This window comes from Pelobates fuscus, chromosome 4 (assembly GCF_036172605.1).
Source record: "Pelobates fuscus isolate aPelFus1 chromosome 4, aPelFus1.pri, whole genome shotgun sequence".
Taxonomy (NCBI): domain Eukaryota; kingdom Metazoa; phylum Chordata; class Amphibia; order Anura; family Pelobatidae; genus Pelobates; species Pelobates fuscus.
This window is the reverse complement of record NC_086320.1, coordinates 164,297,141-164,585,498: the sequence shown is the minus strand read 5'-3', so window position 1 is coordinate 164,585,498 and position 288,358 is coordinate 164,297,141. Positions and strand designations below refer to the sequence as shown.

The 288,358-nt window shown below is 39.2% G+C and overlaps 1 protein-coding gene across 1 annotated transcript; it reads right to left on the bottom strand.

Annotated features, from left to right (window-relative positions):
• Window positions 1–87,238: 87,238 nt before the first annotated feature.
• LOC134609385 (uncharacterized) lies at window positions 87,239–267,781 on the bottom strand. Its single transcript, XM_063453061.1, has 9 exons — window positions 267,739–267,781; window positions 145,402–145,503; window positions 137,701–137,787; window positions 124,222–124,388; window positions 122,870–122,946; window positions 112,460–112,577; window positions 98,958–99,197; window positions 89,975–90,238; window positions 87,239–87,442 (listed from the first exon to the last, which is right to left on the bottom strand). Exons 1-9 carry the CDS (start codon window positions 267,758–267,760, stop codon window positions 87,239–87,241), a joined length of 1,281 nt encoding a protein of 426 aa, XP_063309131.1. The 5' UTR covers window positions 267,761–267,781.
• Between the last annotated feature and the right edge of the window lie 20,577 nt (window positions 267,782–288,358).

Genomic DNA, 288,358 nt, shown 5'->3' with positions numbered 1-288,358 from the left:
ATTTCATTCATTATTACCATGATTATTTTTGTAACTTTATTTTGAATATCTAACTATTTTCAAGATTTGCCACTTGGCACAGCTACACTAATGTTACCTGAATTCCTTGACCAGAATGTTGTTCTTAATATAATGATTCTGCATATAGTTTTAAATTGTAGACATGTAAGATTATTGAAAGATAAAAGACATGTTAATCTACACACTGTGTGTTTTTTCTGTTACTAAAATTTGGCAATTTAAGTTTCAAATTGCATTTTTTTTCCTTTGAGGTTATTGATGCAAACTGATTTTTAAAAGTTTGATTATTCAAGTCAAATTAAGTATTTTAGAGCAGTGATCCTAATCTGTGGAATGCAATCAACAAGCAGGGCACAGCGTAGTACTTAAAGCAACACTACAGAGTTAGGAATACAAATGTGTATTACTAACGCTATAGTACCACGGTGACTGTTTTGGTTCCCACCCCCCCAACCCCCTCTCTGTAGAGAGTAAAAAAAAAAATAGTTTTACTTACCTTTTTTCCTTTGCAGCACAGTCTCCGTGTTGCACTCTCGCAATTTTGGCTGAGATCATCAAGATTGATTATCTCAACCAATCCAATGCTGTCTCTCAGGAAAGCATTGGGAGACTAGTGCGCATGAGTGGAAAAAATCAGATTGGTCTCTCTGTAACCATCTGATTGAAATAGCAGAGTTTTACTAGTGGCTAAGTGACATCACGTGCAGGGTGAAAATGAGTGGACATGGCACGCAGACCACCTCATTGATATGATGTGGTCTGGGCGCCTATAGTGTCTCTTTAGAGAACTGTTTTATAGCGTGAGATATAAAAATATTGCCTATGATCGGCCCGTAATGAAAGACTGTATAAGGACTGAGCTGGCTTTGTATGCACCAGTTTAGAGACTGCTTTCTTGTTCCACGTGCTCTCCTACTTGATGTATTAAGTCAGTGAGATGCAACAAACTGATGTTACATCCTCCTGTTGCACTACCTGAATACAGGCCTGGGAGTGCAACGGGAGCCGGACAGCTGTTTCTGCACTAACATGGGGGACATGGAGAAGAACTGTATAGTATTAGAACAAAGAAAAAGAGGATAGATAACATGAGATAGCTGGAGAAAAATAAGAGTGAGAAAGAAAATTGAATAGCATACAAAGCAACAAGAAGGTGAAATCAAGGGAGATATAAGAACAGGAAAATAGTTATTCCAATGTACAAAGGAGGAAAACTTCCATAGTAGTGAGGGCAGTGTGAGTAAGAAAGACAGTAGAATGCTCTCCCCGGCTGTTCCGACGACGGTCAAATCTTCATCTTCAGAATGCTCCTGTCATGTAATTTACATATGTGTGAATATATAAATGTATATTGTATAAATGTATATTGTATTTTTGTAATATTGTATCCTATTGTAACAATACAATGTTTTGTGGACAAAGACCCAGGACATACTTGAAAATGAGAGAAATCTCAATGTATCCATCCTGGTAAACTATTTTATAAATAAATAAATAGGATACCAGGAAGAGCAATGGTAGTAAACAAAAGTATTAGATGGGGAAAACATTGAAATTGATAAAGAAGTTGTCAACAATAGAAATGGTCTGTAATGGGAGAGGGATAGGGAAAATTTACACAAAAAAGGAATGTGTGGAAAAGCAAGATAAAGATCAATGTAGGGTGGGCAATGCAGTTGGTTGAGAATATTATTAAACAGGAGAGAAATCAATAAACAAGGAATTGTGAGGTAACTTGAGATGAAACAGTGAGGTATAGCAGAAAGGGTATTGGCAAATCTAAAAATGGTTCTCTGTATAAATGTTTAAAGTAAAAGAAGATTAAATAAAATGTAAAATAGAATAGGGGATACTAATAATGAAAAATAAAAGTGTAGTCCCATTATTTAGTAATTATTCACTTATAATAATAATAATATTATGTGTTGTATGAAGACGGCTGATGAAAGTCCCTGACTGCAACTGAAATGTTGAGCTTTCTTTTAACGATATTGGAATAAAATTAGAATTTTACTAAAGACCGAGAGTGAGCCATCTTCATACAACACTTGGATATTAAAGCCCAGGTTACATTGCACCCGGCCATGTGACCCAGCTACAGCCTGAGTACAAGGATCATATTATTATAAGTAAATACACACACTTGGCTTAAAACAGAGAATGCCAAACTTTAGCCACATGGGATCTATGTTTTTGATGGCCAGGCTAACATGATCTACCACCATATAAGTACTGCATTTATGAACCCATTCCAGATGCTGGGATAAAGGCTGTGTTATTTATACTCAGGGTGATTTACTAAAATGAGAATGAAAAGTGAAACATATATACAGCCAAAGAAGTCAAACTGGGAATTTTTCTGTTTCACCTATTTTGACCTTAAATTTGAAATTACCTCTTTTGTAAAGAGCCCTGACTTTGTGGCTTCAGAATGTTAATATGGGTTTGTATTCCGATTTTGAGTCATACAGATACAATCATATACACATAGACATCTGGGCACAAATATATGCAGGAACATAATCAATCATGCAGACATACTGGAATTTACTATTAAGAAAACTATCGCTTTTTAGATTCCTTTGCTAAAGGATTCAATCAAAATAATAATGATATTTAACTGGCAATTTTCAAAACACATTGATAAATACCCCCCAGTAATAGGCATGGGGGAATATGGATCAGAGTGATAAGAGGGAGTCTAAGTCACTGCTATATCGTCCTAGTCTTTTTTCTACTTTTTAGTTTTGGATTCAATAAAATAAAGCTTTTTTTTTATCATGATAGTGTCTGTATCTTTTTGCATTGTGGATTTAATGAATTACACCGGCCACAGAGATCTTAGCTGATCCCACATTTTTATGGACTTTGAATGCTTATTCTTGAACTAGGAGTGTATCCATACAGATATACAGATGGCCAAAAGAGTCTTGGGCTCCTGGTCCATAAGCAAGAGTCCAAGGGCCACTCAGTCACTGCTACTGATCTGAGATTGACTGATAGATTGTAATTGACCATTTTAACACCCCAGGCTTAAGAGACTATCCAATCACCATAATAATTAGGGATGTGCATGGGCAAAACATTTGGTTCAGTTGGCACTTCCGAAATTTGGGACTTCGGCAATTTGGCACTTCCGCACAGTTCGGCACTTCCGAAATTCGGGACTTTGGCAATTTGGGACTTCGGCACCTCGAGACTTAGGGCATTCATAAGCATCCCTCTCTTGCCACTACAATCACTTACCCCTAAGCCTACCCTAACCCTAATCCCCAACCCTAACCTAACCACCACAACCACTTACACATCTAAGGTTAGGGTTAGGTGCCCAGACTGTCACCATGACCACTTACACATCTATAGGGCTCCCAGTGCCAGGAATTAGCTTATTGGTCTAGATTCCTGTCATCATTCACGTAATCTTCCCTCCCTCTCTTGTTTTGCCACTTTCAGCAATCCAAAGCACTTCTGCACTTCCGAAATTCTGCCCTACCTGCAATTCGGTTTGGCACTTTAGAAATGCGGCACTTCTGAAACTCGGCACTTCTGAAATTCGGCACTTCAGAAATTCGGCAATTCAGAAATTCTGACATTCGGATATTCAGAAGCATGCGAATGTCTGAATTGCCGAAATTCGGCCGAGTTTACATACGGAATGAAACAAATAGCACTTCTAATAATAATAATTATTGTGTATTTTTGTGTTTATGGTGCTATCAATCTGTTTCTACAATTTACTCTTTTAATTCCTAGTCATATTGTCAAATTCCTTGCACCCAAATCCCACCTATTTCTCAGGCTTCTATTCATGGAGTGGCTGAGACTGGAGCAAGGAGGGGATAGATGTTGATGGATTGATTTGATTGAAATATTGAAAATCATCTATAACATGTGTTTACCATTTTTTAGGATGTGTTCCATTTTCTTTTAAAGTTATATTAAATAATTAGCAAATTACAACATAATCGAGTTTATACAAGCCAAAGCCAAACCAAACATTGCAAATGAAGAGAAGAAATAGAGACATTATTTAATCTTCTCCATATGCTTTCTTTATGCTGACTGCCAGGTGCAAAGGGCCGCGCTTATTACAATGTTTAAAAGGGGGTTAAGAAGTAGACACCTAGAGGAAGGTTTAAAGGAGCACTACACTGACAAATAATAAAAATATTAAAAATCACTGTTAAGTAGATATATCCCCAATGCATACAATATCAATCCCCAATTGCTCCAATATTTTTGTGGATTTTTATATTATACTTTATTTTTTACATCTCATATGTACATATTTGTTTAATATAGGTTAGATAAACAAAACTTTAAAAATGCTGGAAAGTGATAGCATTTTTAAGTTTCTTCTTTAGTTGTTGATCCTGTAAGTTATTTATAGTACAACATGGATATATTTATACATTTTCTTACTGAAAAATATTATCATTTGTATTCTGTTTTCCTAACAGTTACATGGTTATTCACTAAAATGAAAATTCAACAAGAATTTCTAATATCAAGGGTTATTCCAACCAATAAAAACACAATTTTTGTTTAGAGTAAACTTTATTGTTTTCCCAATACTTTCTGCTATCCCTGCAGCCTAATCTTCCTCTGGTGACATGACTCCCACTAGCTGGAGCAGGAGGAATATTCGAAAGGACAGGCTGAAAGGAGGACTTGGGTGGCACAAAGGGGAAAGCCATGCTTCCATTGGTCTTGTGTCACCAGCATGTTATGTGTGTTGACAACAGACTTCAACTATGCACAGTATTGACATTAGCCAGCCCGGAACTCTTGTTTCAGGATGGCTAATGATGTCCCAGAGACAGTGTCAGAGGAGGAGTTACACATCTTCCAAAAGATGCAGTGTTTAATAGGAAAATGCTGCACATATAGACTCCAAGCACCATAACCACTTCAAATCAGTTTCACTACCAAAGTATTCAACTGGAAGAATAGCTGACTTGTTTCCAAATTCAACTCTATTTTTACCTTGAATTTGAAACTCACTTTCAATTCTCACTTTTTTGAATAACCTTATTTGTGCACAAAATTAGTTTCATTTACTTTTTATTTATCTCCTTATATATCTATCAACTAAAACACATAGGTATGCAAGCACGGCTACCATCAGAAACACAGTTCAAGGTCTGGGCCCCCTGGAGGTCTGCCTCTAAGCCCAACCTTAAGGGCCTACCTCCAAATCCCACCCACAGGACCCGACTCCAAATCTGCACATATAGAAGCAGTGTTTGTGGAGTGCATACAAGGAGTGTGTTTTGTGGATGCAGTGTATGTTTGTGTATTGGCTGCTGTGTGTGTAAAGTGATGCACTGTGTGTATATATTGTGTGTGAGTGTACACTTACACTATGCACTTCCTCACACACTGATACACAGACACATACACTGACATACATGCAAATACACAGACACATATATCCACACTGAAACAGACATACACACATACATGCATACATACTGACACACACATACAAAAACAGGCATACACACATACAGACATATACTGATATACAGACACACACAAATGCATAAGAACATACATACACACACATACATACATAAAGACACACACACACACACACACACAAATACATACATGCATACATACTGACACACACATACATACTGACACATACATTCATACACATACAAGCATACTGACACATACATTCATACAGACATACACACACATACAAGCATACTGACACATGCATACATACAGACATACATACGGACACATACATTCATACAGACAGACAGACACAGACATACAAGTATACTGACACATACATAGAAGCATACATACATACTGACATAGATACACATACATACTGACACATACCATGATACAGACACACACACACACATACAAGTATACTGACATACATACATACACACACACAGACATACATACACACACAGACATACATACAGACACACACATATACATACTGATACACATTCAGACATACATACACACACACACATACATACATACATACTGACACACACACATACATACTGACAAACACACATACATACTGACACAAACATACATACATCCAGACAGTCATATACAAGCATACAGAAACACACACAGACAGCTAATTTTTTTCAGCCACCCTCCTGTTTCTTAACTTTTCGGTGCAGGAGGGTGGCTGGGGCTGATGGGAGTCGGCTGGCTCTCCCTGTTCACGGCGTGAATCCTCTCTCCTCCCTCCCATGCGGAGTAAGCTGGGAGGAAGTAAGGACGTCACTTTTTCCCAGCAGTACATGCGGGTGCATTTTTTTTAAAGGGGCCCAGTCGCGCTATTATACGGCCGCTGCGCTGACCAGGCCCCTGAAGATAAATGCCCATCGGGTGGCCTTAAGTGCGTAGGCCACCAGATGGGCACCATCGGGCCTTCCTGGACTACCGGGCCCATGCCAACTGTTATGGTTGTCACCCCCTGATGGCGGCCCTTTATGCAAGACATTTTTTTTCAACACAATTAGCAAAGATAAAATATTAGAATGCTCATTGCTTATCAGGCTCATTTATTTTTTGAATCAAGGCATAAAAAAGTAAAAGCAATTTTGAATTGAGCATTTATTCAATTATTACACCAGAATTTCAAGATAGACTGTATAGACACATATTTTGTCATATTTTGAAACTAAGAAGAGAACATCTCTTAAATTAGAACACAACACAAACTAAGCAAACAATATGCAATCCTGACACCTGTCTAGTTCTGAAATGTTTCATTAATATAATTGTTTAGCATTCTTAAACAAAACATAGACAAGATGAAATGAAAAAATAAAAGCAACAAGATTTAATCTTTGTAGCAAGCGCATATGTCACATTTTTGAATTTTAATCAGTAAATGTCTATTTACTGCAACAATATTATAATAATATAATATGAAAAGGAGTTAGAAATGAACACAAAAAATAAAGAAAATAAAGATAGTCAATATGGTCATGACAAATATAGACAATGTGCAGCATAGATCATCGACCGATTATTTATTTAAGTGTTTCAAAGAGTTGCCTTGTTAGGCTTTATTATAATTTTTTTACCGCTTTATGATATTTTAAACTAAACTAATATTTTTTGCGCACCTTATAATGGACAAACTATTTTTCCAAATTGACAACTCATAAGGTAAGACAATGATTCATATCACGTATGTTTCAACAATATCAATAATCTATATTTGCAAGTCTGGCTTCTAGAGTCCAAGAATGGTAAAGATTAAGATAAATTAGAGCCCTAGGCAGGTTACTAGTTTGGATCCCCCTTAATTTTTTACATTAGTGATGGTTAATGGGGCCAAGCAAAATTCATGGCTTTAGGGCCACTGTCCATCCTGTGGGCCATAGGAATCCACCTACTGCCATTTTATGATTAATCCTTCTCTATCCAGTTGTCTCCTGGTTAAGCTGTTACTCTGGTGACCACTGTTTTTTTCTATTAATTTGTTTTATTTCGATTATTTGCAAACTGGTAGCTGAGTGCTATCAATAAACATAAATGGTACTGATTCAGTATTCATTTAAATGTTTGACATTTGTTTTTCACTTGACAATAAATCAGAATGAAGATGGTTGTAAGCGTTTGTTGAAGGTGGAGTACGATAATGATTTTTGTTTCAATAAGTCTTAAAAAAAAATTTTAACACTGGGATATAAATGCATGCATACAATGTATACCACATTTTAATCAACATAAACCAGATTGGCTGAAAAGTCAGATTATAATGGATCTATTGCTTTGTGATCATGCACTTTACACCCATTCATCAGACAATCAAACATTTCAGTGATCTCTTTACAACATAGTGAACTATGCTTTTGTCTAAAACCTTCAGTTTGAGGTCTCATTCCATGGTGAGATAGTTGCATCTGTAGTTTAGAATTGTAGTTGCAGTGCACCATTATATGGCTTTATCTTGGATCAATACACTAAATGTTTATTTAAGTCAAGTCAGCATTCTATTGGCAAGAAACACTAAAGGCTATATAACTGCCAACTGACACTTGTCTATCTGGCTCTCTCTTTTTTTTGTCTATTCATCTCTCAACTGAGGTAACCTAGATCCCTTGCTTATCTTCATTGTGATCCTTAAGAAGAATAACTTCACACGCTGCAAAATTGAACCAAACCACAATGGTGTATAATTTGTTTTTCCTTTCACAGTGTAATTCATTGACTTCCCTTAGTGTAAAATCAATCTGTTCTGTTTATATGGCATAAACAACAAGCAGTTTCACAGGAATGAGGCAAACCATATGTGGAGGTGTTTAAAAAGGCACAACAGGGAATACATGAAGCAAAGTAGCATCTGCACCTTCGGTATTTCCAATGTCAAATCACAGGTGTGTTGTAAAAAAAAGTTTATGGTTTTTATTGAAGAACAACAATACAAATGTGCGTTTTACTGATATTAACCCTTGTTGACTTCACCACGAAGAAAAATCTACATTGAGAAATAATCTGATCTTCCTATGGCTATATGTGTATCAATGATATTTGATACTTTGATCATTGAAATTATGATTAAACTCAGCCTTAACGGATTATACTAACATATTGTAACTGGCACGTCCTCACTGTATTTTCTATCATAATTCTATAGCCCTGTTTGTCAGAATGAAATGTTATAGTATGTGTATAATGGAGACAATTTGTATTGTTATCTATAAGATAGTGATAGCTAACCTTTGTCTCCCCAGCTGTTTTGCACCACAATGTTCAGTATTTTCAATCTGCTGAGAGAACAGATCAAAAGAATGAGAATCTGTGAAATGTGTCTTGGGAGTTCTTTGGGTAACATGTGAGACATAAATTAGTTGTATTGGGAAGAAGTGTGACAGTATACCATTTTTACTATATGTGATATCAAGAAATTATGAATAGCAACATATCAATGCATGGTGGATGTTGTTATGGTTGTTATGTTAGAATGGTTATACATTAATACAGAGAAACATGGCTTTTGTAGGCACACAAGCATGTATTGGCAAATCTTTCCTGCTGTGATTTATGTACGCAAAACTATAGTTTTAACCTTGATGTTTCCTGTTCAGGATAGCAATATGTCTATCCTAAGCTTTATTGAACCGTTCTAGTTGACAGCCTTTCTGGGTTCAGGCTATGGATTTACAACTCTTTTTGGAAAATATAACATTTTAAGAAATGCTTTATCTCTGGTTCTGGCATGTGTTGGTCTTAATGATGTCTATATTTACCCATAATTCTCCCAAATTTGATGGTCATCAGTTTCTCAATGATGTTTATTATTAGGCACTCATTATACCATCTAGGTCATTGGTTCTCAAACCAGTCCTCAAGACCCACCAACAGTCCAGGTTTTGTTAGCATCCCCATTGGAATAAAACAGGGAAATACATAAATCCTGGACTGTTGGTGGGCCATGAGGACTGGTTTGAGAACCACTGATCTAGATGACACTTATATAAAGTCTAGTTATCTCTGTAAAGATAAGATCACAAGAAATGGACACAGTATTCAAGGTGACGTGCTTTGTGAATACCTGATACCCTCTCCCTTCCATAATGTGTGTATTTTACAAACTTTCACTTCCATAAGAATAATGATATTGTATGCTAATCATGGCCAGGATAAACAAATAGTGATCAATGAAGGAATTTATACATGCATTAAAATCGGTGGTAGATATGAGCAATTCTATATTGCATTGATAGGCTAGTTATATACTATTCTGATATACAAAATTAAAATATAACAAAGAATAAAAAAAGGTAGAGAAAGAAAACACAATGAAAATTGTATAGATTTTAATAAATAGAACAGACTGTAAATTAGTTTTCTTTTACTTGGTAAAACTGATCTAATAAAGATATTATATTTTCACTGATCAGAGCTTTGGAAATAGTAACAACAACATTTATGCAAGGAAGCAAATGCAATCTTGCAGAATTAAAGAGCCTTAGAATTATTTGTGCTGTGCAAATGTGCTGGGAAGGAATTGCGTTAGGAAATGAGGCAATCATCCAGAACTCTTCATTTCTTCACTTACTTAATTAGAAAATGAGTTCAGTCTAAGGAAGGGGAAAGATTAGTGTTGTATAGGGAAATTGCTAAACGTATTTTCAATGAGAATGGCTTTTGGATGAATATATGTATATTTATTTTTGCTAAATTCTCCACTGAATGGCATTACATTGTGAACATGATACACATTAGCAAGGGAAAGAGAAAATCAAAGATAAACTAAAGAACAGGACAGGTTTTTTTTTTTATTCTTGTTTTGTTTTTAAAGCTTCATTACAAATTTTAGCATAGAAAAATGTTTCCCACATAAATAAAATATGTACTATACTTTAATTCAAGACTTTACTATGATAAAATAGTTACTATCTGATCATAGTTTGCCATATAAGACTAGGAAAAAGGTGCAGTTACTGAAAGTACAGTACAACGTCAAGGTAGTTAGCATCTTACATATTAATTAAGGGATATATTTATCTGACCATTAAAGGAAAGTAACTTGGAGGGGAGGGAGGGAAGGAGATATTTTTAGATCAGTACAAGATGGAAGCTTAAATTCTAAGTCACAAGAAACCAAGAAATAAATGACAGATACTCACAAAAGAGCAAAAAGAACTTGCACTCATCCACAGGGCAAGCACATTCCACACATGTAATATATGCCAAAGACGAAACTTTAGGCACCCACTGTGTTCAAATAAAAGTCGTTTATTGGACCATCATGTGCACAGCAATGTTTTCGACATCCACTGAGGTCTTTGAAAAGCTAAGCTTACAAAGTCAAAATGATTGGCTATTGAGTAATTCTCCAGGATAGACAACATACAAACATTATCATATAATAAATAAGACAATGCTAAGGTGTCTGTCTGTAAAGACAAACTGGTAAGGGTACTAAATGTTTAGTGGTCAAACACCTACAATTAATGTAGGGATCACATGACCGTCTACCAAAAGGGAGGCAGAGAAATTGAGAATTGCCTCCTGAGTAACTTCTACGTTTTTTTAAGTTAGATGTTGTGGATTTATTGAATGTTTTTGTTTTAGTCAAATGTTTGAATTACAAATAAAATTAATTCATATTTATATGTTTCTGATCTACTTTATTTCACAATTATTGAATGTCATCTATGTTACATTACTGTTAGAAATATTTTTTTCATATTATCAATCTACCATTTCTTTGCCTAATAAAATAAAAGCCTATGAGTATGTTCTTTTAGTAATGGTGGTGTACGGGAGTTCAATTTGTAGATTTGTAGATTTGAATCTGCAATTCTATTTTACTTATAGAATATAAAAAAAAAAAGTATTTCATCTATAAAAATAACTGCACTATGCTGTAATTTTCCACATGTTAAAAAAACATATATAATCTTTAAATAAAAACATTGTGCATCTGCTGGTAGGCACATTGCAACGTGCAGAAATATACATGTAACAAGGCGTATGCACATACACTGTGAGGTAGGAGAAGATAATAAAGAAATACAAGTAGCACTTGTAATAGAGAATGTTTCACTAGCATAGGATATTTTAATACTACTTTATGTCAGTAGTAGAAAGGCAGGGAGCTGCATCCAGCAGACCCCAGATAAGAAGTCGGACCATTAGCAGACGGCTTTACTACTAGAATTGGGGGATGTCACGGCAACCCAGTCACCTTAACCACTACAGTGTGATATAGTGGTTAGGATGCTTAGAGTGTTCCATTACAGTCATTAAACTAGCAAAAATAAAATGCCACTCACCATACAGAGAATCTGTGCTTTTCTAATTCATCAAGGTATGATGTACTTGTTGAACAGACCTCCACTGGTTTCTGAATATTGGTTTCCCGTTTCTGAGTCCACTGAAAAATCCTCTCCGATGTATCATTTTCACTTTTCTATACAGTAAATATATTTTAATTGTTTGTTAAGCAGGAATTGAGTTTTACAGGGAAACTGTGCGCAATTAAAAAAAAAACCATTAAAAATCACCTGTAGCTCATATGAACCATGTTTTAATGTGTTGCACCATTTTATTTTATATTTATATTACACATTTAGCACTTGAAATCAGAATTCACATCAGATAAGGCAAAGCCAAGGCAAACATTGCAAATGAAGAGGAGAAAAGTGAACATTGTTCTCCTCTCTGTATGCTTTCCTTTTACCGATTGCCAAGTGCAGAGGACAAAGTTTATAATAATGGAGGATAGGGAGCTAAAATAATGGAGCCTATTTGAAGGATAAATAGGTGAAAATGCTTTATTTCATTTTCTTTTTCACAATTTAACATTAAGAAATAAGTCAATTTAATTATTATTTTTTTTTTTAAAAAGCCCATTGGTGACAGTTGCCCTTTAACCATTTCACAGTTATGGACATATACCTTATACACATGCACACATAATGAATAACCAATATGTGAAGATGTTACCAATGTATAAATCAATTTGGTTATCAAACATCTATAAAATATTGTTGAGGAAAAAATATTGGGAGATACACAAATAAAAAAGCAATTAGAAAAAAAAAACAAGTTAGTTTGTTGCATGTAATCTGTTGTGTATAACTTAATGAAATAATGTGGCCTGTTAATCAAATTGAACTGTATTAAGAGACAGATTTTCTTATAGAAAATAAATCAGTAAGCATAGCACAGCAATAGCAGGTTAAGTTTCATTCTGATTACGCTTATACAACATTAATGACTAGATCAATTAATAGTTTTTAAGTATGCATCTTGGTTATATTATTTATGACACATTTGGAGAATTACCAAAACCTTTCTAGGAAAATTTGCATTATGTGCTGCAGTGTGTTTAGAATTTAAAACGATTTGGTGGTCCCGCTCATTATTCTCAAATTTCTGAGGTCTTAGAAAATATAAATAAACTTGTGTGGCAGTCTTGTGTATGTCAGAATATGTCAATAGAAATGACCAAAATGAAGGTTGGGAAGAAATGCAGTAAAACACTGAAAAAAAGTATGTAGATATTAACAGATGAGTGCCACTTTTGTATTTGATATTAGTAGTAATTGATTTACTAAATAGTAACATGTGAATAAATGTTGACATAAACAGGACTTCTGTTGCGTCATCCGGCTTGTTCCCTCGTGTCCCACTTCTGCAGACAGCAGATAATATTCCACAACACACGCAGCGTACACGCATCAAACAATTTAGATTGTGAGCTTGTTTGGGTAGGGTCATCTTCACCTACTGTTCCTGTATGTCATTCATGTTTTGCTAGCTTTATATGTTTGCCTTGCTTCCTATTGTACAGCGCTATGAAATATATCGGAGTTATAAAAATAATTGTATTTGTAATATGACAGCAATATAAAAGAAAATGAGACATAGAGATATGAGAGCTAAGTAGGGACCGGAATGGTTTCTGTATTGGTCTTGTCAGTCTTTCTGTCCTGTCTATCTATTTACCTAAAGTAAACCTTTTATTGCTTTTGTGATTGAAACATTTTCTCTATTTCACAGGATTTCCTGATTTTTTACAGTTTCTGAGTATTCTGAAGTTCCAGATTTTAAACCTCTTTAACTGGTGAATAGGTTATATTTCCAATAGGTTATATTTCCAATATTTATAATACTACTTACATCATTATATCCTTATAGAAGAGCTTGGCAATTCCATTTAACCATAGTATCATAGATCATAAAAATGCAAATTTTGTATTAAAAAAATAAAAAAAGTATTTTTTCTGACCTCTAAAACAAAACTGTGGCTTATAAATTGTAAAATGGTTTCTTGTTAGCTCCCTAAACAACACATATATTTGTAAACGCTCATGTTAAGCCATGTCATCCTTCCTTCGCAAAACTTTGCCCTATACTTTTCTGTGCAAAATTGTTTTGACTCAGTTGACCATTAATTCAAAAACTACCCTGTCCAACCAGGAATAAATTAATAATTAAATAAATAATGTGAAATCAAAATGTTGAGAAAGCATTTTCAAACTCCTAAGCTATTTTGAAAGGTATAAATTATCAGTTAATTTGTTATTGCACCTGAAAAGTAGTGAATAAACTACTAAATTGTGAAGTTAATTCTGAATCACAAAATTCAAGAATAATTTCCAGATGTGACCAGAAATGGAAAATTATTTACTAGTTTAGATCTACCTTCGGTAATAAACCACAAATGTGCCCATTAACTTCACAAAAAATGAAGTCTGCTAAAACTAAATAAAAAAACAGGAATGTCATAATTTTTGATGGAATTTATATTTATGTAAACATTTATCAAACACAGAATTGTATAATTATTTAGGAAGATATAATGTTTCAGAATTACGTTTATTCATTACGAGGAATAGTTGGTAATAGTATCACTGTAGTCTGCAGTACAGTTATTTCACTATAAATACTTATATGTTTAACATGTTCTAACAAACCTAAAAACCAAAAATTCTAATAATGGTATTGTTACACAAATGTGTATTCCTAACGCAATAGCCCCTGCCAGGGTTCAAAAGGTTTCTCCCTCACTGCGCTGGTCTTGGATTTTCCACTTTGACTCTTTGGCTGAGATCATCGAGATCTATGATCTCAGCTAATCCAATGCTTTCTCATAGGAAAACATTGGAAGGCTAAGATGCATGCATGGCAAAACATCACACTGTGCCAATTATATGGTGTCTCTGAGATTTACTCCACTATTTCGATATGACAACTGCTAGAGGTGGGTTAACTCTACAATAAATACATTGCTATTCATGCAGAATTGCAATGTTTTGAGCTGTAGGGTTAAATTAGGGGAAGGGGACCCGGATCCTAACATTTAGTTCACCAATTTGCCAATGTGAACTACTGTAATTGCTAATTTCCCAGGTGGCTATATTATAAAGGCAAATCTGTGGCTACGTCACCCAGTGGCGGATCCGGGGGGGGGGGACAACGGGGGAATTGCCCTCCCCACCCCTAAGAAAATATGCCGCAAACAATTTTACTTATAAGGAGCCTGAGCTCACTGGGTCTTTGCGGAGCTGTGCAGCAGGAAGGGGGGCAGGAGGCTCTCAGACTTCTCATTTACATCTGCTGCCGAGTCCTGGTGTTTCAGAGTGGATATCATGGCAACGCTCAATTCCACATGGTGCCAGGACTCACGGGAAGTGCCTACACCCAGCAGTGCCACAGAGGTGAAAGCTGAGACCCCCGCCGTGGGATCACCAGGGAATACAATGCCACCGAACCACCAGGAAATATGCTGCCCCCCCTCCCTGGATGTAGGTAAAAAAAACAGGGAGTGGGGGGAAACACTTACAAAAATAATAATATTGAAATAAAATATTTAAAAAAACAAAAAATATGCTCCCCAGACCCTGCAACTGTCAGCCCCAATCCTAGCCTACAAAGTCTCTCTCACACTTCACACACTGCACCCCTCACAATTACACACACTGCACCCCTCACAATCACACACAGACACTGGCCCCTAAAAATCACACACTGCACCACTAACAATCACACACTGCACCCCTCACAATCACACACTACACCCCTTACACCTTGCACCCCTCACACACGCACCATGCACCCTCACACACACACACACTGCTCCCCTCACACACATACACTGCATCCCTCAAGCATATGCACTGCAAGCCTCACTATACTACACCTCCTAACCCCCCACTACTGCCCATATCCCCTACTACAAGCCCTATACCAGAAGACACCAGGTAAATTGTCAAACTGTTCTTAAACAGTTTGACTCCTTACTCTGGGAGGGCACCATGGCATGTCTGGTATCACAAACCACTACAGAGGGCTGAAGTGGTGATTGTGCCTGTACTATTCCTTTAAATAATCTACCAGTGCCCCTCCCAAGATTAGGTTCTGGATCCGACCCTGATGTCACCCGTGGCTATTCACCCAAAATGTGTCCAGGTCAGTTTAAATCGAGAATGGCTTCCAAAGTAACTGGCTTGATATAATATGTATACAAGTTTATTAATATTGTAAGTGTAAAAAGTGTAAATTATGTGTGTACCTGATTTGCATTCATGTTGCTATGAAACGTTGGCCTTGCTACAATTCACAAAACTGACACAAACTGACACATCAATACTTTAAAAGCAGTAGCTTATAATCCATAGATCAGGACCCAAATTTGAGTCCCCAAGCCATTTATTAGGGTCCAGTGGTTGGAACAGACAAACAATATTGATTAGGCCCTAGGCAAATGTCCGCAATAAATTGATTAATATAGCTATACTGCCTTCCCAAGTAAAATGGAGTGCCGTCCGACACTATTCAGAGACACATGAAGGTAATTTGCAGAATTTATTTAACTATGTATTTTATTACAAGTGACAAACGGGTAACTGAGCTAAAGTCATGTACATTACTTGGATCCCTTTCTAAAAATGTTAAGAATCATTGTTATGGAGGAACAGATGGACTACAATACAAAAGACAAATACATGCACAGTATTCAGTTTAATGACAAATACCCACAAAGCATTGAATGTCTTAATTCTGCAACTCCTTTCTAAATACTACATTGTGTATTCAACATTTAATTTGAATTAATGGATTAAAATATTTTCGGATACTGTTTATTGGAGCGAAATTGTAAAATGCAAAGGAAAAAAAAACAATGTCTCAGCAAGACAAAAGTAATAAAAATATGAAACTTTTAACAATAGTAATAAAAGTGACCAACATATATGTAGATCATTATTTATAGAAGTAAGGTCATCATTTTGTTTTTAAATAATTCGTTACACCTGTTATCAAAACGGGTTTAAGATGAGAGCATAGCCAATAAAATGCAGCAACAAAGCAAAATCAGCAAAGAAAATAATTATCCAATTACCACTTCAAAGCCTGTCAGAAAGCATGGACTTTGATTAATTTAGCTGAAGTGTTCTGCAGTTACAGAAAAGGCGTGTTCGCAGCAATAAAAGGTTTGCCAGAATTGCTGATTTCACAAAATGTCAGTTGCTTTGACTTGTCATGCACATCAAAACTACCTTTGAAGACTAAAGTACCGACTACCAGGAAATGCATGTTAGAAATTCTTGTTGTACAAAAGGAATTGTTTTGCACAGTGTGATGCATGAAGAATGTTATTTTTACCTTTTGATTAATATCAAATTCTTCTTTCAATGAAACTGATTGCTTATCCTCAAATGGCGCTACTTTGTTAGGAGGTATTCCTGTCAATGAAAAAAATAACAATTAAAAAGTTAGAAAAAAATAAATAAAATTTAACACACTATGTTTTCAAAAAGGCAAAAAAGAATAAAATAAATTAAAACAAGTAATAATAAATCCAAAATGGCAATTTTTTTTTTTACAGATTATTTAATAAGTTTACTCACATTTCTTTTTTTTTTATAATATTTAATTATTTGTTTTTTTTAGATGTAGTATAAGTGCTTTTGGCCTCAATTTAACCCCTTAAGGACTGAGCCAAATGTACATGTTGTGAACAAAACAAAACGTAAACAAAACCTGGCATTTGCGCTATATGTCTGTCCAACCGTAATTCACCTCTTTCATATAAAATGCACCCCCCCCCTTATTATATATCATTTTATTTAGGGGAAACTGGGCTTTCATTTAATATCAAATATTTAGCTATGAAACATAATTTAATATGAAAACAATGGGAGAAAATAAGAAATGTTGTTAACTGTCAATGTCATAATACTGTTTGCTTTTACTGCAATAAAATACACATATTTGTATTCAGCAAAGTCTCACGTGTAAAACAGTACCCCCTACAGGTACTACAGGTTTTATGGTGTTTTGGGAAGTTACAGGGTCAAATATAGCATGTTCCATTAGAAATTGAAATTCGCCAGATTGGTTACGTTGCCTTTGGGACTGTATAGTAGCCCAGGAATAAAATTTACACCCATAATGGCATACCATTTGCAATAGTAGACAACCCAAGGTATTGCAAATGGGGTATGTCCAGTATTTTTAGTAGCCATTTGGTCACAAACACTGTTGGCATTTTTTGCATTTTTCACACACAAACAAATACTAACGCTAACTTTGGCAAGTGACCAATCTGGCGAATTTTAAAGTGAAAAAAATGAAACACAAGCCTTATGTTTGACGTTGTAACTTTTGAAACCACCATAAAACCTGTACATGAAGGGTACTGTTGTACTCGGGAGACTTCGCTGAACACACATATTTGTGTTTCAAAACAGTAAAAAGTATCGCAGCAATAATATCATCCGTGTAAGTGCTGTTTGTGCGTGAAAAATGCAAAAAGCTTTACTTTTACTGGCGATATCATCGTTGTAATACATTTTACTGTTTTGAAACACTAATATCTGTGTTCAGCGAAGTCTCCCGAGTAGAACAGTACCCCCCATGAACAGGTTTTATGGTGTCTTGGAAAGTTATAGGGTTAAATATAGTGCTAGCAAATTAAATTCCCTGAACTTTCGGCATGGGTTGTCAGGCAGGTCCCGCTAATTGTAATTAATTAAGATACCTGATTATTTAAAAATATTACAGAAATATATGTGTAGAATTAATATATGTATATATATACGTATGTATATATATATAATTTTTTTAAAATATTTTTATTTATATATAGGTATATATATTGTGATATATACATATATTTTTATGTATATATATATATATATATATATATTATTTCTTTCTATGTGTATTTTGATATAAATATATATCACAATACAGTTAGAATGAAATAACACACATCTATATATTTTTTAATTATTTATTTTTAATTATTTTTTATTTAATTTTTTAACGTATTTACATTTTTTTATATATTATATATAAATATATATAACAATAATTATATATATATTTAATCAGTATCAGTCTACGTGTAATTTGATATTAATATATATATATATATATATATAAAATTATATATATATTAATAGTAAAATACACCTAGACAGTGTATGTGTGTGTATGTATATGTGTATATATATACTTAGATCATATATATATATAATATATATACATATATGATCTAAGTATATATATATTTTTTTTAGACTGATTAACTTTAATTTAATTTTATTTCCAGCCAGCAGGGGGACTAACTGTCATTACAGTCAGTCCCCCTGCTGGCAATGCCTCAGCCAGCTAACCCGGTCATGTGATTGTGAGGTCCTCGCAAGGACCTCACTCTCACATGGCCGGAGGGGCCCCCAGGAGGACAGATCTTCCGCGGGGCACTCCCTGGGTAAGTTAAAAAAATACGGAGGGAGTACTATTACGCCCGGTGAAATACGGGCGTAATAGTACGCCCTCCGGTCTTAAGGGGTTAATAGGCTTTCCAAATGATGCAAAACGGTTAGAAAACTACTTCAAATTATTTCTCCACAAAAAATCCCAAAGACTTTAATGGTGCCTTCTGTAGTTAAATCATTTGAAAAGTTTTATATAGAACTGAATTATTTTGAAAGCTTAATAAAGCTTGTTTGGTAATCTTTTGCCTTTTAAACATATAGTGAAATAGTGTAAAACACTAACAGTATGTATATAATGTGTGTGAATATTTAACAACATATGCATGTTAAAGGATCTTAACCTGTATGGTTTGGAGGAAAGACAAGACGGGGGGGATATGATAGAAACATTTAAATACATAAAGGGAATCAACAAAGTAAAGGTGGAGACCAGGGCCGCCATTAGGGGGCGGCCCGGGCCCCACGTGTAGCGGTGCAATTGCCGCCGGTGCAGTTGCACCGGGGCCCGCACGCTGATAGGGCCCATCGGGTGGCCCATGCACTTAGGGCCACTCAATGGGCCCTATATCTTCAGGGACCCGGTCAGCACTGTGGCCGTGTTATAGCGCGACCGGGCCCCTTTAAAAAAAAAAAGTGCAGATTTACAGCTTCTGGCTTGAATACAGTAAGATTTTTACTATATTTATGGAGGCATGAGGGGCCAGGGGGGTCTAGATGGTCATGTTAACACTATAGGGTCAGGAATACATGTAGTTGCACTGGAGTCTAAGCATGCGTGGGATAGGGATAAGGCTATCCTAGATATAAGATAAGGCCAGGGAATGGAAGAATTTAGAATATCGGGCAGACAAGATGGTCCAAATGGTTCTTATTTGCTGTCACATCTATGTTTCTATGTTTCCATATATAACTTCTAATTGTTTTATTTAGAGATGGTTTATATATTTCCCCCTTTAAAAATCTGTCATTCCAATCCCATTTGATTACCTCAGTCCACAGTCAGCTATTCACTAGTGCATGATTTAAAAAGTCACCTATTTCCTTTTGATTCACACTGGTTCACACTGCCCAGTCAAATCAAGTCAGGTAATAGTTCAAAGATAGCTGAATTGTTATACATGTTTAGCAAGATTAGCCATAAACAACTGATCCACTCTCAAAACAGGGGGGTTATTGAAGTCAGTTGTTGGTTTGGTACTGCTAATGTCACTTCTTCAAGATCCCAATAACATCGTGTGCTCAGTAGCTAAAGTACATTTTATGTTAATATGTGCCATGACCAAGAACCTGTATAAAAGAGAGGAAGCTACATGGCCCTGGTCCATTTCCATCACCCTAACTGTGGGGACATAGCACATGCTCACTCCATTCACATATTGTCATATCCTTGTAATGGGTGCAGATATATTAATTAAGTGTTAAGATTTATAGAACCCCTTATTAATCCTGGTTGACTTCTACTTTGCTGCACCTTATAAGGTATGAACAAGAGGATGTTAATAATTCAATATTTGTTTGCTATAATATTTTAGTAAATTGTGTTATTTGTATTTTAATACAAGGATTAAGCCAATTTTAATAGGAAATACATGTATTGCAATCTACAAAATGTATAATATGTTTAATATTATTTTTTCTATTAAACATTCTTTCTATGATTTGATTTTTAACTAGATGGCCGCTACTCCCAAACCTCACCCCTTTTCCAGTCATTACATTGACTTCCTGTACCCTTCAACCAGCTTACACTAACCTACAAAGCCCTCACTAACTCCACTCCTTACTTCATTTACTCTCCACTCAAAAAATGCATCCTTTTTTGTTCCCTTCACTCTGCAAACGACTTTCTCCTGACATCTGCTTGTTTCCACACGTCCAACTCTAATGTGCAGGATTTTTTATAATGCTGCCCTTTTTACGGAATTCCCTACCCCATGTCATCAGACTCTCTGCTAATCTCCAGTCCTTGAAGAAGTCACTGAAAACACACCTCTTTAAGAAATCCTACCATCTTCCTAGGTGACATTGCTCTCCTTGCAATTGCCTTCCTCAGGTCCTTCGTTTCCAGAGTCCAGCTCACTCTCTCTCCTTCCATGATTAAGTTCTACACACCACTTTTACTAACTGATTTTAACACAGGTTCATCAATCGCTCCACCCTTCCGACATGCTGTTCTTCCACTTGAGTTTCTTAACCCCTTCCTCATAGATTGATATATCATTTGAGTAGGGCCTTCTTCACCTCTTGCCTCTGTTATAAGTTATATGTCAATTACTTGTCAACTATCACTATTATATTATTGTAGAGCACTGCAAAATATGTTGGAGCTACTACATATAAATACTACTAATAATAAATACAATAATAATGCTAATGACAACATATAATTCGTATTTGGGAATACTTTGGGGTTTGGTACCCGTAGGTTGGACCAATCAAACAGACTAAAGATACTAACCCTGCTTTAACTCACACATAGTCATGTTTCTACTTTACTAGTGTAAAACAACATAACACGCTCTTATTGTGGTTTCAATTTCAATAAATAATCACACTTTGTTCTTATTGCTAAGTGTGAAAAATATATAAATAAGGCAGAAAATGATCAGGCAAATGGGTTAATTACTAAACAGTGAGTTGTGGTGAGCTGATGAAAGACATGTCAAGAAATCCCCAGTTCAGTAGAGTTGTACATTTTTCTCATCTGGTATTTTTCTCACAGATACACTATTTATACTTTCTTTACTAGACTCATCATTAGCTCACTACAATTTGCTAAGGTAGTTTTAAAGATCTATTACTAATTCAACATATAGTCTACAGCTGCTGGTAACAGAACCCACGTCTCTGGATCAGCTCATTTAATTTAATTTAATTAAAGATAGATTCTGTCACATAAAAATAAGAAATAGTTTCAATGTGGCTATTTAAAAACGAACAGTGCAAAACGACCTTCATCTGTCACTACTAGGGTACATTGCACTCACATGTTCCAACATTGTGTGGGACTTTAAGGGCACATCGTGTGTGATGCAACTTGTGCAGCTGATGACTAGGTGAGTCCACACAGAAAGTGGGCGTGTCAGCCTGGCGTCAACAAAACCGGGCTGACAGACAGCCTCACAACCAGCCTTCCAACATACAGGAGCATGCAGGGAGCACTGCTGATGCGCTTTCTGCATGGTTCTAGTGCTCACCTCACAGCATGAGCGTGTCTAATGATGCACTGACTCTCTGCTCCCTAAGTCAGTTCCCTGGTGTCCTCAGATTTGGATAAGTCCCTAAAATATGTTCAGTTGGGAGGCCTGTGCTCGCCACTTCTCCTGCTCTCTAATCACCCAGCACTTCCTGAAAAATCTAAGCTCTGGGGTATAAATAATGCACTTTCAATGCTCAAAAACCTTGCATCAGTGAAAGGGATTTACAATCTCCATCAACTAGCCATAATAATAATGAAATCCCCACCTATAAACCATAATAATAATACAATCCCCATCTATAGAACAGAATAATAGTGCTATCATCAACTGCAGACAAGAATAAAAACCGTTCTAGTGAACAGAGTAAGTGAAATATGGCTGTGTTAACTCCAGTACAAGTTACTCATGTTAGAGTTGCAATAAATGTTTGTCATCCCTTGTATGTAAAGCTATATATTGTACAATTAAACACGTGACCCAATTATTTAAAAGACACTTAACTAGGTAACTACTAGAGAGTGAAAATTAATAACTCTTATTAGTAACGATTGTATGGTAGTGGTTTGCAAAATAGCCATTAAAAAAGTAAAGTACATCCAATTAAAAATGTAATAGAAACTGCAATAATTTATATTTTCAGATTGTGGATTCAAATAGACTTACCAAACAGTATGTATAAATATACAATTTTTGTCATACGTGTTCATAATACGAGTTATTATGATTTGTCAAAAGCAAAACCTTAATTTTCAATAGTGCTTATGCTGTTTGCTAACATATTTGAATGTAGATTATTCTATTGGTATCCTTTCCCTCTTAGACCAACATCAGCCTCAATTTAATATTTGTGATACGCATTCAAATTATTTAATACTTTTGGGTAAACTTTTAAAATGATTTCATATTTTGAAAACTATTTTAATATTTTGACTTCTTTTGTGTTTACTGATATATATTTTTCTATATGATATATTATTTGATATTTTAATATTTCGAAAAATATTAAATCATTTGAAAATCTTATTCAAAAATATGTAATCATATGTCATAGATATGTCGTTACATAAACGCTGAAAGACAGAGTTAAAAAAATATATAATAAAAGTTAGTTATACTTATCTGAGGTACACAATTTCCCTTACTTTAATGCATTTTACATGTTTAAGTCTCACTTCACACATATTGGTTCATTTGAAGAGTCAATGGGGATGCTCTCCAATCTAGGACCCAAGTAAAAAAAATCGCTTCTACGAGGAAAATCAAAAGGGAGGTGTGGAGCAAAAAGAGGAAGGGGACACTTAAGCTTCTCCTTGAAGGTAACCTGCCTGCAAGGAGAGGCTCATTCCATCTATTGCTAATGTGCAGTGCACACTGACCACAGACATAATTTTGTACAGAATTGATTAGAGTCCCGGGCTGCTTAGGTCACGTGTGCCAAGTGTGTAACAGGCCACAGCACACAAATGCAAATATTTCTTCATGCACAGCAATTCAAGCAGAAATGTTGCACATAGAGACGTCTACCACCATTACTACTTCTAAAAGCAGATGTGGTTATAATGGTTGGAGTAACCCTTTAATTTTTATATTTTAGCTGCTTAGCAGATATGTTCCTATTTTGCTATCCTTATGTGGGATTACCATATTTAAGGATATTAAGATAGGGAGCTAAGTATTAAACAACTCCCAAATTTAGTGCCCTTAAATATGGCAATCCCACAAAAGTATGCCAATTTTATTTCAGGAATTATCTACTAAACAGCTGAAAGAGCAAAATTACGAAAGGCCATTTTATTCATTTTGATAATTCAGCTGCTTTGTAGATAGCTCCCTAATTTGGTATTTCTATGTGGGATTGCCAAATAAAAGGATAGCAAAATGGGGATCTATCTGCCAAACACATCTCCTTCCCTAATTTACATAGTTACATAGTTACATAGCTGAAAAGAGACTTGCGCCCATCAAGTTCAGCCTTCCTCACATATGCTTTTGCTGTTGATCCAAAAGAAGGCAAAAAACCCAGTCTGAAGCGCTTCCAATTTTGCAACAAACTAGGAAAAAATTCCTTCTTGACCCCAAAATAGCAGTCAGATGTCTCCTTGGATCAAGCAGCTATTAGCCCACTAATTAGAAATTGTATCCCTGTATGTTATGTTTTTGCAAGTATTTATCCAATTGCAATTTAAACATCTGTATAGACTCTGACAAAACCACCTCTTCCGGCAATGAATTCCATATCCTTATTGCTCTTACTGTAAAAAAAACCTTTTCTTTGCCTTAGATGAAATCTCCTTTCTTCAAGCCTAAATGTGTGACCTCGTGTCCTATGTATAGCCCTGTTTATGAAAAGATTTCCAGATAATGGTTTGTACTGGCCCCGAATATATTTGTATAATGTTATCATATCCCCTCTAAGGCGCCGTTTTTCCAAACTGAAGAGATTTAAATTTTTTAACCTTTCTTCATAACTAAAATGCTCCATTCCTTTTATCAATTTTGTAGCTCGTCCTTGCACTTTTTCTAGTGCCATGATATCCTTCTTTAGAACAGGTGCCCAAAATTGCACAGCATATTCAAGGTGTGGTCTTACCAGCGATTTATAAAAAGGCAAAATTATATTTTCATCTCGAGAATTTATGCCCCTATTTATACATGACAAAACCTTACTGGCCTTAGCAACGGCAGATTGACATTGCATATTGCTACCTAATTTGGTGTCTATAACAATTCCCAAATCCTTCTCGTGTGTGGTTATCCCTAGTTCACTACCATTTAGGGTGTAAATTGCTTGTGCATTCTTAACCCCGAAGTGCATAACTTTGCATTTTTCTACGTTAAATTTCATCTGCCATTTTAGTGCCCAGTCCCCCAATCTATCCAAATCCCTCTGCAGCAAGGCAATATCATGCTCACATTTTATTACTTTACAAAGTTTTGTGTCATCTGCAAACACTGATACATGGCTTTCAATGCCCATTTCAAGATCATTTATAAATATGTTAAATAGAAGCGGTCCCAAAACAGAACCCTGAGGGACACCACTTACCACTTTTGTCCAGCTTGAAAATTTACCATTTATAACAACTCGCTGTACTCTATCCTTAAGCCAATGTTCTACCCAAGAACAAGAATATTAATCTAGAACAATTTCTTTTAGTTTGAAGACTAACCTATTGTGAGGAACCGTATCAAATGCCTTGGCAAAATCCAAGTAGATCACATCCACTGCAACACCCTGATCTATATTTCTACTTACTTCTTCGTAGAATGCAATTAGGTTAGTTTGACATGACCTATGTTTCATAAAACCATGCTGATTATTGCTAATAACACAGTTCTTCCCAATGAATTCCTGAATATTATCCCTTAATAGCCGTTCAAATAATTTCCCAGTCACAGAAGTTAAGCTCACAGGTCTATAATTTCCAGGCAAGGATTTTGAACCCCTTTTAAATATAGGAACAACATCTGCCTTCCTCCAAGCCTCCGGTACAATACCTGAAACAAAAGAATCTTGAAAAATTAAATACAGAGGTTCACTTATTTCCCCACTTAGCTCCTTAAGTACTCGTGGGTGGATACCGTCAGGCCCCGGAGCTTTATTTACATTAATTTTCTTTAATAGCTGTAGCACCTTGTCTCGAGTTATCCAATCACAAGTTATCTGCAAGTTTGTTGCAGCAATCATATGCATATCTCTTGCCATAGGATCCTCATTAATAAATACCGAAGAAAAATAGTTATTTAAAATGTCTGCCTTTTCCTGGTCTTCATTGACTAACAGACCCATCTCTGTTTTCAGTGTACCTACACTTTCATTTTTTGTTTTTTTTAGAATTAATGTACTTGAAAAAATGTTTGGGGTTGGTTTTGCATTCTTTGGCTATCAATTTCTCATTTTCTAGTTTAGCCACTTTAATTGCCTTTTTGCAAGTATTATTGGCTTCCTTATATCTTATATAGGATGCATCTGATTGGTCCGATTTAAATGCTTTAAAAGCCCTTTTCTTATTTTTAATCTCTTGTTTTACTTCTCAACTAAGCCACGTTGGTTTTAATTTGTTTCTTTTATATTTATTACCCAATGGCACATACTGTGAAATGTACCTTTCTAATATTTGTTTGAATAGTTTCCATTTTTCCTCAGTGTTTTTATCACTAAGGCGTTTATGCCAGTCGATATGTTGTAGAGCTGCCCTAATCTTATTAAAATTGGCTTTTTTAAAATTATACATTTTAATATACCCCACATGCTTTTGCTTTTTTGAGTTTATTTCAAAAGTTACCATATTGTGATCACTATTTCCCAAATGCTCCCCTACTTGAATGTTGGTTAAAAGATTAACATTGTTTGTTATAACGAGATCCAGACAAGCATCCTTTCTAGTTGGTCCTTGTACCAACTTAAATATGCCAATCCCACATAAGGGTACTAAATTAAAGATTTATCTATTTCTAAGCCACTAAAAGTCCAAAATGAAAAAAAAAAACATGGACAAATTTCATTTGAAACAAATTGACTAATAGATGAAGCTTGTCTTGGACAAAATAAAATATTTTTATTTGGACAAATCAATTTTTTCTACCGTACACAAGTCTACCTTTCACAGTGAGTTACTTGAAAGAGAGAAAGTCAAGATTTTTTTTTTTTGTATGTGTTCTGGAAAATCCAAACTATGGTGAATGATCTGTCTATGGTTTGGGCCATGAGATGTGTACCACTGATCACTAGAAGGCGATATTGGAAGGTAAGGCCCTTACCGTAATAGTTATTCTCAAGCTGGCAAAGGATGAGAGTGTATATTGGGTAAAAAACATTATAAAAGACTGTATAAAAGACATTACAGTATAGACTATATAAATTGTGCATCGTACTTGATAGCTTATGAGCTTGAGATGAGTTTGAAATTGGGCTTTTTAGTAGATAGCTTATATGTTTGAGGGTGTAACAATGCATCTGAAGTTGTATGAGTCTATCACAGAGAGTAAATGCCTGTGAACATGAGAATGCAAAATGTATTTGGATATGAGACTAAATGAGTTTGAGTAAATATGTGTGAGAATGAGAGCTAAGTATAATAGGAATCAGGAGAGTATGAAAATGTTACACTAATCCATGAGCCTGTAGAAGAACATAACTAGTAACATGTAGAGCATTTTCTATATGACAGAGGGAGAGAGAGCCCATCCAATGTCGTTGCAGCTTTTTGATCCTAAGACCAGCCCTAGGGGGATTCCCATGATGACCCTGCAGGAATGCAGAGATTTAGCACCAAACTTTACCTCCCTCCTACACCATCAGCTCCAGGACTTACCAAAGCAAGTAGTGTCAGCAAATTGCAAACACTGATGTAGATATATATAGGCAATAGGGGTAGATCTGCGGGAGAAAGTAAGAAGAAAGGCACAACATAGTGCTTAAATGTGTTATTGAAGAAAGTGGTGTTAGATACAATTGGCCACTCACACTTTGGATGTTAAATTCAAACATTCAGAATATATTTAAAGATGACATTGGGTTTTCCTCCTGTTGCTATGTAGTCTCAATGGCATGGACCATAGATATTTGGAAAAATAAATTGCACAAATTGGATGCAAAATACAAGTAAAGTCCAAATATAATTTGAATCACTTAGATGTGGACGAAAAATACATAAAACAGTTCTAAAAAGTATATAAAGCAATCTAAAATGAGATAAAGTGAAAGTGGAGGGAGAGACTTGAAAGATTAATCCAGAAAGTACCATAGGTCTATCTAAAAAGTCTAAAAAACAAATCTAAAAAAAAAACACTGATGTAGGACTGAGCACAGTTGCTTAATTGCCTCCTGAGTGGCCACAGAATTGTCTCTCCCACCAAGGAACAACAGGAGTTCAAAACACATTTTTAGACTTTAGGTCAGCATTATAAACCAATTAACAGCATGGTAGGAATTCACTTATTAAAGAAAGAAAGGGGGTTTCAGAATCTCTGTCTGAAGCAAGCAGCAGTACAGCATCAAAGTGGGAAGGCCATATTTAGAATCCTTTTCACAACTACAACCAAGTCCAAAAATATTTCTTAATTTTGCAACATTAGGTTATCTAGGCAGAGATATTTTTCCTTTTAGTATGTTACCAATTTAGTCCTTTAACAAATATAGACTCCATAGGGTCAACAATTCCTTGATAGACTTGGCTTGTATAAGAAACAGAGTACGGAGAAAGATTCACCTCCTTTATTACTAACTATGTATTAATATAATCTTAGTTTCATTTTGCCTGTCATTTTAATAGAAAACAAAATTAAATATATAAAACCTCACTTGAATTACATTTCATTACAGTGCTGGACCTCATAGAGAAAAGAAACAAAGGTGTCCAAATGACCAATACAGTGTTCAATTCATGCATTGCTGATGATAAAAATTGATAAATACAATGTTCAAATGGGCTGATTTTGGTATCTATAACAAATCTCATGACATTTTTGGGGAATGCAGTTTCGAAATGTAAAATAGCAGACATGTCATCACACTATAAGGTATATTGAAAATGTCCATTGCAGGATGCAATAAAGTACTGTAGTAGGTCCAGTGCTTACCCTACCTCCTTCCCCCACCTCATGCACTTGACATGTACCCTGAAAGTTAAAGAACAGGAGGGCATTTAAATTTACACTGCATAATACAGAAATGCTACTGAAGCTCCGTGGATGAAAATCATTTTTCTACTGGGGGAAACCTGGGAACGGCTTTATATCCTTAATGATATGTAGCAAAGGTATGAAATACTGGGCTTTCATCTAAATCAGGGGTGTCCAAAAGGTAGATTCCTAGATGTTGTGGAACTACAACTCCCATGATGATTTGCATGCCTTTAAAATGCCTTTAGAATGACAAGGCATCATGGAAGCTATAGTTTCAAAACATCTGGAGATCTGCCTTTTGCGCAACTCTAATGTAAATGGTAGGCAGCACTGACAACATTCTTATATGGGAGTTCTTTGTGAGCTGGGGTCCAGTATTAGACTCCCTCTGGCACATAGCACATTTATATTGGCTCTATTTATTGATTTAAAATGCACTATATTATTTCATGGTGATCTTTGTTTCATTACATGTCACAGGTTCATATTGCTAGGCTAATGCAGGATTTTCCGCAATGCAGAATTTTTAAACAGTATGATCTGATCTCATATAGTGTTACACATAGAATACAGACAATTATGTGATATTAATTATTGCAAAAGTTTGTTTTTTTATATAAAGAATGTGCAGTTATACAGGAAACTAGAAATTAGTCTGGCAGAATACACTGAAGAGTTGAAGGGAAATAGTTTCATTTCAGGAATAAATGGACAATAAATTGAATGAGAAGTACAGTAAGAACACTGAACCAGATGTGAAAGCAGTGGATCTAATGAGCACAGTTTAGAAATGGCAGTTAAATGCATAGCATGCCTCCTCATTTACATGCACAAGCAAAATGTCGAAGAATTGTATGTGTTAAATTTAAAATGAAGTTTAACTGGCTGCAGAGGTCTCACAACCAATGAGAATAAATCCATATAAAATGTGGGAAAACCAAATGCATAGTAAGTGAATTCATTAAATTTTACTAGAACAGGCTTAGTGGATTTATACAAGTAGACATATACTAAGGAGATTGATCAGTGTTGCACGGTGTGTACTCAGGGGAGCTAACGGAAGGAGGCTGCAAACCTTCCTGGCTGTTTGGTTGACAACCAGGGGGGTGTTCCCTAGTTAATTTATAAAAGTGCCAATTTCTCATAGAAATCAACACTTTTATAAACTGGGGTTAAAGCAGGACACTCCCCGCAAGCTGAAGTGCTTTCATGGTGTAGAGTGGTCCTTTAAGGAGAGCATTATTTTTCAAAACTGAACTAGCCATCATGCACAATAGTAAGGAGAATGGAAATCAATCAATTTGCAAAAACATAATAACTTGCATAACATATATCCAGGTATGGCCAGTGTGACCCACCTGTTAACCAGAAATACATACCACCAGTAGGCAAATCAGTTTGGGTGAACTATGAGTGTATTCAACAAATTAAAAAAAGATTAGTATGCACTTTGCATCCGAGCAGGTAGGGATACTGGGCCAAATGAGCTATCTAGTATGAGAAAGAGAGAGAAAAAGAAAAAAATAAACATAACAAAAACCAAAGTATATACAAAAATGCCCACCCTAAGAGCTCGGTACCAACATCACATACCATGAAAGACATAGAAAATGATGCTGCTGTTCCCAAAACGTTGCTCAGAGACAACGAGGTTAGAAAGAAAATGTTATGTGGCAGTGCATATTAGAGAAGGCTTGTGGTGTAGAAGAACGGATTTATGGGCTATGACCTTCGATATTAAAAAGGTAACCAGGGGAGCAACATACCTAACCGCATTAATAATGGAAACAAACTATCACAACAGAAAACTACCATAAACAGTTGTAAACAATATTATTAAACACCCGTTGAATAAGGTTTATTGTCAAAATGTACAGACTTTCAGCTGTTTTCAACGAACAAATCAAGCAAAAGCAATTAATACAGCTCAACACAATAAATGTTTTTAAGTAGTTTCCCCAAATTCAACTGAAAATGCAACTTATAATGATTTCTGCAATCTCAAAAGTATTCAACCCCCTGAATAGAATCCCTCACAACAGCACAAATATGCAAAACAGGTGTTGTCTCAAGCTCACCTCATGCAACTAATCAAGTGCTTCAGCTTGAGCTGGAACACATGAACTATCTGAACTGATGAGGAATTTGTTGAGTGTCATGTTTGACTGAACGTTAAAAATATGGCAAAGTATAAGTCAAAAGAATGGTCCACAAAGTTAGAGAAGAGATCATCTCCCTTCACAAACAAGAAACAGGATACAAAAATATAATGAAGGCACTGAATGTTCCTAGAGACACCTTTGGAAGTATAGTTTGCACGTACACAGTTGGAGGAACAGTGGGTACACTACCTGGATGGGGCAGAAAAAGGAAGCTATTAATGGCTGCAACTGGAGTTCGGAGATAGCAGGTTGTGAAAAACCCTGGAGTGATGGCAAAAGACCAGCAGCAAGACTTGGTGGCAACAAGCATGATATTTCAGTGACTACAGTAAGGCATGTACTAAACACAGAAGGTGTCCATACCAGAACTTCAAGATGTACCCCACTACTGACTTAAAAACACAAGCAAAGTTTGTTCCAATATGCTCAAAATCATATAAATAAGCCAAAGGTTTGGGGATTTTGTTCTGTGGAGCAATGAAATATAACTAGAACTTTTCAGCCCAATGGATCAGCAGGAAGAAGAATGAAGCATACACTGAAAAGAACGTTCTGCCTACATGGTGGTAGCTCTGTGATGCTCAAGGACTGCTTTGCATCCTCTGGCACTGAAAACCTGCAATATGTGCAATGCAAGTTGGATTCATTGAAGTATCAACAAGAAGGCTTGTGGATTATCCCCACCTATACTGAATATGTATTATTTATTAAATGTATTTATTTTTAAAATATTTTGCCAGGAAGGATACATTGATGATACTGAAAAGGATGATACTGTAATAGTTCCATGTATTTGAGTATGAATGCAAAAATATCTTTCTAGGCTTGGCTACTACTGAGTGGGAACATGAAAGGACATCTCTAGGGATCATAAATGGTAGATGCTTTGGCCTAAAGACTTGATGGATTATATCAAGGAGCAGCATCAGGAGCAAGTAATTTGAAGAAGCCATATACAAATGCAGGTTTGTCTGCTGTAGTCACAGCTTCAGGGATAAATTAAGGTTGTTTATCAATGAGCAATCCTCTAAGTCCATGATTTTAGACTCACAGACAAGGCCTCTAGTTGAGTCTTTAATTGTTGTAGCTTATCTACTAAGCTATTTTGTATTTTGGCAAACTTTCTCATTTAGGTCTCCATGTGAAAAGTGTGAGAACTAAACTCTTGTAAATCTGTGTTCCAGGAAGATACTAATTTCTATGATAATACTATCAAGAATCCCTCAAAAAAAAACTTTAGTGAGCAGCTCTCCTCTTTTGGGTACCCCACATCTGGAGCTGGGCTGCTCCAGCTATAGCCATCATTGCCGTATTGAGGGTTTTTCTGACCTAAACAGAATTAAGCCTGGTAGCTTTCCCTTTATGTCATTTGCATTTAGTATGAGACATGTCTCCCAGTTACACTTAAGGTATATTCTAAGCACCAAAACAACTTTAGCTTAATGAAGCAGTTTTAGTGTGCAGATTATGTCCCTGCACTCTCACTGCACAATTCTCTGCTATTTAGGAGTTACATAATTTTTGTTTATGTTTATGCAGCAGTAGCCAACTCTCACCTTGCTGTGACTGACACATCCAACATGAAAATAAATTGTTTCATATTCAATCAGCATATTGTGTTTATTTTAGAAATGTTTATTCCCTGCTCTGTGAATTATAACTGTAATTACACACAGGAGGCTGCTGGATGCTATTGACAAAGTAGGATGTAAAAAAATTCTAAATTAAACAGACTGTGCATTAAAGGAAGTTTAAACATGAGATCTCTCTTTACAGGAAATGTGTAGGAGAGAAATGGTCACATGCAGGAGAGGTGTGGCTAGGGCTGCCTAAACAAAGTGATTTAACTCCAAAATGGCAGATAATTGAGCTATTAGACTACAGCGGCATGGACTTATGCACCAAAACAACCCTATTGAATTAAGCTAAGGTTGTTTTGGCGCTCATAATGTCCCTTTAAGCAGATCAATCTGTCACTTAAAAATGTACAATCCTGTGGGATACACATTGTAGCTCAGCTTCAAACATCCATCTTACACAGAGGTCAGCCACACCCCTATTTTTACACTTAAGAAACCAAATTCTAACCTACAAAATTAAAATACAAGGTATTATAAATAAAATAAAAAAACATGTATATACAGCGTTTATTTCATTTTGATGTGCTTTCTAATGTAAAATATTTTTTACAATAATCCTCACTTACTTTCCCAATCCAAATGCTAATGTCCAACTAGCAGACAAAGACATTTCTCTACTTGAGCGAAGATGATTCCCTCTGCAGTGTGCGGAGGGACTGTAAATAGAATAACTACAACATCCCTGTGCTGTGTCATGTATAGGAAGCTGCATGGTTAAACATACAGGGTGCCTCATGATAGCAGCAAGGATTAAAGAAGGAGTTCTGTGCATGCAATATGGAGTATCTTCAATTGCAGATTTAGCCAAGCAATTATACTTTTAACTGACTGGGATATTGGGTCTATATACAGTAATAATGCATTCTAATGGAATTGTTGGAATCTAAATTTACACAAATATTATCATAAGCACCCATAAAAACAAAGATTATAATACAGTATGATTGTTAAGTTATCACTAAACTGCTAGCTGCATTATGTTCTGCAGACAAAGCTTAAAGTAAAGATTGCACTTACTGGTACTTTTTTTTTTCCTCCAAAAGTAGTCAGTAGTGTTGTCGCGAACCCGAAATTTTCGGTTCGCGAACGGCGAACGCGAACTTCCGCAAATGTTCGCGAACCCGCGAACCGCCATTGACTTCAATGGGCAGGCGAATTTTAAAAACAACAGGGACTCTTTCTGGCCACAATAGTGATGGAAAAGTTGTTTCAAGGGGACTAACACCTGGACTGTGGCATGCCAGAGGGGGATCCATGGCAAAACTCCCATGGAAAATTGCACAGTTGATGCAGAGTCTGCTTTTAATCCATAAAGGGCAGAAATAACCTAACATTGACACCTGTCCTCAAAGCCCAGGCCTGATACACACTGACACAGAGCAGAATAGAGATTGTTCCCCCTACATAGGGTCACTTGGCAGATATGGATTGACACCTGTCCTCAAAACCCCTGATACACACTGACACAGAGCAGAATAGGGACTGTTCCCCCTACATAGGGTCACTTGGCAGATATGGATTGACACCTGTCCTCAAAACCCCTGATACACACTGACACAGAGCAGAATAGAGACTGTTCCCTGTCCACAGAGACCATGATACACACTGACACAGAGCAGAATAGAGACTGTTCACCGTCCACAGAGACCATGATACACACTGACACAGAGCAGAATAGGGACTGTTCCCCCTACATAGGGTCACTTGGCAGATATGGATTGACACCTGTCCTCAAAACCCCTGATACACACTGACACAGAGCAGAATAGAGACTGTTCCCTGTCCACAGAGACCATGATACACACTGACACAGAGCAGAATAGAGACTGCCCCCCCTACATAGGGTCACTTGGCAGGTATGGATTGACACCTGTCCTCAAAGCCCCTGATACACACTGACACAGAGCAGAATAGAGACTGTTCCCTGTCCACAGAGACCATGATACACACTGACACAGAGCAGAATAGAGACTGTTCAGCGTCCACAGAGACCATGATACACACTGACACAGAGCAGAATAGGGACTGTTCCCCCTACATAGGGTCACTTGGCAGATATGGATTGACACCTGTCCTCGAAACCCCTGATACACACTGACACAGAGCAGAATAGAGACTGTTCCCTGTCCACAGAGACCATGATACACACTGACACAGAGCAGAATAGAGACTGTTCACCGTCCACAGAGACCATGATACACACTGACACAGAGCAGAATAGGGACTGTTCCCCCTACATAGGGTCACTTGGCAGATATGGATTGACACCTGTCCTCAAAACCCCTGATACACACTGACACAGAGCAGAATAGAGACTGTTCCCTGTCCACAGAGACCATGATACACACTGACACAGAGCAGAATAGAGACTGTTCACCGTCCACAGAGACCATGATACACACTGACACAGAGCAGAATAGGGACTGTTCCCCCTACATAGGGTCACTTGGCAGATATGGATTGACACCTGTCCTCAAAACCCCTGATACACACTGACACAGAGCAGAATAGAGACTGTTCCCTGTCCACAGAGAACATGATACACACTGACACAGTGCAGAATAGAGACTGTTCCCCAGTCCACAGAGACCATGATACACACTGACACAGAGCAGAATAGAGACTGTTCCCTGTCCACAGACACCATGATACACACTGACACAGAGTGTCCGTGTGAAATAGGGCCGTGAGTAATGACGTCACGGGTAGCCTGCCCATAGTATCGCATAGGGTGGAAGAGCTGATAGGACATCTGAAACGTATTGGGATGGAGATGCTTAATTGTTCTCCAAAATGCTTGACACCACCCCATAGTGAATCTCTGCAAACTTTAATACCATCAGAGGAGGAAGAATGTGGCAGCCCACTGGGATTATTCGAAAAATTTCAAATTGATGATTTTCCAGACCCTGGGGTTGACATTAGTCCAGATTTACATCTAGTGACACATGAGGATGTTCCAGGCACTACTTGTGAAATAAAGACAGATAATAAAGTGAATGATCCTTCTCCTTGGGACTTGCACCCTGTCGTTGAAGGTGGAGTAGGCAATGGCAAGAGCATGCTGTGGGTAGTCAGTGCAAACACTCTCTTCCCGGTGAATAATGAGGAGACTAACTATGATGACGTTATTTGCGTTGAAAGTAATGATGCCAGAGATCTTTTGAAACCATATGGAAGGAACAAATTGGTTAAAAGAAAGGCAAGAGACCACCTGCATATAGACAAGAATACGCATAAGAGAAAGAAGAGAACAGGTGAAAAAGAGAAGCTGCAGACTGCCTATCTGCAAATAGTTGAGTTATGTCCTGAAGATGTCCGTGTTACCACAGTGCAGACTCTGTTTGATACACTACTGAGGAGAGTCAGAGAAACCCCAGATCTTCACGTATTGGATGAGTCGGTGCGTGGAGTTGCAGAGAACGTAGAACAAGAAATATTTAAACTTTTCCTGTGTACTGACAGCAGATATAAGAATAAATACCGGATCCTCCTTTTCAATTTGAAGGACCCTAAAAATCAGATCCTGTCCCGTCGTGTGGTCCTTGGTGAAATCACCCCACAGTGTTTGGTTCTAATGAGTGCAACGTAAATGGCTGCACAGGAGCTGGCCAACTGGAGAATTCAAAAGAGAAAACATGCACTGGAACTAATCGAGAAAGAGGAAAGACAGCCATACCAGATTCAGATGACAAAGCTGACACACAAGGGGTTAATTGAAATTGATACCGTGCCCGATCAGAACTTGACCCTAGAGGATCTGTCTGATTCTGTGTGGCAGCCTCAGGATTCTCAGCAGGATTGCATCTCAGAGAAAAGGGACACAACATCCCAACACAAGAGCCACCTTTTAGATCAGGACTGCCTTATATGCAAAGGGCTGATAAACCCCCCAGGTGATGCTGACTTAAGCCAATGGGTAATTACCAAGAAACCAGAGAAAATATGGAAACACCATAAAACTAATGGCAATCAACATTCTTCATGCATTGAAAAGAAGAACAAGAAATTGTATGATCCAGATACTAGACTCACAGATCCAGCAGACTCAAGTGTGTGGAAGGGATTCCTTCACATGTTCTCTATAAAGCAGTTTAAAGTTACAGCCACGCCAGAGTCTGGTTATAGCAGTCATCTTTGCCAGGATTTACCAAAAGTGTTAACATCCGAAGGATGCATTTTGCAAGAGTCTGTTTGGGAATATGTGGATCATATCTGGCCAGAGTGCACCAAGGACATGTGTGTGATCCGACTGAATCAAAGAACGTCAAGTGATGCAGTTTCATATGCTCGGCTGTATTCTTATCTTAATCGGAAGCTGAGATATGCAATCATCAGAAGTCATGGCATGGAGGCGTTCCTAGTGCCTCTACCTGCCGGCCAACCAATCCCTCAAAGATTGCGTCCTTTGGGAGGTCCAGGTTTGGAAGACAACCATCCTATTCTGCTTCTGATCTTGCTTCTTGCAAGCCATCCTTCCTGGACAGCTTATCCCAAAAAATCTTCCAAGAAACATAAAGAAGGTTTGGATATCCCAGATGATATTTTCTCTGACATATTAGCAGATGTTGAACGAGAGGAGAGACAAATGGCCGAGCAAGGGCTCCCTCCTCCAGGTTTCCCAAATTTTGAGCAGTGGAATCAGAATTCTGAGGATACAGGAGAGGAAGTTGGCATGCCTGAGATCATGAATATGCTCCAAAATTTGAGCAATGGCCTTCAGTTCCCAGGAGAATTCTCTGTAATTATAGGAGAGAGTCAGGGTGCTAATATTATGCCACCTCTCCATGTGCCAAATACTGTTCCAGCAGGTCTCCCATATCCATCTTTTCCATTGTATCCAGAAGCAGCCTACCCTGGCTGGCATGGTATGTTGCCCCCTACTCATGCAGTAAATCCATTGTCCATTGACCCAGCCAATCTTTTCTCTTACCCGCTTTCACAAATAATACCACCTAACTTCTTATCTGATCAACATTTTACTGCAGGACCTCAACCTTTTGCATAAATGTTGTAGTTTTGTTATATTTACGTTTTTTGGTTTTTTTTAACTGTTATGTTTTAGCGAAATATTGAAAAAAATACATGTAATGTGCTGAACATCAAAGCTGAAATTTTAATTTGTCTCAGTAAGTTGAAAGCCATACTTTCTATGGGAGTTTCAAATGTTCAATAATTGTTTTCTGAAGAAAGCATAACTGTCTGTTTTTAGCAAGCAACAACCCCATATTAAGCTGTTTATTCACTGAACATCTATTTGTACTGAATTGAAAACTGAATGACAAAATGTAGGCAGAAAACGAATGATTTGAATATATTCTTCAAATACCAGATTTTTTTAATTTGTTTTTTAGTTCACTACTATTCTGTGTTTAGTAATGTATAAGTGTGCCAGATGTGACAAGTTTACATAGGTTAATTATAGCCACTGTTATATCTGGGCTACAAATACATGCATTTTGGCAAACACCTCAAAGCCCATGTAAGCTTTGTGTTGTTGAATTTCAGTGATTTCTTTTATGTTGCATGTGTACAGTTGTACTGTAAAATGGGTAAAGCATGGGATATGTTTTTACATTTGTATACTAAAAATTTTAATATACGTTGAAAAAAAAAAAAAAAAAAAAAAAGGACGCATGAGCCTACAGGCATTGCGCATGAGCGTCCAGTAACGTGGCAAAAAAATTCCCAGGTCCCCAGAGGCTGTCCTAGCACCCCGGTCATACAAATATTCATTAACAGCTTTTTCTTGTTGGAGCAGGCGGTCGAACATTAGGAGTGTTGATTTCCAACGTGTAGGGCTGTCGCAAATCAAGCGCCTCACTGGCATGTTGTTTCGCCGCTGGATATCGGCAAAGTGAGCCATGGCCGTGTAGGAACGCCTGAAATGGCCACACACCTTCCTGGCCTGCTTCAGGACGTCCTGTAAGCCTGTGTACTTATGCACAAAGCGTTGTACGATCAGAATACACACATGTGCCATGCACGGCACATGTGTCAACTTGCCCAACTTCAATGCCGCTATCAATTTTTTTCCGTTGTCACACACCACTTTGCCGATATCCAGTTGCTGCGGAGTCAGCCACTTTTCCACCTGTGCGTTCAGGGCGGACAGGAGTGCTTGTCCGGTGTGACTCTCTGCTTTCAAGCAAGTCAAACCCAAGACGGCGTGACACTGCCGTATCTGGGATGTGGAATAGTACCTGGGGAGCTGGGGGGGTGCCGTTGATGTGGAGCAAGAAGCAGCGGCACAAGAGGACTCAGCCGAGGAGGTTATGGAAGAGGATGGAGTAGGAGGAGTAGAGGAGGTGGCAGCAGGACTGCCTGCAATTCGTGGCGGTGTCACCAACTCCTCTGCAATGCCACGCATTCCTTGCTTGTCAGCCGTCAGCAGGTTTACCCAATGCGCAGTGTAGGTGATATACCTGCCCTGACCATGCTTTGCAGACCAGGTATCAGTGGTCAGATGGACCCTTGCCCCAACACTGTGTGCCAGACATGCCATGACTTCCTTTTGCACAATCGAGTACAAGTTGGGGATTGCCTTTTGTGAAAAGAAATTCCGTCCGGGTACCTTCCACTGCGGTGTCCCAATAGCTACAAATTTTTTGAACGCCTCAGACTCAACCAGATTGTATGGTAAAAGCTGGCGGGCTAATAGTTCGGACAAGCCAGCTGTCAGACGCTGGGCAAGGGGGTGACTTGGTGACATTGGCTTCTTACGCTCAAACATGTCCTTGACAGACACATGACTGTGGGCAGATGAGCGGGAACTGCTCAAGGCGGGAGACGGAGTGGCGGATGGTTGAGAGGGGGCAAGAAGGACAGCAGTGGTTGACGTGGCTGAAGATGCTGGACCAGGAGGAGGATGGCGGTTCCTAAAACTGGGCATTATTCTAGGGCAAAAGGGAATCACAGCACCACGACCACGACGGCCCCTGCGGGGTGGCCTGCCTCTGCCTGTCATTTTTTGGGGGATTAGTGGTACTATGCGTGCAAGCTACTGTGAGACCAGATATATTGGCAATGTGAACTGTAACAGTTCTGCAGAGCACACACTGTAGGCCTGAGACACCCGCTTGAAGACAAGTAACTGCTATTCAATCTATAACAGTGAAAAATAAATTTTGGTTTTAAAAGCACGGTATAGAGACACCAGATATGATTGGCAATGTGCACTGGAACAGTTCTGCAGAGCACACGCTGAAGGAAGGACTGACAGAGCCGCTTGAAGACAAGTAACTGCTATTCAATCTATAACAGTGAAAAACAAATTTTGGTTTTAAAAGCACGCTATAGAGACACCAGATATGATTGGCAATGTGCACTGGAACAGTTCTGCAGAGCACACACTGTAGGCCTGAGACACCCGCTTGAAGACAAGTAACTGCTATTCAATCTATAACAGTGAAAAACAAATTTTGGTTTTAAAAGCACGCTATAGAGACACCAAATATGATTGGCAACTGTCAAAGCACGCTGGAACAGGTCTACAGAGCACACGCTGAAGTAGGCCTGACACCCAGACGCTTGCAGACAACTAACTGATCTTCTATTACAGTGAAAAAAAATGATTTCTTTAAAATCTAAAGCTTAAGCTATTGTTAAAACAGATATGAGTGGTGGCACTGACTGTGCAAATGGGCAAGGCATCCAACCTGACACAGAAGCTGGCAGGCAGGCAACTGCTCTTCTATTACAGTGAAAACAAATTATTTATTTTAAATGTAAAGCTTAACCAATTGTTAAAACAGATATGAGTGGTGGCACTGGGCAAGTAGGCACAGTATCCAATGTGAACCTCACACAGAAGATGGCAGGCAGGCAACTGCTCTTCTATTACAGTGAAAAAAAAATATTTATTTTAAATGTAAAGCTTAACCAATTGTTAAAACAGATATGAGTGGTGGCACTGGGCAAGTAGGCACAGTATCCAATGTGAACCTCACACAGAAGCTGGCAGGCAGGCAACTGCTCTTCTATTACAGTGAAAAAAAAAATATTTATTTTAAATGTAAAGCTTAACCAATTGTTAAAACAGATATGAGTGGTGGCACTGGCCAAGTAGGCACAATATCCAATGTGAACCTCACACAGAAGCTGACAGGCAGGCACCTGCAATTACATTACACAGGAAAAAAAAAAAAAAAAAAAAGCAGCCTGATGTTATAGCCCTAAAAAGGGCTTTTTGGGGTGCTGTCCTTACAGCAGAGATCAGATGAGTCCTTCAGGATTGTAGTGGACACTGAATACCCTAGCCTAGCTATCAATTTCCCTATCTAATCAGCAGCAGCTAAACTTTCCCTCCTCTCACTAAGCATGCATCTTCTGAATGAATCGAAAATGGATGCTGGGAGGGAGGTTGGAGGGTGTGGAAGGGAGGGAGTGCTGCTGATTGGCTGGAATGTGTCTGCTGACCGAGAGGCACAGGGTCAAAGTTTGCCCAATGATGACGAATAGGGGGCGGATCGAACTGCGCATGTGTCCGCCCACCGCGGCGAACGCGAACACGCTAATTTCGCCAGGAACTGTTCGCCGGCGGACAGTTCGGTACATCACTAGTAGTCAGTAGTAAATAAGCTGTTTTTATGTTTGTTTGTTTTTTGCATTTATGAGAGATAATACATTTAAATGAGTTAATAAAGAATGATTAAATGTTTTGAATTATTCACATAAATTGGACTAGCATTCATATTTTCTTGGCATTTTTGCTTTACCATTTCTTTAATGTAAAAAAACAACAATAATTTTATTTAAAAAAAAAAAGATAATTTATGTCTAACATTTATGTATATCCACTATACCATTTTTTACAGTAAGTGACTGAGTAAGACAATGTCATCAAAAATAGAATATGCTGAAGTATCATTCACAGTTGCGCCAGCTATGATTTTTCTTGCTAATCTGTTATTTTTCCTTAAGTTTTTTTTTTCCACCAAGTAATTAAGTAAAATGACTATAAACATACAAACAGGTTACATCTGAAGAATTTAGGATTACAAGTTGTAATCGCATACCGTATGCTCTGAACATGTAAATGTTTAAATAATGTGTTGTTATGGCTACATAGTCTAAGCAATGCAAATTACCTAACAAGCATCCACACTACACTATCTGAACTGTGAAAGCCTGAATATTTGATAAACAGTAGTCTCTGATGAAATCCACTAATTTCTTATCTTTTATTCCTGTGTACATTTTTACTCCCAGTTATTATATTAACCAGATTTATGTAGGATTTTTAAAAAAAATATTATAACTGATTAAGCATGCCCTAGAACCCTCGGAAGGTATGTCAGAAAATATAAACTGTATATTAACATTTTTAATAATGCATGAGGAGCACAGAAAAAAAGAACTGTCAAAACATCTTAGTGTCAGAATAAAACATATATTTGGAAATCCTGTTTTTGCAAGGGGTGTAGGATTTAATTTGTAATATGATATCAAATGGAATTTACATGTTGTCTGCATATACAAAACGATATGTTGGCAGAACACTGGTTTATAATTTAGCTGTTCTAAAGTGTGAGAGTAAAAAAAGGATTAGTGAACATACCGCCCCTATATAAGTGATCTAAGTGAAAAAAGACTGGGCTGTCCTCTCTACTTTTCCTGAGGACGTATATAGTTAAAAAAGTATTTATATGTCATTGTGTCTGCCATGAACATTCATAAACCCTTGAGATGCTTTCACCTCCCAGACACTTTTTAGGGTCATACACATATAAATATTTACCAGCTGCTATAGTGCTATGAGCCATCTCCCTCTTTAAACTGAATATCAATGAGTAAATGAATATCCATCAGCATTTTCTTTAAGAAGATTAGTATCATTGTTCTTTTTTTGTTTGCATTTTTTTAACAATGAAAGTGAGACACGATCCATCTAATGGTTAAAGGGTTAAGTACAACAGAGCATTTATGTTTTTAATTCCTTTGTTATTGTTAGAATTCTCGGAACTTGGATACCTGTTTTTGCACATGTTTTTTTTTTTATACTGATGCAATCTGTTTATTTTTATTCTTTTTTTTTAATTCAGAACTTCTTTGGGTTTATTAATTAAAAAGTTACATATTCAGGTTAAAATGGCTTGATTTTTGCATAGTCTGTTATGGTGAGTTGACAGTTAATTTGGAGCAAAAACAACCGCCCATTGCATCTTCGCACTATGACAACTACACTCAGATGAGGTGTTTTTAGTGCACCCTTTCATTACTTGGAAGTCAAAATATTTGCATATTTCAGCTACTGTAGGAATTCCAAGTAAAAAAGAACAGACGTTCCTGCAAGTATAAAGTAATTTACTGAGGACAACAATATAAATAGACAAAATTTAATAATCGCCATTAAGAAACAAGATCTTCTACCCTTGCCTAGTTGCAACAGCCAATTTTGAGTATATGCTATTGCTTGTTATTCCCAAATTTCCTTCAAGTAGAAGCACAACCTTGTTTGGGACCTGGTGACCTAATGTTTAGTAAATCGTAAAAATTCGTTCCTCAACTAAAGGTGTAACAATTAATAGGGTGCACTGTAAAGGCCTTGAATAATGAAGATTAAGCTCAACATCTATAGCTTTAATTTAAAATCTGAACATGGCTATATGCATATTTGCGTAAAACAACAATTATATGTTAGTGCTTATGTAGTCATACAATGCTTATTTTTTTAAGATTGTATTATTTAATGGAGGCTTGAAATTTGTATTCAGAAATCATGATAAATCCTATTTTCCATGAAAACACTTTTTTCAAATTCCATTAAAAAATGTTTGGAAAAAAAAAATACAGGAGTAATTGTTATAACATCAAGTTGATTTTTTTTTATCTTATGTTTATATCAAAAACAGTAAAAAATACAAAAATATATAAAGGATAGTGATTTTGTTTCGGTATTGTATCCCATTTTTGATGCAAGAGAATTAACACTGGTGTTTTATTCTGTAATTTAAATGTTAAGCTGCCAGATGTGTGTCTCATGCTTCAAGAGTTGAAGCTTTGCATTATTTAGCATATTAAGATTCACAGAATTTAAAAAAAGGGTTCCTTTATTGCCTGAAGGTTCTAATTAAGTAAACCTCAGCCTGATCCATGTAAAGCTTGCTTTCTTTCTTTTGCTTCATTTTTTCCCCCCCTTTTCTGCAGTCAGGCAGAGAGAAATAATAAAGTGATACAATAAATATGAAAAATCCATAGATGATATAATTTTTCTTGTGCTTCAGGAATTAAACCTATCTGTTATTCTTAGAATAGTTTGATAGAGGCTAGCACTCAGCTGTGCATTTCAAGAACTACAACTTTTCTTAATTGCCGCAGTTTCTCACAAATGATTAATCATAGAAGCTCTTTTTCTAAAACAAAAGGGGAATGGAAAGTGAGAACACAGAGTTAAGCTTTATGCTGAGTTTTTGATTCTTTGTTATAGCAATGCGGAAAAGCAATGGTTGGTTACTCAATTAAAATGTTGCTGGAAAAAAAAAACTTTCAGTTGAAAAGGTTGTCTAAAATACATCGTGTATATGTGGTGTTCATAAATCATAGCTTGAAATGTAGTGATGGTTGCCTTTTTGGAAAATGTCAAAGGTGTCAAATGTGTTCAACCACACAGTTTAATAGAAACTAGAAAGGGTCTTCTAGTTCAAGAAATGGTAATTTAACATCAACTTAAAAGAATGTCCTTTCTAGTCACTAAATACAAGTAAATACATGATTTACAAAAATAAACTCTAGTAGAAAGTAGCTTTGAGATTGCCTGAAACTTTGTTACATGTATAGAATAGATTTTTATAAAGGAATATTTGATTTATTAGTTACTGATAAGTGTACTCATGCAAAAATATAAATAATTTATTTTTCATGCTCGTATTGGTTTGTTTGTCAGCAAAAATACCCTGTATTCAGTTTGCACTTTTAATTATTTTAACAAAAATAAATGTTGGCAGCATATTGTTAAGCAAAGTGGGATTGGAATAAGTTAGCCACGTATGCACATTGTAACCAACCAGGAAGATTGCAAGAAAAAAAAAGGCTAAAGCGATATGATAGTGGTTAGACAGAGAATTTGAGCCAAGAAATAACTTTTATTATTTTAGTAATAACTGAAGTTTGAAGTAAGTTGTTAGATTTGGTAATTTGTTTTTGGGCTGAACTGCAATTTAGTTGAATTCAAACTGATCGCGTGATGTGATGAAATTCTGATTTCCAAGCAATCCTGCCCAAGAATCCCAGGGAAACTGGTCTGTACAAGTCCAAATATGATACGTTTGGTTCGTAATTTATTCCTGGCACCAGAAAAAAAAGAGGATAGAAAGGAGAAGAGGTCGTTTTTTTTTTTTTTTTTTTTGCAGGGGGCAAATAAATGGGCCTGATCTCAAGTCCAATCAAGAAGTAGCAAAAAAAGACAATTGGTGATTAATGGTAGTCTCTAAATGTTGAATATATTCACAGATTCAATGACAACTGACTAACAGAGGTGGGGATAGGAGGTGCAGTAAATCGTGTGTATAATACCCTTGTGTGGCAGACCGCCTGGTACCCCGACTGGGTACCTCCGCCAAAAATGCTTCCTAGCTATCGCAGGGACAGCATCAGCACTTCAGGCCCTAGTCGCTGCAGCTTGGTCGGGCTCTCACTGTTGCTTCCAGTGGTCAAAGCTCTCCTTCCAGGCAGGTATCGTCCCCTCTGCCTATTCCGCTGCAGCCTTTCTTCCAGGCAGGTATCATCCCCTTTGCCTATTCTGCTGCAGCTCTGCGTACAGTGATTATAGTTATCTCCAGCCTAGCTCTCTTTCTTTATCCCAGGGCTAGACGGATCCTGCAACTGGCAAGCAGGTCAGAAGACTCTGTCACTGGGATTCCTACACATTCCACACAGGACACAAGTTCCAAAAGGAACTAATATACAAAACTGTATTTTTCTCTGGACTAGCCCATAGACTCATTACATATAGATTGCTGTGACAACTTAAATAAAATACAAATAACCAAATCATAGCAGGAAACATACAGCAACTTAGTATAACCCAATGACATATTTATAAGGGGATGTGAAAGACAAAAAATAACATAAAGCATCTCTCCTGCCTGCAGAAATAGCAATATGCAAATCTACCTGAATATGCAAATTAACCAGCCTTGCTTTTTAAGTAGTGCATATTGCTGTTGCTACCAACAGAGGGCACTACACAGGCTCCATAGCCAAATCCACCTAGTTGGTAGAAATCCTCAGCAGTACAGGAGAGCAGGCAAAACATTTAACAGTATACACACATATTATAAACAATTACATTACACACACCCTGCACCTATAATGGGTACAGGGTGACTAAAACATAAGAATAAAACCTACCTACATAGTCTGTCTGAAGATCCAGGTGATGGTGACCACCGTCTCACCTTGTTATGCATCATTGGCCCAGTTAGCTTAGCTAGTACTGCCACTTGAAACAACTTTGAGTAAAAGATAGGAGATTGGCATTTTGTCATTGCTCCTAATTTAAGACTAGGTTACCAATATACAGTAGTTAAAATTTATTTATTTTTTAAATAAAAAAATAAAGCAGTGGTATGTACTGATTCCCATATGAAATAGAGGGAGGATAGGGGAAGTGGTCATGTTTCCCACTCTACCAACAGCAGTACTGCCATGGCTTCTGAAAATTGATACACCTCAGCCAAGAGGACTGCTAACATCTCTGCTACAACTGCTTATACCACTACCACTGACCATTATCAGTAGCATTCAGCCTCAGGGTAGCAGCATGTTGTTACATATGAAGGCAATTGTATTTCTTTCCATTCTTTTCATTCTACAACAGCTTGTGCTGCTGCTTTCACTGGCATCTCGTTCTACCACAGCTAGTTCAATTATTATACCGTCTTGGTGCCCCCTTCCTAAGAAGAAACTAAGTAGGAGTCTACTCTTTAGTGAGGACTACAGCAGAGTAGGTTCCCAAATGTCAGATGTTGGTGAACTTGGCGGTGATGAATACAATGATTAGAGCTCTGTTTCCAACACTACTGTGGACACACTTTTACCTCTGGACCAGAAGGTACTTGACTATGAATATAATGAGAGGAGGGTGTGTATATGAAAGCCAGTAGCCCAGAATTTTTTCCAGCAACTAATATGCACTAGCCTCCTGCTTCTTGCTACCACTGTCACAAGTAGTTCACCTATGTGCAGTGTTACCATCGTCATCACCACCATGCCTACCATCACCAACACCAATGCCATCAACATTACCAGTATCGTCACATCAACATTTCTGTTAGCATTAATCAACCAAGCCCTAGTGTACAAGCTAATGTTATGATAGCTTACATTGACACCAATGCAAATCCACTTGCATAAGCAGATGCATGACACAGGATGGGATCTAATGTATTGCACCAGTGAAGCAAAGTCTGGGATCACTTTGAGTGCCTCCAAAAAGGTCAATTTGCAAAATGCAAATTGTCCTGCAAGGAAATGAGAAGAGGGGGAGTGAAGAGCCATAACCCTAGTGCTGGTATGAAGCAGTATCTGTAAATAGACCACAGGTCTGTATTACTGAGGGAAGAAGCAGAACAAGACAGCAGGTCCACTGGTTCACTAGCTCTACGTCCACCCATAGGTCGACTAGGGGAATGGTGAAGATAATGCAAGTAGTTGACAGAGGCAGGTTGGACAGGAACAGTCAGACTCGTTGAATAAAAAAAATTAAAAAAAATTAAAAAAAATTAAAAATAAAAAATAATTTAGCTGCTACTGCCAATAGCACTTATACCCAGTGGTGTATCCTGGTTTTGTGCTGCCCTAGAAAGAATTTTAGAACAGTAGAGGGCAGTCCATAGTCTATCTTCCTACCACTTCTTTGGTGTTGAGGTTAGGACAATAGGGCTTTTAGTGTATTTTATATTCCATTCACAGACGTGACAGATACTTTGAGTCTGAGTAATGCCAGTTTGATTCAGGATCCCTTTGTTCACATACCTCATTACCTATATTTACCTTTCATTTTTTTTTAAAGCAAAGCAAAGATTTTAGCAGAAGCTAACATGATTAAAGTTTTCGTGATGAGTGATTTTTGGGAAAGAAAATTTGAATAAACCATAATTTTACTCAAATTTTTACTCAAATAAAGTACAAATTAAAGATTTGAAGAAACTCATCTTAGCTCAAAAAGCTACCTGATATGAGAAGATTACATTGAAGAAATGGTACACCATATTCAAAGATCATGTGATGTCCTGAAATTGCTATGAAATTCCTGATGGGATGAACTTGGACTATTACAGTTGGTTTCTCCTTTTCTGCAAGAAAACTTTATTAACCCCAATTGATGGAAGAAATTAGCTCTCCTGGGTCTCTTCTATCACGTCCATCTTTAAGACTGCAGCATGTATAATTTGTTAAAAAATGAACCATCTTTATAATAAGCACTGACTAGCTGTAACATATTTAACCACCACAATGCCAAGGTTTTTTTTTATTATTCGTCAGCTGGTTGCTACCTTTAAGTGGGCAAAATATTTTTTTACATATAGATTTTGCATCATTCCATCTGAATTCCATCTAAAATCTTGACCAAAATCAGGCTCATTCGGGGTCTAATTTACAAAACCCAGACATTGTTAAATAGCATGAACAATGTCTGGATTTTGCAGTCGACCATTCGGACTTCAGTGAATAAACACGATAATTGTATTTTTCGTACCTCTCAAATACATGTTTGCTAAATATAGCAAACATGTATTTGAGAGGTGAAAACCCATGTACAAGTCTGCCAATGGCACTTTATAAGAAAAAAATATGTGTTTGTCAATGTCCATAATACATACTTCTCAAGTGTTAGCAAGGCTATCAGGTTTGTATATTAGTATGATTATATTGTTACTAATATTGCATCTACTGCAAAAAGACCTGGTAGAATTACAATGTTTACAGCTGCAAAATAAGAAGATATTTTTTTTTTGACAATTTTTATTGCAGTTTTTCAGGGGTACAGAAGAAAAAAAGGGAATAGGGAGGCAGTGGTAAACAGTTTACTTATCTCATACATCTTGGCTTGATAACATTCCACACAGATATTTAAGTACAGCATATCAACATGTAATCTCATGTTACAGTGGGTGGTTCCGCCGATTTGTATTCCCCAGTACCTTAAGGGGCTCATGTATGACCCTACAGGGTATCTAGTTGACCGGGCTCTGTTGTGGTAAAGGGTCTAAAGTCTCAATGTCTTGTGTACCACTAGGAAAGTTAAACTTGGAATGACTTATGGGCAGGAGGAAAAAATAAAAAGGGGGAGAGGAAAATAGGGGGGGGAGGGTTTCCCAGGCTTCGACTGCTGGTGGTTGCCTTTGCAGGGCTGTTAGTCCTTCGCGCACATTTGTTGTGAACTGCGTTTTAACCATCCTTATTCGCAGTTCCCATATTTATTTACATTTGAATGATAGTTTACAATCAAATGTTAGGAGGGGCACAGCTGTCGATTCGTAGGTATTTGCTACTATCGTCTCATTCGGAGGGAATATCCTTCTTTTCCATGTATAATTGCCAGGTTTCCCAGGTACGTTTCTGGTTTACGGGGTAGTAATATTTTTGCGCTGTCTTGTATAATGTTAGCTATGGTATCCCAATATGGCGTTAATGAGGGACAGTTCCACCAGATATGGAGCATTGTGCCTTTGTGTTGTTGGCACCTCCAACATAGATCTGAGGTCTGTGGATATGTGGTTTTTAGGCGTGTGGGTACTAGGTACCACCTATATAAAAAATTTCGGGATAATTCCATATGGGATGTGCATTTAGATAGCGAGTGATGTGCGAGGAGGATCTCTTTCCATTGTTGCTCACTAAGAGCATACCCGAATTCCCTCTCCCACGCTCCAATGAATGAGAGTCTTGCGTGGTCTTTTGGGGGGTGCATCGTTTGATATAGTTCAGATATCAATCTTTTGGGGGTTGAGAGATGTGAGCATATTTTTTCTACCATCGTCAGCTGTGACCCCTGTACATTATGAGTTACTGTCAAAGTTTGCTTGCGGAACCATGATTGCAACTGCATGTAGGGGAAGGAGGCCGCCGGGGGCAGATTGTATGATGTTGTTAAGTCTGTGAGTTGTCTAAGTGTATGTTCCCGAATCAGCTGGTGTAGATGTATCACTCCATGCTGGTTCCACATGGCATAATTGAAGTTTGGTATCATATAGTGCAGTGCTTTTATAGGCATGGCAGGCGATATTTTGCCCACCCATTCCATTGTGCGGCGGTATCTATCCCATATGGACAGAGTAAGGGCTGTGGTCGGGAGCAGTTTGGTTATGGTCGGTCTGTTGTGTTGAGGGAGCCATGCTAGTATACTGAGGGGTATATTGTCCGAATGGTGCGCCTCCAGTATCATCCACTGGGTTCGGTGGTCTCTGTTGCAAGCTGCTAATAAGGGGCTTAAGATGGCTGCTTTGTAGTAGCTGTCTAGATTAGGTACTCCCATTCCCCCTTGTTTACGTGGCATGTATAGTGTGCTTTTCGCCACTCGTGCTTTTTGTTTGTTCCATATAAAGTTCAATAGTATCTGTTGGGCCTCGTGTAGAAACTTGGGTGGTAGTTTTATGGGTAGCGTCCAAAATAAATATTGCAATTTGGGCACAACAATCATTTGGAGTGCAGCGATTCTCCCTGACCAAGACATGTATTTGCTCTTCCAGCTGAGCAATACATTTTTTATTTCAATCAATTGTTTCTGATAGTTTGTTTTGTAAAGGTTTGCTAAGTTTGGGGTAATGTTAATTCCTAGGAACTTTAAATGGTCATTGCGCCAATCATATTTGAAAGAGGTGCGCAATCTCTCCAAGTCATCCGCTGGGATATTTATACCCATTGCCTGGGTTTTGCTTATATTGAGTTTGTAATAGGAACATTTGCTATATTGAGTTAGTGTATGGTGGAAGTTGGGTAGAGATATGTGTGGTTGATCTAAGGTTAGGAGGATGTCATCTGCGAAAAGCGTGAGTTTATGTTCCTCGCTGTGTCTGGTGATGCCATGAATGTTGGGGTTGTCTCTAATGAGTTGTGTGAGGGGTTCCAGGGAAAGGATGTAAAGAAGGGGCGACAATGGGCAACCCTGTCGCGACCCATTAGTGATGTGGAATTGTTTGGAGCTAAATCCCCCATTGGTAACTTTCGCCGTTGGTCTAGAGTATAAGGCTCCTACCAGCCTTAGGAAAGTGTCCGGAAAGCCATATTTGATCAAAACAGCTTGGAGGAAGGGCCAGTGCAACCTGTCAAAAGCTTTTTCAGCATCAAGTGACAGCATGATGCACTGAGCCCCACCCCCGCGCCGCCCCTGAAGTAGGTCCAAGATCTTTCGGGTTCCGTCTGCTCCCTGCCTGCCACTGACGAATCCTACATGGTCTTCATGAATTAGGGTTGGGATGATGTTCGTTAGTCTATTGGAAAAAATCTTAGGCAATAATTTGATGTCTGTGTTAAGCAAGGAAATTGGCCTTAGGTTTTGACATTTGGTGGGGGGTTTTCCTGGCTTTGGCAGCGTAGCTACATGTGCCAACAGCATTTCTTGGGGCATTTGTCCCGTTGTGAGGATGTGATTAAAGGTTTTTTCTAGATATGGGATGAGGGTTGTCGCCATTTTTTTGAAATAGGTATTTGTGAGTCCGTCGGGTCCTGGTGATTTGCCATGGGGAAGTGAGTGTATAGCGTGTTGTAGTTCCTCTTGTGTGACTGGGTTTTGTAATATAGATGATTGTTGTTCTGTCAATGTTGGTAGCGAGGACATTTGTAGGAAATTTTGAATTTCCTGAGGTGTGGGTTGGTGTAGGTTAGGGTCGTCTTTGAGATTGTATAGTGTGTGGTAATAGTCTGCCATGGTATCATTAATATCCTGTGGGTTATGGATCTTAGCACCTTGGGTCGTGAGCAGGAATGGGATTTTAGCATTAGACTGTTTTTGACGCAACAGGGCCGCCAGATGTCTGCCTGCCTTATTGCCTTGCGAGTATGATGTTTGTTTCAACTTGTGTAATATGTGTGCAGTTTTGGAGATTGCTATGTTGTTGATACTTGTCGTGGTGTCTTGGATTTTCTTTGCAAGTTGTGGAGAGGGGTTTGCTATATTTGCCGCTGTTGTGCCTCTCAAGGTACGCAGCAAATGTAAGTGGTCCTGTTGCGCCTTCCTATTAGGAGGCCCTACTGATGAGAAGTCCTCTGATGACCGCCTTATGGGCTTGCCACACGGTGGTCGGCTGAACATCCGGCGTATCGTTTATTTGAAAATACGCTGATAGAGCTCCCATTAGTGTTCTGGAGAATGCCTGGTCATTTAAAAGTGAGTCATTTAATCGCCACGGTGGCCTTCCTCTGTGTTGGTATTCCTCAGTCAGCCCTACTACGGTTGGGGCATGGTCTGACCATGTGATATCTCTAATCTCGCTGTTTGTCATTCTAGGGAGTAACGTGCCTGTTAGAAAAATGAAGTCGATCCTTGAATGTGATTTATGTACAGCGGAGTAGAAAGAAAACGATTTCTCAGAAGGATGGCATGATCTCCATGAGTCATAGAGACCATATTCCCCTAACAATTTATTGATTGCTTTGCTTTGTATCTTAATCGCCTTATGTCTGGGTGTTGTGGTTTGCAGTGTAGTATCCATATTTGGGTCGAGGGGGTGATTTAGGTCTCCACATAGAACAAGTGGGGCAGACTGGGTAGATGGGAGTGCAGAGAGCACCTTATGTAAAAAATTGCGTTGTTGTGTATTAGGAGCGTAGAAACTGACTATGGTATATTGCAAATTATTTATGAGGCAATGCAGTATTACATATCTACCTTGTTTGTCTTTGGTTATGCTTAAAGTTTCAACCGTTAAGGAGGAGTGGAGAAGAATTGAGGCCCCTCTCGATTTGGAGGAGTGGGTTGCGTGATATTGGTGAGGATAGTGTTGTGTACCAAAACTGGGCACCCTGGATTTAACAAAGTGGGTCTCTTGTAAGCAGATGATGTCCGCCTGAATTTTCTTGGCTTCCTCCAGCATCATGCGCCTTTTATGTGGGGTGTTCAGCCCCCTGCAGTTATGTGAATATATATTCATGTAATGGGTGGATGGTATAGAGTGCTCGTTTGCAGTGCCGCATTACCCATAGGGGAATGCGGGGCAAACATAATTTGTTTGGTGTGCTCTATGGTCTGCACCTGCACATTTACCTTATTGTACCTGGGATCGGGAGTTTCGGGAAGGATAAGGGGGAGGGAGGGTAAAAAAGAAAGTATATACAGTTGGACCCGAACTTGGGTCAAGGCATTGTGGCATTGTGCCACGGGGGAAGGACGCTGAAACGGCGTCTCGAAATGTGTGGCCGTTGGGCTCTCTCGCTTACCCAATGGTTATGTCTCCACAGATCTATAGTATGTATATTGCTTTTTGTGCTGGCTGGTGTATACTAGGGGAGGGTGTACCTGTCTCAGGCGAAGATTCAGTGGGGCATTTGCAGTTTATCACTCTGCTCTTCATAGTAAAGTTAGTGGGAGTGTGTTGTAACACCGGTTGGGATGTGGAGTGGCAGAGTTACCCTGGGCCAGCCATGTTAGTTATGGCACCATGTGCACGTGTGATGTCATAGATTTATCACATGTTTAGGCCATATTTATATAACAGTCTAACCTTTCCCTATGACAGAGAGTGTTCATACTAAGTGTCATAACAAAATAAGTGCCTGTTGGACAGTCTTTTAGGGCACAGCTATTCCATATTAAGCATACTGGTGGATTACATGCATCGTTTTACATACGTTGGTCTGGTTATCAATACAATCGCTATATGCCTTTTGCCTCTTTGGACTGCCCTCCTGGTGCATACCTATCATTGAGAAATACAATGGCTGGGTGGACATCAGAGGCGCCCCAGGTTGCCGATTCCCTCCCTATCTGTGCTTTATAGTCCCCCCTTGTTACTCGGTATTCAGCTTAATCATTACTTATGAAGACCCCTCACCCGCCTGCATCTAGTAAAGCATGCATATTGTAATTTAGTTATGTTAGAAATAAATTGCTTAATCAAAGCAGTTAACCTCAGAAGAACTTAACTAATAACTTATGAACAAAACTTAGGGATATATAACATTATCTCACGTGTCCCTGGTGGTGGCCTTAGCGGCCTAGTCCTCCGGATAGTTTATGGAGACTTGGTTCGCGCTGGGACTTGGCGCCATTCTGGTATCAGGCGCTCGGCTGGGCTTGCTTGTGTCGTAGGGGAGTTTGATAGGAGCCCCCATTCTTTCAGTAGTCGGGTACCTTCATCCGGCGTGTGGGCCAGTTTGAGCTCGCCGTTCTTGGTGATTAGAAGTTTGGTGGGATATCCCCAGCGGTACCTGATCCCAGCGCGGCGCAGCTCCTCTGTCACCGGATGGAATTCTCTCCTGCATCTGAGGGTCGCCGCGGACAGGTCAGCTAGAATCTTGATCGTTGTGTAGGTCGCAGGCGGTTCCGTACGGCTTCTACTGGCGCGCATCACTGCCTCTTTTATATGGTAGTAATGTGCCCTCAACAGGACGTCTCGTGGGATAGAATCAGGTAGGTTTCGTGGTTTAGGCACTCTGTGTATTCGGTCAATTAGGAACATATCTGTGGGTATGTCCGGGGCATACGCCCGCAACAGGCCCTGTACATAGGCTTGCAGGTCATTTGGCATGATGCTCTCTGGAACGCCTCATAGCCTGATGTTGTTTCTCCGCGAGCGATCTTCAGTATCTGCCATACGTGCTTCCATCGTTTCTATTTTGTGTTCTAGCCTCGTTACCTGGTCGGCCATATCATTATGCGCAGCTGCATACTCGCTTAGTTTAGTTTCCACATGCGTGGTTCTGTTGCCGATGTCCTGGACTTCCTTGCGGAGTTGTCCTATAGAGGATTGCCAGGTTTGTATGAGTTTGTCAGCCATGGCAGTCATCGCTTCATCCAGGGACGCTTTAGTCAGGTTTTCCTGGGTTTCTCGAGACGAGCCTGTAGTTAGGAGGTTTCCCGCCGTTTGGTCGTCGGCGCCATCTTGGATCGAGCCTCGCTCGGTTTCGGGACAGTTCACGTTTTTATTGGCGAAAAAATTAAATTTTTCAGCCTTCTGTGTATTCTTCTTCCCTTTTGGGTTCGCCATCCTGTATTTTGTGGGGATTTCCAGAGCTCTGGGAGACGATGTCGTCGGATTCTGAGAGCCCGGGTGCCGGAGCAATTTCCTAAGCTGCCAGGTTGCTCGGCGGTCGGCCACGCCCCCGTCAATAAGAAGATATTTTAAAGGAATGGATCTTAATAGTTTTAAGTTTTGCTGAGAAATATTGCAGCTGTCTTAAAAACACACAAATGTTTTAAGTTAACACACTCCTTATGTCCAGATATATCATTTTTGAAATGAAAAATTATATACTTTTATATAGATTTATTTGCACTTTGTCATATTTTTTTAGTGGGTATTGGGAGTACAGTGTCCGGGATGAGAGTATTTTTAGGTTGACTGATGGGTGCATTGTGTGTTAAGTAAGTGCCATATTTATAAAACGTAGCTAGTGCATTTGCCACAAGAGTTACTGATGGTTGCTGTGTCAATGACTGCTAACCTAAACTTTTATTAAACAACCCGAAAATTTATCTATGCATTGTACAAGCAGAAATCCTAAGACAAAATAGGCAATGTGTAATAGGGGAATGTATAGCGAATGGATCCAAGATTTGGGAGGTGCTGATAAACTTCTCAAACACGGCTAGTAAAAGAGCTGTTAGGTAGGAATTGGTAGGGAATATGGTTTGGGAGTTACACTAGTGTAATCCTCATAAACTCAGCATCACAAGGACAGCAAGGACAGAAGATGGGATAAATGTATAACAGGGACAGACCTAGATCTGGAAGATAATTTAATTGCGATGCTACATATTAAGAAAAAACAAAACAAATTAAAACATCACAGACACAGGGTTATTTGCTAAACTTAGAGTTGTATTGAATCTAAATCTGTATTACCACAAAAAATTCAACATAGCTGAAATTATTCAAGAAATTATCCAACTTAGCTATAGCCATTTGACATTTTATTCTTCATTTTGCAATTTGGATTTTAATTTGCTAAAAAAAATGTAGTGAATGATTCTCCATGTGTGTTGGTGTGGGGCTCAGTAATGTAATATGCATTGCATATAAGTGTATACATAGTGGTGTACTTGTGTAAGAATCTCCCCCTTCTTTTATTTTCTATATCTGCCACTTGTGTTTCTCTCCCCATATTCCACGTGTTTCTCTCCCCATATTCCACTTTTTCTTCCACTTGTGTCCCTCTATGCATATCCTCCTTTCCCCATTTGTGTCTTCATGCTCTTGTGACCCTCTTCCCATATTATCTTAGTAACCCTCTAATCATAACCCCATTTGTGTCTCTGGCCATATGCCTACCTACCGCATTGGCTGAGAGTGACAGCTGATTGCTCCCAGCCAACGAGTTTCCAGCTCTCTGTTGGAAGTAGTGAAGGTAGGGAAGTGTGCCTGGCAAACCCCAGGTAAGAAGTCAAACCATTCTAAAATGGTTTCACTGCTTACAATGGTGAGATGCCACGGCACTCTGGAAACATTACCATTACATCATGCTGTAGTGGTTAAGGTACTTGGAGTGCTCTTTTAATATTAAACTCACCCAAAGCAGAAGTTGCCTGTTATAGCATATGCATGGCCCCAGCATGAAACTGAAATATCAGATTTCTTAACAGTAATATTTAAGAAAAGACCTAAGTGTGACATGCATCCTTTATTCTTTCATATGGTTAATACAAGTAGTTGTGTTTATTTAGGCTTGTGCATTAAATAATTTATTGGTTAATTATTTATTACATTTATCCCATGGGCAGGAATGTATGTTATGTGTTCTTCTTGAATGCACAGTTAGCAAATGCAAGTTAGCAAATGTGCTTATCATGCTGTGCTACTTCATCCGCTCACCAGACATTTATTTAAAACCTAAAATAAATTATACTTTATTTAAATTGTATGAAGACAAAATAAAAACAAAACATGAAACATTTATTTACCTTTTTTGCAAACCTTTCTCCTTATGTTTCTTACTATTCCTTGGTTTGATGTCTCTTTTACCTAAGAAGATACGTATATATTAATTTGAAGAATATCAATTAAAAATGAAGCTAAATACAATTCTTAAAGAGTCAGACCTGAACATATTGCGTTTTCTGATGTATATTTGTTTGCCTCTCCTTTGAAACCTGCATCTCTCCTTTTAATACATTAAGCTGTGTTTCCATATTCTCCCCAGTGCTGGGAATTAGTTCCTTCTGAATGTTCAGATCTCTATGAGAGGCCAAGGGTTGCCCTGTTAAGGAAATGACAAGCTGTGAAATAGGAAAGAACAATTCCTTCCACATGTTTCGGTGCTTAAAAAGCAGTAAGGAACTTGTCAGCCAGAATCATTTTAGATACACCATGTCTTAGTACTTCAGCCTTGTCAAAACTAATTCAAAATCAAAGACTAAGACAAACATTTAAAGCCAGTTCCATTAGAGTTCTTTAAGAAAGATAAATTCTGTTAGCAGCATCAACATACATTCACAAAGCAAATAGTTCTTCATTACACCTTTTACACTTGTGCACAAATGGGCACCCAGTACTTACGCAGGGATCCAAATTGGAACTTGCTGGCTACAAGCATTTTTCAAGTCAGGCCTAAAATCTCCAGGTTGGTTGTCCACCACCATCTCTGAGGTGTTTGCAAAGTTATTTACTAGTTCTTAGTCACAGTTGATTCAAGTCAAGTCTAGTAAAATGAATAACCTATCTACTACACAAGAATAGGAAGTTGCCTTTTCCCTTTGGAAACCTTTGACATTGTATAGCAAAACTTTGGAACCCCCCCAAAAAAATGTGTGCCGTAAAGTTGCGCAGAGCAAACCTTTCAATGAGTAGAGTGTAATGTTCTCTTTTGCTGGCAAATTCCTTTTATATCTGGTTGTTAATTGTTGACAATTGCATTCGTATGTCTGCAGTTGCGTCAAGTCGATTTCGATACTTTGTTTTTGTTGGAGACTAAAGTGAGAATCCAGTTTCACATAAGTACGTGCTGGCGAATTACAACAGAACTTTGATTGCCCTCTTGGACAATTCTGGGTATTCTTTGCGTAAACCACCCCAAAAAGCAATAAGAGAAACTTCTTAAAATTTGCTTAGTTGACTGTCAGAAGTTATATCGATCAGGTTCTTAAAATCTACATCAGAAAAATTGTCTGGCTTGTGTTTTATGAATGGATTTCGAACCCACTCATTCTTGTTTTCATTCAAGAATGGAATATACTGATTAATAGATGTGATTAAATGGCGAAGTTGATCTAAACTTTCATTGCGAATTTCATCTTTACGTTCAAATTCTGATTCTTCAATAAAATCCTTAAGTGTTGGCAAAGAGTTCAAATTATTTTGCTCAACAGATGAGGTCCAAAATTGCAGCTTACGAGACAGTTGAAAATATTTTATTTCTTGCATTAACAATATTAGTGTTTTTTTTCCTTGGAGTGATAAACAACTGTCATTTTTGTGAATATGTCTGCAAGATGTGCTACTTTGGATAACCACAAAGTGTTTGTTAATCGATCAGATAATCCAAACTTATGATCCTGGAAATAGGCAAACAACTCTTGACGCAATTCAAACATTCTAACAAGGACTTTACCTCGTGATAGCCAACGTACTTCTAAATGCAAAAGCAGAGCAGAATGGTAACTACCCATATCTTTACATATAATTTTAAATAGTCATGACTGTAATGGTTGACTTTTTATAAAATTAATAATCTGCACTGATTTGTCTAGCATAGTTTTCAGTGAGATTGAAATATTTTTAGCTACCAATGCATGTCTGTGAAGAAAACAGTGAGAACTGTTGCTGTTTTTCTGCTACATTTCTTATTTGTGTCACAGCGCCCGCCACTTTCTCAACCAATGCTTTGGCACCATCACTGCACACATCTACACATTTGTCACAATTAATACTGGGTGTGCTCATGAACTTCTGGATACTGTTAAAGATGTTCTCACCAGTGCTATGCGTTTTCAAAGTTTCACACAGAAGCAATCTGTTTGTCAAAATTATATCTAACACAAACCAACAAAATTGAAAGTCCTGCAACATCTGTGGACTCGTCCAATTGCAGTGAGTACCAATCACATTGATGCAGTCAAGAAATTAGTTCAGTATGGATGTCATCAGCAAGATCATGAATACAGCACAAAACTGTGTTGTTGGAAAGTGGCACAGCTTCATTTTGTTTTACTTAACTTCTCACTTAAAATACATGACACTATTTATTTTGCACATGGTTTTATTAGTGATTCCCCAATTGTGTGTGCTTCTCCTGCAAGTGCTATGTGGTAACTCACTCTGTAAGAAGCCTCTGTGGCTTTTGCATTAGCATTTTTTAATTTTTTGCTCATAAAGTGTTTACTCTTCTGATAATCCTTTAGCTTTCGCTTAAAAAAAGTCAACGTCTTTATCTTTGTACTCTGTGTGGTTTTGCTCAAAACGACGATGTAATTTGAACTGTTTGGCAATATTTTATTGCAAAGTACGCATTGTGATTCAGGACAATCTTCATTTCTGGCACTTGAGAATCCAAATGGCAAGTAGCTATCATCATATTTTCTTTTCTTTGATTGAGTAGCAATGTGTGCTTTTCTTTTTTTCTTTGACTTGTAACTTGTCTCTGCTATTTGAGGAACAGTAGGTACAACTATTTCGAGCATGTTTTCTGGATTTTTAGTTGTATCTTCTTTCTCGGTTTCTATAAGTGCCAAACAGGTAGAAGTAGTAATTGTTCTCTGAATAGTTCCCTGCTTTAATCAGCTTTCCAAATTCATTGTTGTTTACTGATTAAAAAAAACAAAACACTTTAAAAAAATACGGATCTCACAACCTGACTGAAAAGGATGCTGATTTTGATAACACTCTTAGAAAGAACTGAACTTATGCAGGATTTTTGAGTTAGACTTTGAGCAAAATGATTTGAACACTTTAAAAAGTACAGTTAACAGTTTTTTGCACCTCACAGAGTCTTTCAATGCCCCTCACAGAGTATTTTAATGTTCCTAACAGAGAATTTCAATACCCCTGAGAGTTTTTCAATACCCCTCAGAAAGTCTTTCAATGCCCCTGACATAGCCTTTCAATGTCCCTAACAGAGAATTTCAATGCCCCTACCTAACAGAGCTTTCTATTTCCCTACCTAACAGAGCTTTTTGTGTCCCTACCTAACAGAACTTTCTATGTCCCTACCTAACAGCGCTTTCTATGACAATAACAGAGCTTTAACTTTCAGCTCCAGTCTCTATCACTCTGGCTGGCTGACTGCATGGTGGGCTGGCTGACGGCTGGACGGCCTGGCTGACAGCTGGGTGGGCTCTCTCACAGACGAGCTAAGTGGCTGGCTGATTGCAGGGCTGGCCTTAGGGCGTGCCTTAAGGTGGGCTCTGATGGCAAGGCATGCTGACGGCAAGGCAGGCTTAAGTTTGTGCTCCCTCGATCTCTTATGAGATTGCAGTTGCCCAATCTCTTATGAGATTGCAGTTGCTGTCCGACCTTCCGGGAACAGCAGGTAGCGGTGGCCATTTTGGATGTGGCGAAATGCAGCGGAATCTCAATTTTGTTCTCACGGAAACCTAGGGTTCCATGAAACACCAATTGGAAAATGCTGTGCTAGACTTTCAGACGTACATTTAACTCTAAAAACAGTGCTGAGTAAATTCTTCATGTTGGATAAGGTCAAGTGTTATTGTTATGTTAATTTGAAAAACACATATTGAGTAGTCTGCAGGCAAACATATAGAATTATTGAATTAATTAATGAAAAATAATGAATACAAATATACATAAATAATAAAACCTAAATCAAATCATTGTATTCATTCAACCCCATACAATGAGAATGAATGTGGCAGTGTAAAAAAATAAAATAGAGGCCTCACTACTCTTCCCCATTCACAAGGGACCTGGCATTTGGACCTTCTTTTGCCATAACCTCTGTACTGTAGAGCACGAGTAAACATGAAAGGTTGTGAGCTAGGGCTGTGCTATGGGAATATATGCAATGTTTCATATTATGTTCAGGAATCCACAGGGCCTCCATTAATCATAAGGGAGCTTCATAATTAGACACAGCAAATGGTAGAGATTAAAAGGCACACACACACACACACACACACAGACAGACACAGACAGACAGACAGACAGACACACACACACAGAAAGCACTACTAAGTCTTACATATATATGTGTCATTCACTATTCTGTAATTGTCCTGATGAGAGTTTAACTAAAATAAGAACATTATTAGTAAAAGTTATCATTGTTATTTACTAAAGTGGAAGTGGGAATTCAAAATAAATTTCAAATTTAAGACCAGTGTAGATAAACGTAAAGCAAAGCTAACTCGGAGAATTGTTGCAGTTAGACTGTTTTGACCGTCAACTTTAATTTAATTAACCTTGAACTCTCACTTTAGTGAACAATCCTATATGTTTTAAATTTAAAGAAGACAGAGAATGCTTTCCATTCTGTAGGATAATCAAATGCAAAATGATCGTTTTATTTCTGGTTTTATTAATTATAGGTGTATGTTTGTATAAAATGAATATTTTTTTTTATTCTGTAAACTACTGGCAACATTTTTTCCCAAATTCCAAATACAAATATTGTAATTTTTACCATTCATTTGCAGAAAACAACACCTGGCCAAAATAAGAAAAAAGACAGTGTTCATTATTAAACATGAGAATACTAATGGAACTAATAAAGCATTCATAAATTAATATTAGGTAGAAAAACACTGATTTTCAATTACAGCTTAACTGCATCTTGGCATGCTCTCCACCAGTCTTTCACATTGCTGTTAGGTGACTTTATGACAATACTGGCAAAAAATATGTTTGTGTGTGTACATGTATGTACATACACACACACACACTCACGGGCTATATGATGGTTACACATATCATATCATAAAATCTAATAGAAAAAAATAAAAATCTTTTCACACTTCTCATATAATAAATTTTACACAATTAGTGCAGCCAAATAAAAAAGATCAAAACAGATATATTTTTTTTATTTCTCACGAACATGGGACACCCCATATTTGAAAGATTTCTGTTAACATTCAGTACAGTGAGGGAAAAAAGTATTTGATCCCCTTGATTTTGAACGTTTGGCCACTGACAAATAAATGATCAGTCTATAATTTTATTGGTAGGTGTATTTTAACAGTGAGAGATAGAATAACAAACAAAACAAAAAAATCCAGAAAAATGCATGTTAAAAAAGTTATAAATTGATTTGCATGCTAATGAGTGAAATAAGTATCTCATCCCCTATCAATCAGCAAGATTTCTGGCTCCCAGGTGTCTTTTATACAGTTAATGAGCTGAGATTAGGAGCACTCTCTTTATGGTAGTACTCCTAATCTAAACTCGTTACCTGTATAAAAGACACCTATCCACAGAAGCAATCAGTCAATCAGATTCCAAACTCCCCACCATTGCCAAGACCAAAGAGCTCTCCAAGGATGTCAGGGACAAGATTGTAGACCTACCCAAGATTGAAGACCTACCCAAGGCTGGAATGGGCAGCTTGGTGAGAAGGTGACAACAGTTGGTGCGATTATTCGCAAATGGCAGAAACACAAAATATCTGTCAGTCTCCCTCGGTCTGGTGCTCCATGCAAGATCTTACCTCATGGAGTTTTAAGGACCATGAGAATGGTGAGGAATCAGCCTAGAACTACATAAGAGGATCTTGCTAATAATCTCAAGGCAGCTGGGACCATAGTCATCAAGAAATCAATTGGTAACACACTACGCCGCGAAGGACTGAAATCCTGCATCGCCCGCAAGGTGCCCCTGCTGGAGAAAGCACATGTACAGGCCCGTCTGAAGTTTGCCAGTTAACCCAGGAGAACTGGGTTAAAGTGTTGTGGTCAGATGACACCAAAATCAACTCAACTTGCTGTGATGGAGGAGGAGGAATGTTGCCTATGACCTCAAGAACACAATCCCCACCATCAAACATGGAGGTGGAAACATTGTGCTTTGGGGGTGTTTTTCTACTAAGGAGACAGGACAACTGCACCGCATCAAAGGAACCCTGGACAGGGCCATGTACCGTCAAATCTTGGGTGAAAACCTTCTTCCCTTAGCCAGGGCATTGAAAATGGGTCGTGGATGGGTATGCAAGCCAGACAGTGACCCAAAACACACAGCCAAGGCAACAAAGAAGTGGCTCAAGAATAAGCACATTTAGGTCCTGGAGTGGTCTAGCCAGTCTCCAGACCTTAATCCCATAGAAAAGCAAAAGTTTCAAATTGCCAAACGTGAGCCTCGAAAACTTAATGACTTGGAGAGGATCTGCAAAGAGGAGTGAGATGTGTGCAAACCTGGTGGGCAACTACAAGAAACGTCTGACCTCTGTGATTGCCAACAAGGGTTTTGCCACCAAGTAATAAGTCAAAGGGATCAAATATCCCACATATTTCACTCATTGACATGCAAATCAATTTATAACTTTTGTGACACTTTTTTTGGATTTTCTTTTTTGTTATTCTGTCTCTCACTGTTAAAAAACCTACAATAAAAAAATTATAGACTGATCATTTCTTTGTCAGTGGATAAATGTTTACAATCAGCAAGGGATCAAATACTTTTTTCCCTCACTGTACGTATAATTTTATTTTTTTTAAATATTAAAATTTTAAAGCTAAAGGTAATGCAAAATTTAGTATCATACAATTAGATTTTTATAGCAGTCACCGAACCCAAAAACTCACACAGAACATGAGTAGCTGGTATCTGTATGTATGTCACACTGGTAAATCTGCTCGTTAAATTAGCAGTTACATTGTTTTCCTAATTTGCAAAGACCCCAGTTGATGACATGACTGCTGGATGTTTAGTGATTGGAGGGAATGGGGGAACTGAAAAAGGTGATATTAACTTACCTGAATTTTTCACCATTTTGGTCCCCCGCATCCTCTTTAGCTCCTTTTGCTTCATCTACCAGGAGCCAATGTTAGCTCTGCATTCTTGCGCATGTGTGTATGTGCGCATGTGCGAGTACAGCACAGCAGTCTTTCATGCAAGACCAGAGTGTCCTCCATAGACAGAGCTTTGTCCCTACAGCAGTCACTGGTGACAGCATGGGGAAATGATAAGCTTGATGAAAGGTAACTCCTCCTTTTGTCAAGCTTGAGAAACATAGTAAAAATACCCCCTGCTTTGTCTAGGTATGTCTTTTGACTGAGTTGGAACTTCAGTGAAATTCAAAGACAGTCAATTGTATCTTTATGAAATATACAGTTAGAGAAACATGTGGTGGCAATTCAATACATAAAAGCAGGCAGACATGGTTAAAGGGAATCTCCAGTGCCAGGAAAACAATCAGTTTTCCTGGCACTGGAGGTTTCCTCTCCCTCCCACCCCACAATCCCCAGTTACTGAAGGGGTGAAAACCCCTTCAGTGACTTACCTGAGGCAGCGACATGTCCCACGTCGCTGCCTGCTCCTCCCCCGCCGCTCCACCTTCTGCCTACGTCGGCCGGTGGGCGAGACTGATCCCGCCCACCGGCCGAGGAGACCTAATGCACATGCGCGGCAATGCCGCGCATGCGCATTAGCGCACCCCATAGGAAAGCATTGAAAATGATTTTCAATGTTTTCCTATGGGGAATTGAGTGACGCTGAAGGTCCTCACACAGCATGAGGACGTCCAGCGACGCTCTAGCACAGAAAACCTGTGCTATAGAGCAGGAAGTTCCCTCTAGTGGCTGTCTAATAGACAGCCACTAGGGGAGGACTTAACCCTGCAAGGTAATTATTGTAGTTTATAAAAAACTGCAATAATTACACTTGCGGGGTTAAGAGTAGTGGGAGTTGGCACCCAGACCACTCCAATGGGCAAAAGTGGTCTGGGTGCCTACAGTGTCCCTTTAAGAGTGTCAGTTTTTTAAATCAAACATAATGTGGTAAAGCAATGGAATCTAACCAACTTTGACAGTGGAATAATTATGAGCACCAAATGTGGTTTGAGTATCTCATAAACTGCTAATTTCCTGGGATTTTACTCAACAATCTATTAAGTTTATAGAGAATTGGTTAGAAAACAAAAACAGCCAGTGAGAGGAATCTCTGTAGTAAAAATGCATTGTTAATGAGAGTGGTCTGATAAGTATGGCAAGACTGGTTCAAGCTCATAAGAAGGTGCAGTAGCTACCCATATATTATATTGGTGTACATTATAGCAATTCTTTTAGGAAATGCATTTCTGAATACACAGCAAATTAAATGGTAAAGTGAACAGACAACAGCAGCAGAAAATCAAACCGTGTTCCATGCCTTTTTTTTCTTGGTACACGCTTATAAATGCTAATTAAACCATGTTAATTAAAACAGCATATAGGTTTTTGACTACAATGTGCCAAACATCTAATGGCTAATTTCCAAAAGGCAAAGTAGGGTCCTAAACTCTCTTAGAAGGTTTCCCCTCAATGTATCTTTCAACCAATAATAACTGCCCCTGCCCTATCCTTTTCTTCTTTTGAAGTTCACACTGTCTGCCTATTTAAACCCACTCATTTAAGAATTGCTATTATCTATCCCTCCCCCCATGGTCATCCAAGGCTATTCATTGAGCACTTTTCTTCCTGGCTTCCCCACTTTCTCTCATCAAGCACTCCTTCCCTTATACTTGGGGATTTCAATATCCCAATCAAAAATCCCAACTGCACTGATGCCTCTCATCTGCTCTCTTTAACCTCCTTCTTTGGCCTCATGCAATGGTCCAATTTAGTAACCCATACAGCAGGAAACACTCTTGATCTTGCCTTCACCAATCTCTGTACCGCCTCTAATCTCTCCAATATTCCTTTTCCTCTATCTGACCACTCCAATGTCTTGACCTAGAGCATTTCTCCACTAATCTCCAAACTCTCCTTTTACCTATCTCAAACCTCACCTGTAATAGCTCTGCAGCCTCCTTCTACAATTCCACCCTTTCCTCTCAACTAGACATCATGGCACCTCCTACATTTAAATGCAGCAAGCGCCCCCAACAACAACCTTGGAACACCAAGCTAACTGGATACCTCAAAAAATGCTACAGAACTGCTGAACGCTGTTGGAGAAAGTCTCACTGTGCTTTTGACTTTCTCCATTATAAATCTATGCTGCGCTCATACAGCTTGGCTCTTTCCTCTGCAAAAGTAAATTACTTCAATACCCTCATAACCACACTCTCCCACGAACCCAAATGACTATTTCACACATTTAACTCTATTGTTCCACCTACTAACTTGACCACCTCATACTTTGCAACTCACTTCACTGACAAGATCTCTACAATCAGGTAAGAGATCTCTCATCTTTCTTCTTCCCCTTACAATACTTCCCCTCACCTTACTCCCTCTGCTGTTCTATGTTCATTTGCACCCGCTACAGCGGAAGAGGTTTCTGATCTGCTCCAGTCCTCCCACCCCACCACCTGCTCCCTAGATCAAATTCCCTTGAATCTCTTCCGTACTCTGTCTTCTTCTATTTCTCTAACTGTCACTAAAATTCTCATTCTCTCTCTCTCTCTCTCGTCTGGCATAATTCCATCACCCTTCAAACATGCAACAGTAACCCCAATTCTAAAGAAGCCTAACCTTGACCCTAACTCCCCATCCAACTACCGTCCTATTACCTTTTGCGTCCAAGATCCTTGAAAGAGTTGTGTATGCGAGATTGACAAACTTCCTCAAGTCCAACTCTCTGCTAGACCCACTTCAATCTGGTTTCCGCGCTGAGCACTCTGTGGAAATGGTACTGACCAAAGTATCCAATGCAAAATATCATGGTCACTACTCTATCCTAATTCTCCTTGACCTTTCTGTGGCTTTTGACACTGTTGATCATCAACAGCTTCTTCTCATTCTCCGCAATATCGATCTATCAGTACTGCCTCCCTTGGTAAACTCATTAGCTCCTTTGGCTTCCAATATAATTTCTATGCGGATGACACGCAAATCTATCTGTCCTCTCCTGATCTCTCCCCGTCCCTCTTGACTAGTGTCTCTGACTGCCTCTCTGCTATTTCTAACTGGATGGTTGCCCACTTCCTTAAATTCAACTTGACCAAAACTGAGATTCTGGTCTTTCCTCCCTCAAGTTTTACTACTCCTGTGTCTGTCTCCCTCCAAGTCAATGGTGCTACCATCTGCTCCACCACTCAGGCTTGCTGCCTAGATGCTCTCTTTGACTCTGACCTCTCCTTCACGCCTCATGTTCATTCTATCGCCAAATCATGCTGCTTCAATCTCAAAAACATTGCGAGCATCCAACCCTACTTAACGCCAGATGCGACTAAGGTGCTGGTCTATTCCACTGTCCTTTCTCGCCTTGACTACTGTAATCAGTTTCTCAGTAGTATAACGTGCTCCCAACCTACGCTGTTACAGTCTATAAGGAATGTGGCGGCAAGGCACATCTTCCTGTCCGCCCGCACCTCCCATGTCTCACCCTTCTGTCAGTCCCTACATTGGCTTCCTGTAAGATATAGGGCTCAATTTAAAATCCTGGTTCTTTCAAATCTCTACATAATGCTGCTCCCACGTATCTATCCTCCCTAATACACAAGTATGTCCCGTCTAGGCCGTTACACTCTGCTGAAGACTTACATCTATCTTCTGCTAGTACTCCCACCTCTGATGCTCGCCTTCAAGACTTCTCAAGGGCTGTACCGTTCCTGTGGAACTCACTTCCCTCCTCCGTTAGATGCTCACCCAGTCTCCACTCCTTCAAAAAATCATTAAAAACCCACTTCTTCATAAAAGCATATCAATTAAACTGTTAATAGCTCCCGGCTGATTCCTCTCTTGCAACTGTCATTAGTCTAATACTATCCTTACCTTTTGTGTTAACGTGTGTAAATTAAATTAAGCAAAAATAAAAATTACAGACAATCCGTTGCAGAACATTGTACGATATTATTTTGGTGACACAATTAAACTTTTTTTTTTGTTTGGGGCTGAAAAAATGCAGTGGGTTTCACTTGGCTCTAAATATTTATATATATTTTACGCCTCTCAAAAATCTTAATGCTGAACGGAACAGAAGAGGAGGAAATGATAATCCTACCTATCAAGTCTATCTATTTTTGTGAATCAAAACACAAAACATGCTGTGTAACCTTGGAAATCTGAGGACTGAACTTGGAGATGTGTTTAGGTCCAAACAATAATGTGCTACCTCCCTTTGACAAGATAACAGCTCAGAGTCTTCTCCTGTAATGCTTGGGGTTCAAGTCAAGGGACTGGGATGGCCAGGGTGGGACTTTGAATTTGTGTTCAGTAAACCATTTATGTGTTGATTTTGATGTGGATCAATGTTCTCCTGAGAGATCCAATCTTGGCCTATTTTAAGCTTTCTGGCAGGGGAAGTAAGGTGTGCATATAATATCTGTTGATATTTGATAGATTCCATGATGCCATGAATCCTAGTAAAATGTCCAGGTTGTCTGGCAGAAAAACAATTTTAATTGTGGGCACGAAGTACTTCTCCATATGAATACCTCTAGGTTAGTGATGTCCCGAACGGTTCGCTGGCGAATAGTTCCTGGCGAACATAGCATGTTCGCGTTCGCCACCGCGGGCGAACACATGCGATGTTTGGTCCGCCCCCTATTCTTTATCACTGAGTAAACTTTGACCCTGTACCTCACAGTCAGCAGACACATTCCAGCCAATCAGCAGCACACCCTCCATAGCAGACCCTCCCACCTACTGGACAGCATCCATTTTAGATTCATTCGGAAGCTGCAACCATTTTATTTTATTTTTTCAATTTATTATTATTATTTTTTTTTTCAGTGCATATAAATGTTACAAGCAGATACTCCCCCCAGACACTCTGTATTACTGCAGATACTCCCCCCAGACACTCTGTGTTACTGCAGATACTCCCTCCAGACACTCTGTGTTACTGCAGATACTCCCTCCAGATACCCTGTGTTACTGCAGATACTCCCTCCAGACACTCTGTATTACTGCAGATACTCCCTCCAGACACTCTGTATTACTGCAGATACTTCCTCCAGACACTCTGTATTACTGCAGATACTCCATCCAGACACCCTGTATTACTGCAGATACTCCCCCCAGACACCTTGTGTTACTGCAGATACTCCCTCCAGGCACTCTGTGTTACTGCAGATACTCCCTCCAGACAACCTGTGTTACTGCAGACACTCCCTCCAGACACTCTGTGTTACTGCAGATACTCCCTCCAGACACCCTGTGTTACTGCAGATACTCCCCCCAGACACCCTGTGTTACTGCAGATACTCCCTCCAGACACCCTGTGTTACTGCAGATACATCCTCCAGACACTCTGTATTACTGCAGATACTCCCCTCAGACACTGACACAGAGCAGAATAGGGACTGTTCCCCCTACACAGGGTCACTTGGCAGATATGGATTGACACCTATCCTAAGGATCCCTGATACACACGGACACACAGCAGAATAGGGACTGTTCCCCCTACATAGGGTCACTTGGCAGATATGGATTGACACCTATCCTAAGGATCCCTGATACACACTGACACAGAGCAGAATAGGGACTGTTCCCCCGACATAGGGTCACTTGGCAGATATGGATTGACACCTATCCTAAGGATCACTGATACACACTGACACAGAGCAGAATAGGGACTGTTCCCCCTACATAGGGTCACTTGGCAGATATGGATTGACACCTGTCCTCAGAGACCATGATACACACTGACACAGAGCAGAATAGATACTGTTACCCCTACATAGGGTCACTTGGCAGATATGGATTGACACCTGTCCTCAGAGACCATGATACACACTGACACAGAGCAGAATAGATACTGTTACCCCTACATAGGGTCACTTGGCAGATATGGATTGACACCTGTCCTCAGGGACCCTGATACACACTGACTCAGAGCAGAATAGGGACTGTTCACCCTACATAGGGTCACTTGGCAGATATGGATTGACACATATCCTAAGGATCCCTGATACACACTGACACAGAGCAGAATAGGGACTGTTCCCCCTACATAGGGTCACTTGGCAGATATGGATTGACACCTTTCCTAAGGATCCCTGATACACACTGACACAGAGCAGAATAGGGACTGTTCACCCTACATAGGGTCACTTGGCATATATGGATTGACACATATCCTAAGGATCCCTGATACACACTGACACAGAGCAGAATAGGGACTGTTCATAGGGTCACTTGGCAGATATGGATTGACACCTGTCCTCAGGGACCCTGATACACACTGGGGGGGGGCTACTGTCCTCCCCCCACCCCTGCGTGGTGGGTGGGGACCATAAAAATAATGAGGGGGGGACCTACTGTCCTCCCCCCAGCCCCCATCCCTGCGCGGTGGGTGGGGGCCATAAATCACAATGGGGAGGACCTACTGTCCTCCCCCCACCTCCACCCCTGCGCGGTGGGTGGGGCCATAATAATAATGAGGGGGGAACATACTGTCCTCCCCTCTGGCCCCCACCCCTGCGCGGTGGGTGAGGGCCATAAAAATAATGAGGGGGGGACCTACTGTCCTCCCCCCTGGCCCCCACCCCTGAGCGGTGGGTGGGGGCCCTTAAAAAAACAATAAGGGGGGACCTACTGTCCCTCCCCAGCCCCCACCCCTTAGTGGTGCGTGGGGGCCCTAAATAAAAATCCCCCCAATCAAAGGTGACTAGGGGTCCCCAAGCCCCTAGTCACCCACCCCCCCACCCCCAAAAAAGTTACCTCCTACCTACCCCCTCACCCTAAAAAATAGTGAAGGGGGAATAAAATAACTAACCTGTAAAGAAAAATTCAACTTACCATTTGACGTTTTCTTTTTTCTAAAATCTTCTTTTTTCAGCCCCAAAAAAGGCCAAATAAAAAGCCATAAGAAAAAAAAAAAAACGAGCGCAAAAAAATAATCCATCTTCACCCATGGAGGTCTCCGCGCAGACTGAGCTCTGCAGGGCGGGGGAAGGCTTATAAAGCCTTGCCACGCCCTGCAATTAGGCTAAGAACACTCTGATTGGCTGGTTTAAGGGAAAATTCCAAAGAACTTTCCCACGCTGTATAAAATGACACAGAGCACTCTGATTGGTTAGATTCCAAGACCACCAATCACAGTGCTTTGTGTCATTTTACACAGCGTGAGAAAGTTCTTTGGAATTGTCCCACGCTGTGCAAAATGACAAAGAGAACTCTGATTTGTGGGCTTGGAATCTAACCAATCAGAGTGTTCTGTGTCATTTTACACAGCGTGGGAAAGTTCTTTGGAATTTCCCCACGCTGTGTAAAATGACAAAGAGAACTCTGATTGGTGGGCTTGGAATCTAACCAATCAGAGTGTTCTGTGTCATTTTACACAGCGTGGGAAAGTTCTTTGGAATTTTCCCACGCTGTGTAAAATGACAAAGAGAACTCTGATTAGTGGCCTTGGAATCTAACCAATCAGAGTGCTCTGTGTCATTTCACACAGCGTGGAAAAATTCCAAAGAACTTTTCCACGCTGTGTAAAATGACACAGAGCACTGTGATTGGCGGGCTTGGAATCTAACCAATCAGAGTGCTCTGTGTCATTTTACACAGCGTGGGAAAGTTCTTCGGAATTTTCCCACACTGTGTAAAATGACAAAGAGCACTCTGATTGGCTTAAACCAGCCAATCAGAGTGTTCTTAGCCTAATTGCAGGGCGTGGCAAGGCTTTATAAGCCTTCCCCCGCCCTGCAGAGCTCAGTCTGCGCGGAGCCCTCCATGGGTGAAGATTGATTATTTTATTTATTTATTTTTAATTGCGTCGGTTCTTATGGCTTTTTATTTGGCCTTTTTTGGGGCTGAAAAAAGAAGATTTTAGAAAAAAGAAGACGTCAAATGGTAAGTTGAATTTTTCTTTACAGGTTAGTTATTTTATTCCCCCTTCACTATTTTTTAGGGTGAGGGGGGTAGGTAGGGGGTAACGTTTTTGGGGGTGGGGGGGTGGGTGACTAGGGGCTTGGGGACCCCTAGTAACCTTTGATTTGGGGGGATTTTTATTTAGGGCCCCCACCCACCACTCAGTGGTGGGGGCTGGGGGGCGACAGTAGGTCCCCCCTTATTGTTTTTTTTAGGGCCCCCACCCACCGCTCAGGGGTGGGGGCCAGGGGGGAGGACAGTAGGTCCCCCTCTCATTATTTGTATGGCCCCCACCCAATGCGCAGGGGTGGGGGCCAGGGGAGAGGACAGTAGGTCCCCCCACTCATTATTTTTATGACCCCACCCACCGTGCAGGGGTGGGGGCTGGGGGGAAGGACAGTAGGTCCACCCCCATTGTGATTTATGGCCCCCACCCACCGCGCAGGGGTGGGGGCTGGGGGGGAGGACAGTAGGTCCCCCCTCATTATTTTTATGGCCCTCACCCACCACGCAGGGGTGGGGGCGGGGGGAGTACAGTAGATCCCCCCCAGTGTGTATCAGGGTCCCTGAGGACAGGTGTCAATCCATATCTGCCAAGTGACCCTATGTAGGGGGAACAGTCCCTATTCTGCTCTGTGTCAGTGTGTATCAGGGATCCTTAGGATAGGTGTCAATCCATATGTCAAGGTGTCAATATGTCAATCCATATCCTTTGTGATTTAGGAATGTTAGGTTATTTATGCCCTTTATGGATTAAAACCAGACTCTGCATCAACTGTGTAATTTTCCATGGGAGTTTTGCCATGGATCCCCCTCCGGCATGCTACAGTCTAGGTGTTAGTCCCCTTGAAACAACTTTTCCATCACTATTGTGGCCAGAAAGAGTCCCTGTGGGTTTTAAAATTCGCCTGCCTATTGAAGTCTATGGCGGTTCGCCCGGTTCGCCGATTCGCGAACGTTTGCGGAAGTTCGCATCCGCCGTTCGCGAACCGAAAATTTTGTGTTCGCGACATCACTACTCTAGGTATGTGCATTAGCAAAAAATTTAGTTTGGAAATTCGGGTAAGTAAAAATATTTGTCTGCTTCGGCAATTCGGACCAATGGCATTCGGTTCGGTACTTCGGAACTGGTGAATGGCATTCAGTAGGGACATTCAGGGAAGAGGCATTCGGGAATTCATTTCGGCATTCGGCAGTTCGGCATGTCATTCGTTTCAGGCATTCAGCAGTTCGGAATGTTCTCGTTTTGAAGAATAAACATTTGTGTGTTTTTTCTTAAACAGCAATTTTTTATATTGCATAGTGAGCTACAGCAGCACCCAGACCACTTAATCTTAAAGAAGTGGTCTGAGTTTAGCTGATAATTAGTAGTCTAAGTTTAGTATATATACAATTTACAAAATTATATTTTCACTGCACAGATAGTGCAGCCAATGAGGGAGCACTACCAGCATGCAACACTTCTGCACACTATATAATCCCACCCCTGTGACACCATCTTTGTGGAGAGTTTAGTAGCAGAGCGTTAGCAGAGTGTGAGAGCAGAGAGTAAGCAATTTGTGTGTGAACAAAGAGTGAGGGTGTGTGAGAGAGAGATGAACGAGAGTGCAAGTGATTGCATGTACACAAAATTAATCACTGCAGTAAAGTCACAGTGCAGCAGATAGACACCCTGGCAATCAGATTACCTGTCTTGCACAGCCACACACTCTCTCACCCCCCTCTTTAAAAAAAAAAAAGAAACAAAATGCAAAAAAAGGTCAAAATTATTTCTCTCTCTCTCTGGAACACACACTTAAAAGCAATGTGGCTCCCCATGTTTGCAACAAGTAAAGTACAATAAATATAATGTAATTTAGCTATCTCAGTCTCTTGTACTATCACAACTAGTCTGGTCACATGAATGCAAGCCCACACCCTGACAGACTGATTTATATACATTCCCACCTCAATGACTCTGTGTGCCTTCATTGGCCAAGTGTCAGTGACAAACTCACCAGTAATTCGCTGTCTTCTGGATATTGGACAGGGAATAGTGAAACCGGATTGGGCAAGCAAGCATTAAATTGCACAAAAGGATTTAGCTTATTGGTCAAGATTCCTGTCATCATTCACGTAATTTTCCCTCCCTCTCTCTTGTTTTGACACTTTTCATAAATCCAAATCACTTTGGCACTTCGGAGCCTCTGCACTTTCATACTACGGAACTTCGTCACTTTGGAACTTCAGTGACTCGGAACCTCGACACTTTGGACATTCGTAAGCATCCGAATGTCCAAATGGCATGAAATTCATACGAATGTACATTCGGAACAAAACAAATTGCACATGTCTAGATACTTCTCTGTGTGCGCCAAACCCTCCTCTGGTGCGAATTGCCAAAGAGCTCTATTGTGGTTTCATCTGACCATTGAAGCTGATGTCATTTGAAGTTCATGTAGTGTCTGCAACACTTTTTTTAATGAGAGTAGAGGCTTTGAAAACGTTTCCAAAATCTTGTGGTGATGTAGATGACTTCCAATTGTAGTTTTTGTGACCCCAAGATGCAACTAACTACTGCAATTCTCCAGATGTGATCTTTTGAGATTATTTGGCCATTTGAACCATTTCATCACAGTGTGTTGAGAGAATATAGACAAGAATCCTCTTCCAGGTTGATTCATAACATTTCCAGTTACTGGAACTTCTTAATAATTTCCCTGATAGCGGAAGTGGGCATTTTCAATGCTTTTGTTTTTTTATTATAGTCACTTCCCATTTTGTGAAACTCAACAACCTTTTGCTGCACATCACAGCTATATTTATATTACCCATTGTGATGAATGGAATTTAGCCTACATGTTACCTTATATTTATAACCTTGTGAAACAGAAAGTCATGGTCAAACAATTTCCTGTTCCTAGTCACCAAGGTATTCTTAAAAATGTAAAATATAAATGGAAATATACTTAAAATAAATTTTTCTCATATTCATTTTTTATGGTGCCAATAACAGTGCCAAACCTTTTTATAATAAAGTTTTTTTTTTTTTGTTATAAACCTGTGTTGTCTCTAGATTGTGGTATTAGTTTGGGGGATGGGGAGGGTTATAAGTTGTGTTTTAGATTTTTATATGGTGGCACTATTATAATGTTGAGGTATTCTAAGGATTGAAATTAATAGCAATGTAGTAGGATTGTATTCTTAAGTATCAGGAAATTAAGGTATCAAGTATTACTGCAAAGCTTACACAGGAAGTACATCTTTTTAAAGTAATATTTTAAATTACTGCTGCATATCTGTTCAGAGACCAATTGTGTTTCATTGCCCTTGTTTGTACATGGTGCAATGACATTACACTTGAATCTGAATCTAAATCTAAATCTGAAATTGTTTGATATCCATAAAAGCAGAATATTGTTGTGGTATTTTTGTGAACAAAAGATCAAATTTGCACATATTTACCAAGGGTACCAATATTAGTGGAAATATTATGTATTTAGTACATATATAATATACAAATGTTGTTTTTGTCCTGCTCCTCAGGAGGAAAAACTCTGTTGGTTACGTTTTCTCACTTGATCTGTAAATTCATTTGTGGGAAAATGATAATATTATATGATTTATATATTTTGCAGCACACTGACTGGCCCATTTTCATGCCCCTTTGGTTCGTCTGATTCGTTTCCCAAATTAGTTTTTCTTTACTGAAATTCTGCCCAGACGAACCAACATTTTGAGGAAATTTGGCCATCATGATGGCTTAGTCAATGGTTTAGTCAAACTAAATTTCCTTGCTGTGCCCGAGCCTACTGAGGATCAATTACAGTTATTTACAAGTCATTACTGTCGGCTGATTCTCACAGTGATCACAGTACCAAGAGAAACAATTAATGACTATTACTGGAATGTTTCAGTTGTGAGACATACAGCAATAACCTGGTGCAAACTGAGTGGTGTATAGTGGTAACACTGGAGGTGAGAGGACTGCTTTTATGGGCGGAGTTTTGCAACCACTGTGACAGAAAGCCACAGCAACTGTATGTCTGTAACTTCCTTCAGTTGTCTATTAGTGGACTGCCTCTGTTTTAAGGCTTCCAGAAATAGGATGGAATGTGCAGAATGTGGGGGACTGCAGGAGACCCACCAAAGCTCTATGTAGTAATAGGATAGACTCCAAAGGGCTATTAATGGTATGTTTTGCTAATAAAGTGAACAGCCCAAACTCAATGATTTTACAAGACACCTCATGAATCCTAGGGACTTAAATGTATTTAGAATTTTTGAATATAGGAAGCACTATGTATGTTTGTGGTGTATTGTTATAGCCAGTGTTGTATACAACATAATTTTGTGCTCATCCAATTCACTTTTCATACTTGTAGCTCAGTGGTATGTGGTATATGCAAAAAACTTCAAAAAAAATAAAATTCACTCGTATTTATACACAAACTGCTACAGCTTTTTTGACGCAATAGCATTATCTGCAAGCAGCATATTTGCATGAAAGGTATCATATCTAAAAATAAAAGGTTACAATGTATTCCAAGATACTAGACTGTATACGTAATTTTGAAAGTAACAGAAGCTTTTTTTTCCCCTTTCATTTAACTGCTGAAGCAACAATTTCAACTGTTCTCTTCTCCCCCGGGGTTCCTTACTCTAATTGTAAATAGCCGGAAAGTCATCAAGCAAGCATTTAATAAACTTTTAATTTGAAATGGATTACCACATGTTGTGTTTGTTTACCCATTATTAAATCTCTCAGCTACATATCATTGGTAAAATCAGCATAGCTTTTGCTTATATATTACAAAACAAACACATGGGGGATATTAAAATGATGTCAAAATATATTTAGAGAGACCCTAATGGTACAAATACACGGAGAGGTTGAACCATTTTACTAGATATATGTATTAGTCATGCAAATGCTCAATGAGAAAATTACATATGCTTTATATTAATTGACCTTGCACAGTTAATCTCAAATGATTTGCCCTGTAATCACGACACACAGAAAGTGTCTTCAGACTGCTTGCCACTTGAAGACATGTTGCTATTATCACACAGTCATCCAAGTGTATTTATTAAGAAGTCTGCAGTAAATTACCTCACTTCATTTTGGTTACATTTTGCCCGGCCTTACTATATTTACGACATGCAGTAGCCTAATACTTTGAGGTAATTTATCATTGAGACATTAACTTTAGACAAATCTCCAGCTGTGCTGGTTTTTAGGCTATTTGCACACACACAGAAGTAATTAAATCAACGTTCAAGTGGCATTGGGTTTCTGTTATAAGTTCACATATGGAAGTGGCAAAAAAAGCCAGGATTAAATCAATAATGACGTTAAGACATATTGGTCAATATATAAACTAGGTAACATTTTTATGAATAGTAATATTTGTAATTGAGATGATTTGATATTCTGCCTCTGAAGTGAAAAAAGGTTAACCCGTAGGATGAACGTTTTAAAGATAAAAGGATATGTTCTAGGAAAGATGTTATGGAATGAGAGTTTTATGAAAAAAGCTTTGATACATATTAAAGGAATGCCCCAAGTGACATGACAACTTTAGCATGCTGTGGTGGCTATGGTGTCAGAAGTACCTTGGCGCTCCATTCCCATGTAAAACTGTTTTAAAATAGTTTGACTTCTTACTTTGGTAATGCTGGGCATTACTCTCTGCCTCCATTCAGCCAGAAGCTCTCATCTTTGAGCTAAGCCCAGCCATCAGCTACACCCTCGGCCGATGAACAGGCCCTGCACTGCAGAGCTTTGCTCAGGAGAGCCAATAGACTCGCCTAGGAGTTTCTGGCTCTAACTCTAGAATGCACTCATATACACTAACATGAAGCCTGTCATATAAAGCCCATCTGAAAGGTAATAAGGAATCCAAGAATCTTTTCTTCAAGGCAGTGTCAAATTCTGTATTATATCCAAGGAAAATATGTGAAAATATATAATCAAATACTATAATCAAATAACAAAAAAGAGTATTGCAAAAACAAATGTGTGCATAAAATGTAGCTAAAAAAATAGTTCATAAAAGTCCAATAGGTTCTTGTGGAGGCTTCCTCAGTTGTAATTAACAATGATCGAAAGTCACCTTATAAATTTCAAATATTTGCCACTAATGGGCTCCTTCTGGTCCACCTTTTCATTCCTTGGAGTGCACAATGCGTTCTTTCTGTCGTCACTTCCACTTTCTTTCCCATTGGGGGTATGTACCTCACAGCCCAATGGATGTAGCCATGGAGCGCATTTCTGCATTCCACTGACGACACGCTGTGGGCACAAGTCTCCCTCTTAGTCCTTATCCAATAACTTTGTAAGTTTGAACACAAACTTACATTCCACTCATACCATATTAAATAAATGTCTGATACAAGAGAAATGTATATGCTACATTCTAGGAGGAGATTCTTCATAGGCAAAACAATTTTACTAGAGCAATATATGAACGTGGACTTTCAAATGATCTAGTAAAAAAGTAACAAAATAATCCCTAATAAGTGCTTTAAAAAAGGCAATGTGGGGGGCGGAGCCTGACCTGCTAACTGAACAGACAGGGTTCCCACTGTACTTGCCGATTTATCGATCAGACTCACCAATACCAAGCTTATACACATCAGGGTGGCCTACCCATGTTTAGGGTACCATGGTGAATCTCCTGATACCTTACTCAAGTATTTTTGTAACTGGGAAACCGAAGTGACTTGCCAGTCCCTAAAGAGCCCTTATTCCACATGATGCTGGGTCCTGATACCTGGGGGAGCCCTGCAGGTTACTAGTCATGCCCTATTCTGGTCGCACCACCGTTGGTCTCTACTCAAGCGGACTGCTGGGGCATTGGCTAACCTGGCTGCAAAGCGTAAAGCGGAGGGAATTACCATATCTGGCTAAGAGAGGGCCTCATAAAATCTGTAGTTATTGCAGCCTGTGGGGGAAGAATGTTTTTGTTTTTCAATATGGCTTAGCTAACAGAAAGGCCTTCTGGAGGGTTTCTTACTTGAACCTAGTCTCTGCGCATATAGGCTACTCACTTACTGTTACACTGCTGTTCAAACTAATTTGCACTGTGTTACTACTGTACTCATGTCTGACATTTAAATATACGTGCTGATCCCTATATATACTTTCTTTTCTGTGTGAAATCATACAATTTAATAGTGTATTCTATGCAGGGCCGGATTAACATAGGGGCTGATGGAGCTGCAGCTCCGGGCCCATGCCTATGCAATAGGCATGGGCCTGGAGCTTTTAAAAAATAATGTTTTTTGTTTTTTTTTACTACTCTTCACATGTACTTGCTTAAGTGTTGAAACCTAAGAGGGATGTAGGGGAACAAAACTTGTGTGGACTGGCTGACAATGAAGTTAGTTAAGTTGAAAAGGTAAAGCTGATCTTGCGCACTATGCACATGCTCTTGCTGCTTCAGTCTCTCTAACATGGTGACATGTCCCTGTCTTCTAAACTCACTACATAAACCTTTTCTCTTTCCTAAACTGTATAACAGTAGCTTCTGTCTGGTAGTGAGAAGGTTAGGAGAAGAGTGGACAAGTGAGTGCTACGGGACAGTCCTTAGAAAGCATAGAGCAAGTGCATCATTAGACTCATTTATGACAACCTCAGGGTGATATCTGCACTAAATGCACTTTGTTGGCCAGCCTGCATGATTGGAAGGCAGCCTGACATATATTCACACCATGCTGGCTTTACAATTCTTCAAGCAGACAAGCCACCTTTTAGGGCATGTTCGCCCCTTCGGACAGTTCTGGTTATGTGATTCGCCTCAGTAGTCCACCCTTTTACCCCGCCCACTAACATCCTGCATCACTGGACACTGCTGTTAGGGGGTTTGGATTTACTTAAAATAATAATAACAATAATAACAAAGTATATAACCAGGAAAGCTACATTCAGATTACGCTGGTTTTCAAGTATGTCCTGGAAAGATGAAAGTGAGACATCAGCATAGGGTATGTGTTTTCTTATAGCTGCATCCTGTGAGGTCCCTTTCGCACCACCTCAACCACATTTGGGAGGTTAGGTTTTAGTGTTTCTGTCAATAAAATTCTGTAATTAGGCCCATCATAATTGTCAGCACCAGACCCAATGAGCTCTTAATCTGGCCCTGATTCTATGTACCCTCTGATATTACTATGCTTGACAAAAATAAAGCATTTAAAAAAAGACAATGTAGACAAAATTGTTTTGAATTATATTAATAAAACATTTTATAAGATTAAAAGATACACAAATGTTATTCACCTAAAATTGTGTTCCTAAAATACTCTATCAAATAGTGAACCACAATGTAAACCCCATGCACAATGCTGGCAAAGTTGACACATAAAAAAATATACAAATAGAAAAAAAAAAAAACGTCCAGTGATGTAAGAATCGCTATACATTTAAAAATCCTTATTTATTAAAAAAAATTACAAATCTCAAAGTCTCGGCTAAGCCCATGGTAGGTCAAGGTGTTGAAATTAAAAACATGTAATAGTTCTCCCTACATATAACAAATTGCAAGGACATTTTAAAACATATATGACTTATTTTGAGTAACAAGTTAACTGGTCCCTTATTTTAAATTTGTTGATAATGTGTTCTTTTAAATCTACTATATGTTGTTTTTTACTTTTACTTTATTTGCAGGACAGGCATAGGCTACCCCACTAACAAAAACTGTATTCTGATTACGAAAATGGTTTGACTGTTTTGGTTTTAGATAACTTCATACTAAAGTATGTTTATTACTTTAACCCCTTAAGACCGCAGCCAAATGTACAAGTTGTGATCCAAAAAAAACGTAAACAAAACCTGGCATTTGCGCTATATGTCTGTCCAACCGTAATTCACCTCTTTCATATTAAATGCACCCACACTTATTATATATCATTTTATTCAGGGGAAACAGGGCTTTCATTTAACATCAAATATTTAGGTATGGAACATAACTTAATATGAATACAATATAAAAAAATGAGAGAAAATAAGATTTTTTTAAATTTTCTTAGTTCTATGTGACATTCTAACTGTGAATGTCATAATACTGTTTGCTTTTACTGCAATAAAATACACATATTTGTATTCAGCGATGTCTCACGTGTAAAACAGTACCCCCTATGTACAGGTTTTATGGTGTTTTGGGAAGTTACAGGGTCAAATAAAGCATGTTACACTTTTCAGTTTTTTCACATTGAAATTTGCCAGTTTGGTTACGTTGCCTTTGAGACTGTATGGTAGCCCAGGAATGAGAATTACCCCCATGATGGCATACCATTTGCAAAAGTAGACAACCCAAGGTATTGCAAATGGGGTATGTCCAGTCTTTTTTAGTAGCCACTTGGTCACAAACACTAGCCAAAGTTAACGTTAATATTTGTTTGTGTGTGAAAAATGCAAAAAACGAATTTGAAAGCCAATTTTGGCCAGTGTTTGTGACTAAGTGGCTACTAAAAAAGACGGAACATACCCCATTTCCAATACCTTGGGTTGTCTACTTTTGCAAATGGTATGCCATTATGGAGGTAATTCTTATTTCTGGGCTACTAAATGGTCTCAAAGCCAACGTAACCAATCTGGCGAATTTCATTGTGAAAAAACTGAAACGCAAGCCTTATGTTTGACTCTGTAACTTTTGAAAACACCCTAAAACCTGTACATGAGGGGTAATGTTATACTCAGGAGACTTTGCTGAACACAAATATTTGTGTTTCAAAACAGTAAAAAGTATTACAGCAAAAATATCGTCAGTGTAAGTGCCGTTTGTGTGCGAAAAATGCAATAAATTTCACTTTCCCTGACGATATCATTGTTGTAATACATTTTACGGGTTTGAAACACAAATATTTGTGTTCAGCGATGTCTCCCGAGTAAAACAGTACCCCCCATGTACAGGTTTTATAGTGTCTTGGAAAGTTATAGGGTTAAATATAGTGCTAGCAAATTAAATTCCCTATACTTTCGGCCTGGGTTGTTAGGCAGGTCCCGCTAATTGTAATTAATTAGGATACCTAATTATGTAAAATTATTACATAAATATATATGTAAAATTATTATATATCCACGTGTGTGGATATATATATGTATATATATATATGTATATAATTTTTTTACAATTATTTTTATTTATATATAGGTATACATATAGTGATGTATACGTATATACTTAGGTATATACATATATATATTATTTCGTTCTACATGTATTTTGATATCAATATATATATATTAATATCAAAATACAGTTAGAACGAAATTACACACATATATATATTTTTAATTATTTTTTTTTAATATTTTAATTTATTTTTTTTAACGTATTTATATTTTTTTATTATAAAATATATATATATAATTATAATTATGTATATATTTAATCAATATCCTTCTACGTGTATTTTGATATTAATATATATATATAATTATATATATATAAATATTAAAATACACTTAGTGTGTGTGTATATATATTTATATATATATATATATATATATATATATATATACTTAGATCATATATATAATATATATATAAATGATCTAAGTATATTTGATGTGTAACTGTAATTTATTTATTTTTTTAACTAATATTTTATTTTTATTACAGGAGAGGGGCAGAGACAGTGTCAGCCAGTGATTTTACATCACTGGCTGACACACAGGATCAGTGATCACAGTGACAGGCTGTCACTGTGATCACCTCCTGCAGATCACGGTAATTGGCCACAGGGGGAGTGCCTGGGTGGCCAGGCATGCCCCCCACCGTGATCTGCAGGGGGATCCTGCCTGGAGTTACTATGGGTCAGCCAATAGGCTGACACATAGTAACTCTGATCGCAGTGACAGGCTGTCACTGCGATCAGATCGCAGGGAGAGGCTGTCTCTGCATTCAGATCACAGAGACAGCCTCTCACTGCGATCATACTCTGCAGATCGCGGTCACTGACCGCAGGGGGACTGCCTGGGGGGCCAGGCATGTCCCCCGACCGCGATCTGCAGATTAAAAATGCCGCGGCTCCATGTGTCAGCCGATTTTAAAATCGGCTGACACATGGTAAATACCGATCGCAGTGACAGCCTGTCACTGCGATCGGAAGCTGCAGACCGCGGTCCCCAGGCACAGGGGGGCTGCCTGGGGGGCCAGGCATGCCCCCCGACCGCGATCTGCAGCGGCCATGTGCCGCCGGCCACGTGGGGGGTAAGACCGCCCAGGACGTACTATGCCATCCTGCGGCGTTTAGAGCCGCCCAAATAAGGACGGCATAGTACGTCCTGCGGTCTTAAGGGGTTAAACACCCCTGTATATAACCCTTGTTTCGGGGTGAAAATATTTTTCACACAGGGTCATCCTGCAGAATGTGCCAATATTTTTGGATGGCCATCCGAATCTTTTTTATGATTATCATTCCCTCATTATCAATCCCTCATTCAGAACCTGAAAAATGAATTGCAGCAATTGCTATGTAATTGCTACGTGTGGGGTTTATAAAAAAAAAAGATTACCCATTAGGAGGTCATGGCCTTGGGCCCCTGCCTAAAGCTTTGGCTCTGAGTTGACCCTCCTCGAGCGTGCAGGTAGATGAAAAAATCTCCCTGCATCGCAATTTAAATAAAAATTCATCCCTGGAGGATTATAGTGTAATTGTAGTCCCTTGCAGTTCTGGTGCTCTGTGAGGGAGTCAGATCACAAGCCCCGGGGTTCCGAGTCTACACAAGGAGCTCATTGGACCATCAAGGAATTCACCAAACTACCAGGGAATGTATTATTGCCCATTAAATAGAAAAATCAAAGGTTTTCACTCCCCCTCCACACTCAGCTCCCATACATGTCACCCTCTTGCTCATCCTGCCACAGTCATCCAACTTACCCTGTCCACGCTCACACACCACACTCTGTCGCAATTCCTCCATCTCACTCTATCACGCTCACCCCCATCCTTGCCACACCATGCCACACTAACTCTATAACACTCTTCCCTCAACCCTGTCACACTCACACTTCATCCTGCCAGACACCCTGTCACACTCACCCACCCACCTGGCCACTCTCACTCCCCAAATCTGCCATACTCACCCCATTCACCCTGTTAGTCACCCCATCTCCCACCCCCATCTCCCCGTCACACACATCCCACTAAATTCTGTGACACTACACCCTCTAACCCTTTCACCAACCTCCAAACCCTGTCACACTTAATCCACCCTCAGTCTGCTAAGTCACCCCCTACTCACCCTATGACTGTCACCACCTGAAGATAGCAATGTTCATACATAGTCACCTACCACACATGAAACGCAGCCTTACCATAAACACAAATACAGTAAGCAGCCCCCATTACACACAACACAATGCAAACAACTACCCCACGCAAATACACTCCCAAACACAGACATACACATGCACACAGACACACATTTAAATACAAGGATGCTCAGGCACATACACAGATAAACAATGCCAGAGACACAGAAACTTTCATTCAGAATTGCACACACACACACACTCAGGCACATAAACAAGTTTCTAGTTTATACGTCACTGAAACCTGGAAAACCACCAAATATAAAGCTAACTGGTTTAATGTAGGCTACAGAGGAGAGATTTTAAGTCCATACATAACACGTGTATTTTACACTATATTGTTCTAAAATATTGCACTACTAATTGATACACAACTTCTGTTCATATATATATAAAATGCCAGAATTTTCTAAATCTCTCAAATGCATTTTATTTAGTCTATAATTCTATAGTGCCCTGGATTTTTCAGTTTGAAAATGGGATTCCTTTACACCTAGGTAAGATGGGCAACTGAAACCTGGAAAACCACCAAATGATTGCCTGAATTTTAGGCCCATCACACTTATGAATAATGAAACAAAACTTTATTTTAAACTTTAGCTAATAGATTAAATAGTTTAGTTCCCTATTTAATTGAAAGTACCCAGGTAGGATTTGTTTTAAATGGACAGACATGTGACAATATCAATTTGACACATTATATAGGTGTAATTCAGACACGTTCTCTACTCCTTTCATTGGACGCAGAAAAGGCATTTGAAAGAATACATAGGGAATATTTAATAAAAGTATTAATGGTTATGAAATTCCCTGTGTCATTCACTAATGCAATATTTAAATTATATAGTTTCCTCACCGTAAAGGTTTGAGTTTCAGTATACATATCTGATAGCTTTACTTTATGCAATTGAACAAGACCAGCGTGTCCCTTATCTACATTATATTAGCTATATAACCCATAGCAATTAAATTAGAAATTACTTGAAAATTACAGGAATTGATGTTGGAAATAAAACACATAAACACATAAAATGGGCTTATTTGCTGATATTTTTTGCATATCTATAACCCTATAGATTCATTACCCTATTTGGTTGATATTTTGGCATACATGTGAATAAAACTCAGACTTTAGGAGAGAAAAAAAGTGTAGCAAGAGAGGTGAGGATGGACAACAGCTCAAATAGCCTGCCCTTCGGTAGGTCCCTGCTCAGATCTCAAGCTGGTTTCAGCTCAACTTGTGCCATTACAGAGAGAACATCTCTGAAGCATATCAGTCTTTGCCCATTAATATTATATGTATAGAATTGGCTGATCTAAAATTTAGCTATCCTTATGATTGGAGAAATGTGTACCTCTCCTTTTTAGGGATTAATTTAAAAAAACAACAAAAAACAATTGAACAATATGCTCTCACTAAAGTTTGAGAAAAAAGTGTCCTCAAGTAAAAGCAGCGCTTTACAGATGGTGTAGTTTGGAATTTCCGTGGCTAGGAAGAATTGAAACATTTTTCCAAAACGTCTTTATCTGATTAAAACAATACATTTAAATATTCCTAATTCCGTTTAAAAAAAATAATCAATTCAGATATTATTTGGAAAAATAAATTTAACTGAATAAAGCTGGGAATATTACAGTGATTTAGCGGATATGGAGGTCTGGGAATGCCTGACTTTCAAGAATATCATATTGATGCAAATGCAGCAGCTGCTTTAAAATTTGCTTTGCAACAAGATGTTCCTAAATGGTTATTAATGGAAAGGGCAATACTTTCACCCATATCAATTTCCGATATTATATAGTAGCCTAAGTTAAGTACACAAACCCAACAACTAATGTATCTAACAACTAAAATAAGAGATCTTGGCATAAACTCTACAATACAGTATATCCCAATAAACAATATTTTAGAGGCCTTTAGGGAAATTTGACCTGAACTGAATATAGATGTCATGAAGTGGCACAAGTTCAAAATACAATATTGAAATGACTTATTTAAACAAAAAAATTAATTGATGTCTTTTAATAAAATGAAAATTCATTAAGTTTTGGAGGACAATATGCTTGATCAATATGTTCTGATATATTCTGCATTAAAGAAAACTTTTAACATCTTAGAATCTGATCAACAGTTAGGTCATGTGGAATTGCCCAGTTTGGACAATATATATCTGAACAGTCCAAATCAAAAATATGATTTTGTTGTGCTACTCCCTTTCTTCATCTATTCCTAATTATAATATGGAGTGTATGCAAGATTGTAAATAAGTAAAAATGTATGTATGGTCACTAATTGTTTTGTCCCTTCCCCTTTCCCTTTTCCTTCCCTTTGTTAGGTTTTCCCTTATTATTGTATTATTTATGTTATAAGAATATATATTATATTATACATTTTAAATCTTTAAATAAAATAATTTGAAAATGATGTCTAGTTTATGAAATCATAATGAGTCCTTTTCAATATCTCCTTGCTGGGCATACCTTGTGCATAGTTGAAATGTAAACTTGAATTTGTTATTTGGTGATGTGACTGTTTAGCTGTTTCTTTTTGTATTATAGATTTCCTTGCACGTTCTTCAAATACAGAATTCTTCTCATCATGGCTTGTATAAGTGAGGAACTCTTGGGGCAGCTGAACAAATATTTCGTAGTCGTTCTGCTCACTAAGATACTGTGGCAATTTTATTACCTGCAAAAAAATTGTGTACAAATGAACAACATATGTAAAGTGAATGCATGATCTTAAATACATTTTCGGATATTGTAAATGCATTCAACTATCTTAATAAATGACTTAATTTATATTAAATAATAAAAGACACGCTTGCTTTTTGAGGACCAAATATTTTTTGACATATTGTGCACTATTAATCAAGATATTTTTGGCAGTTTTGCTATGTGTTCATTCCATCATAATTTAATGGTTTCAGTAATATTTACACAAGTGGAACTAAAGAAAAATAGCTCAAAGTAGCTTCCACTCTTCTTGGAATCCTTTCCAGTGTTTCTGTGGGAATTTTTGCCCATTCAACCAGTAGAGGTCAAGCACAGATGTTGGACAAAAAAGACTTGGCTCTCAAACTCAGTTTCAGTTCATATGAAAGGTGTTTGATGGAGTTGAGGTCAGGGCTCTGTGCTGGCCTGTCCAGTTCTTCCAAACCAAACTTATTCAACCATGTCTTTATGGACCTTGCTTTGTGCATTAGGGCACAGTCATGCAGGAATAGAAAAGATCTTTCCTCAAACTGTTTCCACAAGGGTGGAAGCATAGCATTGTCCAAAATGTCTCTGTATGCTGAAGCATTAGGATTTTTCTTCACTGGAAGTAAGGGGTTTAGTCCAACCCCTGAAAAACATCTCATACCATTATCTCTTCACCACCAAACTTTACAATTGGTAAAATGCAGTCAGGCAGGTAACTTTCTCCTGACCAAAACCGATCAGACTGCCAAACAGAGAAGCTCAATTCATCACCCCACAGAACATGTTTTTACTGCTCTAGTGGTGGCATGCTTAACACCACTCAATCTGATGCTTGGCATTATACTTGGTGAGGAGGCTTGCATGCAGCAACTCGGCCATGAAAACCCATTCCAGTTTTTGTGCTCATATTAATGCCAGTGTAATTTTTAAACTCTTCAGCGTTGGTGACTTTTGCGTACCATGCGTCTCAGCACTCATCTTCCACTTCATGTCTTAGTTGCTGCTTTTCCCAAACGCTTCCACTTTCCAATAATACCACTTACAGTTACCCATAGAAAATCTAGCAGGGTCTGATTGAAACACTTAACTTCAATAAGGCGTGTCCCAATAATTTTGGCCATATTGTGTATGTCATGAAAATATGGAATCTTGTAAAGTCCTTAAAGAGACACAACAGCCCTAAAGCACCGTAGCTTGGTAAAATGATATATGTTTATAGAGTGTGTGCTCTTTTTTTTTTTGTCGTTCTTGAGCTGAACAGAAAAATGCATGTTATACAAAGAAACATTTGCAATGAAAACTTGTACAAAGGAGTGTATATAAAATGACTAGCAGATTTTTAAGAAATCTTTTACTAGCATGCTAGTTTAACGCAAGGTTAATATGCTGGAATAATGTGCCACCCCTGAAGTGTCCAAATTATATGAGACATATAATGCATGGTCATTATAAAGTAAACACTTTTAAATGTAGGAGATAGGGACAGGCAATAGCAGAAGAGTAAACTAAGGAGTAAAGACATGTCAACTCCACATTGATCTCTCCTGGCTGTGTGTAATAGAAGGATGAGCAAAGCCACCTTCTGATTATTCAGCCTATGCCCACTGAGGGCGGGTGCAGTCCCAGATAATGGGGTGAGTTGTTTGGCTTAGCAGCACAGACATTGTAGGTGCACCCAAGTGGTAAGGTAACTCCCTCAGCGTACTCTGCTTTCCTCTGCCTGCTGAATCCCGCTGGAGGCTCCATCTGTTGGCTCTGTCGGTGCTCAGCTTAGATGCAGGCCTGCACACCTTGCTCCTCGTGAACCGCAAATGCGGCCTTCTCCTCCATTTGCACGTTCTCCCAGAACCTAGCCAGATCCGAGGCTGCCTGGATGAATGCTTAAGTGAGCTTTGAATGGTAGACATCAGATTCCAGAGGGACATCTTCCTCCAGAAATTGGCAAGGAGTTTGCCCAGCTTGTACGGCACTCCAGACTTTGCTCCAGTGTAGTCAGGCACAGGTCATGTGGGATCCGCCATTTTAAGTGTGTGTGCTCTTTTTTTCATGTAACAAAAATTGCAGATTTAAATAGAAATTGTTATTTTAATCAATTAACCTGTTTGCAACCCCTATCTTTCAAGCAGACAACCAGTCCTGTTACTTTCTGGTTGTTTAGCCTATTGAAGATAAACTCAAGAGGCAGCCTTGCAACGACTCCTCATTGAGATGCATTGGGAAATCTGTGATTTGACAGCCACAGAACCTCAGGGCTGGTGAAGAAGGGGGCAGGGGCTGGTAAAAACTTCAGGCAGGAGATCGGCAAATTTTGCAAGCTGTGTTTAGATATACCTAGAATAAAAAATAAATAATTGAATGCGTTGAATATGTTTTTATTGGGAGTATATCCACTAGTAAACAGCGATTTTTTTTTTTTATTAGGTAACTGTACATTTAAGGAGCTGCAATTATTAGACACATGTTTTTGCAATTGTTTAAAGTAATAAATTCACATTTCATGATTTTTAAATTTCCTTTAAGTATAATAGCATTACATCTAAAATATATTATAGTCGCTTTGTTCTGCTACTTAAATACACCCACTCCAACTTTTACAATTCTTGCAACCAAGAAAAAAGTAATTGCTCTGCTACCTTACGTAAATACACAGAAACATGGAAATAGAGATTTAGATAGTTAACACCCTGAGACAAACTGATCTACTATTGACTTTCTAAAAACACTTTAACCAATGCAGTTCATGGCTGTGGTTATAGTGTTGTGAGTTTATGGGTGCCATCCTCAAAATTACTGTGACAATGTTTTGGTGCACTAGTATCGAGGATCTCTTAAGCATTCTGTCCACTCTGCAGCTAAACAAGTAATGCAGAAAAAACACCTTCACAGTTTTAAGTGTGAGTACCTTCAATGTTAGTTCCATTTTTTTTAAAAATCAGTCACTTTGCTATAGTTTACCATATGATTGGGTCCTGCAGCAGAACCTCACGTTAGTAAAGGGCAACCCTGTGTTTAGAAAATAGCCCTTCAAAATTGTCACAAAAGAAATAAAAAACCTTATTAAAAAACATAAATACCTGGAAATACAAGTTGCATAGCCAGTGATCAATATCAGTCATAATAAGCTCTTCAATTTTATTGAAACGATCAATCCTTGAATCATTGTGTCCTCTTAAAATTGGACATTTAAATTTTCCTTCTATCAGGTTAAAGTTGTTGTCACACAGTGGAAAGACACCCCATCCAACTGCTCTATCAATGTAAATCTCTTTTCCATGAAGTAGAAAAAGTTCTACCAGTAGAGTCATTCCAGACTTGATTTTCTTTTCAGTGGGTAGCAGCTATAAAAAAAAAAAAGAAAGAAAAAAAAAAAAGAAAAAAAGGACATAAACAGGAAAGCACTATTCAGTAATTAATGCAAGCTGAGAGCTACATCCACATGCATCCATCTGGAAAAGTATTAAAGAGGAGAGCCACACACATCAAAGAAAATTCAAAAGCATTTCTGTCATAGGTTCCAGCATTATTTGTGACAGTCACTCAATTTTTATCATGCTTTATATCTCAAACTTGGAAAATGGCCTTACGTATCTTTTCATTTACTAGTAGTTTGAAAACTTAGAATTCATTTGTGCTTTCAAGATCCTTATTTACAACAAGGAATCAATTAACAAAATTACAGGATCCCCGTAAAAAAATATTTTACATTTTTTTGGCAGCATATAACTTTTTTAAAAATATTATTTAAAAAAACAAAAAAAGTTCGGTTTAGCAATTCTCTCTCAGTCATTTACCAGATTCAAAAGTTTAATTATTTTTGAGGTTTAGCAATTACCTCAAACTAATAAGAAATTAGTATAATCGGACACAACTATGAATATGTTTGTTATCAGTTTTGCATATATTGAAAATATATTCTGAGACTACCTTGTATTGAGCCTAAAACAGAAGCATCTGTTGAACAGAACACAACCTTAGTGGCAGTGACTATTTTAGCCTTTAATAGTATCAGATTTCATTTAAACCAGATCTACACTTCATAGAAAGAACCCATGAAAATTTGAAGATCGTTGTTCACAAATTAGTCACCAAAAGTATTTTTAATCAAATCACATACTTCTAGCTTGACAGGGCAACCAAACATTCTCTATTGAAAGTATGTTGATAAATGTGTTTATTAGCAAAAAAAAAAAAAAAAAATCCATTCGGACCTTACTCATTTATATTGGCAAAGTCATAACTATAATTAATGCTAAAAACCAGGGCTTACTAGTAACCATGTTTGCCCGGTGTAGTTGTTATGATGTCACGAGTATCTGTTTCCCAGAATTGAAGAAAAACATTTTGCTACTGTTTGCTCTCTTGCCTGGGACACTGCTAGGTGCCAGGTCTCTTTATGGGTAGATTTAGGATATCCTACTTCTGAAAAGCTGTAGAAGGTGGATGCAAATCCTGCTGCTCATTCATTGGTGAGAGCAACAGCTGATTACCCTCAGCCAATGATTGCTGCTCCAGTGATGTACAGGTAAGAATGTACTGTACTATTATGTAGACATTGTTATAATGTAGTTCAATATACTCCAGCTATGTTCTGCAAGATGTCCCTGTACTGTGCTGGCCGGCCTGCCCTTACACTTATTAGCCTTCGCAATGACACATTTATCACCTTGTCACTAAGCGCATATTTCTTGAATTGTGCCACATTGCTGTTTGTAAATTACATTTGACTGCAGGACCTGGTAAAACTTTTTGGGGAGTACACTGGCACAAGACACTGCTTGCTTCATTATAGAGATGCTTGGATTTCCTTGGATCTCCAGTCCTATCATTCACTCCTACTATAGGACATTTATTCTTACTATATCAACATATTTTAAGCACACTGTTACCCATTTTCTTTGGCTACAGAGGGCAGTTCTGATATAGTAACACACAGCATATTGTACGGTAGTGATCTATAAAACATTTACATGTACCTCACATTACCTGTAATGCACTCCTACGCTTCTGTGGGCTCTGTAATGAATTAATTAAGTCATACTGCATATACCTGTTCTTCACTCGGGAATTTAGATTATAGGGCTCCTCGCGATTATTAGGGAGATGGGGGCAGCTTATTTTGGGTCTATTATTTTATAATAGACACACATTTTGGCCACGAGCAGGGTGCAGGCAACACTATGCCCCCCCCCCCCCCCCATAATTTTATTTTAGCAGCTCCCACCCACTGGCCACAGAGGAGACACTATGTACGCACGTGGGGGCACCACGGACCTGTGTCAGACCCTCCCTTGAATCAGTGACTGATCAGCAATATGACAGCAAGCAGCCACCTATTGCTCACTGTTTAGTTGAAATGCCACTACCCGTGGCATGAGGGAAGAATTAAACCTCCCTTATTCCTAATACGTATGAAAAATAATAAGTTGACTGAAAGACCAAAATTAAGAAAAGGAAGGGATTCTTATAATATTGATCTTTCAACTTCTTAGTAGATCACTCTATTATTCGATTACTATAAGGATAACAAAGCATAAACAAAATTTAGTACCCTTAAATATAGCAATCCCATAAGAGTTAGATGCTAAACAACAGCAAGTTGCAGTCACTGCGCAGATTGTGGAAATTCCAAAAAATAATTAGCAAATTTCATCCAAAAATTAATGACATAAAGGACGAAATTCAGTTTGGAGGAAACTATTTTATTTTGTTGTTGTATGAATGAAATTGGGGGAAACATACATTTCTACAGCATCCAAGTCTATCAGGCATTAATCCAATGGCAGTTCTGAGTTGCCAAAATCAGAATATTAAACATCTGGATTTAAAAAATAGGAAGTGAGAGAAGTTTTATAATACTCTTTAATGATTGATTGTAATTCTTCTTCCTTTTGTATTAACGAAAAATGGAGAGCACGAGTCATTTCAAATTATCCAAAAATGAAAGAAAAAGGTCAGTGGGCAGTTGACCACCCACCCAACCCTTCCACCCTAACAAGAACAAAACTTTTCCATACATTTGTAGTGTCAAGTGTTGCCAAATGAGTTGGTGGTTGGTGGATTTACTACTGTAAAGTTGTTTCAACTTAAAGAGGCACTATAGCCACCAGAACAACTACAGCTTAATGTAATTGTTCTGGTGAGTATAGAATGTACCTGCAGGCTTTTTATTGTAAACACTGCCTTTTCAGAGAATTGATACATTGATTCATGACATTGATGAGGAGATGCTGACTGGTGCAGCACTGTGTTTTGCCATACATGCGTGACAGCCATCCTATGGCATCGTTGTTTTGGCTGAGATCTTCAAATTTGAGCAAAGAAGGCCACTGTGAGATTGGTGGGGCACTGGAAATCAATTGAGTAAAATCACCATTTGAACATGGGGCAATGAGGCTCGGATACCTAAAGAGCAGGCTTTAGAACTATAGTGTGAGGAATTCATGTTTCTATTCATGACACCCTAGTGTTCCTTTAAGAAACATTAGACAGTGCTTGCACATTTCAACAGCACAAACTGGACTGAACACACTCAGAAAAAATAAAGTATTTTAGTTCTATGAACTGTAAATTTGTGATTCCAAGTTGGTTTTAGGTGGCAGTGGTTACCAGTGAGACTCTGTGTTAGCCGTAAACAACAGTGTAACACAAGGATGAATTAAGCATGAATTATGCCTGCCACTCAAAGTTTGTTAGAGGGCCAATGTGGGAGTAGCTAGGAAAGATTAACTTTTTATCTCTTTTTATTTATTTATTATTTATTTTTTCCTTTTAACTCAACAACACATTCCATAAGATATATATATATATATATATATATATATATATATATATATATTTTGCAACAGTTTTTTGCAAAAAAAAAAAAAAACTTTTAACAACTGTAAATTTGTGATACGAAATGAAAATAACTCGGCAAAAACATTTTTTTTTTCTTACTAAACACAAACACAAAAATTGTCTCCAAAAACTAATTTCTTTCTGTAAACAGTTAACAAAAAAAACAGGCAAACAAACGTTTAACAAATGTTTACTAATTGGTGGTTCCAAGTTGGTGTTAAGTGGCAGATGATAGCAGTGAAACACTGCACTACACTGAACAACACAAAAAAAAATTGAAATACTTTTATAAATCTTATATTGATAATTTAGCTTCACACTAGGATCAATAACAAAATGGTAACCTCCTATCTCCCACTTAAAGTTGTTTCAAGTGCCCCTGGTGCAACAAGCTAACAAGCTAAACCCAATATCTTACTAGTATCAATCACCCAGGCTATCTCCCACTCCCAAACAGGAGCAGTGAGGGTAAAACACAACACACTATATCACTGCAGGTCTGTCTACTTCAATAGCTGCAGTCTGAGTATCTGGAAAAATCTTGTTTGGAAGTATAGATTGTTTAACTGTTCCTTCTTTTTCCCTATATTGGTTAGTAATCATTTGATTTGTGAATACAATTATCATTTAGTTGCTGTCTCCTAACCATCAATCATCTTTATTTTTGTTACCTCCTGATTGGACAAGAGATCCAGCCCACATGATTGTGCAGAGTTCTTGCTTATTTGCACCCACCAAAAAAACAACCTGTTCTCCAGTTCATCGCCCTTTTTTCTGGTGCTAGCAATGACACACATGAAACGCAAATCACAAATGAACGGGATCATGTACAGGTTTGTGTGAGTTGGTTCCTCCTAAATTCTAGTCTAAGGCAACTCAGAAATTGGAATATTCCGCCCGAATTTGGCAGAATTGCAATTTGGCAAGAAACAAATCTCCAAGTCTACTCTATCGTTTGTACCTTGAAACTAGTACCGAGAACGAATACAGAGAAGAGAAAAAAAAAATGTGGGATACATTTACTGAGGTGTTCTGTTCTAAAAAGTGGTGCAAAAATGTAGAAGATACATACATGGATTGTGGCTGCTGGTTCCATTAGTTTGCATGGTATTTGCCCCACTTTTAGTACTTTAGATCAGTTTTTAAAATGCAACACGTTGATAAATGTTCCCAATGCTTTAATGTTTGCCCTGGTTTTGCCTTGTCTGAACTGGAAAATAATGACATTTGGTACATCTTTAAAACAAATTTAAAAGAGTATCTTATCCGCATAGCAGATGAGGGCACATGGTGTCATTGACCCCCATAGGCTTTTTATTAGCGACTGCTGCAGATTCACTCGAGACAAATTAATTCCGTGTGTATTTGACTTAGTAAATATAAGAATTCCCAGTACAGTTAGAATCTGGTAATTTTTACTAGATCTAGATTCAGTGAATAACACCGTCAATGTTTTATTCAATTCAATATGACAAATCTTCTTTAAGAACACTCATTTAGCTATTATATTTTCTTTCTACATTCACTAGCAAGTTGCCTGCTCTTTCAAGAACACCCATGACATTTTCATCCTACAGTGGGAGTCTAATTTTGTTTTTTAGACTACTCTTACTGTAATGGGTTTTATTTCTTTTATCTACAGTTATCCATTCCTACAGCATTTTTTAAGCTTGTGTTCACTTTGTTTTATTGTTAGAAACACCATGTATGTGCCTCTTATTAAATGATTTCCTATTCCACAGCAGATGCTGACATACAGAAAATAACCTCTTAGGAAGTGATGGTCTCAACATCTTTTAAAAATGAATACCTCAGGTCATGTTAATCAGTTTCTGATATATGTAGTTTCCAGAAAGCACTTCTGGGGAAGAAATTGTAGCCATGACTAATAGTGACAAGCATATGAATCCCATTCTCCATACATTTTAGAATCGCTCAATGTTAGAAGTCCTTACCTTCTAAAGTATTAAAGAGAACTTAACCCTTTGACTGACACAGGAATGTGCCACACACTACAATGGAAAACGTTGCACACCTCTATTGCTCCCATATGGTTAAATGAAAAATAAAACGTTAGCATTCTTTTTTTCCTTCAAGCATAAATATTGAAGTTCATTAATTTTGAAAGAGCATTGTATTTTAAAATCCTAGCTGTGATGCCTGTATTGAATGACTACATGATAAGTGTTCTTAAAACTTCAAGAAAGGGCACTAAATTTTTCACAGAATTTGCGTATCATTTTTAATATAATAAAAGTGCAATGCCCTTTTTATAATGAATAATAGAGCATGCTTATGATTTACATACAGTATGTGGATTAAATGTCATTTTTGAACAGTTTCTACTTTTTTCTCTGCAGGCTTCCATTAAGAGGAGCAAATCTCTCCTTATCCATATTCTGATAATACTGCTATTGACTCTTCTAAATATGCATTATAGTACTATAGCAATATGCTATACTTCCAAAAGTGTTGCTGACTTTTTTTTTTTTGATTAGCAAAAATGTTTCTTTATCCGTATTCTTTTATAAGGGTTTCTTCTACTTGTTTTAATATTCTAGCACTGTTGTAGTTTGCAAGATTCATAAACTTTACTTTCAAGATATTCTCCTATGTGTTCCAAACTATTATGGCATTAACTTAAAAGAGAAAATGTTACCAGAACAGCAACAAAGTACAGAGGGCCTTTGACATAATAAAGCAAATAAAACAATGATTCACCTTGGCGCCCATCCTGGTTCTACCTGATCCACAAAACTCCTTATGGTGTCATGAAACAATAGAAGTTTACATAGTTTATTTCTTGTAGTCTAACTCAAAGTGATGCATAGTTTGTTTTTTTCATAGTAGTAGTGTGGAGATGAGTGGTATTAAAGGAATATGTCAAGATTGTAACCTCTACAGCCCACTTTAGTGGTTGTGTTGCCTGGGGTGCCCTGACGCCTTCCCAAATTATGTAGTGTGTCAGTGCCAATCACAGCCTTTTGGCCTCATTGGCTGAGAGTGTTAGTGCAGGGTTTAGTGCACTACAGGGAACTTCCAGTAGCAGAGGTAGATACGACCGCCACAAAGTGGACTCCAAATTAGTTGTCAAACCATTTGAAATTAGTTGACTACTTACTGTGGGTAGGCACCAGAACCCTTCTAGCAAACTAACTACTATAGCTAAATGCTTGAGAAAGTGGTGTGGTTATTCAGTATCCTATTAAATATATGCATTTGAAAGAAGCTGCATGGCAACAAAGATAGTTCTATAGAATTGAAGTAACAAGCTTGAGCACCACATATTATTAAATGGACTCTTGATTTTCGAGGGTTTGAATTAATTATTGGTTGAATTAAATTATTTGGGCGTTATTTGAGATAGCTTGGACCCTTCCTGTGTAGCGCTTCAAAGCTTCAAAGCTTCATAACTTGGTTATGCATTTGCCATGGTAAAGCAACTAGTGTAGCTTTACTAGTTAGTAAGCTGAACCCAGCCTTGTACACCTTCTGCACACAATAGGCAAGATTTATTAAAATACTCTGAATAGTCTCTTTTATTTTAAGTCTCTAAATTGAGAGGGCACAATAAAAGTAACATGGAAAATCCCAATAGATGTAATAAAGTGCACCAAACAAAAAACACCAAAAAAGCACAAAACTGTCTGAAACACTTTGATAAACCTCCCCCATTGTGATTTTTTTCCCTTTCCCTGAAAGCCACCAGATATAATTTATTGTGGTAGTCTAAGTGAGAGTACACAAATACATTATTAATATTATCAAGAACTATGTTTTCAAGTAACAGAGAGGTCTGGCAGGATTGGGACTTAACTCTCAAAGCCATCTCTTGCAATGAGCAAGCTGATAATTGCTCCTACCATTACCGTCTTAATAAAATGGTACTGTCTGGAATAGGTCCTTGATGGAATTGGTTGACAAATGGGAAGCTTCTAATTTGTCTTCCCCAGAAAAGGGAATTTTGTAATTAGTCTTAATATAACTGTGGCATCAAGATCTAGATTAATATTTTTTATAAGACTATTTATTACTACTTGTATCTTCTACCTCCTATGAAAGTACTATGTATCGAATGGACACTGCACAATTTTTATAAATCCTGAATTAATCATACACTTTATTAAAAAAATACTTTTAACCCTTGGGTTGAGACTCAAAATTGATTTGTCTGGCTATTTCACTACGTGCCCACTGGTTGGAATAAGCACAACATATTTTCTCAAATTTAATATTTTTGGATAAGCTTTTCAAATGATTTAATATTTTTTATGCAGTTAAAAAATACATTCAAATATAAAAAATATATAATTTCTAAAAAATATATCAAAACAATTTAGCAAAATATTAAATAATTATAAAAGAGTAGCCAAATATATTAACCAAATATATCACATAATTTGAAATGCTTATCCAAAACAATGAAATATGTTATTAATAATTATAAATTTAAAATAATTATTTCAAAATATTCAAATATAAAAAAATATATCATGTATTATATTATGTATCCCAAAATATTATCCTTTGAAAACCATATAAGAGGGTTTCTGATATAGTTTCATAACTGGAAAAACTGGTTAGCAAGCCATATGCATGAATTAGGTCACTACAAATAAAGGTTAAGAATCCTGAAATCAGAAGGTATTTTTTTTTAAATTGGATCTAGAGTGTAGATATTGGTGATGGACTCTTCAATTATTAGCATAATCCATTATTTATACAAAACAAGAGAACTTGTTCAACTGGGTAAAAGCCTAATGTTCATATTCGTGACTGCCATGTAACCATGTGGATATATTGTGGCATGAATATAGGACACTTTACCCGCAAGGAAGAGTATATCTCATAAAAAAACAGTATTGCCTCCATTGACATCAGTGGGAAATTTTACATTCAGGAAGTAAAGTAAAACCCTATTCTTCTAAGAGAACCAAGCCCACATTTTTATTGAAGACAAACATCATATTTAAACACCACCCACTTTTCTCCATGCCATCTCCATGTGCAGAAACCTTTAAATCCGTTACAAAATTCCAAAATGTTTAATTTCTTTATTTTTCTACTTGATTAATGTACTAGGTAGGATTCATGTTTGTTTTTTGTCTAGCTGCAAAAAAATCAGTAACCTAGTAACAATTGCATCATAAATTATCAACGCATCAAGTAATGTGCTAAATAAATTAATGTGATCTATTTTGCACACAGATAATCACTTACTGTATGCACGCTCTGATTTACGGTGATTTCCACATCATAGAATCTCCCATTATGATATACTGGCAGAGTTGTTTCAGACCATTGTTGATTCTGTACTTTGGACCAATGAAGAGCATGACCTCCAAGACGACTAAGCAAAGACGTTTTCAGAACATAGTGGCCCTTGGGTATCTTATCTTTCACACCACGCAGACATTTAAATAGTATCTGAAATGGCTGAGGTTTAGCCGGCCATCCAATCTATAACAATAAATGATAAATTCACACATATGTTTCTTGTGCACCCCTACTTACACCACCTTACCCACTAACATGCGATAATCGCTGATACCTAAATCTTCCAGCATACACCAACTTGCACTAAACCGAACCTTATGTCAACTAAAATACTTCTCCTCTGGACAGTATTACCAACATACATGTACTGTAATTCTGCCGGACTATGGTATCCCTGTTCTTTATTTTGATGGCGAAGTATGACGACCTGTACCTGTCAACTGTGTACAATATACATTAATATATAAAAACAAAAGACAGGAATGGCAATGCCGACATGTATGTGTGCAAGTTTGCTGCAACTTATGCCACAGTGATTACTGTACATGCTCTTTGTGATATAACCTTAATGCTTGTCGTACAATTCTAAACTGTATTGCAATTACCACTGTACCACCCTAAACAGCAATAAAAAATGTAAAAAGTAAATACAAATATATATATATCAACCCCTTTTTTGTCAAGCTTGTTCTTGCGTTAAGGACCCTTAACGAAAAATTTCTGTCATTTACTAAAGTTAACCCCAGATCGCCGCTCCCTGTAGTCAGTGATCAGTTGGCATTGAAGGGGTTAATTTTATTAAAGCAGGGGAAAGAGAGGGTGGGATTTAACTTTAACTTGAAATAAAGTTAAAGTTAGATCCCACCCCTCTTTCCCCTGCTTTAATAATATTAACCCCTTCCATGCCAATTGATCACTGACTACAGTGATAAATCAGCAGGGACTACATTTTACTGTCATCTGATTTAAAAATAAAAAATAAAAAAAGCTTTAAAAGTTTTAAAAAGTTTTAAAAAATATGTTTTAATAACGTTTAAAAAAACTGTTTGTTTTTTTTTTTACCACTGATGGTTAACTTTTATTTATTTTATTCATTTATTTAAATATTTTAGAATGATATGGTTTTTCTAGCTGGGACGGGTGGGAGTTATGGAAAATTGGGGAATTTACTGTTAGTGCTGCCTAGTGCTAGTTAGGGGTTAACGGTAAAAAAAAGTTTCTATAAAAAGTTTAAAAACAAATTTTAAAAAGTAAAAAAATAGTTTAAAAGAGTAAAGACTTTGATTTGGCACCACCTACACTTTGGACTTTGTTCATTCTCTAGCTGCACTTTAGTCAGCTTTGGCGCAACCTTCTTCTGTTTTGTCTTGTATATTACCTTTGTTCATAGGGCTTAGAGGGAACCCTATTTTAGGTTGCTGCCTCCTACTTTATCTATTTATAGGATTGGTCTAATTTAGCGCTGTTTCCTTCTTTTGTATATTTCTATAAGGTTCAAAATATGCCTTTTGAAATACTGGGATGTCTTCTTTAAGAAATGGTATGCCTTTATGCTGTAGTTTGAATATATAGCCTGCTAAAATATTCCAAAATGGGACATGGACACAGCGTACAAATTCAAAGTTTGAATATATATATTGGTGCAAAATAGCTAAAAAATTGTCCCATGCTAAGGTTCAAAATATGCCTTTTGAATTACCTTGGAGTGTCTTCTTTAAGAAATGGTATGCCTTTATGGTATAGTTGGAATATGTAGCCTGCTAAACTGCTCCAAAGTGGGGCACAGATGCATCAAAACCCTCCATGAAAATTCACACGTAAAAACCTGAACTTGTCTCTTTTACAGCACTCTAACTTCATAAAATAGTGTCTAAGTCATACATTGGGCATATTGTTTTACTCAGAAGATGTAACTGAGCATGATTTGGGGGATTTTATGACAGTGGCACATATCAAGTGTAAGAAATACCCTGCAAAAATGCAAAATGCAATTTTTTCCCCTCACCACAAACATTGGCATAGATTGGTGAGAAAATGGTAACAAGTTAAGGCACAATATATGCCATATAAGATACCCCGGGGTATCTGTTTTATCAAATGAAAGCCCTTTGTGGGTTTATTTGAATAGTCAAACTGCTGTAATACCCTAAAATGAGACATAGGATCGTCAAATCCATCTATGAAAATTCTAACTATAGAAACTGAAATAGCATTGTCTCTTATATGACATTGTAGATTCACAGAATAGTGCCAAATGCATGCAATAGGGGTATTGTTATACTCAGCAGATGTAACTGAACACAATATGGGCAGGAATAGCACACACCAGCTTTATGAAATACACATTACAAAAACCTTGTTATATGTGTATATGCCAAAATAGAGAAAAAACATAATTTTACCCCAATATTTAGCAGAGATTGCCAGTAAAATGGCTAAGTTAAAAGTGTCAAAATAACCTTAGGTAAATATCCTGTGATATCTACTTTATATAAATATATACTTTTCTGTGGCAATTTTGTTTTCTGTGATGGCTACTAAACCTACAAGACAAACATACCAACTTCTAAAATAGTTTCACATTGAAATTTTATTTAATCCTTGTATTTTGTGTCTTGTAACTTTCAAAATAAGCTAAAATACTACACATATTATCTAGTCTATAAATCAAAACACATAAATGAATTTATTTTGAATTACTTTACGTAAGTTGGAAATATTATTGAACATTATTAGTGCCAAAATCATGGGGAAAAAATTTGTTTTTGTTTTTCCCATTGTTTGGCTTTTTTTTTTAAATTAATGAGAATGTATCTATGTATATGTGACATCAAATTAAAGCCATTTTTGCTTTCTAAAAAATGGTATATAATATGTGTTGGTGCAATAATTGACCGATATGCAAATTGCCTTTGAACACAAACAGTAAAAAGTGCAAAAATGGCTTTTGTGTTAAGGTATTAAATTGAATTGCATTATTTTACTTGGTTTGCTTTTAATTTAATGAGTACATGACATGAGTATGTTCACTTTCATTCTATTGAAAGAGCACATGTACAATGTGATATCAAAATGTTTGCAAGTTCATAGTTTGTGAGACATTTATATTTAAAATACCGTATTTATCGGCGTATAACACGCACTTTTTCTCCCTGAAAATAGGGAGAAAATCATGGGTGCGTGTTATACGCCGATATCCTACATTTACTTACCTGTCTTGAAGCGTGGGCCGGCTTCACAGCGCGCACCGCGGAACTGGAACTTAAATTTCAGGTTCCGGTTTCCAGGGGGACTGAAAGGAAGTGTGCACACTATTGTGTGCACACTTCCTTTCAGTCCCGCCGGTACTGGAACTTAAATTTCAGGTTCCGGTTTCCGGCGGGACTGAAAGGAAGTGTGCACACTATTGTGTGCACACTTCCTTTCAGTCCCGCCGGAAACCGGAACCTGAAATTTAAGTTCCAGTTCCGCGGTGCGCGCTGTGAAGCCGGCCCACGCTTCAAGACAGGTAAGTAAATATGGGACAGAGGGAAAGTGCACTAGGGGACACTATGGGAGGGGGGGGGGACACACTATGGGGGGTGGAGAATACTATGGGGGGGGAGAATACTATGGGAGGGGGGAGAGAATATTATGGGGGGGAATACTATGGGAGGGGGAAGAGAATACTATGGGAGGGGGGAGAGAATACTATGGGAGGGGGGAGAGAATACTATGGGAGGGGGGGAGATTACTATGGAAAGGGGGGGGAACACTATGGGATGAGGGGGGGGAATACTATGGGAGAGGTGGAAATTTCCTGGAATTTCCTTCTGGAAATGAGGTGCGTGTTATACGCCGGGGCGTGTTATACGCCGATAAATACGGTAATATCTATAATTTCATCACTTGTCAATCAGTCCTTGGCAAAGACTCTATGTTGAAAATCAAGTTATAGGTGGGAGCAGGCAAGAGAACACTGCATCCTGCTCTTCCTCATGGTGCTATTCCCAGAGCAAGCATGTCCCACTTGACAACATTCCAAAATTTGGACATCAAAGGATTGCCTGGCAAGGGGATGGAGTGCTACAAATGTAAAATAATAACAACTGTGTACCTCCAAGAACTGGAATGGTAGACAGCCTTATAAATGACAGGTTTAATTTTAGTTAAAAAAATTTAAAAAAATTGTTGTGAGAAAAATAGTAGCAGCAAAAACGTAAGTATAAGGCATCTGTTTTTAAAACAACATTTTTTTAACAGATAGAATCAGAGCACAATAAACATAAAATGATTTTCTTTCTGAAAATAATTATTCTATACAATTACCACATAAATAATTCACTTTTTGTTAAGAAAAATAAAAATGTTACATGTGGAAACAAAATAGCTGCAACATTAACCTGAATGTATCAATAGAAATAAAAACTAATATATATATATATATATATATATATATATATATATATATATATATATATATATATATATATATATATTGGATTTTTTTTTATTTCTATTGATACATTCATACACATATATATAACACCAGTAATGAAATCCTTCTCCACTAGTTGTTTATATGTTAAGATTGAGACTGTTAAAAATGTATAAGCCTTTAAAATCTTCACTTATTTCTTATTGTAGTTTGTATATCGCCCAATTAACTTCTCCTCCTCATATGTACTTTGTTTTCTGTTGTAATGAGGCAGTGCTCTGCTTGCAATCATTGCTTAAATCATGTCATATGCTTTTATTAGATAACTAGCAACATATTACGTTGCTATTAATATTATGGACATTTTCAAAATCACCCTAAAAAGTACTTGTCGAAGAGAACATTGGCACATCTGCTAGATCCTACGTGTGTTACACTCTTAACCACTTCACTAGCAATAAATTCACAAATAGGACCACCAGAGTAAAATTCTGCATAAAAATTAGATTATTTTTTTAAAAGCAATACTATCCCTTTTGATGTTTTCATTGAATTTCATTGAAAGCTGTGCATACAATGGTAGATTGTAAGCTTGTTTTAGCAGGGTCCTCACCAAGCTATTGCTCTGTCAACATTTGTAATAGATTGTCTCATTTATTCCCCCTTAATACTGTAATGCTCTGTATAATAAGTTGGCCCTATATAAATGCCAATAATGCTTTGTCTTATATATGAGTCTAATGCTTGCAAAAAGTGTTAATGGATTGAACTTCATTTTCATTTCCTATCAGTCATCATTGATAAAAGTTGATCGGAAAATACATCTTATCTTCAGAAGCACAAAAGATGTTTTTGGTCTATAATTGTAGATGCACAAGAAAACTTATGCAGATCAAGAGTATCTGATCTTCTGTAGATCTACCATTTTATACTCTTTGTAAATAGGGCTGCCAAGAACGTGAGCAACTGATGAAGAAGAATTAAACAGTGGCGAGTTGAGCGAACCTTCGAGTGAGAAAATTGATCAACTATTTCCTTTTACATGCTCTAATAGACACGAGAATATAATATTAGATATTATATTTTTTATTTGGAATGTGGAGAATGACAATCATAGCTTAAGTCAGTAAGCAGTAAATATCCCCAAAAAATTAATATAAATGTGCTGGTACAGTTAAGAATAAGTTAATAAGAAGTAATAAGTTAATAAGAAGTTTGACAATAGTTTGTCAGATTGAAGATACTCAGAAGCCAGAGTATTCAAGCAAATAAAGTACCACTAGGAGGTACAATCTAAAGTGGGGGAACATAAAATCACTGAGGAATCTAAACCAGAATTATAGAAAGATTTAGTTGGCTGTATCGGGCTTTATTTCAAAATTGCATCACTGCTACCTATATGATGAAATCTGCAGAAAGAGTAAGGAAATATATACAATCCTGCAGAATAAAAAACACCTGTTGACCTCTATGAATACTTGACATCTGTGATTAAACTACAAATAAAAAAAAAACTACATTGTGGTACACAAAAATATACAAAATAATTAAAAATACTTGCAGTAAGGAAGTAGTTCAATAAACTTATGGGGCCAGAACAGTTTAGAAATGGCTCAACTAAGAAAATATGAGGCAGTCTCAGCAAGGTTAAGTTGAGAGCCTCAGGAGGGCAGTGAGGCAAAATCTGATGTTCAAAATATATTATTAGACCAGATTACACTTGGAGATATGTTTTATTACGAACTGCAGTTCACTGTCCATGACTGTCCATATTATATTTATAAATTCATGATATATAAATATAGGTTGTTTTTACTGCAATTTCTCTTTTTCCCTCTATTGGTTACTTTTTTCTACCATGATCTGTGACTCAATGGCAGGAGCATATGGTTATACTAAGTATATATTTTGCAGTATTTTCGCTCCATTTTGTGTCATCTAATTCGTCTTCCTGAATCTTTTTTTGTTAACAAAACTCAGTCGCACTGAACCACCATATGACTGAAATTTTGCAGTCCTGAAAAAAATATATATTGTCAGGCGAAGTGGTTCAGCCGAAACTATTATTTTTCAACATGCGCAAGTTTAGAACAAATCAACACAGGTTTTTATTTTTTTATTTTACTTTGAGTAATGTCTATTTCACTGGGTAAAAAAATGATAAAATATCTTACTTTTTATAATTTAGATTTTATAAAAAAAAAACAGAGAAGTAAGGAATGCTTAATTTTAGTCTACTTGTGTAGACTGGGCATCTTAAGTTTAGAAAAGGCTATTTTCTAGCATTATATTTGTAAGGCTGACCCATATTAGTGGTTATGTCAAATCCCAGCACATATAGGGTGTAGAAGGAATGATGAGACTTTCTCCTGATTAATAGATGAGATTATAGGAGGCTCATTATACAGTTAATCATATTAGGTTTTTTTTTTGTTTTTTTTCAGTAATTTAACTTAGTGGCACTTTTAATACAGTTGTGCTTGAAGGAACTATTTTGGTGTGCATATGTTTTTCTAGGATTTTAAAAGGTTTGTCTCTTTTAACCCCTTATGACCGCAGCCAAATGTACAAGTTGTGATCAAAACAAAACGTAAACAAAACCTAGCATTTGCGCTATATGTCTGTCCAACCGTAATTAACCTTTTTCATATTAAATGTACCCACACTTATTATATATCATTTTATTCAGGGGAAACCGGGCTTTCATTTAACATCAAATATTTAGGTATGGAACATAATTTAATATGAATAAAACATTAAAAAATGGGATAAAATAAGATATTTGTTTTAATTTTCTTAGTTCTACGTGACATTTTAACTGTGAATATCAAAATACTGTTTGTTTTTACTGCAATAAAATACACATATTTGTATTCAGAGATGTCTCATGTGTAAAGCAGTACCCCCTATGTACAGGTTTTATGGTGTTTTGGGAAGTTACAGGGTCAAATATAGTGTGTTACATTTTTCAGTTTCTTCACATTGAAATTCACGAGATTGGTTCGGTTGCCGTTGAGACCATATGGTAGCCCAGGAATAAGAATTACCCCCATGATGGCATACCATCTGCAAAAGTAGACAACCCAAAGTGTTGCAAATGGGGTATGTCCAGTCTTTTTTAGTAGCCACTTGGTAACAAACACTGGCCAAATTTAGTGTTAATATTTGAAAATGCAAAAAACTAATTTGAACACCAATTTTGGCCAGTGTTTGTGACTAAGTGGCTACTAAAAAAGACTAAACATACTCCATTTGCAATACCCTGAGTTGTCTACTATTGCAAATTTTCATTCCTAGGCTACCGTACAGTCTCAAAGGCAACATAACCAACCAGGCGAATTTGAATGTGAAAAAACTGAAACGCAAGCCTTATATTTGACTCTGTAACTTTTGAAAACACCATAAAACCTGTACATGAGGGGTACTGTTATACTCGGGAGACTTCGCTGAACACAAATATTAGTGTTTCAAAACAGTAAAACGTATTATAACAATTATATCGTTAGTGTTAGTGCCATTTGTGTGTGAAAAATGCAAAAGATTTCACTGTCACTGTAATACATTTTACTGTTTTGAAACACTAATATTTGTGTTCAGCGAAGTCTTCCGAGTACCCCCCACCCCCATGTACAGGTTTTATGGTGTCTTGGAAAGTTACAGGGTTAAATATAGTGCTAGCAAATTAAATTCCCTGAACTTTTGGCCTGGGTTGTCAGTCAGGTCCTGCAAATTGGAATTACAAAAATGACCTAATTATGTAAAATGATTACATAAATATATGCGTATAATTAATATATATATATATATATATATATATATATATATATATATATATATGTATATATATATATATATATACATTTTAAAATATATTTTTAGTTATATATAGGTATATATAGTAATATATACGTATATACTTATGTATAGATATATATATATATATATATATTATTTCGTTCTACATGTATTCTGATATCAATATATATATATATATATATATTAATTTTAAAATACAGTTAGAACAAAATTACACATATTTTTATTATTTTTGTAATTTTATTTTTTAACGTATTTACATATTTATTTATTTTTTATAAGTATATATATATATATATATATATAATGAAAATGATATATATATATTTAATCAATATCATTGTATGTGTATTTTGATATTAATATTAATATATATATATATATATATATATAATTATGTATATAATAATATTAAAATACACTTAGACAGTGTATGTGTATTTATGTGTACGTGTGTATATGTGTGTATATATATATATATATATATATATATATATATCATATGAAAAAAACTAGCACTCAAGGACTTCAATAGGTAAAAAGTAAAAAACCTTTTATTCCAGTGTGTCGACGTTTCAGTCCACCGTTGTGAACTTTCTGTTGATGTCCTGAAGAAAGTTCACAACGGTGGACTGAAACGTCGACCCTGCTTTTTGACACACTGGAATAAAAGGTTTTTTACTTTTTACCTATTGAAGTCCTTGAGTGCTAGCTTTTTTCATATGTTGTATACTTGTGCAGCTGAGCACCGGGCAAAACACTGAGGGAAGGCTGGAGTGCAACTCCCATCATTTTTTGTATATATATATATATGTTTGTATATATATATATATAATTTTTGTATATATATATATATATATATATATATATATATATGTTATATATATGTATATTTTGTATATATATATATATATATATATATACTTAGATCATATATATATAATAAATATATATGATCTAAGTATATATTATTTATTTTTACACTGTTTTAAACTGTTTTATTTTATTTTCAGACAGCAGGGGGAGTATCTGTCATTACAGGCACTCCCCCTGCTGGCAATGCCTTGGACGGCTATGCCGTCCATGTGATCGCGAGGTCCTCGCAAGGACCTTGCGATCACATGGCCCAGGGGGGCCAAAGAGGATGGAGGGGGACTCCCTGGGCTCCCAGGTAAGTCCCCATACCGCGATTGCCGGCGTGGAATCGCCGGCGACCGGTTAAGTACATAAGATCGCAGGGCGTTCTATGCCGCCCTGCGGCATTTAGAGCCATCAAAATAGGGACGGCATAGAACGCCCTGCGGTCTTAAGCGGTTAAGAATGCTCTTTTCGCTAGGCTGGTCAGGACAATATATGGAGTTTTTTTTTTCACACATCTGCATTTAGGTAATATTTATCTGTATGTAGGTCAAGGTTTTATAAGTCAAAACCCCATGTCATATGTCATTTAAAGGGACACTATAGTCACCAGAACCACTACAACTTAATGTAGACTTAATGTAGACTTTCTGGTGTTTATAGTCTATTCCTACAGGCTTTTAACAGTAAACACTGCCTTTTTAGAGAAAGGGTAGTGTTTACATAGCTGCCTAGTAACACCTACAGTCACTTAGACAGCCACTAGAGGTGCTTCCTATCACTATGTGCAGCACTGACGTTCAGCATCTCCATGCTATGGGAAAGCATTGGATTGGCTGAGATCATCATGATTGGCCAGCCACAGCGAGATGGGCACGGCGTGGGAAAAAAATGACAAAAATTACCTTTGCCATGTAATACAATGTGGGCCAGGCATCTAAATAGTTTAACGCTATAGTGCCAAGAATACATGTTTGCATTCCTGACACTATAGTGTTCCTTTCAGTGTTTTTTTACATGGTAGCATAAAATGATACATACATTTAAAATTCCAGCATCTGTTCTATATCTTTTGGGTTATGGTCATAAATTCAGACTTTATATTTATGTTTCTTTTCTGATTGCTTTGTTTGTTTGTTTGTTCGTTTGTATGTATGTACACTCAACAAAATTATAAACACAACACTTTTGGTTTTGCCCCCATTTTTCATGAGCCGAACTGAAAGATCTAAGACTTTTTCTATGTACACAAAAGGCCTATTTCCCTCAAATATTTTTCACAAATCTGTCTAAATCTGTGTTAGTGAGCACTTTTCCCCTGCCGAGATAATCCACCCACCTCACAGGTGTGGCATATCAAGATGCTGATTAGACAGCATGATTATTGCACAGGTGTGCCTTAGACTGGCCACAATAAAAGGCAACTCTTAAATGTGCAGTTTTACTGTATTGGGGTGACAGCGGGTGCCCAAAAACCAGTCAATATCTGGTGTGACCACCATTTGCCTGACGCTGTGCAACACATATCCTTCGCATAGAGCTGATTAGGTTGCTGATTGTGGCCTGTGGAATGTTGGTCCAACTGCAAGAACTGGAATGTTTCCAGCTTCCAGGAATTGTGTATAGATCCTTGCAACATGGGGCCGTGCATTATCATCCTGCAACATGAGGTGATGGTCGTGGATGAATGGCACAACAATGTGCCTCAGGATCTCTTCATAGTATCTCTGTGCATTTAAAATGCCATCAATAAAATGTACCTGTGTTTGTTGTCCATAACATATGCCTGCCCATACCATAACCCCACCGCCACCATGGGCCACTTGATCCACAAGGTTGACATCAGCAAACCGCTCACCCACATGGCACCATACACGCTGTCTGCTATCTGAATGTGAGCATTTGCCCACTCAAGTCAGTTACGATGATGAACTGCAGTCAAGTCGAGACCCCGATGGGGACGACAAGCATACAGATGAGCTTCCCTGGGATGGTTTCTGACAGTGTGTGCAGAAATTCTTTGGTTATGCAAACCGATTGTTGCAGCATCTGTCCGGGTGGCCGGTCTCAGACGATCTTGGAGGTGAAGATGCTGGATGTGGAGGTCCTGGGCTGGTGTGGTTACACGTGATCTGCGGTTGTGAGGCTGGTTGGATGTAATGCCAAATTCTCTGAAATGCCTATGTAGACGGCTTATGGTAGAGAAATGAACATTCAATTCACGGGCAACAGCTCTGGTGGACATTCCTGCACATTCAGCATGCCAATTGCACGCTCCTTCAAAACTTGCAACATTTGTGGCATTGTGCTTTGTGATAAAACTGCACATTTTAGAGTTGCCTTTTATTGTGGCCAGCCTAAGGCACACCTGTGCAATAATCATGCTGTCTAATCAGCATCTTGATATGCCACACCTGTGAGGTGGATGGATTGTCTCGGCAAAGGAGAAGTGCTCACTAACACAGATTTAGACGGATTTGTGAACAATATTTGAGAGAAATAGGCCTTTTGTGTACATAGAAAAAGTCTTAGATGTTTAAGTTTAGCTTATGAAAAATGGGGAAAAAATACAAGTTTTGCGTTTATATTTTTGTTCAGGGTATGTATTTAACAGGATTAAAGGAAAAAATGGTAAATGTGAAAGTACTTTGCCAAAAACATTGTAAACCCATGTGCACCATATCGAGTGTATCATGCTAGCAAGGCTACAGAGAAACCTGGAGTGCTATTATGGTTTCCACATTCACTTGTAAGTTCAATTGAATTGATTTAACTAGTTTAGGAAAACTGAAATTAACCCCTTCATTGTGAAGTTATTTGCAACTAAATGACCATAATTCATTTTTTTATGTTCTGGAAGTGTAAATGTTTTATTCGTATCAGTACGCATAAATAATACAATGTTTAATGAGAAAGCAGCATCTTATCAAATAATGTAGTTAAATGATAGAATATGCTGAGAAACATTTATATACTAGGTTAAGGCACATTTCTTTAGCCAATGTGTTTATATTTATAAATGGGAGTTAAAAGTTAAATACTTTATTAAAATTGATTATTTTAATGCATTAATGTACACCATTCAATAAAAAATTACGGTAATTCCACCTCAATATTATACAACATATCATAGCCCTAATATAATGTAAAGGTAGTAAGTGTATTGTGGTGCAACATATTTTATTCAACCTTACAACATTAAATGGGCTTTGTAATCCTTCGGATTAAATTCATTCTTGGCAAATAGCACTGCAATTAGAATTGTGTTCAAAAAAGTAGTATACTGTTGATTGCAAACTATGAAAATATGGAAACACTTTAAAGAAAATTTAAAATTCAATCCTACCTTGGATTTAATATAAAAGAGAACACATTATCCTACATAAAGAGCATTCCTGGAACCACATCAAATTATAAAAAATGTGTTTAAAATGCTAAATATCCTTTAATCACAAATCATGATGATTATTATGACTAGGTGAAATTACAATTATTTTCCCTTTAAACTTAAAGCCATAAAAATGATAAAGATTTTATTTTATATTTTGATCCTGAGACTTAAAAAAAACCCTCACAATATCATCATATAAATGAACAAAATTTAGCATTTGAAACCTGAAGGCAGGATTATTGATGCAAGCTGCCTTGATTATTAAGAACATTCTAAATTATAAAGCCTTTATGAATTTCATATTGATATATATTTCCCGAGCACAGCATGCCAAATGTGACATTTTTGATTTGAGATTCCATAGCAATAGTAATTCTGGAAATGTCACACAAACAAAGATTTTGTAATATCCCGGTAAAATTACTGTGTATGCCCAGTTAGTTATCCTTTTTCTGGTTTTCCTGGATGCTTCAAGTGAGAAAGCCATAAAAAATCTTTATCTCTCCGAAACACAGCAATTTAGAAGATAATCGAATAGTAACTGGGGGGCAGAAACGCCAGTCTGAGGAATTATACCACAATCTTTCTTACATTTACAACCTATCTCAAAGAGAGTGTCAGATGAGTAGAAAAACAAAAAACAAGATAGGAGATTCATGAAATACCATCTCTGTTTCATTTGCATGGTGACACATCTGCCACATGTCCAGCTCATAGAAATTCCTTGGCCAGCCTTGTTAAATGGTTTGAAACAAATGTAAACATGCCTAAATGATTCACATTTAATATCATCAGACATCCTACTTATGTCTTCCTATTAATGTCAGTTTTCAAAAGCAGAAAAATCTACGTTTTAAACTGCACCTTTATAAAACAACAAAGTAAAATTCTACAGTAGTGAGAATCGATATATATGATCAGATCATTTAGTATCGCCAACAGAATGTTCATGTACAATCTCACCTTCCAGCAAAGTCCCGCAGCTCCATTTGAGTCATTATTCATTTCAGTGAGGTTGCCAAGCTTGGCTAGAATTTCTTCTTTGTGGGCATTTGCTGCATTCAACAACTGGCTTTCTGTTCTGCATCAGTTACAGGAAGCAAATATAATCATATAGTGCACAAATGAAATGCATTTGCCTTTGGATCTACAATGCAATTTGGTTTTCTTTCAATAAAAAGCAGTCATCGGGAAAAAGAGAAATTTAATCTGGAACATTGACAGCAATCTCCTGCATAAATCAGTTAAGAAAAAATAACAAATGCTATCTGCACTTAGTTGTTTTAACAGCGGAAAACAACAATGGTTTAAAATATGATCTAAATTTATATGTGTTATAGTAAGCCAAAGTTACAGTTGTTATATGTTAGATGATCACTTGATGTATTAGTTCTCTGGGAATGCTTCAAAATCTGCAAATTAGTTTGGTGACTGTCAAATGGCTCAGTAGGTAATGTCATGTTTTGTATGGATTTCAGTAGTATTTGCCAGGTTACTACCAATCAAATGATCTGCACAATTATGTAAAAGTAATAACATGATGTCATGCCCAGTTGTCATTAAAGGACCATAGATGTTGCACCTGCAAAGCTTGCATATAAAATTACAATGCATAATATACGCTATATAGTCCCTGATCCATGCACTCGGAATTTCAAATATTCCTAATGTCCTGGTGTTTACTCCAATGTAGTATACATTTTAAAGAATGTTCTCCTCCTATTTATAGTGATTTGCTTGTTGTGTATGTTGTTTTGATAAAGTTCTCGGTTGAATACCAAAACACTGCTGGTTCTTTAATAAAGTTTAAGTGCATGATTGGATACAAGACCACTGACTGCTCTCCTTCTTTGGAAATTATACTACCATAGAGACACCACTGGGGCATTAGGAATATTTGAAACTCTCTTTACATGGTTCTGGTACACTCATTTGTTATTGACTGTTTGGCATCAGTCTCACTATAGTACCAAATCATAATTTAAATGGACTATATTTAAAAAACAATTCTGACAATATGGAGGATTTTTTTATCAAAGCATGCATTTTCTTGGAACAGGCTAAGGTGTTTAAATATACGGAAGAGCAGGTTTTCCGAATATTCTGGAAACATTTGGATGTTGACTTACAATTGGTTCAGTGGCGTACCTACCACGGTCCCTCACTGCAGGGGGCCTGGCCACAGCCACGACCCCTGCGACGGTGGGCCACCTAGATGCTGCCCCCTCCGTGTTCTCCCTGTCATAGGGGGGCCCGAGAGGTGGCCCACTGGCCACCTAATGGATCCCCCCCGGCGGGCAGCAGAGTTCCTGCCAGACGTGGCGAGGGAGCTGTGTTCTCTCTGCTCTATTCCCTCGCACACCATTTGCTGATGCCGGGAGACAGAATATGACGTCATATTCCGTCTCCCAGCATCAATAGACAGGCCGCGAGGGAGCAGAGCAGAGAGAACACAGCTCCCTCACCGCGTCTGACAGGAACTCTGCCGACCACTGGACTGAAGCCCCACTGGACCCCAGGGACAGATCCACGCCAGCTCTCCAGGTAGGGAGACTGGGTGGACATTTAATATTAATAATGTGTGTGTCTGAATGTGTATGTGTCTGTAAGTGTTTGTTTGTCTGAGTGTGTTTGTATGTGTTTGTCTGTGAGTGTGTGTGTCTGAGTGTATGTGTGTGTGTCTGTAAGTGTATGTGTGTCTGTGAGTGTGTGTGTGTGTCTGTAAGTGTATGTGTCTGTAAGTGTATGTGTGTCTGTGAGTGTCTGTGAGTGTGTGTGTGTCTGTGAGTGTATGTGTGTATATGTCTGAGTGTGTGTATATGAGTGTATGTGTGTGTATGTCTCTACATGTTTCTGTACGTGTGTCTGTATGAATGGGTCTCTGTATGTATGTGTCTGCATGTGTATCTGTTTGTCTGCATGTGTGTGTGGGGGGGGGACGTGTGGGGTAGAAGGTAGGTGTATGGGGCAATTTTCGCACTGGGGCCCCGTGGTTTCTAGTTACACCTCTACATTGACTGAATGCACCAAGTATTAATACAATTATTTACAATGATTAAAGAAGGAGACTGATCTGGAATTACACAGTATATACTTGTCTGATTATCTTCAGCTTAACCCCTTAAGGACACATGACATGTGTGACATGTCATGATTCCCTTTTATTCCAGAAGTTTGGTCCTTAAGGGGTTAAACAAATTTCAAGTTACTTTAGGATATGTAATATTCCTACTTTTGGCCGCAATAATCTGGAGGTCTGCCGCAGATGGTAAGCTATACAAAATAAATTGTAATTTGATTTAATGTTACTTATCATCGAAGAGGTTAATTGTGAACTTAAATTGTTGAAATTGAAATCTGAGAATACATATGCCTAGAAGCTCACATCCTCAGAGGACACTGATGTGATCTTAAATGTAAGCAAAGACATCAAAAGTTACACAAGAGAGACTTCATATGCTTTAAATACCAGAAATGTAATTGAGTTAAAGAGTACTATGCTTAACACCATGTGTATACATGGCTATTAGGGGGACTTCAGTCTAGGACATATTAACATCCCATAATTAAAAATAAGGCAGGTCCTACTATTAATGTCTTCTCCGGGGAATCAGCCTCTCATAATGATATAAGAAGCCAAGCAATGTCCATGTCTACTGTAGATTCTCCCTCTTCATCAATAATTACTTTTGTAGGAGTCACCCAGCTTCCACCAGCACATCCATTCTTAGGAAGCAGAAAACAAGAAGTCCAAGCACCAACCCTGTAGGGGTCAGAAGGGGTACTTATACTACTGGCAGAGGATTTCCACCCAGACACAGGTAGACATGTTGTTAATTTATCTTCTCACTCTTTAAGTGATAATGATATTTTGATATTGACTAAGTGTTTATCTTTTGTCCGTATTATAGAACCTGACTCATTTAGTACTGGGATTATCTTTAAGGACTAACTTTGAAAACAAATAAACACATCTAAGTTGAAAGTCCACTCTAATATCTCTAAGATATAATGTTAAGCCTTCAACTAATTGGCTTCTGATTCACCCATCTGTATTAGACCTGCTGACAAGGGGGGGTGCCATAATAGAGTTTAATTATTTTGAATAACACAGGAATATTTTTTAACAACTTTAAGATGAATTGACTTATAGATTATTGAATCATGACCCTACACATGATTTTATTTAGGTAATGGCTGACATACTTGACTCTGCTGTGACAAATGGCACAATCTTGAGAAACTTGACTGGTTATCTATTGGAAAGGTATCCCATTTGTCCTATTCTCTATACTTTATCTAAACACCAGAAGACTTGTGTCTGTGTGGGGTGGATAACTGGAACCAATAACTAAATGGCTCAAATCTGCCCTTAAGTTTCCTGTTGTATTGCTGGATACATGTATTAATGATACACCTTGTGTTATTGAATTGATTTAAAAAATGCTAAAAGTTTGCATACTGTCATACCCCATTGTCAAGGAGCTTTGGAGATAAAATAGTTCTTGTTCCCCCTGTGAACTTTGTAGAAAAAAAACAAAAAACATTGAGCCAGAAAAAAGAAGTACCGCATTTTTCGCTCCATAAGATGCACTTTTTTCCCCTCAAAAGTGAGGGGAAATGTCTGTGCGTCTTATGGAGCGAATGTGAAGATTGACTTACCTGTATTGCAGCGTGGGGTATTATATGTCTATGGTGGACGGCAGCACAGCGCACACCGTCGTACAGGAACTTCAATTTCAGTTTCCAGCCAGACTAAAAGGAAGTGCACATACTTCCTTTCAGTCTGGCGGGAAACCGGAAACTGAAATTGATGTTCCTGTACGGCGGTTTGCGCTGTGCTGCCGGCCCACGCTGCAATACAGATAAGTAATTAATTAAAGGGCACTATGGGACAAGGGGAGGGGGGTGACACTATGGGAGGGAAAGATCACTATGGGACGGGGGGACACTATGGGATGAGGGGAGGGGGGAAAACACTATCGGATGAGGGGAGGAGGGAGAACACTATGGGATAATGGGAGGGGGGAGAACACTATGGGAGTGGGGAGAACACTATGGGATGAGGGGAGGGGGAGAACACTATCGGATGAGGGGGGGAGAACACTATCGGATGAGGGGAGAGGTGAGAACATTATCAGATGAGGGGAGGGGGGGACACTATGGGATGGGGGGAACCAATGGGAGGGAAAGATCACTATGGGACGGGGGGGACACTATGGGATGAGGGGAGGGGGGAGATCACTATGGGATGAGGGGAGGGGGAGAACACTATGGAATGTCGAGAACACTATGGGAGGGGGGGGAACACTATTGGATAAGGGGAGGGGGGGAAAACACTACGTATGAGGGGAGGAAAACACTATTGGACAAGGGGAGGGGATTAAAGAACACTATTGAACAAGGGGAGGAGGGGGTTAAAGAACACTATTGGACAAGGGGAGGGGAGGGAGAACACTATTGAACAAGGGGAGGGGTGTTAAAGAACACTATTGGGACAGGGGAGGGGGGTTAAAGATCATTATGGTACAGGAGAGGGGAGTGAGTGGTAAGGAACACTATGGGACAGGGGAGGGGGGTGTTATGAACACTACGGGACAGTTTGTTCAGAATATATATTTTTTTTTCTGGGTTTCCTATTCTAAAAACTAGGTGCGTCTTATGGTGAGGTGCGTCATATGGAGCGGAAAAATATGGTAATCCTTAATTGGGGTTTAATGCCTATAAATAGAATAGTCCGAAAAATATGGAAGTATACTAAATTGGTAGACCGGATAGAGTTTTGTGGACAATAGATTGTTAAAGCATTGTCCAAACTACGGCTGATAAATAAAATGTAACTTTTAATAAATTATAAATGTAAAAAGATACAATATACCCACTGTAAATACCAAAGAAAAAAAAAGGTAGAATTGTGTAAGAAACTGTGAAGTGTCTACTGATTAGTACCCAAGCCTGTTTTAGAGGTGTAAAGGTATAATAGATAAATTCTTAATGTCAAACTCATAAACATGTGATCCCTAACCGTGTATACCCAGGTAAATTGACATCTATAAAAAAAATAACAATAGTAATAGACAATCCAATCCTCTGATGAGCCGAAAGGTGAAACTTATGTCAGGGGTCTGACAGTTAGTTGATCATCCATCAGGACACGCCTGAGATTCACTTAACAGCATTGTGGGAATGCTGGGATCTTGTTTCCTACATCTTTACAGTGATGCTAGAGGTTTTTCTATCAGCAGTAGTTTGGACCATGCTTAACAATCTATTGTCCACAAAACTCTATCTGGTCTAACAATTTATTATACTCCTGGCCCTCCCGTAAATTTCTGATTATCCCTCAATTATTTTCAGTTTGAGAACAACTAGCATCTGCAAAGAGCTGGTCTCTTGATGGAGGCCGCAATGGCCCCCATAAATGCCAACGCTTTTATGTTTGCATATGAGAAAGAGCACATTCTGAACAAATATGGACAGATTCTTTATTGATGTGTTTATCCTATGAACAAATTCTATTGAGGCTTTGCAGGATTTCTGTGAGGAAATCAATAGCATGATATGACCTATGTGCTCAACAATTAAATATAGCACCAAAGATTGATACATTTCTGGATTTGCAGATCTTCATTAATGCTGACCATCTTGAATATACATTGTATAGGAAGGACACTTCTGATGGCTGACAATTTCCAACCAATTTCTTTGAAAAATGTTCTACTTATTTTGCAATATTTATGGATTATCCATAACTATTCGGAACATGACAGATGTTTCACAGAGATCAATGCCATGTATGGCAGCTTTCTGTTACAGGAAATAGACCCTTGATAGGGCCTTCTCATAGGGCTGGAATAGATTATTTCACATTTGGTGTAACATCAGACAAATTTATATTTGTATAAAAATACCATACTTACTATCAACTTTGAATTGGACGATTACATGGTCCAAGGGCTAAGCATTACCAATCCAGTTCAGATTACCAGTGGAATTTGAATTTGTATTTCAAGATTTTCTCATGCATACCTATCTATTATTACGTTTTTAACTTAAATCTGTTAATGGCCCCCCAGGCATTTATCAACCCCTAGACGTAATTGTTCACTCAGTAAAAGGTCTTTGTGAAACATTGCATTACTTGTACCACATCCCATGTTGTGTATTGAATCATTGTGGTTTGGCCTACGTGGGCAAAACTGTAAATGAATTACTTGAGCAGATGAGGAGATATTGTTTGTTCATCCACTTAGGCTACAAGGATGGCTATTCTGAAAAAGCAGCTGCTTGGCATTTTTTTGGAGGTATGTCTCAAACTTCCCCATTGAGATTTATGGGTATAGACCACATCATTATCACCTCATGGTAGGAATTGTGCCTTTGACTTGCTTTGCTGTGAGGCTAATTTTGATTCACAAGTTGGATACCAATGCCCTGAGGTGTCTTAATTAAAAAAAATAGCTTCTATTATTTTTTAGATGTGCGATAATATTGTAGTGCATCCAGATGTGGATCCCTTGCTCATGGTGCCTAGAGGGATATAAGTTATACCTCACGGACTGTGTCTAACACGGTTGAAACAATCGTCTGGGGTTGCTGTATCTCTTGTGCAGAGAGAGACGGCCTGCCTGTTGGATCTGTTCTGCCCTTTTGGGTGGGATCAGTCTGATATGCAAATGTCCTGTTTCTTTTTATAATGGCACAAGATGAGCTAAAACCAGCTTGAGATCTGAGTGGGGACCCACTGAAGGGCAGGCTAATTGAGCTAACTGAGGAGGAGTTGTCCGTCTTCAGTACTCTCTTGCAACTTGTTTTTGAACTCCCATCTGCAGGATAGCACCTTCCTATGGCCTGTGGACCTAGATTTCTTAACAAGAATTTTCCTCTGGGTCCTGTGGTTCACCATCTTATCCACTGTAATATGTAATATCCCATTTGTGCACAATCTCCTGGAAGACTTAAATTAACAGGCTCCATTTCCACTCTGCTCAGGTAATCTGCTACTGTTTTCTCTTGACCTGAAAGATGCTACTAGACCCTGGAGACTGTTTTGAGTCCACAACATTAAAGATTTCAGAACTGTCCTCATTCTGTAGCTCCTGGTACCTCCCTGGTTATTTAAGTATGCCACAAGTAGCATTAAGTATTTAGACCCATTTCTGCATCGAAGGTTCTAAAAAGCTTAGAGAGCTTTGAACATAGCCCTATCTATCAACCTCATCCATTGGCCTGGGAACACCATTTTCAGAATGGGCAGATTCCATCTTAAATTTCTGTATGTTCAGGAATCCAGATTGTGAAAATCTGGAAAGTGTCTTCAACCTCTCGTTCCTTTCTTTTTTGAGAAATTGCATGCTTTACTTAAAGGGGACTTGCATTAGCTGCATAAACCTTAGGTGCAAGAGATACAGCCTGAAACTCTTTCCTTGAGTGTAGAGTTTATCGGTTTTAGTTCATTCCTCTAAAAATTAGATATTTTATAGCTTCATGCATATGAAAGGTGCTTCCTTTCCTTCTTCAGAGAAGTATCGACTGGAGGGTGTTTCCTCTTCAACCACTTCCTTCATATTCAGTGATCTGGGCAATACTGGCTGGATCTAGACGCTCAATAGGTGATGATTCTTCTTCTGAAGAAGACAACCCTTCATGGAATGCTTCTGCATCAATGGATGCACCCAAAGCATCATCCTCTGACCATTCTTGCAGGGTCCTGATGTCTACGTCTCTTGCACAACTTACTGGCCTCCATTATGCCCTGGGGAACTGCTTGCTTAATGAAGTCCATAATGTCTGGTGAAGAAGTAATTACCAGCTGCTGCTTTCAAACAGGCTATGCAAAGACGCTTCTCCTGTATAGCTTTGTCATTGCATGCTTTACTTGCAAACAGCAAATGTGAGAAAAAATGCAATGCAGGAGGGGACAATCCCAGTGTCATACCTGCTATGTCTAGAGTCACTGCAAGTAGATCTCCTGTTTACTAAAGGGAATACTTCAAGGGGACACCTTGGCACATGCCTGTATCCTGAAGCTTCACAAGAAAGACAGGCTGAACTCTCTTGGGGCTGGATGTAAAAACCCCAGGTAAGCCAAAAAGAAAACTCTGTAGTCTAAAAAAACACCTGTCACACTGTTCTTTAGGGCATAGGATAGACTGAGGGTGTAAGGGGTCGGCGGGGCTACTTACACTCTTCATTTTAATTAGGTTAGACATGGGGATTAGGGCATTCATTTTTGAATGAACATTTTCGTCTGAATTGTGGCTATTTGTCCAAATATAGATGAACAAAAAGAATTTTCAACTAATGAAATGAAGACCAAATTGCTTGTTGGGCAAAATTTAATTATGCAATTCGTTCTTTCATCCTTTCATTTAGTTTATTACAAGGAGGGAGCTACCAGCTCATGCATCCCTCCCTGTAATATTAAAAAATCCCCCATACCTGCCCTCACCCTATGGGAGTAAATATTGACCCCATGTTACTATAAAAGCTTAAACCTTCCTCCCTTCCCTACTGCCGTGCCGCGAGTATTGGCATGTTTATTAAACAACAAGCAGCCAGTGACTGCTCACTGTTATAAGACAAGACTAGCTATTGCTGCCCAGTTATGAATCCAATGAGGGGGTGCTTGGTGGGGCACCATAGGTGGGGGCTATTAAATATAATAGCAGGACACAGTGTCCCCCCTCCCCTCAACCATTGGTGGTGGGTGGAGGCTTACAGGGATCCTATAGTGCCAGTTAAAACCCCTTCAGCCACTTACCTTAATCCAGTGCCGGCCTCCCTCGGCGCTGGAGACCTCTTCACCCCTGCCAACGTCAGCTCCTGAATGGAGCTGAATGCGCATGCGCGGTCAGAGGCGCGCGCGCGCATTCAAACCCACCCATAGGAATGCATTACTCAACGCTTTCCTATGGGGATCTTATTTGGCGCTGGACTCCATGAGGGCGTCCAGCATCATTTCAGTGCAATTTACTCACTGAGAATTGTGGAAGCGGCCTCTAGTGTCTGTCAGGGAGACAGCCACTAGAGGCTGGATTAACCCTGCAATGTAAACATAGCAGTTTTTCGGAAACTGCTATGTTTTCAGCTGCAGCGTTAAAGCTAGGGGGACCTGGCACTCAGACCACTTCATTGAGCTGAAGTGGTCTGGGTGCCTATAGTGGTCCTTTAAATAATAATGGGAAGACCTATTGTCTCCCTGCAGCTCCCACCCATTGGTGGCAAATGGAGGCCCTAAATAATAAAGTGGGTGGGACCTATGGTGGTGGTGGCTGGGGAAAAAAGAGAGGTCCCCCCTCATTATTTTTTAGAGCTCCAACCCATCACCAGTGGTTGGGGTTGGGGGGCATTGGCTTGGGGGACACTATGTCCTCCTATTTCATTTACTTAAGTGCCCTGTTTAGTTTAGTTTAATAGCCACCACTGCAGCACACATGGGGATACTATATCCCGCAATTACATATTTAAATAGGTGCCACAACATGGGAGACCTGTGCCAGGTCACTCTTTATTGGATTAGTGACTGGGCAGCAATAGCTGGCTGGTCCCTAGGCTTTTTTATACAGTGAGCAGCCACTTGCTGCTTAGCAGATATGCCCCTTTTTGTCGGACGGGGCAGAAGGGAGGATTTAACCTCCCTCATTTACTGATACTAAGTCTTTTTTTTTACTTTTTAATAGTATAGTTGTCTGAAAGACCAAAATTATGAAAATTCCTTTTAATAATTTGGTCTTCTTAGTAGATAGCTCCTTATGTAGGGTTGCCACAACAATACCAAAATGGCACTATCCACTGTTTGCTTATTTGGTATCCTTAAATATGGCAATCCCACCTGACCATGCATATCAAAAGGGCAAAATCCATAAAAGGTAAGCTAAACTAAACCATGGGAATTTCTAAGCATGCTTCACACATTTTTCTTATTTTCATAATTATGTGTAAAAGTAAGCAGACCCTACATACTGGAATATCTATACAGAGTTCTAGTGGAAGTAACTAACACGTTACACACTTTAAATTAAAATGGAATTCCCAACAAATCACATTATAGTGAATATCCCAGTCGATGTTAAAAAAAAAAATATTTGTGTCTGTCTATATAACGAGAGGGTCAAAAAACACAGAGGAATTTTGCAAAATCTCTCTAACACCACTATACATATACACTAATACACATGAAGTATTCAGGCAACCACTAGTTAAACCAAATTTACATTGAATTCACATCTGATATATTACAATATTCTAAGGTTTAATCTTTCAAAGACTAACCTGTTTGTAGAAACAGAAAATAAATCACATAATTCTTTGCTCCACAAATTCAATGGCAGGTTTTACCATAAGAAATATAAAACACATAGAATTACTTACTTTTTAAAGCTGAGATTAGATCTTGCATGCAATATATTTCTTTCACTCTGGGAAAATTCTTCTTGACATTTTAAATCCTAGATAAAAATAAATATAATTTTAAAAGGAAAATGCAATTTGATACAATTTGCTAAACACATTAGCTGGAAAAGAAGGACTTCAAAGGAAAAGTATCAGTGAAAGTGTGTGTGAGTGTTGTGCAAGCACTTTATAACTTAAGAGAATTATTGGGGGATGTTTTGGAGGTACTCTGTAGTTTACATTTTCTAACTTTACTTTATATACCGTATATATATTTTTCAATGAATGTTGAATATTGAATATGACTCAACAGATAAATCCCAGACAGATAAATGCATAGAACTGACTCAAAGAAACTGTACAAATCTAATATATATGTGACATCACACTGTGCAGGGACTCTGTAGTACAAAATGAGGTTGGGCACTGTGAATTGCAGGACTACACATGATTGGTTACAATGTACAGTGCTATACATTTCACGTGAGTCACATTTATGCAAAATATAACCAAAACAAATATTGTTTATGTGCCTGAGAGAGTAAGCATGGCTGTAAGAGAGAACATGTGCGTGTTTGCATCTCTGATTGTGGTGGACTGCCTTACTCAGCTGAAGGGTTTGCTAACAGTTAACCTTAATGTTCTCTCTGTCCCTCTCTCTCACACAAGCTTCAGACCCCCTGGATGATATTATTTACCCTAATACACGGTTGTCTTAGTATGTGTCTTGCATATCACATTATTATTAGGTTAAGGTTAGTGCACTACACTTAGTGTTAGGATTAGTGTTGGGCATTAGATTAATGTATAGGTTAAAAAGTTAGAGTTAGATTAGTATATGGGTTAAATATTAGGGTAGTGTAGGGTTAGTGTAAGTGTTAAGGTAGAGTACTGGTAATGGTCAGAGATAGTATAGGTGTTAAGGTATTAGCAGTAGTGTGCAAGGATATGTAGGGGTTAAGAGGAGATTTTTACTGTTCAGGCAGTACTGGTATATACATGTCCCAGAGCTGCCAGAGATTAGTGAGAGCTACAGTCCCACAACGCAGCTATTTTTATATATATATATATATATATATATATATATATATATATATATATATATATATATATATATATATATATATATATTCTTTTTAAATAAGGCCTGCTGCATTGCTTTTATTGTTTTCCATGTAAACATCTAGTGATCTGGATTAAATTCTGCTATATTCTTTTGAGGGATAGATGTGGTCAGTGTGCCATAAAGTATGTATACAAGTCTAGTAAGTTCATAAGGAAAACTAACCTTTGAAAAAAAGCATTAACTGAGATATTTGTTTAACTCTGACCTGTTTTTGTGAAAGGCTGCCAAGCACGATTATGTCATCTTGTGCATCCTTCTCAAAGTGTTCAATATAAGAGGGAATATTATCATCTTTGGGGTGAAATTCACAAGCACTTATTGTGTCAGACTGGACAGCGACGCAAGTATCTCCAGAAGCATTCAGTATTTTTGCTACAAAAAGAAGGAAATTCAAATGTTTATTTTTCTTTTATGGCTAATGCTTAGAAGCTTTAAATAAAAAATTATCATTCATATATTATAATATATATATATAAACGTATATATTACATACTTACATCCCAACACCCTCCTCATTTTGCCAGAGTGCTGATTCTCTAATAACATACACTATAAAATAAAAAATACTTCTTAACAAAATAGAGCCTGAAGATGACCAATTAAGGCTGAATGGAAGGAAATTTAAGTTTGAAACAAGGGAATTCCTTTTACAGATCTAGACACGTGGGCCAGCCTTCCAGCAGAAGTTGTGTAGATCAATGCCGTGCAAGTATTCAAGAAAGCTTGGTATGAGACAAAGTATTGAATGGGGGAAACAAATCAAGAATAAATGCTGAGCTTTTTCAAACTGAATAGTACAGTGTATATTAGCCAATACTCTTTTGACTGCTGTCAAAATCTTTTTATGTCTGAGCTCAGAGGAGAAAAAAAATCTGTAGGTGCCTACTTAACAACCAGGAATAAAACCAAGAATACCAACAGAAAAATGAAGAAAGATAGATACTGACATGGGTGTGGACCTCAGGATGTCAAATACTTTAATAAGTGTTATTCAGGAGATAAAGCACTGCATTAAACCTGTTGCTGTGGAGTAAGTATCCAAAAAAAACCACCACCAGCTCCCTTATTTCCTAGATTCTCATACAGCTCAAATGTCTATAGTAACTGCCTTATATCCTATTTCACGCTGCTAACAGCACGACTAAAGAGGGAGTCGCTTTCTCAGATCTGAACAGCCTCCCAATCTGGATTTGTGTTTATCTGGCAGTAGTCTAATATATACATGGAGGTCTAAATGGTAGCCATATGCAGCAATTCACAGCTAAATTCTAAAAGGGTCAAGCAATGGGGGTACCCCAGTGAGATAAGTAGGCAGCACAACCATTATGTTATGCAGTGTGTTTAGTGCATGCAGTGTCTGTGTAGGAGATGCAGTGTGTGCATGTATATAGTGGATACAGACAGTGTGTGTGTAGTGGATGCAGACTGTGTACAAGATGCAGTGTCTGTATTTGTGTAGTGGATGTGTAATGGGTGCAGTGTCTGTGTAGTGGATGCTATGTAGTAGGTGCAGTGTCTGTGTAGTGGATGCAGAGTTGATGTAGTGGATGTAGAGTGTGTGTAGTGGATGCAGAGTATGTTCGGTATGTGCAGTGTATATAGTGGATGCGGTGTCTGTGTAGTGCATGCAGTGTGTGCCGTGTCTGTATATTGGGTGAAGTGTAGTGGATGCAGAGTATGTTTGGTGTGTGCATTGGATGTAGTGTGTGTAGTGGATGCAGAGAGTGTGTAGAGGAAGCAGTGTCTGTGTGTAGTGGATGTAGTGTGTGCAGTGTCTGTGTAGCGCATGTAGTGTGTGTAGAGGGCTGATCAGTTTTTTTTTTAAATGTATAAATTAGTGTATTCACCCCTCCCTGCTTCTTACCTGTGGCCAGGGAGGGGGGGGGGGGCACTAGTTTACCTGGTTGTGCAGTGACAAATTATGCTGTGTAGTGTGGAGAGGGGCCTAAAAGTCTGAACTTACCCTCCTGCAGCTTCATGCCTTCTCCCCTCGCTAGCCGCGGGTTGCTATGGCAATGCTCCACACTGCACCCTCCACCAAAAGCACGCCAACATCCATTATGTTATGCAGTGTGTGTAGTGGATGCAGTATCTGTGTGTCATGGGTGCAGTGTCTGCTTTTGTGTCATGGATATAGTGTGTGCAGTGGCGTACTAAGGGGGGGCGGAGGGGGCGGTCCGCCCCGGGTGCCACCAGGGTGGGGGGTGCCATGACCCTGGTCTGGCTGCTGGAGGGGGCTGTGTGAGCTGTGGCTGCACTGTGCCCCATGGCAGTTAGGGTGCCGTGCGGCCAGAACAGCTCACACAAGCAAACAGCTGCTAAACTTGCCGCACGGATGAAAAGGGGGTGGGGCTTAATTTGGCCCTTACCCGCTGCTGTTAGGAGGTACAGCAAGATGGAATCCATGCTTCCCCACAGGCTTCAGGGAATCCAGTCCTCCTCTAGCCCACTGTCTGTAAGTAAGAGTGTGTGTGTCTGTGTGACTGTGTGTCTGTGTGTAACTGTATGCCTGTAACTGTGTGTGTATGTGTGTGTATGTGTGTGTGACTGTGACTTTGTGTGTGTGTGTGTGACTGTGTGTATGTGTGTGTGTGAGACTGTATGCCTGTAACTGTGTGTGTGTGTGTGTGTGTGTATGTGTGTGTGTGAGACTGTCTGTGTGTAACTGTATGCCTGTAACTGTGTGTGTGTGTGTGTGTGTGTGTGTGTGTGTGAGACTGTCTGTGTGTAACTGTATGCCTGTAACTGTGTGTGTGTGTGTGTGTGTGTGTGTGTGTGTGTGTGTAACTGTATGCCTGTAACTGTGTGTGTGTGTGTGTGTGTGTGTGGTGTGTGTGTGTGTGTGTGTGAGACTGTCTGTGTGTAACTGTATGCCTGTAACTGTGTGTGTATGTGTGTGTGTGTATGTGTGTGTGTGAGACTGTCTGTGTGTAACTGTATGCCTGTAACTGTGTGTGTGTGTGTGTGTGTGTGTGTAACTGTATGCCTGTAACTGTGTGTGTGTGTGTGTGTGGTGTGTGTGTGTGTGTGTGAGACTGTCTGTGTGTAACTGTATGCCTGTAACTGTGTGTGTGTGTGTGTGTGTGTGTGTGTGTGTGTGTGTGTGTGTGTGAGACTGTCTGTGTGTAACTGTATGCCTGTAACTGTGTGTGTATGTGTGTGTATGTGTGTGTGTGTGGGTGTGTGTGTGTGTGAGACTGTCTGTGTGTAACTGTATGCCTGTAACTGTGTGTGTGTGTGTGTGTAACTGTATGCCTGTAACTGTGTGTGTGTGTGTGTGTGTGGTGTGTGTGTGTGTGTGTGAGACTGTCTGTGTGTAACTGTATGCCTGTAACTGTGTGTGTATGTGTGTGTGTGTATGTGTGTGTGTGAGACTGTCTGTGTGTAACTGTATGCCTGTAACTGTGTGTGTGTGACTGCCTGTGTGTAACTGTATGCCTGTAACTGTGTGTGTATGTGTGTGTGTGTGTGTGTGTGTGACTGTCTGTGTGTAACTGTATGCCTGTAACTATGTGTATGTGTGTGTGAGACTGTCTGTGTGTAACTGTATGCCTGTCACTGTGTGTATGTGTGTGTGACTGTCTGCCTGTAACTGTGTGCATGACTGTCTGTGACTGACTGTGTGCGTGTGACTGTCTGCCTGTAACTGTGTGTGTCTTTCTGCCTGTAACTGTGTGTGACTGTCTGCCTGTAACTGTGTGTGACTGTCTGCCTGTAACTGTGTGTGACTGTCTGCCTGTAACTGTGTGTGTGACTGTCTGCCTGTAACTGAGTGTGGGACTGTCTGCCTGTAACTGAGTGTGTGGGGCTGCAGGGATTTTGTAGAAGGGGGCAGGGGTTTTGTATTGGGACAGAAGTCTTTATAAGGGGGGATAAGCAGGGGATTTGTGGAAGGGGGTTGCGGGGGTTTTGTAGACGGGGCAATACAGGATTTGTAGAAGGGGGCAGGACAGGGTTTTTGTAGGAGGGGCGGGGCAGGACAAGGGCTTTGCAGGAGGGGCTGACAGCGGTTTTGCAAAGTTTACAAATTGTAAAGAAAAAAGAAATCCTTTAACATTTTTTACAGGTTTTTTAATTATTTTTTTTTGGGGGGGAGGGGCAAGGGGGTGCCAAGCACAGGATCCGCCCCGGGTGCCAAATGCTCTAGGTACGCCCCTGAGTGTGTGTATTGAATACATAGTCTGTGTGTGTGTGTGTGTGTAGTGGAGGCAGGGTCGGTGTGTGGGTGGCAGGCTGTGAGGGTGACAGTGGTGGAAGAGCAGGATGTGAGGGTGACAGGCAGTGGGGGCGGGGCAAACGCCCCAAGGCAGCTGCCCCATGGGCCTTGCCGCCCTCCACTTTAAATGTATCCTCCGCATGGCCCACCACTGCAACCACATATTAAGGAGGCCCACCAGGTGGCCCATGCACTGAGGGCCACCCGGTGGGCATTTGTAAGCAGGGGCCAAGTCGCACGCTGTGGCCCTTTCACAGCGCGACCGGTCCACTTGCAGTATCCTGGGACGGAGTGACGGTTGCGAGTCACTTCCTCCCACAAAGGAGAAGAGGATCTGCGCAAGTGAAATGGAGGAGACAGGAAGGAGGGGGCTGGGCTAAGAGAGCCAAACCCCAACAGCCTAAGCCACCAGTGTGGATACTGGGGACACCAGGTAGGAAACTGGAGGGTGGGTTTCAAAGTGTAAGTTTGTGTCAGTATGTCTGTCAGTGTATGTATCTCTGTGTGTTACTATGTCTGCCAGTGTATGTGCCTGTCTGTGTTAGTATGTCTGTCTGTGTATGCCAGTATGTCTGTCAGTGTATGTCTGTGTGTGTCAGTATGTCTGTCAGTGTATGTGTCTTTCTGTGTTAGTATGTCTGTCAGTGCATGTGTCTAACTGTGTAAGTATGTCTGTCTGTGTATGCCAGTATGTCTGTCAGTGTATGTTTGTGTGTGTCAGTATGTCTGTCAGTGTGTGTGTCAGCATGTCTGACAGTATATGTGTTTGTGTATCTGTATGTGTATGTATTTGTATGTTGTCATGGTTGTATCTGTGTATTTGTATGTTATCAGTGTGTCTGAATAACTGCATGTGTGTCAGGTTGTGTATCTGTCTGTATGTGTATTGGTGTGTGTATCTGCGTCAATCTGTGTGTCTGTATCTGCATGTGTGTCAGTGTTTTTAGCTGGGTATCTGCATGTGTATCTGTGTGTGTGTGTGTGCAGGTATCACAGTGTGTGTGTGGCAGGGTCTGTGTATATGTGCATTCATCTCAACATTCAAATGCCAACACTACACACAAATACAACCCTGCATTCAAACTTCAACACTACAAATAAACACACTCCTGCATTGAAACGTCAACACTACATACAAACACACTTCTGTATTTTACACTAAAATTAAATATCAATACACATATATGAAACCAGGGGGCTGCACTCACCTGAACATGCATAAATGGTGTGCTGCAGGGGGGCAATTTATTCAATACACAAGATCCAGCACACTCACTTATCCACTAAACAGCAACTTCAACGTTGACAGATTGTATTTGTCTTCTTAAAAACACCTAATCTAGGCAAAAATAATGGGGGTTTAGTTACATTATATGATCATACATTGCATAAACCTGCCAAGTTGCTGTTTAATGGATAAGTGAGTGCTCTGGATCTTGTGTATTGAATATTAATACACCCCTGCATTTGAAAACCAACACTACACATAAATGAATACTTACATTCAAAATGCCAGCACCACACACAAACGCACTCTTACATTCACACAAACATACTACATCTTGTGTATTGAATATTAATACACCCCTGCATTTGAAAACCAACACTACACATAAATGAATACTTACATTCAAAATGCCAGCACCACACACAAACGCACTCTTACATTCACACAAACATACTACATACAAAAACATGCTTACATTTAAACACACAAACACTGCTCAGTGCTAAACACAACCCTGCAAGCATTGGAAAATGGTTGTTTCCAGCTTTCAAAGCATTGTTAGAGTTGCACGACAGATCTACCTTTTGGCCACTCTTGCGGTAGGGGGGCCAAAATAAATTCTCGCATTAGGGCCCTTTCTACTTTAGTTCTTCCACTGCATTGGGGTGGATGGCGTAATTGCATCCCAGAGAGCGGGTGGGGTATAGGGGACCAGAGGAAATGGTTGCTCAGGGATGTGAGGGTGACATTTACAGTGTGGGGGTGACAGGCTGTGGGGGTGCCAGTGGTGTGGGGCAGGCTGTGGGGGTGACAGAATGTGAGGGTGACAGTTACAGTGTGGGGGTGACATGCTGTGTGGGTGACACAGTTGTAGGTGGCAGGATGTGAGTGTGACAATTACAGTGTGGGGGTGACAGGCTGTGGGGGTGCCAGTGGTGTGGGGCAGGCTGTGGGGGTGACAGAATGTGAGGGTGACAGTTACAGTGTGGGGGTGACATGCTGTGTGGGTGACACAGTTGTAGGTGGCAGGATGTGAGTGTGACAATTACAGTGTGGGGGTGACAGTGGTGTGTGGCAGGATGTGGGGGTGACAGTGGTGGGTGTCATGGTGTGGGGCTGGCTGTGAGGGTGACAGTGGGGGAAACAGGCTATGGGGTGACAGAATGTGAAGGTGACAGTTACAGTGTTGGGGTGACAGTGGTGGGTATCAGGGTGTGGGGATTCAGACTATGGGGCTGACAGTGGGGGGAGGTCAGCCATGGGGGTGACAGTGGGGGAGGCAGGTTAGGGGGGTGACAGATGGAGAAGTAGGTTATGAGGGTGACAAAGGAGAAGGCAGGCTATGGGGGTGACAGTGGGGAAGTAGGCTATGGGGGTGACAGTGGGGGAGGCAGATTATGGGGTTACAGTGGGGTAGGCAGGTTAAGGGGGTGACAGTGGGGAAGGCAGATTATGGGGTTACAGTGGGGTAGGCAGGTTAAGGGGGTGACAGTGGGGAAGGCAGGTTAGGGAGTGACAGTGGAGGAGGAAGGGTTTGGGGATGACAGTGGGGGAGGAAGGTTAGGGGAGTGACAGTAGGGGAGGCAAGTTATGGGGTGACAGTGGGGGAGGCAGGTTATGGGGTGACAGTGGGGGAGGCATGTTATGCGGGTGACAGTGGGGGAGGCATGTTATGCGGGTGACAGTGGGGGAGGCAGGTTATGGGGTGATTGTGGGGGAGGCAGGCTATGGGGTGACAGTGGGGGAGGCAGGCTATGGGGGTGACAGAGGGGGGAGGCAAGCTGTGTGGGTGACAGTGGGGGGCAGGCTATGGGGGTGACAGTGGAGAAGGCAGGCTATGGGGGTGACAGTGGGGGAGGCAGGCTATGGGGGTGACAGTGGGGGAGGCAGATTATGGGGTTACAGTGGGGTAGGCAGGTTAAGGGGGTGACAGTGGGGTAGGCAGGTTAAGGGGGTGACAGTGGGGAGGCAGGTTAAGGGGGTGACAGTGGAGGAGGAAGGGTTTGGGGATGACAGTGGGGGAGGCAGGTTATGGGGTGACAGTGGGGGAGGCAGGTTATGGGGTGACAGTGGGGGAGGCAGGTTATGGGGTGACAGTGGGGGAGGCATGTTATGCGGGTGACAGTGGGGGAGGCAGGTTATGGGGTGATTGTGGGGGAGGCAGGCTATGGGGTGACAGTGGGGGAGGCAGGTTATGGGGATGACAGAGGGGGAGGCAAGCTGTGGGGGTGACAGTGGGGAGCAGGCTATGGGGGTGACAGTGGAGAAGGCAGGCTATGGGGGTGACAGTGGGGGAGGCAGGCTGTTGGGTGACTGTCACAAGCCTCCCCACACTCACATACCTTGTATTAGACATTCTTTCCCTGGTGATACAGTCAGGGCCGGACTGGCCCACCGGGATACCGGGAAATTTCGCGGTGGGCCGTCGGCACCTGGGCAGACAGCTGGGTCTGCTGCCTGCTGGCTGAGGGAGGTCTGCTGCCCGCTGGCTGAGGGAGGTCTGCTGGTGGCCGCAGGGGGAGCAGGCTTTTCTGTCTCTGCTCCCCCGCCCTCGCGCGATGCTTAATGAGACCGGGGCCGGAATATGACGTCATATTCCGGCGCCGGTCTCTTTCTAGCACGCGAGGGCGGGGGAGCAGAGACAGAAGAGCCTGCTCCCCCTGCGGCCGCCAGCAGACCTCCCTCAGCCAGCGGGCAGCAGACCTCCCTCAGCCAGCGGGCAGCAGACCTCCCTCAGCCAGCGGGCAGCAGACCTCCCTCAGCCAGCGGGCAGCAGAAGACCTCCCCCTGCGGCCACTAGCCCACCCAGCCGGTCACCCACAGGTAAAATGTGTAATTCTGTCAGTGTCAGTGTGAGTGTGTGTCTGTGTCATGGTGTGTGTGTCTGTGTCATGGTGGGTGTGTGTGTGTGTCTGTCATTGTGTGTCTGTGTCTGTGTCATGGTGTGTGTCTGTCATTGTGTGTGTGTGTCTGTGTCATGGTGTGTGTGTGTGTGTGTGTCTGTGTCATGGTGGGTATGTGTGTGTGTGTCTGTGTCATTGTGTGTCTGTGTCATGGTGTGTGTGTCTGTGTCATTGTGTGTCTGTGTCATGGTGTGTGTGTCTGTGTCATTGTGTGTCTGTGTCATTGTGTGTCTGTGTCATTGTGTGTCTGTGTTATGGTGTGTGTGTATGTGTGTCTGTGTCATGGTGTGTGTGTGTCTGTGTCATTGTGTGTGTGTGTGTCTGTGTCATTGTGTGTCTGTGTCATGGTGTGCGTGTGTGTCTGTGTTTGTGTGTGTGTGTGTCTGTGTCATGGTGTGTGTGTGTGTCTGTGTTTGTGTGTGTGTCTGTGTCATGGTGTGTGTGTCTGTGTCATGGTGTGTGTGTCTGTGTGTGTCTGTGTCATTGTGTGTCTGTGTCATGGTGTGTGTATGTGTGTCTGTGTCATGGTGTGTGTGTGTCTGTGTCATGGTGTGTGTGTGTGTCTGTGTCATTGTGTGTGTGTGTGTGTGTGTGTCTGTCTGTGTCATTGTGTGCCTGTGTCATGGTGTGTGTGTGTGTCTGTGTTTGTGTGTGTGTGTGTCTGTGTCATGTTGTGTGTGTGTGTGTGTCTGTGTCATTGTGTGTCTGTGTCATGGTGTGTGTTTGTGTGTCTGTGTCATGGTGTGTGTATGTGTGTCTGTGTCATGGTGTGTCATTGTGTGTCTGTGTCATGGTGTGTGTGTCTGTGTCATGGTGTGTGTGTGTGTCATTGTGTGTGTGTCTGTGTCATTGTGTGTCTGTGTCATGGTGTGTGTATAGGTGTGTCTGTGTCATGGTGTGTGTGTGTGTGTCTGTGTCATGGTGTGTGTGTATGTGTGTTTGTGTCATGGTGTGTGTCTGTCATTGTGTGTGTGTGTGTGTGTCATGGTGTGTGTCTGTCATGGTGTGTGTGTGTCTGTGTCATGGTGTGTGTGTGTCTGTGTCATGGTGTGTGTCATTGTGTGTGTGTGTGTGTGTGTCATTGTGTGTGTGTGCGTGTGTGTATGTGTCTGTGTCAGTGTCATGGTGTAGCTGTGTCTGTGTGTATTTAAAAAGTGTTTTTACTCACCTTTTTTTTTTCTCCCCACGCCGTGCTGGTCTCCCCTCAACTGGCCCTGCCTCTATGGCTGAGATCATCAAGCATGATGATCTGAGCCAATCCAATGCTCTGCCATAGGATTGGCTGCAAAGGCCCTGATAGTAGGTGCTGTACACTGTGCAATCACGCTGTGCAGCACTGACACAGGAAGCACCTCTAGTGACTGTCTGAGTGACTGCCACTAGAGGTGTCACTAGGAAGCAATGTAAACACGGCATGTGAGTATGCTTAATGTATAATTAAATTAAAAGGACCAATATTATATATTAGAAAAAGCAATACATATATATATATATATATATATATATATATATTACTCAACCATCTGGGGTGGCAAGACCTTGCCTTACATATTACATACGGCAATATATGGTGCAATGACTTATGGGGCTGGCATAGATTTTTTTTTCCAGGGCTGCTTTGTATCCCCAGTCCGGCCCTGGATACAGTGGACTGGCTCTCTGGTCTGGAGCTCCGCCGGGTGTGAGCTGCAGATCACGTTCTTGCGCGCTCCAGTCAAAGTGTTGCCATGCTCTAAGTGCAGTGTTGAAGGGCAGGGCCGTATGGTGTAAGGAGAGGAGAAAATTATATACTCAACTCAGGTCATCTCAGGGTCTCAACTGCCCTTTATCACTTCGCTCCTAAGATCTTTAACCAGCTGTCCCAAATACAATATTTCTCTCGATTAATACAAAAATTAGAGGCATATTACACTGGAATATGACACGCTCTTTCATTTGTTGCCATGATTCAACCTTAGAAGTTTTCCAGTTTATGACAATAGAGCTTTTAAAGGCCATTAAAATATGGATCAAAGGGGGGCGGAGTCTGACCACCGACAAAGATGGACGTGTAATCCCTAAGCTCCCTCACCCCCGAGCACAAAATCGGCTTACATCAGCGACTTCCAAAAGCCATCCACCGCAGAACACAAACACCACGCATCGCTACCACAGGCCTCACCAAAAATCCACCATGGGAGGCGACAAAAAGCTGTGTTTGAATCATGCTCCTGATCTGTCTCCTTGTCAGTTTCAGCCAATCCTATGGGGAAGCATTGTGATTGGATCAGGCTTCCACTTCTGATGATGTCAGCAGACTGTTTGTTTTTTGAGTCTAACAGCATGCAGAGTTACAGCTTCAGGCTTGAATACAGTAAGATTTTTACTATATATATGGAGGCATGAGGGGCCCAGGGGGGCTAGATGGTGGTTTTAACACTATAGGAATACATGTTTGTGTCAGGAATACATGTTTGTGTTCCTGACCCTATAGTGATCCTTTAACAACATAATAGAGAGGAAACCTATTCAAATACAAGTATAGGTCAAGATAACAGAGAGACAGCGAAAAGGAGAACTAGCCGGAGTCAGGTACACGTTATATCAATAGAAAAGTTAAATAAGTCAGAAAAGGGTTAAAGAGAAACTTAGAGTCAGAAACAAAGCCAAAGCTAATACCAGAAATATCATAATGTAACAATAAACTCACCATAAGGGTACTGCATACAGAAGCCACAATAGGGCACAGTAAAAAGGGCCAGAGGAGTTTAAATACTATTTTGTGATTTTATTAGTCCACGTTATGCCTGGAACCCCAGAACGTACGTGAATGGGGACGCTGGACTGAAGTGGACCAAGCCAAGACAGAAATTATGTGATGCCTCCTGTGAGTCTTTAAAAAAGCGCTCCGAATGCATGCACGTTCTCACTGCTGAAATTTGGGCCATGTGAACTGCTAGTTCATTCAGCACATGCGGCCTGTTCAGAGGTTGCCGATCGGCTCAAAGACCAGGTAAGTACCGTTACAATACTGTGTTTTCATTTTCAACTTGTTAAATATTGTTGGTTAGACAGTGATATTTAAATTAAAAATCACAATTTAATTATCCCAAACGTCCACTTCACTTATGGGTAAGGAGGCTAGATAAGCCCATTTTTATAACTGTGAGCCATGCAAGTTAACTGTTTCTGAGTTATGAGTGTACTCATTTTATGAACAATGCTGGTTTTTGAGTAAATTAGTAAATCAAGCTAATTATGTTTAGTAAACTGAAGAATATTTTTTTGTAAAGAAACAATAAGCATCACTTTAAGATGTGTTCTTTTAAGTGATAGTGAATTATTAGTATATCGTGTAATGGGCTTCATCACTGATTTCATATATAAGGAACATTAAATAAGTTTTCTCAAATTTGCATTATTTATGCTAATATTCGGTTTTTCCATAAAGACAAAAGCAAAACTCAGAGACTTCATAAACTGCTTGTTGTGAATATGACAGTGTTCCCAACAGTTAGATAGACCATCTGCTTGTTGATAACTTTTTTTAACAGACAAGCCAACTTAAACTAAATACACACATGGGTAAACTGTTAAGAAGGTCAGATCTCACATGATGTTGGAAATCTGTGACAAAGTCTGCTTTTCCTTTTGTTTGAGGATTGAAGAGGGAACTTTGTTCATGTTTGGTAGAGAGACACTGTGTATCCCATAAATATAGGTTTTAGCTTATCATGATTAGTTAGATCCTAGAGATGTTCTCAGAATTAATGACTTTTACATTTAAAGGGACACTATAGTCACCAAAAAAACCCTTTGCTTAATGAAGCAGTTTTTACTGTATAGATAGCAGTGTATAGATCATGCCCCTGCAGTCACACTGCTCAATTCTCTGCCATTAAGGAGTTAAATCACTTCAGTTTCTGTCCATGCAGTCCTAGCCACACACCCCTGTGACTCAGCCTGCATGAAAACAAATGGTTTAATTTTCAATCAGATATTAACTTACTTTATAAACTTGTATCTCCTACTCTGTAAAGTGAACTTTAATCACACAAAGGAGGCTCATGTAAGTTCTAGCAGGCTATAACCAGTGCAGGAGTGGAGCAATCCTAAATTAGACTGTGCAATAAACTAATTTTAAACATTAGATGTCTCTTTACAGGAAGTGTTTAGGAAGGCTGTGTAGGTCATATGCAGAGAGGTTTGACTTGGGCTGCATAAATAAAGTGATTTAACTCCTAAATGGCAGATAATTGAGTAGTGAGACGGCAGGGGCATGATCTATACAGCAAAACCTAAAGTTAAAAAGTTGTATTGGTAGCTATAATGCCTCTTTAAGCATTTTTAAAATAATTATTACAATATCTATACGTAAAACCAAAAATCAATTTACCAAGGACAGTGTGACACCTTTTGCAGTCAAACCCCTTATGCAGAGTTAGCAATTCTGGAGGGTCTTCTCATGAATTATGTTTTTGCTTATATTTCCTTTTTTTAATTCTTTATTTGTATTTTGTTAAATAGGTGGCAGGCATAATTAAGTGCATCTGTAGTATAAGTGCCAAAATATGGCGATAACACCATCCATTTGCAAGTTTATGTGAACAGCTGGGGAAAGCAAGGGAGAGGAGATAAGGTAGAAGGGTTGAAAAGTTTCAGATCGAACTATCTATCATTGCCTTTTATATCTTTATTTCTCAATTGTATTGTTTTGTACGTTAGTTGATAGCTCTGTTATATCACCATTCTAAAATGTTAAAACTCTGCATCATATGTTTGATGTTATAAATATATGTATCCATTCATTCAGTATGCACTTAATTACTTCTAAATTTAGAGCTATAGACGATTGGCTTGTTTGTAAGATGTTTTTTTTTGGTGGGACTGTGGAACATTATGGATCACCATCAACAGGAACATTCTGACCTATCTTATCGAAATGATGTATCCAATACAAGATTTGATTCACTGGTTTTCTTGCATATTCTAATGGAGATGAAGTTGAACTTGGTTCAAACTATGAATTTCACAGATCCCAGTTGTAAAATAAGCAAGTGATCCTATAATTACATATTTCAGCATTTTTTCATCATGCAATACTGAATAAATATTGAATGTATTACAGTTTATAGTTAGTGCTACATCCACCCTGTAATTTTATAGAGAACATGTTTACGCGGTAAATTCGGTCAAATGTATTTCATTTTATATGATAACTTGCTGTTTAACTATTTAACTATACTCTGATATCCCACTTGTTCTTTCTTATTACTAGTAAGTTTAATGTTCTCTGTTCATTTAAATACCACACAAGTTTTTTTCAGAAAGCCTAATTGTTATTTCATGTTAGACTACCTTTCAGATCTCCAATCTCACTTTCATCATCGTCTAAAAGCTGAATTAATGCATCATGAAGAATCATTTCCTTCAAATTTGTGGGCACTGAAACAAAATGTAAAATTTCTGGTCAGAAGACAATATATTAACATATTACAATAATACATCTATATATGTTGGGTATGTATTTAAAACTATATATCTATATATTATATATTTGCTCAAAGTAGACTAAACTTTACATCCAGCCAACCAGTAAAGGATTAAGCTCTGAGAGGGTTCTAGGTTACTGGCTTGAGTCTCCCATCTTCACTCTTCACATAGGAATGGTAAGTGAAGCCATGCAAACCCATGGCCCCTATCTACCCCACCTAAAGTCACCTCATGCCTAATTCTGCACTGCCAATTTTCCCTCCTATTCCACTGCTTCTCAGCATTGTGTTGAGAGAAGTGCGAAGTGCAAAGGAGGAAAAAAAATAGATACAATAAATTACAACTGAAAGAATATATCCAAATATAGAATATTTATAATGCACAGATTGCTACACGGCATAAGAACACAAAACACAGCAGAGGGACAGACAGAAAGGACCTATGCATGGCGAACTGCCGCCTCGGGGGGGGGGGGGGCGGGAGAGCACCAACCACTGTCCCATGACGTTACAGGAGACACCCCTCACACACATTGGGGGGGGGGGCGAGACCTAGAGGGGAGACGACTCCAGAATGCTACGGACGGCTACGACCAAATCGATATCATAACCCACTACTTACGGCACCAACCATTGACAACAAACCGTTCTAACAATCGGTACACCCTAGCTACACCAACGTGGACGGACAGGACAACCCAACTGGGACACACCCGACCTACTCCACCCACACCCTGAGTTGGCAACTGGCCCTAGTCGACCGACGCCCGGTCGCGCTTCCCACTTCTTTCGTTGTGCACACCCGATACTGCGGGGTATAGACGGGGCCCCCTGAGACCTATTCATAGGGACTCCGTCGCATACTACCGTAGGCACACGAACTCCCTCTCCTTGGAGAGGACCACCTCGACCACTACTTAGAGTGGCATCACACACCCAGCACACCTACACACCTCACACTCGCATGCATACCAATAGCCACCTCAGACCGCAAAGAGCTTGCTCCACGCAACACACCACACGCACCACATAGGACCGATGACACACACCTGACCCCTGGGACACAGACACACACACCTGACCCACATACACACACACACACACGCACGCACACACACGCACACTCACCACCCCACAGGAACAACACTCACCCTCACTTCTCCCCCCGCACCTCGCGCCCCGCAGCTACACCCCCTCGGAACACCCGCTGGACCGAATAGAAGGCCTGCGACACCACTCGGCGAGCAACATCCCCAAAGACGATCCCCGGACATAGTACCACAGATCGGCAACCCAACATAACTTAAGACACCTTAACGACAACCCGCCCAAATGGCATACCGACCGGACCCAATAAGAATTTCCACACACAATTGCCGAGGACTGAACCTGCCGGAGCGCCGGACTCACCTTCTGCGGGAACTACGGAGAGAAAAGATGGCAATAGCCCTCTTACAGGAAACACATTTCCGGGAAGGCTCAGCCCCCGCGCTACGGAACAAATACTACCCCACTTGCTACTGCAGTAACCATCCCAACGCCAAAAAAGCGGGCGTCGCGATCCTGTTTAAGGAACTTGACACACTCATAGATGAGACCGGCAGATACGTGTTTGTCAAAGGAGAGATAACGAACCGCAGATACACACTAGCTACGATCTACGTCCCTAACAACAATCAGTCAAGCTTCCTGAAAACCACACTGCAGAAACTAGCGGATTTTACAGAAGGCACACTGATAACAGGGGGAGACTTCAATGTACCCCTGGACCCGAACATGGACTCCTCCACAGGACACAGCAGCATCCCGCAGAGGGACATAAAGAACATCCGTCACTCTTTACAGGCACTAAGACTGATCGACTGCTGGAGAACGATGCACCCATCAGAAAAGGACTACACCCATTATTCGATCGTACACAAGAGGTACTCCAGGGTAGACTTCCTGTTTCTACAACAGGAAGCCCTAATGAGACTCCAGAACGCTACCATACATGCAGCGACATGGTCGGACCATAGCAAAGTCTCCATAGAGATCGACTCCCCGTTCACAAGACCCTCAAAACGGACCTGGAGACTAAACGACACACTACTGACTGACATACCACTGAAGATGCAAATCACCCAGACTCTAACAAATTACTTCACGGAAAATGAGACAGGTGATGTCTCGGACATGACTATCTGGGAAGCACACAAGAGCGTGATACGTGGCAAACTTATACAACTTGCTTCGCAACGCAAAAAAGAAACAGGCACACTCATGTCCGAGCTCATAGACCGAATCAGCACACTAGAAACACAACACAAACGCAGTCAAATGGATGACACATACAAAGAACTTCTGGACAACAGAAGGCAACTACACACCCTACTACTCCAGGGACACACTCGCCAACTACGAAGGTCGAAGGGATTCTTCTACCTACATGCGAACAAGGGAGGGAGACTACTTGCACACATGCTCAGAAGGCAACAACAACAACCTGCACAAGTACACAGACTGAAAACGCAAGGAGACACGACCACTCAACACCCAGAGAAGATCGCGAAGGAATTCCTCACATACTACACCTCTTTATACAACACACACGAACGGGGTACGGAAGCACAAGAACGCTCTGAAAGAGACCGCATGTCACACTTCATACAGGAACACCTCCACAAGACAATATCCACAACAGACGCTGAAACACTCAACCTACCGATAACCGAGGGCGAATTAAGAGCAGCCATCAAAAAGACCAAAACCGGCCGCGCACCAGGCCCAGACGGACTGACCCTAGACTACTACAAACACCTCCAGGACATCCTACTCCCCAAGCTCACTAAAGCCCTCAACGCCATCACGGACGGAAACGGGTTCCACACCAAATCACTGACAGCCACGATAACCGTAATCCCAAAACCAGGAAAAGACCCGGAGATCTGCAGCAGTTACAGGCCAATCTCCCTATTAAACATTGACACAAAATTATTTACCAAAATTCTGGCAACCAGGATCGGCACACTAATGCCAGCACTGATACACCTGGATCAAACAGGATTTATACCAGGACGAGAGGCCCGTGACAGCACCCTTAGAGTCTTCGCCATCCAACATCTCGCCAGGAGAAACAACACACCACTCCTCCTGCTGTCCACGGACGCCGAAAAGGCGTTCGACCGCGTGAACTGGACATTTATGACAACGGTACTACGCCTGCTGGGATTCACTGATGCCATACTAAAGTGGATCGAGGCAATATACAGCGAACCAACTGCGACAGTGCGGGTAAACGGAGCCCTTACAGAACCCTTCCCGATCCGTAATGGCACAAGGCAGGAATGTCCCCTATCCCCACTTCTATTCGCGCTCACGCTCGAACCCCTACTGGAAGCAATAAGACGGAATAACAACATCCAGGGATATACATGGAAAAACACCACACATAAGGTTGCCGCATACGCGGACGATTTGTTGTTCTTCATAACACAACCTAGGATAACCCTCCCCTGCCTAATGAAAGAACTCGAAGACTATGGACGCCTCTCGGGCCTCAAGCTCAACCTCAGCAAATGCGAACTCCTAAATATAACAGACCCAACGGGAAACCATAGAACCATTGCCTCGAGCTTCCCATTTCGATGGTGTCAATCCAAAATGAAATACCTAGGGATATGGGTGACGACGGAACCGAATTCCCTATACCAAACTAACTTCGCCCCCCTCCTCGCCCGCATTCAACAAGACCTACGGACTTGGAACTTCCCGCACATCTCGTGGCTGGGCCGTATAGCGGTTCTTAAAATGAATGCACTGCCCAGAATGCTGTACCTCTTCCACACAATCCCCATATCAATACCGACAACATTCTTCGCTACCCTGAAGACTGCATTCTTAACATACATATGGAAAGGACGAAGCCCGCAACTGCGATATTACCTCCTCTGCCAACCCAGACGAAACGGAGGATTAGCACTCCCGGACGTACGGAAATATCAGCAAGCGACAGCCCTACAGAGAATCCTGGAATGGCACACCAATCCCCAACATAAACAATGGATAGCCTTAGATAGAACCACGCCTGACAATCCTTCCATCTTCGCCTCAGTCTGGAATACGAAAAGGATAACGCAGAGGGAACCGGACATACTCTCCCCCACGAATCAAACTCTGCAGACGTGGTCAGTAATACGGAAGACAACAACAGCCTCTCCCACACCAAGCCCAATGACCACCCTAGCATATAACCAACAATTAGGGGGGGGGGGACTATCCACCAGCGCCTGGACCTTCCTAGGGGAAGGAGATTTAATTCCCCTTCACAGGACCCTAACCAGCACCGGACTGAAGCCTCTGGACCAACTGGTGGAAGATGCGCCAACCCCCATGCACAAATACAGATACACGCAGTTAGCACACTACTACTATACACTGCCAGATATAACTGCGGCACATAGAACCCTCACGTGGTTCGAGGAACTCTGCGACCGAAAATCGACCGTAAGGAAACCTACCTCCACCATCTACCAACACCTAATCACGGGATCACGGACCACGGTCATACCCTACAAAAGACGATGGGAGCGTCTCCCGGACAGGACGTTTACAGACGCACAATGGGACAAAATCCTCATACTCCACCACAAATCCTCCACCAGCACGTCCTACCAAGAAATGAACTACAAACTACTGACGTTCTGGTACAGAACACCCGACATCCTACATAAAATATTCCCCGCCACCCCGGCGACTTGCTGGAGATGCGGCCTGGAGGAAGGAACAGTCAAACACATCTGGTGGGAGTGTACCAAAATCGAACCGTACTGGACCCAAATCACGACCCGTATTCAAGACATCCTGGGACCCACGACACAACTATCCATCGAAAACATACTCCTACACCACACACACAAACCAATTTCAAGGTATAAAAGATCGATTCTCCGACATCTACTAGATGCCGCCAAAGCACTCATACCCACCCTCTGGAAAAGGACTCAAATCCCTACGACGGAACAATGGCTCGCCAAAGTGGAAGAAATTCGAGCTGCGGAAGAGATACATGCAAATCTGACGGACACTCTCACCAAACACGTAGACAAATGGCAACCATGGATTATATACACAGCGAGGAGAGACCGCGGGGACGGGGCCGACGGGGGGGGGGGGAGCTGAGAGAACAACACAACACCCACAACACCAAACATGTCCTGCACCCACACAGCCCCCTCGCTTATCACACCACGCACAAACACATACAATACAACCAACATCCACCACACGCAACCAACCCCACCACACACACCCCACAACTGCATCACCGCACTACGACCACACTAACTCGTACATCAACATCCACACGAGAGGTACCATTACCACATACCAAGACTCATAAAATGACTGGAACACAGCACGACGCAATGGAGTAAAAACAACGGAACACCCAAACGCGCACTCATCATGACCTCCCTGCACAATGATCCTACGCAGACCCCACACCCAGAACCAACATAGACAGATGGGAACCTCATCCAAACACTCAACTAGATCAATGACACATCTGAGACACATAAAGATAACTCTCAAACAAAACTACCCACCTGACCCACCACACCACACGACACACCTAACAAAACTGATCTGATCATCACTTAACGATGACACACTACATGGGCACACACAACTACCATGCAGGAACTCACACCGCTTAGCCAGACCAACACACCAACCCGGAAACCCGATATACAACACAAACATAATACGAAGACGCCACGCCTAGAACACTGACGAAACACACACACACCAACTACACATACCACTAAATCTTACCTAAAATGACAACCTCCCAATGACTGCTCAGCCTCACTACTCTACAAGAGTACAATGATCCTCAGTCAATACTGCTCAGAATCCTAACAACAAGAACTAACACTATAAATAATCCCCCAAACGGAAATGAACAAATAACAAATAATCCCACATCGCCAACCACAACCTAGGAACACAACCACACCAACCCTCCTATAACTCATAAATTCCCGACCACCCTATCGCACAAGCAATTGGCAATGTAATAGCGACATAACTGCCAACAACTGTCCATCATACATAGCACCAACAAGTCACTAACCATTCCTGGTAAGCGAACACACACTTGAGACCATCAGCCCCGATTATCCACTCCTCAGACCTAACAGCTAACTAACCCAAAGCTCACTAGGATAACCGGACAACAGCCACTACCCGACTACCAGAAGAGCTCCCCGAACTGACGACTGCTTACAACTCTTATCTAAATGTAGTAGGGAACATGGGGAGTGTAGAAAGGTAGACATACACAAGCGCCAGGGAGTACGGACACTCCGCACACAATAACACTGCACTACACAAAGCGCACCATAATGGTAACTGACACTGTGACCACACTACCGCTAGATACAACACAAATGGCAATCCACTGATGAGGACGACTGATAAATCCTACTTAGTCGTACACATCGCATGAGGCTATGACACGAGACACAGAAGGGGTGGAGGGAAGACCCGCTCAACCGGGACGGACCGGACAATCCAACACACATTAGGACCTAACACCACCCGTTCTACCCACACCCGACAACTAGACCAACACATTACTAGAATTGTTTATTCATGTTATATCTCGTTGAACTGAACACACAAAGCGAAGAATTCAGACAATAGGAGAATATGTATATAAGAGAAGGGACCTGCGAGTCCTCAACTGCTCTTGGCCTGCGTGCCACAATTATTACTTCACACAATCACCTAATACTATTGAATACATGTTTAATACGGGACCTGCGAGTCCCACACAGTTCATATTATGAAAATACATAACAAACAGTTGTTGTTAAAACTACAATAAAAACAAATTTACATAATGCACAGATTGCTGGAGTAAAAAGATCAGTCATGAGGTAAAGTTCAAAAGTGGAACAATCATCCGGAATATTCCATGGGTTTCCACGGAGACAGACGTACTTAGCAGTGCAGTGATGGTGGCTGTTTCATTACAGCTGCTTTAAATCTTCCCTTTTATTTTGTCAAATTCTCATGAGTTTAGAACAAAAACATTTCAACCAACTTTATCAGATTTTTGTTTTTTCAAGACGTGGAAATCTATATTTCAACTTTGCAACAACCAGATAATCGCAATAATGATGTAATTATTTTAATTTTATAGAATACTGCAGCTGTTTAAGTTTCAAATCAGTTCAATTAAATCTTCCACAAGTTCACAAAGGGAGTGGTTAATACACTTTAATTGCAAGTCAGAGTTAATGATCCGAATTGTCATCCTGAAAAATCTATAATAGTTGACAATAGAATTTGTGCACAGGGGAAAATGTGATTGTGAAATGTGTATCATTCACCCGTTGATGGCAAATGATGGGTTAACATTTGAAGAAGCAAAATGTTGCATTTGGGGTTTAATAAGTTTTTGAAAAGTACCCTCAGCCATTAGTTAAATAATTACATATCTCCTTATTGAGTGGATTCACCCTTGTATGTGGTTACATAACAGACTATCAGAGCAACAAGCCTCATTTCCATGATTTACCTAATTCTATCTCCTCTTGTTTGTTGGTCTTCAGCCCACATTGCTCTGGGGTTAAATCCTTATTCATTATTGAGACAAAATAATTTGCAATGCATTCATTTACTGTAATAAAAAGAGAGATATCTGTTACCGTTGTTTTTAATGCAAGAAAAATATGTCTATTATAATTTGCATTCTATATAAAATGTAGCTTAAATGAATCTATTATGAGGTAGCTTGTGGATGAAAAGCATATGATAACAACAACTCAAGTTATCACTATTATTACCATAGCACATTAATACATTACCGGAATATTACCTAAGCTTGGTGAAATTATCATTGTCTTTACTGATATTAGCTATTCATCATAGTAAGTAGGAGCATTCTGACCCATGCTGCTTGCTGCAAGCGAACTGCCTTTCCTTAGCCATATGCAGGTGCCCGAGCCATTGACATATTTTATATAATAACTAGACTTGTGCATTGCAAAAACAAAATTAATATGATCCAGTCTAATCATTTAATATATATATATATATAATCTAAATATTATGCATATAATTTGCAGTACAATGGTAGGAGCATTTTCAGGTCAAATGAGAACAAAGCAACAAGTAGAGGGAAAAAGAGGAGAAGCAGTTAAAAAAGTCTGTATTTACATATTAATATATATTTATATATATATATATATATATGGATAAATGAGGGGCAGACAACATTCAATATATATAAAATGTGCACGCCTATCTATTGCCCTATTGTGACTCATGAAACCAAGCCAGATGAATGCCGTTGGGGTACCTCAGGCATGTATGTACAAATCTTTGCACGCCAAAAAAAAAAAAAAGGAGGGGTAGAAAAAAACAACATATATATATAGTTTTTTTTTCTGCCCCTACTATTTTTCATTCTATTGGTCACTTCTTACCTTATCTGTGAATAAAATCAACATGGCACTTCAAAATCCAATAATTTGTTCTAAATTCAGACAAATTGTCATTGGGCCGAAAATGAATGTAGCCTAATACAAACTTGCTTGTTTTTTTATATGTAGGGATGGAGGTGAATTGACAATATGAACATAAAAAAGAGACGGTGGCCTTCATTTAATATTGTTGGAAAAGCTTTCCAAATGATTATACATGTTTGGATAAACTTTTAAACATAGCAAAATAGCAAAAATGTATTATATATATAAAAATATAAATATATTTAAAAATGTAAATATTTTTCATAATAATAAAAATAATTTCAAAGAGTTTTTCCAAAAATGTTGAATCTGTTGGAAAATGTATTCAACAATATTTGGTGCCTACTCTATGTACCCTATAAAATCTCGAACAATGCTCAAGGCATGTAAATACAATAGAAGGATTTGGTAGTCTAAAACAATTTTCGAGGTGATGGATGGAGATAATTACCAAACAATAAACAAATTCCTTTTTAATACGTAGATATGTTTAATGCGTAGATATTTAAAATATATATATATCTTTTAATTGCTCTTGTATTGCGTTCAAAACAAATATTTTCTGCAATTGTGTTCTATTTCTAAGCAAAATAAAGAATAATTAAATACGACCATATAGGTATGCAAAAGCTAACAATATATAGGAAAACACATATACATGATAACTCCTAAAATGATTGAAAAGTAAAAATAATCGTGTGACATAAAAAACAATCAGATGAACAGTAGCTGGAAATGTTTTGAATGTGCATTTTTGGTAATAGATTTATAAATATGTTGTGCCTAGAATTACTGTGAGAACAATATTAATATCAACCAAAAATATGGGTTAAATTATTTCCCTTATCACATTATTGCATTGAATCATTACTGCACTCAATAATCAGACTATTTTTCAGCCAGTATCATTACAACTCTGAACCCACTAGCAACAACAGATTTACCTTTCATGATACTCACCATCATACAATACTTAAGCCACATCAGAACTTCTAAGAAGCATAACAAGCCATCATACCACCTCTGGGCACACAGATACCTTCATCCAAAGAAGCATTATCATGATTTATAATAAACCGACTCAGTCCTAATACCATTAAATTTCATCAGCAGTATCACAAAACACGTAGAACAGAATGAGATCCCCATGCATTCCGTCTTAAATTAAATCTACCTTGAGGGCACAAAGAGATCTCCAACAGGCACAAATTCTAAACATTCACTGATCTCTCTTCAACAGCGTAAGAACCTACAATCAATAATAATGGATGCAGAAAGTAAGAATGCTTCATTTTCCAGCTGCTTTTTTAAACATTTAAGAATAGCCTTTGTTTGCAAGAAGGATGTGAGCTTTATTTATTTTTAGTTATATTAGTTTAGTCTTTAGAAATTGTTTTACACTTATTTGTAGAGTGTTACAAACCAGTATTATAAAGAATAGATTGTATTAATATTTATCACACAATAACTAGATTTTTTAAGGGATATAAAGTGATAGATGCACAATATCCCTAAAAAAATAAAAAAATACGTTGACATGTAAACATACACACAAAATAAAGAATCCCTAGACACTCTAAAATTTGTGAAGTCAGTGAACAAAGCAACATTCAATGTTAAGTCACTTAGCACTTTTAGTCTAATTTACATGACATTATGACACAGTATTTGTGATTAAAACTACTTATTGGAAATTAATATAATAAATCTACCTGTATACAGTAATAGATCTGTTTTATGACAATTATAAAATGCAATGTCTTAACGTTAAGCAATGTGTGAAGCGTTGATGATATTGATAATGAGCACTTACTAAAGTGGGATGCTCTATAGACCCCCAGTAATGATTAATACATTCTTAATTGACTGCCAAGCACTTTCCAAAACAAAACGAACAAAACATAGTGTTTTATACATTACATAGCAGGAAACACAATTAGCAACATTTTGGCTTACACAGGACCCTTTATCAAGCTTAAACATTGATATTTGAATGGTTGTGCTAGACACTAAATAAAAACACTATGCTATTTTTGGAGAGTGTTGGATCATTCTTTTTATTTGTAAGTTATCACTGATAATATTAACATCAGTTAGAAATGTGGAGTCTAAAGTTCAAATCATTGTATCATATATTATTGCTCTAAATGTAAATATGCACAACATTAAAACCACTGACAGTTGAAGTGAGTAACATTGATTATATCATTACAATGGCATTTGTCAAGGGGTGGGATATTCAAAGCAGCAAGTGAACAGTCAGTTATTGGATTTCATGTGTTGGAAGAAGGAAAAATGGACAAGTGAAACGATCTGAGTGACTTTGACAAAAGTCAAATAGTGATGGCTAGTCAACTGGGTCACAACATCTCCAAAACCAGCAAGTCTTGTGGGGTGTTCCGATATGCAGTGATTAGTATCTACCAAAAGTGGTGCAGGGAAGGACAACCAGTGAACTGGCATAAAGGTCCGCACCCAAGGTTCACTGATGCATGTGGGGAGCGAAGGCTAGCCTTTCTGGTCTCATCACACAGAAGAGCTACTGTAGTTTAAATTGCTGAAAAACATAATGCTTGCCATGATAGAAAGGTGTCAGTAACACACAGTGCATTGTCGTTTGCTGCATATGGAGCTGTGTATCTGACCTGTCAGAGTGTCCATGATGACCTATGTCAACTAACTAAAGTTCCTTCAATGGGGACATGAGCTTCAGAACTGGACCATGGAGAAATTAAATGTTGACTGGTCTGAATAACGTTTTCTTTTAGATCAGGTGAATGGCCAGGTAGTTGTCTGTCATCTATGGATGGCAGCAGGATGCATTATGGGAAGAAAGCAAGCCAACTGTGGCAGTGTTATTCTCTTGGCAATGTTCTGCTGGGAAACCTTGGGCCATGGCATTCATCTAGATGTTACTTTGACATATGCCACCCATCCAGAGATTGTTGCAGACCACATGCCCCTCTTCATGGCAATATTGTTCCCTGGAAGTGGCTCTTTCAACAGGATAAACACACACTGCTACAATGCAAACTTGTTTCAGGAAAGGTTTGAGGAACATGAAAAAGAGTTAAAGATGCTGCTTTGGCCTCCAAATTCCCTAGATCTCAATCCAATTGGGAAGTGCTGAAAAAACAAATCAAATCCATGTAGGCCCCAACGTGCAACTTGCAGGACTTAAAAAAGATGACTTGCAGGACTTAAAAAAATGTGCCTTGATACATGAGATATGTTTTGGCAGCATGAGAAGGGACCTACATGATATTAAGTGAGTAATTTTAATGTTGTGGCTGGTCAGTACATAATGTAATGAAACTAAGATTTCCCAACAATGAATTATAACATTCCCTTATCTCATTGCAATTCTGAGCCTATATATTGACTATGTCTATTTGCTTGATGGAATTTAAATGAATCCACCTGTCCACTCACTTGGTGAAAAGCAAAAACATAGAATGAGTTTGAAAATAATAAATACAAGAAATAAAGCCTATGATCAGACAATGTTTTATTTACAATCACCCAGATATGAACAAAACTGCCTATTTTGATTTCAAGTCTTTCTTGAAAGGGGAATATAATTGGTATTGAAATAAGTGAAGAACCAATGGAGGTTGATTGTGTTGAACAGTGATGTAAAGTGCATTAAGAGGTGGCATACTGTTTCTGAAAGAAATACCACTTTATTTCATATGTATAAAGTGATTTGTGTAAAGCAAAGCACAAACTTCTACAAACAGACTATAATTCATTATTACAAGCAAGAAAATAAAGGTTACACTGAAAAACAATAAATGAGATTTGCAACATAATATTGTAATAATACATTTACAATAAATTATATATACAGCACCCAGATAATCTAAAGAAAGTAGTGCCTTCACAATGTTCTTAGAGAATGTTCTTCTGGCAAATGTTCTTAAGTATTGACATCTTCAGTATGATATAAAACAGATGGGATGCATCAATATTGTGTTGTGTTAAAAACACAAAATCTGAGACTTAATAAAATAAAGGACCACTCACATTTAATGGAGCTTAATTTAAGATCAAATTAATGCAGCATACAGTGGTACAATCCCTGCTTGTAAAAAAGCAGGAGGTATGTATCCTCAATATACTCAGATGGATTATGTAGCATCTCAAACAAAGAAAATTCAATAGTGTAAGTTGTCATGCTAGTATTGGGGTTTATATAATAAGCAAATGACCACTCACATATGCAAAAAGCTCACACATTTCAACATACAGCTGTATAATCCCCGCTTAGGGGTATACATTTGTTGGATCTCTTCAGAAACATCAGTGACATACAAAACACAATAGAAAGTGCATATAGTGCTCACTGTATCATTTGTAGAATAATAAACAAGAAAGCTAATTATAGTATCTAGAGTAATGGAAGTACTTTAGTTACTTTAATTGCTCAAGATAAGCATCATTCTTATTTATACATCTACAAGTAGCACAGTGAGAACTATGTGAACCTTTTGATTGTGTGTTTTATGTCACTACTGTTTTGGAAAGGAACCAACAACTGCATATCCTTATGCAAGGATTATACCCCTGTATGATGAAAGATCTGAGCTTGCTTGTGAGTGGCCATTTTGCTTATTATATATATTAACCAGTCATTTTTTCTTACTATAATGCATTTGCAAAACCTCTAATGAAAGATAATTTGAATATAAAGATATTTCTCAAAATGAAGCTTTAGTTGATGCTTACATTAGTTTCAGGGAAATTTCAAGTATTTTAAATACTATTATTTGGTATTTTTATAGCTTTAATATATTATGCAATGCTGTACAACAGTGTTTCCCAACCCAGTCCTCATGGCCCACCAACAGTCCAGGTTTTGTCAGTATCTTCATTGGAATAAAACAGGGAAATACATAAATCCTGCATTGTTGGTGGGCCATGAGAACTGGGTTGGGGACCACTGCTGTATAATAAAGAGAATAAAGACAAATAACAAATGCATACAGATACAAAAGGAACAGAAGACCATGTACATGAGCTTCCAATCTAGAACATGCAGTAGTTTAAAACAAAGTGCCTAGCAAGTTAACTTGTGAGTTCACAATCTAAATGGGGAGTTGGCGCATAAGGCTGAAGGGGAATTTGAAGTAATGGCCAGAGATCAGGAGAAATATGCAAATACAGTATTGCTTTTGAGGTAATTGAATAATTACAAATAGAGGCAGCTGCAGGATCATGCAATACAGAAAGGTGGAATAAGGGTGGGAGGAAGGGTTTATTTCCTGAGGGAATCGGGGGGTTGAATCTGGAGACCGAAAGAAATGGTAAAAAATCCTGAGAGCAGCCAACAGAGTTTTCTGGTGAGTAGGAGAGTGTAATGCTTCGAATTTGCTGATTGGAACTTAAAGGGACACTCCAGGCACCCAGACCACTTCTGCCCATTGGAGTGGTCTGGGTGCCAACCAGGGGTCAAGTCCTGGGGAAAAAAGTGTGGGAACTCACCCAAGATCCACTGCCCCCCCCCCCCCCCCCCCCAAATAAATATAAATTTTGCAGAAAATTTTCAGTGCATTGAAATTCACAAGATTGGTTATGTTGCCTTTGAGACCGTATGGTAGCCCAGGAATAAGAATTACCCCCATGATGGCATACCATTTGCAAAAGTAGACAACCCAAAGTATTGCAATGGGGTTTGTCCAGTCTTTTTTAGTAACTGTGACTAAGTAGCTACTAAATAAGACTGAACATACCACATTTGCAATACCTTGGGTTGTCTACTATTGCAAATGGTGTGCCATCATGGGGGTAATTTTCATTCCTGGGCTACCGTACAGTCTCAAAGGCAACATAACCAACCTGGCAAATTTCAATTAGAAAAAAACTGAAAAGCAAGCTTTATATTTGACTCTGTAACTTTTGAAAACCCCATAAAACCTGTACATGAGGGGTACTGTTATACACGGGAGACTTCGATGAACACAAATATTAGTGTTTAAAAACAGTAAAACATATCACAACAATTATATCGTCCGTGTAAGTGCCATTTGTGTGTGAAAAATGCACTTTCACTGACGATATCATCGCTGTAATACATTTTACTGTTTGAAAACACTAATATGTGTGTTCAGCAAAGTCTTCCGAGTAAAACAGTACCCACCATGTACAGGTTTTAGGGTGTCTTGGAAAGTAACAGTTAAATATAGTGCTAACAAATTAAATTCCCTGGACTTTCAGCCTGGGTTGTCAGGCAGGTCCCACAAATTTTAATTAATAAAAATACCTAAATATATACGTAGATTATTTATATATATATATATATATATATATATATATATATATATATATATATATAATTTTTTCAAATTCTTTTTATTTATATATAGGTATATATAGTTATGTATATATATATATATATATATATATATATATTATTTGATTATACGTGTATTTTGATATATATATATATATATATATTAATTTTAAAATACAGTTAGAACGAATTTACACACACATATATTTATTTATTAATTTTATTTTTTAACGTATTTACATACTTATTTTATATTATATATAAATATATATATATATAATGAAAATTATATATATATTTAATTAATATCATTGTACGTGTACTCCAACCCCCTCTCCAACCACCCAGCCCCATCTGCATCCACCCTACCCCCCCTCCAACCACCCAGCCTCCATCTGCATCCACCCTACCCCCCTCCAACCACCCAGCCTCCATCTGCATCCACCCTACCCCCCCTCCAACCACCCAGCCCCCATCTGCATCCACCCTACCCCCCCCTCCAACCACCCAGCCCCCATCTGCATCCACCCTATCCCCCCTTCCAACCACCCAGCCCCCATCTGCATCCACCCTACCCCCCTCCAACCACCCAGCCTCCATCTGCATCCACCCTACCCCCCTCCAACCACCCAGCCTCCATCTGCATCCACCCTACCCCCCCCTCCAACCACCCAGCCCCCATCTGCATCCACCCTACCCCCCCTCCAACCACCCAGCCCCCATCTGCATCCACCCTATCCCCCCTCCAACCACCCAGCCCCCATCTGCATCCACCCGCTCCCCCCCCTCCAACCACCCAGCCCCCATCTGCATCCACCCCCTCCCCCCCCTCCAACCACCCAGCCCCCATCTGCATCCACCCCCTCCCCCCCTCCAACCACCCAGCCCCCATCTGCATCCCCCCCCCATCCAACCACCCAGCCTCCAATAGTAGTAAAATATACTTACAGTTCTGACTCAGGGCTGGCTTGGCCTCAGGGGTGCTGGCTGGCTTGGCCTCAGGGGTGGGTGCTGGCTGGCTTGGCTGTTGGCTTCTTCTCCCTCCTCCTAGCGTTACACTCCATGACTCCGCCTCCGCGTGACGTCACATCACTCCGCGTAGCCGCGTACGCAAAGGGCAGGGGAGGTCGGAGGAGGAACAACCCGGAAGTAAGTCCTCCGTCGTCCGTCCGCTCCTGAGTCCTGACTCCTTCACTATGCGACGCCGCGCCCGCTTGCATAGTGAAGGCTCTGCTCAGGAGGAGCACCGGCTGGGCTCAAAAGGCACCTGCCTTTGTCCTGCAGGAGCAAAGGGAACGGCGTTCCTGCCATGAAAAAAGTGCAGGAACGCCGTTCCCACGCGTTCCCGCAGGACTCGAGCCCTGGTGCCAACTCCCACTACCCTTAACCCTGCAACTGTAAATATTGCAGTTTTCATAAACTGCAATATTTACCTTGCAGGGTTAACTCCTCCTCTAGTGGCTGTCTTTGAGACAGCCACTAGAGGGCACTTCCGAGTTTATAGCACAGATTTCGTGTGCTATAGCGTGGCTTGACGTCCTCACGCTATGTGAGGACCTCCAGCGTCGCTGAAATCCCCATAGGAAAGCATTGAAAGCATTTTTCAATGCTTTCCTATAAGGAGGTCTAATGCGCATGCGTGGCATTGCCGGGCATGCGCATTAGGTCTCCCCCGCCGGCAGCCGCGCATGCACAATAGGTCTCCCCCGCCGGATGGCGTCGGCGGGGAAGAAGCGTTGGCAAACCCTGAACCAGCATCGAGGGACATCGGCCCTTGATACAGGTAAGTCACTGAAGGGGTTTTAACCCCTTTAGCAACTTGGCATGGGGGGTGGGAGGGAGAGGGGACCTGCAGTGCCAGGAAAAAGGTTTGTTTTCCTGGCACTGGAGAGTCCCTTTAAAACATTTTGGAAAATTGAAATAGACATGGTTTTGTCATTTTCACTATCTTATGGAAATGTACTCCTACTTTCTCTTACTGGAAAACTGTAAGCCCCTTAATCAATATTGTTATGGTGCCTGGAGTTCATGGGCACTGGGTCATGCATCCCTGATAAACAGTTTATTCACTGTTTGTCAGAGATTCCACGGTCCATGACAGGCTGCAGCATGGCCTCCAATGATGAAATGGCAGAGGCGGAGCTATGCTTCCATTCATTCCATAACAGAGGTTGCAGGCAATAATATGCTGAACATGTCAGCTGAGTGTTCTCAGCCAATCACTGCCCTCAAACAGTGGTATGAATTGGTGTGACATAAAGTAAAAGCATAACTCCATCTTAATGTCATTAGAGGCCAATAGTAATACGGGACCTGGCACCCATAGACTCCAGGCACCATATATACTTCAATCCTCTAGCCATCGAATTGATTATGGTTAACTACGGTGTTCTTTTAAGAAGATGATTTTAATGAAGAAAAACAGCAGGTTTTATCTATGGCCTTGGTTAAAAAAAATTGATAAACTTTTCAAATAATTTTTTTCTATAGAATAAAATAGCAAATATATATATATTTTTTTAATCTAAATATTACAAGATTAAAATATATAACAAAACAATAAATCATGTTAAAATGTTGTTTACAAATGCAACATAATTTGAACAACATTCAAAATTATTAAATTGGGGCCAATGTTGAGAATTGTGGATTGAAGATTAAGCAGCAAAGTAGTTAGATATTCAAAACTCTATTCACAATTTTATAAAGAGAATTTAGAAATTAAGACATTGACTATTTTTGCTATTTCAGTTAATTATTGAGTAAAAAATATGACATCATGTTATCATTACAAAAGCTATGTTATACATTGATATATATAGTTATTATATTGTTTAGTTAATATATAAACATTTTGCATCTTTCACATTTTTAGATATGTTCTGTAAATCAAATGGTAAAAATCACTATTAAATCCATGTTGAAACACTACAAAATGTGAAAATTCCCAAGAGAGAGGTTGCCTGCTTATGTAAGACACTGCATTTATGCATTATAAAAAAATATTAATCATAGTTACATTTTGAGTTATGCATTTAATTGATTTTGTTCTATTTTAGCTTTATTATATTGTTATTGATCATACATTTTTCCATTTTATGTATATGCAATTTAAAGATAATTAAAGTATGCATTGTGTTTGTGCTATATATTGTTGCACTATTGTATACTATATAAGATATACACTTAATTTAGAAAACAAATGTGAAATTATCAAAATTGTGTGGCGTAAAAAAATTAAGTTACATAAAGGGTTAATACAGTAATCTGTACATCCCATACTGTATATTTTTTCTGGAGGGGCAGGGAGGGACAAACAATAATGGAAGGAGTAGTTCCTATTCTCAAAGACTAAATGAAACCTTGATAAGAAGCTGGGTTTAATTTATATTTCTGGACTGGCACATTTTAGCTGTCAGTCTTGGTTCTATCAATGTAGTAAGTACAAGGACTGAAAATCTGCTTTACCTTGAGGTCTCAATAAAGAAAAATAAATGAGTTTCATTTTTTTCTACTTTATCTGTCAACAACTACCAGGTTGGTATGAATCTTGGCAGTATGTAATCAAAGTCTTATGTACTGCAATAAAATAGCTATTCCACTACATTCAATGTAATTGTTTTCCTCTAGCACAAGGCCATCTGATGCTATATGTTTACTAACCCATATGTTGGTAGACAAAAAGAATAGGGTACATAATATCATGTTTAATCTTCTTTTCTGTGCTTATATAGGATAGACATATTTTATATGCATTTGTTTATAGTTTAACTGTCTACTGTCTACTGTATTACATTATTCTATTCTACAAAAAGGCCATTTATAAGCAAAAAGCTAATATTTCAATTACACAAATGTGATAACCATCAAAAAATGAATATGTCTGCATGCCTTCTTTTTAATTGCTAATTATTTAATAAATAAGTATAATGAAGCAAAAAAGTATACATTAGCTGAAGCTTTAAATATGTGCTAGACATATGTATTACTCATCTGGTAAAAACAAACAAGGATTTATTCCATGTGTAAATACAAGACAATAATAAGTCTGAAAAATATAGCAAAAGCAACAAAATAGTACAATCTGTGAAGCGATAAATTAATTCTATCAACATTGTCTACGTTCCTAAGCATTTATTGCTCAATGGATTGAAGGGATACTCCAATTACCAATACTCCAATAAACACTCCAATATTCCAATAATACTCCAATAACCACTATAGATCTCTGTGGAGGTTATGGTGCCAGGAGCACCCTGTCTCTGTATCATAGTAAGCAGTCAAACTGCTTTAGTATGGTTTGCCAAATTACCCACATCCTGCTGGGCATTTGTGGCTAATCCCAGTAATTTGGCCTTCTCAAGCAGGAGAAACTGGATGTCTGTAGAATAACGCATGGTCAATAGAGGACCTGGCTCATTGACTGAGATCACTTGGCTAAAGCTTCCACCAGTGACCTTGGTCCTTTATTGCCCTGCTTTGTTCCGTAGAACAATCTGGATTGTACTATAGAGCAAAGCACCAGTTTAATGAAATGTCTTCAATGCTCTTGTTATTATTATTATTATTATGAATGTAGATAGCTCTGACATATTCAGCAATGCTTTTCAGTTATACAGTAAGGATATATAACAGCAAGTAATTGATAGATAAAATGATGTTGGATACAAGAGATGAAGAGAGACTTGACTGCTGACTCCTTCGATCACCAAATCCCGTTACCCTTCCATTCCCAATAAGTAACTCAACACCATATTAAGTGGGTAAGGGCAACGGCCACCGCTTTATTTAAACCAGCACAACCAAATACTGTCAGCTGCTCGTTTTTACCCAGTAGACAGGTACACTTTAAACTTCTTCCAGAACCTCTTCAGCCTGTCCTTCGTCATCAATCAAATTCAGGCTGTGACTCCCCAAGCCCATCCGGGCATTATTCATTTACCAAACTTGCAGGCCCAGGAAACCCACAGCTGTGACAAAATAAAAAAACTGAGAAAAAACAACACAAAACAACAATTCCAGAACAGAACCATTGGGGAGGGTGGGTGAGGAAAGACACTGCCAGGCGCCCTCAGCATTGTTCACCAGTAATCTGGTAATTTTCCCAGAATTCCCTGCTTCCAACTGTAAACCAACTGTATCCATTTGGTTGCTATGCCAACCCCTCAGGGCAGCAGTCATGCTCCTCCCTCCTTATTCGCTCCGGGGGTTGGCCTTGCTTAAACGAGCGCATAAACCAGTACTGTACAGAGTAAAGGATCAGAAGGTGGGTGAGGATGACAGGTGTGATACCAGTATCTAGTTAAGCATGTAAAAGTGGTGTGTGCAGTAGCCATACTATGGAAGACAAGAAGTGGACTGAGGATGCAGAGGTTATTTGTTGAGGTACAGTAAGACTGTTGTAATAAGAGAAATTACCCAAGATAAGCTTTATTAAAGAGAAGAGTATTTGATTTATTAAAGGACTGGAGCCCAGGATAAGGTTTAATAGGGTGAGTATCTTCTAGACATGTGCAATTTGTTTCAGTCCAAATTTAAATTCGGCCGAATTTCGGCAATTCGGACTTTCAGATGCTTCCGAATGTCCGAATTGCTGAAGTTCCAAATTTCGGAAGTGCCTAACCAAACCAAATGTTTTGCCCATACACATCCCTAGTATCTTCTTTATGGTTATGTAGGCAAAGTTCTTAATAGTCTATCCTGAATACATGGAAGAATTTGTCTCTATCATCATCATATGGTGCACCTTTGGCTGTTTTTACTAACATAAATATGTTTCTCTTTTTATTTGTACTCATTGCATAAAAAGCGAATACAAAATAAATGCTAAACAGTGCTAAATTCATTAGCGTTTTATATAACCTATGTAGTTTATTATTATAGTTCTGCATAAAAATGCATTTGTAATTTTTCAAATTTTGCTGCCAGCGAGACTTTTGGGGTGTATAATAATCTTTCATTTGATAAATATTGATAGCAGCATATATCATAATTTTACTATTATGATGTTTTTCTAGAGCACTTTACCATTTTATCTTTAGTCCATAAGCACCTTATATTTAACTGTCAACAAAAGGAAATTGGTCACCATTTTTTTATATGGACACTTAGTTTACTTTACTGTCATTCTTTTCCCTTGTTTGTATATAATATATATTTTTAAATGTATTTATATATTTTTACAACTTTCTTCTGACACTCTCTGACCATTTACTTGTGTGAGCTGCCACTTTATACAATCTTGGTTTGGAATCAGCCTTTAATCACCCAAAGATCGTTTTCACTGGAATGGCTGCCGCTCTTTCACAGTGCAATAATATCACCTGTTAATATCCTGTAAGCTGAGCACAGACGGGCAGTTTTCCAACAGTTTTGTTTGCCTATGCTGTGTCTTGGGCCCACAGTACTTGTGGCTGCTGTTCTTCTGTGTGTTGTTGATAAGCTTTTTATTTTGTTAGAAACACATTGTTGTACAGCTGCACACCAACTACTCTGCTTTTCCACAGTATCTCCTTGATACTGAATTCAAGTATCAGCCATGGAGACTTTCAATCCAACTATGTATATGTGCAGCACTTCCTGTTTTAAGCAGGTGTCAACAGAGGAGGCTCGGGCCTGGAAATGTGTTGCAAAAAATAGTGCTTTTTTGGTATATGAATCATGTATAGGATGGTCAAAAAGGTAGAATAATCCACATTGATGTGTCCCTTTAAGAATAACAACTGCTTTAAATGATAATACAACACTGCATGTATAACCAGCCAAAAATGTGGCCTTAAACAATTAATTCCAATGATTACATTATTTCTTGCTCCTAATATTTCATACCTAGGGAAAGAAATGCTATAATGGATTAAAAAGTAATCTATTTTAAAGCCTTTAGGGATTTACAAGTATAGTACTGTATGATTATTTGAAGCCAATTGCATAGTGCCAAAGGTAATTTGTTAATAGCTTAGAATTAAAAGTTGAGCGCTAATCATTCATATTCTGCTTTGAAAAAACATGAACATATTTAAATTTAATAGGTCCGTGTGGAATTATCATCTAGTTAAATTGCACTGTAAATATGTTAAGAAGACTGTCAAACAAGTATAATTGTTGTCTCACTGTTGCTTATAATTAAATCTTAAATACAATGCATGCAAGGCCTTTCTGTGTTATACAAAAAAATAAACAAATTACAATTGTTAGCCTGTAAAATATGATTTTATGGAAAATATGAGTAGAGGATTAAAGATGTCTCTAAGCTTCTAAATCAGTGGAAAAATACAGTGCCATTTTTTTTCCAAAAGAATATCAAAATGTAAATGTTTTATTTTTTGTTATTAGTAGTGCTGAGTGGGTTTTACATATAGGGTTCTAGACAATAGAGTCCCATGTTTCAATGGACAATTGAATTAATAAATGAAAATGAGTTATAAAATATAATTTAAAACAGGCTTGCCTCTATTTTTTTTTTTTTTTTTTTTTTACAGTCGCTCAGTTCAGTAACAGAAAAGCGTGATAAACAAAATTAACCTTTTAACTAATTTATGGAGAAGGGATTTACGGACCCCTTGCTTTTTCAAGATAATAGAACTCAACTCTTACTACAAGAGATGGAATCATAGGAATATAAGGATCCAGAACCCTTATTTAAATACAACAATGTTTTTTGTAATTGCAGCAAATGCACAGTAGTGTTTTTCCAAAGGTCTTTGTCATGTTAATACATACTTTGGTAAAACTTAATTACATAGCATATACATAATTAACATTAAGGAAGAGGTGTGAGTGTTGGAGGTCATCATCATAGTAATACCACAAAGTATACAAGTGTATTGTGCAAGGGTGTTGCTAGGTCCCAAAAATACCCACACTGAAGCCCAAACCAAAACGTGATGGCTCGTCCCACAAGAGCCTGCCCTTGAACACACCCTTTAATTCTCTTAATTTCTACAACTTTCCAACCTCCACAAACAGCAGATAAATATACTCAGCATAACATTTAATTCAACTATTATGCTGATCATTTGACATGGTGCTTTGAGGATGAAAAGAAGATTATTGCAACATTACAATTATTTGGCCAATGAAGATCAAACTTACCATGCAATAAATGCCAATGGCACCCATGCCAACCTGACTCTCTCTATTCAACCACCTACAACAAAGACAAAAATGTCTGCATAATTATTAATTTAACTGATAATTGTATTAATTATTTTCCATTGTGCTGTGAAGGTGAAAAGAAAATCTAGCATGCTGCCTTAGGACCTACAATAGTTGCAAATAGAACCCATGACAATTTGCATTTAAGTATTCTATTATAGATATCCACCCAAGCACAGCATACATAAATAATCCGAATATTTATTAATGCACTTAAAGCGTGTTGTATACATTTGCTACAAAGGTGAAGATTTATGGGTGTAACGAAATATGAAAGAGAAGAATGGTATGTAGAGAGATCTTTCTCTCCTTCTAACTAGGAGGCAGCATGATTAAAGTAAAATGGAGCTTCTAGCTATTGCTGCATCATGCTACTGGGACGTGCAAGCTGGCATTTCGCTTACCATAAGTGTGCAAATGAGGAGGAATGAGACTAGGACAGATAGTTCTATGAAAGTGAGTATGACCATCCCCTCTCCTCCCCCCAATATTGGCATTCTGAGAAGTGGGGCACCATCGGAGGGGTAAAGGGGGTGGGCTAGTGACATGATTGTATCACTGGCTCCACCTAAAAGAGGCATATGTGCTAAGAATGTAGGCAGGAAATACTGACATGTCAGTTTGGTGTGAATATGCACCAGTCTGCCTGCCAATCAAGCAGGCCAGCTCACCAATGGCAGACTATGAAGGGAGCACTGTTTTGGTGTTCTCTGCAGTGTCCTATAGCCCTGAGTGTAGTGCAAGCATGTCTAATGCTCTTCAGAAACAGTTCCCTGGTGTATCCAAAAGCGTGATACCAAGGAACAAAGTCAGTGGGACAGGATATACAAATATGGATTGTCCCGAAATCAGGATAGTTGGGAGGCATGAGTGTCATGAACGCACCCTACTCCCAGAGTCTGCGTGACTTAGTTGTGGTGGTGAAAGGGTTAAAGTTCACTAGACCTGAAAAATAGCCAAAGTGCATACAAAAATAGATCACAAACAAAGTTTTTACACCAACAACAGATAAAAACAAAAAGGATTAATTAACAGAAGTCCAAATTACTTACTCACTTAGGTCTTAAAAGTAAAACTTCTGCCAGGGGGTCTATGGCAAGGAAATATGGTGGCTCACTCAAAATTAGATTGATATATACCCTCTGGATTCATTTCAAGTTTCCAAGCCGGGCCCAGAGGTGGAGATAAGGCATATCTATAGAAACTATAAGCAGTGGTGTATTTTGGATCTGTGCTGCCCTAGGCATGATGGAACTCGGGCACCCCCTAATTTACATTTGCCCCATCCCTTCCTGTCAATGCCAAACCTCTTCCTGTTAAAGACTAACACACACACTTTGACTGACAGACACACACTCTTAGATACACTGACATGCACACACACACACTGATTTGACACAATCTGACAGACACACACAATCATCGACTCAATCACAGACACACACAATTACTGACATACACACACAATGACGCAGACACACACACTCACTCACTGACACACACACACACACTCACAGACACACACACTGACAGGCATACACAATCACTCAGACACACATTCACTGACCGACACACTCACTCACAGACCAGACACATACTGACAGACACACACAATTACTCAGACACACAGGCTCCCTCGCAGACACACACACTCACAGACACACTTACAGACAGACAGACAGACACACACACACACAGATACACAGGCACCCTCGCAGACACACACAATCACTCAGACACACAGGCTCCCTCACAGACACACACTGACTTTTATACTAAAAGAAGCAGCAATTCGTGAGTTTACTCATTCGGATGAAACCGGAACCCGGGAACACGTGGAAACTCACGAACGGTCACGAACCGGTGAATGGGCACGGATTATGCACTTTTAAAGCGAAGTACATTGAAAGAGTTACTAGAGGCAAGAGGAACAATAGCCAGCAACAAGGCAAAGGCTATACTAATTGCAGAGCTGATGGAAGGAGACAGAGCCGCAGCTGCTGCAGCACCTCCAAGGGAGGAGGAGCCAAATGAATTTGCAAAATAATATAGGAGCAGGGTGGCTCTACTTCCAACAGCACCATCTGATGAGATGGCCAACAGGATTTTTGCAGATGTGCAGGAATACATCATGCTTCGGAGGTCGCAGATGAACCAGCAAACAGGAGAAAGAGCCACGACGCCTGTTAACATCATTCCAGGGAAAGCTAAAATTCCCTACCAAGCTTTTAAGAGTTATTCGGAAGCGGATGGTGGGGTAGATTACTGCCTGCAGGACTTTGAAAGGTTGTGCCAACTACACAACATCAGTGAGGCCGACCGGGTACCGCTATTAGCAGGGAGATTATCTGGTCGCTCAGCAGAAGCGTACTGGCCGGTGGCAGATGAGGACAGCAGAGACTATAACAAGGTGAAACAGGCCATTTTAGCCCGGTATGCGATTACCGCAGAAGCCTACCGCTTAAAGTTCAGAGACATTCAAAAGACCACGAAAGACACCCACGTGGAATGGGCACATCGCCTACAACGCACTGCAAAGGGGTGGTTAGAAGCCACACAAATTAGCACCATGGAGGACCTGTTCCAGTTGAAGGTCATGGACCAGTTCTTCAAGGGGATATCGCCCCAACTACAGGATTGGGTCAGGGACCGCAAGCCACAGACCCTGCAAGGGGCAGCCAAGCTGGCGGATGAATACCTGAATACCCGGAGGGACCACCCCCTGCACAACCAAACCACCTACAAACCTACCCGACGACACCCGCTGTGACTTCCACGTTCCAGCCACGACCTGGGGTAAGCCAAAACACTTACAATCCCAGGTACCCTGCACGCCCTCCAATTCGGTGTCACACCTGCAACCAGCAAGGGCATATCCAGCGAGACTGTTCCCGCAACCGACCCAGACGGAATAATGCAGCACCCAGCAACCGAGCAGCCGTACACTGTGTGCAAACAGAACCATATAGAGCACCCGAAACCATCCCTCCCCGGGAAGAACCACTGGGGACACTACACGAGGTAAACCCCATTCAAGCTGCCTCTGACAACTGACAAGGTCATCGACAAGAGGTCCAGATGGAAGGGAAAAAGGTGCAAGGACTTCATGACTCTTGGGGCACCTTAACCCTGGTCCGGAACCACCTGGTCCCTATGGACAACCTAACGGGAGACTGTGTTGCTGTATGGGTGGCAGGGGGAGCCATTTATAAAGTACCGACTGCCAAGGTACATTTGAATTGGGAAGCGGGGCATGGCAATGTGGAGGTGGGGATGATGCAGGACCTACCCGCTGACGTCATTTTGGGCAACAACCTGGGGGAGCTGACTTAAGCTTTTGTTCCTCAACCCGCAGTACAAGAGGCGTACCTGGTTGTGACCCGGCAGCAGGCCCGCACCACGGCTCCGCCTAACCACTCTGAGGCTCAGGTAAGGAATTTACCCCCCATGCCTTATGTCACGCCCTGGGCATCCCCCCTAGAATTTGGTTCTGAAGTGGCCCTAGACCCCTCCTTGCAGATCTACAAAGATCGCAGCAATAAAGACCAGGCAGGATTTGAAGGGGAGAGATATACCTGGGACAAGGGGCTGCTGTACCGTCACGCAGAAAAGGTAGTGTCCGGGTCTATACCCATACCCATTAAGCAATTAATAGTGCTTCGGAAGTATAGACTAGAGCTATTGCGCATCGCCCACGACATTCCTCTGTCTGGGCACTTAGGGATTAGCCGTACTAAGCACAGGCTGACCCAGAACTTCTTCTGGCCAGGGATCTCACAGGACGTCAGGTGATATTGCCAGACCTGTGATACCTGCCAGAGGGTAGGGAAGAGGGGAGACCGATACAAAGCCCAGCTCCACTCTCTTCCCATAATTGAAGAACTGTTCCGTAGGGTGGCGGTAGATATTATAGGACCCCTATCTAAACCCAGCCCCTCCGGCAAGAAATATGTCCTGACCGTGGCGGACTATGCCACCAGATACCCTGGAGCAGTGGCCTTAACTAATGTGCACGCAGAGACGGTAGTGGATGCCCTGATGCAAATATTTTCCCGGGTGGGATTTCCCAAGGAAATTATTTGGGATAGGGGCACCCAGTTTACCGCCGAAGTAGCACAACAACTCTGGAAGATATGTGGGGTTCAGCAGATATTGAACTCTGCATATTACCCCCAGTCCAATGGGCTCTGTGAACAGTTTAACAGAACACTTAAACAGATGATCCGTACGTTCATCGACATTCAGAATGGCTGGGAAAGGTTTCTACCCCACTTACTGTTTGCCTATAGGGAAGTACCCCAGGAATCCACCGGGTTCTCTCCTTTCGAACTACTGTTCGGGAGGAGAGTGAGGGGCCCCCTGGACTTAATTCAGGAACACTGGGAGGGAGAAGAGACTATTAACAGCACCCCCATCGTACCTTATGTGCTGGAGCTTAGGGACCGCCTGAAGATGCTGACCCTGAACGTAGACGACAACCTCCAGGCGGCCCAACAAAGGCAGCACAGATGGTACGATAAGGGAGCCAGGGACAAAAGGTGGGACAAAAGGTGTTCATTTTAGGCCCCGTCAGGGGGAGTATCAGGCTTCCGGCGAGCACAGTCGCATGGCTTAAGAGCTCCGCCGTGAATCCCACCTGAAAAGCGACAAAACAAGCAATTAACTGCAAAATCTTTCTGACATTTACGCTGCCAAGGTAGTACAACATAATCATGCCGCCATCCAAGCAGCTAAAACTTTCAGAAGTGGCGAAAACACTGAAAAAAGACTGCAGAAGAGAAAATCAAGATGGCAACGACAGGGCAAATATGTCGGATGGCCAATCTGACCACGAATCAGTCTCTTCTAAATACTCTGACACAATGGTCACGGAACGCAGCCTTCACATGATGCTGCAAGAACTCCGGACCACGATAAGAGCTGATTTTCATCAAATTGACAGCGAGCTAAGGAAAGAAATCTCTGCTTTGGGAGACAGAACTAGCCACCTGGAAAACAGGTCAGAAGAACTATGTACGGCACATAACGAAGTAGTAGACAGACTACAAAAAATATCTGAGGAAAACACTACACTAAAATTAAAATTAGCAGATCTCGAGGATAGATCTCGAAGGCAGAATATTCGCTTCAAGGGTATCCCGGATTATGTATCCCACGATGCATTACCTGCATTTATTCTTTCCATCTGCAAATCCCTGGTCCCGGAGCTCCCTGATTCCGCCTGGGCCTTCGACCGCATGCACAGGCTTCCGCGCCCGGCCCGCTTGGCAGGCGACATTCCTAAAGACGTTATTGTCAAATTCCATTACTACACCCACAAGGACGCTCTACTTAACGCAGCACGAAAAGCGGGTACACTTCCAGAACCACATCATCAGATATCTTTATTTGCAGACTTATCAGCCACCACAATGGCAAGAAGAAAGGAATTCATTACCATCTTAAAAGTGGGGATACCCAACAAAACTGTTGGTCTGGCGTAAAGGGAAGACTCAAATTATCAACGAACCGGCCGAAGGAATGCAACTTCTCACTACATGGGGGCTTTGGATCAACACCAATACATCTCCAAAAGACCTACCACCAACAGGCACTTCCCCAAAACGACTTCAGGCAGAATGGAACATGGCGGGATCGCCAGCTAAGAAGACATGATTTCTTCCTTTGATTTATCCGTTTGCAGCATGATGAGTATACTGGTGATCTCTTGCGACTGAATTGTAGTATTATACATTTTTTATGAGACTATGTCTCTGTAAATAACCCTTAGATTTCATACTCTACTATGCTCTTTAATGCGAGTATATTTGTTACAATTATTCCTCCAAGTTATTATATGGACCATAACCTCCAACAATTGCGACCCGATAGCAGATACATTTATAAAATCACATAACATTATTTGTTCGCAATCATGGGATAATGTCTGAGTCCATCTTTAAATGAGCATCCCATGAGATATATTACATGAAGGTCTCACAAATTCTAGTGAAATTCAAGCCATACCTTATGATTACGCAATAGCAATACCGCACACCCCCTACTCACATTATGTGAACATATTAGGTGGATATTACGCGTCTACTGTGAGATACGTTCATGTTCACTTTAAAATCTGACTGTGACATGAGGGGCTTCGGTAGAATATAGCTTCAGTATACCCATGAACCATCACCTCACCACAGGTGGGAGTGATCTTGTATATGTAGTGATATATGTATATATAGATATTTTTGCCCCGTTGTTTTCTTTTCTTTCTCCTCCTATTACCTCTTACCTTCATACTTAGCTATTCCATTAGGAAACCACATATTCCTCCCGAATATTTGCCACCAGGACTCAATTACAGGCATAAACATACACTCCCGTAAGGACCAACTGATCGTCTTATTCCAATCAAACTCATCATATTCACGTACTACCTCTAGTGCCACACACGTCTGTCACAATGACTAACACAATGAAAATGTTATCTCTTAACACTAAAGGTCTCAATAGCTTGTACAAAAGGAGACAAGGGATAAAAGACATGCATAAATCAAATGCAGCCATAGTATGTCTCCAAGAAACCCACTTTTGCAAAACTAACCCACCTCAACTACGCTAGACCAAATACCCCACATCGTACCACGCTTATGCGCCCAATAAATCCAAGGCTGTAGCTATTCTAATGCACACAGACTGGGTGTTTACTCCCACTAAACAATATACAGATCAAACTGGCAGACTGTTGATTCTAGTGGGAGAACTCAACGGGATCCAATTGACCATAGCATCCTTGTATGCCTCTAATGATGCCCAATTCTTGTTTCTTAATAAAGCAATCAAAAAATCTCCTCCATGAAACAAGGACACGTCATAATTTGTGGCGACTGTAACTGCACACTAGACCCCTCACTAGATGTACAGCGTACTAACAATCAACCGCCCAACAAATTGGCTATCCATAACAGCAAACTATTCTTGAATCTCATTTTTTCGCACAACCTTTATGACACATGGAGAAATTTATTTCCAGCAACTAAAGACTTCACCTACTTCTCTCCAGTTCATTTAACGTATACGTGTATAGACCTCTGTCTGATAGATAAATCAACATTGCCTCACCTTTTAGATCAAATAATAGGACAAAGAACATGGTCTGATCATGCCCCATTAGTAATCACAATAGCTGTACCATACCCAGCCAAAGAACGATGCAAATGGAGATTAAATGAATCCATTCTCGACTCACCTAATAACTCACAAAAAACTGCTCTTGAATTACAAAACTATTTCACTCACAATACTACAGAAGACACTACATTAGAAACCCAGTGGCTAGCGCATAAAGTGGTTGTAACGGATCCACTGGCACCCCGACTGGGTACCTCCGTTGAAAGATGCTCCTAGCGCTTCCAGAGGACTCCAAGCACTCCACCAGACACCATAAGCACCGCAGGCTGCAGCTATCTCCCTTCAGAACGAAGCAGGATCAAGCTCTTACAAGAGCTCAGTGATTATAGCAAGGGAATATGCCTAGCATAGCAATCCCTTGTAGCAGATTCCCCCAATAAGAGACAGGACTCAAGTTGAGGGTAAAAATAGAACTCATCCAGCCTGGCTTTTATTTCCAACTCACACATACAGGCCACACCCAGGGGGAGGCATAAAAGAACCAATGACATAGATGTTACCTCCCACACATCCCCTCCCCTTAGTGTGACACATAATCCCATTATGCATACAGTGTAAAATATACTTTTACACAACTTTCATAACTTTAAAACCATACATCACATTCACATAAAAATACATATCCACAATCAATCCATTCAGGGGAACAACATATTAAAAAATGGCATGAATCCGACCAGGGGTTCAAAAGTTACTAAAAGTATATTTTGTTCCTTTCTGGCTGGCAGAAAAACATCCCCACAATGCACCCTGGTTTCCTCCCTTCTGCCCTGGAGTTAATTGGAGAAGTAAAGGCAGACTCCATTAACCACATGGTTGCAAAACAACATAAAACACTTTAAAACACAGACATTTCACCTATCCCCAGATAGCTGGGATCTGCACGCACAAAACTACCGAATAGCGCGCAGATCCTACTCACACAGTACAATTGCCATGGAGCTAAAGTCTTTCCCATAGTCTTTCATTATATGAATAGGCTCCATGGTATGGCTATCTGGGGTATCACATTCCCATAAAGTTTGGTCCATAGTCCAAAGGCAAGAGGCGGGCAATCAGCCCCCTCCAAGGACACGTGGCGAGGTCGGTTTCGCCACAGTGGTAATTAGGGGAGAATTTATAAAAAATAGGATCAACTATTAAAAAGCAATTTCGCAATAAAAAAAATACACTACACCAAAAGCTCGCAACTCTGGAAGAATCCAACAAGTTATCCCCTTCCCGAACCACGACGAAACAAATAACAGACACTTAAGCCGAAATTCAACAACTCAATGTCCAAGAATACACTAAAAATGTAGTAAACCTCCAACAAAAATACTATAGCTTAGGTAACAAGGCCGGCAAACTTTTAGCCAATCAATTGAAAATGAAATATCTCCGAACAAAAATCCCATATATCCTCTCGAAATCAAATACAAAAATCTACAACCCCACCGACATAGTTAATGAATTGTCCTCCTTTTACGAAGACCTTTACAGCCTAGACAAGAACAATAACACACACACACCCCAGACGAAAAAGAAATAGCAACCTTTATAGCGCAAATAACTCTACCACAGACCACACCGCAACAAAATGATCTACTAGACGCTCCGTTCACGGAAAAAGAAGTGTCAGAAGCCATCAAATCCCTTCCCAAGCATAAAGCCCCAGGTCCAGATGGACTTTCCAATTATTATTACATCAAAATGGAACCACAATTAACCCCACACATCACAAAACTTTTTAATGCAGTAAAAAAAGTTGGTAGATTCCCGAAAGAAATGTTGGAAGCGTATATTGTCACATTACCTAAACCGAATAAACCACCCACAAGCTGCGGCAACTTGAGGCCAATATCATTATTAAACGCTGATGTGAAACTGTATGCCAAACTCATAGCTTCCAGGCTAAAACCCCTGGTTTCTACTCTAGTTTCTGAAGAACAGGCAGGTTTTGTACCTGGCAAGCAGGTAGGAGATAATACCAGATTTTGCATGGACTTAATTGATTGGGCCAACCGTCAAGGTCAAATTGGGGCACTAATGGCCCTGGATGCAGAAAAGGCTTTTGACCGCCTTAACTGGACATACATGGAAGCAACACTAAAAGCCTTCGGATTCTCAGATCTTTTTATCACAGGCATAATGGCCCTATACTCATCACCCTCAGCAAAAGTTTTCAATACAGGCTTCACGTCTAGGAGCTTCAATATATCCAACGGAACAAGACAGGGCTGTCCTTTATCCCCGCTAATATTTATTCTTTGCCTAGAACCACTCATAAGAACAATTAAAAATGACCCTTTACTTCCAGGCCTAATAACCCCTGCAGGGGAGAAAAAACTTGCCCTGTTCGCTGATGACATTATACTCTTCCTTGCTAACCCAGCTCACTCTATACCCCACCTTTTAAATACCCTGGGATCATATGGTAATATTTCATTTTACAAAAATAATATTAGTAAAACCCAGATACTTCCCTTAAATCTTGATCCCCACACCAAAGACTCTTTGAGGTTACAATACTCCTTTGATTGGCGTAAAACTTCTATTACATATCTGGGAATCAAGCTAACTCAATCTAGATCACAAACTATTAAGGAAAACCATGAAGCAGTGCTGACTAAAATCTATAATCAGCTGCAATCGTGGGATAAACTGAATACATCCTGGATAGGCAGAGCAAATTCTATAAAAATGATGGCACTGCCCCATATACTTATTTATATTTATTCAGAACATTACCCATTACTCTCCCCAATTCAATTCTTACAAGATTCCAATCAGTAATTAATGCCCACATTTGGAAAAGGAAACCCCCGCGGGTCTCCTTTCACTCTCTCTGGCACCCTATTAAACAAGGCGGCCTGAGCATTCCCAATGTTATTAACTACTATAAAACCTCAACTTTAGCACAAGGCCTAGATATCATAACGAGGAAAACCAGCCCAGTCTGGCTCAAACTTGAACAAGCTTGTGGTCATCTCCATTCCTTATCTGACATACTGTGGTCAACATGCAACCGTACTACACCCACGACATTGCCTTGCACAAAATTCCTTATTAACTCATGGTGCTCTTGGAGCAAGAAGTTATGCCCCTGTCAAGAACTACTATATCTTGCTCCAATACAAGCCCTTTCAACATTGTCACCAGACCAACCTATACAACACTGGTCCAAGCAAGGGATTACCCATGTATACTCTCTATATTACATCAACGGACTCCGTCCCTTCCCTGACTTGCAAATCTCCCACAAGTTACCATACCGAGATATCTTTCTCTACCTAAGGGTAAAGCACATTCTAGAATCTGAAGCAATAGCATATAAAGATATATGTACTCTGAGCGAAATAGGCCACAAGTGTTATATGTCAGGTAAAATCCGTTCCCCATCAAAATTTCTAACGCTGTTTCTAATGTTATTTAGCACAATCAGAAATGTCAAAAACTGATAAATTACCGTATATGCTAAAATGGGAAAGTGACTTAAACAAGGAATTCCAAATAGGAGAATGGTTTTCTGCTATAACACTCACAAAAAAATCCTCTAATTGTGTCACCCATTGGGAAGCTTACTTTAAAGTTCTGATGAGATGGTACATGGTACCCAGTAGATTGAACAAAATCTATCCTGCAACCATCCCTACATGTTGGAGGTGCAACAAAGACAAAGGAACTATAAAACATATCTTCTGGGACTGTACAAAATTACATACCTTCTGGAATAAAATGTATGAAATTATACGAACAACATCAGGGACACCAATCCCTCTGAGCCCAGCTGGTTACCTGCTTCATTTAATACCCGATTTAGACCACATCCCTTCTAAAGCCGCAATTCTCAACATCTTAATAGCAGCAAAAATAAGCATCGTGGCTCACAGGAAAAGCGATATTAGCCCCACTGTACAAGAGGTACTTCGTAGAGTCAACACCACTCACCATCACGAAAGGGAATGGGCTAACAAGGGGAATCTGACCAAATTTCATGATCAATGGAAAAATTGGGAGACTACACATAAACAATATGCCAGCCTGATCTAAAATAAATAACATAACAACTTCATATACCCTAATGCGAGCTCTTTTAGAATATGAGGTTCTTTTCCCTCCCTATCCCCCCTACCCTTCTCCCTCTCCTCTCTACTCTTCCTCATCACTTCCCTCTGATCGAGAAATGCATACAGGTCACACAATCAATACTTCCATTACTTTGTGACATTAAAGGCAACAAACCAAGATTATAACAATTACCAAGGCGTATTGTATTATACCTACACCTTAGCACCAAGCAAATTGACTGCTTCATCAAACAGCTTAGTGTACTTCACACATTATTACCCCCAACTGAGTCCCGGGTTAGGATGAGGAAGCTCTTTTGCTTTGTTTGTTTGTACGGCACGTATTAATAATAATTGTATGTACATGACTGTATATGGATACTACTACAATGGTTCCTCTGCTCCCTCTGACTTGAATGTAGACAACTTATGTTACGCATATTGTTATACATATGGTATCATTGAGAATGTAAAACATACAATTGAACACTTTTATTGAACATTTTAATGACCATTCTGTATTTGCATACTCTGACTATGACATGTGTACCTGATTGTATGCTATGGAATATATCTACTCGATTATCCCTCACCCCCCCCCCCACTTCCCCATCTTTGTTCTATACCCCCTTTTGATTTTACCTTTGTATGAAAACCAATAAAAAGTAAACATGGAAAAAAATTTATGCCCCGTCCACAAGGACAAGCTGCAGGCCTCCTGGCAGGGCCCAAACAAGGTGGTAGAGCAGATCTGTGATACCACCTATGTGATTGGTCCGATCACAGGTGCGGGAGGCAAGCGCATGCTCCATGTGAAGATGCTCAAGCCATACCATGAATGCACAGAAGAGGTAACAGCGATCGGTGCACCTGCCACTGAAGATCACGACAATTTGCCACTCCCAGATCTCCTAGACCAAGAGGGCCAGAGCGGAGACCTGGGAGAAGTACAGTTAGGAGACCGGTTAAACCCCCAGGAGCCGACCCAGGTCCAAAGACTTATCCAGGAAAAGAGGGCCACGTTGTCTAACCGGCCCGGGTACACTCCGTTAGCTACTCATAAGGTAGAAACCCTAGACCAGACCCCCCTTCGCCAACCCCCTTATCGCATACCCAAATCTGTTAAAGGAAGTATGCGGGGGGAAAATTGAGGAAATGATACAGTTAGGAGTAATTCTGACAGCCCCTGGGCCTCTCCGGTAGTCCTAGTACTGAAACGGGACGGCACGACCCGTTTCTGTGTGGACTACCAGAGGCTCAACGATAAGACTACCTCAGACGCCTACCCTATGCCCCAGATAGACGAGCTCCTAGACAAAATGGCCAGAGGCCGGTACCTCACCACAATAGATCTGTGCAAAGGGTACTGGCAAATGCCACTAGCCGAGGATGCCATCCCCAAGTCGGCATTTGTCACCCCGTTTGGCCTGTATCAGTTTAAGGTCATGCCATTCGGGATGAAAAATGCCCCGGCTACCTTTCAGAGGATGGTAGACCGGCTACTGGACGGGTTTCAGGAGTATGCGTGCGCATACTTGGATGATATAGCCATTTTTAGCTGTTCCTGGCCCGAACACCTGACCCACATAGGAGCCGTACTAGACCGTATTAGGGAGGCCGGACTGACCCTTAAAGGGACACTCCAGGCACCCAGACCACTTCTGCTCATTGGAGTGGTCTGGGTGCCAACTCAAACTACCCTTAACCCTGCAAGTGTAATTATTGCAGTTTTTCATAAACTGCAATAATTACATTGCAGGGTTAACTCCACCTCTAGTGGCTGTCTACTAGACAGCCACTAGAGGTCACTTCCTGGTTTCTAGCACAGGAAACCTGTGCTAGAGCGTCGCTGGACGTCCTCACGCTGTGTGAGGACCTCCAGCGTCGCTCAAAACCCCATAGGAAAGCATTGAAATGATTTTTCAATGCTTTCCTATGGGGAGACGTAATGCGCATGTGCGGCATTTCCGCGCATGCGCATTAGGTCTCCTCGGCCGGTGGGCGAGATCAGTCTCGCCCACCGGCCAACGCAGTCACAAGGAGGAGCGTCGCGGAGGAGGAGACAGCGGCGAGGGACATCGCCGCTGCCTCAGGTAAGTCACTGAAGGGGTTTTCACCCCTTTAGTAACCGGGGATTGGTGGGTGGGAGGGAGAGGGACCCTCCAGTGCCAGGAAAACGGATCGTTTTCCTGGCACTGGAGTTTCCCTTTAAGCCCAGCAAGTGCTATATAGGGATGGCAGAAGTACAATACTTAGGGCACAGCGTAGGCAGCGGGCTACAGAAACCCGAACCCGCTAAGATAGAAGCAGTCGCCCAGTGGCCAACTCCTCGCATCAAAACCCAGGTGCTCACATTCCTCGGTAGTACTACAGGGTACTACAGAAAATTTGTAGCCAACTGTAGCACTATAGCGAAACCTCTCACGGATTTAACCCGTAAAAACCTCCCCAAGATAGTTGCATGGGCCCCAGAGTGCGAACAGGCCTTTCAACAGCTCAAAACGGCGCTCAGTAAATCACCTATACTTTCTCCTCCTGATCCAACTAAACGTATTCTCGTCCATACAGACGCTTCTATGTTTGGATTGGGAGCAGTACTGAGCCAAGTCGGAGCAGATGGCGGCGAGCACCCTGTGGCTTATTTAAGCCGGAAACTTTTGCCCAGAGAAGTGAGCTACGCCGCCATTGAAAAGGAGTGCCTGGCTGTGGTGTGGGCCCTCAAAAAGCTGCAACCCTATTTGTATGGACAACCATTTACATTAATCACAGATCACAACCCATTGGTGTGACTGAACAGGGTGTCAGGAGACAATGCCAGGCTGCTGTGCTGGAGTTTGGCGCTGCAGCCCTTTGACTTTACAATCCACTATCGCCCTGGGAAACAAAATGGCAACGCTGACGGGTTGTCCAGACAAACAGACATTGAACCATGATCTGTGAGTACTCCTCCGGACATCCCCAAGCCGATCCGTTGGGATCAGACTGTGTATGCCGGCTTGGTTCTGGGGGAGCGTTGTGGCAAAAGCAGCCAACTATGTTTTCTTAAATGTGTGTGTACCGCTTTAAGAACCAAGCGTATGTATGTGTAATGTGTTTCAGATGAATAATAGCGTTTGTATGCTGGCGGCAGGAAAACCGCCAGCATTCATGCAATAGTTTCACGAACAGTGAATTTCAACACTGTTCGTGAAACGAACAAACTACCGAAGGGAGACCACACACAGGAGGTCGTGTGGCTCCTATTAAGGATTGCAACATTGTTGCAATCGGTAATTAGAAGGATTCAGGGTGGCCGTCGTTCGGCTACCGACCACGCGGCGGTCGGCCATCTTGGATCCTTTGTTAGCCCAGAGGTATTTGGCCGTCGAGCGCCTGGAACTAAAATCGGCTACTCGATGGCACGAATACTGCTGGACTTCCAAGCCGTTCGGGAGCCCCGGTCCTTCGGTAATGGGTTTCCCTAAGGTCAATCGGTAGTTTGAATGTAACTTAGAAATAATGTGTTTCGTGCGACGTTCGGTTATTTAGGCTGGGATCTGAGCGGTACTTTCACGAAATGTGCGCTCAGACCCCAGCTATATACCGAACGTCCATTCATTTAAATCTAACGAATATTATAAAAGTTATGTATTTTCATGTAAAATATTGGTTCTGCTGTACGGAGGGATAATCCACTTAACTGTATATTCTAGTGGGAGTACCCCTCTCGAACAGCAGTGCATGATGGGAGAAATGTCCAGGTTGTTCAGTTCCCCATGTAGTCCCCTACTGTACAACCCCTGTAATGTCAGTAGGGAAACCCCTTGCATGGGGAATCCCATAAATACTGTGACCTGTGATTAAAAGCTTAGTTGACTCCCAGCCTATGTGTCATCTAGTTCTTGGGAAGGAAGGATTCTTACAACGCTACCGGGAATATTGTCTGCTGTATTTATTTGCCTGGATTATTCTATGTTGTTCCTGTTACCCAGCGGAGATACTGTGGATTGTACTACCGCTCTGCTACAGTCTATTTTAGGTATGATTACAAGATTACTTACTATTGAGAATTCAAACAACTGAATTTAAACTAAATTTCAAATTTAAAACCAGTGTAGTCAAACATAAAGCAGAGCTGACTAAATAAGCCTGTCCATCCATAAATTGTGCAGGATAAATGAGAAAATAACAGGTGAAGGTGCTCACAAATAACCTCTGACTAAGCACAAGCTTGTGAAACACAAAACATACACATATGAGTCTTTCTGCCATGATAAATGTCTGCATTTAAAAATTCAAAAATATGTTGTGTTTCAAAATAAAATCAGCAGTAAGAATCAATTTGTTTTTCAATTGTTTTTCTTTTGTTGTTTGTTGTAATGATTTTGGCAAAAGTAGTTGTTGCAGTATTATTACAACCATCACTTGGTAATCTTTCCAACATTGTAGAAGTTAAAGGAACACTATAGGGTCAGGAACACAAACAAGTATTCCTGATCCTATAGTGTTATAAACACCATCTAGCCCCCCTGCCCAACCCTCCTACCTAAACTCATAAATCATACCTTTATTCCAGTCTGCTGCTGGATCTGCCCCTGGTATGCCTGCTTGGCTGACATCATCAGAAGTGATTCTCTCAACCAATCACAGTGCTTTCACATTACATTGGCTGATCTTGTCAAGGAGACAGATCAGGGGCAGAGCCAGCACAAGCCAAACACAGCCGTGGCCAATCAGTATCTCCTCATAGAGATGCATTGAATCATGCAGACAGTGGAGACACTGAGTAGCAATGTGCAGCACTGCCCTAGGAAGCACTTCTAGTAGCCGTCTGATGAGTGGTCAGTGGGGATATCCATAGGCTGTAATATAAACACTGCATTTTCTCTGAAAAGACAGTAAGAAGCCTGAAGGGAATGATTCTACTCACCAGAACAAATACAATAATCTGTAGTTGTTCTGGTGATTATAGTGTCCCTTTAAATATCACAGTTAAAAATTTAAATAAATGGCATGTTTTATCAACAATAGTTAAACTTTCCAGCAAATCTAAACCACTGGAAAAAAAACCTAACAAAGTGAAGCATATTATGATTTGAAAGTTCGTATAAATCTAAAAATCATAGTGAAACAAAGACTAAGGTTCAAATTGATATTTTAGTCAGCACTATTTGACACATTGTAAATCTCTATCCTACTTGATTCTCAACAATACATTATCTTTTTTTCATAAAGGCAAATTTTTCTTTAAAATGTTTTATGAAACAATTCTTCTCCTTTTATAATTTTCAAAGATATTATTACTGGAAGCAAGAGAATTATTTAGCTAATATTCACAGGCTGTCAGAGACACCAATATGTAATATTACATTCAGCACTGGATTTGTTCAACTCTTACCAATCCTGATTAATTGCCAGTCTTGATTATAGATGAGATAAAGAAATGCATATTAGACGATGCAATATTGTGCAGAGCCTGACATGCGAGAACTAAAATTGAATATGGCATAACCTAGGGTAGTTATATATGAAAAGAATGCTTAAATAAACAAAGGGAGAAAAGATAAAAATTGGTCAGAGAACACTAAAATGAAATAAAATACCCTGAATATTACAGAATTAAAGTGCATGCTGTGTAAATTAAAATGCAGGCTTGTGTAAAGCATTATATGAAGGATATATGAAGCATAAAATATAAATCAGTAACTAACCCTGAATGCTTTCTTACAATCACACCCCTAGAGATTACCTTAAAGGGACAATATAGTCTTTAAATACTGTCTAATTGGACACAGCTGATACAATTTAGAGAATTTAAAGAACACTATAGTCATAAAAACAACTTTAGCTTAATGAAGCAGTCTCATTGCACAATTCCCTGCCATTTAGGAGTTAAATCATTTTTGTTTCTGTCCATGCAGCCCTAGCCACACCTCTCCCGGCTGTGACTGGCAAAAAAAAATGTTTTATGTTAAATGAGATGTTACCTTACTTTATTGTCTGCACTGTTAATTAAACTTTAATCACACACATTGAAGCTCCTGCAATCTAGCAAACTATTAACAGTGCCAGAGATACACGATTCTAAATTAAACAGACTGTGCAATAAAGGAAATGTAAACATTAGATCTCACTTTACAGGAAGTGGTTTGTCACGTGCAGGAAGGTGTTTAGGACTGTATATACAAAAAGTAATTTAACTCCTTAATTACAGAGAATGGAGCAGTGAGACTTCATGGGCATTATCTACACATCAAAACTGCTTGATTAAGTTTTATTGGCGACTATATTTTTCTTTACATTTTCTAGATTGTATCATATGTGGCCAATTAGACAGTTCCCTGCTTCCCATTCTCACCCTTAGTACATACATGTTAGCGTTAAATGTATTGCTTGATATTTAATATTTTAACCTTAGCTTGTCCTACAACTTTGTTCATCATTACCTATGCCTGCACCTTAATCAATTTACTATGTTGCCTTATTGCATAATCTTGAATACCTCTGTGACAAACTGCCTTTTGCCCCTTTGGAGGAGCCTGATTGCCAGCCTTCTGCCTTATGACTATGGCCCTGGGGTGTTAAAAACATTATTTTTACACTAAAGAGGGTAAGAAAATCAAAAGGGTGGTACGAGACACACAGGTAAAGACATATTTGTTTTAAGGTGGGGGGGGGGGGGGTGGCAAAATGCATCGTTGCCTGCATAGCCAAAAATCCTTGCATCGGCCCTGAGTATTTCTGTGTGTGTGTGTGTGTTAGTATGTCTGTCTTTGTGTGTGTCAGTATGTCTGTCTGTGTGTGTGCTAGTATGTCTCTGTGTGTGCCAGTTTGTGTGTGTGTGTGTGTCAGTATGTATGTCTGTGTGTGTATGTCTGTATGCCTGTAACAGTGTGTCTGTCTGTCTGTCTGTCTGTCTGTGTGTGTGTGCCTGTCAGAGAGTGTGTGTTTGTTAGTATGTGTCAAATCAGCAAGTGTGTGTGTGTGCCTGTCAGTGAGTGTGTCTGTTTAGGTGACTGCCCCCACTTTCAATCACATGGGAAAGGTGTTTTTACTCTCCCCTGGCTAAAAGTGTGACATAGAGAGGGAGTGGGTAGACCACTGAGGCTAGTTAAACTGTTTAGTGTTAGCATCTACAGGCTATAAACTGCATCAGAGAGCTCAACTAGGAATGTGTCGTATTGGCAAAATGGTATCATTTAGGCATCTAAAATAAAATAAGTGGGCAACAGGTCTAAATAAAACAAAAAATATAAGCTTATCGGATAGTGTTTAGATATATCGCTTAGACTCAGCCAATCAATATGAAATTCCCTTATCTTTTATAGTTAGATTAAATCATCCATAAGAAAGAAACAAGAAAAGAAAAAGTAAAAGAAAAGGGAAAACTAATCAATGTAGCTAAATAAGAATAAGTCCAGCAATAGCCCATAGTTACATACACCTGAAAGGATTCCAAAACAGGATGTCCAAATATGGTTATGGAGACTACCTAGTAATTTGCAAACCAGGTAACCATTTCAGTCGCCAAACATAGGTGGAGGGATCTATGGTGGTCTGAACTAGAACAATAAGTTAAATGCACTCACAAAAATAGAGGTTCCAACCGAAGCTAACATGGTCCAAAAAGGTTAGTAAAGCAAAAAAGGCTCTAACACTCTCATAGTATAGGGCAAATTAAAAAAAAAATAAGCGAATGGGACATTCGGAATAAAGTAAATTAAAATTCAGAAAATAAAAAACGTTATATTCAAATGAAGAAGAAAATGAATTTGAACAGTAAATGAAGAGAACAAAAGAGTGTGATAGACAACTTTAACTTTAATTGATTCACGAGTTAATTAGGCACTTTATTACTTGATGCAGTTTAATATTTTTGTCTCACACTTTAGTAATTTAGCACATTTTGCACTTTCTTATAATACAAATTGGTAATATCTCTTCTTTATATAAAGGTTGACACCATATGTAACATATTTGCCACATATTGCTCAATCACATATTCCTAAATAGACAATTACCAGACCTGTCTACCACCGTCCTGGATAACAGACTAACACTAAAAATAGGTCAATAAAAAAAAACAATGATAAGGGAAGAGAGAAACTGGGAGAGAAATATTCGCCTCCTGTCATTAATAAAATTAAGATTATAGTTACACTAAAGCTAGTATAATCTACAATTTTATAACATGACAGGAGGCTTCATATTTGCTGTTTTACCGCTCCGACAGCAAAGCAAAAGAAGCATTATCCGACGGTCTAAAATAAATTGGCGAAAAGTATCTTCATGTGACCAGTCGGCTGAACGCATGATGTCTTGCCAGGAAGCGCACACCATAAAGGCACCAGAAGTCGCCGCGCCTTTAACCCCTTAAGGACCAAACTTCTGGAATAAAAGGGAATCATGACATGTCACACATGTCATGTGTCCTTAAGGGGTTAACCGAATGCGCTCCAAAGATCGAATTCACCCCCTCCAATGTCAATAACCATAATCCATCGCACCATAGTAGGAGTCGAGACCGGTATGTGAGGTCTGACATATGAAATCAACAACTGGCCGGAAGGAGAAGAGCGAAGAGGAGAGGTAATCGCTACACAACGAGACAGAGTCCTCGCTACACAGAGCTTAGGCGCGTCGCGGAAATATGGATAAAAAAATTCCCTCAATTCCGACTAGTACGCCTAGACACCCTGAAGGTGACCCAATCCGGAGAGAAAGAAAAAGCGTCGACATCGAAGGTCGGTCATCAGAAACGCGTCTGAAAGAAATAAGGCATACTAGCAGGACAGATTTTGCCAAAAGTTGACGAAGGGAGAGATCTTGATTATCCGGCCAATCCCGGAGGAAAGACAAAACCGTGCGCACATCCCAGAGGGAGGAATACTTAGGCAGAGGTGGCCTTGATAGTCTCATACCACGAAGCAGTCTGCAGACTAGCGGATCCTGACCAATGGGCAAACCTCTAAACGGTACATGGGCCGCAAAGATTGTCGGTATCGCCACCTTAACTGAACGATATGATCCTCCCAGGTCAAACAGGTGAGACAGAAAGTTCAGCACACGGGTTACAGGGCCCAACGACACCAAAATCCACATGCTGATAAATAGCATCTCCTAGTCCCAGGGGCCCAGGAATCCCAGAGGAGGTCCTTAGCCGACTGTGATAATGCCTCGACATTCCAGGCTCCCCTGAAAGAGTCCAGGCCACCAAGAGTAGGTGGCAGTCCCTCACGAGGGGATGAGGATTGCCCCGGGAGTCCGCGAGAAGCATCAGGGGGGACGGCAGGAGTAGTGGATCCCAATGGGACAGATCCAGCTGCTCCAGAAACCAGGCCTGACCCTGCCACAGCGGAGCCAGCAACACCAAAGACACACGCTGATGTCGAACTTACAGCATTACCCTGGGAATCATAGCCAACGGAGGAAATGCCTAAGCTCCCAGTGAAGTCCACGCCTGGAGAAAAAACATCCACCATTGAGCACGCCAGATCTGGAAGCCAGCTGAAGTAGGTTGGGACCTGAAAGTTCGTCCAGGAGACAAAAAGGTCCAACATGAATGGGCCCCTCTGGTCCACAAGTTCAAAGAAGATGGGACGAAGAAGTTTCCAATCGCTGGCGTCCCTCCAATGTCTGGAGAACCAATCCACCATCAGGTTCGAGTCTCCTGGCAAATACTCCGCCTGGAGGGTGATGTTGCGCTGGAAGTAGAAACTGTATATCTCCTTCGTTACCTCCGAGATCGTCCGAGACCGGGCTACCCCCAAGCGGTTGATGTATTGCATCGCTGAGACATTGTCCATCTGGAGAAGGACGCAGCCATCCGAAAGATGGTTCGCCAGACTCCGAATCGTAAATGATCCCGCAATCAGTTCAGACAGTTGATGAGGACTTGCGACTCCCTCTCCGACCATGGTCCCCCCGTGGACCTCTGAAAGTAGTAGGGATGGGAAGAACGATGCGCCACAAGATCCTCTGCATCCAGAAGGCCAGAAGCAGCTGGAGACACGACCCCGCTGTCATCCAGCCCTGCCAAAAAAAACATGAAGACTGCGAGTGAAAGACACTTTTCATGGAGGTCTGTGCCTTGTCCAAGGAAGTGCACAGGTTCACCTGCTTGTGCAGTTCTTTAATTCCTTTGACCCCAAGTCCGACAATTTGTTGTCCATCCGTAAAAGGACCGCTTTCCTGCAATCCGTGGCAAATGGAGCGCAAGGCCCAGTCCCACATGGCGGCATGGTCCAAGGTAGCCCCTTCCGAGCAGGCCTGATTAGCCATCATTAGCATCCTGCACAGGGGACCCAGCATGTCCAGTAGTTTGTCCTGTGCCAAACGGAAGCTGCACTCAACCCCTTTCTTGGGATCACGCCCAGTACGGGTCAGGTATGTAGAGACGAGGAAGTCAAATTCCGGGGTCATGGCGACCTTTTCTGGCAGTACAGGTCTGGGGTATTCAGCCCGAAGTTTTCTGCGCACCTCCCAATTCAGAGGTCTGCGGACCCAGTAATGCACGAATTGTGCCAAGTGATCGGGAAGGGACCATTCAGAGGACCTGGGGTGTCGCATGGCCCGAGGGTCGAACTGAGGTTCGCCCGTGGTGTCCAAGAAAGTGTCCTTGTCCGTGGCAGTAGCCGCCACTCCTCCGCTTCATAGTGCCACTTAGGGTCATCTCCAAGGTCCTCGTCCCACTCAATTTCCTCATCCGAGGGGAACTGGTCCGCCCGCCATACATCCAGGATGGCCATAGAAAGGGGGGGGGGAGGTATAGAGGCCCCCTCTCTTGTGCCTGACAAGCGGCGGCGTCTGGCCGGTGAGACCGACAACGCCGGGCCATGACGCTTCGCCGGAGCCTTGCCTTTCTGGGAGCGTGGTTCATTCCGGTTGAGCTTGAGGGAGGGCCTTTTCCACAGAGACGGCCACTGCCGCATTAATCATGGCTTGCAGATTCTGCTCTTGGGTAGATGGCTCCATGCTCAAGGAGACGTGGGCAAATCGTGACACCTACGGGTGTAGAGGACAGGTGTCACCAGTATGTAAATGGGGCAGCACCCCTAATAATGGCAGAGGCAAGCAGTTAGCGCATGCAGGGTCCGAGTGGGCGTATAGAGCCGTACATAGAGAATGACACAGTCAGAGCAGGCAAAATCTTATTGCACAGACAAAGCAGGCCAAACAAGGGGGCACAGTCAAAGCAGGCCAATCAAGGGGCACAGTTAAAGCAGGCCAATCCAGGCACAGCCAAAGCAGGCCAGTCACATGGGCACAGACAGCTCAGGCCAAATAGAGGCACCTTCAAGGCAGGCCAATCAGATTTAGCAGGGAACGTGCCCGAGGGCACGATGTCAGGCATGCAGAAAAAAGGAGATAAGAATCCACAGATAATGCAGTAAGCAGGGGAGGCTGCACGGCAGAGAGGAGTGCAGTCCAAATGTAACCCCCGCCACCAGTCTTATGGCAGCCAGTGACTGTGAGCCAGACAGAGCAGGGAACTGGGCATAAACAGATAACTGTAAAAGGGGTTATAAACGTGCAGCCAAATATCCCATATATGTACAATGTATACCCCTTTAAACTGGCACAGAAACGTGCACTATATCCTTAAGAGCGGCTGACACTAAGCCGCTACCCCCCAGTGCGCACCACAAGGTCGCAGGATGGTGAGTGTGAGGCGGTCGGGAGCAGCCGCTCCCACGTGGTCAGCTTGCTCTCCCACTACTGCCCACTCAGGCAGGAGCATGAGCAGGGTAAGAAAGAGCAGGGAAACAGATCCCGCCAGGCGGACGGCGCAGGCTGGCAGGGAAACACGTGGGACCGCCGGAGTCTTACTCCACGGTCCCGGCGGTCGGCAATGGGAGGCAGTCAGAGGACTGCAACCCAGCTGACACCAAAAACAAGCGAGGGGGGGGGGGAAGGGAAGGAAGGTTGAATAAACAGCTGGGAAGGGAGTAGGAGATGGAAAAACAGGCTACCCCAGAACCCTAGCCAGCAGAACAGACCACCAAATAAGCCCCAAGCAGGAAGAACCCTGCACAAATCCCCCACACAGCAGATAGCAATACAGCACACAATACAATGAAATACAATAAGTAATGAAATATGAATAAAATATGTATTGAAACTATTCAAACAAATATTAGAAAGGTACATTTCTCAGTATGTACCATTGGGTAATAAATATAAAAGAAACAATTAAAACCAATGTGGCTTAGTAGAGAAGTAAAACAAAAGATTAAAAATAAGAAAAGGGCATTTAAATCGGACAAATCAGAGGCGTCCTATATAAGATATAAGGAAGCCAATAACGCTTGCAGAAAGGCAATTAAAGTGGCTAAACTAGAAAATGAGAAATTGATAGCCAAATAATGCAAATCCAACCCCAATTTTTTTTCAAGTACATCAATTAAAAAAAAAGAAAAAATGAACGTGTAGGTACACTGGAAACAGAGTTGGGTTTGTTAGCTAATGAAGACCAGGAAAAAGCAGACATTTTAAATAACTATTTTTCTTCAGTATATATTAATGAAGAACCTATGTCAAGAGATATGCAAATGATTGCTGCAAAAAACTTGCAGATAACTTTTGATTGGATAACTCGAGGCAAGGTGCTACAGCTATTAAAGAAAATTAATATAAATAAAGCTCCTTGGCCTGATGGTATTCACCCACGAGTACTTAAGGAGCTAAGTGGGGAAATAAGTGAACCTCTGTATTTAATTTTTCAAGATTCTTTTGTTTCAGGTATTGTACCAGAGGATTGGAGGAAGGCAGATGCTGTTTCTATATTTAAAAAGGGTTCAAAATCCTTACCTGGAAACTATAGACCTGTGAGCTTAAAGGGAAACTCCAGTGCCAGGAAAACAATCCGTTTTCCTGGCACCGGAGGGTCCCTCTCCCTCCCACCCACCAATCCCCAGTTACTGAAGGGGTGAAAACCCTTTCAGTCACTTACCTGAGGCAGCGGCGGTGACCCTCGTCGCTGCCTCCTCCACGCCACTCCTCCTTGTGATTCCGTCGGCCGGTGGGCGAGACTGATCCCGCCCACCAGCCAAGGAGACCTAATGCGCATGCGCGGCAATGCCGCGCATGCGCATTAGCGCTCCCCATAGGAAACCGTTGAAAACGAATTTCAATGCTTTCCTATGGGGATTTGAGTGACGCTGGAGGTCCTCACACAGCGTGAGGACGTCCAGCAACGCTCTAGCAAGGAAAATCCTTGCTACAAACCATGAAGTGACCTCTAGTGGCTGTCTAGTAGACAGCCACTAGAGGTGGAGTTAACCCTGCAAGGTAATTATTGCAGTTTATAAAAAACTGCAATAATTACACTTGCAGGGTTAGGAGTAGTGGGAGTTGGCACCCAGACCACTCCAATGAGCAGAAGGGGTCTGGGTGCCTGGAGTGTCCCTTTAACTTCTGTAACTGGGAAAATATTTGAAGGGCTATTAAGGGATAATATTTAGGAATTCATTGGGAAGAACTTTGTTATTAGCAACAATCAGCATGGTTTTATGAAACATAGGTCATTTTAAACTAACCTAATTGCATTCTACGAAGAAGTAAGTAGAAGTATAGATCAGGGTGTTGCAGTGGATATGATCTACTTGAATTTTGCCAAGGCATTTGATACAGTTCCTCACAATAGGTTAGTCTTCAAACTAAAAGAAATTGGTCTAGATAAATATTCTTGTTCTTGGATAGAACATTGGCTAAAGGATAGAGTACAATGAGTTGTCATTAATGGTACATTTTCAGGATGGACAAAAGTGGTAAGTGGTGTCTCTCAGGTTTCTGTTTTGGGACCGCTTCTATTTAACATATTTATAAATTATCTTGAAATAGGCATTGAAAGCCATGTATCAGTGTTTGCAGATGACATTGCTATTGCTTTGCTGCAGAGGGATTTGGATAGATTGGAGGACTGGGCACTAAAATGGCAGATGAAATTTAACGTAGAAAAAAGTTATGCACTTTGGGGTTAAGAATGCACAAGCAATTTACACCCTAAATGGTAGTGAACTAGGGATAACCACACAGGAGAAGGATTTGGGAATTGTTATAGACAACAAATTAGGCAGCAATATGCAATGTCTGCAGTTGCTAAGGCCAGTAAGGTTTTGTCATGTATAAATAGGGGCATAAATTCTCGGGATGAAAATATAATTTTGCCTCTTTATAAATCGCTGGTAAGACCACACCTTAAATATGCTGTGCAATTTTGGGCACCTGGTCTAAAGAAAGATATCATGGCACTAGAAAAAGTGAAGAGACGAGCTACAAAATTGATCAAAGGAATGGAGCATTTTAGTTATGAAGAAAGGTTAAAAAAAAATTGAATCTGTTTAGTTTGGAAAAAACGGCGCCTGAGAGGGGATATGATAACATTATACAAATATATTCGGAGCCAGTACAAACCTTTATCTGAAAATCTATTCATAAACAGGGCTATGCATAGGACACGAGGTCACACATAGGCTGGAGAAAGGAGATTTCATCTAAGGCAAAGAAAAGTTTTTTTTTTACAGTACGAGCAATAAGGATATGGAATTCTCTGCCTGAAGCGGTGGTTTTGTCAGAGTCATTACAGATGTTTAAACTGCAATTGGATCAATACTTGCAAAAACATAACATACAGGGATATAATTTCTAATTAGTAGGGTAATAGCTGTTTGATCCAAGGAGGCATCTGACTGCTATTTTGGGGTCTAGAAGGAAATTTTTCCTAGTTTGTTGCAAAATTGGAAGCGCTTCAGACTAGGTTTTTTGCCTTCCTTTGGATCAACAGCAAAAACATTTGTGAGGAAGGCTGAACTTGATAGACGCAAGTCTCTTTTCAGCTATGTAACTATGTAACTATGTATAAAATATGTATAAACTATGTATAAAATATGTATAAAATATCCCCAGTCACCCAAAGTAACAGGAGGCAGTGGTACTCTGACCTGTGCTTGATGTGGAGCAGCAAAGAAAGAGGAAATAGTTGGTTGGGAGGGGCTTACATGGTTTCCTTACTTTTTTGTGATTTTTTTTTTATCTCTATGTTAATGTGCTGCTGTGAGTTCTAGTAAAGAGAGACTTAAGCAAATATGAAGCCTCCCATCATGTTATAAAATTTACTGTACTTTACCATTGCGGCCTTTTCTTTTCTGCTTATGCATTATTGCAAGACTACCCATTTCAGAGCGAAATCTTGCAACTACATCTGTCTGTACCCCTGGGAGGGTGATAAGCCTGAATTTTCGTTATGTTTGTGAGTGGTTTTCATATATTTCACATTCTATATTTTCTAAACAGTATTACACTATGTTGTATTATTGATTTTTATAGATCCCAGTGACTTCTAGGATCTTTCAATATCCTAACCAGGTGGATATGTTTATTTTTATATGTATTGTTGTTTTGCCACTTTTTGGTATTTTATTTAATATTTGGTGTGTGTGAGGGACACTTGGGACCACACTCTTATATGTATTTATTTATTCTTTTAAGTGTGTATATCATTTTGCTGTTACATTCTTATCTACAGATGTAACTCTGAACCAGAAAATAAACTAATCGGTTCATCAATTAACTATTTTGTTTGTTCTGTGAATTGTCCATGTAGTCCATTAGCTATTTTGTTTGTTATGATTCGTAGTTTCGGTTTCAAACAAATTGCGATTTGTCAAATTTTAGGTGATTGCCAATTTGTCAGAAATCCCAAACTCTGAATTGCTGATCTCATAAAATTCAGACTAATCACAATTGCTTTGAACCCAAGTGCACAAGTCTACTAGCCATTACTTTGGAAGCTGTTCCACTTGACTCATAATGTACTTCTAGTGAAAGAGGCCAGCGAAAAATTATTTTTATTTATTTATTATTTTTTTATGTCATCTGTTCAAGTCATGTTTTAGAATCCTATATTGCATGGATGCTGATGCCATTCAATGCAATCATTTCAAATAATGAATTAGTAATAATGTACGGATCACTGCCACACAGTTCAGTGGTGTTAATCTAGAGCAGAACCGACATTTGTGGGATTTGCGTTTGCAAGAGGCACCTGCTCCATTTTAATGAATGAAACAGCTGTATCTCAAAACTATAAGTCCAATTTATCTTGGGCAGCACTAGGACATGAATATCCCAGAGTTGCCTTACAGTAAAGAGCCCCCTTAACGCTTACATAACCCTAACATGCTACACCCCACTAAAGATGAACCCCATACACACATTGTATTATTACTTACCATTAGCCCCTACACTACACTAATTAATGCCTGCTGTACGTTAATACTAACTCTACATAACCCTAACATACTACACCACACTAAAGATGAACCCCATACAAACATTGTATTATTACTGACCATTGGCCCCTACACTACATTAATTAATGCCTGCTGTACGTTAATACTAACTCTACACGACTACTTTATCTTAACACATTATAAACACTTACCATGAAGCAAAAAATACCATGTCATATAAATGATTGATAACAGTGAAGCCTGTATTAGGGGAAAATAGTGCAATTTCTGCACTTTTTTTTAATTTGTTTTTTAAACACAGATTTTGAGTGCACGAATGCCAGTATTTAATATTTTTGTGTACCAAATAATAAAATAGCAAAAAAAAATAAAAATTGGAAAAAATGCAAAGGACTTTTTTTTCACTATTTTGACTGCTTACTTTTTTTTTTTTTTTTTTACTATTTCTAAGTCTGTTTTTATTTATTTTGTTCTATGTATATATTAACCTTTGCTTCTGTTGCGATCTACTTCTTCCCGTTGGATTAATAAATATGTTCAGAAAGGCCTCCGTGTGCTGTTATTGCCTTAAACTGTGGAATAAAACCAGCAGTAGCTATTTTCATTGTACTTGGAAACTGATTAAACACAGTTTGTGTTTCTTGCAGGAGAATTTTGCTTTGTAGAAATCCAGTGTGTGTCTCCTCTTATGACAGTGTTGTGGCAAAGGTGAACATGTAAACCACATAAACACACTCTGTATCGAATGTTCTTGAGGGAAAAGTTCCTGGAAATTTGCCAAAATGCATGATTACTTCCAAGCAGTACATAAAGCACACTTAATCAAATATAGCACTGTACAAGATCCATTGCAAGCAAATACTGCTACAGAGGTCACAACTTAAATAGCAAGTCAAATATCTTTAAGTGGATTTTTTGAAACAGGAAAATTAAAAAAACAATAAAACATAATGGTTTCCAAATTCTCCTTTTTAGTTACATACTTATGCCTATGGATGTTTTCATTCATTTATTTTATTCTCAGCTTTGAATTAGGTTTGAAGAATATAACTATATATATATATATTTATATATAAATGATATATAATAGAAATACAAAGAAATCTGCAGTTTAATTTATGTTTTCATCATTTTTTTTAGTGTATGTTAATTTAAATCTCACGGAGTAAAAAAAACATATATATACCATTTTAAATTGTAGTGAAACAAATGGTAATGATATTGGTCAGATCAGGGCTGGCGCTTCCTATAGGTGACTTAGGAAGTCGCCTTAGGATGGGGCGCCGCTAGGAGCGCCGGCCCCACTCATGCTGCTCTATTGAAAGCCTCAGGTGGCTGTAGCACTGCCCAGGCCCATGCACCCTCATGGACGCGCCGGCCAGGGGAAGTGCAGCACTGGGCAGACCTCTATGGGAAGGAGATGGAGGGGGTGAGGAGAGACAACTAAGGGAGGGAGGGGGTTGGAGGAGAACCCACTAGGGGAGGGTGGGAAGGTGGAGGAGAAACCACTAGGGGAGGGGGATGAGGAGAGACCACTAAAGGAGGCAGGGGGTGACGAGAGACCACTAAGGGAGTGAGGGGGGTGGAGGAGAGACCACTAGGGGTGGGTTGGGGGGTGGAGGGGAGGCCACTAGGGAGGGGTGGGTGAGAAGAGACCACTGAGGGTGAGGGGAGAGGAGAGACCACTAAGGGGGAGTGGGGAGAGGAGAGACCACTAACGGTGGTGGGTGGGAGAGAAAACAAGGGGAAGAGGAGAGACGACTAGGGGAGGAGGGGGGAGGGAGGAGAGACCATTAATGGAAAGGGGGGGAAAGAGGAGAGTACACTAAGGGAGGTGGGGGTGGAGAGTAGAGACCACTGAGTGGGGGGGAGCAGAGACCACTAATGGGGTGGGGGAGAGGAGAGACCACTAAGGGGCAGGGGAGAGCTCTATGGGGGGTAGGAGATAGCACTAAGGGAGGGGGTGAGCACCAAGGAACGGGGCTAGGGTAGGAGAGAGTACTAGGAGACAGGAGGGGAGATCACTAAGGGACAGTGGGGCAGGGGAGAGTTCTAAGGGACAGGAGGGGAGAGCAATAAGGGACAAGAGGGGAGAGAGGCTGAGGAAGGGGGAAAAGAGCACAAAACTATACTACCCCACAAAATTTTTCTCACCACACACATAATGCTTCTCTATACATACACATAAACACACAATGCATCCATTACGCACAAAGACAATGCATTCCTTGCACACATACACACAAACACACACAAACACACACTGCTTCTCTTACACACACACAGAGACACAATGCATCTCTTACACACACACCCCTTACAGATACACACACTGCATCCCTTACATACACAGAAACACACCTTGCATCCCTTACACATACTAACACAGATTCACACAATGCATCCATACAACACAACCAGAAACACACAATACATCCCTTACACACAAACACACAATGCTTTCTATCCCTTACACAAAAACACACTGCATCCACTACACACACACACTGCATCACCTACACAAACTGGTATCCCTATACACTACATTCCATAAGCACACACTTTAGATCCTCTACACTAACACGTAACACATCACCTACACACTCCACTCCCTGTGAGCGAACCCATGAGTGGAACATGTAGGTGGACTTATGGGTGGACACAGACCTTGAGCTGTGCTTCACGTTCCCCCAGAACATTGACTTTTGTGACCACAGTTACAAACAGCCACCAGAGAGCCTGTTCTACACCAGACCACTGGAGCCAGACTGCAGCCAGAGCCCATCATCATCCTCATCTGGTTGTAAGTAGGCAATCTAGTATATTATTCGTGGCACTAATGTCTAATTTACCTCACTTTAAAGGGACATTATAGTCCCTACAAGCCCTGCAGCTTAATGTATTGGTTCTGGTGTCTAAAGCTTGTCTCTGCAGGCTTTTTAATGTAAACACACACTGTGTGCAGCACTAGCGTTAGTTCATATAGCAGTTCATATGGGTGGGGCATTGTGATGTCACATGGTGGGGTGTGTGGGGAGGGACACATTTTTCTTTTGCCTAGGGCGGCAAAAATCCGGCCCTGGGTCAGATGAAAACACAAAGGTCTTAGAATTTTTTGAACACACTGCAGATATTTCAAGACGTTATCCACGGGGACATCATATCTTGTGAGACATTCACCAGTCCATGTTTAAGGAAAAAGAGAAAAAAAATCTAATTTGTTTGCACATTATCCTAATATAGAAATACTTATCAAGCCATCTCTCCTTTTGAATTACACTCCAACCAGGAGTTCAGTGGTCAGCTAACAAAGTTTTGTCTAATGTGGTGCTATTTATAAATGTGTGAATTCTATACCAGCCCTCTAGACCCAAGCATAATACTTGTCTTTAACTTCTTAAGATAATACCCATGCTAATGTAAGGCAAATCCGAGGCTTGATATTTAATTTTTGTAATCTCACTTTTACACAGAAATCCATTAATTATTTTTCCAACTTGTACTTGAATTCTCCTGGTATATTGTTTATTCAAAAACAGAAAACATGAGCAATATGAGAGCAAAATCAGTAGTTTGCCCATTGGTTAGTTCCCGCTCAGGTCTCAAAAATGTTTTTGCAAAACTGGTAGGCCCATTCCTAATTAGGGCTGCTAGACACCTAATATCGCTCTCCACTGGAAACAACAGATATACCCCTCTAAATCTCAGCTGAGAACATACACCTGTTCTATACCTATGAACGCATTGCTGTGAAATATTCTGCTCAATACACTTCCCTTAAGACGGTGTGGCAACCAAGGGTAGACTTCTACATCACGGAATGTGCTAGGTCCTTCACACCAAAATGTAGAGCAAGTTCGCAAAAGCCTGCGCGAATGGAGAGGGACTGTTGCTCCCCACCCATTCCGGCTGTGGCTTAGATCCTGACCTATTCCCTAAGAGGGACTTATTGACCAAAAGTCCTGGGAATGCCCCCGACCCAACGCAGTTGACTTTCTGCTTCCCCCCCACCATCCTGTTCTTTTTTCTGTACCCCCTCCACTTCTAGGACCCCTAGGATCACTATGTAACTTGATCTGTGCAAGGCTATAAACAGTACAGTATTACCCCTTTCCCCCTTTTCATTTCTGTACCCCTATGCAATGTTTTATTTTTCGCAAGAATTGCATCTACTTTTATACCTGAACAAATGCAAAATAAAAACCTTCAAATATTAAAATGTTTTTGCGGACTTGTTCTCATGTGTTTTAATAGACAATCTCCATTCAAACAAAACTCAAAAATGTCACACTTTCAATGGGATTTGTAACACAGGCTTCCAAGTATTTCAGTAGTTTTAGATGCATCATTGATGTGGTTTCCTAGTTTTTTTTTTGTTTGTTTTTTAGCAATATCATAGCCTTCTTATAGATCAAAAGACAACATACGGCTATGTGAAAGGTTGAATTTGATAGGCTTGAGTCTTTTTAAATATTACAGATGTCGGCTGTAGGGGGTGGAGCAATGATGTAGCGCACGTAGCTGCGTCCTCATGGAGAGCGGCTGAGGGAGCAATCGAGGGAGCCGAGAGAGAGTGAAGAGGAAAGTTTGCGGTGCTATACAGGTCGAATCGAGCAGCGGAGAGAGCTATGTAAATGTGCATGCTGGAACAGTGCCGCAGGCAGTGTTACGCTACTAGGGGTGATTTGGGTTGGAACTCAACTGCAGCTTGTAAACTCCCTAATTACAATAGTGAAGAAATGGAGAATCCTTAAGTATCAATACTGTAGCTTTAAGAAAAGAGAGAATAACTGGTAACTTGATTCAACTGAAGTTTTAATAAGTGTTAAATTTAAATGAATTGCATTTAGGCAATAATCCAATAAGAAGAAGTGCAAGTAATCAACAACACAAAGTTCATTATTAAGTATTTCTTCAGAGATGCATTAAGTAACATTAGTTCATGAGAATAATCTTCAATAGGAACAATAATCAATTAGCTGAGAACATTTGCAAAGCAAGAACAGTTCACAGTGAATAAGCATGATGGGAGTTGTCCTTCATGAGATTAGTAACTTGAAGCACTGAATGTAATTGCAAAGCAAGAAACAGTTCATAGTGAATAAACATGATGGAAGTTGTCCTTCATGAGATTAGTAACTTGAAGCACTGATTGTAATTGCAAAGCAAGAAACAGTTCATAGTGAATAAGCATGATGGGAGTTGTCCTTCATGTTAAGCATAATGGGAGTTGTCCTTCATAGCAATGAAGATTTGAGTAATCAAGCAAATAGTTCATTAATAAATGATATTGTAGACAAATAGCTGAAATATATACTTAAGGTTAATATGGGTAGTCCTCCAATAGTCCAGACATATGGTCCACTTGTAAAGTAGCAAAGTATCCGTTCTCCAGTAATCCTTTATGGCATGCAGCAATCCTTGCATTTGCTCAAAGGCTGGAAGGGCTTGTCTGAGCTTGTGGAGAGGTAAGTCTGGTGGAAGTAGTTCCCAGTAGCTGAGCCTGTGGAGCTCACAGAGGCAGCTCACACGTTAGCTCAAACAATCAATCACCAAGCACCCTCCCTCTGGCCCAGTCTCCCTAAATACTGTCAGAGCTGTGTCAGAGTGGGGCGGGGTCCGGCTCCTCACAGCTGAGTGCCAAACCCAGAAGTGTTACTCCATGACAGGCAGCCCAGCTGTAGCGGTCTGAGCAGTGGCAATTGGAGTGAGGAGCAACACAGTGAGTGCAGGAAAATTATCAGTCTGATTGCGGTGGGAATGCTGTGACTACACACCTGCTCTTGGATCTGGATCAGTCCCTCAAAAGCTAAGTACCTAAATATCAAATTGCTTAGTTAAAATTAACAAGCGTTGGTGGTGCTTTCAATGGGTTCTGCTAAGTAAAGAAAAAAGAAAACAGAAATAGTCAGAAAAGGAAAGGAAATAGGAGAGAAAAAAAAGGTCTAATTCACTTAATTGTGTTTTGCAAGGCAGGGTAAGAGAGGGATCAGAGATAGCCCACTGGGCGGGCGGCACTGGCGGGCGGCGCTGGCGAGGGTGCACTTTCCCCTGAGCACTCTGCTCAGCTCCCTCGCGCACCGCAGAGTGAGGCTGGGAGCCGGAAGACATTTGCCCTGGGCATTTGGGGGCGGCGTTTTTTGCCGCCCCCTGGAAAATGCCGCCCAAGGCAAATGCATTGTTAGCCTCGCGGCTAAAACGTCCCTGCCCCCAGGTGACAAACCAAACATGTCAGAATCCCTTTTGTTAGACAACCCACTAGAGGGAGACATCAGTGAACAACAAAGTGAGGAAAATGAAGAACCAAGACTAGAAGGAAATGACTATGACAACTTACTTAAACATCTAGATATACAATTTGGGAAAATTAAAGAAGAGTTTCAAGCAAATACTTTGGAGATTACGAAAGAATTATTGACTCTTGGTTCACGAATCCAAGGTATTGAGGAAAAACTAGACCTGATGGAACAAAGAATATATGGCACTAGAAAGCAAATGGATTGATATGGAGAACAAATTGATAAACCTGGAAGACAGGTAAAGAAGAAATAACCTACGAATCAGAGGAATACCAGAACAAATAAACACAATAAACCTCAAATCATACGTAGAATGTTTTATCAAACATCCGCAGCATATCATTACATCTCTGCCAAGAGATGTAATGATATGCTGCGAATATTGAAACTCTGAAAATATTTCAGGATCTCTCATGGCAAACCAGACAAAAGAGGAAAACAGCCTCAGTATATTGAGAAACAACGATATGAAATATCGATGGGGTTGTCCCAAGAAAATCATTATACTACACGATGGTACGTCTATTCCCTTTAGCCAAGGCCTAAAAAGCTGGGTAACAGCAAAGAAAATTGGAAGTGGCACAAAACATCCATCAACAAACAAGGCCTTAGCAAATTAAAAAAAGGAAAGGAAGAATGGGAAAGAGAAAGGAGGGAACGGGAAAGATCGAAGTGAAAAGGCGAGTAAAAGAAAGAAAGTGAAAGGGGGAAATTGGTATCAGCGAGATTAGACTCCTCAAATAGAGAAACCAAATCAGAAAAAAACATGGAAACAAAAGGAATTAGGATAGATATAATTTTTTTTTAATTAGTTTTTTTCTCTGAGTATGAACAGTGTACTTGGGGATAATGGGCAAATAAAATAAAAAAGTAATAGGAGAAAGGAAATCAGAAACTAGGAAATACTAGATTTAGACAACAAGATAAAGATAGAAATATATATCAAATGTATGGTTTGATCAAATACAAAACACTCACTTAAGTTAATACATAATACACAAAAGGAAGTATAAACACCCTACATAAAGGTGGATAACTAGTGAAATTGATACTACACAAAATGTAGACTAAATACAAGAAGAATACATTATGATAAGGTGGATAAAAGGACACTCTCTTATACTAGAAATTTTACAAACTAATTAATGAAAGAAAAATATCACAACAGTAGGAAGAAAGTATGAATATAAAATATACACAGGTAATGAGTTAAGGAGGGAAAAAGAAAAAGAAAGTCTATTATTATTATTATTTTTTTATTATTATTCTGCCTCTGTAGCTTTTTAAAAAAAGTCTTCCTTTAGAAAGTCTATCTTTAGAATGTACTTCCTTCACGGTTCGTGGGATCAACATTCGAGTAATGTGTTTATTTACTCGAGGTATTGTATTGCAGGGGATTTTTGTCATACAAAGTCTTTGTCTAAGGGTGAGTCCAGTATTCTGGAACAACCCGTCTTTTTTTAATTTAATTTAAAGAAATTTAATTTTCCGTTGCTTAACAGACCGAGAGTGTTAGTTGGAGAGGGAGAACCCAAAGAAGGTTTAAAAACCTACAATTTAAGGTAATTTCAATAAATGCTCATGGGATCAACGCGCCTAGCAAAAGGTCCATAATTTTAGATTTCTTGATTAAAAATCGGACACAAATTTGTGCGCTGCAAGAAACTCACTGGGAAAAAATCTAACAATAATACAATTAGCTCAGCAAAATACCCTATTATTATAAGTTCTGCTCGGGAAAACAAAAAAAAAAAGAGGAGTGGCCTTCATGTTTGCCAAAAATGTCTCCCTAAATATTAAATATCAAGAATTAGATCCAGAATGCCATTATATTATTTTAATATATGAAATAAATAATAATTTATTTACACTAGTTAATATTTATGCACCAAACAAATTTACAATACATTTTATTGCAAAAGTGTTTAAGAAAGTAGAGCAAATTCAGCAAGGACTGACATTAATTATGGGGGATTTTAACAATGTGATTGATCCATTAAAAAATAGAAAGAGTACGAGTGAGAAAAAAATTAGGATACCAAATGAGGAAAGATTGCAAAATTTACTGAACAACTACAATTTAAGAGATATATGGAGAATATTCCACCCTTCTGATCTGGATTATACATGTTACTCAAAACATATAACTCTTATTCTAGAATAGACTTCATATTGGGAAATGTGAGCATGCTGTATCTTGTTAAAAGAATAGAAATACAAGATTTAACATAGTCAGACCATAGTCCAATCGTGTTAGAATATAAAGATACATTTGACATCTTCAGTAAAGAGTGGCGTTTGGGAGACCATATACTACAAAAAAAAATAACAAAGAGATTAAGAAAATAACTAAGCTCTTTTTTTTAGAAAACAAGAATAAAGATACACAAGACATTACAGTCTGGTGCGCGTACACGAGTGTACTTAGGGGGCAAATGATAAAAAGGGCAGCTATAAAAAAAAAAAGTACCACCTCTCCAGGAACTGTATATAAAACTAAGTGATTATATAAAAACAAAATAAATTAACACCTTCTACACAAACAGCAATTAAGATTGCAGAAATAGAAAAACAGATCAATAATATGCTAACAAATAGAGCAGCCAAAATGCTAGAATGATTCCAAGTCAACTGGTATCTAAAAGGTAGTAAACCAAAAGCACTAATGACCAATAAATTGAAAAAAAGAAAGGCACAAAAGAATAATATGTAAAATTAAGGAAAAATAAACATATGTAATGGCCCCAGAAAAAATAGGAAGTGCATTTGAAAAATTCTACCGAGATTTATATAATTTACCAGAAGAACATTATGGGAGGGAAGAAGAAATTGAGAAATTATTCAAGGATATACAGATGCCAAAAATTCTGCCAGACCAATCGAAACTGCTTAATCAACCCATAACAGAAGTAGAGGTTAGTAAAGCAATAGAGAAACTTAAAATAAAGACCGCTCCAGGCCCGGACGGCTTAACAAATACATTTTAAAAATTAATGAAAGATTAAAGGAGAACTTACAAATATTTTAACCACATAATTAGATCAGGAAGATGTGCTGGGGAGTTACTGAGAGCAAATATAATCCCTATACCAAAAGACCCTGAACTGATCAGCAATTATAGACTGATTTTGCTGATTAACACAAATATCAAAATACTATCCTCTATTCTGCTATTCTTGCTGAAAGGTTTAAGATAGTAATACCACAACTAATTAATAACAACCAAGTAGGATTTATACCATGGAGGTTCCTAATTATTAAACGTAAGGAAAATAATAAACATACTAGAAGAAACAGAGACAACTGGAATCCTAATCTTGCTTTTCTCAATAGACGCAGAAAAAGTGTTTGATAGGGTGGGATGGGGTTTCATGAGTCTGACCTTAAAAAATTCTGCATTAACCCCTTAAGGACACATGACATGTCTGACATGTCATGATTCCCTTTTATTCCAGAAGTTTGGTCCTTAAGGGGTTAATGGTCCAATACTACAGGCTTTATTCGCTCTCTACGACTCTACCTCAGCCAAAGTCATAGGGTCAGGATTTGTGTCACACTACTTTAATATTAAAAATTGAACAAGACAAGGGTGTCCTCTTTCCCCTTTACTACATATAATGGTACTAGAACCTCTAGTGATTTAAATAAGAAAAAATCTGAAAACCAGATGCTTTAAGGATCAGGTAGGACAATTGAATATCTATGCAGATTATATTTTATTGACAATAGAAGAACCAGAACATTGGTCCTAGAATTACTGAAACAGATAGATAAATACTCTAAAGTTTCAGGATATAAGATTCATTTAGACAAATCACTTTTTATAGCTAAAAATATGTATAAAATATCTACCTATTTAAAAAAAATATTGGGCTCCCGGGAAATAAAGAGAGGCTGAAATATTTGGGTATAACTATAACTTCAAATGTAAAAGATCTAAAAGAAGCCAACTTTTTACCTTTATTAAACAAATTAATAAAAACTTAAGGGATTGGAGAGGAATGGGTTTCTCATGGTTGGATAGAATCAATATATTAAAAACATTCATTTTACCAAAATGGCTGTGCCTATGAAGAATGATCCCTCTTAATGTACCATAAACTATCTATAGTTATTACATTCAGCTTTTATAAAATTCATCTCGGGTGTTAAGAAAGCAAGGGTGAAAATGAAAAATGTAGCTACCGTATATACTTGAGTATAAGCCGACCAGAATATAAGCCGAGGCCCCTAATTTTACCCCAAAAAACTGTGAAAACTTATTGACTTGAGTGTAAGACTAGGGTGGGAAATGCAGCAGCTACTGGTACATTTCTAAATAAAATTAGATCCTAAAAAAATTATATTAATTGAGTATTTATTTACAGGGTGTGTATATAATGAATGCAGTGTGTGTGTATGAATGCAGTGTGTGCATAAATGCAGTGTGTGTATGAGTGCAGTGTGTGTGTATGAGTGCATAGTGTGTGTGCGTATGAATGCAGTGTGTGTGTATGAATGCAGTGTGTGTATGAGTGCAGTGTGTGTATGAGTGCAGCGGCCGCGAGACTTACAGTGGGAGCTGACAGAGGGAGCTGACCGGACCGGCACGGAGGAGGAGGGAGCTGACAGGAGCTGCAGGAGAGGTAAGTAAATGCTTCCTGTCAGCCCCCCTCCTACACAGCCCTATTGTCTGTATTATGGCAATGTAAATTGCCATAATACAGACATTGACTCGAGTATAAGTCGAGTTGGGGTTTTTCAGCACAAACAATGTGCTGAAAACTCGACTTATACTCGAGTATATACGGTAGGTCAAGACAAGATGGAGGCCTAGGTTGCCCAGAAATTTTACAATGTTATCAGGCCAGTAGATTATTTCATATAATTCTATCACAAAATAATGCAGCAGTTCATGATATGGTATAAAAAGCTAAAACAGGGAAAGGGAATTTAAGTTCACTATTTTGGATTCTGAATCTTAATAGAAAATGTATTAATGAGGCAAGAAGTAAATCACAGATAATTAAAGAATTAGCGAGCTGGTGGGATAAATTTATATATAAAAGAGGACTCAAGAATAGAATAATTGATGCACTTCCATTTTCTATCATTTCAGATATGTTAGATAATATAAAAATAGATCCTTGGCTGGATAAGCATGCTTAGAGATATAATAAGGTAACATCAAATTAAGTCATTTAATCAAATTAGAGAGAAATTTTCTATTTCAATGAATAAAATCTTTGGTTACTTGCAAATTAAAAGCTTTATGACAGAATACCTCCTTAAAAGTAAGGAGAGGAAAGTAACTAGTCTCATCCACCTCTTTGAACTAAAATGTGTTAAGGTTATATAAAAATGGAGACATGATAGACCCATGGAACTGATCAAAAAATGAGAACAAGAACTACAAATACATATAGAGGAAGAAGATTGGATAAACTCCCTAAGTAAATTATATAAAATATATACACTGTCTAAATCTTACAGAAACACAATTTAAACTTTCAGATATATGGTATTTAACACCGCAACGTTTAAAGAGAATTTACCCAGATACAGCGGATAGGTGCTGGAGATGTCATATTAACAAAGGCAACCTAATCATATTTGGTGGCAATGCATACCCATAAACAATTATTTTATCGATATAATAAATGAAATACACCAAATAAATGAGATGCAATTAGGCTCTGAACTTGGAGTAATCCTATTAAATCTTGGATGGCCAATAATGAGAAAACAAGTATTAATGTTATTATTACACATTACAAACACAGCCAAACTACTCTTAGCACGAAATTGGAAAACAAAGAAAACCCCAAGTATCAAAGCGATAATATCACAAGTCATCTGGCAGGCAAAAATGGAAAAAGGTATTTTAATGAATTCAGGGAAAAGATATATCCAGATAGAAGAGTGGGACATGTGGATAAAGAAAATGTAAGAAAGCTTCCCAATTAATAACATAAAGCGACAAGAAGTTGAACCCGGAAAAAACGGGCATTAAATAAATAAATAATAATAATAATAATAATAAAACAGTAAAGCAGATAGGATACTGATCTCTCTCTCTAAGAGACAAACAAATGCAAAAGGATGGAAATAATGGAATTTGTAGTAGGATCTAAAAGAAATGTTGGGGGAGGGTACAGGGTTAAAATACTTGGGAGTTAGACGAGGCTTAAAGAATTTAGTTTTCTCCCTCTTGCTTCCTTTGTCTTTCCCTATCGATGAACTTTAATTAGGAAAGAAGCGAAAGCAAATCACTGTTTGGGAAGCTCAAAAATTAAGGGATGGGAAACCTGGGGGATGAAGGAAGGGAGAAAACATTAATGATGACAGAATACCAATGCATATACTACATATGTAATAACTTCATTATATAATGGCAGGTACAAGTCTGAAATGTTGTAAAAAAGAAGAGAAAAAATATATATATACATATTTATATTACAGATGTCATTTTACAGCTATAATTTAGAACTTAGAATGATATCTCATGATATAGTTCCTTATATATACCAAAGAAAAAACAATCCTCTCTGTCTCATTAGAGATTTTGCCTTTAGTTGAGAACAGCAAGGTGAATTTTTAGTGTAGGACTCACCTAAGATATTTTGCCTTGACATGGCAGGTGAGCTTAAACTTTGGTGGCCATTGGAGTGATAATAAAAACCTCCAGTTATTTACATGTACAAGGGGATTTGGGATAGTGCGCAAGTAACTTTTTTTTTTTATTGTATGTATTGTGGCTGATGTGTACTATAGTAATTGGTGCCACCCAGGAGTAGTGGGAGTTTGAGTGCAAGGTTTAATTTTGTATGTTTCTAATTTTATATATCGTTTTGTCCATAAAAACATGAGGTATGGCGATAAAGCATCTTTTTTGAAGGTATTTTACATAACTCGAAAGCCAGTGTTGGCCAATGTTGGCCTAATTAACATACAAATGTATAAATACTATTCCATAATTAGTAAATGTTGAATGCACTGCTTTTAAAGCTGTGGAATTCTTCTCTGAAGACACTTCCCACTGTGATTATTTACTAAGCATTTGCATCGCTTTCATAAATAGCCTTAAAAATAAAATTGCCTCAATTAAGATGTATTGCTTAATTATGTCTTTATGGTATTTTAGATAAATAGCCTTGCAAAAATACAGATTGTTAATGCATGCAGTATTAAGTCATTTTTGATGATTCTATGCCTAAGGCTTTACCTTTCTTTCTTCTTGATTTCCATTTGAAGTATTTACCATCATGTGTATATTACTGAAAATTACTACATTTACAAATAGTGTTTCAAAGCAAAAAGAAACTTTTTCATATTTACCACCACCATCATCCATTATAAAATATTTTTGTAAAATAAAATGTTGTCATTATTCATTTAATTCTAGTTTATTATGATACATATAATTGTAACATAATTGTAACATAAACTCAAATCACACATACCAACACATAACATAAGGTGCACACACACTCACTCACACACATATAACCAAACACAGAAAAAAAAAGTTGGGTAACACTCTAGAGGTAGCGGCGGCGCTACGGTACAGTACGACTTAAGGCACAAACCAGAACTATATAATTACGCAACACAGTTATGTTATATGTTAAAAGTTTTGTGTTTATCCTTTTTGTATATTTTATTATTTCCATCAAAATGTGAAAACCTTTGACCGTATGTACCAATACCTTTGATGCCAAAGCAAGCAATGACAAATGTGATAAAGATTCAACACTATCTCTTTGTAAACCTTCTACTTTAATGTAACAAACATGATTCGACTTTTGCATAAGCCTGTGTATAGATGATATACTGTACTTGCTGTTAATGCAAAAATAAAGAATTAAAGAAAAACTAAAAAATAAGTTGGGTACGAGAACCAGAGTTCTTTATTAAAATGTGCCACAACTTGAACATGAATGGAATGTATATAACTCTGGCCTTGGAGAGCACAGGTTACATTACATATGCAACTACTGTCATTCAATGTGAGTATAATTAAGAGTGAAGTCTCACCTCTTGTTGCAACATGGACTTGTAGCGTGAGGACTTTTTTTTTTTTTTTGGTGAGTTGTAAGGGTGCTATCAAGCCTGTCATGTCTAATAATTTTCTATTCTGAAGATTGATATTCTGAAATATCTGCTCTGATGATGTTAAAAAGTGTATTTTCAATGCCTTCTGCTTCTTCCCTGTCTTCTTTGACTGCACAATGCAAAGAGGTCATGGGAGCAATGTTACTGCAAAAAGATTTTCAATGACAAGCAGAACATTCCTTCTAGTAATTCTGTGGCCGAAAGATTTGAGTATATCGTCCTCAAATGTCGCCAAAACAGAATTAGGTTAAAATTAACTCTCCCCAAAAAAAAGAGAGTAAATGATTAAAATAATTACAAATTGCGCCATGACAAGCAAGAGCAAAATTTCGCCCAAAGCCATTTGTCTGTAATTAGTTAATTAATCCTTACACAAATTATGAGCAATAACTCATCAAGCACGGCTCGCCCATCAGAAATTCAGCCGACTTGGATTTATTCTGCTTAGTTTGCTCCGCAGCCTTCTGCTGAAACTTCTGGAGGGAAATTGTTAAATGAATAAATTAGCTAAAGAACGAAGATCATCATTTATGATCCACAACTAACACAGAATTTTAAATATGGGATGGCATTGAAATGTCATTTAATTTACATCTCCGCTAAAGGGGTCAAACACTAATTGAACAACAGCACTGGGAGAATTAAATAAAATAGGATAAGTAAAGTTAAAAGAAATGCCAAATGAAGGTCAAAACCAAATACTTCATTTCACTATCATAAATAACAGAATGAAGTAATTTACTAATCATCTTTTCGTACTGTATAGGATGCTTTCATCCCTAATTGCATGCATGGTACATTATGTTACATCCATGCAATTCTTTCTTTATTTATTTTTTAATAAAATTAAGCATTGCAATATGTAGATAGATAGATAAATAGATAGGCAGACAGATTCAGGCATGAAGGTGCATTGATCTTATTTTACTATCCATCATTTTAGCATGTGAAACTTAAAAAATGCCCAACATTTGTCAAGGCTAGCTTGGGTCTACAAAAAGGCATTTACATTGAAATATTCTACTAAAATAAACAAATATATATATATATATATATATATATATATGACTATACACAAAAGCTATCAATAAGTGATCAGTTGTACAGTGGTATAAATTGTAAACTGCAATATAATATGAGCCACATCTCATTTTTGGCAATATTGGGTAATAAGCATATAAGAGGTATATTTAAATAATTAGTTGAGTTTTTGTGTGGTATGATTCTCTATACACTAACATAAATATTGCAAATGTTCACAACAATATTAGAATCTTCTATAGATACCTATTAAGATATGTGTGAGAGGAAATAAAGTTATCAAGATGATTTGTATTCTTTAATGTGTCTTGTATAATGACTATGCAAACATGTTATTAACTCTTAGATTAGATTAACTATCTATTACAGGTTACATGTCGTTATATTTATCCATCTAAGAGGTCAAATCCATTCATAATCACAAGAATATATCTACATTGAGGTATTTCCCATCACACTGTTTTTACTTAAATTTCTCAAATTTGGTTTACAATTCAGCCAAATTGGGAGTAGTTAATCAAAAAAGAGATTTTCCCAAATAAGATTAAAATTAAATTAGTCAGAGCTAGGTGGAAATAATATATATATATATTTTTGTCTTTATGTGTGGTTGAATATGGTCTCCAAGAATAAGTCAATTCAGAGAAAAAAAATAGCCCCCCAAAAATATTAGTATTATAATGGAAAATTCCTGGAAAGGATATTAAAGAAGAAACTGTTCATCTCTACCATAACGTAAAAACCAGAGGGTGGAAAAGTTGTAGATCATCATTAAATACCATAGCACCTGAGGACATTGACTGGATTTTTAAATGTAAAAAAAGCCAGTAAGAAATATAAGAGTTTCATAGCAGATTTAGAGGGGTACCCACTGCCCAATGCACTGATTTGATCTCAGGTGTTTTGATGTTATGACATAGTGCTTAAATCAAGTGATATTAAACTAAAGCTTATCTAAATTAAATTAAATAGAGTCTGCACTGACTGCTGTCAAGAATAAAATAATTCACAATATTAAAGAAAACATAAATCAACTAACAAATACAAAATAATTGTACCTAGACATCATAACTATATATAGTTTAGAATTCCTTTGGAGTGTATCCTTCATATATTGAAGTTAATGAAAATAGCCCAAAAAGGTCTCAATGAAGAAGATTTGCAGATTTTTTTTTTTTTTAAGAGAGTTGGCTTCTAAAGAAGAAACAAATGTAATTGAATTCAGTTTTATATAAGGGCATTGTAAATGCATTGAAATAAGCAGGGACTAGAGAAGTAATCATAGATTTGAGATAAACAAACTGATTGTAATATGTTATCTGGAGAGCAAAGATCTTGTTATATGCTTTAAATTTTATTCAACACCATTATATATAAAATGTTGCATCTTTTATTAATTGTTAATCACAAGTCATTATTATTTTTTGATAATGTGCAATGACTAATAATGATAGCTATAACTTGTATGGTGTCATACAGTTCCCCATAGATATCCAAAGAACTAAAGAATATAAGTCTGTATATTTAATAGACTTGGAGATTAATTTCAGTCCAAATTTGGACCGACCGATCGATCAAATTCTTGAACTCCGAGCCAATGTTCGAACATATGTGTATTGATTCGTAATTCTCAATCCTGCCCATGACACCAAAAAAAAGAGCTGATTAATGGGAAAAAAATGAATGATGGCTAGCGGACAGCCACAAATGGTGTTTTTAGTTAAATTCCAAATGACTATGTTCCAAATGTGGCAAAACCATCAAGCTGCATATTGGGCTGTTTGGACTGCAAAATCCAGACATTGTTCAAGCAATGTTCGAATTTAGTAATTCCGGCTCTGAATGGATTTGAATTTGGTGCAGGTTTGAACTGAAACAAACACTGTGAAATAGCTGAAATACAGAACTCAATGCTTCAAATCCAGACTCAAATGTTTCAAATATGGGCCTGGATTTTAAAAACCTCCAAACTAATTGTGCTGCCAGCAGAAAATTATTAAAAACATTTATTGAACCAAAGGTTTATTATGTGGCGGCTGGCTAGCATGCACTTGCCACCCGCCACATAATAAACCCTTGGTTCAATAAATGTTTTTTACATTAAATAGTTAAAAAATGTATAAATATAAGACCCCTATATTACTATAAGGGATTCTATCCTTGCACAAAAGGTAAATGATGTTGAATCATGATGGAAGTAAATGATAATTTGCAAATGTGCATTCTGTCAAATGCATTCGGTTCTGAATTTTATTAAAACCAGTGCTTTGTGTATCTTCCAAATTCTATACTTTGTTTAAGGATCCAATGCAAAAGCACTTATTGTATACTACAGAGCGAAATAAAAGGAAAGGGTGCGCCTTAAAAGAATTGTAACCGCTGGCGGTTCCCTTATTTACCTCTATAATGTCTTAAAGCATAGAACTTAGCAGGGCTAACCATACAGATATCTTAGCCATAATGTTATATAGTTAGTAAGAGATCCTCTATTTAACATATGTAAATAATTGAGAATACAATATAAAATAAGGATTGTCTTGGAAGCAATAGTTTTGTCTTTTAGATATTTATTATATAAAAATATAAATATAGACATATAAAATCCATTATAGCAGAGTTTATAAGATGAAATTAAATGCTTGCAAATATCATTAGTAGGTTAACATACCCTTCTGAACATGTCATCATGTCAGCCTCTCAGTCATTTTAAGATGGAGCAGCGTCTGTCTCCAAGTCTCTCCTCTGTTTCTTAACATTTTAAAAGTACACCTATTTATACCTTAAGTGTCGTAAATTTAGAGTCACCATAGTTCATATATGAAAAAGTAACTTGTCTACTTTAAATCAATTTAGGACCTCCCTTAATTTGGCAAAGATACAAGGCCATAACTAAAGGGTGTATACGTCATGGAAATTTTCCTGACTTAGTTCAAGATGGCATCTTAAAGTCTGAATAGCTTATCTGTTGTTTATACTAAGACGTAAGTGCACAGTCGTGGGAGATTCCCGGATTTGGGGAAGTTCCATTAACTTGGGGTTACCACAGTATATTGTGTACTGAAAGAGTCGTAGTATAGCCTTGAAGCTTGTTTATGCATTATTGTTATTGTAATTCGTCTGGGACAAAATGGCGCAAACATAATATGCACTGAGGTTATTGCTTAAAGAAACAGTTATGAAAAACAATATGTTCCATTTCTAACACCTTGTCAATTTGCAATATCTCTTAAAGACAAAGTACACAGTTTAAGAAATACAACATTTCATTCTAAAACTTGTAATATTTGCATTTGCCCATAACACCCTCTCCATTAAACTGTGGGCATTGTAGACCATTTCTTCCTTAAATTAGTGAACCAAAGTTCTCCAACAGTCTTTAGGTTTTTGTGCTCCCAGCATCTTTGATCATTGTTGTAACAGTAAAACATCCGTAGTGTGATCTTTGCCTGTAAAGGTGGTTGATTAAAATGAGCAAAGCTTTTGTCTAGGAAAGAATTGAAAAGAACACCAAGTTCCAGAGTAAGATATTCTCGGATGGATCCTGATACAAATTTTAATCCAAAGTTAAAAGTAGTAATTGTATTTGTAATCCAAAGTCTGTAAAGGCCTGTAGAATTTTACATTCCTTAGATACATTGCTGGAGGTTGTGTTTGTAGAATACCCGGGTATTTGTTGTAGAGTATAGGTTGTAGAGTCCAGCTTTCCAAATATTTGGCTAGAATTGGTTGCAGATATTGAATCAGCATCATCTGTTATCACCGTGGTGATGGTGTTGGTATTTGTCTTTGTCTTTGCTTTTTTTGTTTTGTTTTTTCATGAAATATCTTTACACCGATTATGATGTGTATAGATTGGATACTCTCCGATATTCTTTTACGGAATAAATTAATTGACAGCATTTCCAAGACATTGTCTTAAGTGACATGGATCCCATTATAGTAAATGTTATGTTGATACAGCAATCGAAGTGGATTCTCAAGAACGCCTCTTTTTGCTGTATTGGAATCTTTGTTACATCTTAGTGATAGACACCTCAATGACATCAGGTGCTGTTGTGCTAAAAATGTTAACAGGTAAAATCTGTGGAAAAATCTTTACATTTGTTATACTTTGTATAATAATGATAGATGAAATAGTAACATAGTTAATCTTTCTAGTTTTTTGTTTTAAAGATAAACACCCTTGTATATGATTTAGAGATATAAGGATAATTCGAAGCAGCAAAGTATTTACCGCCTTTGTTCACAATGGTATGCAAAATTACAATCTCTTTAAATGTTAAAAATACTCTTTTATTCAAAATCTCTCTATATATTTGGAATAGTTGCTAATTGGAAATATGACGTTAATTATCTTTCTTGGTCCTGTTAGGTAGAAGACAACCTATTCCCTAAGTTACAATTAGTAAATATAATAACTATAGTTATTAGTGGCTTAAAATACCAGAAACACCCAAATATTTAAATTTATTTTTATTTTTTTTACCAAGATCTGACAGCCATTGTGGAAAGTCACGTTCGTAAGATTGGATGCTTAACAATGAGAATCTTAATTTTTTAAATATATTTACCAGCGGCTGTTGGGTGTAACTTAAGATAATTTGGATTTTTTATTATTTCTAAAAGTGAGTTAAGAAAGCACTTAGATGCAATATTAAAGGTATTTATATTTTAACTCTACCTTTGTATAGGTGGCGTTATGTACCTTTAACCATCACAAACCAAATAACATTTTCTTGGTATTTGAAAAACCGATAAAATATTTCATTACGTGTATTTTAATATATATACATAGAGTGGTATGGATGTTGAATTTATATCTTTGACATCTTTTCACCAGTTTGCAATTGGTGACCTAAATGATCAATTTCCAAAATCATCATGTATATCACCTGGACGGGTTAATCCATAATACTCTTTGATTTCCATTGACTGGCCTTGGCTCTGGCAGAATGAATATTTTTATCATTATAAATAAACTTTATGATAGTTGAAGTAAAGTTTCTGCCTGTCTTTCAGTTAAGTTTTAACTGTTGAAGTACTTCACTTATATTAATTATACCACTCTGCAAACTTATACGGATAACGAGTAGGTTCTGATTTAATAAGAACAGTTCACATTTTCTTCTAAAGCTTAAACGTTATTGCAGTTGTTATTGTAATCATATGATCTTTAACTATCATGATTCAATTATTTATCTGGGTAATTAGCTGTTATGCTCTTATACTTTATCTAATATATTTGTTTGTAGGCCATACTGCAGCTGCATTTTGCATTTTAGCAATAATTTTCAATTGCGTTTCAGATATTCACAAAGTCTATCCACCTTTGTAATTAACACATTATGTGTTTATTTTATACCATTAATTATAGTATCTGTATTATATTACACGTTGTCACTGACACATTTCTGATACAGGGAAACAAATAGCATGATTGCTTTAGTAATTATAATTTTTCTGTCCATGCACCACATTCCTGGAAGTCCAGAATATAGCAAAAATCCTTTGTCGTTTGATTCTATGGAGCCATTTAACGTTTTGATTGGTATAGTTATACCAAAAGAGCAAGGAGTACATCGGTAGATCACATCTGCAACAGAACCATGACAGATTCCTTGTTGTATCAATGTCTCTGTGTTTATGTTTACAGGAGTTCTTTGCTTTGCAAGTATGTAAATAATATGTAGAGTTTAAGAAAAGCTGCAAATCGTGCTTTAGTACAAGTGTCCCATGATGTCAGGTTTCTGAAAGATTTTGCTGGCCTTTTATATTCCATTCTGTTGGCAGGGCATCTGCTCTTAGTAGGCCTGTGTTGTTATTATTTATTAATTGCATCAAGGTTTCTTTCGTTAATTGATATGTTTCTTCCGAATTCAAATTCATATGCCACCAAATGTCATTGTAAAGTTCATTGTTACAGAATATTGTTCCAGCATGGTTTTCACTCCAGTAGGAAATCTATATTCCTCTTCTTCTGCTCCTTCCTATTAACCACGTTTTCTGAGTTGTAGGCAACAATCTGTGTCTTGTACTGTGAGGCGCTTTGATAGTCAATCAGGTTTTCTCAGTACCATGTTCCATCTTGAGAAACAGCTGGGTGTTGACAATTATCAGCCTTTATTTCTTTTTCCGGTCATCTTCTGTCTGGATAATAGCAATGTCCAGAATTAACATAGCACTTCTTTTCAGCATAAGAAGGCTGTTTGCGGTAGTCATTCAATGATAAACTATATTGCATAGTCTTTTCTTACATCACCTTCATAGGTGCATCCAAAGTCTTTCACAAGCATCTTTTTCTGTTTTCAGCATGCTTTGCCATCATCGTTGAGTCCATTATTAGGATTTGAAATAGTCCAATCACATCTCTCTCATGTATAATCCGTTTTTGGAATGATCTCAGTAGGTTCCTTGTGAAATACCAGTGTATTCATTTCACTGTGAGCTGTGTCTCTCCTTTTGAGAAGGTTCTTGGAGGCAGTCCTCACGATCAAAGAACTTGTATAGTGTGCAGTCCAATTCAGTTCAGGTGCTTCCTGCTTGTTAACATAATCCCAATGCAGTTTTAAAACGACAGCTAGGGTTGATGTTATGATAATGCTGCAGATTGTAAGAAGGAGACACCATAACCAATTTTCTAGCATCCTTTTGCTTCCATCTTTGCATTTCTTTCTTACTGTATAAGATAATTCAGGTTCAGTCTCTGTTTTCTCCAGTCTTTCTTATAATGATGTTGATGATTCATTTTTCATACATTCCATGTTTACTGGAATCTGTCTGTTCATCCTTCTCCTTCACATTTGCAGGTTCAGATGTCAGATCACGATTCAGTCTGTTACGTGGCTATGATTCTGGTGACTTTTCTGTCTTCCTCTGTTTGTTTTATCTTGTCATCTTTAACAGCATTCACTGTGTCAGTCAGTGGTTCTGTGAACATCTTGGAAGTATTTAGCAGGTTGTAAAATATAAAAACTCACTGTTCTCTGTTGGCTCTGATTGTTCTCTGTAGTAAAAGTTATCGCAGTCACCCTCTCCAGGACAAGCTGGCCAACAGTAGGAAATAGGTGGTGGTGCATGGTGAGGTGGGCTGGAAAAAGAAATTCCCTAAATTTCTCTTATAGAACCAATGGTTCTAAGCTCTCCCTGGTGCAGAAATATGTTTGTCAGTGAAAAACATGTAACATTTCATATGGTGTCTCACCATTTGTATCATCAGGTATGTTGTGAATGCTCACCTGTACCATAGGAATAAATAGATACCACTGTGTGGGGCAAGCAACTAGTAACTTGGTTAATAATCATTTAACCTCAGCATTTTCCCAGACCACAACCCCACTACTTTGGGGGTGGTTGGGGCACTGAAATCCCAAAGTAACCCAAATGTGGTTGCCCAGTTTTAGGTTTCCTTTGCAGTAACTGCAGGACCACCATCCAAATGGATGGTCCTGGGATTATCAAATGCATACTAAGGAAGTGAGACTAGAAAACGTGGTATCAGAGGTTGCACTTCGCACAGGATATATCCAAGTAAACCTGGTACATGCATCAACACATACAAAAACATAATTATAACCATGAGATGTTGGCAAACTTCCAATGTATAGTAATTCAAAAAGTACGTTAGATATTAATATTTCAATAAACAGTACATCAGTAATGTGGCAATAAGCAAATGCTTATGATTACTAAACACATGAATTACAGTATATGTCATATTGGACCATCAATATTCCTTTTCAGGAGTTAGTAGTAGATTACCTCTCTCTATAAGAGCTTGTCCTAGCCATGAAAAAGCTTTTGGGCAAGTCTATCTTTCCTCTATAGGAAGAACAACCAACATATTACCTTCAATGGTTATTATGTAATTAACCCCTCTAAACGATAGGAGTATTTACGTGGATACCAGGTGGATAAGGTCTGGATATCCTTGCAAGCATAAACTCTGCATCATGACTGAGAGATAGGGTATGCGATGTGATCCAGTGACCACAGAAAAGTGTTGGTAGACACATTGCATCAAAGTGCCTGGTAATGACCAACTATATGAGGAGAGGGCCCATGCTTTGTTATAAGCATGTCCATACACGTATTACAATGCCAGGCTTTCAATTTGTTTCCACAAAGCAACATGTAGTTGTGGATATAAACACACGACGTAGCGTAAGAAAAACTATTTGAACACCAGACTGAGACTCGAGATCAGTGGACCAAAATAGATAAATTAAATCCTATCAATTAATATACTTTCAATATACTTTCTCTAAATTACTTTATCCTCTGTATTAACTATGAAATATTAAAGTTAAAACAATAACATTTAAAAGCCAACTTTTTATACCTTAAGTGTCGTAAATTTAGAGTCACCATAGTTCATATATGAAAAAGTAACTTGTCTACTTTAAATCAATTTAGGACCTCCCTTAATTTGGCAAAGATACAAGGCCATAACTAAAGGGTGTATACGTCATGGAAATTTTCCTGACTTAGTTCAAGATGGCATCTTAAAGTCTGAATAGCTTATCTGTTGTTTATACTAAGACGTAAGTGCACAGTCGTGGGAGATTCCCGGATTTGGGGAAGTTCCATTAACTTGGGGTTACCACAGTATATTGTGTACTGAAAGAGTCATAGTATAGCCTTGAAGCTTGTTTATGCATTATTGTTATTGTAATTCGTCTGGGACAAAATGGCGCAAACATAATATGCACTGAGGTTATTGCTTAAAGAAACAGTTATGAAAAACAATATGTTCCATTTCTAACACCTTGTCAATTTGCAATATCTCTTAAAGACAAAGTACACAGTTTAAGAAATACAACATTTCATTCTAAAACTTGTAATATTTGCATTTGCCCATAACAGAATAGTATTAAAAATAATTATTTAGGCGAAACGCGTCTAGAAAAGTTTTATTTGTTAGAATAAAGGAATTTCTGGCTCTACATACATTGGTTGTCATATTCCTTTCTTTTATTTGAGTTATCTTTTATTTTATTTTAATATCCTAAACCTGGCTACATTGATTTTCATTGCCTAAAAGAAGCACAAAGAATCGTTAGGTGAGGATTATACCACCCATATGCTATACATTGAGCAGTGAGTCTGCTCAATATACTGTGAGTATATTTCATACTTTTATCTCTCAATTTTAAAAGATACAGTGAGCACTATATTTTATTCCTTTTATTTTGGGTTGGACCACACTGCTGTTGCACTACTGTGCTGTTATATGCATCTGCTAACCGGAAGCACTCCATATATCCTTGAGTGGGGATCATTCCATTCCACTATCCAGATTTTAGCTCTGGATATTGTGATTAGTACCATATTATCATAATCCCAATATTTAAGTGTATCTACATACTGTACCATTGGAGTCCCGTCTTTTTGCTTTCTCCCCATATGTTCCATTGGATTACAAGCCTACACTCATTACGATTCATCTTATCTGCTGTCCCTCAAGAACTCTCCCTACTACTGTGGATTATACTACATTGGACTAGTGTTAAGTTACTTGGACTATATTTTATTATCTACTCATATAAAGTACCTTTTTTGTAATACAATTCTTTTAAGGCCCACCCTTTCCTTTTATTTTGCTCTGTTTTATACTTATTCTGAGGGGACTAGAGGGCACCCCTTTTCCCTTAGGTGTGCTGCTTATACCCTTTATACTTCCTGTGGCACTTTAGCGCTGACCCTACTTTGACCCTTTTAGCTATACTTATTGTCTACTGAATGAGGAATGCCGACCAAATTCCAACCGTATTTGGCTTTAGTAAATATGAAAATTCAGTTATTTTCACTGGATTTTGCAACTTTTTCTAACGTGATCTATGAACCAAATGGTGAAAAATACTTGATTCCGTGTATGGTAAAATATATACATAGTATTTCTACTATAAATATAAAAATAAATAGTATATATTTTGCAGTATACTGATTGGCCCGTTATTGCACCCTTTTGGCTCGCCTGATTAATTTCCGTTTTCTGTTCTGAAATTTAGTTGAGCCAAACTGATATAAGGAAAAAATGTAGGCATCAATAACTCAATTAACTCAAAAAACTGGATAATCTTTTAAGCATATAGATATGTCGTAAGGGATTTCCAAAATGTTTACTGATATTGAAATTGCATGCCATGGTAGAAAGCATGAGATACAAGCAATTCATTTCTAGATCTACTCATACAAAGGACAGTTTTTAAAATATATAATAAGTGTGAACTTATAATAATACTGGAGCACTATAAAAAAAAAGTGCCATCTTACCCTCTACATATATCAGTATCAGTACAACACCACATAACAAACAAAAAACATAGAATATATAGTGCAGATAGTAATGCCACTTAGTAAAAAATAAATAATGCTTTGAATTCACTCACATGGAATGGAGCCTAAATATATGGCTCACATTTCACACAGATGTGCTCTTTAAGGCAGCACCACACCTTGCTCCACTCTCAGGACAAAACAAAGAGAAAGAATAATAGTGCAAAATGCCTGTACAAATATAGGTGAGATATTTAGTTGAGCTCACCTTGATTAGAGACCTGTAAATCCATGACTCTAAGGTTGAAAAGCTTAGTTTCAGCTTGTGCAGTGACACTCCACCAGCTAGAAAGGACAGTTTTTACTTAAATGTCTTCAGCATTTATTATCGTGGAAAAACACACCAGACCAGCAAACTGCTAAAACGTTGGCTTTTTTAGAGGTCGTCGCACTTGCTGATGGTCAATTAATCAAGGGCATTTGACTAGCAGCACCTATATGCTACTTAACCTTAATTCCGATGGAAGCAGTAAGGGTGCACAAGCATTCTCCATTTTTGCTTTGTTTTTGTTAAATAAATTAGGACACAATGTAATATGTCATGTGCTGTTGTTCATCTGAGATTGTATTTACCTAATTGTAAGACCTGCTAAGGAACAGATAATTGTTATTATATCCTGATATGTAAAACCATAGAATGCAAAGATGATGCACTTTCTTTTTCCCATGACTGTAAAATTTAAACAGTTCAAAGTGGGTTAATCATTCTTTGGAAATTATGTCCTCAAAAACAGTTTTCAGCCAATTGGCAAAATAATAACTGTTTTTCTATTAAGTGAACAAAGAACTGTAATGAGTTGATTATCAAATTCCAAAGTTTAGGCCAGGTCTCCATCTAAGTTTTGTAAACTTGGTGACTCATTTGTCAGTGTCAAAATTATCTCAGTGATCCGTTTTCATGTGTAATATATAACAACTTTAAAGAGGCTCTGTCATGCCCCTCCTAAAAAGCAAAATGTAGTATTCCATAAAGAGAAAACCTTTATCACACACTTACATTAACTGTGTTGGCATTCATTGAAATTCCAACTTATTCAAAATATATTAGAAGACAAAGTTGTAACTACATTGTCTTGTGCAGTTTTCCTGTTCTTTGCAAAATTTGACCAAAGGCGGACCCCTCAGGTTTTGTTATTTTCCCCAGCCATCACTAATAATGGCGGTAAGGAAAAAGGAATTGTCTGTGGAGGTCTAGTAATTCTCCATAGATTTCATTTATGTACTCTTGTGCATGGACGAGGGTATATCACTGATGTCGACTCCTGGCAGATGAAGCTTTAGTTGCTGAAAAGGATCTATTGGATGAACATAGCAGCTGCGAGGGACAACTTAAAAAAAATAAAAATCTACCTTCCCCTGCACACCCTGGCCACCATACCAAGCGGCGGAGTCTTAACAAATATGCAAAGACCCTAGAAGGAGACAGAGAGGCTTTAAATCTTTAAAACACTTTTCTCAGATTACAGGAGTAAGGAGGGTCTTCATTTTACTTAAGACAGTGCTGTTACAGAAGCCTAAATAATTTTGGGAACTACAGAAATAATATGGGGACTCTATTTTGGGTTCCAACTCATATGTTAAGAACCACTAATACCAAATAAGCTCAGTAATATACAATATTATTTATAGTATATATATCTTTCTCCAGTAAGCCAGCGGTCATTTCTGCTATCCAGCCCCCTCAATTGTCCAGATTTTGGTGGGACAGTCCATATAGCATGGTCCTATCCCACCATATTGTTTCATGGGTATCCCAGGAAACTGTTTCAAGTCTGCACAGTGCAAACACATCATTAGACATACTTGAGCTGTCATGGAGACATTAGCGCCATGCAGAGAACACACCAACAGCACTGCATTGTCTTCTACATAGGGGGCCAGCCAGAGAGGCTTGATACCAGGATGACATGCCCCTGCAGAAGGTTGGTTTTCCAATTTTTCCCACCCATTGTGAAGGTTGTCCTCCATGGCCTAGCCACCCATGACCTGACCCCATACCTCCTATGTTAAAGGGTATTCTATATCTCCAGGAAAATATGAATTCATGCTATAATGTATTGCCCTTCATAGTAATATATATTCATAGAAATATTTAGGCCAAACATCATAGGAAATGTATTGATATCATATATTGAATTGGAATCCCATTGCTATTGGATTTATTTACTGAACCTTGAAATTAGAATAATAAAGAAAAAACTATTTTCTAGCAGCATTTCCACTGCAAACATTATGTGGAACTCCAAACGCTTTGTGCTTAAACAAAGGTGGTGTATATTCTGTTGATAATTACTTATTCAAAGGAGTAAACACTGCATATGGGCATTATCTATTTAGACTCAAAAGTTCTTGTTCTAATAAAAAATGCCATGGACCCCTCTATAAACAAACAAACAAATATCTCCCTATACTCGTGCTACATACAGCTGCCTTGTCTCTCAAGACCTTCAAAATTGAACATTAACATACCAGTGCAATATTGCATTATGATCATGTAAACACTTTAGAAAACAAGTGTGAATTAATGAATCCAAAAATATTAGTATTATTTACAAAAAAAAAAAGTTGGGACATTTTGAAGAGTTCCTTAGTGCAACAATAACATTTGAAGAGATAATAGTGCAACAAATAGCAAAACCAGTAGTTGGTAAAAAATGGTATAAAGCATAGCTTAGATATAAAGTTTTTAAAAATGTTTATAAATATTTACTATTTTATGTAATTTGTGTCTGTATGTGCTATAGAAAACTGACACAGTACAGTTTGAGTTATATTTACGCAAAGCTTGTTTTTCGTGTTAATGATATATTAATTGGGGCAAACTGGAATGAAGATTTCTAACACTAACAAATGTTTAGATTAAGTGCAAAGAAACTGGAAAACTATCGTCATGATAACAAAACGAAAATAATGATTGAGGAAAAAACTTACATTAAAAACAGCCTTGCTAAATCACAGAGAAAGACTCTTTATATTCGGAATAAAACATCTAACTTGACCTTTCTTTGTTGTGAACCCAGTCTTTTAGTCAGGTATGCAGCCATGGATTTGCTGATTCAGCAACAACAAGTACCAATCATAAACATTTATGATAACCTGCGAGTTATTATATCTAAATACAAAATAACTGCTTTCTATTTATTCTGGTGTCACCAAATTAAGCATTTGTTATCCTTTATACCAATTAATTTATTTTGAGCTGTTTTCTCCACCCTGTTAACCTACCTGATTTTATTTACAGAACCATTGCCTCCTCTTACTGCTAAATATCCCTCCCTATCTCTCTCTCTCTCTCTCTCTCTCTCTCTCTCTCTCTCTCTCTATTTCCTATAGTGTTCCTTTACTCCTTTTTTCCTTTATCCTTTTTTTTTTTTAAAGAAAATACATGCATTTCTTTTTGAATTTTATACAATTGTATCTTCTTATTTAATCTATTATCAGCAATACTTTGGAAGGTAGAGGGTCAATATTACCTATTCCCCTTGAATGTCAGTATTTCTGTGCCACTATAAACTTTTATTTTATACAAAGTTTATATTATACTTGGATAGAAAAACTTGCTACCAGTGGCAATTGGTTGTAAAATAATACACAAATCAAATCCTGAAAAGTCCACTTACTGCAAAGTCTCATTTGCGATAATTTAGAAGGCATCAATAAGTATATTTTTAGCATATTAACCCCTTCATGACAAATGGCCAGACCATCCTCTTGATTTCATTACATAGCTCGCATATTATCTATTATGAATGAGTTAATCCCTGTAACGAGCTTAGTGCCCCATGTGTTCCAGTAATGGCTATTTTCATAGACATCACACATGCAATTAATGCACCAGGCTCCGCTAATCACAAGTGTTACTTTTCATAGGGAAAATGGTTGACTTGGTTGGTTTACCACTTCCAATACTTATGATGTCAGATAAATTAGGCCAAATTCACACTGTGAGGATTCTCATTATGACAGAGTTGCAAAGAACGATAGTTACACAATTGGATATGACTAGGCAATGCTATTTTTCTATGAATTATTTCTGTTTCGTTATTTCTCAATATCGAATCCAAAACATCCACATCATCAGTTTGGATGCCATGCAGTATCAGTGAAATGCTGATTCAAAAAAAATCGGTAGCCTTTTACTGTCATTGAGGATTTTTGTGAAAAAAATAAAGTTGACTGGTGTAAAAAGTTTAAGAAACAAAGTTATCTTCATTACGATATACCAAGCATATTACACATCAGTAAAATAACTCTGTGTGAAATATAGTTTACAAAGTGCATTGTTAGGTTAAGCAAAAGAGCTATTTTTGAGGATATATGTGTTTCTGTAAAACAGGTCCTATTGATTAACTTGTGCTGAATAACCTCATCAGATAAAAATTAAAATAACAACAAAAAAAAAACATTTACCACAAAGGTAAATTTAACAAACATAAAATGTATTGTCCATCAAATAACAAATGCTCAGCACAGGCTTCAGGCTGCAAACGCTGGCCCCTCACTCATCGGATAACTCTTGTAGAATTTCCATTTAATTCAAATTTAGGTGACACTGATTAGCTGAGAGTGTCTGATGTAGTGGTTATGGTACTTCGAGTTCCCTTTACGTGAATGCAGTTAACAGTTGTGAGAACTGGAGAAACGTGGGCGTGACGTATGACAGAGAGACCCAGCCTATATTTTTATTATTATTATTATTACTATTATTATTATTATTATTATTATTATGTTATTATTTATATAGCGCCATCAAATTCAATACAATGGATGGACAAGCGGACATGTAGTTGTAACCAGACAAGTTGGACACACAGGAACAGAGGGGTTGAGGGCCCTGCTCAATGAGCTTACATGCTAGAGGAAGTGGGGTAAAGTGACACAAAAGGTAAGGATAGTATTAGACTAATGACAGTTGCAAGAGAGGAAACAGTCAGGAGCTATTAACAGTTTAATTGATATGCTTTTATGAAGTAGTGGGTTTTTAATGATTTTTAGAAGGAGTGGAGACTGGGTGAGCATCTAACAGAGGAGGGAAGCGAGTTCCACAGGAACAGCGCAGCCCTCGAGAAGTCTTGAAGGTGAGCATCAGAGGTGGGAGTACGGACAGAAGACGTAAGTCTTCAGCAGATCGTACTTGTGTATTAGGGAGGATAGATAGGTGGGAGCAGCATTATGTATATATTTGAAAGCAAGAACCAGAATTTTAAATTGAGCTCTATATCTTACAGGAAGCCAATGTAGGGACTGACAGAAGGGTGAGGCGTGGGAGGTGTGGGCGGACAGCAAGATGAGCCTCGCCGCCGCATTCATTATGGACTGTAACGGCGCAAGTTGGGAGCACATAAGACCACAGAGAAGCAGATTATACTAGTCAAGGCGAGAAAGGACAGTGGAATGGACCAGCACCTTAGTCGCATCTAGTGTTAAGTAGGGTCGGATGCGCGCAATGTTTTTGAGATGGAAACGACAGGATTTGGCAATAGACTGAACATGAGGCTTGAAGGAGAGGTCGGAGTCAAAGAGAACACCTAGACAGCGAGCATGCGTGGTGGAGCTGATGGTAGCACCGTTGACTTGGAGGGAGACAGACACAGGAGTAGCAACACTTGAGGGAGGAAAGACCAGAATTTCAGTTTTGGTCAAGTTGAGTTTAAGGAAGTGGGCATGCTGTGTTTGTATATCATTTCAAACTCTGCTAGTCCGCGTTAAATGATTTCCTTTGCTCTATAATGGTCTGTTATGGTTGTTTTCAATTTAGTTAACACTTTCATGTATATAAATGTATAGATTGAAATGTTTTCAAATGCTCAGCACAATCCCACTTTCAGAGTTTCCCTGAAATTGTTAAAAAAAAGATTTACCAGTTTATTTAGTCTTTCTTATTGAATGCTGGGTCAGTGGGAGCCAAGGGAAAAATATATTGCTGTTTGGAAAGAAAATATTAAACCTCTCTCGCCTTCACCTGATAAGAACTTTAATGAAGAGAATGACAGGTATGTCTAAAATTATTCATTGTTGTGGAGGCTATAATATGGTCTCCTAAAAAAAGGTGGATTATGGAAACTAGGAAATAGAAAATTTGTATGGGTGGAAGCCGGTACATAGTTAACCCCTCGTAATTGTGGGGTTGACTAATTGAGCTAGAGGACTAGTCTTACCTTGGTCCTCTCTTTGGTAGGGTGTATGTGTGTTTTTTTTCTCTTTTTAATATCTTAAGAATTGAGCATCACTGGCCTATTAGTATTTGGACTAAAGAATTTGCACCTACTGCTCTAACTATCAACAGTCTAAGGCAGGGGAAGGCAACCTTCGGCACTCCAAATGCTATGAATTACATCTCCCACAATGCTCATACAGCCATAATGCTGACAAAGCATCATGGGAGGTGTAGTCCAAAACATCTGCAGTGCTAAAGGTTGCCTATCCTTGGTCTAGGGGGGTTGGAGACCACAGGGCCCACTCCAAAGCCCAGTCATTAAAAGAAAGGCTAGTGCCATTCACTACACTCTAACCCAACGGCTGGATTAACATAGGGGCTGATGGAACTGCAGCTCCAGGCACATGGAATAGGCCCATTTAAAAAAAAAAATTACTTTTTTTTTTTTACACACTACTCTTGGGTTTGACACCTGACTGGTATTTTACCAGCACAGCCGGTATTTGGGGCTGCCTGGCCAATACCAGCACCAGCCAGAAGGGGTCACTGTGTGTGGAGAGAGGAAGGGATAGGAAGTTACAGCATATCCCTCCCTGCCTCTCTCTACTCACTGATCCGCGGGGGGAGCAGCTGCACAGCACAGAGAGTTCAGACAGCAGCTCCCAGTCTTCAGACAGACAACAGCTCAGGGAAGTGAAGGATGGGGGGGAAAGGCAGCAAGGAAACATGGGGACACTGAGACACTTGGGGACACTGAGACACTAGGCTACACTGTGAGGCATAGGGACATTGGGAGGCACTAGGGACACAATGTCCCCATGGCTCCCAGTGTCCCCATGTCTACCAGCCAATGTCCCTAGTGTCTGTGTCCCCACGGCTCCCAGTGTCCCCATGTCTCCCAGCCAATGTCCCTAGTGTCTGTGTCCCCACAGCTCCCAGTGTCCCCTAGTCTCCCAATGTCCCAGTGTCTGTGTCCCCATGTCTCTCAGTGTCCCTAGAGTCTCATTGTCCCCATGTATCCCAGTGTCCCCAAATATCTGTCTCCCAGTGTCCACATGTCTCCAGCTAGTGTATCAGTGTCCCCATCTCTCCCAGTGTCCCTATATCTCCCAGCCAGTGTCTCCAGTGTTTCAGTTTCCCCATGTCTCCCAGTGTCCCCATGTCTCCCAGTGTCCCAAAATGTCTGTGTCCCCATGTATCAGTGTCCCCATGTCTCCCAGTGTCCCCATGTCTTCCAGCCAATGTCCCTAGTGTCTCAGTGTCTCCATGACACCCAGGGTCCCCTAGTCTCCCAGTGTATGTGTCCCCATGTCTCTCAGTGCCCCCAAATATCTTTCTCCCAGTGTCCCCATGTCTCCTAGTGCCCCCCAAATTTTCAGTGTCCCCATGTCTCACAGTATCCCCATGTCTCCCAGTGTCCACATGTCTCCAGCTAGTGTCTCAGTGTCCCCATGTCTCCCAGTGTCCCCATGTCTCCCAGTGTCCCAAAATGTCTCCCAGTGTCCCAAAATGTCTCCCAGTGTCCCCATGTCTTCCAGCCAATGTCCTTAGTGTCTCAGTGTCTCCACGACACCCAGTGTCCCCTAGTCTCCCAGTGTATGTGTCCCCATGTCTCCCAGTGCCCCAAAAGATCTTTCTCCCAGTGTCCCCATGTCTCCTAGTGCCCCTAAATTTTTCAGTGTCCCCATGTCTCACAGTGTCCCCATGTCTCACAGTGTCCGGGTCCACAAGTACCCCCATGTCTCACAGTGTCCCCAAGTGTCTCAGTGTCCCCATGCCTCCCAGCCAGTGTCCCTAGTGTCTCAGTGTCCCCATGCCTCCCAGGCAGTGTCCCTAGTGTCTCAATGTCCCCATGCCTCCCAGCCAGTGTCCCTAGTGTCTCAGTGTCCCCATGTCTCCCAGTGTCCCCATGTCTGTATCCACAAGTGCCCCCATGTCTGTATCCACAAGTGCCCCCTGGTGTCTGTGACCCCTGGTGTCTCAGTGCCCCCTGGTGTCTCACAGTGTCCACATGTCTCTCAGTGTCCACATGTCTCTCAGTGTCCACATGTCTCTCAGTGTCCCCTAGTATCCTAGTGACAAGGGAAACACTGAGACATGGGGACACGGGGAGAAATGAGGACACTGAGACACTGGAAGACTAGGGGACTGGGCGTCCAATTCTTTGGAAAGACATGACCCCTTTGGGCATGTTCGCCCCTTTTGGCAGTTCTGGTCACGTGATTAGTGACAGTGGGCCACCCTTTTACCCCGCCCATTGACTTCCTGCTTCACTGGACACTGCTGTTAGGGGGTATGGATTTACTTGAAAGATGAAAGCATAAATTAGAGAGAGATTAGTATAGAGTATGTGTATTCTTATAGCTGCATCCTTTGATGCACCATCTCCATCAGATACATGATGCTTGGGAGGTAGGACTGTTTTAGTATTTTTGGTCGAAAGATTCTGTAATTAGGCCCCATCATAATTGTCAGCACCAGGCCCACTGGGCTCTTAATCTGGCCCTGAACCCAATGTGTCCTTCCACTCACTGCACAGCACATGGAATGAAGGAAGAGAAGGGCCTATTGCTATACCCCACATGCATTTACTTTTTTTAATCCCCACTGCCAAGTATGTTATAGCGGTGAGAGTACTGCTCAGCCCTCAGAGTTATTAGTAATATACATATTTTTATGATATATATATATATATATATATATATATATATATATATTATATATATATATATATATATATATATATATATATGTGTGTGTGTGTTTTTACAGCACCACAGAAAATATATATCTGTCATGTTGCTGCCCACTGTGACACTTAAAGTGTTAATATAACTGCTGAAATGCTTGGTCCTTAAACCGATAATTCGCATTCTACAAACTAAAGCACTTTATACCATGGTGTTAAATGGTGTTACACTTTCTATCCTTTCATGTAGATTTTAATTTTGATTGCTGGTAATGTGATTTCACTCAACAATTATATATAATAATATTATACTATAATTTTATTATTTGAATAATTTTAGGTACTTATCTTACAGAAAACATTGCTTACAAAATATTTTACAACCTGTACAAGAGTAACAAAGAAACCAATGCATGAAACGTACCGTATTTCACCGTATAATAGTCGCAGAATTTATGCCTAATTCCTTCCCTAATCCCGCACCTCACTGTGCTATCGTTGTGCAAAGCTTTATTTTTTTGCAATATAACATGTGACCATTATGTGAAGCTTTGCGGGTTATTTAAACAGTATTTTAACAGTTGCTGATAGCAAAGTTGCTGATAACATAACATAGTTGCTGAGAACATGCATATTTCCTAATCCCTGTCTCCCAATTGTGATCCTGATCACTCTCTTCCTGTCCTTTTAGCTAAGAATATGCACAATTTCTAATGCATTACATAGATAAAATGCACTAAAATACAATAAACTGGTAGGTAATAAATCCTCTCTTAAGTAAAAGATCAGTTGTTCACCATCAGTTTTCAAGGAAAATAATTTCTCAATGAAAACAGCACTGGTCAATTATGCGACAATTACGTGATGAACTGGATTTGAAAACATTTTTGGACTGAAAAACCAGGGTGCAACCATTATGTGGTGGCGACTATTGTACAGTGAAATACAGTATGTGGAATAATATCTTTAGTAACTGTCATAATAATGGAATTCATATACTTCGAGAATGCATAGTGCTTAGGAAATAAGCACTATGCTAATGTTCAAGGATTGAAAAGGTGGGGGTTGCTTTGCTTTCATTTTTTTCTTATGTGTGTCTCCCCTTGTGTATTTTTCTATTTTTGATTTACTTCTGTAATGTGCCAATTAGAGTTTTCTTCCTATCTTCATGGAGATTATCATCATGACTTGCATTCTTTATAGTCTACTATATATTTTTTGTGTGCATGAGAAACAAGCTACATTGCCAGGTTTCTCTTTAATAAGGATTAAGGGTTAGTAACTGTTTTATGTTTTGATTTAATTATATATATATATATATATATATATATATAATATACAACAAAGTGCTTAGTAAAGCCAAGGTTCTATAGCAAGCTATTGTTAACACTTTGTGTCAGGTGGGTAGTCAATGAATTGCAATGAAGTGCTTTTCAGCACCCGATTCCACTCAACTGATGTTATTTATTTTCAAATAGACTGATTTCAATTATATTTCAAGCTCAAGACATTTAAGTGAAATGCTGATGGTAGCTTCCTTTGTACCAAAACATATACGGCTGGATTATCTCAGCAGAGTAAGAGATTACTCTGCTTACAGAATACCAATTCCTTCATTGAAGTCTATAGGGAAAGTGCTATTCAATATGCAGAGTAAACCCTTGAGAATCCAGCCAGTAAACTATAAGGAGTTCATAATGGTCAACTTGGGCAGTGCATTAAGATGTAATTATATTGTTTTCCAACTATTTTTCAGAAAAAAATTTACATTTCTCTTGACTCTCAAATTTCTACCATATGTCGGTTCATCTTGGCAGAATTTCAGTAACAAGGCCAATTTGGAAATAATTCAGACATATTAAAAGGGTGCAGCAATGGGCAGATCAGTGTACAACACAACATATACATAAGACAATATTATGTATATATATATATATATATATATATATATATATATATATATATATATATATATATATATATATTGCAATACACTGATAGGAGCATTTTCATGCCAATTGATTCACAGAACAAGTGAGGAGAAAAAGTTGCCAATAGAGGGAAACAGAATGAGCAGTACATAAACATATATTATATATTTACATATTATATATTTATTAATTGCAGTCTAAGAAGAAATACATAGAAGTATAGATCAGGATGTTGCAGTGGATATGAGCTACTTGGATTTTGCCAAGGCATTTGATACGGTTCCTCACAATAGGTTAGTCTTCAAAATAAAAGAAATTGGTCTAGATCAGGCATAGGCAACCTTAGGCACTCCAGATGTTTTGGACTACACCTCCCATGATGCTTTGCCAGCACTATGGGTGTCAGAGCATTATGGGGGATGTAGTCCAAAACAACTGGAGTGCCAAAGGTTGCCTATCCCTGGTCTAGATGATTATTCTTGTTCTTGGGTAGAATATTGGCTTAAGGATAGAGTACAACGAGTTGTCATTAATGGTAAATTTTCAGGCTGGACAAAAGTGATAAGTGGTGTCCCTCAGGGTTCTGTTTTGGGACCGCTTCTATTTAACATATTTATAAATGATCTTGCAATAGGCATTGAAAGCCATGTTTTAGTGTTTGCAGATGACACAAAACTTTGTAAAGTAATAAAATGTGAGCAGGATATTGCTTTGCTGCGGAGGGATTTGGATAGATTGGGGGACTGGGCACTAAAATGGCAGATGAAATGTAACATAGAGAAATGCAAAGTTATGCACTTTGGGGTCAAGAATGCACAAACAACTTACACCCTAAATGGCAGTGAATTAGGGATAACCACACACGAGAAGGATTTGGGAATTGTTATAGACAACAAAGTAGGCAGCAATATGCAATGTAAATATGCAGTTGCTAAGGCCAGTAAGGTTTTGTCATGTAAAAATAGGGGCATAAATTCTCGGGATGAAAATATAATTTTGCCTCTTTATAAATCGCTGGTAAGACCACACCTTGAATATGCTGTGCAATTCTGGGCACCTGTTCTAAAAAAGGATATCATGGCACTAGAAAAAGTGCAGAGACGAGCTACAAAATTTATAAAAGGAATGGAGCATTTTAGTTATGAAGAAAGGTTAAAAAATTAAAATCTCTTTATTTTGGAAAAACGGTGCCTCAGATGGGATATGATAACATTATACAAATATATTCGGGGCCAGTACACAACATTATCTGGAAATCTATCTACAGGGCTTTACATAGGACACGAGGTCACACATTTAGGCTGGAAGAAAGGAGATTTCATCTAAGGCAAAGAAAAGGTTTTTTACAGTAAGAGCAATAAGGGTATGGAATTCTCTGCCTGAAGATGTGGTTTTATCAGAGTCCATAAAGATGTTTAACTGCAATTGGATAAATACTTGCAAAAACATAACATACAGGGATATAATTTCAAATTAGTGGGGTAATAGCTGCTTGATCCAAGGAGACATCTGATTGCCACAACAAGAGGACATAGTCTTAATTTATAGGGACAAAGGTTTAAAAATAATATCTGGAAGTATTACTTTACTGAGAGGGTAGTGGATGCATGGAATAGCCTTCCAGCTGAAGTGTTAGAGGTTAACACAGTGAGGGAGTTTAAGCATGCGTGGGATAGGCATAAGGCTATCCTAACTATAAGATAAGGGACCAATGAAAGTATTTAGAAAATTGGGCAGACTAGATGGGCCGAATGGTTCTTATCTGCCGTCACATTCTATGTTTCTATGTTTCTATTTTGGGGTCAAGAAGGATTTTTTTCCTCTTTTTCCCCTCTCTGGGCCAGTTGTAGAGTAGCACACATTCTGCATGATCTTTTGATGATCCTGTTGATGATTGTTTGATCATTTGATTTCTTTATTTTAGCATGTTTCAGTATAATCGTGATGTATTACATTAGAAGAAGAGATAATAGCAGTTATTCACACATCTAGATTTGAACAAACACTCTGATTAGATTGCTCTTTTCTTTTTGCACAGACCTCAACACAAACCAAAAACGTATTTTAGTCTATAAATAAAATAACAAAACTCCCAATAACTCCCCCTAGCAGATATTACCTTCCTAGTGCTCTGCCTAATAACCCTTGTGACAGTAAACATTGTAAGATTGTGCATTCATGTTTATGTGTGTTTTACTTGAATTGAATTTCATGATCTATATATGTTAAAAGTAACAGTCCTGAAAAAAATGCTGCAAAATATGATATCCTGTTATCATATAATATCCAGTTATCTAGAGTGTCTGTATTTTTAAATTAGAGATTTAAGAACATGACCTACTAGATCAATAATAAAGATAAATTAAATATTAACAGTTCTACGGTGGCAAAGAATAACAAAGATAAACAGAGGATAATGTAATATTTTCTCTAACACTCAGTGTGTGGATAACATTTCAGCATTATGCTATTCTGACAATATTGTCCCAATGGACTCCTTATCCAGGGAATCCAGGCTTGCAAAAGCAGTTTGTCTAAATGTCTTATTGATGTTTGAAATGAGAGAGACACTTGCCTCCATGTGTGAAATATATTTCAATGTAGATAAAAACATTTTCATATAAAATCACTTACGGTACTGGGGTACTAAATACCTTTGCTTTCTTATTTAACCCCTTAACGCCATTAGGGCGTACTATGCCGCCCCACATTTAGCGATCCTAAACGCCGTTAGAGTGGCATAGTACGCCCTAAAAATCTTTCGCTCCCCGGCTGCCATTTACTTACCTGGACAAGCAATCCACGGTGATCCCGGTCCGGTGGAACTGCCTCAGGAGACAGGCAGTCCCCCTACTTCCTTCGCTGCCCCCAGGGCCGAATACCCCAGGGTATTCTGAATACGCTGGGTTGTCTACTTTTGTGAATGGTATGCCATGATGGGGGTAATTCTCATTTCTTGGCTGCCATATGGTCTCAAAGGCAACATAGGCCACCTAACCAATCTGGCAAACTGAAATAAGAAAGTCCTATATTTGTCCTGTAACCCTCCAAAAAAAAAAAAAAAAATGTACATGGGGGGGTACAGTTTTACTCATGAGGCATCGCTAAACACAAATACAATTTTTTTTTTTAAAGCAGTAAAATTTAAAATGACAATGATATCATCAGCGAAAGGGCATTTTGTTTTGTGAGAAATGCAAAAATCAAATATGAACGCTACTAATTTTCGCCAGGGTTTGTGACTAAGTGGCTACTAAAAAAAAATGGACATATCCCTTTTTGAATACCCTGGGTTGTCTGCTTTGGCAAATGGTATGCCATGATGAGATTAAATCTCATTCCTGGGCTGTGACACAGTCCCAAAGGCAGCCTAACCAATCTGGCAAATCTGAATGTGTAACAAATTAAATAGGCAAGCTCTATCTTTGACCCTGTAACTTTCCAAAACTCCATAAAAGCAGTACATGCAGGGTACTGTTTTACTCATGCAACATTGCTGAACACAAACAAGAGTGTTTTAGAGCAATAAAATGCATAATGATGGTGATATAATCAATGAAAATGAAGTCTTTGTGTGAAAAATGCAAAAAAGTAATATTAACGCTAACTTTGGCCAGGTTTTGTGACCAAGTGGTTCTACAAAAGACTGAACATACCCCATTTTGAATACCCTTGGTTGTCTACCTTTACAAATGGTATGTGTAACGGAGCTCCCTGTACCCCTGGCTGGGTACCTCCGCCAAGGACCGCTTCCTAGCTGGAACAGGGGACAAAGTGCAGCACTTCTGCCCACAGTCACCGTGGCTTGACTGGGGTCCTGGAACTGCTCCCTCCTGAGGAGTTTGCTCTAGACACCCCCAGACACTGGATGACACTCAGTCCTGGGAGCTCTAGTCCTTACAAGGACTTTCCCCGTTGAATCCTCCACACTGGAACAGTGATCAAAGAGTAGCCCTTTCCCATTCCAGTAACCAGACGACGATAGTTCTGGGAGTACAAGCTGTAATACATTTATTGGCAGCCACAACTGGCCTTTTATTCAGGTCCTCATGCAAGGGGAACTCCCCCCTGGACCTGAGAGTAAACCACAGTAAAAGCAAAAACACAATTACATTGGCTCTCAGATCCAAGACACTCCCATACATAATAAGATATCCCACCCTTGTGCCTGGGAGATAATTGAGTCAAGCACTGTAATAAACTGAATTATTTCCAGGTACAAAAAAACACACATTTTCCAAACATCCCAAAAGTACCTTAAAAATACATAAACCCCACAAAGTTACATCCCCTGTTAGCTCCGATCTGGGTGACCAACATATCCAAAAATCACCCAGATCGGTTCAGGGGTTCAGGAATTTCCTAGAAGTCATAATTTGACCGACCACACGCATGGTCCCATGCCCAAAACAGTTCCAGAGAATCAGGGCTTGCAGTCACTCTAGTTCGGCAGTTTAAAAACCAAACAAACTACCGAACATAGTCAATGTTCTTACCCTGGGGCTTGTTTCCCTTGTTTGTGGGAATGTTTCCACCGAACAGCGCCTTTATAAGTGTTGTAGAACCGAACATAGGCATCAAGTCCAGCGATGTTTGGGAGTTTCAGTGTCCGAAAATAGTTCCATGAACTCGACGACCAAACACCGCTGCCTGTGTTAATGCAAACAAGATGGCCGCCACATTGTAGTTGTCCATAGGAAATGCAGTCACCCAGACAAACATTTAGAACACTGCGGTGGAAATTGCTACAAAGTATCAATTAGGCTTAACAAGCTCCAAGGTGGTCTCCGGTTCGTGCGGCTGTTCGGTTCCCAAACCATATAGTCCAAATACACGAACGGAGACTTTTACACACATTTTACAAGGCAAGCAGACTCCTCCAGGAACTCGTGGCAAACTAACTTGAAAAGGGTAGTATGCAATGCTGGGTTTAATTTTCATTCCTGGATTGCCATACAGTCCCAAAGGCAGCATAGACCCAGCAAACCAACCTGGCAAATTTAAATGTGTAAAAAATAAAAAGGGGAAAGCCCTTTATTTGACCCTGTAACTCTCCACAACACCATAAAACCAGCACATAGTGTGTACTTTTGCACTTGTGAAACATCGCTGAATACTAATATGTGTAATTTATTGCAGTAAAAACTAACAGTATTATGAAATTAACCGTTAAAATGCCATGCAGAACTTGAAAAATAACCAAATAATTTAATTTCTCAAAGTATTTTACGTTTTATTCATATTAAATCATGTTTCATATATAAATATGTAATATGAAATGAAAGCCCTGTGTCTCCTGAACAAAATTATATATAATATGTGTGGGTGTACTTAATATGAGAGAGTTGAATTATGGTTGAACAGACATATAGCTCAAATTGCAGGTTTTGCTTACGTTTTGTTTTGATAACAACTTGTACAACTTACTCTGTCCTTAAGGGGTTAAAGACATAGACCATATTAGAAAGAAAAATAACTGAGCAGGAGAACTTAGCTTATGACTGAATTTACCACTATGATTGAATTTACCACTCTTCACTGCTTAGCAAATAAACCACTATAATACGAACAAGTAGTCATAGAAATCCCACAGAAGTTGGATAATGCACTCTGTAATTAATAGAAAAACATGGTAAGCTCTCAAGATGTCCATTCCTATTCTTTTTTTATTGTATAAACGCTTTAATAATTTTGTCAGTTATGTTGATACCGTATATTTAGTATTATTTTGGGAAACAAACTTAAACAGAGAATGCAGAGGCATTAATAATGTACCCTATTAGATCATGTGTATTCTGTGGAGTATAATATCTATTTTGCTTACTTGTATTGTTATAGAGGAAATATATATATATATATATATATATATATATATATATATATATATATATATATATATAAGCAGATAAAACTATTATAATCCCAGATGAGCGCCAAACCTGAAATAAGTGACAATAAGTGACTCCCTCCAGATGTACATTTTGACCTATTACAATGAGACTTGATATATATTCAATGGGTGTGGGTCTTAAAGCATTGCTTTCATTTTCTAATTGGATGACTAATACTAGTTCATTTTATTATTGTTTCAAAAATATACCTTTAAAATGTAGTAGCAATTTTATCTAAAACCATACATAAAAAATAATGTTAATTTCCCTAACTCAGCTCATTTCTCACCAAATTATGTTTCTAAGGGTGCGAGAACCAGTCAGATACAACCACATATTAAGGGGAAGGAATAATATGGAACCTTGTTTGTAACTAATACTAGAGATGTTTATATATTATCCATCCATCCATATAGAGTAAACAAAGGGGAAAAAAAGGATACAGGAGCTTTGCAGCGTTTCTGTACAGATATTTAATAATAATAAATAATAAATCTAAATGTATTAAGGGTCTAGAAAAGCAAGCTATGTGCCAACCTGTAGTAAGTTATTTGTCAAATTCAAATGCAACTTATGATTAATTGAAAATACTACTTTTATTTGAGCTTGACATAAAACGTCCATACATTTTGGAGTGCTTATCCAACAATTGCAGGATATTTTTGTACTTAATGGTTTCTTCTGGATAACAAAACGAGAGCCACTGTGCACTCCTGAAAGAACTTAAAGAGCCAAATAGTGTCTGTTGGCTGCTTTTTTATATTATGCATATCCAGATATCAACTCCAAAACTGCAAATTAATATTGAGTAAACCTGAGGAATCATGTTAGTTTTAATTGGTTGGAGGTGGTGCCTCCCAGGTTGTGTGAATGTTGCTATAAAAGTGACTACCAGTCCTGAGCTCCCTTTGGCAATGTGAGAATCCCAAAAAGAGTTGTATTTATGTATTTTTCTATTCATTTTATTGCTACTGCGTAAAGCAATTGTACTGAAATGTTGAGATCATCTAGGGAGATTTTAGGTTTTAGAAAAAAAATATTTTATTCAGCTGATAGGAGTGAGGAGAATGACAGAACACACTCTTCTACACATATAAGGTGGTTTTGGAAAACAAAAGTTAAACTATATTAACCTGGAGCAAGCATATCGTATGAATTTTATGTATTTATTGTATGCCATGAGGTTTCAAAGATGAATATTTTAGCAGTTACTCACTGTAATTTAGTTGGTGATGAGGTGACTTAGTAGATAGCATTAAATTAAACAAAAACTGCTAACACGTTTTTTTTTTCTGTGGATGATGCAAATCTCCCTACATGTGACATAGTGTAAGTAAATGGCACAGTCTATATTCATGTGAAATAATAAACAGGCTATGACGTGATATAACAAACTTAAATCATCAAAAGCTCAATGCCGAAGAAAGTGAAGTGAAGTGTCAAGTGGTTCTACTTCTGTAAATTGCCAATTAGCTAAGTGCCAAGAGGTTTTGTATTGAATTTGAATTATGCATTGTCTGAAAAAGCTCTTGATTCCTCCTTTTCGTATAGACACGCGTACAACAGCAAATTTAGGAAGATAACACTAAACGTTATAATCTTTCAATGTGACAAAGTCCACTGATAACTAGTGGATAAACTATGATGAGTGTAAAAAAAAAAAGCAGCTTTGACGTTAAACTTAAACCTCCAAGTGATCTTATTAATGCCTGAAATGCCTCTTGAGAATGATTTAACAAAACGGGGGAAAATAAATCTCTACGAAAACAGTAAGAACCACAACCAAGAAAATAACTAATTTATAACCAGTGACAAGTAAAACCTATGAAGTTTTTAAAAGAATGTGATTGTTGTCAGAAGGAATTGGGTAAAGCTATGCTGTGTTCAGTTCTGGTTCCACTCAAACCCATGGCTGAAGGGCTGCTGCGAGGCTGGTGGGCACAGACCAGCAAGGAAGTGAATTTTGCATACTGTACGGATCATCGCTCAGTTCAGAGCAGTCAAATTGAATCTGTGATCAACCAAATGTGCTTCATGAAACCGTCAGCCTTCATTTATGTCTAGCTGTTTTCGTCTGTCCCACTGTAAACAAGCCATGCTTTGAGCTGTCTCTCTACCCTTATCTATTTGTGAGGATCACACAGACAGACCTCATCAGCAGCCTTAGAGTTAAAATTAAAGTTACTGCTTCCAGACAGCAGTCCTCCTGCTTGCTGGAAGTCAAACAGAAGAGCAAGTTTGGAGTGACAGAGTTTTACTTCCTTTTAGAAAATGCATACCTCAGATACATACTCATACTGGCATGTTATGTCTCTCTTCTGAAATTAAATTAAGGCTTCCTAATATGAACAACTGTTTCCAGCATCAGTAACCTAGCTCAGCAGATGTATCTATGGTCATGTTCTATTCTCTTTCACCTTTGGGGGTCTTGTTGGTATTGTAGCACACAGAGCTGAAAATATTACCAATCCGGTATGATGACTTAAGTTAGCTGCAAAAGCTGTGCGGAAATGTGAACCCCTTCACAACTGGTTTCCTTTAAATAATTTACTTAAATATGGAATGAATGGCTAACCTATAAACATAAAAAAACACAAGTTACATGTTTTTTAGTGGAATATATATATATCCACTAATATATTATATATATATATATATAATTTTCTTTAAATATTGTGTAAGGTGTGTATGTATATATATATTTTTTTATTTATATATAGATATATATATATATATACATATATATATATATATATATATATATATATATACACACACACACACACCCTAACACATTACCTTAAATATCTAAATTTCTAGAAACCTTTTTTTTTACAAGTAGTATGTGTTGAATGAAATAATTAAAGGGAAACTCCAGTGCCAGAAAAACGATCCGTTTTTCTGGCACTGGAGGGTCCCTCTCCCTCCCACCCACCAATCCCCGGTTACTGAAGGGGTGAAAACCCCTTCAGTCACTTACCTGGGACAGCGGCGATGTCCCTCGCCGCTGTCTCCGCCTCCGCGACGCTCCTCCCAGTGATTGCGTCGGCCGGTGGGCGAGACTGATCTCGCCCACCGGCCGAGGAGACGTAATGCGCATGCGCGGAAATGCCGCGCATGCGCATTACGTCACCCCATAGGAAAGCATTGAAAAATCATTTCAATGCTTTCCTATGGGGTTTTGAGCGACGCTGGATGTCATCACACAGCGTGAGGATGTCCAGCGACGCTCTAGCACAGGTTTCCTGTGCTAGAACCCAGGAAGTGACCTCTAGTGGCTGTCTAGTAGACAGCCACTAGAGGTGGAGTTAAGCCTGCAAGGTAATTATTGCAGTTTATGAAAAACTGCAATAATTACACTTGCAGGGTTAAGGGTAGTGGGAGTTGGCACCCAGACCACTGCAATGAGCAGAAGTGGTCTGGGTGCCTAGAGCGTCCCTTTAAAGAAAAAGTTAAAATACTTTGAGCTTGGGTATTTCTAATACAGCTGGTGCTATTTTGGGAATGTGCCTATTCAAAAATTCCTCTTGATATATAGAGTATCTGTTGTTTGACCAAAATAAGCAGGGCAATTCATTTAAACACTGACATTTTGTGAAAATGGCTGAATTCTGACCAGAACGACAATTCACATATTTACTAAACCTAATTATGGTTGGAATTCGGTCAGCACAACCGAATTCATACCATCATATACATTTGGTGTCTGAGTGCTTTTCACATCTGAACTAGAATATGAATAGAAACTAAATGCAGCCATACTTTTTGCAAGCGAACAATAATTTGAAGTAATTTACCTGCTGCTAGCTCAAGCAACCCATGATAATGAAAGGGTTAACTATTTGTTAGCTTTAACTTAGTTAGCCAGACTGCCAGCCACCCCCTTAAAAAAGTAAAAAAAAAAAAGAAAAGCCTGAGGTAAACTGTGCTCCCCCGCCCCCCAATGCCCCCACCTGTGAACAATGGGTAGAGGCTTAAATTGAAATAAAAGGGGGTCAACCTCTCTCCACTCACCCATGTCCAGTGGGTGGGGGGCTATTAAATGAAAACCAATGGGAGGGTATCCTAGTGCCCAGCCTGCCTCCACGCATGGTCAGTGAGTAGGGGCTACTAATTCAAATATAGTAGGATAGATGTACCCTCTATGACATGGCCAATGGGGGCATAATGAAGGTTTTAAGGCTCCCTTATGGGGTTCATACTGATCCCCATAGGCTTATATTTTTATTTTGCACATTTTAATAGCATGTACTGACCAGCTGACAGGTGGTTAACCTTTGCACCACCAAGATTGTTTTTTTAAATATCTGTTCACTAGCTGCTAGCACTGTCTATGGGACAATAGTTCAGGTTTTTAATATCCAGGCGTATATATTTGCAGTATCCAGATTTCAGCCATGTGGCAGCATTTGGACCACCTGAAATCAAGATAAATTCAGGCATGTTCGGAGCCTGCTCTGCAAAATGTACAGCACCGGATGGCTGCTCCCCATTCGGTACCAAACCATTCGGATTTTATGGAATTACTCTGAAGACATTTGTTTTATTTGGTCATTATAGACTGCAGCTAATGCCTAAAAATATGTGTTGCTGTGTACTAAAAGCCGCTCGCTAGCTATTAAAATAGAGTATTTTGCTACCTTTGATGAATGAGGTTAGTAAATATTTACATATCAAATATTCTGATTGCATCTATAAAGGGAATATATGAACATATATCCACAATTAAAAATTAAGAAATTATTTTATAAAAATGTATATTGTTTTTCTAAGCTGTTTTAGAGACAAGAGTCTACCAAATTTCAGTTCATATCTTTCAGGGTAGCAATGAAATTGCTTTGTTGCAGATGGATTGCGAAGTTGGACCTTAACCCCTTAACGACGAGTGACGGACGAGGTCCGTCACTCAGGGGAATGCGTTAATGACGAGTGACGGACCTCGTCCGTCACCCGTTAAAATTAACCCCAGATCGCCGCAATCGCGGCGATCGTGGGGTTAATGGTGCTCCGGTCTGCCTCTGCATTAGAGGCAGACCGGGAGCACCGGATCGGGCTGCCCCAGTACATGTGCCCGCTCTGACAGCATGTCTGAGCGGGCACATGTGCTCTCTTTACTCACCTCCGCCTCCCTGCACTTCCTGGTTCTGTGTGAAGTGCAGGGAGACGGATCTTCAGTGATCCTGCCCCCTGGTGTTAAAAAAAATTAGTAAAATTAAAATCCCACCCCCCTTTACCCCCCCTTTACACATTTTAATAAAAAATTAACCCCTTCCCTGCCAATTGATCACTGACTACAGTGATCAATTGGCAGGGATTACATTTTACTAAGATCTGATTTTTTTTTTTAACCCCTGAGGGTTAATTCTTTTTTTTTTAACCCTCAGGGGTTCAATTTATTTTATTACTTAATTTAAATATTTTACAATTATAAATTTAGCTAGCTGGGGAGGGTGGAAGTTAGTGGGGAATTGGGGGATTTAGTATTACGCTAACTAGGGGTTAACGTTAAAAAAAGTTTAAAAATAAGCTTTAAAAAGTAAAAAAATTAAGTTAAAAAAAAAGTTTTAATAACATTTAAGTAAAAAATTTAAAAAAATAAACCCTTTACCCAGTCCAAATAAAAATTAACCCCTTCCCTGCCAGTCGATCACTGCCTACAGTGATCAAAATACAGATCACAGTATTATACTGTTCTAATTTTTTTTTTTAACCCCTGACGATTAACTTTTATTTATTTTTTAACCCTCAGGGGTTAAATTTATTTAATTAACTAATTTAAATATTGTATAATTAAATATTTTGCTAGCTGGGGTGGGTGGGAGTTATGGGAAAATGGGGAATTTACTGTTAGTGCTGCTTACTGCTAGTTAGGGGTTAACGTAAAAAAAACAGCTTAGAAAAATGTTAAATCTGTAAAAAAAAGTTTTACGAAAGTTTAGGAAACTTTAAAAAAATGAATAATCAAAACAAAAGTTTAAAACATAGTTTTAAAAAGTAAAAAAAGTTTTAAAAAGTAAAAAAATACATTTAATAACGCTCATTACCACTACACCTGGTACAAGCTAGCGGAAAAATGATCCCACGCTAAGGTTCAAAATATGCCTTTTGAAATACCCTGGGATGTCTTCTTTAAGAAATGGTATGGCTTTATGGGGTATTTGGTTTATATAGCCTGGTAAAATACTCTAAAATGGGACATGGGCACAGCGTAAAAATTTAAAGTTTGAAAAAAAATGGAATGGCTGTGTCCCAAATGTGCCCCTCCGATGTCCACATATACCTGACAAAGGTACATACGGGGGTATTTTTGTACTCAGCAGACATAGCTGAGCAACATATGAAGTATTATACAGTGATAGTACACATAAGGTTTGCAAAATATACTGTGCAAACTCACTTTGTGTGTCAAAAAGGCAGAAAAAACGCTTATTACCACTACACCTGGTACAAGCTAGCGGAAAAATGATCCCACGCTAAGGTTCAAAATATGCCTTTTGAAATACCCTGGGATGTCTTCTTTAAGAAATGGTATGGCTTTATTGGGTATTTGGATTATATAGCCTGGTAAAATACTCTAAAATGGGACATGGGCACAGCGTAAAAATTCAAAATTTGAAAAAAAATGGAATGGCTGTGTCCCAAATGTGCCCCTCCGATGTCCACATATACCTGGCAAAGGTACATACGGGGGTATTTTTGTACTCAGCAGACATAGCTGAGCAAAATATGAAGTATTATACAGTGGTAGTACACATATGGTTTGCAAAATATACTGTGCAAACTCACTTTGTGTGTCAAAAAGGCAGAAAAAAACGCTTATAACCACTACACCCTGTACACGCTAGCGGAAAAATGATCCCACGCTAAGGTTCAAAATATGCCTTTTGAAATACCCTGGGGTGTCTACTTTAAGAAATGGTAGGCCTTTGTGGGGTAGTTTGAATTTAAAACCTGCAAAGATGCTTGGAAATTGCACATAGGCCCGGCGTCAAAATTCAAAGTTCGGTCAAAACTGATATGGCTTGGTCTCCTATATGGCACTGTAGCTTCACAAAATAGTGCCATAGACATACAATGGGGGTGTCCTTTTACTCAGAAGACTTAGCTGAGCATAATTTGGGGGTTTGAACTTAGTGGCACACATGAAATATACAAAATGCCCAGCAAAAATGCAATCCGTATGTAAAAAATGCACAAAATTATTTTTTACCACATACTTTGGCATGTAATGGTAAAAAAATGGGGGGATGTTAAGGCACAATATGCACCTTATGAGATACCCTGGAGTGTCTTCTTTTACAAATGGTAGGCCTTTGTGGGGTGTTTTGAACAGTCAAACTGTTATAATACCCCAAATGGAAGCATAGGCTCATTAAATCCGTCTCTCAAAATTCTACTGTGAATACTGAAAAGGACAGGTCTCCTGTATGGCACTGTAGCTTCACGAAATAGTGCCATAGACATACAATGGGGGTGTCCTTTTACTCAGAAGACTTAGCTGAGCATAATTTGGGGGGTTTGAACTTAGTGGCACACATGAAATATACAAAATGCCCAGCAAAAATGCAATCCGTATGTAAAATATGCACAACATTATTTTTTACCACATACTTTGGCATGTAATGGTAAAAAAATGGGGGCATGCTAAGGCACAATATGCACCTTATGAGATACCCTGGAGTGTCTACTTTTACAAATGGTAGGCCTTTGTGGGGTTTTTTTGAACAGTCAAACTACTATAATACCCCAAATGGAAGCATAGGCTCATTAAATCCGTCTCTCAAAATTCTACTGTGAATACTGAAAAGGACAGGTCTCCTATATGGCACTGTAGCTTCACGAAATAGTGCCAAAGACATACAATGGGGGTACCGTTGTACTCAGCAGAAGTAACTGAACACATAATAAAACTTTGTACAGGAATAGCACACACCAACTTTACAAAATACACATGAGAAGTTCTTTGTTATAAGTTTGTGTGCGAAAACCCCCAAAAAACACAATTTTACTCCAATATTTAGCAGAGGTTGGCGGTAAAATGGCTACGTAGAAAGTGTCAAAACAACCTTAGGTAAATAGCCTGTGGTGTCTACTTTATATAAATATATACTTTTGTGTGGCAATTTTGTTTTCTTTTATGGCTATTAGGCTTACAAGACAAACATACCAAATTCTAAAATCGCTCCACATAAAAAGTTTATTTTACTCCTTGTGCTTTGTGACCTGTAACTACCAAAAAAACTTAAAATCCCAGACACATTATATATTCTGTAATTCAGAACAACTAAATGAATTTATTTTTAATTACTTTCCTTAACCTGCACTAATTATGTACACATTATTATTGCAAAAACTGTAAAAAAAAACACACAAAAATTCATTTTTTTGCATATTTCTGTATTTTTTTTATAATAAATAAGCATTTATATATATGTGTTACATCAAATTAAAGCCCTTTCTGTCCTTTAAAAAACAGTATATAATATGTGTCGGTGCAATGAATTAGTAAAATGCAAATTGCAGTTGAACGCAAATAGCAAAAAATGCAAAAAATGCCGTTGTCATTAAGTGAAAGACAAGCTTCTGAAGCTCTGTCCTTAAGGGGTTAAAGTTTCAGTGTAGAAACCTCTTCACTTGTACAGGTGTTTTTTTATAATTAATCATATTTATTGAGAATTCATGTTACTACATACATACAAACAATATTATTACTAGTCACTGCAGTGATAGAACACTCCAATCAACTACAGGTGGTCCTCGTTTTGCGACCTACGTGTTTTGCGACCTACCTGTTTTACGACGGCTCGCACTTATGACCAGCTCTTTTGCGGGGTGGTAAGTGCGAATTAGAGGGATTCCATGCTCTGCTGTATTCATCTATGCTCGGTGAAATTTCCCTGAACATAGACAAGCGCAACAGAGCAGGGAATCCCTTCACTCCTCACTTACTGACCAACCCGGTTGGTAAGTGAGGAGTACCTGTATAAACTGGGTGAAGGAATGCAAGCTTAGGCTTAAACTGGATTTGGTGTGGTGTGGTGGAAAACGAGAGGAAGGAAAGGATTAAGAGGTATCCACGTGAGGGGGTAATACAGGAGAGTTAAGGCAAGATCGGTATTAGTCCCAGTTTCCAACACTCTCTGAAAATTACCAAAGGAGCCTAAAAGCCTGTGGGACATCTTTTAATAGTTGTGAGTGGTTTGTAGAGGTACTCTGGAGGAGTCTCTGGAGCCTTCCAATGTTTCTCTAAATTATTTATTGTTACAAGTAGAATATGTAAGATCAGTTGTTTTTGCCATGTGTTGAGATCATTGGGGAGTGAGTCTAGTTAGACAACTTGAGAGAGCCAGGGAAGTGTATGACCTGTGACTTTGGCAATGAGCCTCTGTACAGGTAAATTTATACCTATTACCAGCTGGAGTATCTCTGTCATATGCCAGAAAAAAAGACTACCAAATGGAGTTCCATAGGACCAAAGGCTTTTCTAGAAAAAAATCCATAGAAAAAAATAGAAACCATTTATGAGATCATTTTCAATTTTATGGTTTTCGGGTGTAAAAAAAAGGCTGTTATTGTTGTGTAAATCCTACTGCTATTGGGACCAACTGTAAGGTTCCATTAAACACATGATAGCACAAAGACTATCTAATGTAGATTTACTGGGCATGTATACTATTCTTAACATTGAATATTGCAGGAAAAGTAATAGAAATAATCCAGACCCTCCACCTTGTTAACTGAAGGGCTCAAGAGTAAAGAGCTCTAAAATAAAATAAAATAAAAATAGTGACCATACAGTGTACCTTCAGGACACTGTGATTGGTTGACTTGCAAAGCCAGCCAATCACAGTATATCCCCAGGCAAATCTCACTCCCACAAGGATTACCTTATGATGTGTATAATGAGCACCAGGTCAGCAGACAAGCTAACAGGATTGAAACATGCCTGGGGACAAACTGGGAATGGTTAGCTTTGCAAACCAACCAATTCATTTGTATGGAAGGCCTGCAAGTTGGCAGATGTTTTAAAAAAAAAAAAACCAAGGAAGAGCTCTCCATTCTTGAACTTTATATCCAACATGCTGTAGGATCTGCATTTTTTAACATATATTCTTAGTGATTTTATTTTGGTGTGTATGTTCTGCATTTTTTTTTCTTGACATACTTTTATGACTGAAGAAAGAATAAAGAAAATAAAGATTTTCATGTAATAACTCCATCTGTTCTACAGTCAATATATAAACAAACAGCCACTGGTACTCCTTGGCTCTATAAACTTCAGGGCAGCTACCCCCTGAGTTTCTCCTTAAAAAGCCTTCGTACCAGTACATATATACAATAGATTTGGGGTTTATGCTAAATCCTAAAGAAGCAGATAAAAAACAACCAACGGAAAGCTGGATAAATGTGCTTGAAAGGTGTCTCCCCTCGATGTTCTGAGATACTACACCATTTTCCTCTGTTGTTACTTCCCAAAGACTCATTACACCGGATCAGGTACAAAGAGATTTATTCGTAAAATGATAGTTTAAAAAAGGTGGTCCTTCGTGCTTGGTGGTCCTGTTAACTGATTTCGGGCTTCTGGATAGAAGTATGGAATATCTTCAACACAGTTACGAAAGTAAACATTCCCCATGACCCCGACACACTTCTTTTTCTCCACATTAAATCACCACGCACACAACCCAAGCACTCCCTACTATACTTCATGCTGACAGCACCAAAATCAATAGTAGTGAGCCTATGGAAATCAACAACAAAATCCTTAATACTTTCATACAATAGAGGAACTTAGATAGGGCTCATTAGGCAAGTACAATAAATACACAGCCATTTGACAACCATGGACACACTACATGAAAGGAACACCCCAATGACTCTTCGGCTCTATTGATCAGCAAACTTCTTCTGAGGTACTGACATACTTGAAGGGTCCGAAGGTCCCCATCAAGACAACCTTAGAAACACCCAGTGGGGCCAAGACACCATACACCTAAATCAAGGTTCATTGAAGGAACTACACCTCACGACGAGTCTGGTGACACAAAGGTACTACAATGGATGTGATAGATGTTATAAATGTGATCGTTATATTAGTTCGGTTTCTTTGAAGGTTATAATTCTAAACATGACTCTCATGCTCACATAGACTAAGCCAAATGCTGAGTCCATGGCGATAAAGCAAACCTACTCAAGGATTATAGCACGTACCATAAGACGTCAAAGTACATGCACTATGATTCAGGTTTCTTGCTCTACGTAGGGCGCACACTAGTACGCAACGTCCACTGGGTGGAATATATAACGTGTTGAAGACCTGTGACACCAATCACGATTACAATAAGGAACAGTACTTAGAGCTAGGGTGAATGTAATGACGTTAATAAAGTTATGAACAAGCATTGTATATTCTACACTTTAAATATGAGAGCATGTACTGATATGTACTGATATATATGGATATGTATTTATATGTATTGATTTATCCTTTCAAAAAAATAATAAAAATAAAATAAATAAATTGAAAAAAAATAATAATTGAAAAAATGACTACCCAAAAGGTTGACAAAGACTGGTGGTAGAATTAGTGCATGGAAAGTGTTAAAATGCCACCATTTGAAATACCCTAGGGTATCTACTTTTCAGAATTATATGGTTTGATGGGGGTAAATTATATTGGCTGACTTCAAAAATGTCCCAAATGGGACATGGGTGCCTGAAGACCAGCAGTAAAAATTCCAAATTGGTAAACTGGAATGCACACCCTCCAAATAAGGTATTTTAGCCCCCAGAGAACCTGACACACCTGTACATGGGTGGTATCACTGTACTCGGGAGATTTTGCTGAACAGAAATTGGGTAGAGATGTCACGAACGGTTCGCTGGCGAATAGTTCCAGGCGAACATAGATTGTTCGCGTTCGCCACAGATGGCGAACATATGCGATCTTCGGTCCGCCTCTATTCGTCATCATTGAGTAAACTTTGACCCTGTACCTCACAGTCAGCAGACACATTCCAGCCAATCAGCAGCAGACCCTCCCACCTCCTGGACAGCATCTATTTCAGATTCATTCGGAAGCTGCATTTTTTTTGTGACAGAAGTGTGTTATATTTGAGCATGCTAGGCTGAACGTGCGTATATCATGGCTAGTTGCACTGAGGGTATGAGTATATAGCAGTACATTGTTGTGAAAGATGGCTGTCATGTTTAGGGTGTAGCTTGCACGTTATCAACTGTGTATTTATATCAGCAGCTCCACCACTAGTTATAAATCAAGTGTGAGTCACCCCATGAGATGAGACTAGTGAATAGCATAATACATGAAAGGTTAAGGTAAAGGCATGTAAGGAACTACGACAATAAACTCTTTAGGAGGTGAAATATTGACATGTTTAAATGCTTGCTACTTTACGATTAGTTAATGTGCAGAGAGCAGTTCATGTGATCAAAGGCATAGTGTGGAGGATCGGCTATAGTGGGACATGCTTGGCAGGCTGCTGTTTACTGCTTGTGCTCATCCGATCCCTTCTGGGCGCCAGGTGCAGACCCTGGGAGTCCCTGATACCTGGAACAACAAAGGCAAGTCTCTGGCTGAGTGCCGGGTTCGCGGCTTGAGGTGGTGGAAGCTTGTTTTGTCGGGTGGTCGGATCTGTCCCGGTGGTGCTTCACGTCCGGTGTGGTGGCTTAAGGTGAAGGCGAGTGCTTGATGTGGGGCAGGCTCTGCATTTCTGTTTGTGCCTCCGGTCCCGTCTTCGACGCCTTTTGCGTTGGTGGATTTTAATGGGGACTGCTTCGCTTAGCTGTGGTGGAGCTTGTTGGGGCTGTGGTGGAGCTTGTTGGGGCTTCCTGCTTGTTATTTGCTTCCAACATTGATTAAAAAGTCTGTCCAGCTTAGACTTTATATCCTGCCATGCTTTGCTTGTACCAGGAGAACACGCTGCTGCCGCCATCTTGGGAGAGTCGCAGATGAGTATGTCAGCCTGGGCGGCTGTGCTCTGTGCGTCCATTAGCTCCAGATAGCCTCTCAGGGGTGGACCGGGATAACCCCCACTGGTCCGAGGGGGGGTAACGGAGCTCCTGCCGGGAAGTAGCTGCTCCTGGGCATCCCAGGATCGGGAGATCGGCTGCCTCTCCCGCCCGGTGAGCACCAGGCCACACTTGCCACGCGGAGGTAAGTAAGACTCTGTTGAGTTGCTGACCGCTATTAAGCATGTCGGGTCGGTCAGGTAGGAGCAACATTGCTGGGTCATCCCCTTCTGGGGTGAAATTCGCTTGTTGATAGCTGCTTAAAGTGAGATATTGAGGGAGCTCACACGAAGTGCGTCTTTTCTCCATGACAGCTAGGCCCTGCCCCCCGGAAGCTGCATTCTTAGTGAGAGGAGGGACAGTGTAGCTGCTGCTGATTTAATAGGGAAATCGATAGCTAGGCTAGTGTATTCAGTGTCCACTACAGTCCTGAAGGACTCATCTGATCTCTGCTGTAAGGACAGCACTCTAAAAAGCCCTTTTTAGGGCTAGAACATCAGTCTGCTTTTTTTTTTTCTGTGTAATCTAATTGCAGTTGCCTGCCTGCCAGCGTGTGTGTCAGGCTCACAGCATATACTGTGCCCACTTGCCCAGTGCCACCACTTATATCTGGTGTCACAATAGCTGGCATTTAAAAAAAACAAAAAACTTTTTTGACTGTAATATAATAGCAGTCAGTTTCCTTCACACGTGTGCGTTTCAGGGCCTGCCAGGGCACAGTGTCACACCAGTGCAACTCATATCTGGTGTAACAGTAGTGCACAAAAAAATACAGGGGGCTTGTTGTCACCTTTCGGGGACCCTTGGTGTTGTACGTGGCTGGTGGAGAAAGAGACCTTCAATGACATCAGTGAGGACAAGGAACGGGACATGGCTAGCTTGGTATCCAACCTTGTGCAAATGGGGAGTTTGCGGTTTTGCAAATGGACTGTTTGCAGTTGTTTGCGGTGTGTTAAACGGGGAGTTTGGTCTATCACTGTGAAGCGGGCGTAACCCTTACACTACCTGATCGATACAACATCATACCTGATGTTTTAAAGCACGTTATTCCAAACAATTTAGGAATGTTAGGTGATTTATGCCCTTTATGGTTTAAAACCAGACTCTGCATCAACTATGTAATTTTCCATAGGAGTTTTGCCATGAATCCCCCTCCGGCATGCCACAGTCCAGGTGTTAGTCCCCTTGAAACAACTTTTCCATCACTATTGTGGCCAGAAAGAGTCCCTGTGGGTTTTAAAGTTCGCCTGCCTATTGAAGTCCATGGCGGTTTGCCCGTTCGCGAACATTTGCGGAAGTTCGCGTTCGCCGTTTGCGAATGGAAAATTTTATGTTCGCGACATCTCTAATATTGGGGTGTTCTTTGGCATTAACCCTTAAAGTTCTCAGTGCATGTATTCTTAAATCGCTATGTGGGTGTTTTTTGGCGGTTGTAGATGTGTAACAGATTTTGGGGGTCAAAGTTCGAAAAAGGGTTTTTCTTTTTATTTTTTCATCATATTTTATAAAGTTTTTATAGTAAATTATATGATATGATGAAAATAATGGTATCTTTAGAAAGACCATTTAATGGTGAGAAAAACATTAAATAAAATGTGTGGGTACAGTAAATGAGTAAGAGGAAAATTACAGATAAACACAAACACCGCAGAAATTTAAAAAGAGCCCTGGTCCTTAACGGTAAGAAAATTGAAAAACGGTCTTGTCACTAAGGGGCTAATCATGGTGTTAAAAAAGAAATAAACCATAAATCTAAATATATTCCCTACTGCCTGCTGTCCTTTTTAAAAAGTCCCCCCTCCTTCTCCTATCGATGTATGATTCTCGCTCCTCCTCTTCTTTATCTTCCTTCCAATGTTTGATCTTGCATTCTTCTTCTCTAGCTGATTCTCCTATCATCCTAATGCTTGTAAATTGTTCAATGCCTTGCATTCCAGTCTGCGTTCCAGTCTTCTATTGCACCTCTATTCCTTTTAATGTTGCATTTTAATATGCATTCAACTAGTGCATGCAAGCTTCTGTGTCACAATTCATCTGCAACATTGTTCCTCAAAGAAGATACAATTTGATAGACTATCAGGATCTCAATATTATGCTACATTGCAATCATAAGCATTTTTTATTTTGTTTCAAGGTTCTGCACATTACAGCCTTCTTTTAGGAAATAAGTTGTCTATTGATCTAATATATCTATACTTTATACCCTTTGTGGCTAAAAATGAAATACATTTTTTTTTATTTTCATATCTTTACTCTTGCATTATTTTGAGCCAATATCCCTCTAATTTAGCATAAAATAAATAATGTATCATTAAATATGTATTTTTTAAATTATTTTATGTATTACATTAAATGCAAAGTGTTTTTTCGAGAGTATTACCTCAATGTTTAATATTTAAGTATGTCTATTTATTTATTTTTTATTTAAATAACTGGCTTAGATTATTTGACAGTAATTAAATAAATTGCGGTATATATATATATATATATATATATATATATATATATATATGTATATATATATATATATATATATATATATATATATATATATATATATATATATATGTATATATATATATATATATATATATATATATATATATATATATTTGGTGTTTTATTTAATTCTTATTATTGTGATTAGCAGTTTATCATAATTAACTATGAAAAACTAAAATAAAACTATTAATGTTAACATATATATAAATATATTTAATCCATGAATTCCCTGGGATGATTGCAAGGGTATATCTTTTTTATATGGGTACTATTTAAGTGTCATAAAAAGCATACTAAATCTAAGTCCATGTTTAAACCATGTGGTTCTAAAGTGTCTAGTTTGTGAATCCAATAGGGTTCTCTTTGTCTCCCCTCTCTAATATCCATCAATTGTTTAGATACCAGGAACCTAAGATCCCTGAGTTTGAATTTAGAACATTGGTTGCAGTGCACTGGAACTGAATGTAATCTGAAGTTTTTTATATCACTAAGGTGTTCTAATTTTATTTGTTTTCATTTTCCTTTAGTTCGACCCACATATTGTTTACTACATGGGCATCTAATGAGATAACTTACATTCTGTGAATTGCATGTAATTTCTGATAGAATACCATATTCCTCCTGTGCTATTGTATTTTTAAATGTCTTTTGTTTAGTTGGTTTTACAGTTTTGCAGGCTTTGCACTTCCAATAATTAACAAAACCTGCATTTATTATTTTTTCTTTGATTCCTTTTTTATGTCTATGTACATAGCTCAGAGACAGTATCTTTTTTAGATTTTTAGTTCTATATTGTGGATCCCAACAATGCATCTTTTAAGAAAATAGTTCTACAGTCAAGTATGAAATATTATTTTTTACATGCTTTATTTTGATAGATTTTTAGCCCTGTGGGGTAGGTATGTTGTTTAATTTTTTTGCACATTTCCAGAATTTCTGGTAGTATGGTTGTTAGGTTATATCTATGTCTACCATTGGATTAGTGTGGGGGTAAAGGATTAACATCCCTAGTACTATTTTGGCTAAATGGCAGTGGCATATAAAATGTTTTGTTTCAGCCAATGGACTTGGGAATTATGACTAGGAAACTTCTGATAATATTATTGTTTGATTAGAGTGTGTGTGAGATTATACCTTCATTATATTCCCTTACCCCCACCTTCCATCCCACCATCAAAGAGTGAAGGAAGGTGTAGGGGGCATTTGATGGGCCCCTACCTGGACTCTTACAATTTTTTCTTAAATCTACTTTTTTTCCCACAGCATTGCCAGAGGTGAGATATCTGTTCTGTTTTCTTATGTTACATTCTGGGATCTCATGTATATGTTTTTTTTTTTTTCTGTTTGGACTGATTGCGTTATGACCACAAACAACAAACATATATGTTGCTTTTTGCCGTTTTAAAGCACTGCTTTGTACGTGTATCTAATTAAAAGTCATATTTTAGACATTGTTGCATATCCTTCCTAGGTTTTACAATTTTACTAAGAAAATATTTAATCATTTAAAAATACATGCACATATTTATAGAATTTTTACTACTAAAACCAGTAGCAAATTGTAAATGCAATAAGATAACCATGTATAATATTATAGAAGGAAAAACATTTATAATATATATATATATTTTTTAACATAATACCAAGTAGCAATCATTGAGAATTCTAATTTATTACTTATTAAATGCATGGTGCAGTGTAATGTTACTGTAACTGATGTGTATATTAATTGTTATAGTAGAATTTCTATGTTCCAAAATCCATATTTTTTAAGAATAATATTCTAAAGTATGTTTATAACTAATTTTACTGCGGAAGGTCTAGATCTCTCAAGGTAGGTATGTTCCATCTATTTCTCACCGAGGCAATCAATGATGCCTAAAATAGTATTTCTTATTACAGTAACAAAGAAAACAAAGGAGATATAGAAAACAAAGCAAGCCGAGTACAACATTTGTTGCAGCTGCATTTTAGTTGCAGTTGTTCATATTTGCACTTCCTGTTTAAACAATAATCAACATGCTGACAGGTTAAATAGAGTTAAGATTGTCAGAAAGTAGGCTCAGTGGTAATTAATGTAGTTTAATATGATTGTTGGCACACATCTCATGTGACAGATAATGTTCCAACATGTCAATGATAGGACCTTTCACCACAGCTTTAGGAGATCTACCGGGCATTTCTGAGGTTTCTTAGGTCAAAGGGCAAAACCATGTGTAATTCACAACAGAAGAGGTCCCACGGTCAGTTTAAAGTAACAATTAGACTACTTATTCTATCCCTCTCGCTCTCCTTTATTCACCAAGCCTCACAGTTTTAGAGAAGTCAGTCTCTTTCTGCTCCAGGCTATAAGCAACATGCAAATGTGTGGTGCTGTGTGTATAACTCTAATCAAAAATAGAAACATTGTACATTCTTGTTGAACTCTAAGCATGGATCGTGAGAATTCTCTTTATTTCTGAAGGCACTTTGTTTAATTTTGATTGCTCGGCTACTGCATTGTCTGAGTCTCCCATTAATCATTCTCATTTTCATGCCAGAAAGATTATATTTATTTATATATATTTATCCCTCTACCAGCTTCCTCCTGAAGCTCTGTTGACATTTTGGAGCCCCTCCTACCACTGCCTGATTAGACTCTTTCAATAGGTTTACCTTATTTTTTCAGGCCTACCCCGTTCATCGGCACACCACAATCTACTTGCAACTACTGGTATAGCTCAACATTTATAGTATGCCCTTAGTTTTTGACCAAGACCTCAAATAAATATATTATATATTTATATATATATATATATATATATATATATATATATATATATAAATGCATGCACATTATTTACATGTGTATGTGTGTGAATGTGATTTTTTTTTTTTATATTGTATATTATTGTATTTGGAAACATTATAATTATAAATATTTACTGCCATAATTGACATTCTACCTCATCAGGTAGTTATATGTATGGTAGACAATATTCGTATAAATAAAACGAGACCACACAATAACCACAGACAACGTTTAATTACTTTTCAATGGGCTTGGCCGTGGTGTTTATTTAAAGCTGAACCTGACAGAGTTTTAGTTGAAATTTTCAACTTTAATAACTACCATATTGCCAGTCAGTCATAACTAACCTGACCACCTTATATTTAAAATTATTTACCACCATATCCTTCCTCAGAACTTGACCCAGAGAATGGCTTTTGCCCCATTGCTTCATAACACCACAACAATACAATTAAATACAAGTAAGGGGGGAGGGGGGGAGGAGGTCCGTCTGCACCGTTCCTGCTTCAGTCCACTCTGACAGGATTAAACTTGTGCTGCTTCTTTTTATACTGTTTCAGTTTCCCGCTCTTTTTCTGATTGCAACTTTCAACCAATCCCATGCCAGCTCCAGCCCCCAGAAACAGATGTGTCATCAATTCTTCCCACATACCTGTCTAACTGACAAACTACCACAAAATGTAAAATTCCTCACATCCAAATCCCAGACAAAACAGATTAACTCCTTCATTACCACCATACATATATGCCACAGTGCTTAGTGCCTGTGGCTTCTTTATTTTAAAAATATATGAATATATAACTGTCTGAGGAGGTAAAATGTAAAATTAATACTATTTATTTATAATTGTAATTATTATTATTATTATTATTATTATTGCCATTTATATAGCGCCAACAGATTCCGTAGCGCTTTACACTATTTTGAGAGGGGGGGATGTAACAATAAATAAGACAATTACAAGAAAACTTACAGGAATAATAGGTTGAAGAGGACCCTGCTCAAATGAGCTTACAGTCTATAGGAAGTGGGGTATTAGAAACATTAGGATAGGAAATATCAAGTAGGAGTGAAGCAGAGTTGGAGGAGAGAGCAAAGCACTATCCCATAGAGACAGGTATGTAAGGGAGAGATTACTCTGGGAGGCCATACGCTTTCCTGAAGAGATGGGATTTAAGGCCCTTCTTAAATGATTGAAGACTAGGGGAGAGTCTGATGGCAGTAGGCAAGTTATTCCATAGGAGAGGAGCCGCCCGTGAGAAGTCCTGCAAGCGTGAGTTGGCCGTACGGGTGCGAGCAGCGGTCAGGAGGTGGTCGCGGGCAGAGCGGAGGGTACGAGGAGGGGCATACCTCTGGATCAGTGAAGAGATATAAGAGGGGCTGGAATTGTTCAGTGCTTTAAATGTATGGGTTAGCACTTTGAATTGACTCCTATAGGATACAGGGAGCCAATGTAAGGACTGGCAGAGGGGCGAGGTGTGAGAGGACCGACTGGATAGGAAAATCAGTCTAGCTGCAGCATTCATTACAGACTGTAGCGGGGCAGTACGGCTTTTGGGGAGACCAATCAGGAGAGGGTTACAGTAATCCATGCGGGAAATTACTAGAGCATGGACAAGCTCCTTGGTAGCATCTTGCGTAAGAAAGGGGCGGATGCGGGCTATGTTTTTGAGTTGGAACCTACAGGACTTGGCAACAAACTGGATGTGAGACTCAAAGGTGAGACCAGAGTCAAGTATGACGCCAAGACAGCGCGCTTGTAGGGATGGACTTATGTGGATATCACTGACTTGAAGGGAGAGTGAGAGAGGAGGATCAGTATTAGGAGGAGGAAAGACAAGGAGTTCAGTTTTAGAGAGGTTAAGTTTGAGAAAGCGTGACGACATCCAGTCAGAGATGGAAGAGAGGCAAGCAGTGACACGTTGCAGGACGGCCGGGGAGAGGTCCGGTGAGGAGAGGTATATCTGAGTGTCATCAGCGTACAGGTGGTAGTTGAATCCAAAAGAGGCAATAAGTTTTCCAAGAGAGGCAGTATAAAGAGAAAATAGAAGGGGACCAAGGACAGAGCCTTGGGGAACTCCAACCGAGACAGGGCGAGGGGAGGAGGTATCCTTGGAAAAGGAGACACTAAATGAGCGTTGGGAGAGATAGGAGGAAAACCAAGAGAGGACAGAGTCACAGAGACCGAGTGATTGAAGAGTTTGAAGGAGGAGAGAATGATCAACTGTGTCAAAGGCAGCAGAGAAGTCAAGGAGAATTAATATGGAGTAGTGACCTTTGGATTTAGCGGAGATTAGGTCATTAGTCACTTTGATAAGAGCGGTCTCAGTAGAGTGGAGAGGGCGGAAGCCAGACTGAAGAGGGTCAAGGAGAGAGTTGGAATTAAGGAAGTGAGACACACGGGTAAAGACAAGTCTTTCCAAAAGCTTTGATGAGTAAGGGAGCAGGGATATGGGACGATAGTTCGAGGGGGAGGACGGGTCAAGAGATGTTTTTTTCAGGATAGGTATTACAGTGGCATGTTTAAGGTCAGCAGGAACAGTGCCAGAAGAGAGAGAGCAGTTAAAGATGTGTGTTAGGATAGGCACAAGACAAGGGGAGAGAGATCTGATGAGGTGAGATGGGACAGGATCAAGTGGGCAAGTGGTGGGGCGAGAGGAATGGAGAAGTGCAGCCACCTCTTGTTCAGTAGCTGGGGAGAAAGTCTGAAGGGTAGGGAAAGCATGATTTATGTGTGGTTGAGAAAGAGAACGGCAAGGAGGGGAGAATTGTTTCCTTAGCTGTTCAATCTTGTCAGTAAAGTAATATGCAAAGCTATCAGCTGTAAGGTTAGTTTGGGGGGTGGCCACAGCAGGGCGGAGAAGGGAATTAAAAGTGTCAAAGAGACGTCTGGGATTGCGGGAGCATGAACTAATGAGAGAGGAAAAGTAGGACTGTTTGGCGAGGGCAAGGGCTGCGCTGTGCGAAAGCAACATGAATCTATAATGAAGATAGTCTTCCTGGGTGCGGGACTTCCTCCAGGAGCGTTCAGCACAGCGGGAGCAACTCTGCAGATAGCGTATTGATTTATTATGCCAAGGTTGGGGTCGTGTTCTCCTCGTGGTGCATGTTTGGAGTGGGGCTGCAGTGTTCAAGGCAGATGTGAGGGTAGTGTTATATGTGGAGATGGCCAGTGAGGGGCAGGAGAGGGAAGGGATGGATAGCAGTTGTGAATCAATGTCAGCCGACAGCTGCTGGAGGTCAATAGAGTTAAGGTTCCTCCTGAGCTGAGGGGGGTTAGGCTGAGGTTGTTGGGTGAGGGGGTAATTGAGAGCAAACGATAAGAGGTGGTGATCAGAGAGAGGAAATGGAGTATTGCAGATATTAGATAATGTACATGAATAGGAGAAAATAAGGTCGAGGGTATTGCCAGCTACATGAGTGGGAGAATTAGCCCACTGCAATAGTCCAAGGGAGGAAGTAATTGAAAGTAGTTTAGAGGCTGCTGGGGTTAAAGGTGGGTTAATGGGAATATTGAAGTCTCCAAGAATTAGGGATGGAATGTTGGAAGAGAGGAAGTAGGGTAGCCAGGCAGCAAAGTGGTCAAGGAAGAGGAGAGGGGAACCAGGGGGACGATAGATGACGGCAATGTTAGCAGAGAAGGGTTTGAAAAGGCGAATTGAATGAATTTCGAATGATGGGAAAGAGAGGGAAGGGGGGGTGGGCAGGGTTTTAAAGGAGCAGTGGGGTGAGAGAAGAAAACCTACACCGCCACCTTTAATCTCCGCTTGGATTGTGGGTAAAGTGAAGACCACCAAAGGACAGTGAGGCAGGGGTAGCAGTATCCGAGGGAGAGAGCCATGTTTCTGTTAGTGCAAGTAGGTTTAGGGAGTGTGTGTGTAATGTTTCCAAATACAATAATATACAATATAATATGAGCATTCACACACATACACATGTAAATAATGTGCATGTATTTATCTATATATATTTAAATATATAATATAAAACATGCTACACACATACATACACGCACATCACACGCATATATATTCAGAAATAAAACTGAACAGGCTACTTTTGATTTTATTCTGCACATTTCATTTTGCAAATCTCCCAGGGATCATGACTATAAAAGCTAATGACTTGTTTAAATGATAAATAAATGCGCTTGTGAATAATGTCCTTGATGTAAGGGGAGTGGTGTAACCTCCTACCTTCTTGTTAGGTCTTCTATATGCACTCTGTTGAATAAGTCAGGCATGAAGGAATCAATGACTTGTATCTGGTAATGGATTAGCATGAGAAAGACACAGGGACCTCTGTTGTTGAAACTCACACACCAATACTATTTTCTTGTATTCTTTGCAATGTACCCTGTAATAAAAATGTCTCCACAAAAGAGAACTAACTCCACACATCACTGCCTTCCTGTGCAATGCAAACAAACTAGGATTACTGAAATACTTGTTCGCATTAAAAATATACCAACATGGTTATTTAATAATGTGAGAATTCAAAGTGAATTTCAAATTTAAAGCTAAATTAGCTGAAATGGAAGCCTAGATGATTTAGGGAGTACTTATTTTTTAGCTAGAATTTGAGATTCATTTCAAATTCACTTTGCATTTAGATGACACTTTCACTGTATCAAGTTGTCACTTTATTACTTATATGAGTTATCTACACCTCTCAACCCTCCCTGCCCCCCCCCCCCCGCCCCACTCCCCCCCCCCCCCCCCATTGTAAGTAGTCAAAACATTTTTTAATGGTCTCCGGTGTTAGTAATGGAGATGGGGAGCCATGCCCAGTGGATTCCAAGTAAGAAGTCAAACCACCAAAAATGGTGGTGGCACGGTTCCCTTGGCACCATTACCACTGCAATGAGCTGTATTGGTTATGGTACTTGAATGTTCCTTTAACTATGACGTAATTTTATGATTACAATGATAGAGCACAACCATAATAAGGGTTTTAATGTGTCAATGAAAATATGTTTGTAAAAAGCAAAACATGCTGGTTATATATACAAAATATTAATTAATGCATGGATGTGTTCAGGATACACTGGCTTGCTTGCAAAAACAATCCACAAACAAATAAATGTGGTTTTCATTGAACAAACTGGAATAATATCGAGTAAAGTCTTTAGCACAGGTGATAGTTTCCTTATTGCATCATTCAAAGGAGACATTAAAATGAGCTAAATTCTTTCTGGGTTATTAACTAAACCATAATATTGTCTGGATCTGACAAGGACATTTTAATTTTTTAAATAAAAGAGTTCATCTTGGAATGTTTTCCTATTTTATTTACAGTATAAGCTGGCATTAATTACAGCACTATGTAGTAGTTATGGTGTATAGACTGCCCCTTTAACTCTAAAACCTTTGGCTATTGATTCTGATATCAATTATTGAATCTTATATTAACTTAACATTAACATGCTCCATGTCTACTTAACTCCCGTCACCCATGCATCACCTCCAGGCTTTCTCCCAGGTTTTGGTCTGCTCCACCAGAAGCCTACCTCACTATTGACTTGCCTTTCCTTAAGCCTAAAACCACGAAGAGCAATACCAGTTGCAGTTGGCTTGTACTTCCTCAAGTGAATAATTGTACAATATACCAACTGCAGGGCTTTATGAGCGCAGTGAAAATTTCTGGGAGTTTCAATTTAATTGAATTTAATTGCTAATTAAAACTCCCAGAATTTCTGATATGTAGTTTGTAACTGTAGTGCAATGTCCTGTGGGCAGAATAAAGCCGCATGACCTATGATATGTATAAGGGGATGGACTTTGTAGTGGCAGTGATTTTTGCAATGTGCATACATTTCTTAGACACTATGTTAATATTTTAATAAACATCTATAAATTATTATAAATAATAATAATAATAATAATAATAATAATAATATATGGTACCTGGTTCCATTTTATATATATATATATATATTTTTTTTTTTTTGCACAGTTGAAATATTTGAAATACATATATATATATATATATATATATATATATATATATATATATATATATATGTATTTCAAATATTTCAACTGTGCAAATATAAATCAACGTTTCGACCTGTACGGATCTTTTTCAAGATGAAATGTTGATTTATTTTTCAAGATGAAAAAGGCCTGAACGGGTCGAAATGTTGATTTACTTTTGCACAGTTGTTATGAATCTTTGAAATACATTAAAACATAGATTGATTGAATTTCAAGACCTGTGAATGTACCCATATTTTTGTCTTTTTGCATATATACACACACACACACACACGTACGTACACTTGTATTTTTGTTTCCTAAAACAATAAACTATAGTTTAAATATTTAAATTTATACATTTTATGATAGCCCATGTATAACATGCATGTTAACATTTTTTTTTTCTATTTTTTATTTCTTGAAGAACATATTAATGAGAGGGTTAAAAACACAATACTCTGCAGTACATAATATTGTGAGAGGGAGCACAGCTTTACTTGAAGGCCCTGGAGCCACTGCCAATCCCAGGTCAGGTTGGGGTTATGGACAGGGCAGAGTAAGATTTGCACTGCAGTTGTTTTTCCATTGCATAGCCCAAGGACAATCTCCAGCCTGGATAGCTCTTAGAGAGTATTAGCCAAGCATCTGCATGTCATGCTTTTCAGATTCTTAAACTCCTGACTAATTTTCAGGTAAAAGTCTCATTGTAATTGATATGCTTATTCCTGTTTGTTTTTCTGCAAAGTGGCAATTACCCTAAAAAGGACTAACAATAATTGTGGAACAAAAGTAAAAAAAATACATAGAAAAATGAAACAAAAGGAATAAAAATAATGAAACAAAGTTAGAGCAATAGATCATTTTGGTTCATTATATAATTGAGCTATATATTTATCCAATTATGTTATTTTCTAATATTTCTGGTAACATAGGTAACAGCTTTTAAAAACCTAAAAACACCTGTTGCGAATATTGAAAAATATGGATTTACTTTGTAGTGAATGCTCTTTCTGATTTGTTTTAGTTTAAAGTTAAATTAACAAGATCCAAATTTCAAATCATATCCCATTACCCAGGCCTAAAAGTTACTCTCCACCACTCCCTTTCTTGTCATCAATGCAATGGACATCATGGTAACACATGAAGTGGCTTTCCTGTAACATGACCTCTGAGTTTATCACAGGGAACCAATGAATTGTATAATTGACACTCACATCTACATGTATGAGGAGGATAGAGGAACTTACTTGTGATCTCTCTCTTCCACATGTTTTTGTTGGCCTTTCTGGGGCTGAGTTTTTTTTTATTTGGGTTTTTTATATTTTTATTTCAGCATTTGCAATAACCTTTGTATGGTTCAGGGTTAAAAGAACACTCTGGTCACCAACTCAGTAACTCCTAAGGTACATTTCTTTTCAAGACAGTTGTTTTAATAGGGAGTCACTGATTGACTGAGAGCATCAGCTGACCGCTGAGTCAATGAGCGGCTCTTCTACCCGGCTGCACTGTGGCCGTGCATCTTGAAACTGAGATTCAGAAGTGGGAGTCCGCCTGGGGAACCTGAAGATCGGCACTTGAGGCACACTTTAGGGTTAAACCATTCTCAGACGGTTTAACCCCTTAAGGTAAGAGTGCGCCCAGCGGCCTCCTGGCACCACAACAAACTAATTAAGATGAAGTGTTAATTTAAGGCTGTTGGTGACATTTTCTATAATCTCTGCAGAGTTTTACACTGTACTATTAAAATGCTATCCTTAATAAATCAGAAAAGAAAGAGAGATAACCCACGCCTGTGGTTACAAACAGATATTTTATATTATAAAATCCAAAAGTAAGAGAACACAACGCATTTCACCATGGGTGAAATCCCATGGTGAAACGAGTTAAGTGTGTGCTTACTTATGGGTGAAACCCCATGGTGAAAGGCGTTAAGTGTGCTCATATTTTGGATTTTATAATATAAAATAAAGTTTAACCTTTAAAATTTAAGCTCTGAATTTATTTGGTATTTACTTTTTAAATCCTCCGGTTTCCTGAATTCCATTACCTTCCAGTTCTACATATCCAAGGTGGGGATTGTACCACCAATGCTCTACTACACCAGAGTATGTATATGCTCTATAAAATGTGAGTACAATACTTATTGTATCTAAGAAAGGAAAAGTGTACCATACATGCTATACTATTAGATGTTCTCACGTGTGTCTTCACATACCACACTTCATTGAGAAAAATACCATCATCACTGCTGAAATCCACCATCACCACTGGGGTGAATATACCCATAGACAGGGATTATAGCGTCCACGCCCTTAACAGCAGAGCTCTATATAGCTCTTGAAAGTGTGTGATTTAGTGTGATTTAATTCCAATATACCACCTTATTTGTTTTTGTATAATTGCTACACTTAGATTATGTGTTATCTTTGTTTTGTTTCTAAGAGATTCATCTATCAACAAGTTTCTGTTGTATCCATGTATGTATTTACTCACATCTGTTTGTAACCACAGGCGCAGATTATCTCTTTCCTTTCTGTTCTATTCTAACTTTCACACGGTTAGGGAAATCTTGTGTGATTATCTGCTGCCTTCACCCATCTTTTAAGATATAGTGAGCACCATTACTTCATATTTTGTCTATCCTTAATAAATGCAGATGGATACATATATATGCATTTCATTTTTTGTGTATATATATATACACACACACACACACACACAATGAAATATAAGGAGCACTTATAGGTCTAAAAATAGTCGTGCAAATGGTGTTTTTATTCACTCATCACAAAATTAGCTGTGCTTACAGAAAAGCGACGTTCCAACCCATTCGGGTGTTTATCAAGATCCGAACAGGTTGAAACATCGATTTTCTGTAAGCACAGCTAATTTTGTGATGAGCCAATAGAAACACCATTTGCATGACTATTTTAAGACCTATGAGTGCTCCCTTTATTAAATCTTTTGTATATATTCAATGCAGGATTGCACCCAGGCTAAATATGATTGTTGTCTACGTTGGAGGAGTGCCAATCAGCATTTACAGTGTATATATATATATATATATATATATATATATATATATATATATATGTTGTAACAAACCACCTCTACAGGTAGGATTTTGTCACAGATCTTACAGTAACCATAGCCTTCTAGGGTATACAAAGTCCAGGACACATCCAGCTCAGTTTTCCTTTTTTATTTGATAAGAAAACAGCTGCTTTAAATAATAATAAAACAAAAATTCCTTGCTCTTACTTGAGCTCTTACTAGACAGAAATAACTATCTGTAATTGGGAGGCTTTTCCACTTACCAATTTCCAAGAAAACAAAATAGATTTGCAATAAACACAATTGTGTTCTCTTTCTCCCCCTCTCCTCTCCTCTCTTCCCCTCTCTTCCCCTCTCCTCTCCTCTCCTCTCCTCTCCTCTCCTCTCTCCTCGCTGGCTTTTTCTCCCTCACTCTGCAGCAGAGTGAGGGAGAAAAAAGCCTGCCTTTTAAAAGCCTGCCTTCTAATTGACCAGCTACAGGTGAGGATCAATTAGTTCACATCTCTGGAACTCCTAAGGTATATACAAGATCTGGTCTGGTCTGTTACACAGAAACTAGTGCTGTTGGAGCACTGGCCCACCCTGCTCTCCAAATGCTCCGCCCCAGGGACCCATACTGTGTTTTGCATAGTATTAGCAATGTATACTGCAAACTTAACATCTCTCCCTGGGGCATTTAACTGAAAATTTTCTGGCTGCTATTTAGCAAAGCAGGCCTGATATATCTTCCTTCAACAACCATTCCACTCCTTTTCCGCTCACAATATATATATATATATATATATATATATATATATATATATATATATATATATTTATTCACTGTATGTATATGTATATATGTTTCTATGATGCAGAACGCAGATTTTGTAAATATAAAACACACACTAATATTAGGTGACAATACAAAATGTGTTTTTTTTTAGGATTTAAAAAAAATATATATTTTTTTAAATAGATGCAATAATTTAGAAAATAGACTGCTGTTATATAAAATTAAGGGGTACGCCAGGTACAGTGCAATACACATCTTGCAGAATCAAAGCTGAACGCCTTGCCCATGTGGTTCAGCTGGAATGCCAGAGTTTTACTACATTATTGAATTTCAGATGTTCTTCACATAAATCTTTAGCATGGCAGAAACTGTCCAACTGTAAAAAGGTTATTTGGATGGGTCAATGTGTTTTATAATTTTCAAGCGGCAACTCTATTTTTTTGCTTGTTTTCTTAAACCTAACATTTTTTTTTTGTATGTATATAAAGCATTATAATAGTAAACAGGGGAAAACAACGCAATGGTTTAGTTCCTTTCAACGGAAACATATTTTAGCATAATAACTGTTATAGCTTTTACTATAGTTGAAAAAGCACCTTGAATTTCATTCCTATTCGGTGAGCTATATAGCTAATGCAAGCCAAGTCTCTTCAACATTTAGATTAACAAAAAAAGTAACCCGAAAAGTTTATTTTAACTATATTGTAAAATCTCTTATACCTATATGACAATAATATGTATCTTCTTAAGAAGACTAAAAGAAAAGAAAAGTAGAACTCCTTCTTTAGGTGAATTGGAAAGTAGTAAATGAGGTATTTTTTGGCAGATGAGTGTTTTTGCTATGCATTATTCATCCATCTTACACTGAATGTTTTATTGCAGTTGGCAACACACACACTACAGCATCAAGGTAGAAAAAGTGTGTCATAGCAGTGTTGATCTGGTCAACCCTGAAAAAGAGTTAGATAATGTAACCCCAGTGATTGGGCACCACATTAAAAACATTGGCATGTATCTTAACATCATTGTCATTGCTTGTGCATATCAGATGCAAAACTCATGGCAAAGCCTGTCCCTAGATAAATAATCATAACTTATAAATGTGATATTTTTAGTAACATAAATTGCTGCAAAAAAACTTCTTACAACTTCTTCACTTTATTAACCCACATATAGACCCATTAAAAGTTCAAAATTCATATACATCGAAAAGCAAATGGATACATAACAAGAGTGTTACAAAATTGTGCTTACAGAGACTTGAGAAAAGCAGTCCAGTATCAATAAGGATTGCCGTGTTTTGTATATAAATTGTACTTTTTTCCCAGTAATTTTTACAGGAATCACAGGGCCTGGCGCATGAATCAGAGAAGAACCTCTGGTGCTTTCACCGACACACACACACTAACATAGAATCACTGACAGACATATTCTTTCACTGACCCATATACACACTCACTGACATGACACACGGTCATTGACAAACACACACTATTTGACTAACACACACTTTCACGCGCATACACATACATTCTCACTGACAGACCACACTGACTCACTCACTGACACTCACTGACACAAACACTTGCACACTCTCAGATACACTGACAGACTCATTGACAGAGACACACTCTCACTGATTTGACATACTGTGACAGACACAAACATTTCCTGACAGACACACATATACATACACTCACTGACAAACACATTCTCACAGATTTGAATCACACTGACAGACACACACTCACTAACAGAAACAGTCACTAACTTTTAGGAGAGCTGGGATGGATCCTCTCCGTGGGGTCTAGTGTGAATCCTCTCCCTGGGATCTAGTGGGGTTGCTGTAATCTTTGTGCTCTTCCAGCACTGCTTCCTCACGCGCCATTTAGTGATGGCGGGGCTGGAGATACATCATATCCCAGGTCCCGTCATCACCGCAGAGAGAGCAAGGGAGCAGTGCTGGAAGAGCACAAAGATGAGAGCTCCCTCGCTACCCATTTACACTGTATTTTGGCAGAGTAGGCTCCTGCTATAAACAAGTGCCTACTCTGTCTTAGTGGATATCCACCCACCTCAAGGGGGTCAACACATGGGCTCCCTGTGACAGGCAGAACAAAGAGTGCTTGGATGCACTCTCATCTTTAGTGACCCTTGTCGTTCTATCACTGATTTTATTAAAGACACGGAGGCTCCTATTATGCATATCTCTTTCTTTATTACTCTCAGCAGCAAATATAGAGAAATATAAATATATCAAAATGAAAGAAAAAACTGTATAGGCACACAGGCAACAAATCACATAACAGAGGAAGTGACTATAAAAGGCCTGTGTCTCCCACAATCCCCCTCTTTCTTTGCTGCTCTCAGACCAGATAAGTACTCACTTGCGCTGCTGTGCTCGCTATTGTATATTTATTATATATTTTATTGCATATATTTTACTGTGCTGTTTGGGGCTTTTACTTGACTTGTTGCCCTATCCTGTGCCTGTGTGGTGTGCCCCGCTGGGATTCTCCCCTCCCGACCGGTCAAACCTTTTCCCTGCCGTTTTCCCCCTCCCCTGCCCCTCTCCTCGGGTCGTAGGTGGCCTCCTGTGGGTGGCCATGTGGGTTTGTGGCACTTGTGAGCCTTCCGCTCATTTCAGCGGTGGCTCCCTGATGCAGATGGGTCGGCCACGTGGATAGTGTGCACGCGACCTTCCCCTGCTGTTTGCTCTCCATGAGTTGCTCCTCCATACCTCGTGCGGTGACCATCTTGGACCGGAGTTTTTGCCGCGATTTTACCGCGAGCTTGCAGGGTTCCCTCTCCCCTTACCCGGCCCTCCTCCTCACCCTGCCAGCCTCTGAGTCTTTTCCTGGGCACACCACCGTTCAGGTCTTCTGTGTTGCTAATATTTTTATGCCTATTAACCTTTTTCTCTCTTGTGGGTTACTCAACCCTGTCTTGCTAGGTACATACTTATTTATTTTTTCTTATTTATTTATTTTTTCTTGTTGTGCATAGAATGCATTTTATATTTTTCTCATGCTCCTAGAGTTTGTGCTTTGCCATCTATAAGTGATATAGTAAAATGCATATGTGTGTCCAGATCACATGGCGTTTTAATTTGCAAAGTTAACTTTACTTGCAAGAGAGATCTGATCTTAAAATGTTTTCCGACTTTTTATTTTTTTTGTTTAAAATGTATTAAATATTCTCCTTTAGACCTATATGGGTTATTACAGGCTTGCAAGTCTGCTTTGTCAGGCATTACTTTTTTATCTTTTATACGATAACCCATCTTGCTCTGCAGGCTGAGGGTGATGGGCCTGAGGGCTGTTCTGATGATTTTCCTCAGGTGCAACTGGGGAGACTGTGACCTCTGGGGAGTTTGTCAGGCCTTACTAGTCTCCAATATAGCATGTTCCATGCCAAGGAGCTTTTTTACCTCGACCCTGGGAACGGAGTCGTCTTCGCTTTCCCAGTTTTTTTGAGGCAAGCTCCCTTAGTGCCTCCTGTGGCTAGCCCTGCTCTACTGGGTATGGGCTCCCCCCCCCCCCTTCTGCCCTGCCTCGCCCGGGGCCCGTAAGGCTACAGCGGAGGCTTATCTCCTCATCTCCCACTGCCTGTTATGACAGACTCGCTGAGGCAGTCAAAGATGGCGCACTCCCACCGCGCAAATGAGCCCCTGGTCGGGCATAAAAGACCAGACTATGAATACAGGCTAGTCCTCGTGATAAGAGGTCGTTCACCGACCGGAGTGAGGAGAAGGAATTTGAGGTTATGGTAGGATGGTTCCCCCCCACCACCACCATAGCGACCCTTACTGGGGCTCCTGCCCCCATTCAGGTACTCCCGCTCGGGCGGGTGTTAGGGATCTGACCCCTTTTGGGTCCTCGGGGTAATCCCCAGTTCTTAAACTAATCAGGCTGGTAACCGCAATAGATCTGACTTCTCCCTGGAGAATTTCAGTTTTACTTAAGGACACACAGGGGCCCCCACCCCCTTTCTTGTACAAGGTGTATTTACTACTTGATTCCGCTACGGCGGGGACTCTGAACGGCCGGGTGCATCAACTATTGGCACTCGTGCCATTATTTCTATGGCCGTAATGGCCGAACGCCAGATGGCTATTCTTTTGAAGGTTGGCCCCAATTGGAGGATATGGCCATCTCCGAACAGGCCCCTCAGCTGAAGGGCTGCTGTTCGGGAGCAGAATTTTGTAAAGGAACTGGGGTCCTACGTGGAGACATTCACAGCGATTGATGAACCCCAGGAAAATAGGAATGGATTTTTTCTCCAAGGTTTGGTGGGACCGGGCGTGAGAGGAGCCGATCGTCTGGCTGTGATTTGCGGGACTCATTCCGAACATGTCAAGGCTCCTTCCTCCCTTTACAGGATTACCACGAACCCTAGCCTCCACACTCCTCCACATCAAGGGGGAAAACATTAAATCCCTACCATCCTCATGGTAACACGTCGGGCGGACGCCCTTCTGGTGGATACCCATTGTTCCCCTCATCCTCGAGGATAGGTAGTGAGCAGGTTTGGCCCAGATTTTTATTATGGATGGGCTGCCTTAACTATAGGCTCATGGTCTCTCCAAGCGGTGCAGGGCTACCGTCTAGAGTTTTCCTATTCTAACCTGTTCAGCATTTTTGTCCCCATAGCACTTGCCTGTCAGGGGGACAGGAATTGTTGTTCTCCACGGAGACCTGCGATCTGCTCGCCTTAGGAGCGATCCGAGAGTTGCCGTGCGATTACCGAGCTTCAGGTCAGCCTAATCTTGGTACCTTAGCAGGGAGGAGGGTTTCACCCCGTGCTACTTCCCTGACCTCTCTATGTTTTTCCCTTGGTACCTACACTCCCATATGATGGGCATCCACTGCCTCCGGGATCATCTCCAGACATCAGATTAGTTGGCCAATCTGGAACTGAAGGACCATCACGTCACGGTTCCTATAAACAAGGAATCCAAGGATTTTTTCTCAGTTTCTTTGCCTGGAGAAGGAACCGTTCAAAGTTTTCAATGGCTACTGTTCGGTCTCTCATCGGTTTGTAGGGGTATCCGTCTAAATATCTACCTAGACTACATCTTGGTCATGTCCCTGTCAGGGTACCACTAACGGTTGCTTGTCAACTGGCCGATTATGGTGCTTCAGATTTTGGGTTTTGTTTTTTCTAAGCACTTGGGAAAGTCAGTTTCTGTATCCCTCACAGGCGGTGAAGTTTCTTGGGTTTCACAGTGGAATTATATCAGACAGTTCCTGTTCCTCCCTGGCTCCAGGATGAAAGCCATGACGAACGTAGTGATATGGACTCTTAGAGCAGTGGACCTGCTGATCAGGCGTTTAGTGAGGGTACTCGACCTGCCTGCGGCTTCTATCCAGGCTACATCTCTAGGACCACCGTACTTTCGACCCCTTCAAGTCAGAAGGATTCCTTTCTCTGTCCGGGTCACTCTTATGTGGCAAGGCGGAAGTTGGACTACGGCTCCAGAAAGAGATTGATCCGATGTCTTGGCTTATAGGGGGCCTGGCTCAGCAGGACCCTCTGCGAGCCATGAACCTTTTCTTCCAGAGTCAAGTGGTCCGAGTTTGAGAAGATGTTGCATATCGACTGCATGTAACTCTTGGCGGGAGCCTTTTTGCTTTTCGCAGTGTTGCCCGGTCGCGCGAACAGCTGGGTGGACTCTATGTCAGCGATGAGTTCCATCGACCATCTAGGGGGCACGAAGCCGCGCACGTGGCTAATCGTGGCATAGGACCTCTGGCAATTTTGTCTTCACAACGTCCCGGTGACAGCAGAACACATTCCAGGCCTGGACACTTCTAGGGCCGATTGGAATTCACGATTATTCAAGAGATTCTGGAGACTGGCGCTTACACGCTTCGGCGTTTTTCCAGGTTTGGAACAGTTGTGGAAGCTGTTCGAGGTGGATCTGTTGGCATCTTGCCTTAACACCTAGTTGCCGATGTTTTACGGCTGGAGGATGGTACCTATCGACTGTAGTGATTGACTCGTTCATTCAGGATTAACCAGATACTTGGATGTATGCCTTCCCTCCGCTTGACTTGGTTGCTCACAGGCTCTTGCAATTGGTCCAGCACTAGGTTGCGTTGGTGTTGATTGCTACTCTGCGGAGGTCGCGCCCATGGTCCCTCGATTACTGAGAATGGCGATAGTTTGCCCAGGTTTGATTCCAAGCGTTCAGAGCCCTTCTAGAACAAATGGGAACACGCTTAGTGGACCAAGGCCTTCTACATCGGATGACGTGACTCCTTTCGGGGTGCTTGGATTATCTTGGATGTTCGTGATCAACTCCCCATCTCCTCTGTATCACATGGACGCTGGGTAATCGATCGGCCTCAGGTCATCATGACAAGTGTGGTCCGGTTGATGCGTGAGAGTAACACTGGTTTCCATGTCTAACCCTCGACATTGGATTTTGGGAATTTCCTAGACGGTCGACATCCTTTGTAGGTCATCTATGTAGAAGATTCACCTTGCTAGGCCACCTGGGGCTGGAATTTTTACCCTACGTTCAGGACGTTTTTGACACTATGGCCGGTGGAGTGTCTGAAGACTTACCTGGAGGTTACGCAGCCACTACGTTCTCCGGATCGTGCACTTTGTTTTTTTTTTTTTTCCTTCCACGCTCCCCACCTACCGGTGTCCACTCCTACATTGGCACGATGGGTTTAATGTCTGCCTTGTTGGCTGGTATCGACATGTCATTTGTTACATCCCACTTGGTACATGGAGGTATGATGTCCAAGGCCTCGGAGGGCGGTTGTCGTTTGGAGGATACCTTACGGACTGTTGTCCGGTGGCAAGAATCCAGTTTCGTGATTTTCTATTTCAGGCCGATTGATCACATTGCATCTCATATGGTGGCTCAGCTTTGAACTTGCATAATAGGAGCCTCCGTGTCTTTAATAAAATTCCCAGATTTTACTATTAACATGACGTAAAGTCATGATTTTATTAAAGACACGGAGACGAGTATTATTCCCACCCACCATGCCGGTGTTGGGTTTTGGGATGAAATGCTGTTGGACTTTCAGGTATGTTGCAATCCAGTCTGTTTATTGTATATATCTATTGTGTATATTTACTGATGAGGTTTCAAGTTTCTATGCTTTGGTACTAATGGTAATTTTCTATATTCTAGGTTTAAGTTCCTAGACTGCTCCTGATGAATTTTATTTGGTGAGTTTCAGTTTGGAGTTTGGATTTTACCATATTTCTCTCTCTTTTGTAGCTTGAAGTTCAGTTTGTTGCTGTTTCCTGTTCTTACCGGTGTGTGATGTCGGTTCCTGTTTCCTGGTCTTCGGTTCGCAAGAAAGAGGGGGATTTTGGGAGACACAGGCCTTTTATAGTCACTTCCTCTTTTATGTGATTGGTTGCCTGTGTGCCTATACAGTTTTTTCTTTCATTTTGATATATTTATATTTCTCTATCTTTGCTGCTGAGAGTAATAAATAAAGAGATATGCATAATACTCGCCTCCGTGTCTTTAATAAAATCATGACTTTTTCGTCATGTTAATAGTAAACTCTGGGAATTATCAACCATAGTTAAATAAAAAGTGGTAGAAAGGCATTTTGTGAAAGAGTGACTAATGTGTAATAAATAGACGGGCAGAGAGATAGACAGACAGACAGACAGATACATAGATGATAAATATAAATATAGATATATAGATACAGATATAACAAAAATTATATTTTCCCGTCCAAGAGCTATCCACAAACAATGCAGACATTGCAGAAGACATTGCACAATAATACCACAAATGAATCAATATACCTGCAAAATAACTTAAACTCTCCTAAAAAGAGTATGTTAAAAAGTATTTTGTATCGATTGAAAATTATTTTGTGGGGGTTAAATAAATGATCACTAAATTAAACCATATTACCCATGTAAAACAAATATAAATGCACATTTTGCTTGATTATTTTTTTTTACAATTACAACAGAGGTATGAATGCACTTAAAAATAATGTATGATTTAAAATTCAAATATAGAATTCGAAACAATATTTAAAAAAGCACTTTGTTAGGAAAGTAAGACTATTTGAATATTATTATATTTTCTTTATTTTTAAACTCATATTAAACTAATCTTCTATTTTTAGGCATAAAATAAGTACTAAATTTAAAAAAATAGATATGATTGGTGACAGGTTATATACTGGCAAGTGGTAACCTATTCACTAAACATAGATTTTATTGATTTGCAAATAGATTAGGAAACCTTTAGGCTAAAATTGACATGTTGCATAAAATCTCCTGTCTAGTCAAAGTGGGAATGTCATCAAACATTTTTGGCCTAAATGGTTCATTCTCATATAAGCACCCCTGCTAAGGATATAGGGTTTAAAATACATAACGGTATTGGATATCCCATTAATATTAAATATACAATGGAAATTCAATATGTTTTCCAACAGATGAATCTTAAGAGCCACAATGAACTGGTTTTAAATGTAAATCATCTGTACTAATTCATAATAATACTTCTAATTAAATGTGGGCATTATATATTGCTTGCATTTATTAACTTCATTAATGATTTGTTTATCAATGAATAATAGTAAACATAGGTATAAAACATACTCATAGCCTTGCTTGAAAATACAAAATAAAACCTAATGTCTCAACAAAAATTGCAACAAATTAAATAATAAAACATTTTCTTTAAAAAGTTATTTTAGCCTCCTCTTTGCTCACATTTTGCATACTACTCAAACTATCAACTTTTCTTCAAAAATTAACTAAATAAGTTGTTGTTTTTCAGATTGGTCTGATGCTCATTTGTAGTAATAGAAATAAAGTACCATTCTTCAAGACACTAATCTAATTTATATTAATCATTATTAGAACATTTTGCTTTTATAAACAATATTCAGAACAGTAAAACTTACCTCCCTCTTCTGCCATAAGCATTTGTAATGTCCACCAGTGATGAAATTGTATCTTGTTTACAGTTTCCAAAGCAACAGTGACGTGGGAGTTGCGTGTGTCATGAGCATGGTATAAGTTACACAAAGACTGTACTTTTCAGTCTTTGTGCTTATAAACTCCTTTAGGAAACTGTTATTTGATAAATTGTCCCATGAAGATAAATGTCTGGATGTTTATATGCAACACTTCCTCCAGTCAGATTTTCCTGGCTTTGGTTTTACGAGAAGAAAAGGCAGTGATGGTATCACGGAAGATTGTGTTTTGCAGGTCGATTCTGCTGAAAACATAGATGTTATCAAGTGCTGACAGAGAAGCAACAGGTGCTCTATTCATGATGCACTCTGTGAAAAAAAAGGAAAGCAGGAAGGAAGAATAGATAGATAGATAGATAGATAGATAGATAGATAGACAGACTGATGGGAGCATTTAAAGGGACTCCATAACCATTTAACCTCATTGTAGTGGTTATGATGGCTGGAGTCCTCGTACAGGCAGATACAATTAAAGTGACATTCTAGATACCACCTCAGCTTCATCTCAATGAAATAGATATGGTGCCTGGAGTCCCCTGGCACCAGCTCACAGTTCAATGTTAAACTGAACTGAACAGTTTAATATTAAATGATAGTTCCTGATGCAGCCACATCAAAACCATTGGTATGAGCTGATATGGTTAAAGTGTAGTATAACTCCACCGTGTAACTCCACCGTAGACATATCTCTAGTGGGGGCTAGGCTGCAGGCACCCAAGAAACCTAATTTAGTGTTAAGATGTTCAAAGCAGTTTAACACTGAGCTGATAGCAGGTAACAGGGGATTCCAGGCAACATAATCATGTCAGTGAGATGAAGTGGGTATGGTGCCTATAGGGTCCCCTTAAAATATACAACAAGAAGATGATAGCCAAAAAATTATTTTATAAGTTTTGGCTCTGTTGTTCAACACACACTTAGTCTGAAGGGACCATGGTGTGCTAAGCAAAATACTTACTGAGTTTTGTTATATATGGAGTTTATTTACTGGGTTTTAGTGAACTCAATTCTGGTTTGCTTATTTTAGGCAAAAATATTAAAAGAAAACTCCTCTCCAACGAGGCACTGTTTGACTATTTGAGCCTGAGATATACAATTCAGTTTTTAATTCACTAACATTTACGGTTAAGTTAATAAACTTAGTGTATGTAATCGATGGATGCTCAACAACATTTAATCACTCATGCCCTACCAAGACTTGTGAGAATAAAACACACAAGTGTTTCCCCCCTTCTCCAGCCACTGCCTTTATTTACCCATGTTTTGTCATTGTAAATTAAACAAAACAAAGGAATGTTTTTTTATTTTTTATTTCTATAGTAGGGTTGATGCGTAAATATTGCATGGCTGCTCCACACAGGCTCAAATAGGTCTACCACAAATGACTAATTTTCTTGTTTATTTTGTTGCTGCTGAGTTTTTCTACTTCATTTTTTATGTTTTAACTCATGATACCATGCCTTCATGATACCATGAAGTGTGTTGTGTATACATTCTATTATTTTATTTGCAAATAATACCTTTATACTGCAACTGTAGGCCATACAGAGGGGGTGCATATTATAAGAGACTTTAAATCAGTCATATATTTATATTACAGTTAAAGAACTTGCAGAAATAAATGTTTTGTAGGTAAAATATAAGAAGAGAAAATTATTTCAGATCATGGATGAATGAAGTTATATGGTAAAAAAACAGACCATTAATGAATAATATATGTGTATCTGCACACATACTCTAGAGCAGGCATAGGCAACCTTCGGCACTGCAGATTTTTTAGACTACACCTCACATGATGCTTTGTCAGCATTATGGGTGTAAGAGCATTTAGGGGGGTTGTAGTCCACAACATCTGGAGTGCCGAAGATTGCCTATCAGGGCCGGACTGGGAATTAAAAGCAGCCCTGGAAAAAAATTATTTACCAGCCCCATAATGCGTCGCGCCAGCATAGTGTGCAGATACAGAGTTAGAAAAGATAACCTAAAATTAAAAATTATTACTCCAACGTGAAAAAAAGCACATATAGGCGTAAAAAAAAAGAGTGCAGATTTATTTTAAGCAGACGTGCCTTTGCATATAACCAATGTTTCAGTCCAACTACCATGACATATTAAGGAAAGCTTGGTAATGGGACTGAAATGGTGAATGTATGTAGGGCACAACTGTAAAAAATGACGTTATCTTGTTTATTTTGAGGTCCTGTGGGTGCGCTCTTCACTTTAAATATGTTATTGTGCTGGAGTATGCACCTAGCAACAAGACTGGGGCAATATCTGCTTATTACATATTGTACATATCAATGACATTTCTCTGTGTATTATGCATATATAAATGTACATTAATATATGTGTAAATATAATAGGCATAATTATATATATATATATATATATATATATATATAATATAAATCAGTGGCGGATCCAGAGCCTGATCTCAGGAGGGGCACCTATAGATTATTTAAAGAAATAATCCATGCACAATAACCACTACTGCTCTGTGTAGTGGGTATGGTGCCAGGAGTGCCGGGACCCGCTCCCAGAGTAAGTAGTCAAACCGTTTAAGTACAGTTTGACAACTTACCTGGGGTCTGCTGGGATATGGGGCTGTAGTAGGGTATAGGAGCAGTGGTGCAATGTGTGAGGGGTGCAATGTGTGTGAAAGGTTCAGTGTGTAGGGTGCGTGGGGCAATGTGTGTATGGGTGGCTGTGTGTGTAGGGGAATGTGTGTATGGGGGTCTGTGTGTGTGTATGGGGGGGCAGTGTGTGAATGTGTATGGTGTGTGTGGGCAGTGTTTGTATGGGGCTAGAGTTCACTCTCACCACTTGGACCACCAGGAATCCCTGGTGGTCGCAGTGGTGAGAGTGAACTCTAGCCCGTAGCTCCAGGGCTAGAGTTTCCCTGTGGCACTCTCCCTCCCCCTCTGTCTCTCTCTATTCATCCCTCTTTCACCCCTTGTGTCTCACTCTCCCCTTTCCCTGTGGCACTGTCTCTCTCTATTCACCCCTCTTTCTCCCCGTGTGTCTCACTTTCCCCCCTCTGTCTCTTTCTCCCTCCTTTCCCTGTGGCACTCTCCCTCCCCCTCTGTCTCTCTCTATTTACGCCTCTTTCTCCCCTTGTGTCTCACTCTCCCCCCTCTGTCTCTTTCTCCCCCCTTTCCCTGTGGCACTGTCTCTCTCTATTCACCCCTCTTTCTCCCCGTGTGTCTCACTCTCCCCCCTCTGTCTCTTTCTCCCTCCTTTCCCTGTGGCACTCTCCCTCCCCCTCTGTCTCTCTCTATTTACGCCTCTTTCTCCCCTTGTGTCTCACTCTCCCCCCTCTGTCTCTTTCTCCCCCCTTTCCCTGTGGCACTGTCTCTCTCGATTCACCCCTCTTTCTCCCCGTGTGTCTCACTCTCCCCCCTCTGTCTCTTTCTCCCTCCTTTCCCTGTGGCACTCTCCCTCCCCCTCTGTCTCTCTCTATTTACGCCTCTTTCTCCCCTTGTGTCTCACTCTCCCCCCTCTGTCTCTTTCTCCCCCCTTTCCCTGTGGCACTGTCTCTCTATATTCACCCCTCTTTCTCCCCGTGTGTCTCACTCTCCCCCCTCTCCCTGTGGCACTCTCCCCCTCTGTCTCTCTCTCTATTCACCCCCCCTCTGTCTCTCTCTCTATTCACCCCCCCCCTCTGTCTCTCTTCACCCCCACTCTGTCTCTCTATTCACCCCCTCTGTCTCTCTCTTCACCCCCCTCTGTCTCTCTCTTCACCCCCCTCTGTCTCTCTCTCCCCCCCCCCTCTGTCTCTCTCTTCATCCCCCCTCTGTCTCTCTCTTCATCCCCCCCTCTGTCTCCCTCTCTCTTCACCCCCTCTGTCTCTCTCTTCACCCCCCTCTCTCTCTCTCTCTTCACCCCCCTCTGTCTCTCTCTCTCTTCACCCCCTCTGTCTCTCTCTCTCTTCGCCCCCCTCTGTCTCTCTCTCCACCCCCTCTCTCTCTCTACCCCCCTCTGTCTCTCTCTTCACCCCCCCTCTGTCTCTCTCTTCACCCCCCCTCTGTCTCTCTCTTCATCCCCCCTCTGTCTCTCTCTTCATCCCCCCTCTGTCTCTCTCTTCATCCCCCTCCTCTGTCTCTCTCTTCATCCCCCCCTGTCTCTCTCTTCACCCCCCCCTCTGTCTCTCTCTTCATCCCCCCCACCTCTGTCTCTCTCTTCATCCCCCCCCACCTCTGTCTCTCTCTTCATCCCCCCCACCTCTGTCTCTCTCTTCATCCCCCCCCCTCTGTCTCTCTCTTCATCCCCCCCCCACCTCTGTCTCTCTCTTCATCCCCCCCACCTCTGTCTCTCTCTTCATCCCCCCCCCCACCTCTGTCTCTCTCTTCATCCCCCCCACCTCTGTCTCTCTCTTCATCCCCCCCACCTCTGTCTCTCTCTTCATCCCCCCCAACTCTGTCTCTCTCTTCACCCCCCCCCACTTCCATCCCCCCCACGCACCTGAGAGGAGGCATTGCACGCTGCAGCCTCGCCGGTCCGGCAGCACTGTTAATGCTGAGGGCTGAAGGGGGAGGGAGGAGCATGTCTCTCTACCATGCTCCCTCGCGGTTCCCACAATCCCCAGCACGGATGCTGCTGGGGATTGTGGGAACCGCGAGGGAGCATGGTAGAGAGACATGCTCCTCCCTCAGCCCTCAGCATTAGGTGTGCCGCCGGACCGGCGAGGCTGCAGCGTACAATGCGGCCGCCTGCCGGCCGGCCCCCTCAAAGTGTGTGCCACCGGACCGGCCACCCGGTGGCACATATTGCCAGAGCAGCCCCCAGGAGCCGCGGCCCACCGGGAAATTTCCCGGTATCCCGGTGGGCCATTCCGCCCTGTTGCCTATCCCTGTTCTAGAGTCTAGAAAGTGAATATTCTTCCTTAATAGTCAAATACTACAATGCTCCAGACCAAAGTGTAAAAAAAAAAATCTGGATAAAATTGATATTGCAGTTAAAGAGACGATGGGTTAATACACATACATTTGTTAGTAGTTTCAACCCTTAATGTCACTGTTAGATGTACAAATGTTATTTTTCTTTCTGAATGGGAGAATGAGAGATTGCATACTAACTTGCATCCTAACTTGAATTAAAAATAAACTCTTGGCTAAGCCAAAAGGTCTCTTAGCGAATTGTTTCAATTTTTCCTTGAGAGACATTTGGCATTGTTAAAAGACACACGTATTACATTATTTACATGTTTTTTTTTTTTTTCCTATAGCATAAAGTATATACAAAATGTAAAATTACCTAATCTTTTAAATTCGGGAAAGAAAATGTTCAACGACAAATGAAAAAGTATATAATAATGCTGTGATAATCTATTTTTATCTACAATGCTGGGAAATTCCTTTTATTATAAGCTTGTGTTTCAAATTAAATTATGTATGTATTTTATTTGCTAATGGATATAACATAAATTGTAAGATTAGTTGAATGATACAAGGCAATTCATACATTTGGCCCCTTAAAAACATTGTTAAAAGAAACAAAAACAAAAATGTAAAAAATGCTATTAATAAATCAAGTACACAATCTTGCTATTTAAAATTAGGTGGTTAACAAAAGGGAATAGGATTTCTCATTTATATCAGAGGAATTTTAGCCAAATAATACATTTGGCAACAATATCTAAAACAAGTGCGGCATTTTATTTATACAGTTATTTCTTTGCATGTACCCTCCAATAAACCAAAGTAAATGAAAAATTTAACTTAAACTCAGTAGTTGCATTGATTAATACATGAACGCTTGAGGATAAACTGTATGCAAAGAACATAACTAAATGAATGCATTTCAGAATTTGTTTGGGGGGCTGTAATTAATCTGGGTAACGGCATCCCTACTTGTACAACATATAGGCAGCCTAAAAGCCATTTCAACATCCTATACGTTATTCAATTTACTGAAAGTTACGATAAAACCCTCACTAAAACTGCAAAAAGGTATCCTGTATCAATAAGCTTCGTTAAAGCAGATTTTTGTTTTGTAAGTCTCCTAAATATAGTACACATTTAAAGAACAGAGAAATATTGTATACTACTTATTGTGACAACGCTGTCAAGTTGCTCTTAATAAAAAGAGGCTAGAGAGAGATAATGTGTGAAAAGTCCAATACATTTTACAATAATTGTAGTGTGATATATTTCTTGCATGGACACTTCCAGAATCCTGGAAATAGACGTAATCCCTTGAGTAAAAGGTAAATTGCAGAGGGTGTCCCTACTCCTTAGAAAATATTAAAGAGTTAAGCTTACACATAACACAAGAAGCAGTTCAATACCATAAGGTCCCGATATTTACATATAAGTGGTTTTGTTTTTTTAATATGGTCCTCCTTGATCCTGATGTGGATTTGAAGTATTATGTTACACCAGATGAATATTATCCTACTTGAATATTCTGCTTACCAGCTCTGTGAGTAATCTTCTATGTAATCAATAAATTAACTCTTCTTCTGTACTAAACTACTGTCTAATTTACTCTACAGCGAGTCTAGAGCAGGAGCTGCCTCTATAAAACCTGTATGCACCTCTTCCTTAGAACATGATAAACAGAAAATGATGTTTACATTTACAGGTAGGTGGAAAACTTGTGCAAAGCAGAAAAGTTTTGTTCGGCCAAACCACTTTTTCTAAATGAAAATTTTGTTCATGTGCTCACTCAGCCAAATATCATCCACGGACATCCATCTGTAGAAACATTTGGACAAACCAAAAATGACACTAAAATTGGCCAGTGTACTGCAAAATATATACATAATAGAAATATTGTGTATATATTATAAATGTATGTTTCTACCTTTTAGTTTACAGATCAAGTGAGAGAAAGTAATCGACAGAGTTAAAAACAGTAGGAACAGTAGAAAAGCTATATATACATATATATTTCCATATTATATATGTATGAAATATATGATATATAAATACAGATATTTTTAATGCTACTCCATTTTTTAGCTCTATTACTCACTTTTCACTTGGTCTATGAATTAAATCAATATTTAGCCATCAGTCATTTTTTTTTCCCATCAATCATCTGGGTTTTTTTTTTTGTGCCATGTGCAGAGCTCTAAATACTAAATATTTGGCCAACACGCTAGTCCTAATTTCAGGTATATGTCCGTATGGAGCTCTAGGATACGGAATTCGATCAGTTCAACCCACAGTCTGGCGAATCGCAATTCAGCCACGTCAAAATGCACAACTCTAGTATAGCGTGAAATCCTATTAATCAGATGTAAGGAATACTTAATTTCAGCTCTTTCATTTTTTATTAATATGATGTGAATGATCATTACATTTGATTTACAAAAATAAATACCAATTTTATATACAAAGAATACATTTTGTACATATTTTTGTACTGCATTTTTATGACATTTTTGCAACAACTTTAAACAGGTGTGCTCAAGTAATTAAAGCAAAAAGAAAACATACACACCACACTTCCTTGTGGCGTTAACCAGGTGTTCCTGCATTTTTCACATTCTCACTTACATTTTGTTGCATTTGTGCTGGAAATTCCTGCAGTTGAATGGATTTTCCTTCCAAGTGAATGTTGCGTGTGAAGAAACATATTTTGTTCTATTAAATATCAGTTTAATAGAGAATATAACATGTCAAAATAAAAAAAAACTAAAACAAGGAAGAAAACATGAGAAATTAAGAATTATTTACTCATCTCTGCTGAGTTACAAAAAAACAATAGTAAGATTTTTTTAAAATCATCTAGAACATTCGATGTTATTGTCAATGGATGAAACGACATAAACAGCATTCACTCTTAAATTAGGTTTAGTTGAAATACATTTACACAATGCACATGGTTAAAGAACGTATTTATTCCGATAGTTACATCCAAACAATCTGAAAACAAAGCTGTATTTGAAAAATAAAACCAAAAACGCATTGACTGAAATTGCAAACCATTGCATTCACCCAGTAAAGACAAAACATGCCCCATAGATTTTTTGATGGACAGTTTATAATTCTGTTTCCAAAACAGCTGAATGAGCACTTTAAATATGTCAAGTAGACATCTCCTTTCAAACATATGCAAATAAAAAATGATGTGAGATTATTTCCTTACGTCAAATTCCACACAAGATCAATATGACAACAATGACTTTTTGTAAAAAATAAAATAAAATGATAGAGTTGCATTTGTTTTCGCTATCTCTGAGCTTGTAAAAAAAAATGCCTTTAAGACAATTCCACAGAAATTACATTTTCTACTTGCAAACAGCACTTTGTAAGTTGAAACAATTATGTGTAAGTATTGTTTAAAATTCATATTTAGTTATAAACAAGAATCGTATACAGCAGAAACTCTTTTGAGTGCTTCTCCCTAGAATTGAGTTTAAAATTTTTACTACCACGTTAGTTTTCTTTACAAAATAGCTTAATTTTTATTTGAAAAGTAAGATAATTACCGTATATACTCGAGTATAAGTCGACCCGAATATAAGTCGAGACCCCTAATTTTACCCCCAAAAACTGGGAAAACGTATTGACTCGAGTATAAGACTAGGGTGGGAAATGCAGCAGCTACTGGTAAATTTCTAAATAAAATTAAATCCCCCAAAAATTATATGAATTAAATATTTATTTACAGTGTGTGTATATAATGAATGCAGTACGTGTAGTGTGTGTATATAATGCAGTGTGTTTGTATGAATGCAGTGTGTGTATGAATGCAGTGTGTGTGTGTATGAATGCAGTGTGTGTGTGTCTGTATGAGTGCAGTGTGTGTGTGTGTGTGTGTATGAATGCAATGTGTGTATGAATGCAGTGTGTGTGTGTGTGTGTGTGAATGCAGTGTGTGTGTGTGTGTGTGTGTGTATGAATGCGGTGTGTGTATGTGATGCAGAGCGTCGGTGGGCGGTGGGCATTTTTATTATTATTTTTTTAATTATTATTATTTTTTTTATATATATTATTAATATTTTTATTTTATTTTAATATTTTTATTTTATTTTAATATTAGTTAAATTTTTATTTGTATTTATTTTGTCCCCCCTCCCTGCTTGTTTGCTGGCCATGGAGGGTCGCTCTCATTCCCTGGTGGTCCATTGGATGGGCTGTGTAGGAGGGAGGCTGGCAGGAAGCTGTTACTTACCTTTCCTGCAGCTCCTGTCAGCTCCCTTCTCCTCCGGTCCGGTCAGCACCCCTGTCAGCTCCACTGTAAGTCTCGCGGTCTGAGTGCCGCACGGAGCGTTGCCACGGTAACCTGTGGCAATGATCTAACCCTGCGGCTCTCGCGAGACTTACAATGGAGCTGACAGGGGAGCTGACCGGACCGGAGGAGAAGGGAGCTGACAGGAGCTGCAGGAAAGGTAAGTAACAGCTCGCTGCCGGCCCCCAACAGGACCGCCGGGCTCATTACAAGCCATAAGCCATAATACAGACATTGACTTGAGTATAAGTCAAGAGGGGGTTTTTCAGCACAAAAAATGTGCTGAAAAACTCGACTTATACTCGAGTACGTACGTTATCTAAAAAGAAATCTAGTATAGAATAGAGATGTCCCAAACAGTTCACTGGGAACTATTCGCCGGCGAACATAGCTTGTTCGCGGTCGCCGCGGCGGGCGAACATATGCAATGTTCGGTCTGCCCCCTATTCGTCATCATTGAGTAAACTTTGACCCTGTACCTCACAGTCAGCAGACACATTCCAGCCAATCAGCAGCAGACCCTCCCTCCCAGACCCTCCCACCTCCATGACGAATAGGGGGCGGACTGAACATCGCATATGTTCGCCCGCCGCGGCGACCGCGAACAAGCTATGTTCGCCGGCGAACAGTTCCTGGCGAACTGTTCGGGACATCTCTAGTATAGAATAGAAGTTGCATCAGAATGTATGCATCAGTGTAGATAGAAAAAAAAATTAAATTTAGTCAATTCTATTTTTTTCATTTGTTTACTAATCATTTACATAAATATTTGGGGCATAAATATTTTAGAGAATAGATGGAATACTGTTTTTGCAATATTTCACATATATTCTGAATAAGCAAAGTACCAAAGATTCTGTTTTCATCATTTAATTTAAGTATGACAAAACAGATTATATAAAATGTCATTATTTAAAGTCCCTGTGTAGAGATATGGCCCTGGCTGTGAATTGTTTTGCTCTGCAGAGTGAAAACTGATCTTGGGACAAGGAGGGTGGGGTATTATAATTTGTATCATTTATACAACTGGGTAGACAATAAAGGGATACCATCTATTTCTGACTACTAGATACCTTTCACGTTAAGAGTATATGATCCTATTACCTATAGCCTGAGCAATGTTTAATACCAAAACATTTGTTATATTACATTTCATATGCATGGTGAGCACAGAAGGCAATATGTTTGTGACAGGGAATAAAATTTGGTGGTGCACTAAACTGTGAAGTAAAACAAACATCATCATAAAACATGAATGAGCATGATTAATTAAGAGAGTTATAAAAATATATGAAATGGTTAAATTCAGTTCTAAGTAAGCAAAACATAAAAATACTAAAACAAAATCTCCAGCAGGAACGTATGATAGGCTGAGAAATAAAGAAAATAAATCTAAATAAAGACACATGTCCATGTCAATGTTAAAGGGACACTATAGTCACCAGAAAAACTACAGCTTATTGCATTTGTTATGGTGAGTAGAACCATTACCTTTATGCGTTTTGCAGTAAACACGTTTTTTTCAGAGAAACTGCAGTGTTTATATTGCAGCCTAGTGATAACTCCACTGACCACACCTCAGATGGCTGCTAGAGGTGCTTCCTGGGGCAGTGCTGCACAATGTGTTTAGTGTCTCAACCCTCTGCATGGAGACACTGAAGGTACTTCATAGAGATGCATTGATTCAATTCATATGTATGAGGAGATGTGGATTGGCCAGGGCTGTGTTTGACTTGTTCTGGCTCTGCCCCAGATCTGCCTCCTTGACAGTCTCAGTCAATACTATGGGGAAGCATTGTGATTGGCTCAGATAACCACTTCTGATGATGTCAGCCAAGCAGACAAATGAGGGTAGAGCCAACAGCAGCAGACTTGAAAGAAAGTAAGATTTCACTATATTTAGGTGTGAAAGGGTGGATGAGGGGGACTAGACTGTGGTTTTAACACTATAGGGTCAGGAATACATGTTTCCAACTAAACTGTTTAATAAGAATGTAATTGAATGCCTTTGGTGAAATGATAAATGACCCAATAACATTTTGTTTGAAGGTTTGGTTGTTTTTTGTGGGTCACACTCTAAGATACAAAAGCTATATTTTTATATTTTATAGATTAAACACAAGTTTTTAGTTTAGTAAACTGTTTAGTCACATATCTGTCTATATTCTTACTTTTAGCATGTATACTAGGATTATGTCCTTTTAAGTGGTCATGTAACAAGAGAAAGCGAAAAAAGGCAGAGTTGAGTCTATTGAGAACAGCCACCCAACAAGGGGTTTAAGCCCTCAGAAAAGTTATACTTACACAAGGAAAAATAATATGGTCCATATGCTAACGCATAACCTTTATTAATGTATTTAAAAAGGTGTCTTATTGTAATTCATATACATATAAGATGGTACCAAAATATAAGATGCACTTGAGCAAAGTATGTGTTAACTCCAACTGACTGAAAGTACCTCACAGACACCAAAGGGCACAAAAATCCTTATAAATATAACAATCCTTATAGTGATGGTGGTCACATGAAAAAAGTGCAATTCCCATCACAATTATTAGATCAAAAGCCTAAAAGAATTTGCAAAAAAAATTCTTATACCCCCATACAATATAAGTGGAATCGCTTACTGAGTCACACCCGTCATATCTAGTAAACACTCTTTAGATACTGAATATCAAAGTCCTGAGTCTGAAGCGAGAAGGAATAGCAGAAATGAATACAGAGTGAATACAAATACAAAAGGGGCTTCACAGCATTGTTCCATAATCATTCCCCTAATCTTAGAGGCTTTTTTATCTCCTAGAATAAAAGTGACTGGGAGAGCGCAGAAGTACCCGATGCATTTCGCTCAATTATTTGCCCACCTGGTATTTCTTTTTTTTTTTTTTAATGAAGAATTATACTTGGTAAGCATCTTCAATGCCTAAAGAAAATTACATTTTATTTGTATGATAATTAAGCGAAATGTTCAGGTGCCTCTTCGCTCTCCCAGTCGATATTATATACTGGATACCATACTTACACCTATCCCTTGCCGTTGCTTATTAATTAAATTGGGTTTCATCCTGTTTCCCTGTCCCTTGCCAGCATGTTATTTATTTTGAATATATTATGTGCTGGTGTACAGTGAAGTATTAGCATGTTTTTTTTATTTTATTTTTGTCTAATTCAATGTTTCATTCGTTTTGGAGACTTTATTCTAGAACTGTGGTTAACTATATCATTTTTTGCATCTATTTTTTTTTCTTTCAGATTCTTGTCACATGGTTTTCTTTTTTCCTGCTGTTGTCACTGAGCTTATTCACTCTATTTAGGCATTGCTTTTCTATTAGTTTTCATTTCACAACCATTCAATGTTAGTACCTGTCACTAGTATATTAAACACTGCTCTTATTTATAATGTTACTATAAATTCTATACATGAATATATGATCCCTACAACATCATTTTTCCTGCCCATATCACTTCCTGCAGAAACAACCTTACAAAATGTTGGGCCCTAAGAAAGACACATTTGGGGGCCCATCTGAAAGGACCCCAAATCTGCCAGTGTAGCTGCCTTCAGTCAAATGTTGTGTGAAACCACACATTTTCCTTGTATTAGTCAGAGTGATCAGACCCTGAGTAGTCAGGCAAAGCCTAGACAGCACAGGGACACGTGAGTGTGAGTGGGAGTGTATAGATAGAATGGTAAGGAGGTCTTTGAATGGTGGGAGGAGTATTAAGGGGCAAAAGGGGTGGGTTAGTATAAATAGGTGGCATCTTACAGGATAGCAGCCATCTTAATTATTACTTAGTAACAGCTTCCCACCCTCCCTCCCCTGTTTGTGTCTTATTTATGTTTGTTTGTGTTGTTTCTTGTCACAGCATGACCGTATATGGCCCTTGTAAACCGTGGGTAGGAACAGCGGTCCATGGAAAGTGGATGGGTAGGGCTGTCCCTCCCCTAATCTCAGGTACAGTTTGGATAACAGACGTGACAACTGAGCCAATAGTCGGCTAGTTAGCATTACGAGAATGGAAGGCCCAGGAAAAGTCCTTGTGCTGGTTGGAACGAGAGGGGAGGGCAGCTGCCCTAAGTAAATGTTTTGGGCTGGCACAGTGGCACTCAGTGACAGATATTTATTTACTGAGTAGATTATGGATATAGAATGTTTTATGTTATACAGTTGAAGTTTAAAGATTTATATATTTATATTTTAATAAAGCTGTGGCCTAGTTTCTCCAAGCAAATCTGTGGTTTGTTTATTTCGGGCAATAAGTGGTTGGGGTTTATCGGTGGGTGAGGGTTATGCCCATACACATTTACCCACTACCTACGCACAAGCCCTGGACAGTGTCATTTGAACTTATTTTTAAATATGTTTGTTAGTGTAGCAATAAAAATGGAAATTACAAAGAGATGTAAGAGGAGATGGTTACACAATGCTTAGTATTTTTGAAATGCTTTCCTTTTTGGATCATTGCCATGTGAAGGCTTGCCTGATGCGGATTTGATATTGTCTATTCACCATGTATCTGTTCTTATAGTCTCTCATATACATAGCAGGTTATATAGGCAGTTCCGTAGAAGATATATTGTCAATTTGCAGGTATATATCCATTAATCCTGAATTTCATACCTGAATAGAGGTGTTGAAAGTTCACATATTTTTGGTAAATTCATTATTTTGTTTGATTTTCTCAATTTTGTACACCATAATAAAGACAAAGCATGATTCCCTTTTATTCCAGAAGTTTGGTCCTTAAGGGGTTAAATGACAAATCACCTTCTGTGTCAGAAAGGTTATCTGTTATTTAAAACACCGTTCCTGAAACAGGTGACTACAATGATACAGGTGTGCTCTTTGGTGCTCCATCTATCACTGAGAAACCATTCTCTAAATGAACTAAAGAAATCAAATCCCAACGGTAACTTCTTTCTTCACTTACAATGTACTCCATTAGGCAGTGCTGCCTTCACTTGTCCTCCAGAAGGTTTGTTAGGTAATGGTTACAGCACACAATATATTTGAATTTTAGTATTTATTGTTTGCTAGATACTTGTAGTCCTTTGTTGCAGCTTCTCCCTGGAATAGTAGGTAAGTTTTACTATTAAACCTTTTTTATGTTGTTGTCTGTACATGATTTGATTAGCTTTATAAGAAACCTTAAAGTGGACTCAAAGTCTCATATTTACCAATTTTATTTTACTATAAATAATAAATATACTAAAACATATACTTTTTGTAGTCATTGTATTTAAAATAGTAAACGTTCCTAAAATAATGATTTTGCTTTGCTAAATGATATGTGATTGTGCAATGTATTATGTAATCCTATAGATCTGCAGGAAAAAATATAAATTATATATTAATTAATATTAACACTCTCTGTGTTCTATGCTCCACAGTATATATTGATTCCTGGACTAAAAAGTAATGCTATATTTCTCATTCTGTATGCACATTTGTAAAAAGAAAATCTATGCGGGCATACATAGACCCTATCCCAAACTGCAGACATTATTGAAAATGAACAGGCAATGTTTCAGCTCACACATGAACCCTTCTTAGGTCACAATGTATCACCCCTATACATGCAAATATATAATAGTACATACATTTTGGTGTATAGATCATGCCTCCAAAGTTTCACTGCTCAGTTCACTACCATTTAGGAGTTATATCACTTTTGTTTCTGTAGCCATAACCACATCTCCCCTGGCTGTGACTGACACAGTCTGCATGAAAACAAAATGGTTTTATTTTCAATCAGATGTAACTTACTTTAAAAGTTTTTTATATTCTGCTTTGTAAATTGAACTTTAATTTCACGTGTAGCTCCTGCAGGGTCTAGCAAGCTATTTGAAGAACAGGAGATTAAGTAAAAAATGCTATTTTAAACAGAATTTGCAATAAAGGAAGTATAAGCATTAGATGACTCTTTACATGAAGTGTTTGGGAAAGGCTGTGTAAGTCAGATGCAGGGAGGTGTGTTTAGAGCTGCATAAACAAAGTACTTTAATACATAAATTGCAGAGATTTGAGCAGTGAGTCTGCAGGGGCACAATAAACAATGATTACTTAAAGATTTGTTCTCTCACAGAGCTACTAAGGTTCCACAGTTTTTACTCCCAATACATGCAGAGTGAAAATTGAGCTGATTTGAACGGAAGCATCCATTGACAAATTCAGAAATAAATATTTAATGACAGAAATCTATTTCTCATCTACTCAAAAAGAAGTTAATAGTACAATTTGTAAAATGTAAAAACAATGTATTTTGTACAACCACAGTCATATTATAAAGTAAAAATTTGGAAAAAATAATTATAGTTAAAAATCGATGACCAAGGCATAACATTTTCTATATTTAGTTATAAAAATTCCAGGGCGAATATATTTGTATCATTTAAAAGGGAAAAGGAAGAAAAATCATTAGTGAAATATATTACAATACTTCTTCATTACTCAAGAAAGTCCTTAGGAAACCCATTGTGATACAGTTAAATATTATGATTCTCATCTACACTTTCATCTATTAGTCTTATCATTAATAATTAGTGAATTAAACACTTCTTTTTCTGAATCATGAATCTAATAAATAAATGACAAGGTTTAAAATGAAATATATGTTGGATGAATTTAATGTTTTTATCAAGATGGAAAGTTCTTGGAAGCTATTATTTTGTCAGATTTCTCATTTAGCAAAGCAGATTCAGTTTATATACAGACAGCTCATGAATCAATAGCTTTCATTGTGCAATGTGTCATTTGTTAATCAGATATTGATAAAAATATTGACATGTAGCTAATTAATCTAAAACCTAGTGCCGGCCATTATATGTTCTCTTAATTATGGTCTTCATCTTGGTCTTTTAACATTAACACATAGATGCTGAAATCAAGACACATGGTGGGGCAGGCTGTCAAACTATTTTTTTCATTTTTTTTTATATTTTATAACAATATATTTCAAATCATGGACTATATAATAAGCATGGGCTAAATATTTAAAATGTCAATTTAAGCACCAATGCCAGTGTAGATTGTTGCAGGGGTTAAACATGGCATCTTTGGGTGCCTTTCCCCCATTTTTGGGAAACCATTTTGAGCACTTTGATTTAACATGGACACAGCAATAAAAGAGTCCTTGTTACATAGTTACATAGCTACATAGTTACATAGCTGAAAAGAGACTTGCGTCCATCAATAGTGTTGTCGCGAACCCGGAATTTTCGGTTCGCGAACGGCGAACGCGAACTTCCGCAAATGTTCGCGAACTGGCGAACCGCGCGAACCGCCATTGACTTCAATGGGCAGGCGAATTTTAAAAACAACAGGGACTCTTTCTGGCCACAATAGTGATGGAAAAGTTGTTTCAAGGGGACTAACACCTGGACTGTGGCATGCCAGAGGGGGATCCATGGCAAAACTCCCATGGAAAATTGCACAGTTGATGCAGAGTCTGCTTTTAATCCATAAAGGGCAGAAATCACCTAACATTGACACCTGTCCTCAAAGCCCAGCCCTGATACACACTGACACAGAGCAGAATAGAGACTGTTCCCCCTACATAGGGTCACTTGGCAGATATGGATTGACACCTGTCCTCAAAACCCCTGATACACACTGACACAGAGCAGAATAGAGACTGTTCCCCCTACATAGGGTCACTTGGCAGATATGGATTGACACCTGTCCTCAAAACCCCTGATACACACTGACACAGAGCAGAATAGAGACTGTTCCCCCTACATAGGGTCACTTGGCAGATATGGATTGACACCTGTCCTAATGATCCCTGATACACACTGACACAGAGCAGAATAGAGACTGTTCCCCCTACATAGGGTCACTTGGCAGATATGGATTGACACCTGTCCTCAAAACCCCTGATACACACTGACACAGAGCAGAATAGGGACTGTTCCCCCTACATAGGGTCACTTGGCAGATATGGATTGACACCTGTCCTCAAAACCCCTGATACACACTGACACAGAGAAGAATAGGGACTGTTCCTCCTACATAGGGTCACTTGGCAGATATGGATTGACACCTATCCTAATGATCCCTGATACACAGTGACACAGAGCAGAATAGGGACTGTTCCTCCTACATAGGGTCACTTGGCAGATATGGATTGACACCTATCCTAATGATCCCTGATACACACTGACACAGAGCAGAATAGAGACTGTTCCACCTACATAGGGTCACTTGGCAGATATGGATTGACAACTATCCTAATGATCCCTGATACACAGTGACACAGAGCAGAATAGGGACTGTTCCTCCTACATAGGGTCACTTGGCAGATATGGATTGACACCTATCCTAATGATCCCTGATACACAGTGACACAGAGCAGAATAGGGACTGTTCCTCCTACATAGGGTCACTTGGCAGATATGGATTGACACCTATCCTAATGATCCCTGATACACAGTGACACAGAGCAGAATAGGGACTGTTCCTCCTACATAGGGTCACTTGGCAGATATGGATTGACACCTATCCTAATGATCCCTGATACACACTGACACAGAGCAGAATAGAGACTGTTCCCCCTACATAGGGTCACTTGGCAGATATGGATTGACAAATCCCTGACAAACAGCTACCACATGCAAGGAAGGCAGCAGGGGCGCAAATGACCCACTCCCGACGCGGGAAGGTAGTGACGACAAATAACAATACAGGACTCTTTAGAGGCCCTGTAATTGTAATCAGTCCACTTGAAATCCTTTAACTTTGATCAATTGGAGGGAAGTCTGGTGCAGAGCCACTGACCCATGCGCAGGGCCAGCCTTAGGCCTTTGGGCGCCCTGTGCAAGAAATCTTCACCCTGTCACACCCATGTGCAAGAAATCTTCACCCTGTCATAGGGTCACTTGGCAGATATGGATTGACAAATCCCTGACAAACAGCTACCACATGCAAGGAAGGCAGCAGGGGGCGCAAATGACCCACTCCCGACGCGGGAAGGTAGTGACGACAAATAACAATACAGGACTCTTTAGAGGCCCTGTAATTGTAATCAGTCCACTTGAAATCCTTTAACTTTGATCAATTGGAGGGAAGTCTGGTGCAGAGCCACTGACCCATGCGCAGGGCCAGCCTTAGGCCTTTGGGCGCCCTGTGCAAGAAATCTTCCCGACGCGGGAAGGTAGTGACGACAAATAACAATACAGGACTCTTTAGAGGCCCTGTAATTGTAATCAGTCCACTTGAAATCCTTTAACTTTGATCAATTGGAGGGAAGTCTGGTGCAGAGCCACTGACCCATGCGCAGGGCCAGCCTTAGGCCTTTGGGCGCCCTGTGCAAGAAATCTTCACCCTGTCACACCCATGTGCAAGAAATCTTCACCCTGTCACACACACACACACAGGCAGACAGCCATACACACGCACACACACAACTGCGACTGACTAGGTTTGTCACCTCCTCAAAAGGACGCATGAGCCTACAGGCATTGCGCATGAGCGTCCAGTAACGTGGCAAAATAAATCCCAGCTCCCCAGAGGCTGTCCTAGCACCCCGGTCATACAAATATTCATTATCATTAACAGCTTTTTCTTGTTGGAGCAGGCGGTCGAACATTAGGAGTGTTGAATTCCAACGTGTAGGGCTGTCGCAAATCAAGCGCCTCACTGGCATGTTGTTTCGCCGCTGGATATCGGCAAAGTGAGCCATGGCCATGTAGGAACGCCTGAAATGGCCACACACCTTCCTGGCCTGCTTCAGGACGTCCTGTAAGCCTGTGTACTTATGCACAAAGCGTTGTATGATCAGATTACACACGTGCCATGCACGGCACATGTGTCAACTTGCCCAACTTCAATGCCGCTATAAAATTTTTTCCGTTGTCACACACCACTTTGCCGATATCCAGTTGCTGCGGAGTCAGCCACTTTTCCACCTGTGCATTCAGGGCGGACAGGAGTGCTTGTCCGGTGTGACTCTCTGCTTTCAAGCAAGTCAAACCCAAGACGGCGTGACACTGCCGTATCCGGGATGTGGAATAGTACCTGGGGAGCTGGGGGGGTGCCGTTGATGTGGAGCAAGAAGCAGCGGCACAAGAGGACTCAGCCGAGGAGGTTATGGAAGAGGATGGAGTAGGAGGAGTAGAGGAGGTGGCAGCAGGACTGCCTGCAATTCGTGGCGGTGTCACCAACTCCTCTGCAATGCCACGCATTCCTTGCTTGTCAGCCGTCAGCAGGTTTACCCAATGCGCAGTGTAGGTGATATACCTGCCCTGACCATGCTTTGCAGACCAGGTATCAGTGGTCAGATGGACCCTTGCCCCAACACTGTGTGCCAGACATGCCATGACTTCCTTTTGCACAATCGAGTACAAGTTGGGGATTGCCTTTTGTGAAAAGAAATTCCGGCCGGGTACCTTCCACTGCGGTGTCCCAATAGCTACAAATTTTTTGAACGCCTCAGACTCAACCAGATTGTATGGTAAAAGCTGGCGGGCTAATAGTTCGGACAAGCCAGCTGTCAGACGCTGGGCAAGGGGGTGACTTGGTGACATTGGCTTCTTACGCTCAAACATGTCCTTGACAGAAACACATGACTGTGGGCAGATGAGCGGGAACTGCTCAAGGCGGGAGACGGAGTGGCGGATGGTTGAGAGGGGGCAAGAAGGACAGCAGTGGTTGACGTGGCTGAAGATGCTGGACCAGGAGGAGGATGGCGACTTAGAGTAGGCGTGCTGCTTGTACTCATGTGTTGATCCCATAGGCGTTTGTGATGTGAGATCATGTGCCTACGCAAAGCAGTTGTACCTAGGTGGGTGTTGGACCTCCCACGACTCAGTTTCCTTTGGCACAGGTTGCAAATGGCATCGCTGTTGTCAGAGGCAGACACACAAAAAAAATGCCACACTGCTGAGCTCTGCAATGACGGCATTCTGGTGGTGGACACAGCATGCGTTGATTGGCGTGCTGTCGGGCTGACCCCGGGTGCCGATGCATGCTGTCTGACTGTGCCACTAGCTCCTTGCGACGACCCCCCCTGCTTCCAACTGGTCTCCTCCTCCTCCTCTCTGTCTCCCCATCTGAACTTTCGCCCTGTTCTTCTTCTCTTCTAGCGGGCACCCACGTGACATCCATGGACGCATCGTCATCATCAACCGCTTCGCTTGTATCTGACAACTCAGAAAAGGAAGCAGCAGCGGGTACAACATCATCATCATCACACCGTACCTCCATGTGTTTAATGCTGCCTGCCTGAGACATATCCCTGTTATCTACATCCTCTAGCAATAATGGTTGCGCATCACTCATTTCTTCAAACGGATGTGTGAATAATTCCTCTGACATACCAAGTAAAGCGGCTGTGGTGCTAGTTTTGGTGGTGGCGGCAGGCGGGTGA

Bases quoted from the DNA above. Each gene is read 5' to 3' on its own strand.
- LOC134609385 (XM_063453061.1), bottom strand. From the start codon at position 267,760: ATGCTTATGGCAGAAGAGGGAG. The intron at 90,239-98,957 runs GTAAGTGATTAT...TTTTTTTTATAG, and splicing joins TAAATCAGAGCGTGCATACA to CTGCTACCCACTGAAAAGAA. The intron at 87,443-89,974 runs GTATTTATGTTT...TTGTGGAAACAG, and splicing joins TATGCAACTTGTATTTCCAG to TTTGAGGAAAGATCTTTTCT.